Raw genomic sequence first — 274546 nt, forward strand, 5'->3', positions numbered from 1 at the left:
CCAGCTCTGGATTGGGACGTCACCCCTGACCCAGGCCCTCAAGCCCCACCATGCCCTGGCAAACCTCACATCAGCAGCCAGTGGCCGTGGCACGAGGGCTTAGTGGTCACAGACACCCCCAGTCCTGATACCCCCACCCCAACACCCCACGGCCCTGACACCCCCACCCCGACCCGCTCCACCTTAACCCGCAGCCCCTCCGGCCCCTCATTTTCCACGGATTCCAGCAGCTTGACTTCTTTCAGCATCATTTCATGGCCCCAGGGCTGCGAATCCTCCTCTCCCCCGCTGCCTGCTCCCCCCTCCCCAAGGCCCCCTCTCCTTTTCCCCTTCCCCTCTTTCTTTCCATCATCCAAATTTACAATCCCTCATTTCCATTCCGCTCCACCCTCTCTCCAGGGACTTTGTTCCCGGCCTGTATCATCCCATCCCAATTGTTCCCTGTTTATTTCAAACATTTTGGCGGGCTGTCACTGGATGGGACCTTAATTAATTGCGGGGTTTGTGCTCCTGGCACAATAGAGGCTGAACCGGGGCGGGGGGGACGGGGGATAAAACCCCCAGGGGCAGGTTTGAAGTGGGGGGAAGGTTGGGTTTGGCTGTGTGTGACCCCCCATGCCAGGCCAGCTGCCAGGAGCCTCCACTTCCCTGGTTAAGAAAGTGTCCCCATGGGGAGGGGGTGCTGCGGGGGGGGGGGTGGGTGTGTTGTAGTTTATATGGAGGTACTTTTGGGGTACATAGTTTGGAATGGGGGGGGTGTATGTGTGTAAACCAGGGGGGCTGTAGCTTGGGGTGTGCACAGACAGGGGTGTGCATAGAGCGGGGTGTTTATAGCCTGGGGTGCACATAGTTGGGGTGTGCATGGGTTGGGGTGTGCATGGTTAGGGTGTACATAGTTGGGGTGTTCATGGGTTGGGGTGTGCACAGTTGGGGTGTGAATGGGCTGGGGTGTGCATGGGTTGGGGGTGTGCATACTTGGGGTGTGCATACTTGGGGTGTGCATGGGTTGGGGGTGTGCATACTTGGGGTGTACATAGTTGGGGCGTGCATGGATTGGGGTGTGCATAGTTGGGGTGTGCATAGTTGGGGTGTACACAATTGGGGTGTGCATAGTTGGGGTGTGCATGGGTTGGGGTGTACATAGCTGGGGTGTGCACGGTTGGGCTGTGCCCAGCTCTGGGTGCCTTTTATCCTGTGCTGTACACAACTCGGGGTTCACACAGCCTGGGGGAGGGTCTGTAGCCCTCGGTGCACCCCCAGCCTCCTCCATCCCCCCCTCAGCCACTGACAGCGACCCGGCCCGTGTGTCCCCCACCTGCAGACCCCAGGGTTGAGGGGGGTGTGGGTGTGGGGGGACACACGACCAGCCGCCGGGAGCACCGGCGGGGAGGGGAGGGAGGAAAAGGGTTGGGGGGGGGTGTGTGGGGTGTGAGTGGGACCGGCCCCGCCCCGCCGTCGCCATTGGCGGAAAGTTTGGGGCGCGGTGCGGGGTGGCGGCCCCGTTTCCCCCCTCCGCCCCCCCCTCCCTCCCCTCCCCTCCCCACCGGTGCGGGCAGCGGTGCGGGCAGGGCCGGGCAGGGCCGGGCCGGGGCCGCCCCGGGGCCGCCTCGGGCGCGGCCATGTGGGCGCTGCGGGCGCTTTGCCTGGCCGGGCTGGGCGCGGCGCTCGGCGGGGTCTCGGCGGATCAGTGCAGCTGGAGGGGCAGGTAGGTACCGGCACCGGCACCGGCACCGGCACCGGCACCGGCGGGCATCGCAGGGTGGGGTGGGAGAAGCACACGCGGGGCCCCGGTTCAGCATCCTCCCCCGTTGCCCGGTTCTCAGCTCCCCGCCCCCCCCTTCCCTCCTTACCCCACCCCGTCCCACGCCGGGAAGTTCCAAACTAGGGGTGTTCCAGGCAGACTTAGACGAGGGGTCCGGCCCCCCCACTTGGGGCAAGCAGCGGAACTGGGCTTTGCCACCATCTCCGTGGGGCAGGGTCACAGGTGGGATGCTGGGACTTGCGCCTGCCTCAGTTTCCCCACTTCTCAATGCGCTTCCCCCCCCGCTCCCCAGGGATGCTGATCCCCATGTGTCGGCACCGCAGGGCTCCCAGTTTCTCCGGGAGCCCGTTCCCCGAGTCCCCTCCACGCCCCCACCCCGCCCCGCGAAACGCAGCGCTGGCGGCCGGAGGGGCCCCCTCGACCCTCTCCAGGGCCCGAAGCGCCGCTGGCCGTGGCGGGGAAGGCGCCGAGCTCCGGAACAAAGAGCCGGGCCCGCCAGGAGGGGCTTGCCGCGAGCCCCACGCGGGGTCTGTGTGTGGGGGGGGGGCGGGGGGCGTGGGGGACCACGGAGGTCACGGAGCCAGGAGCAGCGTGGCCGGGACAAAGCGGCCCCGCAGCCGCCCCCGCGCCCCCAGCCCTGCTTTCCCGCGTCTCCCCTCCCTGCTGAGGATGCGGCGGGGAAGATGCGGCTCCGGGCACCCGGAGCCCGAATCCCCTGAGACCGGCTGCGTGTGGGGGGGTGGGGGTGGGGGGGGGTGGGGGGTGCGTGTAACCCCCGCAGCCCCCACCTAAACATCCCCGGGAGGGTGCCGGGAGACACGAGCACCCCCTAAACGTTGCACTTGCACCCCCAGTCCGGGGCACTGAAGGTTTGGTGCTGCCTCCTCCCCGCGTTCATCCTGCAAACCTCCGTGTGCTGCTGGGAGGGCCCGGGGTGCTGCCATCCTTGGGGGGACATGGGCTGGGGCGGGGGGGGGGGGGGGTGTTGATGTGGGGGCTGGTCCCCCCATCAGCCGGGTGGTCCCAGCTGATGGGGGCTGTTGTGTCTCGCAGCGGGCTGTCGCAGGAGGCGGGCAGCGTGGAGCAGCTCTCCCTGCACTGCGCCGAGGGCTCCCTGGAATGGCTGTACCCCACGGGGGCCCTTCGCCTCCGCCTGGCCCCCCGCCTGCCCCCTGCCGCTGCCGCCAAGGGCAGGAGCTCCCGGCACGTCACCGCCTGCGTCAAACCCGCTGGCACCTTTCGGGGGGCTCAGCTCTACCTGGAGAGGGAAGGGGTGCTGGAGCTGCTGCTGCCGGAGGCCCCGCGGCCCCGCGTCCGCTGCTTCAGCTGGCTGCCCCGGGAGAAGGTGGCTCTCTTCCTGCAGGCCACCCCGCACCGCGACATCAGCCGCCGCATCGCCGCCTTCCGCTACGAGCTGCGGGGGGACTGGCTGGCCCGCCCGGCGCTACCCGCCGCCAGCCTCACTGGAGAAGGTGGGTGCTGACCGTCCCGGGACACAACCTGCCTCAGTTTCCCCGGGGCATCTACCACCTCCCTCACCTGGGTGTCCCCAGTGGAGGCAAGGGGATGGACCGGTGATGGAGCGTGACCCAGTGTTGGCGACCCCAGCGCTGGTCACCGTGAGCTGCTGTGGAGATGGGGGGTAACGGGCTGTGCTTGGCTGTTGCAGGGGCATGCCGGCCGTGCAATGACACCGAGATCCTCATGGCCATTTGCACTAGTGACTTTGGTGAGTGCAGCCCCCACACCCGAGTGCTGCGGGGAGGGGGGCCTGGGACTCCAGAGGAGGGAAGGAAACTCAAACTGGAGTGGGGGGAGGCGAATGGTGCCCAGGCAGCCCTGGCCTCCCCTTACTGGGCTGGCGTGGCATGTGCTGTGTCACAGAGGCTGCTGTGGGGTGGGGACAGGGCTGAGGATGGCGATAGGGATGGGGACATACTGACACCTTCCTTGCCTTACCCCTACAGTGATCCGCGGCAGCATCCGGAGCGTCTCCAATGACGCAGAGCTGCAGGAATCCATCATCGGGGTGAGCACCACCCGCATCCACCGCCAAAAGTTCCCCCTCTTCCAGGCGGGGGGCCGGCCGGGGCGGGCGGCGGGCAGCATCCGCACCCCACTGCGCTGCGGCGTCAAGCCGGGTCCCGGCACCTTCCTCTTCACGGGGTGGCTGCATTTCGGCGAGGCCTGGCTGAGCTGCGCGCCGCGCTACAGGGACTTCCAGCGCATCTACGAGGGGGCGCGGCGCATGCGCCAGAACCCCTGCGAGTTCCCCATGGACTGAGCGGCTCGGGGAGGGCAGCCCGGCCCCGCGGGGGCTGGGGGGGCTGGGGTCCCGTGGGCAGTGAGTGTATCCCCGGGGGGGGGAGGGTGCGGGGGTGGCGTGCCAGCAGGGATGGTGCTCGGGGCGCACGTGGCGATTGGGTCCTTGCTGTGAAGCTGGGCTCTGGCAGCACCTGCCGCCGGGCTGGGGGGTCCTGGGAAAATCCCTTCTGCTCCAGTAGGATTTTCCCAGGGCACGCTGGCCTGTTGCCCCCCAGGGACCTGCCCGGGCTCGGGGTGCAGTGGCATGGGGCAAGGGGCTGGGGTCATCCTGGGGACCAGGGTGCTGCGGGCTTGGGGTGCTGCATGCTCAGGGGATGCTATGGGACATGGTGGGTCCGGCACGATGGGGGCAACTGTGTGTGTCCCCCCCATCCCCAGGGAGGGCTCAGTGGTGGGTGGCCACGGTATTGGGGGCCGTGGTGGGCATGGTGGGTGCAGTGGGGTGTGGAAGGGCCAGGAAGTGGATTTGCAATGTTGGGGGTGGAAGGAGGAGCAGGGCGGTGGCGAGCCTTACCCTGCAACGCGGGGCAGGGGCAGGACGCGTGCTGAGGAAGAGGAGCGAGGCCGAAGGGAGCGAGGGGGATGGCGAGGCAGGAGGAAGGCTGGCACAGGGACCAAAGTGCTTGATGCAGGAAGGTGCCGTGGGAGTGGGGAGAGGTCGGGCCGTGCCGTCCGTCACCGCCAGCCCAGGGCAGCAGCTGCCAGGCCCCGGGCGGCGGGACACGCCATGCCAGCCCGGGGGAATTTCTGACCGTGGGGGTGGGGGGGGCATCGTATGTGCACTAAAGTTATAACGATACCAAATTTGTGACTTTTTTGGATAAACTGAGCTGTGTTTGTAGCAGGCGCGTGTGCGGCTCCTCTTTTTAAAGCCTGAGTGGGATGCTCACCAGCCGGCGCTGCGGATGAGGGCTGGTGCTGGGGTGTACACAGAGCCCGCTCCCCCCCTCCCCTTTGCCAGCTCCAACCACCGAACCTGCCTCCTGGGGGGCTGGGAACGGCCCTCCTGCTTCTGTATCTGTCTGTACAGAGATGTAGTGCTCTTTGTAAGCGCTGCATCCCCGGTGTCCCTTGGGATGGGATGGGTGGCTTTGGGGTCCCTCTCCCTGGGCAGCGCCGAGCGAGCGGGGCTGGGGGTGAGAGGCGCCGCGCCGGGTGGGTGACCCTGCCCATGGACCTGCTGTCAGGGCCGATTCTCATCAGAGCTGCTGCCCACAAGGCCTCATTGTGCTGGGCTGTGTGGCGCCGGCTTCCCAGCCCTGCTCACTCCCCCCTTCATGGGGGCTCCAGCCCCCAGCCTCTGGCTCCCGCTCACAGGGGCTGTGCAGGCATCTCCAGACAGTTGCAAGGGGGACAGGACCCCCAGACAGGGGTCCGACATGGGACTCCTGGCTGGGGATGAGACATGGGACCCCCAGACAGGACTGGGGCAGAGGATACCCAGCTGGGCTTGGGGAATGGGACCCCCAGCCAGGAACCTTTCCTCCCCACCAGTGATGCCAACAGGGGCTCAGCACTGGAAAAACTCAGGCCCTGAGCATCCCCCACCCTCTGAGTTCCCCAAACCACCTGAGCCAGGGCCATGGCACATGTCAGCTTGTGCTTTCACACATGTCTCAATCCTATTTCAATAACACCTTTCAAATACCACAGGCCAGGCTGAAACACCAGGGTCTGGTGCCCCTGCTGACCATAATGGGCTTTACCTTTCCAAGAAACCATGTCCAGAGAGTGCTGCAGGCTTTAGAGTTTAATTATATATATACACATACACACACACACACACACACACACACACATGTGTAGATGTAGATCAAAGGAAGTGATCCTCCCCCTCTGCTCTGCCCTGCTCAGGCCCCACCTGGAGTGTTGTGCCCAGTTCTGGGCTCCCTGGGATAAAAAAGACAGGGATCTCCTGGAGAGAGTCCAGAGGAGGCTACAGAGATGCTGAAGGGCCTGGAGCATCTCCCCTGTGAGGAAAGGCTGAGGGAGCTGGGGCTGTTCAGCCTGGAGGAAAGAAGACTAAGGGGGGGACCTTATTAATGTTTATCAATATCTGAAGGATGGGATGCAGGGGGAAATGGGCAGCCCCTTTTCAGTGTCTGTGGGGACAGGACAAGGGGCAATGGCTGCAAGTTGGAGCACAGGAAGTTCCACACCAACATGGGGAAGAACTTTTCCCCAGTGAGGGTGAGGGAGCCCTGGGACAGGCTGCCCATGGGGTGTGGAGTCTCCATCTCTGGAGAGATTCCAGCCCCGTCTGGACGCCGTCCTGTGCAATATGAGCTGGGGAGCTGCTTTGGCAGGGGGTTGGACCCCATGGGCTCTCCAGGTCCCTTCCAACCCCTGGGATTCTGTGATATATATGTGTGTGTGTGTATAGAATGATTTGGCTGTGATAAAACCCTGCCTGGAGCTCATGGCTGTGAGCCTGTCCGCTGTGTTTGACACATGATGTGTGTTTTCCCCCAAGAAGAGCTCGCTGCCGGTTTGCTGCTTTACTGCCCAAGGGCTGGTATTCATTTTGGGGCAGGATCTGGCCCTGGGGGAGCGCGATGCTGCACACTGGTCTCTGGAGGCTACCAGCATACCCCTCCCCTCTTCCCGGGTTTTCGTGGTGGGCAGGAGCCAAGCAAGGCAGCGGGAACGGGGAAGGAGTGGGAAACCCAGCGGAGGAAGAAAAATGAGGCTGGAAAAGCAATAAATGAGGTGCAAAGGGAATTGCTCTGCCCACGGCATCCTCCATACACCCCAGGGATAGAGCAGGGCTGCTCTGACCCCTCTGCAATCCAGGACATTCCTCTCAGCTAAATGATGGCATTTAATGCGCTCAGCATCCGGTGTCTTTCTGTCCAGCATCAGAATCTCTTGTTTTTCTTCAAAATCTGTTTATTTGGCCAAACCAGCTCGTTCTGCCGCAGCGGAAAGGGCTGTTATCCTGCTCGTTCTCTGCTGCCAGAGGTTTGCAAGGTATTTTCGGTGCCCTCTGCCCTGGGTTAGGTAGGGTCGCCCACCCTCGTTTCCCGTGGCTGCCGGCTCCTGCGGCGGCTGGGCCCGGGCCAGGGCGCAAACATTTCCTATGGGAGCGTTCTGCAGGGGCATAGGCAGCTGTGCCTCAGTTTCCCTGCCTTCAGATGGGGATAATTGGCTTTTCCCACTGCTCAGGGCTGCCATGGCACTGGGCAGCATCCCCCAGCTCCAGCATCCCCGTCTTCCAGAGCTGGCCATCGGAGCATCTCCCCGAAAACAGAGTCCAGCCCTGGCCAAGTTAAATTCCTGCCTGGCCCCTCCTGCCTCTTGGCACGGAGGGTAAAAACACAATGCGACCAGCTCAGTGTTTCCTCCGCAGGATGGAAACCGTGGCAGGAGGCAGAGTGCGGTGGGGAGCAGGGGTGGGGGGAGTGGGCTGGGGCCAGCAGCAGGCTAGGGGCTGCTTTGGGCAGACCAAATGGGAGCTGGGATGTCTGGAGGGGTAGCCAGACCCCATCTGGGCTCAGAGAGGGGGCTGCAGCAGCATCCTGTGAGCCCAGGGAAGGGACCCCCGTGGGCATCATGATGCCCACCTGGCCTGTCTGTCTGCAGCATCCCTGGGGATGGTCCAGCCAGAGTAGCTCCAAAAGCTCCCCACTCACTCCACCCAAGGGTGGGTTTGGGGACACCAGGGTGTGCAGCTCCCTCCCTCCCCCAAACCCTCGGTGGAAACGTGCCCAGGGAGGTGCTCAGGGCTGCTGGTCCCATGGGATCAGCCCCACTGTGGAGCTCAGCATCCAGGCGGGGGGAGCACACACATCCCAGCCCGGAGAACCCTCTGGGGGCTGTGGAGCTCTTTGGTCACGCTGCTGACGGGTGTCCCCACTGGGAGGGCAAACTCCGGAGCAGGGGCAGTGCCGGGGTGTCCCCTGCTCCCCGTCCCCATCCCTGTCGCACAAAGGGAGCTGCTGTTTCCCGCCATTCCCCTCTCCCCGGCCCTTCTCCCCCTTCTCCTGCCCCCTTCAACCCTCCTCCTTCCCGTCTGCCGGATAAAAGCCCGAACGTGTGAATCGCGGGGCACAAAGGGGAGGCACAAAGGGGGCCGGGCCCCCTCAGCCCTCCCCGCGGCCCCGGCCCCGAGCAGGGACCTCAGGCCCCGCGGCCCGGCCCCGAGCAGGGCCCTCGGGCCTCGTGTCTGCCCCAGGGGTGTCCTGGCTTGGGAATGCCCCGCGGGGTCAGACCCGTGTCCCTGGGGCTCGGGGATACCCCATAGGATGAGGATGATGCCTCTGGGGTTAGAGGGTGCCCCATAAGGTCAGGATGAGGCCCCTGGGGGTTCACAGCTGCCCCACAGTGTTGGCTTTTGGGACTGGGGGATGCCTGGTAAGGCCAGGATGAGCCCCCCCTGCCCCCGGGTTCAGAGATGCCCCAAAGGGCAGGATGATGGGGGATGCCCAGCAGCAGGTAGGATGAGGCAGCGGAGGGGCTGGGGACAGGGTGGGGGGCACAGCTGACGCCTCACACAGGACAAAGAGAGCTCTGCCCCACTGCCCTTGGTGAGAAGAAAGGTGAGAGCCTGGTGACCCCAAGAACACCAACACCCCCAGCCCTGCCACCCCTTGGGAACCCACACCCCAAAGCCTTGGGGTAAGGGGGCTGCTCTGAGCCTCCCTCTTTGGCAAGGCCAGCACCATCGCTGTGCGGTGCAGGGATGCTGGGGGGCTAGGGCTGGTCCCGGGCCCGCAGTAGGACCCCCGTGGCTCTCCCCAGACCAGCGTGGCTGCCCAGCAGCCCGGGTTGTCGACAGCTGGTGGGAAGGAGCTTTCCCAGCACATAGTGACAAATTCCTGGCGATCAGGGCTGCTTTGCAGACGCCACGGCCCGGGGTGGGGGGGGGGGGGGCAGGGTGGGAGGAAGGGGGGGAGCTGCCTTTGCAAGAGGCAGATTAAAAGCTTTTTGGTTCTGGTGGCGCATCCCAACTGGTCCCCTCGCACAGCCACCTGCTTGGCCCAGCACCCCAGGATGCTGCTGGACACCCCGGGGCTGGGGCAGAAGGGGATGCTGCCATCCCCACCCCCTTCCCGCGCCAGCCCCAGCCAAGTCCCGGAGGCCCAGCAAAGAGGGCTCAGCCCTGCCTGGGAATTGCTTCATTAATTAATTTGCTCTGCAGCATCACAGGGGGCCTTGGGCTGACTTCAGGGACCAGCCGGTCCCCACAGACCATCCTCCTCCTCCACAGCCCCCTGGCCCCCCTCTTCCTCCAGCTCCTATTTCCCCCGATTTTCCACTCACTCTCAGCCTTAACCAGCTCCACCTGCCAGAGAGCACCAGAAAATCAGAGAAATCCCCATGGCCCCCAGCTTGGGCTGGGGAGGGGCAGCAGTCCTGGGTGGTATTTATTTCTGGGGTCTATGCAGGGATAGCTTTTCCTACCCCATGGAGCCCCATTGCTGCTGTGCCGGGGGATGTGTTAAATGGGGTCTGCACACCTTGGTTGGAGGGTAGAGCACACTTGTACATGCGTGTGCATATGTGCACATACATGTGCAGGAGTGTCAGGGGTGCATGTGCCCTCGTTCCAAGGGCAGAATATTTGGTTCCCACAAGTGAGGGTGAGATTGGCACAGAAATGAGCTGGCCTTGGGCTGCTGCCTGGTTGGGGGTCTCCAGGTGGGTCAATGCCAGGAGTCACTGGCTGTGCCACCCCCAGGACCAGTGAGGTGCGAATTCTGCTCCCCAGTCCTGCTCCCCTGCACCCCAAATCCATTCCCAAACCGGAGCTGCCCTCAGGTTTTCCCCCTCCACTCACAATCACGCATGGGTGACGTCCCTGAGGAAGCCAGTTGCCCCATGGCGAGGCCACTGGGTGCTGCTGGCCATTGCATGGACCCCTAGGACCGTCCCCAAGCTCTCAGGGGACAATCTGATACGGTGCTGGAGGGGGAGCCCCGGGGAGCCCTGGCAATATTGACCCAAAGGCTGTGAAGGGAGGGGAGCTGGGGAGGAAGGCGAGGGCTGTGAGATCCCAGGCAAGATGATGATGTGGCAGCAAACGCCGGCGCGGGTAGGGAAGCTGCCTGCCCTTTGTGCACCCGCTCCCCTAATTGAGCCGTTATTGTTCCCAGGTTGGGTTTGTGGTGGGTTTTCTTAATTGGGGGTGGGCAGGGGCTGCGGGCCATGGCTGGGACCCCCCGCCCCCCTCCACTCACCCCCCATCCCCATCCCCCCGCCCCCGCTTCTCACAGGCTGGAATTTTCCCACAGTCGCTGCTGGCTCGCAGCAGGACGCCCCCCGCCCGCGCCCCTGCGACACCAACAGCCGCGCGCAACTGCGCGCAGCCGCGCACGGGTGTGAACCAACAACTGCGCGCAGCCCCGCACGGCCACCTGCACGGCACCGGCGGCACGCACCCGCGCAGCGCCCCGCACGCCGACGCACAGCCGCGCACGGCTGCGCACAGCCACGCACCCACCCGCGCACCCGCACGCGGCGCTGAGACCCCGCGCAGCCCCGCACCGCGGTGCGCAGCAGCCCCGCACCGAGCCGTGCACGACCGCACCGGCCCCCGCACCGCCTGCCCGTCCCGCGGGCGGTGCCGCTCCCCACCCCGGCCCCGCATACGAAGCCCCGGCGCGGGGGAAAAGGGGAGCGGGGGAAGAAGCGGGGGGAACGCGGCCCCCCACCCCTGTGTCCGCCAGCGCCGCGGCCCAGCGGGGCGGGGAGCGGGGAGCGGCGGAAGGCGGGCGGCGGGGCCACCCCTTCCGGCAGCCATGGAGCCGGAGGAGCCGGAGGAGGCGGCGTGGGGAAGGCCGGGGGGGGATGCGCTGGGCGGGCGGGGGCTGGTGGAGCTGGCGGTGGCCAGCGGGGTGGCTGCCTGGGCTACCTGGGCCGTGCTGTTGATGCCCGGCTTCCGACGGGTCCCCCTGCGGCTCCAGGTACCGCCCTGCCCCGGGACACCCCCTCTCCCCCCGCCCCGCCGAGCCCGGCGCTGACCGCCCCCCTCTCCCCAGGTGCCCTACCAGCCCTCCGGCCCCCAGCAAGTGGCGAACGCCCTGGCGCTGCTGCGGGGGCGCTCGGGGAAGACGGTGGACCTGGGATCGGGAGACGGACGGCTTGTAAGGGGGGTCAGGGGAGAGCCTCGGGGCTGCCCCGGGCTGGGCGAGGGGCGGGGAGGGAGAGGATGCTGCCCTGCGCCGGGCTGTGGCCCTGGACCATCCTAGGTGGTCCTGGGTGTCCATAGATGTCTCTCTTGGGAACGACCACTCAGGGAGGAAGAATCTGAGGACCAAGGTCACCCTGATCATGAGCCATCAGGAGCAAGCAAATGGAGACCCCTCAACCCCCAAATTGTCCCCCAAACTCAACAATGAGGTTCATTTAATTGACCCCCCCCCTCCTTTCTCTCTCTCCAGGTGGTAGAGGCGTATAAGCAAGGCCTGAGACCAGCTGTTGGCTATGAGCTCAACCCCTGGTTGCTGTGTCTCTCCAGCTACCGGGCCTGGAAGGCTGGGTGCCACGGGGAGGTTTCCTTCCTGAAGAAAGATCTCTGGAAGGTAACGGCATCCCCAGGGTCTGGCAGTGCCAGGGCAGGGCCAGGGCTTGGTTTGCATCTCAGACTGTTCAGTGATCTCCAGGAAGGCTTTGCTGATAGTTGCTTGCTCCTTTCCCAACCTGTTTTGCTCCTGGGATGTGGAAAACCCACCCTCCTTTCCAGGGGAATGCCAGCTTGGGCTGCTGGCTGTGCAGGCGGCAGCGTGCGTGCTGAGAAGAGGTCCTAGGTACCACTGACACGCAGTGGCCTTCAGAGATGTGATGCTAAGGCTGGCATCACGTACCCGCAGCCTGACTGGAGAAAACTCAGCAGGGAACATGGTTCTGGGACAAAGCCGGGGCAGGTGTTTTGCAAGAGGCTGCTGCTTCCACCCCCAGCTCCTGATCACACCAGCGCATCCCTGTCCCACACGTTGTGGGGCATCTTTGCTTCCTCCATGGTCCAGAGGCCCACCTGCAGAGCATCTGGCCACTTGAACAGCTTCCTCCTGCTCCCTGCTCTGCCTGTTGGGCCTTTCATTCCCCTTTTCCTTCTCTTTCAAGGTGAATCTTTCTGATTGCTACAATGTGATCGTGTTCCTGGCCCCCAGCGTGGTAAGTCGGTCCTTTGCACCCCGACTTGTTCCGAGCGAGCCCCAGGGAGGGTTTGCTTGGAAGAGAGAGAATTGGGGACAGGGGCAAAGCCTTTAGGCTGAGCAGGCATCGCTGTGGGCGAGCGGTTTGGTGGGCAGCACCACTCAAATGTACAGAGTTGTTCAGGTTGGAAAAGACCCTTCAAGACCCATGAAGCCCATCACTAGACCATGTCTCCGAGCACCACGTCTTTTAAATACCCTCAGGGGTGGTGACTTCACCACCTCCCTGGGCAGCCTGTTCCAGTGCTTGATAACCCTTTCGGTGCAGAATTCCACCCCCCCTGGTCCCCATCTAGACCTCCCCAGGCATAACTTAAAGCTGTTTCCTCTCATCCTGTCACTTGCTACTTGGTCCTAGTCCCAACCATACACAAGGCTAGCCCCAGCCCTGCATTTTGGGAGGGTTTTCAGGTGTCCCATTGACGCTGCCTGTTTGGGACCCACCATCCCAGGGAGAAGATGCCCCATGGTCTGTGGTGGCACTGCCACTACTTGAGTGTCTCCTAAGGCCGCCTGGCCCTGGCTGTCTCTCTCTCTCTCCCCAGAAACCTCCCCTAGCTGCCAAACTCCTTGAAGAACTCCCAGATGAAGCCCGGGTAGTGGCTGGACGCTTCCCCTTCCCCTCCTGGACCCCTACCAGCACCCTTGGGCAGGGGCTGGAGCAAGTCTGGGCCTATGATATGAAGGAGGTGCGACGAGCGGTGCAGAGCAGCGCAGAGGGAAGCCCAGTCTAACAGCAGCCTCATTAAGCCTGGCTTTAAAAGCCAGCAGCAGTAGGGCTCAGAGCTCCTCCAGCCCTCAGGCCCAGCTCAGGACAGCCACGAAAGGGATGCTTGGCCAGGCCTTTCCCCATTCCAGGTCTTTCCTGGGCAGTCTAGGGGAAGCAAGGGAGGGGAAAAATCTGACCTAGAGATTCTGGAATTCTCCCAGGATTTAAGGGCTAAATCTCCAGTGCCTCTTTCTGTACATTTGCTACTTTGTTTCTAGGTAATTTTTAAAAATAAACATTTGGATGGTTCTGCCTTTGAGACTCTGGCTTTGCCTTCGAGCCACAGGGTGCTCCTAGAGCCAGAGCAGCGGCTGCTCCCGGCCTCGGGCTCTGCTCCACTGCCCCTTTGGAGCCAGGTCAGGAGGGAGTTTGTCCAGCTCACCTCCTGCTGAAGGAACAGTTTGGCCCTGCTCATCTTATATAATAGTCCCTTTTCCTCTCAAAAACAGGAAAAAAAGGTTTCCTCACCATAAAAGAGCAGCTTGTTCCCTTTGCCTAACCTCTTAGACCGAAGCTGAGCTTGAACCAGCCCTGGCCTTATCTCTTAGAAGCAGAGATGGGAGCAAAGGCAGGAGCAGAGTTAGTCCTTGGACTCTGGGTCCGACCCAGGAGAAATGTTACGTCCTAGGAGGCAGGAACAGGAACCTGTCCCTGCAGCCCCACTGTAAAAAGCTGCCTGGGAACCTGACCCCGTGCACCGAGGTGCGACGTGCTGGGGGAACAGCTCCCTGCAGCTGAGGGGTCAGAGGATAGACAGACACAGTTGTCTCATCCCATTTTAGTACCGTTAATTTGAGCCTGAGAACACCCACGTGGTCTCCCTCGCTGTGCCTCCCAGCTCTCCGCCGGGGAAGGACACTTGCTGTGGCCAGCCCACACAAGAGAAAGCTCCTTCCTGTTAAATCCCGCTCTTCCTGCGATCCTGCTGCGTCCCGGAGCCGTGGGGAAGAGCTATGGTTGGTGGCTGATGGTCTGTCGGGCTCTGGGCAGCGAGTGAGTGTCGGCAGCCCCAGCACTGAGCACACGTGGCACCTCGCTGCTGGTGAGCTTCCTCAGCTGCAGGATCTCCTGCTTGTACCTGCAACAGGGAAGCAACACCCTCACTGCCCATGCAGGCACAGCTGATCTTGCAGCTCGGAAGGGCGATGGGATCCTGGGCTCCATCAGCAGAGGGGTGGCAGCAGGGACAGGGAGGGGATTGTCCCTCTCTGCTCTGCCCTCGGGAGGCCCCAGCTGGAGTCCTGTGTCCAGAGCTGGGGCCCCAGCACAAGAAAGATGTGGGGCTGTTGGAGAGGGGTCAGAGGAGCCACAAAGATGCTCAGAGGGCTGGAGCAGCTCCCCTACGGAGAGAGGCTGAGGGAGCTGGGCTGGGTCAGCCTGGAGAAGAGAAGGCTGTGGGGGGACCTCATTGCAGCCTTCCAGTCCCTGAAGGGAATCAGCTTTTTCAAAGGGTAGACGATGACAGGACAAGGGAGATAGAGTGAAGCTGGAGGGAAGGGTTAGATTAGATATTAAGGGGAGGTTTTTACAGAGAGAGTGGTGAGGGGCTGGAACAGGCTGCCCAGAGAGGGGGTGGGTGCCCCGTCCCTGGGGGTGTTCAGGGCCGGGTTGGATGGGGCCCTGGGAAACCTTGTGTAGCTCCAGGCCTGGAGGTTGGTGTCCCTGCCTGTGTCAGGGGGGTTGGAGCTCTGTGATCCTTGGGGTCCCTTCCAACCCAGACCAGTCTGGGATTCTATGATTCTGGGCGATCTGTTTACATGTCTGCTGTGTTCTTGGGTTTGCTGTGTGCTGAGGGCGTGCAGCGCCAGTTAATTCAGCCCAGGCACTGAGCCACACTGGGAGCTGATGCAGATATAAAACCACAGCCTTCTTCCCTGAGGAAGAGGCGGTTTTTGGCTCTGCCAGGTGATGGTACTAGCAACAGTCCTGCAAGTCTGACCCGAGTTCAGAGCCAAGCTGTCTGGGGAGTTACGGTGGGTGCGGAGTTGGAATCATCACCCTGACAGATGCACCCTGCCTGTTATTGCCCTTCCTTGCTGGAGCAGCTGTTCCCCCTCCTGCGGGATGTGATGAGCCAGGAAGAGAGGACCACAGGTGAGGGAGGCTGCTGGATGGCTTTAGATTTTTAGGCAACCCCTCTCTTTGCTCCCTCCAAAGGACAGGTAAGCACACAGGGAAGGAGACTTGCAGCAGGGCAAGCCAGGCGCTGCCCCTCCCTCCTGGCCCTATGGAACGAGGGATGGTGGCAGCTGCCCGCACTGCTGGACATGCCATGGGACATCAGCCATGTCAGCAGCACTGTGGGAAGGCAGCAGTGAGGTCAGGTGGGCACAGTGATGTCCCTGACAATTAGTCCAAGAGATAAACTTGGAGCATGACGCAGAGAACACACGAAGGGGGATGTGACCATCTCACATGAAGGGGGATGTGCCCATCTCACCTTGTGAGGTGCTTCTCTATGTATTCCTGCAGCTCCGAAACCTGCTCCTCTGCCATGACTGCCCGAGTCAGCAGCTGGCTCCTCTCCTGCTCCAAATCCTCCTGGAAGGGCAAGAAAACACAGAAAAACAGGGAGCACTGAGATGGGAGTGAAGTTCATCATCCCCGCTCTGCCAGGCGAGACCAACCTCTTCCCCATCACTCAGCTCTGGCACCTTTTGGCCACAAAAATGCACACAGCTGAGATGTTTCACTTGATGTGGCCAGAGCAGGGTGGGCAGAGGAAGGCACGACATGGAAGCCAGCTGGGAGCACATCTTTAGCTTTGCCTACAGCAGAAAGCCCAGCCTCTACTCTGTCTGCACACCCCTTTCCCCACACGCTGCAGTCAGTGTGGAGGGGATCCCCATGCCAACCCCAGCTGTCACTGCCAGCATCACCACTGTTTCCTGGGTGCCATAGGGCAGCGCTGTGGATGGAGAGCACTCTCCTCCTCTCCTCCCAGCTCTGGGCCACCCCATTCCTGCGTGCAGTGCAAATATCCTTGCACTTGGGGGAGCCAGACTGGGAAGCTGATCCGGATTCAAGCTAGGCTTGAACCAGGTCAAACTCCATCTTGGTTTGCTATAAATGGTTGTGCTGAACCGCAGGAGGGATCAGTGGAGTCCAGCAGCTCCGCCTTCGAGTATGAGCAACAGTACAGCCTTGACACGTTGCTGGCCAGGGACATGCTCATGTCCCTTGGTGTGCTGAGGCCAAAGCAGGAGCACAGCTCCATGGAAAGCTTCCCTGCTCCAGCCCAAGGTGCCTATCTTTGACATGTGGGTCAGGGATAAGCTTTTTGGGGGGGGTGGGCTGTTTCAGAGCTTTACCTGGGTGGTACGTGCAAACTCCCGGAGCTGCTTGCGGACCTCTGCCCAGCTCTCCTCACCCTGCTGCCTGGGAGAGAGAAGCAGATTTTGTGACCGTGCCCAGACATTCACCTGCAGCCCATCACGCAGCTCTCTTCAGGGGGTGGACATCACTTGCATCCATCAGACCACAACCCCCAGCTTCCCTGAACCTTTTCTCTCCCAATACCCCAAACCTCTCGAGGGCACGCGGTGCCACCCCTGCGCTCCGGCACAAGAGTCAGAGCCCTTCTGCCAACCTGGGGTTCCCTGCCGTGATGCCTGGCTCGGTTCCAAGCTCACATCAACACTCATACATCAGAGGCCTCTGTGCAGAAAGCATCCTGAACCTGACACCGCGGGACTGAACTGGATGGGAACAGCGAGCGAGCGATGCCAAACGCTGGCGCTTTTCATGTTTCTGAGCAGAAACCCCCCTGTTCTGGTCACCGAGCACGATAGGTGAGCTGACTGTGCAGCCCAGGCGTGGGAAAGTCCTTCCCATTCTGTCCCAGCCTGAATAAGCAAAATACAGGTCACATCTGATGCTGGGGGAGCTTGGGCTGTATGGAGGGAGGAATGCTTTGTGCTCCGGAGCGGCTCTGCTGCCACTGCCAGAGTTCCCTGCCCAGGCTCGTGGGACATCATGGCTGAGATTTCATGAGGAGAACAATAAACTGTGAAGACAACAAGGCTGATAAAGACAAGAAGCGGCAGGAGGTACAGCCGAAGTGCTGCGATGACCCCAGGCTTCGTGTCTCCAGAGGAACAAGGTAACGGCCCAGATAAACCCATCAGTGGGCAGAGAATAGCGTCTCCTGGCAGCAAAACACCCCTGAAACCTCACCACACCTTAACAACAAGATGCATCCCTAAAACTCAGGTTCTGCTCTTTCATGACTGGCTCCTGCAGTGGGTCTGTCCCAATTAATGCTTCTGTTCAAGGTCTGCAGCTGCTTTCCAGTGTGGAAATTGTGGCAGAGCCGGGCTAAGGCTTCTCTGAGACACTCCTCCCAAGCCCAGTGGCTCAGGCACTGGCCAGCTCCTCAGTGCTGGCATCCAATTAATGAAATACCAAGCATGTTTTCTAGGCTACTGCATTTTAAAAGGCTGAAAACCCCCAGCTCAGATTTCTCCTGTGCTTTATTCCACCCCTGCACAGCTACAGCTGAGTTTCAAGAGAATAATGGAATGGAGGAACAAGACCCATCAAAAACAAGCGGGTCAAGGGCACGTCAGGGAGGGCTCCTACAGAGTGACCTTAGGCTTCCAGCCCTGCTGCTGCACTGAGAAGAGGAGAAACAAGGGCCATCTCAAACTGGTGGTGTTTCACTTGCTTTTCTCAGGTTGTGATCCACCAGAGCACTCGAGCGTACGCTGAACTACAGCTTCTAAAGAGATCAGCAAGCCTAAAAACATGATTAAATCAAACGTGCTTAAGAGCTTTCTTGGATCAAGGCCCAAATGACCAACTCCTTTCACTGCGGGAAGCGCTGCGCTGAGACGACAGCTGGCTTTTCTTCTCAGAGCAGTCCCTATCAGCTCGCTTTCTCCCTATTTATCCCCGTCTCCGAGTAGGCAGAGAGAGACTCCTCAATCCACACAGCAAGGAGAATTCATCATTACCAACATCCTGAGAAACAAACAGCACTTACTGCTCAGGGGACAGCAGGGAGACAGAGGCTTCTTTCAGTCTTTTCTGCAGGCAAAAGAAGAACGGTGTTCCCGTAAATATTAAACCATTGCAAGCTCACCACAGCAGCACAATGTGCCCCAGCACTCCAACAGCCCCCAGCCCCCTGGCAAGGAAATAATGTGCAGGGCAATCTTAAGGTTTAGGCTTCCCACCCTCTGAATTCTTAAATACATGTATCTCGTGCAAATCAAGAGACAGATCCAGTGGGAGGACGGGAGCGGACTGGTGTGTTTCTGAGTGTGGTCTCCTGCTCAGTTAGCTATTCAGGCTGAGGCAAAGGCATTCAGGAAGAGAAAGCCCCATCCTATCCTCCCTTGCTTGCCTCTTCTTTTAGCAGTGAGCGAGTCTGGTGGCCTGGCAGCGCTCCCACAACATCTGCTAGGCCTCAGCCCTCCCAGAGCTCAGCGACCCCAGTTCCAGGGGCTGCTGATCCTCCTGGATCCAACCGTAACTCGCCCCTGTGCAGCAGGGTGGGAGTGATGAAGGGTCTGCTTGGACATCTCAGAACAAGACAGCAGAGATACAGCGGGGCCTCAGGGAATGCCTAAGGAAGGGGCTGGAACTAGAGCTTGTGAGACTCTCCCCACTGCCCCCCAGGTTTCCCTGCTCCCCCCAGAATGGCAGCAGCCCAGTCACCATGTTCTGCAGCTCGTGTAACTGCATCTCCAGCTTTGCTTTGTCCTCCCGCAGGCGGTTTAGCTCCCGGGTTGTGTTTGTCAGCAGCTCTGGGTCTGTGATGGAGAAGTGGAGCTCGGCAGGGCCACAATCTGTACTGGTGCTGCCCAAGGACCGGATCTGCTCTCGCTGGAGCCTGTAACATGCCAGAGGGGTTAGTCCCTGGTACCTTTGCTTAGGTACCAACACCGAGCATTTCTGTGGCTGATGGAGGTGCCATTCGCTCAGGACCCGCTGGCTCCTGGCCACTGGGAGCCAGTCCACCTGCAAAGGATAAGTGGGAGAGCCCGGCAGCGTGCATGATATTCCTGGCAGTGTTTCTGAGGGGAGCTTGTCCTAGAGCTATTTGTGGCTTTTATGCCACAAGAATTTCTGCTGCTTCCCACAGCCCAAGCTGCCGAGAGAGCTGCAGAGCAGAGCTGAGAGCACTGCAGGGACAGGCTGGGAGAAAGGAGTTATTTGTGGTACCTCTGTGTTTCCACACCATCCAGTGTGGAATCAATCACTCACCCTCAATTTTACACAGGAGAAATGCACGTGCAAAGCAGGGCATCCAGAGCATGCTGATGGGCAGCTGGAGAGCCCTTGCTCCTGTCTTGGCAAGAGCAGGGAGATAAACATGCACTCCAGATCCCCTGCTCTCCCTGGGAGCCTAATTTGCCTCCCTCTCAGCCAGGGCACTTGGGTGCTGTGGGACACTTCCACTCGGTCCTTAGCAATAAGCTGAAAAGACAGAGGTAGCCCAGTAGCCCAGACCCCAGCTAAGACCCACCCGTAAGCAATCAGCAGGTTCTCATGCTTCTTGACCAAGGTCTTCATGCGTTTCTTGTAGCCACGTGCCGCTCCAGCCAGCTGCTCTTCCCGAGACTTGTAGGAAGCCCTTATATCCTTCAGCATGCTCTCCACAAAGCGTTTCATCTGAGCCTGGTCAGCTGGGGCTTTGCTAGGCCCTGTCACGGTGCTGGATTTGCTGTCCATGTAGTCCTTTAAACATACAAGAAGTGGAGGTAACCAGTCATTCCCTGAGGCACGTAACCCATTTCCCACAGCAAAGGGCCAGGCATATTTGTGCTGACAGCACAGAGAATAGGAAATATCTTCCATTTTCTAAGAGCACAGAAGACTAACTAACTTGTGTCATGCCCCTTCAAGACAGAGAAGGTGTCTGTACTCTATCAGTGCCCCACAGGTTGAGGTTGGGAGTTACCAGCTCAAGTGCTGTGTTCTTCCCACCATGCCCCACTCTCTTTGCTAGTTAGGAGATGCTTCAACATTGCTCTGTCAGAAATTAAACTACTCCTAATAGTAAAAAATGCTTTGCTTAGTCTCCTGATCCATCCCCACAACGTGTCCTTTGGTACCAGCCTTTTCCCAGCACAGCAGCTCTTGCCAAAACCTGCTTAGTGCTCCCTAAGGGGGTAGAAAGATTCCTTCCCAGCCTCACCACTTCAGAGAAATTGGGTATTCATGCCTGAACCTGCCTGAAACACCTGCCTTGTGCCGGGTCCTCGCCATGCTCTGAGAGCCCTGCAGATCCCAGGCATGACATGGCTCTGAAGCCAACCAGGGAGGCTGGCAGAGCTCCCTGTGGGGACAGCAGCAGAGTCACCGTGGAAGCGGCGGCAAAGCCACAAGTGGCATCGCCTGGCCTGCCGAGGGAAGTTGTCAGGGCAATGGGGATTAGAAGCCAACTGGAAGGCAGCCACTGTAAATAAGAGGACCTTTCAAACCCCGTAATCTGACCAAGAAAAAAAGTCCCAGCAGAAACTGACAGAGCCTTTAGTGTGGCCACACAGGAAATTTGGGCGAGGAGGAGGGGGACTGGCATCTCCTCTGCACAGAGCACCCTTGCAGCTGCAAGCAATGCTCCCCAAGCCCCACTGCCTTCTCTGCAGCCCAGCAAAGAGGGGGAACAGTGGCAGTCTGCAAGATGTAGACAGCCAGCATGGAGAGCCCATCTCCCAGGCCAGGAGAGCCCCTGGGGCTGCGGGTACCCACCGCCACATCCTTGACATACTGCGCAAGCCGGGAGCGATACTCCTGGTTCAGCTCCTTCAGTCGGAGCTGCAGCTGGGAGTTCTCTGCCTCCACCTCTTGGAGCTGGCTCTGGGAGGTGAGCAACATCTAGGCACAGCAAAAACACTCGCTGTCACCCCCATCCTCCAGCCAAGCAAGGGACACTAAGAAGCTCTGTAGGAGATGAGGAGCTTCATTTCCAGGTATTGAGCTCCACTGGAGCTGGGAAGGACCTGGGTTTTCACAGGAGCCCACTGAAATTGCCTGTAGTCTCTATTCCCATGCTACCTTCAGTCATTTGCAATCCCTCCCCCCCTGGTGACTTCACCAACCCTTTCCAAACATCAGGGAACAAAATTCCTCCCACCACCTGTGGCAAGCAGCACCTTCCGCCACGTGCATCGCAGCCCTGGGGAATGAAACTGTGCAGGGACAATTACCTTGGTATGACACACTCCCTGGAGAGGACAAACGTGTCAGGGTACCTTAGCATAAGGTCTCCAGGAGAAGCATGTGGCACCCAGCAGAAGCGGATGAGCGGGGGCAGTGCTGGGTGCTGGGTGCTGGCAGGGAGCCTGCCCTTACCGCTGAGTGCTGTGCCAGCTTGTGCTGGGTGTCCCCAGTCGCTCCCTTCGCCTCCTGCAGCTCCTTCCCCATGGCCATCCTGGGCAAGAAGGAGGAAGGGGTGTTTATTTGAACCCCCTAAACTCTGTAGGTCCAACACAGCCAGCTGGGAGAAGGGAATCACGGTGGGATGACAGAAATCTCTTGGCAGCAGCTGCCAGCCCCTGCCTGTGTGCCAACAGAGCCCTCACATACAAAGGTGAACGTCCTCCCCAGTCAGAGGGTCTGGAGCTCTGTCCCCCCAGCTCTGGCAGCCCTTGGTGGGACACCAAGCCCAGCCCAGGTGGCTGACAGAAAAACCTTCACCATGTGTGTCATCTGAGGTGCATAGGCCAGGTGGGTGCCTAGGCACCATGGCTGACCCTCTTAAGAGCCTTGAAAACATCAGGTTTGGCTTCCAGGCCTCACTTGTTCCAAGAATGAACCGTCATTTCCCACCCTGTATCCCTCCAAAGGCAAGCTGCCTCCTCTCCTGTTCCCAATGACCAACTCAAGCTGCAAGGAGCTCCATAAATGCCTGGCCAAGCAGAAGGACACGCTTGTGAACACTCACACTCTCTCTTCCAGCTTCTGCTGCTGCGAATCATAGGTTTGCTTCAGTTTTTCAAGCTCCACTTTTATGTGATCCTGGTTTCCAGGCAACTGAGGGACAAACGAAGAGGAAGATGAGACAGAGGGATGAGATAAGAAGGATCTGTGAACAGGGAAGAAGTGAAGAGAGCCTCCAGCTGAGCACAAGTCCAACTGACCAGTGACATACTGGGGAAAGGACAGATTTAACTGGGAGTGACCTGGAGACAGGGCACACGGAGGTGCACACATGTTGATCCTCCAAGGGAGAGTCTTGCTCTGAGAGTCAGATTCCCAGCAGGAGCTGTGGCAGAGCCCTGGCTGGTATCACAAGGGCTGCAGATGGGAAAGAGGCAGGGGGCATCTCTCTGCTCACAGTTTCAGGTGCTTTATCACCCCCATCTTTCTCAGCTAACAGCAAGAAGAAAACAAGCAAGTGTCCTCTGCACTTGTTGACTTCTAAACTCTTGCCTCTCTTTGCCCAGGGGCACTGACAGAAGGAACCACAGCTGTCCTCTCTCAGCTTCTGCCTGCATGAGATCTGGAGTTATTGTGTTCATGTTTTTCAACTGCACATCTTTCAAAAAAGTTGTTCACTAAACCAAGGGATCAGCTCATCCCCAAAAGTCAAGGTAGCACAAGAAGTGTCAGCCACCCTTGGCATAAATTCCCCCTCTGCTTCCCCAAGGACCCAGCAGCAGAGCCCCACACACTCACGTTTCTCTCCAGCTTTTGTTGCTCGTGTCCAGAGGCATCTTCTGGCTGGTTTTAGTGAGAGACAAAAGAAGGTGCCTGTTAGATCTCTGCTCTCCAATGAGCTAGTGGGAGGGTGGAGAGGTCCTTACCTTCACCTTGCCAGCTGAGAGACGGCGCACTGTTGCTCGCACTCTTTCCAGCTCGGTGGAGGATTCATTGGCTACGGTGGGGACATGGTTGCTCTCTGTGTGGGGAAGGGTGCTCCTGGCATTGGCCAGGTTGAGCAGCTCTAGGCTGAGCTCTTCATTCTTCATGACCTGCCAGGTCAAACAAGAAGGCAAGAGCTTCTGAAATCCTGCCTCTCTGTCTCCACACGCCGTCTGTTCAGCACATACTTGCTGCTCTCAGTGTGTACACCAGGCAGGCACTCACATCCCCTCCTGAAAGCAAGTTTTCTTTGGACATGTGAGAACTAAGAAGACATCAGTGATTTTCTAATCCCCACAGAAATGCAGGGTAAATAGCATCACCAGGCATCAGGGGTATTCACATGTAACCTCACTCCCTCTGCCCACCCTGCTCTCCCATTCAGATACACACCCCAGTGCCAGCCCAGCCCTGGGCACAGCTCTGCCACCACCTCTCCATCCTGACCTCCAACCTCTCTCCTCACTCCAACCCTGTACCCTCCACACAGCTTCCCAAGACTTCAGGCATTTATTTCCCCATCTGGTGGCTCTGAACAGGGCTGGACTCCATCACTAAGAGAAGGGCCAAACCTCCATCCATCCATCCATCCATCCATCCATCCATGCTGATGCCACCCAGCTAATTCTAGCTTTGTTTGAATGCATCCCTCCAGCAGCAGCCAGCCCACAGCACCGTGTAGGCAGCAGGATTCAAAGCAGTGCTGAAGTGACACATTTCTAAAAGATAAAGAGGATCTGAATGAGAAAGGCTCTGTTACAGGTGATCTGGAAGGAACACTGGGGGAATTCATGTCTCACGGGAGGGTTTCTATGTAGATAACAAAGCTTTGATGGGGTTTATGACTGGGGACAAGCTTGAGTAATTGTTACCATGGCAGTGAATTGGGAGGATGGGAGGCAGAGGTCATCTGAGTCATCCGTGGAGAGAATAGCTTATCAAAAGATAGCACAGGGTAGGCTGAGGGAGAGAGGAGAGGAGAAAAGAGGCTGACAAAGAGGTGAGATATACAGCTGTGAAAACTGACAGCTACGCAGAGACAGGCTGCTTGTTCTCCAACTGCAAACGATCCATCTGCAGCTGTCATCCCTGACAATTTGATCAGAGGGGTTCGCAGGAGTACCAGCTTAGGGGACGAAAGAGCTGGGCCCAGGTTTGCAATGGGCCTTGCTGCCTCTCCTCAGCTCCCAAGCCTGGCCCTGCTCCAGGGAAAAGCCCAGGCACGGAACCGATTCACAGGCGTTTGGGTTCCCTCCGGCTGCCGCGCTTTGTAGGGCCGCTGCAGCCCATGTAAGGCTGCTGAACAAAGGAGGAGGAGGAAACAGAGAGTCGAGGCAAGGTCACAGCCTTGAAAAGGAAGAATTTACAGCGAGTTAGAAAACAGGCACTAAGTGACTGGCATCTTCTGGAAGGCACTTCCCAGGGACAGGCAAGGCCAGCTCCGCGGCGCTCCTTCGCCTGGGACAGACACCGGAGGATGTGTGAATCGAGCTGTACAATGGGGGCTGTGACAATTCAGGGGCTCTAACTGTTCCCTACAAGGGACCCTGAATGAGCTGGCGGAGCTGCTTCTGCGCCAAGCAGCCATGACAACATATTGGCAAGGTCACAAGTAGCACTTGTAATTGGGAATGTGTAAAAGGTTCATTGTCTCCCCAGAAGGGCGCCGGGGAAGGGGAGGGGGCAGAACCACAGGCTGCTTTTCCCATTTCCTTTGGGAAAGTCCACACTGGGAAAATAATGAGCAGGAGGCCCATGCCGTGACAAGTCCCAACCTGCCAAGTTGGAGCCTCTTTTGCTTCAGGCAAGGATATTTGGTAGTGGGAGCCAAGAAACAGGGGTAAAATCCTCAGCTTGTGAATTACAATCAAGGAGCTCGCCTTTGGCTTCTGGACCCTGCTCCACTCCTTCGGGATGCTATCCAAGGCTCATAACCTAGTCCATGTGCTTTCACTCCCTGAAAGACTCCAGATCCATGTGCAAACAGGGTGCTATTTACCACCAGCCTGTTAAGCCCATAATTTAAGAGATGTCAACCACCTTAAAAATCCCGGTTTTGATAAACATATTGCACCCCCTTGGGGAGAAGAAGCATGGAAGGATGCTGAACACAGAGCTGCTCCCCTGCAGCCTGGAGATAGGGTGTCTCTGCCTGGCTGACAGTCAGCTGCACGCGCCCTGCCTCATGCTCTGGCTGAGCCATGGGGTGGGCTCACACCCCTGCAAGCAGCTCAGCTTGTCTCCTTGTAAGAAATTTCTGGTTTACAGCTTAGAGGAGGCAAAGGATAGCTTCACAAGAGCCAGCAACTCGCTTATTCACAACAGGATGATCACCACCTTGTCTCCTCCTCTAGCAGAGCTCTGCAGATGGATGCTCAGGGTAAACAGAGGCTGGACACTGCCTGGACCAGCGTGCCTGGTCCAGCCCTGTGTTTTCCCAGGGCAGCTCTGCGCAGGGCCAGCATGGTAAACCAGTTCTTTGGCTGAACCAGCTAAGCTATCTGCTGGGGGAGGGTGGCTAGAGGGTGTCAGTCATCCGAACTGATTCAAAAAGGAGAAGCGGGGGGTGGGGGGGAGAGGCAGAGAAGAGAGGAATGTCTATTGAAGTAGCTATTCTTGCCAAAGAAATACCCAAATCTGGGTCCAAAAGACTTGAGTTAATAATCACTGGGCTAAGAGTCACTGGGAAATTCGGGGCATTTCAAGGCCCCATCAGGAACACGCCGATGTTCAGTGTTTCTGGGAGCTTGTCAACCTCAAAACCTTCCAGGCCCCTTCCCGCCACCACACAGAATGAGAGCGACTCTGCTCCGTCCCCGTGCAGCCCGCGCAAGCCATGCAGAAGAAAGGGAAACAAAGCCTAATGGCAGTCAAGAGGGACCTGCAGCAGTGACCTCCTCCTTACTGCCAGCCACAGGGATCTGGGGTGGCTGGAAAGAGAGAGAGACTGACAGCAGGGTGCCCACAAGAGTACAACACAGGGGTCAGCGTGGGCTCAGCACTGTCCCTGCTGAGCAGAGCAGGTTCTGCAAGCCCTGATAGAAGGTGACCACGTTTTGGGAAATCCCTGGGCCCCAAAAGTGAAATAACTTTGCCTAAGGGATGATCTCTCATAGCTGCGTTGAGCTGTGACATGGATACGTATCCCGAGCTGCCTGCAGGTCAGGTACTTGGGAGCTGGAGCAGAGAACACCAGATTCTATAGATATTAGGGGGAAGTTCTTTACAGAGAGAATAGAGAGGGGCTGGAACAGGCTGCCCAGAGAGGGGGTGGGTGTCCCATCCCTGGAGGTGTTCAAGGCCAGGTTGGATGGGGCCCTGGGCAACCTTGTGTAGCTCCAGGCCTGGAGGTTGGTGGCCCTGCCTGTGGCAGGGGGGTTGGAGCTCTGTGATCCTTGGGGTCCCTTCCAACCCAGACCAGTCTGGGATTCTGTGATACTATAGAGTGAACGCTGCAGTCTGGCTCACCTCCTGCTCCAGTTCCTTGCCTAAGGCCAGGTAATTGCTTTTCAGAATGATGTACTCATCCGCCAGCTCCTTCCGACTGGTCTCCAGAGCATCCAGGCGTTCCCGCAAGGTGTCTCGCTCCCCAGTGACTTTCTCGCTGCGGAGCTCCAGCTCCAGCACACGGTTCTCCAGGGCCAGGATCTGCAGTGAGGAGGCAGCAGAATTAGACTGTGGCAAGAGACCAGCAGCAATCAAAGAGCATTTATTTGGCCAGACAGGTTCTAGCATGCTATGGTTTGGAGAGATGATTCTTCACATGAGTTTTAGGGCATCTGGGGCATCAGGGGGTTTCACTGCTCAGCCAAAACCAGGGAATACAGCAAGCAAAGAGAGGGTGGATGCATAACGAGGGGTGGTTCTGGATAAAGGTATTGGCAGGACTGAATTAACTCCATTTCAAACTCCTGGGTACCATATTTTTCAGCTCAAAGTTCTCGGTCTCATACTGCTCCTTCATTTGGTTTGTCTCGATCTGCAGATCAACGAGGTCTTTGGAAATCTAGGAGAGAGAGTGAACGTTACAAAGGCCATGGGCTGATTCTGAGGCCAACATACTGTTTCAGTAGATCACACCAGGGGATGTGAGCATCACACATGAGCCCCTAGAAAGAGGCCCCAACATTTCCTACCAAATCTTCCACTCCAGACCTACTGGCCTCACATGGCTTCATGGCTTGGTTTTCTCCAAGCCCCAAAAGTATTTGTTTTACCTTCAGTTTTTCCTCTTCACTGAAGATCATTTTGGCTGACAAATCTGTTTTGGAGCCAGCTTGCTTCTCCATCCTCTCCTGCTGGTCCCCAAGCCGGTCCAGCCTCTCGTTCCTATCCTGCAGCTGCACCTAGAGACACACAACAGCCCTGACAGCTGGTGCCAGCCAGCAGAGCCCTCCTCTCCTCCATGCTACGCTCCCACCGCAGCGCTGGTGGGAGAGCACAGCATACCCAGCTTTGCAGAGCTTGAACAGATTGTAGATGGGATTTTCAACTGCTGTTTTCCTCCTGCAGTGAGGATTTCATTTGCAGAGCGCTGGTTCCACCACCCGGGAGGGGGCTACAGACCTTCATACTTTACATACTCATTAGCAAGATGCTCACAGGCTCAGAATACTTACATTCTCTTTCTCTGCAAAATCCATGCACCCAGAGTACAGGATCTCTGCACAATGTCAGACAGGCAGCAACTGAAGAACAAAGGAGGGATCGAAAGGTCTCTATGGCAGCAATTTTTCCCCTGAGGAAGGGCACGAGCAATGTTGCTAACAACTTTGGTTACTAGTGGGTGCAATATCCACCTTGGTTTTAAGGTGGAACCAGTTATTGCAGCTGCCCCAGGAAAAGAAATGGCATTTGTCAGGAAGTTTCTCTGTTACTGAAGCAAGAAGCTTGGCAGACACCCTCAGTGAAGTGATAGTGCCAGCTAGGAGGTACCACTCCATCTGTATCATGGACCGTTCCCAAAACCCAGCTGCAAGAATGGCCTCCATCTCTATTGCAGGGAGCTTTAGAGAGCTGATTAACCCATTAATTAATCCAACATCTGCTCCAAGACCATCCAGTAGCATCTAACATCAACGTACTTCCAGGCAGTTTTCTCCTGATGGCTGCAGTCCCTGTATCTCCCGTGTCAGTGAACCATTCAACAGGTGCCAGGGTCTCTGAGCTCTGACCAAGCCACAGCTGGTGACAGGAGAGACCTTCCCCAATTTACCCCTTTGCTTCAGAGATGCTATGTGGAAAACACAAGTTTTAAAGCAAACCATGTCCTGAAACAAACTCAGATTAGCCCAGGGGCTACATCTGGATTGTGCTGGTCTACATGCTGCTGCTCTCTCCACACAGTGACTGCCCAGGTTTGAGCAGGACAACTCCCAAGGGCAAAGCTAGAAGCACTCAAACAGAGTCCCTGCTGTCAGGGTGAGGGTAGCAGGGAGTGTGAGGCACAGTGGGTAACGCTGGAAGGCCTTGGTGAACAGCAGCAGCAGGATAAAATGAATCCCAGCTTTTAATCTCCTCACTTTGGGTTTATCATCACTGCTATTCCTGTCGAGTGGGTGAGTTTAGGTAAGAACTTGTGTCTTACAGAAGAAGCTTTGACAATATAATGTTAAAAAAATACCCCACATAGTGCTGAATAACTTCATAGTATCTGTCAAAGATGAGGGGATGGGAGAGGGGCCATCCTGACAGCAGCTCTGTGCTGGGCAGAGTTTACCAACTCCTCGCCTGGCCCAGGCTCTTGGAGAAGATCCTGTAGCCCCTCCATATGAATTTCAGGAGCAGCCATGGAAGCAAGACTCGGGGCTGAGCTCTTCTGGGGCTCGGGGGAAGAAACTAACGCAACATGCAATTATGGCTTATTTTTCCACAGGAGAACTTAACAGACCTGAAGTAATTTTATTAAGGTAATGAAGCGCCCGATGAGAATTCACAGTCTCTTCACACCCACTGCTGAGCAGAGAGCCAAATTCACACACCGCCCACAGCACTGGGGTGGGAGGGGGGGGCTTGGAAGTCTCTTGCCAGTGCTCTGGCACATGGAAAAGCTGAGCAGCAGCTCTGCAGCCCTGCACAGGCTGCCAAGGACAGGCACTCCCAGCCCGGGGCTGCCTCACACTGCTGTCCTGGACAGCCCCAGCATTCCCAGGCCCCAAGGCACCCGATTCAGGTGGGCAAATATCCCATCCCAGCATGCTGGCAAACCTGGATGCTCCCTGAGCCGCAGGGGTGCTGTTTCACCTGTCAGACAGCAATATAAGACTAGTTAATATATACATATATGGTTTTATTTATGGTCCTGAGAGGCCTGGACAAAAAACCCCAACCTTTTGTGGCAGGTGCTGTTGTAGCACCACAGAAACAGCAGCACCCACTTTTCCCCATGGTTTTGCCCTGGCTGACACCACAACAGGGAGTGAGGTTTTAGGGTGTCATTGCCACCCAAAATCTCCATCACCGCTCCACAGCAACACCAGACAAGCAGCATGTATTTCCTCAAACCTGCTACAAGCTGGAAAGCCAATTCCATGCCGAGTTCTTCCTCACACTCCTCTTGCCCAGGGGGCTTTAAGCAGAGCTGACATGTGGCTGGATCATGGGTGAGCTCCAGGGCGTGAAGCCCTCACCGAGGGAGCAGCTGTAGGGTGTGAAAACAGCGGCTAAGGTGTGTTCCACAGCGGCTCAGGGGGGAACCGGCTGAACACCTGAAGCCTGCAGCCCGCTGTTGGTCACTTCCAGCTCTCCCCCAGCGGCAGCCGGACCTGCGGGCCCGTGGCAGGGACACACGCGTGTGTCCCCGCAGCGCCGAGCAGGAGCAACGCCCGCAGGAGCCACCGGCTCCGTCTGGCTGCCAGCACCGGCAAAGGGAACTCGCATCCGCTCCTGGGCCGGGCCGACCACCGCCGCGGGCAGCCGAGGGAGCGCACCGCTGCCGGGCCGGCCTGCCGGGCCTGCCCGCCCGCCGCCGCCGCGGCAGCATCCCCCGGTGGGCCCAGGCCGCAGCGGGTGCGAGCGACGGCCGCGGGCCGAGGCGGCAGCGTGAGAAGGCCCCCGGGGAGAAGGCCAGCCGCGAAGGGAGCGGCAGCGAAGCCTCTCCCCGCGCTCCGCCCGGCCCCGCCGCGAAAGGTACGACCGGTGCCCCGGGCCGGGCCCAGTCACGCACCGCCGCGTTTCGTTTCCAGGGCAACGCGCGGGGCCACTTCCGGGGAAGACCCGCGATGCGGCGGCGCCCCCTGGCGGCTGGAGGCCGTGACATCGGTGTCGGGGCCCGGCGGCTCCAGCCCTGCCGGGGCAGCCCCAGCGACCGCGGGTCCCTCCCCACGCGGGTCGCCCCGCACCCCGCAGCGCTGCTCCCGGCCAGCCTCGCCTCCCGTCCCGCTCCCAGTCCCGCTCCGGAGCCGCCCCTGCTTCTCCTCTGGCTTCAGGCCCCGGGGAAAAGCCACTCATGAGAGTGGGGGGCGGCCACGACCACCTCCCTGCGCCCGCTGAGCCCCCGCCTGTGTCGCAGCCCGGGAGAGGCCGGGCGTACCTGGGCTGCAAGTGCCCGGTGTTGGCCCCAGCATCCCCCGGAGTGCTGAGGAGGGCTGGGGTGGAGCAGGCAGGGAGAGCCCGGCAGCTGGAAGTGGAGGGGGCTGCCCTGAGGATTGGGCTGCTTCCTCCATGGGACAGGGTCTCCTGCTTGCTGTGCACCCCCAAACCCCTGCTCCCCATCCCCCCCAAAAAAAAACTTGGGGTTTGGGAAATATCCCATCTGGGCCTCTGGCGATGGATGGCCCCTGGCATCCCTGAGTCATGGCTTAGGGATGTCCTCACCTCCCCCTGTCCAACCAGCCCGGCCAGGCTGGTGGAAGTGACACAGTTTCACGTGGAATGCAGCAGTGGCAATTAGCATCCCCAGGAGCTGACAGGGATGATGATGATGATGATGATGGCAGGGACATTTGCCAATGATGATGATGATGGTAGGGACCTTTGCCAGCAGCTACTGAAACCTTTTGCCACCACTGCCAGGTCCTCATCTAGACAACACATATGTTTTTGGACTGAAAAATTATGTAATGCAATAGTTGGGGGCCAGGATGGCCAGAAACATGGGTAGCCAGTGAGCACCCAGAAAAGCCCATCTCTGCCAGGAGGGTCCCTTGAGGAAGGAGCTTGGTGTCCCCAGGAGAGTGGCACAAGCTCTGGGATGCTGGTGTCACCCATCCCAGCTCTCTTGAGGAGCAGCAACAGGGCTCAGATATTCTTGGTTGAGGATGAGGAGGAGCAGCAGCGCTGGTTGCCCTGGCAATGAGAGATGTTCTCCTTCAAACAGGGACAATATTTATCAAGACTTGCTAAAAATACTTCCCAACTCAGCTGTGGCAACATCACCCATGGCACATCCCAGAGCTGGCGTTGGTGGTATCTCTGCTGGTACCCAGAGCTGGCCCTGAGCTGCTCGCCCTTGGAAGGGGGGGGTGGACTGAGGTCTCACCAGCCTCCATAGCTCTGCTAGACTGGTCAGGGCCACCAGCACTGGTCCCTCCCCGGTGTGGCCAGCCCCAGCAGCTGGGGACAGAACAAGGAACCAGGGACAGCCAGTGGCATTTACCCAGAGGAAGAGATGGGGGGAGGTTCCTGGGGAGGGATGTGGGGGCACGGGAGGGCTGCTGGGGAGGGTAAGGAGTCCTAAAATAGGTTTAAAAGCTTTTTTAAAATTTATTTTTATGACTTCACTGCTTTTCCTAATACCAGTACAGCCTTCTCCATGGCAACCAGGTGGGACGGCTCAGACTTTGGTCCCTGCCAGGGAGATTAGCTGCTGGGGATGAAACGATGGGGGGGATCGGCTGGGGAGGTCTGCTCTGGCCAGGGCTGCAGTGGGAGGGGGACAGCTGTGGTGGGGGGACAGCTGTGGTGGGCACCCACAATAAATTCCCCGGGGTGGTTGTGGTGCAGCATGGGGCCCAGTCCCCCAGAACAGGACAGGCTGATGGGGATGCTGGAGGCACCAACTGTGCCTGCCACGGGTGGCAGCGGGACATGTCTGGAGCAGAGGACCTCAAGGAGGTTTAAAGGGGCTGTACTGGGCCCAGCCCTCCCCTGCACCACAGCCACACTGGGAAGAGATTTGCTTATTTATCCTCTTTATTTTCCCTTCACAGCTTGTTTGCTATTCCCTTGGCAGAGGGCAGCTGGGGGCCGGCATAAACCCGCTCCAGGCTGTGGGTAGGGCTCGTTTAAACTTCCCAGAGAGGTTTTGTGGGTTTTGGCTGGCTGGCCCATGCTGGTTCAGCTCTTTTTAGCTTCCAGATTGATTACACCTTGTGTCAATATGTGCTTAGCGCCTATTAGTGTGTGTGTGTGTGTCTCCATCTCTGGCTTCTCCCTTCTGATCTATAATTTCCCAGAAGAGAGGATTAAAATAGAGGGGGATGAGGCAGGGGGAGGGGGAGAGCACACCCAGGGAGAAAACAATGCTAGTGGGAAAAGTGGGGTTGCAAGGCTGGAGCAGAGCCTGGCCACCTCTGATGCCTCTGCCCCATGGGCATGCTGAGAAAGTTGCTTAAAACCACAGGAGTTCAGTGGTGAAGAGCCGAGCTGTGCCCCAGGGAGGCGATGCCAGGCTCCCCTGAGGATACCCACAGCACCATGCTAGTGGTAGAGAGCATCCCCACTCCATCCCCACCCCTTCTCCACCTTGGGGGTGGGTGGGAGGGGGAACAGCAAGATGGGCTTCAGCTCTGGTGTGAGATGCCTATTCCTGGAGTCATGGATGTGAGGGGATGGCCAGCCCTGGCTTGGTGCACCTCCTAGGTGACCAGGGCTGCCAGGACCCCAGGAAGGGTTACCCGGGGCTTTCACATCCAGCAGTGGGTGGGTGATGGGGCTCCTCACTCTTGGGCAAAAGTGGCTGTTTGTTTATTTATTTGTTATTTCCTGGAAACTGGTCAAAGATTCTGCAGAAGCAGCATTGGCCACTGGTGGGGAAACAGCCTGGGACACAGACCGAGGTCATGAGCCTGCCTGGGGTGGTTGTGATGAGATGCCAGGTAGAGAGTACAAACCACCAGCCCTGGAGCATCACCCACCATCATCCCACTGTACACAGGGTTGGCAGAGGGGCCAAGGGACCCTCACAGCTGTCAGCTCCCCCAACCCAGCTCTGCTCTCTGCTCGCCCTGGAGCCAAGCAGCAAGCACTACCCCCAGCACCATCTCCCCCTGCGAGGCTGATACACCCACAGGAGGGGGCTGCAGGTTCAGCCCTGAAGCTTCCATCACCGCATGGAGAACTTTTCGCCTTTTCCAGCTCCCCTCCCACTTACACCACCATAAAACCCCAGGCATTTCAGCCCAGCTCCCAGCACGGGTAACCCCCTGTGAAACAGGGATGCTGCAACCCCCAGCACGTGTTTGCCAGGTCCCGATGCCAGGGCTCACCTCAGGGCATTCCCAGGAGAGCAGGGCAGGCTCCCAGGAAAGGGGGGGTGTTGCTCAGGACCCTGGCTGCAGGACAGGCTGCTCCATCCATCCATCCCTCTCTGCAGGCTACTCACCCAAACCCCATCCCAGGCAGGACCACCCTCCCCTAGACCCACCCTCCCCACCACAGCCCATCCTTCTGGGCATCTCCTTCTATCCCCTTCCCCAAACCGCAACAAAGACAGTTACAAACCTGCGGAGGGTGGGGGAGAAGCAGCAAAGACCCCATCCCAGGTGGTGCTGGCCCCAGTCCCACCGTCCCAGGAGCTGAGCCTGCGTCCCAGCCCAGCAGCAGTGGGGTTAAGCCTGGCCGGGCGGGCGGCTGGACAGGCGTCAAGGTGGTTGCTCCATCCATCCCTGCGCAGTCGGTCCCTGGGGATCGAGCGCTGTCCTGCCCGGCACCATGAGCGCAGGCAGAGGTAAGGCAGGGGGGGCCTGCTCACTCCCCCAGCCCAGGGAACGGCCAGGCAGGGCAGGGGGACGGGGAGGGGGAGAAAAGAAAACTCTTTTGGGAGCTTCACACTCGAGTGACCCTCAGGTTTTCTCCCTTCCCACCTCCACTGCTAATAAGACATTTTGGGGAGCCCCCCATGGCCCCATGGTGTACTCGCAGGCACCCACAAACCTGTCCTGGGGTGCAGGGATGGGCAGGGGCTGTGGCACTGAGAGTCCTGGGCTCTGAGGAAGAGCAAGTTAATGGGGGGGGGGCAGGCAGGGAGGGAGGAGAAGGGGGGGACTGGGCTATTGCTGCTGGCCTTGCCCAAAGGGAAGGGGAGAGAGAGGAATGAGTTTCAGGGGTCCCTGCACCCAAGGGGTCTGAGCTGCGGCAGGAGCAGGGTGCGATCTGATCCTGCAGCCTCTCCCCAGGGCAGGTCCAGCCTCTGAAACCTCCTGCAGCTGCTCAGTGCATTTGGGGGGCCGGGACTGACCCCTCCACCCACCCTTTGGCAGCACAGGGGTCCGGCAGTGGGTCCCATGGGACAGCCATCACCCCACATTAACAGCCTCCCCTTTCCTCCGCATCCCACAGCGGGTGTCACCCTCCTGCTCCCCCTGGCCCTGCTGCTGGCCACCGCCTCCCAACCCCCTGGGGGGGACAGCCCAAAGGAGCAGGGGGACAGCCCAAAGGAGCAGGGGGACAGCGAGCCCCCGCGCTGCCCCAGCCCTTGCGCCTGCAGCTTGGACGACGACAGCGAGGAGCTGAACGTCTTCTGCAGCGCCCGGAACCTGTCGCGCCTGCCCGAGGACGTGCCCCCCAACGCCAAGGCCCTGTGGCTGGATGGCAACAACTTCACGCTGCTGCCAGCCGCTGCTTTCCGGAACCTCTCAGCCCTGGACTTTCTGGACCTGCAGAGCAGCCAGCTGGCTGCCGTGGAGCAGCACGCCTTCCATGGGCTGCGGGGCCTCTACCACCTCCACCTCGAACGCAACCGCCTCAAGCACTTGGCACCCCACACCTTCCTGCACACCCAGAACCTCGCCTCCCTCAGCCTCAACAACAACCACTTCAGCAAGGTGGAGGAAGGGCTGTTTGCTGGGCTCTCCAACCTCTGGTACCTGAACCTGGGTTGGAATTCGCTTGTGGTCCTGCCTGACAAGGTCTTCCATGACTTGCCCAATTTGAGGGAGCTGATCCTGGCTGGGAACAAGCTCCCCTACCTCCAGCACCAGCTCTTCTGCAGCCTTACCGAGCTGAAGGAGCTGGACCTGAGCGGCAACGCGCTCAAGGGCATCAAGATCAACATCTTTGTGAAGCTGCAGAAGCTGCAGAAGCTGTACCTGAACCACAACCAGATCAACGCCATCGCGCCGCGTGCCTTCATGGGCATGAAGTCCCTGCGGTGGCTGGACCTCTCCCACAACCGCCTTGTCTCTCTGTTTGAGGACACGTTCCTGGGCCTCCTGAGCCTGCACGTCCTACGTTTGTCCACCAACTCCATCACCAGCCTGAGGCCCAGGACTTTCAAAGACCTCCAGTTCCTGGAGGAGCTGCAGCTGGGGCACAACAGGATCCGGAGCCTGGCAGAAAGGACTTTCGATGGGCTGGGCCAGCTGGAGGTCCTCAGCCTCAACAACAACCAGCTACAAGACATCAGGGTCGGGGCATTCCTGGGGCTGTACAACGTGGCGGTGATGCACTTATCTGCCAACTGCATCAAGGTCCTGCCCGACTACGTCTTCAAGGGGGTCACCAAGCTGCACAGCCTCCACCTGGAGCACAGTTGCCTGGGAAGGATCCGGGCAAACACCTTCTCCAGCCTCTCCAGCCTGCGGCGGCTCTTCCTGCAGCACAACGCCATCTCCTTCATCGAAGACCAAAGCTTCAGCGAAATGCACGAGCTCCTGGAGCTCGACCTGAAGCACAACAGGCTGAGCCACCTCTCACCCCAGCTCTTCACGGGTCTGAGCAACCTGGAGTACCTCTTCCTTTCCTCCAACCAGCTCCTGGAGATCTCCCAGGACACCTTCAGCCCGCTTCAGAGACTCTTCTGGCTTGACCTCTCCCATAACCAGCTGGAAGCACTAGACAACACCGTCATCTCCCCTCTGGCCAACCTGCGGTACCTCAGCCTGAGGAACAACTCTCTGGAGACCTTCTCGGTGGGCTTCCTCTGCGCCTCCTTTGCCCTGGAGCAGCTGTGGCTGGGGGGCAACAACTGGCACTGCAACTGCTCCCTGAAGGGCCTGCGGGATTTCTCCCTGCAGCACCCCGTGGTGGTCCCACGCTTCGTGCAGTCTGTGGCCGAGGGGGATGACACCCACGTCCCCGTCTACACCTACAACAACCTCACCTGCCTCCACCCCCCAGCCATGGCAGGCCTGGACCTCCGTGACACCAGCGAGGACAGCTTTGCTCACTGCTGAGGTGCGCTGGCTCTTCCCAGAGGACAGGCAGCTTCCTGGCTGTGGACCCTCACCCACCACCTCTCCGGCCCCGTTGTGGGCTCCCTGGGGCAGCAGCAGGAGCTCCGGCTCTGAGGCCACCCCAGGTCAGCCCAGCTTTGATGCCACCTCCAGCTGCTCACCTTGGTGCTGCAGCAGCAGGGAGAGCTGTGCCTGGGGGATGCTGGATGGGCAGTGGCCACCCAGGCTCCAAACTGAATGATTTCAGCCCCCAGGACAGCGCGGTCGCTCCCGCTGGGAGCACGAGCACCTCTGAGCCCCCAGGATGGGGCTGGGGGGGTGGGGGAAAGCTGCACCCCCAGCCCAGAGCTCTTCCCACAGCAAGTGGGCTCCCTGCCAGGGCCAGGACTCATCAGCAGGACAAACAAAGCATCTTCCTGCCATGGAGCAGCTAAGAAATCCCAAAATCCCCCCCGAGCTCCCTGGTAGGTCTAAGGAAAGGGGGGGGGGGTGACTTGCTTTAATCATCCCTTGCACTAGCAGGTGTAGGCGGGGTGCAGAGAGCAGCACACGTCACTTACCTGATAAACTGGAGCAGACAAATAAACCTTTGGAGCTATTGCAACCCACCTTGGGAGTCTGTGTTTTCCAAAGCACATGCTGCACGCAGCTGGGGGTTCTTATCAGAGCCCCTCAGGGTGAGCGGGTGCAGGGCGAGGAGCACAGGTTCCCCAGGGGGCTGGAGGAGCTTGCAGGGAGTTTTTGGTAAAGCCCTGGGTGGGTGGCGTGTGCCCCAGGGTAGGAGCACGAGGTGACTGGCCACCCCCCAGAAGGCACCAGTCTGGTCAGGCTCCAGCCCTGCTGCCCAGCTCTCCAACCCCACATCAGTGACCAAAGGTCAGATAAAATTTTCCAGGAAAAGCTGGATGTGGGGAAACCTGATCTGGTGTGAGTTCTGTCCTCACTGTGGGCACACCGTGAGCAGGGACAGATGCTCCTCCTGCTCTCCTCCAAAGGATGGCCGCCAGCTGGAGTCCAGGTTGGTTAATAGAAACTAGAGATTCCCCTCTGCCTCCCCAAACCGGCACTGCAAGAGCAAGTCCTCAGTGAGGAGAGGGCACGGGGGCAGGAGGGGTTCAGAGTCCAGGAGGGAGGGAGGGAGATAAGATGCAAGGACACCACCTCCGTTGGCTTCCCCAGCTTAACTCAAGCCTGCAAGAGGGCAGGGCACGGGGTAGCAGCAGCCAAGGGGCCGCAGGAGGAGGCTGCAGGGAACAGGACGCTCTGAGAAATCCAACAGGAACCACCTGGGGACACAGAGGAGCCCCACGTGTCACAGGGGTGCAGAGAACAGCCACACAAAGCATTGTGCAAAGGAAAGCCAGGGCCAGCTTCCAGTGAGACTGTCTGGGTCTTGAGCCTGGTGTGGAAGGAGGGAAGATTGAGGTGAAGCCAGGGAAAAGCAGGAATCCCTGGGTGTACCACGAGGTGCTCGTGGCACCAAGGCTCACAGCTGCGGTCCCTGGAGCCACAGGGAAACACAAGTCACAGATGTGGATGTTAAGACAAGTGTTTACTGCCTGGAAGCCGACAGCTCCGGAGTCACAGGGACCCCAGCAGAGCACAGCAGCCCTGCCCCAGCACGGTGGGCTGCACACCTCAGCCCAGCCCCTCACCAGCCCACCGAGGGGTCTGAAAGCAGCAGCCTGGCTCAGGGCCACATCAGCACATCCAGCATGGACCCACCAGCTGCTGCTCCAAGGACCACATCATCCATCCTGGGAGGAGGGTGGCAGCAGCAGCACGTGGATCACCATCCAGGTGATCAGTGCTGCCTGGGTTTAAGAGAACAACAGTCGATGGTGTTTCCCACTGTAGCTGCATCAAGTGTTGGCCAGAAGCAGCATCTGAGACGCAGGGACACAATCAGAGGTCCCCAAGCACCTGCACAACAGGGCCAGGGCCAGACAGACCCCCTGGACAGAGCACTGTGGCACTGAGAAGGCAAGAAGCAGTCTGCAGCCGTGCAGGGGCTCCTCAGATCCCAGGGGATGGAGCAGCACTTCCCCTTCTGCACTGCTGTGCTCCCCCCTCCCTCCATCACCCCCCACTGGGACAGTTTTAAACATCTTCTGCATCCCCCTTCCCTGCAGAGCAGGGGCTCAGCCAGCAGGAGTCCAGCTCCAAACCCTCATCAGGAGCTCCGTTGTGAGGCACTATCCAAGATCTGCTGGGCAATGTGAGCCAAGGCAGAGAAGGCAGAACTCTTGGGAAACTCTTGGATGAAGTCTCTGCCCTCCTCCAAGCTCTGGCTGAGTTGGGGGTCCAGGGGAACACAGCCTGTGGGATAGGAGGAACAGGGAGAGTGACCACTTGCTCACTGTGAGGCAAAGGCCTGGAGTCAGGATTAAAAAAGCCCAGAAACCCACTCCAAGAGTCATCTCCAAGAGAAGACAGGAAAAAGAACAACTGCTACCCTCACCAAGCTCTCCAGGAGCTACTTCTCACCTGCAGCTGCTGCCTCTGGGTCCAAGACCCCATCACAACACTTCAGGAGAGGCTCTCCCACCCTGATCCCACCCTCTCCAGAGGGCAGGGCACAGCCCTCAGCCCCTGGGGCTTTTCAGGTTGGTTCTGCACAGCCTCAGGCTCATTTACTCTGTCACCACAGTGCCAGCAGCCAAAGCAGGCTGCTGATTGTCTCTGCCTCTCCCCCAGCAGGGTGAGATGCCCACTCTGAGCAGTCTGGATGGCAGAGAAGCAAAGAAAGAACCATACCTCTCCTCTGACCAAGTATGTGGGCTCACAGCGCCCCACAGCCCAGCTTGCCTGCCCCCATGGTGCCACATCCCTGTGTTCAAACACTCCCACAGCACCAGAGATCTCACCCCTAACCACAGGGACCACTCACCTAGGAAGGGCACCCCGGCGTGCCTGGCCAGCTCCTCACCTCCCCCTTTGGAAAAGATGTTTGTGCACTCCTAAGGGATGAAGAGCAAAAGCAGGGAGTGATAAACCCCAGTGCCACAGGGCAGGCATGGCCTGCACCAAGCAGAGCCAGCTCCCCTCCTCTGCCCACCCCCAGGGCACTGCCTCTGCCCTCGCCCACCCCCAGGGCACTGCTTTGGCCCTTGCCCACCCCCAGGTCTCTTTAGGAAAGCAGAGGAAGTGGCTTCTTCCAGAACTGCCTCCCTGGCTCACTGTATAACCCTCCCTTTTGGACACCCAAGGCGCTGCACCCTGTAACACCCCAGCACAAAGGAACAGCCCAGCAAACTCACAGAGCAGTGTGGGCAGACAAAGCCACTCATGTTCTCCACAATGCCCAGCACTGGCAAGCCTGTCTTCTTACAGAAGGTCAGCTCCCTCCTCACATCTCCCACAGACACGGCCTGTGGGGCAAAGAGCAGAGGTTAGGGGTGTCTGTGTGTCTGTCCAGGTGAACCACAGGTCTGGAGCGGATGCCCATCAAATGAGAGGCAGAAGCATAGAACAAGCAGCTGCAGAAAGGTCTGTGCAAACACCCACACCCAGGGGGGCATATGTGCACCCCCCAACCATACCTGGAGACAGATGCATGCCCAGGAGCCCCAGTCCAGCCAGCCTACCTGTGGTGTGGTGACCAGGATTGCTCCCAGGGGCTTGTAGGGCCGCAAGGCTTCCACTGTGGAGATGTGCTCGTCGGACGTGCCCGGCGGCGTGTCCACGATGAGGAAGTCCAGGTCACCCCAGGCCACGTCAGCAACAAATTGTTTGATCAATGCTATGGAAATAAATGGGTCAGAAACCCCCCTCCAACCCTACCAGGTTCTAGCAGGTGCCCTGGGAGCTGCGGGCCAGTGGTCAGGAGGTACCTGGGGTGACAAGGGGCCAGGGAGGGATGGCAGGGCTACCTGCCAGCATGACACATGCTGCTCAAGTGCCAGCTGAGTGATCCAAAGCCACTTTGGCAGGACAGGAGCCTTGCCATACTCTGAGGAACCACCTGAGAAAAGAAGGCTAAGAGGGGGACCTTATTAATGTTTATCAATATCTGAAGGATGGGATGCAGGGGGAAATGGGCAGCCCCTTCTCAGTGTCTGTGGGGACAGGACAAGGGGCAATGGCTGCAAGTTGGAGCATAGGAAGTTCCACAGCAACATGGGGAAGAACTTTTCCCCAGGGAGGGTGAGGGAGCCCTGGGACAGGCTGCCCAGGGGGTGTGGAGTCTCCATCTCTGGAGAGATTCCAGCCCCGTCTGGACGCCGCCCTGTGCAATATGAGCTGGGGAGCTGCTTTGGCAGGGGGTTGGACCCCATGGGCTCTCCAGGTCCCTTCCAACCCCTGGGATTCTGTGAGTCTGCTCAAAAAACCTAACCCTCAGCATGGTCTGCAGAAGGTTTCCCCGCGTTAGAAGGTGGCTACAAGCAGCTGAACCCAACTGTACCGTTCTTCTTGGGCCCTCTCCACACCACGGCATCGTCCGGCCTCTCCAGCAGGAAGCCGATGGACATGAGCGAGATGCTCTGGTCCTGGCCCACGAAGACGGGGACCCAGCCGCTCTCACACTGGTGCACGTCGCTGTCCTGCACCCTGAACACACGGGGTATGGTGGGGCCACACAGGTCCACGTCCAGGATCCCCACCTGTGGGCAGGGAGGCAGAGCCCTTCAGACAGCGCCGAGCGCAGCGGCAGCCCCCAGCCCCGCTCCTTCCCTGGGTCGGGGGAGGCAGCATCCAAGTTTCAGCTGCTCCCAGCACTTCACAGAAAGGCTTCTCCAGCTCCACAGCCAGATTTGGAACCCAGCTTCAAAGAGCTGCTCTCAAACTGGCCTGCCCTCCCAGATCGCTCCTCTCTGAGGAGTGTCTGGGTATTTCCAGGCACTCTGGGGGAGATCTTAGTGCCAGACACCAATCCAAGTGGGGTTTGGGTTTTTTTAAATAAGAAATCCTTGGGGAATTCAGTCCATCTCGTGCCCACATGGTTCCCCTTTGCCCCCCCTCATAGCCCTGTCCTTCAGCTCACCCACATCACTCCACAAAGCGAGCGTGTGTTACACCACAAACCAGCAGTGTCATTTCTGAGTGCCTTGGCTCCACAAACAACAACAAACCTCCAGTAATTATAGTGTCTCAGATGAAGGGGAACTGCAGCTGCCTGTGCTGGAACAGGCAAGCATGGGAAGAGAGAAACGCTCGAGCTGCTATCACAAACAGCATTCCTGCACTAAGGACCCATATGTTGTCTGCACAGGACATGTATATGTAAAGGATGAGCAAAACCCAGCCCAGCTGGAGGTCAGGAAGAGGATGGAGCTCAGCACACCACAGACCCTCTCTTACCTTCTTCCCAGAGTGCCGCAGCGCCAGAGCCAGCTCAGTGGAGATGGTGCTCTTCCCCACGCCGCCCTTCCCAGAGAGCACCAGCACAATGTGCCGCACCCCAGCCAGGTTGCTTCTCTCTGGGAGGAATGAGAACAGCAACGAGACATCACATTCTGTCCTGCTGGAAGACAGCAGCACCTGCCCACCAGCGCAGAGACACGGGGCTCTGCTGAGGGTGACGGCGGCTTTCACTGCTCTGAGTCTGGTCTGAGGGGAAGAGGGAGGGAAAGAATTGGCTTTGCCATCAGAAAAGGGACAACAATGAGCAGCCTGAGGGGAGCGAAGGCTTTGTCCCGATGACCTAAGCAGCAATTGGGCACCGAAGCCATAAACAAGCACAGGGCTTTGTCACGCTGCCTACGCCAGGCGCAGCCCGAGCCCTCTCAGGGCACGTCTCAGAGGCTGCCGGTGAGGTCAGGCCCTTGGCGTTTCCTTCCTCCACACCACACCGGTCACCTCCCCACAGTCCCACGCTCCTCTCCAGCCTCTGGGCCTGGCAGCGCCGCTCGGGACTCTACTCGGCCGCCACATCCCACCAACGCGGAGCTGAGAGCGGGGAACGCTTGGGGCCAGCTCCGCGGCCCGGGGCGGTCGGTGGAGGGACGGACCGGGCGCTCCAGTTAGTGCCGAGCACACACCCGGCCGCCCCATCGCCACCAGCCACTGACTCGCGGCGCCAGGCCCGGCCCACCCGCGCCAGCGCCCCGGCACGGGCCGCATGGAGCCCGCACGCACCATGGCGGAGCTCATCCGCACATCCACCGACGGTAACGGCGCCCGGCCGCGGTAACGGGGAGCGGGGAAAGAAGGGGAGGGGGGGGAGGGGGGGAGGTGAGGTGTGGGGGGGCCGGGGAGATGGGGCGGGGGGACGCCGGCCCGCTGACACCGGCAGCCCCGCGCCAAGCCCGGCTACTCAGTGCTCGGCCCGCCGGGCGCCAGGCCCCAGCCTGCAGCGAGGGCCAGCGCCGCCCCTCGGTACCCGGGCCGCGGCAGCCACAGGGCGCCCCGCACCGGGAGCCAGGCCTCACCGCCGCGGCACCCGGCCCAGCCTCCCCGGGCGAGACGTCCCGGCCAGCGAGGCCACCGCGGCTCCCCGCCCCGAGAGGGCCGGTCGCAGCCCCAGGGCCCGGCCCGCGGCCGCTCACCGCCTGCCGCTGCCTCCTCCATGCTGCCGCCCAGCGCCACCCGCTTCCGCCTTCCGCCGGGTCAAAGCCCCGCCCCCAGGACTGTCAGGCGCATTCCCCAATCGCGAACCGCGGCCTCACGGAGGACCCGCCCCCTCGCGCTCCTCAGCCAATTCAACCACCCGCTTTCCTTTCTGACAGCCAATAGTCCTAGCGCTTTCCCCTCGTGACGTGCCCCGGCCCTCCGCAGTGGCTGCCCAATGGCGCGGGCTTCGCAAAGATTGACGCGCCGCATAGCCAATAGAGCCGGAGTCTCCCCAGGCACCGCCTTTTCCCTCCTCAGCTGTGAGCGACGGCTTCCGTAGCCAATGGCGAGGAGGCGGGGCGCGGGCACAGCCAATGGGCGGCTGAGGGGCGGTGCTGAGAGGGGATTGTTTATGTCCCAGGAGGGGAAAGTAGGTCAGAGCGCGGCGGCGGGACCGGGTTGTGGGGCCGCTCGGGGGCGGATCGGGCAGGTGGGCCGGGGCCGGGGCCGGGGCCGGGAGCGGGCTGAGTCCGAGGGCCGAGCCGGGCCGGGCCGAGCGGAGCGGAGCCGGCCTGCGAGGCGCGGCCCAGCCCAGCCGGGCCCGAGCGCGGCAGCCTGGCCTGGTCCGGCCTGGCCGCGCCTCACCAGCGCCTCAGCTGCGCGGGCCGGGCCTCCGGTGCCCGCTGTCCGGCGGAGCCGCCTGCGCCGGGCCGGGGGCCGCCGGGGCGAGCGGGACAGGCCGCGGGGACACCCTCGGGCCGCCGGTGTCCGGCCGTCCCGCCCTGTCCTCTCTCCCCTGCCTGGGGAAGCGCCGCTGGGGCGGGGGGCTCGGCCGGGGCCCGGAGCGCTGTCACGGCGGAGGGAAGCTGTGCGGCCGCTCCCCGGGCTGCCAGTCGGGATCGGCCCTCGGGCCGCGGCGTAGAGGAGCGGCCGGAGCGAGGAGCTGCCGCCGGGGCGGTGGGCGCCCTGCAGCAGTGGGGGCTCCGGAGCGGGTTTAGGCGCTTTCCCGGCGCGGCCGCGGTCGGCAGAGGTGGGAACCCCGGCGCTCGGTGAGCGGGACGCCCGGAGCTCTTCTGAGCATCCCTGAGCTGCTGCGCCGCCGCCCCGCCCCGGCCCGACCTGATTTTCCAGGAGCTGCCGGCCCATCCGGGACGGAGGTTCAGGAGGGATGGGGACGGGGACGGGGTGGCGGCCGGCCGGCGCCGGGACGGGGCAGGGTTCTGTTCCCGGGCGCGCTGGGGAAGCAGCGGTGTGGGTGTGCAGGCCGGGTGTCTGCAGCAGGGAGGTAGCGGGAGAGGCTGAGCAGAGGAGCCGGTTCAAGGGATGGGGATTACCACCCTGTGGCGCCTCTTGGCAGGGAGGTTTTTCCCTGCAAAGAAAAACTTCAGGGGAAGGTGAATTGGGCATCAGGGTTCCTGTGTCCCAGCCAGTACAGCCCTCCTGTGCAGTGGCTGGGAGCTGGCGTGGCCTGTTGGGGAGGGAACTTGTGGAAATGTGTCTCATTCATCCCCCCTTGAGCTGGGACATCCCCCCCACCTCGAGCTGGGACAGAGGCAACTGCTTTCCTTCTGCCTGCTGCCCTTGAGGCAAGGCAGGACCGGTCTGTGAAGAGGCTGGTTTCCCTTCAGCGAGCAAGAAAGTGGTCTCTCCCCCACCCTGAACGCTGAGAGCAAAGTCTTCTCTCAGTGGCAGTTGCTCAGAGGTGGACAAACAGCCAGCCCTGCACACAGACACACAGCTCAGCTGCAGCAGTGGCTGAGCAGCATGGCCAGAGCCCAGGCAGCTGCTGGGGAGTGACCAGGTGCTGGGGAAGCCGTGCCCCAGTGGCTGACAATCCTGATGCTCCCCATGGCCGGCGGTGACAGACCGATGTGGATCTGTGTGCTGTGGGGGGCAGCAGCCACTGGCGGGGTTTGGGAGTGGGTTTTTTAGAGCCAGTTCAGCACTTGGGCTTGGGGAGGAGTTGACCCTGCTTGGAGAAGAGGCTGACGATGCGGGAGGGATGTGTTTTGCATCACTCTGTCCACTGATGGTGCCTGTGGAGGGGTGCCCACCACCGGTCTGCTCCCAAAGAGGGGGCTGTGGTGACATGGGGGGGGGGGGTTGTTTCAGAGGGCAGAGCCTGGTGAGCGTGGGTGGCAGCGGGACGTCCCTGCCGTGCCTAACTCCTCTCCTTTGCCCCCTGCCCCTCGCAGCGTACCTGTCCCGGCACAGCATGGCGCGGCGCACGCGGAGCAGCAGAGCCTGGCACTTCGTCCTGAGCGGGGTGCGGCGCGACGCTGACACCCGGGCGGTCGCCTTGGCCACCGGCACGCGTGGCTGGGGCTACGACTCCGACGGGCAGGTAGGCTGGCGCCTGGCTGGCTTTGAAGTGGCACGAAGGAATGCTTTCCACCCCCCCAACCCCCCCCCCCCGACCCCTCCCCTACCGCCTCACTGTCCCCCCCAACCCGCCTCACTGTCCCCCCCAACCTGTCTCACTCCTCCCCAACCCGCCTCAACACCCCCCCCCTCCCAAGTCCACGTAACTGAGCAGCTCGTACTTCAGCAAGCCAAAATCAGGATAAGGCTTAATGAACTACATGGGCTAACGAGCCTCCTCCAGGCTCTGACAGGGTGTGTGGGGCTCCCAGCATGTCTTCGGAGGCAGGGAAGGCTGAGCTGCCCACAGGCTGCTCCCTGGTTACACTCTGGGGTTAGCTGAGTTGGGGAGCCCATCGATGCTAAGCTAAAGGCTTTTTAAGCATTTAATGTGTGTTGCATGTCAAGGTCATACAGTGGTTTAGTAGTGATCTAACTCAGTGTTTAAACTGGATCAGTTCTCCAGTCCAGGTGTGGACTGAGCAAGCCCCACTGTCTTACACAGCTACAAGAACATGAGTTTAAAGAATTTCTGTCTTTAAATGTTGCTTGCAAGGTCTGCCATGGGGTTGAGTAATGAGCAGGTACACCTGAGCAGTGTGTAAACCCAGAGTAACATACTACAGCCTGTGGTGAGAAATGCCATTAGGCAACACTGAGCCTCTGGTATCGCAGGGAGCGAGGTGGGGCTTTTTCCAGTGCAGGGAAGCTGTGGTCTCTTGGCACTGGGGAACAGTTTCTGTGTGCATGAAAGTGAACAGAAGCCTTTTAACCCTTCTGTAGGTTCCCTGGGGGGCTGTCTGCAGTGCTGGCGTGAGGAGCTACAGCCCTACAGCTTAATTGGTTCCCCTTTGTCCTGCCCTCTCCCCTGCCTGGCCCTCCTGGCCCTTTTCCTCCTCCTCTTAATTGCCTCCCTCCCTTCTGGAGGGCTGCAGCAGTGTGCTCTGGGTTTGTAGGGCCTTGGCCAGGTTCTCCAGCCAGCTGCAGCCTGCCCCTTGCAGCTGTGGCTGTAGCAGGGAGTTTAAATACAGGTGTTAAGGTGCAGGCAGGTGTTAGGCAGGCCTCAGAGCAGGGCGAGCTGACCGGCACGGCCCCTCACCTCCCCACACAGCTCTGGGTAGCACCTGGCCTGGCACAGCTCCCAGCACTGACTGGGAGCCCAGCAGTGACCGTTCCCCTGCTCTCCCTGGCAGCACAGCGACTCAGACTCGGAGCCGGAGTTCCCTTCCCTCTCTCCATCCATCCCAAGCGCCATCCCTGTCACTGGAGAGTCCTACTGCAACTGTGAGAACCAGAGCGAAGCGCCCTACTGCTCCAGCCTGCACGCCCTGCACCGCGTCAAGGACTGCCAGTGCGGCGAGGAGGACGAGTGTAAGGAGGGGGCTCCCCACCAGCCCCCCTCACAGTCAGCTGGGGTTTGAGGAGGGCGCAGTCCCAGCCTGGAGGCACAGACTGCACCCCTGTCTGGATCCTTTGCTTTCCATGGGCACCCTTGTCTCCATCCCTTTGTTTACATCTTAAGGCCAGGCAGGCTGTAGGAGGATTATCAGCACGTGCCTCCTGTCGTGTTTTGAGGGCTGAGTGCTGAACTTGTGAAGGCAGCAGAGCTCACCTCTGGGACCTGCTTTCAAGTCCTGCTGAGGCCACCACTGAAACTGGCCCTTGGTGTCACAGAGCTCTTGCTGCTGGTCCTGGGCACGGCTGGCAGAGCGCCCAGCTGTGAGGACAGGGAGGCAGGGAGTGGGCTCTGGCTGGCTGGGGGCCTGTGGCACAGCAGAACTACCCCTCGAGCATATAAGAAGCATAGGAAAGAGGAAGGCTCTGCCTGGCCATGCTCATGCTGGCCAGGGTGGGAATGGGCTAATGTTCACAGCATCAGGGCAGAGCACTGGACTGTCCCTGGTGGGACACTGCAGAGTAGCTCCAGCCTCAAACAACCCCTCGGTGTGCACAGCTTAGGATTTACCCTCTTAACCAGTGAAAAGCCTACAAACAACCCCCTGACAGGCCCTCAGAACAAACATGTGCCTGGGGGTGGCTCCCTTTCCCCATCCTTACCCACTCTGTGCTTCCCCAACAGATTTTGACTGGGTGTGGGACGACCTAAATAAGTCGACAGCCACCCTGCTGACCTGTGACAACCGTAAGGTGAACTTCCACATGGAGTACAGCTGCGGCACCGCCGCCATCCGCGGCAACAAGGAGCTGGCAGACGGGCAGCACTTCTGGGAGATCAAGATGACCTCCCCGGTCTACGGCACAGACATGGTACGTAGGGTAGAGTCATGGGCACACAGGAATGTCTGGGCTGCTTTGAACAGGGACTGGAGGAAGGAAGAGCTGTCCACCGTAGAAGATCAGGCTCAAGACCATCTGAGGAGCCTGAAGGTCCATGGGACCTGATGAGATGCATCTGTGGGTCCTGAGGGAACTGGTGGGTGAAGTGGCTCAGCCACGCTCCGTGGTAGCTGAGAAGTTGTGGCAGTCTGGTCTCCACTGACTGGAGAAGGGGAAAGGTAACCCCCACTTTTTAAAAGAGGGGAAAGAAGAAGAGCTGAAGAACTACAGGCCTGTCAGTCTCACTTCTGTGGCTGGCAAGATCACAGAGCAGATCCTCCTGGAAACTCAGGCACATGGGAAGTATGGAGGTGATGATTGACAGCCAGCACGGCTTCACTGAGGGCAACTCGTGCCTGACAGATTGGGTGACCTGTGACAGGGTTACAGCGTTGGTGGGTAAGGGAAGAGCAACTGATGTCATTGACCTGGACCTGTGCAAAGCATCTAATACTGTCCTGCACAACATCCTTGTTTCTAAATTTGAGATAGGTGGATTTAATGGATGGAGCACTGGTGGGTAAGGAATTGACTGGATGGTGGCACTCAAAGAGCTGTGGTCAGCAGCTCAGTGCCAGTGATGAGTGGCATTCCTCAGGGTCAGTGCTGGGACTGGTGCTGTTCAGCATCTTTGTTGGAGACATGGATGGTGGGATCAAGCACACCCTCAGCATGTTTGCTGCCAACACTGAGCTGTGTGGTGTGGTCGACACGCTGGAAGGACGGGATGGCATCCAGAGGGACCTGGACAGGCTGGAGGTGGGACCAGGTGAACCCTGTGAGGTTCAAAAGGCCAACAAGGGCAAGGTCTTGCACATGGGTCAGGGCAACCCCCAGCACAATGACAGGCTGGGAGGAGAATGGATGGAGGCAAGAAGCTCCACATGAGCCATCACTGCACACTGGCAGCCCAGAAAGTCACCCGTGTCCTGGGCTGCATCCCCAGCAGTGGGACCAGCAGCCCAAGGGAGGGGATTCTGCCCCTCTGCTCTGCTCTGGGGAGATTCCCCTGCAGTGCTGTGTCCAGCTTGGGGGTCTCCAGGGCAAGAAGGACATGGAGTTGTTGGAATGAGTCCAGAGGATCCCACAGAGATGATCTGACGGCTGGAGCACCTCTGCTCTGGAGCCAGGCTGGGAGAGCTGGGATAGTTCAGCCTGGAGAAGAGAAGGCTCTGGGGAGACCTCTGAGCCCCTTCCAGTCCCTTAAGGAGCTCCAGGAGAGCTGGAGAGGGGCTGATGCCAGGGCCAGGGAGGGCCAGGCCCAGGGGAACGGCCTTCAGCTGCAGGAGGGTAGCTGGAGAGGGGCTGGAGGGCAGAAATCTTTCCTGGGGAGGGGGAGGCCCTGGCACAGGGTGCCCAGAGAAGCTGGGGCTGCCCCTGGATCCCTGGCAGGGTTCAAGGCCAGGTTGGATGGGGCTTGGGGCAGCCTGGGCTAGTGGAGGGTGTGGAACTAGGGGGGGTGGAACTAGATGGTTCTCCAGCAACTCAGCTGGGCCTCATCACTTAGGAAAGGAAATTTGAGCTGGGAGCCTTCAGCTCTGTCATGAAACCTCTGACTTGGCTTCACCAGAACCTCTTGAGTGTTTTGGAGTGTGCTGAGAGGAGAGAGGAGAGAGCCAGAGGCGGAGTCTCAGTTGTGTTTTGTTGCTTGGAACATCACCAGGCTTGTGTTGTTCTTGCCTCTCCAGATGGTGGGAATCGGGACATCGGATGTGAATCTGGACAAGTACCGGCACACCTTCTGCAGCCTGCTGGGCAAGGATGAGGACAGCTGGGGCCTCTCCTACACAGGTACTGCAGGCAGAGGGCAGGGTGGCTGGAAGGGCAGCAGTGGGCACAAGTGTTGTCATGAGGGCTTGAGAATTAAATGGCCTGAATGGGCTTGTGGCCAAAAAGGGCACCGCCCCCCCGTGTCCCATCGTTACCAACAACCCCTGAGTCCCAACAACTGCAGCAGCTGCCTGGAGCATCTCACCCCCCCAGGGTGCCTGGACCCTGGCTGCACATCACCCTTCAGGAGGCTGGGTGTTGCTGGCAGGCAAAACTTCACCTTTCCCCTTCCTGTGGCCCACTCTGGGGTTGGAGGGTGTGGATCTGACAGCGTCGGTGGGGGGGGGGGGGGGGATATTTTAGGCTCCAAGTGAAGCTGTACCAGCAGGAACTTGGGGGCAGGAGCTGGGACAGACTTGGGGGCAGGAGCTGGGACAGACTTGGGGGCAGGAGCTGGGACAGACTTGGGGGCAGGCTGTCTTTCAACTGCCCTTTTCATTGTTGTTGTTTCAGGGCTGCTGCATCACAAAGGAGACAAAACAAACTTCTCCTCGAGGTTTGGCCAAGGCTCCATCATCGGGGTGCACCTGGACACGTGGCACGGGACACTCACCTTCTTCAAGAACCGCAAGTGCATAGGTGAGAGCCCGGGCAGCTGGGGCAGCCTGGGGCAGGGTGACCCTGGGGAGGGGGTGGTGCAGCTCTGGCTGAGCTCGGGCTCTGCCTGCAGCAGGGGAAAAGGCTGAGCAAGGTGTGAAGTGAGCAGGAGGGAGGTTGGTCGGTCGGTCCCATTTGTTCAGTAGACTGGGATTCACACCAGGCTGTTTCCTGGCAGCTCTGCAGTTAATAGGTTCAGGGTAGCTGTGAGGAGGAGCAAGATCCCCTCACCAGAGCTAACTGAGACCTCCCTGCTGCTGTTCCTGGGCAGGAATTGCAGCTACAAAGCTGCAGAACAAGAAGTTCTACCCCATGGTGTGCTCCACGGCGGCCAAGAGCAGCATGAAGGTGATCCGCTCCTGCGCCAGCTGCACGTCCCTCCAGTACCTCTGCTGCTACCGCCTGCGCCAGCTCCTGCCCGACTACGTGAACACGCTGGAGGTGCTGCCCTTGCCCCCAGGACTCAAGCAGGTGCTACACAACAAACTGGGGTGGGTCTTGAGCATGAACTATAGCACATCGAAGCCTTCCTCCTCCTCCTCCTCCTTGTCGGGAAGTGACTCGGACAGCTCCTGTGGCTCAGATGCAGAGGCCTGCCAAAGGAAGAGGTGCAGGAGGACGTAATGTCTCTGCAGATGAACTTCTCTGAGGGAGTCTGGTGGGGTTTTGATTTACGGTCTGCAAGGGCTGGCCGGGCCTGACGCACCTGTCTCTTCATGGGGACTTCCATGTCTACTTGTCTGCAGAGATTTCTCCTGTGCTCTTGGAGATCTTGAGCCTAAACATCCATCACAGGCAGTGCAAAGACCTGTTGCCTCCACAGGTCTCTGTGAAACAGGTAAACTGCAGCCAAATACCGGAGCTCCAGCTCCTCACTTGCCATCAGAGCCACCACCTCTCCCTGAATTCCTCTTCTCTGCAGACTGTCGGCAGAGACAAGACTTGAGGTGGCCTCCTGGTTTCCAAGCATGCTAGGCTCCACCCAGTTGTCAGCCTGGACTCATCAGAAGACACAAATCCCAGCCCAGTCCCCTCCTCCCAGCTGCTCTGTGTTGGTTTGGTATCTGGGACGAACTTGTCCCAACCAAGCAGCAGCACGTAGGGAAACGGGCTCCTAGAGCTGCTGGTGAAGGAGCAGCACTTCCTTGAGCCCCCGATGACTTTAGTTGCTTTGCATGTTGGCTCCTGCTGCTTCTCCTGTATCGAAGACTGTATTAAACTGTCATAATAAAGTAGAAACTCTCTTTTGTTCCTTTTAGGGCCCTTTAAGGCAGGAAGCTGAGGGTGCCTGTCAAAAACAGCCATGCAAGCACAGCCTGGAGGGATGTTTTAAGGGCAGCCCCACTTTGCCAGACCTAGAGGAAGTAAAGGCAGTGGAGATGAAGCTTGTCTGTCCCAGAGAGGATTCCTGTGCTTCCTGGTCTGGCTGGGGTGGATTTTCATCTGTGCTGGAGCGAGGTCTGTGGCCACAGGGTTTTATACTGCTGGTCCCTGGCAGGTTACAGTAGGACAAACAAGCCCAAAGCCCCAGAACTGGTGCAGCCTCTGTGCACAGAACAGCCCCTCAGTGAGGCTTCTTGGCCGTGCAGGAGAGATGCTGGATGAAGGCTGAGGCCAGTGATGGAGCTGGTGATGGCCCCTCTGCCAGCAAAGGGGCAGGCTCTCCTGCCTGTGCTTCTGTAGCCCAGATACCTCAGATTGGAGACAGGAAAGAGGGAAGGCACGTTAGCTTTAGGATAGGAGCACTAGCTGGGACCACACTGTGCAGGAGGAGCAGGGCTTGGGGGCAGCTCTCACTGTTCCTGTTGTGCTGCCAGGACAGGCTGGCTCAGGGGACCCAGCCCAGAGCTGACCGAGCCAGAAGCTGCATTTGGCAACACCCATCCCTCCTGCTTACACCCCTTGGTGCCAAAGTGGTGCTGCTGTAAGAGCTGACAGGCAGGGAGCACGTGTACCCCAGGGGCTGTAGCAGCCTGGCAGGAGAGCCACGTAGGGTCCCACTCCCCCCCAGGCTGGGGGCCAAGGCCCTTCCAGTTCCTGCGGGTTCTGCCCACTTTCCATGCTGGTGCTGCAGCCAGAAAAAAGCCCTGCTGGGTTGCTGCTCCTGGGGAGCTGGTTCAGGTATTAGCAGCTGGAGGAAGAACTGTCCCTGGGAAGCTGATGTTGCTTTGAGCTGTGGGGCTGCAGTTCAGGGGAGGAGGTTTGGGCATTTCCCTGTCACTGTGGAAAGCCCCAGTTAGCCATTCCAAAGCCTCAAGGGCAGGATCTCTGACCCCTGCTATCCTGGCTGTGGCTGTTCCTTAAGTGAAAACCAGAGCCTTTCCTTTAGGAAAAGAGAATCCCATCCTATTCCACTGCTGCAGGTGGAGGTTTCTGGGGCTGATCTGGCATTTCCTCTTGTTGGCAGTTCAGCCAAGGAGCTCCCCTGCCTGGAGCTCCCCGTTACCTCCAGCTGTGGTTCCTCCAGGGCCAAAGTAACTCCAGCAGGACCAGCAGTAACAGGTCTGGTCTCACAGAGCCAGTTGGCATTGCATGTCAGGACAGCAGGTGGAACATATTCAGCTCGTTCAACACCTCACCTGAAGGGCAGAGCAGGACAGACTCAACCCATGGCCATTGTGGTGGAGAAGCCAATCCTGTGCTGCTCAGGACCAGCTCAGTGACACTTCCACATCCAGCCCCTGATCCAGCCATCCATTTGCTCTCTTTGGAGACAGCCAGGATAGAAAGCTGGGGCAGCTAAAAGAGGAGAGGAGAGCTGAGAGGCTGAGGAAAGCATCTAACAAGACACGTATTTATTGATGGGCAAGTATCTGTTCTGAAATAGCATCAGCTGCTTCCCCTGGCCGGGCTCCCAGCAGCTCTGCCGCTGCCGAGCCTTGGCAGGCGGAACAAGGCGGCTGGTGGGCAGGGCCCACGGTCCCTCTACGCGCTCAGGTCCAGGACGAGGTCGGGGTCGGTGGACACCATGAAGAGGTAGATGCGGCGGGACAGGTCTGGCCCCACGCGCCGGTCTGGGCCGCCGACCTCCGACTTCACCGGGATGTCGCTCAGCAGGAGCCGCTTCTCGTCCTCGGTGCTGCACTGCTGGTAGGCCTGTGAGCACGCAGGAGAAAGGGCAGCTGTGCTAACTGCTGCCAAGGCAAGACTCCAGTTTCCCCTGCAAGGCCCCAGTCCCATCGTTATAGTGAGGGTCTATGACTGTGCCTTCATCCAGGAAGGATGAAGGATCAGGGGATAAAACTCAGAAGGAATGAGATTATCACTTGCAAACAGACCTCAGGCACTCAGAGTGTGCGTTGCCCCTCCAGTGTATGAGAGAGCTGGAAAGCCACTTCTGAAGCAGTTATGCTAGCGACACAGATCAAAGCTCCAGGGGAAGGAAAAGGAGAGTGAGAGTATTTGACTGCATGAGACTTTAAAAAAAAGGTTCTGTCACAGTTCCCAGTGAAGGGAAAGCTTCTGTGAGCATTACACACATAAACAAGTGCTTGCTGATAAAACTGTGCCTTCAGAAATAGGCTGAGCTGCTGTCAGAAGGGTCAGACCGCATCCCAGTCTAATCCTGCTCCCTCAACACCTCACTGAGTCGGTCCGGCTCAGGATCCAGCAGAAAGCTAATGGGAGAGGGAGTGTTTGGTGGGCTAAATTAGCTGAAGGGTCAGGAGGGGTCTGAGGGCTTACCTTTAACAGAAGGGTTGGGGAGGGATACGCTTCTGCAATAGCTGCTGCCATGGCAGGGCTGACCCTGTTGAACTGCTGGATTTGGCGCTTCCACACCTGCCAGAGGCCTGTGCCATCCTTCTCCACACGCACCCCGCTGGCCCAGGGCCCCACAGCGCAGAAAGGCAACTCCTGCGACTCCATCTGCTGCCTACAGACAGACAGACAGATGTGCACTGAGCATAGGCCTGCAGACACTGCAGCCTTCCCCTAGGCACAAAGCAGTGGGCTTCCTTCTAAAACCTTTCTGCCCAGGACTAACATTTCCACCCCCCCTCAGAATTGTATTTCCTTCCCTGGAAAGCTCCGGAACACCTTGGTGAAAAGGTTTTCCTAAGGCCATCATCCCCCCTCCTTTCCTTGTGCCAAATCACCATGAGAACAGGTTTTTATTGGTCAAGAGACTGAGAATCGTCTTGAGATGACCTTACACTGATGGTATCAGGGGCAGGTTGGCAGCTGCACATCAGTGTTGCTGCAGGTCCCCCTGAGGTTTCCCAAAGCTCCCTGCTCGGGGTGCAACAGGCACCAGCGAGGCGACTCACTTGTACGGGCGTTTCGCTATCGCCTTTGTCAGCGCAGAGACGTGCTGGCCAAAATCCTGCCACGTGTCCAGGAACAGCACTTCCATGTTACCCCACAGCTGCAGCACCACCAGCGTCTGCAGGGGAAGCCACAGAGGTGAACTGCATAATGTGCCCATCAGTGGGACAAAGACGGGCTTGGGGGGTAGGGGGGGAGGGCAGCTACCAGCCAGAGGCCCTCACAGCACCTCCCTGAGCCTTGGTCAGTAGCGCTGGTGTCAGCCCTGGCCACCAAAGGCACTCAGCAAGAGCAGCAAGGAAAGCACAGGGCAGGACATGTCCCTGGGCAGGGGCTGGAAGGGGAGGAGGGCTGGGCTGCCTGCATTAGCTCTGTTTACAGAGCACTGCAGTAAAGCCTGCTCATCCTTCTTAGCTCCCAGTAAGCCAGCGAGTCATAACCCTCTTTGGGGCATACTCAGGCAGGGCAGGAATTTAGTTCAAGGGATATCAAGTCAGGGTTTAGATGGTATTTGACCTAGTTTGAGACCGCTGCAGCATCACAAGCATTCCTGCTCTGCTGCAGGACACAGGCTCTGCAAGGCAGAGACCTGAGCGAGATCCAGTAGCTCCTTCCACAGCTAACGGGGCAGTTTTTGGTGGGGCTGGGGAGGGGAGCCTGGGCCAGCTCTGAGCTAGGGTCTTCAGAACAAGAAGCTCCAAACCATGCCTTGAAGCCTGCAGCCTGCCTTCAATCCCATCGCCAGCCAGGGTGAAGAGGGATGCGTGTGGCCACAACCCCATCTAAGGCAGCCACCTTGTGCTGCAAAGGGTTCCTGAGGCAGAAGAGCTCAGAGCTCACCCTCACCAGTGGAGCTTTCCCCACACAGCTCAACCCCCAGTAACAGGAAATGCTTTACCTCCAGTATCTCCTCCTGAGTCATAGCCAGCTCTGGGCCAGGCTGTGAGCGGGACCTCCGCTTCCCAGCGCCCAGTGCCCGCTGCCTGTGCCTGTAAGGGAGAGACGCTGCTCACACACCAACCTGAGCGTGTCCACTGTCTGACCCAGAGGAAGAGGCCAGGCTGAACCCACCCACACCTGCCACCCGTCTTTAAACCCATCTGGTTTAAAGCTGGAGACAAAGGTGTCAAACTTGCTCCAAGCTGCCTGTCCCCAGGCTCATGGGGGCTCCCTAGCAAGGGAGAGGAGACCTGACACCAGGGTGAGAGCCGCTCAGTTCCTCTGGTGGCAGAACTCAACAGGCCACGGCTGATTTTTTTCTTCTCAGTAAAATTTATCCTCACAGGCTTAAGTAAGAAGGAACCCAGGAGGTGGTGAGACAAGAGCTCTCCCTGGGTAACAGTCCAGACCAAGCTACTGCAGCTGTGTATGCACAGGGAACTCCAGCAGCGATCGCATCGGCACCAGAGGAGATGCAGGTATGTGAACAGGAAGGACCCAGGCACTGGGAGCAGCACACAAATAGACATTCAGGGCACAGGAAAAGGGCTCCAGCACTGAACATCTCTGCCTACTTTAAGCTGCACACAGTGCTCAGAGGGCAGAGAAGGGCAATTCAGCAAGATCAGTTCTCTCAGCTCCTCCACATCACTGCAACCTGATGTACCGAGCCTCGCCTGTGAGCCCCTGGCTGCACATCCTCAGAGGGGCTGCAAACACACACACACACACACACACACACACACACACACACACAAACACACACACACAAACACACACACACAAACACACACACACAAACACACACACACACACACACACACACACAAACACACACACACACACAAACACACACACACAAACACACACACACACACACACACAAACACACACACACACACACACACACACACAAACACACACACACAAACACACACACACAAACACACACACACACACACACACACACACAAACACACACACACAAACACACACACACACACACACACAAACACACACACACACACACACACACAAACACACACACACACAAACACACACACACACACACACACACACACACAAACACACACACACACACACAAACACACACACACACACACACAAACACACACACACTACACCCTCCAGACCAAAACCTGAGCCCCAACCCCCATGAGCACAGACTTAGCAGTTCACAGCCACCACACTGGCACCTGGTGTCAGCAGCTCAAGCCCCAAAGGTGTCCCCCCTGAGACACACTGGTGCCCACCCACCGCCAGCCTCCCCGGACCTACCGCCTGTAGGCATCCAGCCCCACGACAGCCAGGCTGTAGGTTCTGCTGGAGGAGCCTTCCAGACCCGCCAGAGGCAACACCTGATCCAGGTCGGGCTGAGTCGCCGATGGGTTTTTGACAAAACTCTGAAGGGAGACACATCACACCTCAGTCTGTAGCAGCCCCCCCCAACTCCAAAACACCCCTCCCCATCTCCAGCAGCACAGGGGGGCCTCCCAAGGTACAGCTCAGCAGTGGGAATGGGCAGGAGCCAGCCACAGACTGCAGCCAAGAGCACTGCTTCTGGGCAGTGCCACATCTGCCAACGTCCCCATGCTCCTCCTTCTGGCTCACCTTTTTGCCCAGAGCACTCATCTCCTCCTGGACACTGCCTATCTATAGCCTGTCCTTCTCTAGGCTTGGATGGGGCTGGAAGGACGGGGAACTTCTCAGGGCAGAAGCACACGCTGCCGAGACAGGGATAAACAGGTTGTAGGGTTGCACACAGGTGAGAACTACTGCAAACCTCTCACATGCTTCCCAAGGCACGTGCTTCCAAGGGCTGTGTACTCCACATGTTTCTTTCAGGCTAATCTTTGCAGAACAGCCAAGCTACGTGCAAGGAAAAGCAAGTCTGGCCTGCCCAGCCCCCCCAAGGAAAGCAGCCTCCTCTCCCAGCCCTCCTGCTGTGCTCAGACAGGGTTTCTCCCACCAGTTCCCTCCTTTCAAACAGCTCTGTTTTAGGGTGGAGCAAGGGCTGTTTTCAGGGAACCCTCCCACCTTCACCTAGCAAAGGGACTCTGGTGTAGAGCACTTTGTGTGGGTCTGGCCCAGATCTGTATCACCTGGCTGAGGGAAAAGAGGCGCTTCAGCAGATCTTCTGGTTCTACCAACACCAACACTTCTTTCTCCTCTTCGGTCTTCACCGTGGGGGCATCCTGAAGATGAAGAAATCATTTCCAACACACACTGGGGAATAGCATGAAAGCTGCCAGAGTCTCCACCTATGCAGAGTCCAGGCTGCAGGAGGCAGTGACACTCACAGGGCTATGTCAGTACTGCACTGGTCAATGACCAGGGCTGAACTGGAAGGTAAAAACCCTCCTGGAACAAGCAGATGGCTGAAGGTGCAAAACCAGCCTGGTGAGGAAGGCAGTGACAACTGCAGAGGATGATAATAAGGAGGAAAGGACACAAAATGGCTTTGTCTGTACTGCACGCTGTTAGATGACCACGTTATCTGCACCTACATCATCAGTGGCCTATTACATAGAAGCACAGGCTGGTTTGGGTGGGAAGGGATGCAGAGGGTACCTGGATCCCTACTTAACACCAACCTTTTTGCTGCCAAGGGTGGTCAGTCCCTGAAGGGGTTTGCCCAGAGAGGCCATGGAGTGCCCATCCCTGGAGATGTTCAAACCCCAACAGGACACAGAGTCACAGAATGGTTGGAAGGGACCTCAAAGCCCATCCAGTCCCCTCACCCCCATGGGCAGGGACACCCCCTCAGCCCAGGGTGCACAAAGCCCCATCCAACCCGGCCCTGAACCCTGCCAGGGACAGGGCAGATGACTGTATCTGCAGTATTTTATCTAACAACTGGATGAACACAGATCTGCCTCCACCTGAAACCCCTGTAGTGGGGATGAGCACAAGAACAGCCGACCTGAGCCCCCACTGCCTGCGGGTGCCGCTTGACACCGCACCTTCCGAAACAGAACTGGACCAGGGTTGGGATTTGGTACCAGAAGGCACCTGCCCTTTCAGGTTCCCAGTGCTTGGGGTTCAAGAAGCTTTGTTGGCTTTCCAAACAAGGAAATCTGCCCAGCCTCTCCCTGCTGTGCAGCTGTTGCTCGCAGCAGCGTGCCACACACAGCATCTGGGCTGGAGATGCTGCACAGTGCCCAAGTGACATCTCTGTATGAGTGACTTGTGGTGGTCTCAGCCTTGCTTACTACAGGTGCCCAGGGCTCACCCCAGATGCATGCCTACCTAAAGCCATGAGCTGTAGATGTTTAGAAGATGCTGGCTTTGGAATAATGTGTGACAATTTGACCCAGTTCCACACCTGCCTAAAGCCACGAGCTGTAGATGTTTAGAAGATGTTGGCTTTAGAATGATCTGTGTGGGAATCAGACCCAGTTCCATTCCCCAAGCTAACTGGTCACCAGTCATCAGCATTTCAGAGTCTGATGACTCCCATGTCCAGCCTAGAAAGCCAGTCAAAGCTTTCTCCCCACAGCACATCGCTTCCCAGTTCACAAGCAGGGAGAAGATAAGGACTCACCGGTGTGGACTGAGTGCTTGGCATGTTTCTCCTCCAGGTTATGCTGCAGGGAATTGCCTGAGGCTCAAAAGAACATTTACAATCCAAGGAATTTAAAACCTCCACCCAAGCATCTGAGCCAGGATCTTTGAGGAGACCTGTAGAGAGACAGCAGAGCGATCCTGACCTCAGAAGAAAGAGGTGTTATTTCATCAGTGGTGATAAAGAACAAAACCACAAGTGCCAAGTGATGAAGCCTGCAAGCACAGGGAAGCTGGCTTCCTACAGCACGGGCACTTGCTGCCTGGATCGCTGAGTTACCCACTTCTCTGACCATCTCTGCAGGCACCCATGAAGTTGTTGCTCTTCGCTCCAGCCAGGTACCTGGGCAGAGACAATTTGCCACAACGACTCCACAAACCAGCTCCTGCATTTCTTTAACGAAACGTATTTTTAAGGCTTTGTGTCTTTAAAGGCTCCACTTAGAGGTGCTGGCATGCTCATTCTCCTCCATGCAGACCTTGGGCAGCTTCTGTTTGTCTTCATCAGAGGCAGACTTTCAGTGCTGGCTCTTCCATTCCCTCAAGACCAAATTTTACTAATTTTGGAGAAATGTCATTGTTTTTCATGTTTCTCTCTCCCTGTGAAGGAGGCTGATGTTGGCCAAGAGGCTGTGAGGAACCTGGGTTCCACCACCCGTGCTCTCAACTACCGGTTCAGCAAGTCCTGTCAGCTGTAGCTATCGGCACCGCCCCTACAGCCGTCTGTCACCTCCTCACGCCAAACATCCCGACTGTTTTCTTTCTGCCCGGGGCAGGATGGAGCTTAGGGCGCAGGGCTGGGTGCTGCAGGCAGAGCGCTCCGCGGTGCTGCCTGTGCTCCCTCTGCAGGCATCCCGAAGGAAGGAAGCCTCTGGCTGGTGTGGGAAGGGTTGGGAAGGCAGGAACGGGGCAGAAGAGATGAGCAAGAAGTAAACTGATTAGCACAGGGGAATGAGAAACCCAGGGACAGGGAGAAGCTCTGAGGGCAGCAGAGTTTTAGAAGTGAAAGAGACATCACAGAGTGTTTTGTGGGCTGTGCATTGCACCAGCCAGCCTGCCTCGTCAGGCTGACCTTGCTCTAAGGGGATCACTCACCTCAAAAAAGGGCATAAAAATGTAGTTCAGGAGCCTCCACTGCCTGCCAAGGCTGTACCCACAGCTTCACAGCATGTTCCTCAACGTTAAACACAACAGTATTTATCCCACAAAGCCTTTTCCACTGGCAGAGTAACAAACACAACAACAGGCTTGTGTTGGAGCAAACAGGGACAATCTTCCCCAGGCAAAGCCATGCTAGAAGCCCCCAAAACACAGCCTCTTATTATTTTAATGGTGCAAGCATGGTAATAAGCTACTCAAAACCATTCTGGATAACACAGCTGGGTCCCCGCCATGCACAGAACCAATGGAAGCTGCCCAGGATCTGCATGGAGGAGAATGAACACACCAACATGTCTTTAAAGACACAAAGCCTTAAAAATACGTTTAGAGAAGTCTTGCCATTAGCAGTTACCAGATGTGTCAGGGGATCAGTAGCAGCACTGGGAAAGAACCAGGATCCCAGGGACATGCTGGCAGACAGCACTGCAGAATAAGGCCCCTCATTTTCTGCCAGCAAAGCACCGTGCCATGACTGATGGTGTCCTGACACCCTGAACCTCCTCCCTGCTCAGGCAGGGCAGCTCTGGAAGCAGACCCAGCCCTCTGGGAAGCACCTGGAGAACATATTTTGGGTGTTGGTGTTTCTAGAAGCTTATGGTGGATCTGCCCCAAGAAGCGAGTCCCAGGGAGGGGGTTGAACTCAAGCCCACAGGCCTCCTGACCTCTTCATCACCACAAGCAAACTGATAGCGGGCGGCTCGCGGCCCCAGAACTGGACCAGAACCACGCTACTGAGACAAGCTCCCGGGCCCTCTGAGGCCGTTGGGCTGCCTCCTGCTTCGGCAGCAAGGCCCAGAGGAGCCAAGAGCTCTGTTTCCAGAAGTGCCAGCCTGGGCCTGCCCGCCGTGCTGGGGAAGAAGCTGGCACCGCAGGAGCTGCCCGCTGCCCTCCAGAACCACAGCTGGGCTGCAGCCACCGCGGCAGCGCTGGCGAAGCCAAAAGGGCCGGGGGCCGCGCAGCCCCCAGGCACGGCTCAGGCTCCGGGATGCCGCCGGGCAGCCGCTGCGGGCTGGGCCTCGGCCTCCCCGGGCCCCCGCCGCCCACCTGGGTCGGCGCACACCTCCATCAGCTGCAGGCACCGCTCCGGCCGCAGCAGCCGCCACGCCGCCGCCTCCTCCCGCCGCCGCTTCTTCTCCAGAGCCTCCTGTTCCTTCCGCCGCTCCCGCTCCAGCCTCCTGGCCGCGGCCTCGCCGGGAGCCTTCCGCTGCCTCGGCCGAGAGGCCGGGCCCTTCGCGGGAGGAGAACCGGGGCCGCGGGGCTCGGGGTCGCCCTCAGGCTCCGAATCGGACACCACCCAGACGGCGGCTGACCGGGCCGCGCAGCCCGGGCCCGGCCGCTCGTCCCCCGCCATGGCCGGACGGCGGCAACCGCCAGGCTGCGGCAGGCCCCGCCCGCTGCCATGGGGACGGCGCCTCCTTCCGCCGGCACCGCCGGCTCCTCAGCCCCGGCACGATCGTTCCGCCCGGCGCGGCGGGGCGGTTCCCTTCAGAGCGGCGCCGCCATGATCTGCCTGGTGCTGGGTCTCTTCGCCGGCCTCTTCCAGAGCGGTGCGGGCCGGGACCCCGCTGCCCCTGCGCCTCCGCGGCTGAGGGGCCCGGCCCGGGCTCCTCTCGCACCCTCCGTCCCTCACGCCCCCGTCCTGTCTTTCCAGCCGCCGGCGGGGCCAAGGAGCGCACCTTTGTGGCCATCAAGCCGGACGGGGTCCAGCGGCACCTGGTCGGGGAGATCATCCGGCGGTTCGAGAGGAAGGGCCTGCAGCTGGTGGGGATGAAGCTGGTGCAGGTGAGCGGCCCGGCCTGGCGGGTCCCTGGTGCCAGGGGTCTGTGCGGGGGGTGCTGCCGCCCCTCGGGCACCGAGGCCTCGCAGGGGAGAGGGGTGTTGGCACCCGGGTGCCGGGACTGCTGCTGGAGGGGCGATTCCCGTCGTGGGGAGCCCCTCCGAGCTGCGGGGCTGGTTCAGGCTGGTGGGTGTTGCTCCCCTGAGCTGGACCCTTCTGTGCTCCCTGTGTCGGGGCCTCAGCGAAGTCAAACCGCTTCTCTCTGGGAGGAGACAGTTGTACCGTGCGCTGCCCAGCCTGAACTGCAGCCCTCCCCTGCACACCTTGCCCGGATCCCCGCCCCTGCTCGGGGCAGACTAAGCTTTGTGCTCTTTGTGCTCAGGCCTCGGAGGAGCTGCTGAAAGAGCACTACATCGCCCTGCGTGACCGTGCCTTCTACACCCACCTGGTGAAATACATGAGCTCGGGGCCTGTGGTGGCCATGGTGAGTGCTGGCCGGGTTCTCCACAACCAAGGAGCAGTGGTGAATGCAGTAGTTAAGCAGTGTTGGCGTGTGGCACAATGGAAACAAGGTGGCTTCTCTCTTCAGAGGGCCTTTTGAAGCTGTATTGAACTGCAGGAGCATCTTCTGCAGCAAATTAAATCCACAGACAATGCTGATTATTTTCCAGAATCAACCTTTGAAGACGGTTTAGAGAGAGACCCTTTCCTGTCTCTCACTCAGGTGGATCAGATAGGGAATTCAGAGGACAGAAGGTAAGATCTGCCAGGGGACTCATGGAAACTGATTCTTCTTCTGCTGTCATGTAGGTTTGGCAGGGCCTGGATGTGGTCAAGACAGTTCGCACAATGATTGGGGAGACGAACCCAGCTGAGTCCAGGCCTGGCACCATCCGAGGAGACTTCTGTGTTGAAGTCAGCAAGTGAGAACTTTGGCTTTTTGTTCCCTCGGTATTTCAGGGCATCCCATCCAGGAGCCCCAGCACAGGGCCTGCCTGAGCCACACCAGCCTGCACCCGCAGAGCAGGGCTGCTGCCTCTGCGCACAGATCACAGCTGCCTCCCTCTGGCAGCTCCTGGAGCAGCCCTGGCAGGAGGAGCTGACCTCTGCCTCCTGGAGCTGGCTTTGCCAGGAGGAGGAACCTGGCCTTGTGTCTTTTCCTGCCTCCTGAGGCTTTCTCTGTGGAAAGCAGATGGGGTTTACTTGTCTCCAGGGAATTGGGACTGTGAAGAGGGAGGGAGGAGGCTTCTCAGCCCTTTCCTGGGGGAGGAGGGCACCTGGGGAGCTGCTCTGGCTTCAAGGGGCACCTGAATCTGTACTGACAGCCAGGCAGGAGCTCTGTGCATCCTAGGGCTCTTCCCTGGTGAAGATCCACTGGCTGTGACCTCGGGGGCCTGCAGCCTGCTGTGGTAGGACCCTGCTTTTATCAAACCCTCCTGTGTTAGGCTTCTGTTCCATGGTGTCTGATACCCAACCTGCTTCATAGGCTTTACTTTGACAGAAGGAAGGGGGAAATCTGAAAGTGAAACTTGAATTACAGTCATAAACCCAGACCAATAACCACTCATAGCTCCTCCTGAGCAAACAGCTGGGTTCCTCATCCTAGGAGAGAGGAGTGCAGGCAGCTGGCAGCTCCTCCACACTCATGACCTAAGCCAGGTTCAGTGTAACCACCGACAGCCCATGAGCTGGAAGGAGCAGGGCAGCTGTGGGGTGGGAATGAGCATCACAGGATGTGACTGGCTCAACAGCTTTATTGGCCAAGGTGAAATCTTTCCAAACTGCAGCTTTCCTGCCCAGCCTTTCCCTGCTTAGTGCCCAGCCCATCCCTTTCCCCCCCCACAGGAACGTGATCCACGGCAGCGACTCAGTGGAGAGTGCCCGGCAGGAGATCTCCCTCTGGTTCCGCCCGGACGAGCTGACCTGCTGGGAGGACACAGCTGAGCACTGGATCTACACGTGAGAAGATCAGCCTGAGGGACATGCATCTTCCTGACCTGGTGTCAGGTGTTTCCATCCCATTTCACAGCCCACGCTTGAGCTGGCTCCTGACCCTGCCACGTGCTGTGGGGGGGGTTGTTCTGCGTGTGGGTGGAGGGGTCCCGGGAGGCGGCCGGTCTGTGCCTGTGTAACCCTGTGGTCACCTCCCTCAAGTAGCAGCTATTTATTTTTCTCTCTTTGCTATAATAAGTAGTTGGTATCGTCGCTCTGTTTGCTGCAGTGTCTTAAAATCCAGCTGGCTTGTGGTGGTTTCCTGAAGGAAAGCAAAAACTGGGCTCTGTTCTGGCACAGGGGGACGTGCCAGCGGCTCCTCACTGCTGGGAGAAGTGCTCTGGCTCCTCAGTGGTGATGTGACTGGCAGCATCTACCTGTGGTTCTGGAGGGGTCTTCAGCAAAGGTGCTTAAAAGAATTTGGGACTATAGGGAAAGAGCTTTCCTTGGGGTAAGAGCTTGTTCCAAGACAAAGAGTGAAGGATGGGACAAGGTCTCTCCCTCGGTGGGAGCTGGGACACGCTGCACCTCTGCAGTACTCAGAGAGCTGCAGCACCGTGCACACCACAGGCACAGAGGGAGGACAGTGAGTTGGGAAGGGTGACTGCTTAGTGCAGCCCTGGCACTGAGCTCTGGGAGATCCTGAGATCTTCCTTGTCTGACAGTGGAGCTTCCCTGAGGAGAGGGTTCCAGGAACAGTCAGACACCACCCATGTCCCAAAGCACAGTCGTTCCCATGGTGTGCAGAACACCCACGTACACAGAGCAGAGGTATTTGCTTTACTGCACATCTGGGCAGAGATGGGGGTCGGTGGTGACCCCACAAAGCTGGCACACTACACACCAACTACACTTCTCTTGGGACAGGAAAAAACCAGGACCTAATTTATGCTAATTGGTTAGTAATTATCACACCTCCTGCTACTGTTAAACATACTGAAATTAGCACCATGCTCCTTGAGGACATGTGGGGTAACTTGCACAGCCCTTTCATTGGGTGGGTGGCCACCATCTCCCCAGTTGCTGTCTTCACCTTGCCCCAGTTATTGCAGATTTTTGGCTGCTCTGGCAGTCACCCAGGTCTCTGCCACCCCGTGCAGGATGTCTCCTTTCTGTCAGTCACTCAGACACTCCTTTTCAGGGTGTCGTGGTGTTACCCCGGCTGAGAGCCGAGATCCACGCAGCTGCCTGCTCTTTAAAGGAAAAGAGCAGAGGGAGAAGTGGGGAGGGGTGAGGTGTGAGGCAAGGGAAGGGAAAAGGAAGGGGCAAATAACAACCCTGAAACCAAAAGCCCATAGGTTGGGATAAGGATAGTTTACTACGATAACAGAAAGGTAAAATTTAACAATGCTGACAGGACTTTAGAGCAAAAAACCTATGAAACTGTTGGTACAGGATGCAGTTTCTCACCGAACCCACAGCTCAGGCCGTGCCACCCAGAGCCGTCCCGGAACCCGACCGTCCCCCAAAAACCGTGTGTCCTGGAGCTGCCCCCCCCCCCCCTCCTCCCATCAGCCCCCGTTATACTGAGCAGGACAGAACTGGCATGGAATACTCCCTTTGGCCAGTTTGGGTCACCTGTCCTGGCTTCACCCCTCCTTTCTCATGAACAGAGAAATATGAAGAGCTGAGAAAGTCCTTGACTGTCCAACAGCAATTAAACCCATCAGGGTGTTATCAGCACTGCTTTCTAACCCCAAGCTGAATGGTGTCTGGGCATTAGCCCAACCACACTGCTGTCCCTGGGAAGTGGGAAATTCTGCTTCACAGGCATCACCCTGAACCTGCTGAGCTGCCCTGGAACATCACACTCTGAGCTGTGTTGTGACCAAGCTCTGTGCACAGCCTTACTGGAGCCTAAGGGCAGGGCCAGGGATGTGGCAACCAGCCCTGGGACAGGGTTAAACTCGGAGAGCAAGAGTAAACCCCTCTCTGGGCTGGCACGCAGGGTGGTGGGGCTGAGCTGGGAAGCACCAGCAGCAATGCAGGAACCAGCACTGAAGGTCTCCCTTGGTGACTGGGGCTTTGCCCTTCTGCCCTTTGCAGATTCTTCTTCCCACAACCCCACCATTTGCTTTGGTAATAAACTGGAGTCCCATCATCTCTCCCACTGGTTATTTTTTTCCTTCAGGGAGCACAGAAGGGGTGGTGGCAAAGCTGCTTCAGCTGCCATCTCGTCTCTCCTGCTGCTGAAGGTGCAAAGGTGGCACCCACGGGGCTGGTCTGGCCAGTGCCAGCTCAGCAACAGTGTTCACCTTCGGCATGAAGGCAGCACCCCACTCCTGGTGCCTGTGTGCACTGAGGTGGGTACCTCGGCCTCTCCTCAGCACCAGGACCCCTGGGAGAGCCGAGTGCCACCACTCCCAGTCTTGCCCTTAGGGCCTTTCACCATCTTGGTCACCCTTTCCCTGGACATACTGAGTTTGATGTTCTGTTGTATACACAGGGCTCAAGGGGGGGCTGCACCAGTGTGGAGTGGGACAGTCACATCCCTCCCTGGATTGTGACACTGTGCTTGATGCCCCTCAGGACAGGGTTGGCCCTTTGGCTGCCAGGACATGCTGTTTGTTGACTCTTACTCCAGTTGCCATCACCCCACCCACCCAGAGCTCTTTCTGCAGCGCTGCTCTCCAGCTCCTGCCCCCCATTTCTATGTGCAGCCAGAACTACCTGGTCCTAGGTGAAGAATCTTGCTCTTGAATTCCACGTGGTTGTGATTGTCCAGATGTCTCTGTAAGGCTGCCCTACCCTGGAGTCCACAGCTCCTCCCCACTGAGCATCACCAACAAACTTTCCATTTCTGCATTTGATTCCTGAACTCAGACCATCTATACAAACACTAAGGAGTGCTGGCCATGAAGCCAAGCCCTGGGGAACGTCCCCCATGACTGGCTGCCAGCCTGGTGTCACCCCATCTACTGTGACTGAGCCAGACCTGCCGGCCACTCGCTCACCCAGCATATGATGGCTGGGCCTGGTTGTGTGCTGGTGCCTTCTCCAGGACACAGACAGCATCGAAAGTTTGGCTAAAAACCAAACCCACTGCATCTACTGCCTTTCCATGGCCAGCTAGATGGCTGGCCTTGTCACGCATGGAAAGTAAGCAGGACTTTCCCTTGCCAACCTGTGCTGGCTGTGGCTGGTGACCACACTCTCTCCAGCTCAACCTCCTCTGTGATTTTTCCAGGCACTGAAGTCAGACTGACAGGCCTGTGACTACCAGGGCCTGCCTTCCCACCCTGCTGGAAAGCAGGGACATACCAGTGGAGCGGGACCTCAAGATCCCCAACTCCACTGGGAGCAGCGATGGAGAGAGGTGCTGCAGCCAGCAGCCAGCTCCCCCGGTGCCCCGGGCTGGATCCCGTTGGCCCCCACAGCCTTACAGGCAGCCAGTCCCGGGCGAGTTGAGGGGCGCTGGGAGCCCGTCACCCCCTGCCCCCGCCACGGCCTCGCAGCCCGGGCTCCGGGGCTCCCGCCCGGCTCCCCGCTCCCCTCCTGCCCCGTGCCCACCGTTACGTGCGCTCCCGACGGCCAACCGCGCTCTACCAAGTACAGCCGGGCTGGTTTCCAGGCTGGCGGCCGCGGGAGCGGCGGGAGGAAGGCGCGTTCCCGCGGGCCGAGCCGCTCCCGCCATCGGCTGCCGCCGGGCCGCACCGGGCGCGGCTCCGAGAGCGGGGGGGGGGCGCGGGGAGACGCCGCCCCCGCCGCCCCGCGGCCTCCGAGCCGCTCCTCACAAAGCTCCGAGGGGCGACAGAGCCCCAGCGCGCCCGCGGCGCCGGGACGGGACCCCCCTGCAGCGCCGGCCGGGCCGCAGCCGCTCCTCCCAAGGCTCAGCCGCAACCGGCCCCCTCCCCTCAGCCGCCATCTTGCTCCTCCCTCCCGCCGCCGCGCGGGGGCTGCCGGGACGGAGCGGTACCGGCAGCGGGGGACAGGCCCTCCCTCGTCACGTGAGCCGGGCCGGTCGTCGGGACGCTGTTCCTCCGAGGCGTGACCGCGGCGGGCGCGCTGATTGGGCGCGGGGCGCGCGGCTTCGGCGCGAGGGCAGCGCCCCCCGCTCGTGACGTAGCGGCGGCGCTCGGAGGCGGCCCGGGAGTCAGTTAGCGGCGGCCGCGTCCCGCAGCGACGGCGGCGGCGGCGGTGAGTGCGGGGCGGCCCTTCCCCTTCCCGCGCCCGGCCCCGCCGCTCTGCCGCCGCCCCGCCCGGCCAGCGGCTCCCCCCGCTCCCCTCCCCCCCGACCCTTCCCCCGCACCAGGGCCCCGGTTCCCCTCAGCCCCGCGGCCGCCTCGGTCTCTCGTCGGCACCGGCCCCCCCCCCCCTCCCCGGCCTCAGCTCCTCCCGCCGCGGGTGCCGGGCCCGGGGTCGCTCTCCCAGGGGCAGGAGGTGTCCGGGCCTTCGAGCGGCGGGAGAGCCGCCGGCCGGAGCGGAGCCCTGGCCCGGGGCGGTGCAGCGCAGGCCGACCGCTCTTCCCGGGGCTGCGGGGCCGTGTCCCGGCGGGTCCCGTGGGGCCGCTTGTTTTCCTTCAGCCGGGGTGTGAAGACAGAGACCGGGGGGTGGAGAGAAGTGGGGCCGCGGGGGGCTGCCCACGCTGAGGGGGGGGAATCCTGGTTCCGGGGCTGACTTCTCCCTTTCTTTCCTCCTCCAAGGGCTGCAGCGAGCGCTGGCACCGCAGGCGCCCGGCGTGTCCCGAGGAGACTTCCCAGTTAATCGGATTCTTCCACTTCCCCCCCCCCCCATCCTCAGCTGGCGTTAACCAGCCTCTGGCATAGAGCTCCGTGCAGCCGGGTCGGGCCTGCGACGATGCAGTGGGAACTATGCCCTGACGACTGGTGAGACTTGCCCATAGCCATGACGGAGCCCCACAGGGTTTCGTTCACCACTCTCCAAGGTCCTCTGAGCAGCAGCTTCTTGAAGAGGTCTCGCAAAGACGATGCAGAACAGCCCCAGGACTCCGACCCGCCTGCCACAGCGGTTCGAATCACAGTCACTCTCTTTGAGCCCGATCACAAACGCTGTCCGGAGTTTTTCTACCCAGACCTTCTGAAGAGCTGTCGAGGGAAAGTGAAAGGTGGTGCTTCAGGAGACAAGGTGAGCCTCCTGCTCTGTGGGGAATGATATTGGTTTAGTGCTTCAGGAGACAAGGTGAGCCTCCTGCTCTGTGGGGAATGATACTTGTTTAGCTCGAGCTCGCTTGGTTCAAAGGGGTGTTTGGTACCTGGCTGGCTGGCTGCTCTGAGGAGCCCTTTTCCAAAGAGCACCAAAAGAAGAGATGCTCCTGCAGTGTGTGGCTGCATCTTCTGGGGGAACCTGCTCTACCTGATGAGATGCTTGGCATCTCTTTCTTCATGGTGGTGCTGAAACACTCCTTCCAGGTGTTGTCTGACCATTCTGTTTGCTTGTCAAAAGCCATTTCTCAGGATACAATGACATGCAAGCTCCTGTAGCATCTACACTTTGTCTTAGAGGTGTTCTACTGTGAAAAGAAAGTTGACTGGGGTCTACTGATTGCTCTTCAGAACTCTTTAGCAGTTGGTGGTAAATGCTGGTTGCTTTTCTTAGGGCTTTTTTGAGAGCTGGGGGAAGCAGTGGCAGGCATGGAAATAGCTGAGAGAGCACCCAAAGCCTGGAGATGATCTCAGAACCATAGATTGCTTTGTGTTGGAAGGCACCCTTAAAACTTATCTTTCCAGGGGTGGGGCATCTACTGTTTCTCTGGGTAATCTGGTCTAGGGCCTTCCCACCCTCATAGGGAAGGATTTCTTCCTAGTATCTCCTCCTAGCTGCCCTCCTGCAGCTGAAGGCCATCCCCCTGGGCCTGGCCCTCCCTGGCCCTGGCATCAGCCCCTCTTCAACTTTCCTGGAGCCCCTTGAGGGACTGGAAGGGGCTCAGAGGTGTCCCCAGAGTATTCTCCAGGCTGAACCATCCTAGCTCTCCCAGCCTGGGTCCACAGCAGAGGTGCTCCAGCCCTCAGATCATCTCTGTGGGATCCTCTGGACTCACTCCAACAGCTCCATGGCCTTCTTGCCCTGGGGACCCCTGAGCTGGACATAGCACTGCAGGGGGGGGTCTCCCCGGAGTGGAGTAGGGGGGCAGAATCCCCTCCCTTGGGCTGCTGGTCCCACTGCTGGGGATGCAGCCCAGGACACGGGTGGCTTTCTGGGCTGCCAGTGTGCAGTGATGGCTCATGTGGAGCTTCTCGCCGCCAACACCCCCAAGTCCTTCTCCCCAGGGCTGCTCTGCATCCATTCTCCTCCCAGCCTGTCATTGTGCTGGGGGGTTGCCCTGACCCATGTGCAGGACCTTGCCCTTGTTGCCCTTTTGAACCTCACAGGGTTCACCTGGTCCCACCTCCAGCCTGTCCAGGTCCCTCTGGATGCCATCCCGTCCTTCAAGCCTGTCGACCACACCACACAGCTCAGTGTTGGCAGCAAACATGCTGAGGGTGTGCTTGATCCTGTCATCTATCACTGATGGGGGCACTGAACAGTCCTGTACTAAACACTGCAGTGAGGGTTGGTTGATCTGAGCTTCTGCCTGGATGTGCCAGTCTCTGGGGGTCTCATGTGTGGGGCTTTGGTGGCAGTGGGAAAGGATTGGTTCTGATGTTCTTGTGTCTCTTCTTTCTCCAGAAGAAAGACTCTGCTGATCCCTTTAACGATGAAGAAAAGGAAAGACATAAAGTGGAGGCTCTTGCTCGGAAGTTTGAAGAAAAATATGTATGTTTTCCTTGTTGGTGCTCTGTTATCCCCTCGAGTGAGCGATGCCTTCAGCTCTGCCAGGACTTACACTCCTGTCCTCCTCCAGTCCTTTGTCTTGGCTGGAATGTGCTGCTCTCCAGGTTCCTTTCCGGTCTCAGGGCTGTGGGTCCCCAAAAATAGTTCAGAGAGGTTCTTAAATCAGATGACAGTCTGATTAGAGTGAGTGATGTTTCTAGTTGCAGTGGCAAATGTCATTATCTCAGGGTACCCTGTAAAATCTAATTTTCCTAAGCGATAATTAATCCCTGGGCTGCGTGGCTGTGGCAGGGTGTCATCTGTTCAGTCTCTAAGTGCAGTGCTCTGTGAGTTTGCTGTCCATAGCGTGAGGGATGGTGATCCCTCTTACCCCTTCCTGTGCTGTGTTCCTCACACTTTACTCCTGGTGCTGGCAATAAGGCTGCTTCAGGTTTTGCAGCTGCTGTTTGCAGGTAGCAAGCTGCTTTGTTGCCCTGCAGCCTGGGTGTGAGCTGTGGGGTATCATAACCCATCGCGGGTGGTACCGGCTCTGTCCCAGCAGTGGAGGAACAGTCCCTCCAGGGCTGCACACCCAATTTGGTGTGGAGTCTGCTGGCACCAAGTCAGCCTGCTCAGCAGGTCAGCAGGCCTTTCCCTTTGGGTTTGATTCCCTGTGACAAGGCCTAAAAGTGGCTTTACCACCCCCTGAGGTTACAGTCTGACATGAGTTAACGCTGGTTCGGTTCTGCCGGGAGCCACAGAAAAACCCACTCTCACTGCCTGTTCTGTACTGCAGCTGGTGGAAGTGTGCTGGGGCTGTCCCAGCAGTAACTGGGCTGTCCTGGCAGTAACTGATGCTCTTCTTTCTCTTCTTGTTGTTTAGGGTGGCAAGAGGCGCAGGAAGGATCGTATTCAGGACCTGATTGACATGGGGTACGGATATGACGAATCCGACTCCTTCATCGACAACTCTGAAGCAGTGAGTACTGGGGCAGGGGGGAGGGAGGTTAAGGGCAGCTGCTGGCAGGGTTGAGCTGCTGTCTGGGGGGAACCTGAACTGGCTGCAAAGCAGGAGAGTGCCAGGGCTGGGGAACGACAGTTCATGCAGCAGGGAATGCTGGTTAGCAGGCGTGCCCACAGCCCCCTCTGTTCTTCGGGAAGCAGGAGTCCCTCTGTGTTCAGAGCAACTCAGCTACAGAATAAAGCAACAGAGAAGCTTTATTTACAAAGTAACAGAGTTGGAGTGTACCAATAGATTGTTTTCTGTCATTTCCAGTATGATGAACTTGTTCCAGCTTCTCTTACTACAAAGTATGGAGGGTTTTACATCAACTCAGGAACACTGCAGTTTCGGCAGGCATCTGATTCTGAAGATGACTATGGTAAAGAGAAGAAGAAGAAGTGCCCCAAGGTCAGGAAGCCAGCTTTCTTGATTATTTCCTCTGTTAAAGCTTGGTGGGTTCAGTGAATGAACGTGGGACTGCTGGGAGCTAGTGTTCCTCTTTGGTGGCAATGTCTGCTGGTGGAAGCCCTGTTTTCACAATGTCACAGTGAGGTGGCTAAAAAGGGAAACAGCAGGAGCACTTGGCATCCCTTCAGCTTGAGTGATAGGATGGTCTCTGGTTTAACAGCCAGGTGCACTGGGAGATGCTGAAGGTGATGTGTGCCAGAACTGAGGTGATAGATGGCTGGGGTTTGGGTTAGCATGCCCAGGCTGGGGAAGGGCTGGAGGGCAAATCCCATGAGGAGCAGCTGAGGGAGCTGGGGGTGTTCAGCCTGGAGAAGAGGAGGCTGAGGGGAGACCTTCTCCCCACCTCCCCTGCCCTGCCAGGAGGGTGCAGAGAGGTGGGTGATGGTCTCTTCAGGCAGGGGACAGGAGATGGGACAAGGGGCAATGGGTTCAAGCTGCCCCAGGGCAGGGTCAGAGCAGATGGGAGGGGAAAGTTCTGCCCTGGCAGAGCTGTCAGGGCCTGGCCCAGGCTGCCCAGGGAGGGGCTGAGTCCCCTTCCCTGGGTGTGTTTAACAGATGGGGAGATGAGGTGCTCAGGGATCTGGTTTAGCTCAGGATGGGAATGGTTGGACTGGATGATCTTAAAGGTCTTTTCTGTGAGCTAATATTAAATTCCTAGAAAAGGGCCCAAAGTGGCTCATGGAGTGCAGGTCTGATTCCCTGAGCAGGGGATGTTTTGATTGTGACGATGTTTTTAATCCTCTCTAGAAGCGGAAGTTGAAAGATGGAGGTGAAAAACTGAAGAAGAAGAAGAAAGATGAATCCTATGATAAGGAAAAGAAATCCAAAAAGTCCAAGTTTCCCAAAGCTGGGTAAGCAGGAGGAGGGGGGAGCACTTGCTATGTAACCCCTTGCTTCAGGGTTATGAGTGCCATTACATACATTACATCTACTCTGCCCTGGTCTTGTGTCCAGTTCTGGGCTCCCTGGGATAAAAAAGACAGGGATCTCCTGGAGAGAGTCCAGAGGAGGCTATGGAGATGCTGAAGGGCCTGGAGCATCTCCCCTGGGAGGAAAGGCTGAGTGAGCTGGGGCTGTTCAGCCTGGAGAAAAGAAGACTAAGGGGGGACCTTATTCATGTTTATCAATATCTGAAGGATGGGATGCAGGGGGAAATTTTCAGTGTCTGTGGGGACAGGACAAGGGGCAATGGCTGCAAGTTGGAGCACAGGACGTTCCACAGCAACATGGGGAAGAACTTTTCCCCAGTGAGGGTGAGGGAGCCCTGGGACAGGCTGCCCAGGGGGTGTGGAGTCTCCATCTCTGGAGAGATTCCAGCCCCGTCTGGATGCCGCCCTGTGCAATATGAGCTGGGGAGCTGCTTTGGCAGGGGGTTGGACCTGATGGGCTCTCCAGGTCCCTTCCAACCCCTGGGATTCTGTGATTTGTTCTGCTGCAGCAGTGCCTCTTGTGGCAGGGGGTGGCTTGAGTGCTGCGTAAACACCAAGGGGTAAAGCAACCCCAGCTGCTGCCAGAGTGGGAAGAAAAAAGGCAGCTGATGGTGAGGGAAGTAGCACCGCTCCACAGTGAGAGTGTCCAAGCAAAGAGGGGCACAGCTAACTGAAATGTTGGTTTCTTGCAGCTGTGTTTCTTGAAGCACTTATGGTGGGAACAGGTACTGCAGAGCCTGAAAAGAAGGAAAAGGAATTGGCTGTCCTGGTTTTAATATGTAAACAGTATCAAGCTGCTGTCACACTGACTCTCTCATACTTTGTTTGCAGCTTTACTGCGTTGAATGCAAGTAAGGAGAAGAAGAAGAAGAAATACTCTGGTGCTCTTAGTGTCAAGGAGATGCTGAAGAAATTTCAGAAGGAGAAGGATGCTCAGAAGAAAAAAGATGAAGAGCAGAAAGTGGTGACTCCTTCACCAACAGAGTCTCCAGCCCCGAGGGAGGTGGAGGGGATGGCTGACCCTTTGCTCTCGCTCTTTGGCCATGCCAGTGAAAACGACTTGCTCCAGGCAGCCACAGCTATGGACTCTTTAACTGACCTAGACCTGGAGCGGCTCCTCAGCGAGTCCCCAGAAGGGAGTCCCTTTCCAGAGGTGGAGGATGGGAGTGATCCAATCGGGACGGGCTTGGAACAGGATTTCAAGCAGCCACCATCCCTCCCAGAAGGCCTGCCAGCCCCTTTGGAGAAACGCATCAAAGAACTGGCTCAGGTATGGCAGCTTGTTGTGGGGCAGTGGGACTGTGTGGGGTTCTGGAGGGGGCACAGCTCTGCTGGGTTTGTGGAGCATCATCCAGAGCAGAGGACGTTCTGGTGGGGGATGGACCTTCCTGTGTTCCAGTTTGTGCCCATTGCCCCTTGTCCTGTCACTGGGCACCACTGGGAAGAGCCTGGCCCCATCCTCTGGACACCCCCCTTTAGATCCTGATCAGTGCTGACGGGATCCCCTCTCAGCCTTCTCTTCTCCAGGCCAAACAGCCCCAGCTCCTTCAGCCTTCCCTCACACCAGAGGTGCTCCAGGCCCCCATCATCCTCATAGCCTCCCCTGGACTCTCTCCAGTAGCTCCCTGTCTGTCTTGAACTGGGGAGACCAACATTGGACCCCCAACTCCAGCTGTTGCCTCAGCAGGGCTGACCCAGAGGGAGGAGAACCTCCCTTTCTCTTCTCAATGTCCCCTTGGCCCTGAGAACACGCTGCTGGGCTTGGAGAGCTGCTGGTCCTCCAGCACTGCCAGGTCCTTCTCCACAGCACCACTTCCCAGCGGGACACCCCTCCCTGTACTGGTGCTGGGGGCTGCTCCTCCCTGGGGGCAGGACCCTGCACTTGTTCTGGAATTTCATTTGGTTCCTCCCCACCCAGCTCTCCAGCCTGTCTGGATCAAATCTAACACTCAGTCTCTCACCTGTCCTTATGTTTTTCTCTACCTCTCTTGGCAAAACGCTGACCTGATGCAAGAGGTGATTTCCAAAGGCAATTTAAGATCAAACATGAGCTAACGAGGCCGAGGGACAGATTCCACAGTAATGGCTTTAATGAGCTGTGGTGGTCAGGCCAGTGGTTGTGAAGTGGCCCACAGTGTTCTGTATGTAAAACCTGTGGGTGCTGCTGGAAAGCATCACCTGTTTGTTCTCCAGTGTGAGAAGGCCTGAGAGGCCCTGTAGATGGGGCTTGAGGATTTGTTAGAAGGGTTTCCCATGGCCCGTGCAGGCAGGATGCCCTCAGTGCAGCGTGGGTGCTGCTTGGCATCTCCCACCTTGGAGCTGCAGCAGTGGCAGTTTGGGTTCTTTGTTCATCTTTTACGTCTCTATGTTGAGGTCCTGTTTTGGGAGTGAAGTGTATTGATTTCTGGAGGGGTAATCCCACATCTGGAGGGGTAATCCCACATCTTTTCACTGCTAGCTCCTCCTGCAGCTGAACTCCCAGGGGGCTCACCAGTCCACTCCAAAAGGTTGTGACCCACTTTGGGAAACGCTGTGCTGGAGAAGTGGGAGAGCACTGGGTGCTGGTCAGGGGTCCTTCTCCTGCTGTGTCCAAGAAGTGTGCTTTCAGGCTCGCTGTGGGCCGTGGGTGGGAGGGCTGTCACCATCACCCTGCCAGCAAAAGCTGAGATGTTTTGGTCCTGCTACTACTGAGCTTTTCAACTATTGTGTTCTTAAACAGTGCTCTCAGACCTCTGTGGTGGGGTGTGTTCTGCCTTCTGGGGCACAGTGATTGAGAGTACCTGTGACTTAAGCAGCTCTTACTTACTAACTCCTGTTCCTAAAGCTGAGCTTCCCTTCAAGAGAGCTGTTCTGCTGAGAAACTTGAAGTGTGTCTGGTGTTGGTGAGCAGATGGAGAAGGATAAATTGAGCAAAATATTGCCATAGCTGATCAAAAAGAACGGGCTCTGGGTGGATGTTTTGATTTGCTATTCAGGCTGGTAGCAGAGAACACTGAAACAGCTGCCTCTGAGCTGTGTCAGAGCTAGAGGAGGGCCTTGGGGAGCTAGAGGAGGGCGTTAGGGAGGCTCCTGTGATGCCCAGTTGTTTGTTACATCTCTGCACAATAGCACAGCAGCAGACTGCCCACAGATCTTCTTCCTGCTGCCCTCTCCCTTGCTGCTGGGCTGTGTATGTTAAGAAGAGAAACCAAGGAGGAGAAACACAAGGTTTAACAAACCGAAGCCTTGAGGATCTTGGGACGTGAACTCTGTTGCCAGTGGGAAGGAGGAGGTGCTGTACCTCTGGGTCTCTTCCATCCCAGCATCTCCTGGGTTAAATGGAGCCTCCAGGCATTTCCTCTTCTACTTGATTTGACTTTAACTGTCTCCTTCCTAAAAGACTTGTCCTGTTGAGGATTCGCTTTAGCATTCAGCCTTCTCCTTTGATATCACCAGCTGTCTATGACCTGCTGCTGGCAGAGCAGTGTACACCTTCTGGGCATAAATTAATTGCTTACCAGCCTCAATCTTGGAGTGTAAAATCAGGGGACATCAAAATCACTCCCTCCTCTCCCAGTCTCCTTTTCCTTGCAAGGAGTCATTGATGTGGTGCCTTGTGGTGAATCCCAGTTCTGTTTACATCTCCACTCAGAAGAGACTGAAAAGCTCTTGGCAATTTTCTGCTATCTCATTCATCTCTTGGAATTGTTTTCCTGCAGGACATATTTTTCATGGGTGTGATTTTTTTTGGGCAGTGCTGTGTGTGCTGCAGTCATAGCTCAGGAAGCTTCTTGAACTGGATCTTATTTAGTTTCCATGGTGTTGACTGGAATAACGTATCCCTGGTGGCTGTGACTCTCTCTCTGTTGATTTCTTGGCTAAGTGTCCACATTGGTCTAGAAAGCCTGGTGATGTGGATCCCAACCCTTGTTTAACATGACTAGAATGATCTTTCCTGTTCCAGGGACAAGCTCTATGCTCATACTAATCTAACACCTCTAATGTGAAGTTAAAAATGTGCCCTAAAACTATCCCTTCTCCCTGTTGGATGTATGCCAGAGAAGCATGTTGCCACCAAGCCATCTCCTTTGCCCCGTTACATGCAGGAATCTTGACTCCAGTGTAGTAATTCCAGTGCCTTGACTCTAGTGTGTCTGGACAGGAGAATCTGGAATGGGAAGGACTGTGGGCAGAATGTGGTCTTACCAGTTCAGGTGGCAGGATTGGACTTGACCTGAAGATTGAATTTAAATTGAGGAGGTATAAGCAGAGGACACTCTGTTCTGGTGAGACCTCACGTGGAGTACTGTGTCCAGCTGTGGAGCCCTCAGCACAAGAAGGACATGGGCCTGTTGGAGTGATCAGAGGGCTGGAGCACCTCTGCTATGAAGCCAGGCTGAGAGAGTTGGGCTGGGGCAGCTGAGAGAAGAGGAGGCTCCAGGGAGACCTTACAGTGGCCTTCCAGTCCCTGAAAGGTGCCTGTAAGAAGCCTGGGGAAGAACTGTTCATGAGGGTGTGGAGTGATAGGATGAGGGGTGATGGTTTTAAACTAGAACAGGGGAGATTTGGCTTGGACATTAGGAAAAAAATCTTCAATATGAGGGTGGGGGATCACTGGAACTGGTTGCCTGGAGAGGTAGTGGAGGCCCCATCCCTGGAGATATTCAAGGTCAGGCTTGATGGGGCTCTGAGAGACCTGATCTAGTGAAGATGTCCCTGCTCACTGGGCAGGGGTGGGACTAGATGACCTCTAAAGGTCGCTTCCAACCAAACGCATCCTGTGATTCTATGACATCTCTTTTCTGCCTGTTGATTGTGGCAGCTTTTAGCCTACCTACAGCAGGTGGTTTGTGCAGAGTTTGGTGGAATAAATCTTTGCCATGTTTTACAGTATGTCTGAAGTGGTTTAATACCCATTGGATTGCTGTATCTAGTCTCTGTCTCCAAACTGATGATGACTTGTGGTGTTTGCTCATTTCCAGGCTGCCAGAGCTGCAGAAGGAGAAAGCAAACAGAGATTCTTCACTCAGGACATCAACAACATCATATTGGAGTAAGTGCCACTGGGAGAGAAGCATCTGAAGGGAGAATATTAGGCAGAGTGGCTTTGGTACATTCAGGAGGAGGCTTAGCAGGAGTTGTGGGGGTGTCTTTGTAGAGGTCCTCCAGGCAGAATATGCCTGGGATAACATGGAAGTCTCCTAGAAATGGCTGTGAGTTGAAACATGATGTATAACTGAATGTTGAAGGCAGTGTATCCAGACCTCCAGATGTCAAGATGATGCTTGATAGCTGTGGACTTAAATTCAGTCACTTGACCTGGGATTGTAGCTCGATACAAGAGCAGTAAATCTCTCCCTATCAGCAGCATCGGGGTATCCTTTGCTATGTAGGTTATATGGGATGTTTTATAACTGGGTGAGGGCTGCTGTGTTCAACTGGCCTTCTGTGTGAACCAGAGGACTCCCATTACTGCTCCCTGTTTGCTCCCTGAGTCCCCCAATTACAGTGTACCAGTGCTGCTTCACGCAGCTGGTGATAATGGCTTCATTCTTCTTCAAGTGCCTGGAGAAGGCTGATGAATGCACCCAGCTTTGTGATCATCCCAGTGTGATACTTACACAGAGGCTTTAATTTCATTAAGGTTTATCAAGGCACTTGAAGGGAATTGCCAGAGGGAAGTTGGTGAGTCTGTTTCCCTCTCATTTCAAGTGGTGATTACCACCTTTCTGTGTTCCAGGCTGCACAAACACTCCTCATCTGTTGTCAAACTGATAACTTTAACCACAGTCAGAAGGGATTGAGACAGATTTGTACAGCTTTGCTGTAGAATCAGGGGATTTTACACTTCATATTGATGCTGAGAACGTGGCTTAAAACACCAGTGTCCTGAGCTATATATAGCTGTGCACGTGGGTTTGGCACACACTGACCTCTCCAACCTACTCACTGGGAAGTCAGTTCAAGCCCAAGAAATACAGTTTGATTCTACATTATCCTTAGTTAGACTCCCATCATATCTGACATAAACAGCATGCACCCCTCATTTCATTGCCTGATGCTTCTGCACTTCAGGTGCCAGGAAGAACCACAGAATAAGACTGCTGACAAGAATAAGACACAGAATGAGAGTGCTGACACCCCCCTGTGCCTTTTCTGCAGACATACAGGGCTCGAGTCTCTTCATTCTAAAATCTAAAGAACCATCGTGTACTTTGGCTTGTGCTTTGCCCCTCTCTGCCTGCCTCTGGCTCCCCAGGTCACAGCAGAGTTGTGTTGAGGTTCGTAGAGAACCCCCTACCAGGTCCCTGGTCAACGCTGTGTCTGTCTCTGTTCCTCAGCATCGAGCTGCAGACCCGGGAGCTGAACAGCCAGATCCGCTCAGGGGTGTACGCCCACCTGGCCGCCTTCTTCCCCTGCAGCAAGGACACGCTGGTCAAGCGTGCCCGCAAGCTCTATCTCTATGAACAGGTAAGGGAGGGTGGTAGCACAGCCCTGCTGCCTGTGTGCCTCCCCTCTAGAGCGTGGCTCTTGTCTGCCTAAGGCGGTGCTGTCCTCTGCTGGGTGTGATTCGAGCACCACGTCTCGGGGGTGGGTTCAGGACTGGCCAGGTCTGGGTGTCTGGGCTGGAATGTGCTGTGTGGACCTGGAGTCGTGTCTGTGCTGTGCTCTAGGGCGGCCGACTGAAGGAACCTCTGCAGAAGCTAAAGGAAGCCATTGGAAGGGCCATGCCAGAGCAGATGGCCAAGTACCAGGAGGAATGCCAAGCCCACACTCAGGCCAAGTTTGCCAAGTAAGCTCCTTGTTTGCTCTGTAGGCATCTGTAGCCCTTCTCCACAGGTTCCCCGTGACCTGTAGGCTGCTCTCAGGAAGTTCACCACCTATTTTTGTTCTGTAGTCAAAAATCGCTGTCAGGCATTAATTGGCCTAATTATTCTTTGCTCTATCCATGGTGGTGCCAACTGCAGTGGCACCCATGGGACCAGAACTTGCCTGAAGTGGTTTTGCCACATCTTTAGGAACAGGGCAGTCTGAGGACACTAAGGCTGGCTTAGCCCTGTGGTGTCTCTTACATGACACTGGGAGACTTCTTAACCTTGAGCACAGCAGCATTGGTCAGAGATACCTGATCCTGTTCTTGAGACTCCAGGACAATGACTTTTACACTATCTCTGTCTTTGGTTTAGGATGCTGGAAGAGGAAAAGGACAAAGAGCAGAGAGATCGAGTTTGTTCTGATGAGGAGGAGGATGAGGAAAAGGCAGGGAAGCGCCTCACAGGACCACGAAAGAAATTTCAATGGAATGATGAAATCAGGTTTGCATAGTTTGGATATGAAATGAACCTGTGACTTGTCTTACTCTGTGCAGTTGGAAGTGAAGTATCCCAGCATTTATTTATTTCTTTAGCTCACTTTTGGAGCAGTGCTGATCATCTGTAGGGATGGTCAGCTGGGAGGTTTGTGGCAGACCATGCTCTTCATGGGAGCCACATTTATTAAATCTCACCCTACATACATTGCAAAACTGAGCTGATCTCAGGCACAGGTCAACTCTGAGGCAAGTGCTGAGAAGCCTCTGTGCTGAGGTCAAAGAGAGGAGCAGAATTTTGGGAGAAGAAGGAACTCAGCTGAATTGCTGAATCCTACAGACTGGACTCCTAGCAAGAGCAGGCTTTTGCAGCTGTGGAAGCAGTGAAAGCTGATGGGGATTGCTGCCCTGGCACCCTGGGCTCTGATAAAGAGCACAATGCTGGGGGAAGGGGAGACTGAGGAAGGATAAAATGAGCATCAGTCCTACTGTCTTTTTCCTCTTACTCTTTCCCAAGTCGGGGCTCTGCTCCATAGGTGGCTGATGGATGTACAGCAAAGCAAGCTTTGCTTCTGCCTTCACTGGGAACATCGGCAGAGGGGTTCAGTTCTGAGGATGTTGGTGACATCTGTAATCCTGGCACTGGTTTTACTACCTCTGCTATTTCAGATTAAAAAGAGAAGGGGGAACAAAGCTTTTCTCCCCTGGCACACCGATGTGCGTGCAGAGTGAGCAGCGTGCCTTTCCTTTCCTTTCCTTTCCTCTTCCTTGTGGAGGCAGTGTGAGGTTGGTTGTATTAGCAAGTTGTTACACAGAGCCAGGCATGTCTTGGTGTATTTATCCAGCCCCAGAAAGCCAGAGTGACCTCCAACTGGGGAAAGTTAATCCACGTAACTGTATTTGAAATCTTCCTGTTCTTCAGGGAGCTGCTTTGCCACTTGGTGAAGATTAAGTTGGATGGTTATGACCTTGACAAGAATAAGGCTCAGTCTCTAGAGGATTATGTGAAGACCTTCCTACATGGAGAGGTGAAGCCCCTTTGGCCAAAAGGCTGGATGCAGGCCAGGTGAGCAAGAATCAAGCTGTCCCACGAGGGACCTCTGGAATAGGTCACTAGTCCTACCCCTGTTCAAAGAACAGCTAGCTTCAAAGTTCGGTCAGAGTGCTCAGGGCCTTGTCCTGCAGAGTTCTGGAAGTCTCCAAGGATGGAGATCTCTGCCCCCCTGTTCTGGTACTTAATCACTCTTCACGAAATCTTTTCTCCTGATTTCCAGTCAGAATTCCCCTTACTGCACTGAACTGAATGTTCCCTCCTTTCGCTTGTTACTGTGCACCTTTGAGAAAGGCCTGGCTCTGTCTTCCTACCTCCTCTCCCCCCAAGCTGTTTAGGTAGTAGAAGGCTGCCATTAGATCCCTCCTGGGTCTCCCACCTCTCCTTGTATGATGTGTGTCCCTGTTCCTCAGCCATCTGGGTGGCTCTGGACTATTTCCAGTTTGTCAACATCTCTCTCCTATTGTGGGGACCCTGCAGCTGGATGCTGTGTCCAGTTGTGACCTTGCGAGTGCTAAACTGAGGGGAAGAAGCACTTGAACTGCAGGCTGTGCTCATGCCAATACCTGCCAGGATGTGATTAGCTCTCAGGAGTACACCCTGGCAGCAGTGGCTCATGTTCAGCTTGTCCACCAGGACCCTCAAGTCCTTTTCTGCAAGGCTGCTATGTAGCTGTGTGGCCCCTGGCCTGCGTTACTCCATCCCAGCTGCAGGGCTTGGTGTTTGTCGTTGTTGAACTTCACAAGGTTTGTGTTGGCCCCTTTCTACAGCCCATCCTAGTCCCATTGAATGGCAGCCCTGCCTTCCCAACATTTTCTCTCCCCTCCTGTTTCCATACCTACTGAGAGTGCAGTCTGTGCTGTCAGCTGGGTTGTCAGTGACAATGTTGAGTAGTCTTGGCCATCGGATTGACCCCAGATGGATACCACTGGCAGTGACAAGTTACAAGTTACTGGGACTGTGGTGAGGCTGACTGGTCTGTGGGTTCTTGAATCTGAATTACAAAGGATCACTTTGTAATCTGTCTTATGGAGGATACATTTTTCAGACCCTTTTGGAAGTCTTCCCTAGAGTATTCCCAAAAGAAAGTGAAGCAGAAAGCTTTAGGTGCTCCAGACTTGTGCTAGACCCATCAGAGAGCAGCAAGGAGGAATTTGGTCTGGTTTTCTCTACCCTACCTGGTGTCTTCACTGCTGTTTCCTGCTCTCTTATGCCCTTTGTCATCCATGCCATTGAGATGGCAATTGCAGAGAGCTTACAGACTGCTGAGAGCAGTTCTGCTGGGGCTGATGTCAGTTTCTGGAATGCTTTGTTTGGCTCAATAGCTTTAAAGCAAGAAAACTGCAGTCTTACTGCTGGAATCTCTGTCTCTTTACATTCAAAGAGCTGGGCAGCGCTGTCATCTTCTCTCTGCTGAATTTGCTTTTTGGGTTTCATGGGGGATAAGGCAGAAGTAGATACCAGCTCTTAGGAGCAGTAAGTATCAGTAGCTTGTTACACATCTATTTGGAAAAGCCCATGGCCATGTATTGTGGCTGCACGTGAAGTACGGGAATGTGCATGGTTGTAGTTTGTTGTTCTAGTGTCTGGGAGGTGAATGATGGCACCAAGAGGTGGGTCCAGAGCCCCACTTAATTAATGAAGATATTACATGCTTGGGGGTCTTAGCTTGCCAAGTTTTAAAAGCTTTTTTTCTTTGAATGAAAGGAAATGAAAATATTTTCCTCCTAGTTTGTAGGTGAAACTGTTCTTAGGCACACAGATGTTCACCAGAGAATGGATGTAGGAGGTCCTTCTGTTGAAGTTAACTACAGAACCACTCACTGAAAGTGGTTTTTTCTGGTCACTTTCAAATGGCTCAAGGACAATGGTTTCTCCTAATGGTTCTTGATGGAGTTGGGCTTGATCCTTATGGGTCCCTTCCAACTTGACATATTCTGTAACTTGGTGGTTTAAAGACAGAAGGTAGGCTGACAGCCACACAGGAGGGGATGGGTTGGCAGCACTAGGAGAATCATAAACAATGTCGTGGACAGGTCAGCCTGATACACTGTCACTGCAACCTGAGAGGTTTGCTGCTAAGAGGAACTTGAAGATGCCCAGAGTAGCAGTTGAGAGAGGCCTTGCTGTGAGTCTGGCCTTTGCAGTTAGTGCTAAGAGGTGATTAACAGAATATCAGGTTAAAACAAGTTTCCTTTGTAAAAGGAAGGGGATAACCAAAGTCTTTGCTGTTAGTAGCAGGTGAGAAGCCTATTCCCCTTGCCAGTATTCAAGGTGTATTTATAAGCTTCTCACCCTGACATCTAAGGTGGCAGCTGAATGGCAGCTGGTTTAGGTGAAACGGTGTTTGTGTGAGCCTGGTTTCCTTGGCCTCTGGAGTGAAGGTATTTGGATGAAGCTGTGTTTATTTGGATGAAGCTTTATTTATTGGTTGTGGTTAGGCAGTTGTTGTAGAACGGGTTGTGCTGATTTAAGGAGTCCCTTCAGCTGTTTGCTGAGGATGCACAGGCAAGAGATATGCAGTGTGTGAAGGCTTCTCATCCATCTTGCTGTATCGAGGCAGGGGAAGGTAACCTTTCTCTCTTGAAGTTAGTGAAGAGCTCTTTTATGATCTGCCAGCTCTTGGATGATTTGTGGCAGCAGTAACGCCCAGTTGGAATGATCTTGCTGCCTTTCCAGTTGGCTGTCAGCTTTTTAAAGCTGGCAGAGCTTTTTCCTTAGTTATTGCCTAACAACTGCCTTAATGGCCTTTCCAGCGCCTACAAGCATAGCTCCCTAGAGAGGGAATTGTGTGGGGGAGTTCAGCAGGAAGGATTTTCCTGGAAAAGGGATGAGTATTTGTGCGCTCTCTGTGGTTTTAATTTCACTAAGTTCCCTGCTGTACTGGGCAGCTCTGTCTCCAGTGATCCCAGCTGCTCTACTGGGTCTTGCTGGATATCACTTCTCATTGCTCTCTTCCCTTCTTAGGACACTGTTTAAGGAGAGCAGGCGTGTACACGGACACCTCACATCAGTCCTGTGAGTATCGTGCAGCATTCCTTTGGAATGATAAGTGGTGAACTCCGTTCCCTGGGGCCTGGGTGGATCGTGCAGGAGCACCTGAGCCTGCTTGGCTCCCATCATATAGTTTGGCGCTGCTTCATTTGGAAGAAAACCATAGGGAGAGTAGTTATTTGTGTGTGACATCTCCCAGCGACGGCCTTCCAGGGGTGCTTTAACCCTACAGGCAACTCAAAGATAAGAACTTTGAAACCAGGTTGGCTCCTGGCCTCGTTCAGCAGGCTGGAGTCAGGAGACTGCCAGCCCCTGGGTGGCAGACACGGGTAAAATGGAGTGCGATGCCAGCACTGAGGTTATTGCTGCCTCTTCAGTTGGTTCTTACTGGATTCCCTCTTTCCTGTTTCCTGGTTAAAGGAGGGATACAGCTGAGCTCAAGCTAGTTGAAGGTAGGTACAACAGGCTTGCAGGTGGCAAAGCAAGAGAGCCATCGGAATCCAGCTGGGCAGGTGCTTTAATGCCAGAGGGTCTCGTGGATCTTGCTGGCAAACTATAATAGATGATGACATGGACTTAGGCTGGTGTCTGACAGACAATCCTGCTCTTGGCACTGGATGAGCAAGGGGAAGAGTGAAGAGGAGTATGAAATAGCACAGAGTCATCCTTCCCTCAGCTGTACTGCTCCAGCAGTTCAGGGGTGTCTTGTACCACAGATTGCATCTGACCAGATCAAATGATCTGTTTTGTGTGAATTTGGCAGATGCTTTTGCATCCTTCTTCTGGGAGCCTAAAAGGAGTGTATAACCTTTCTCCAAAACAGTCTCTGTCAGCTCCTCTCTGGATGTTGCTATAGTTGGGTCAGTGGTGGGGGCCTGCAGTAGCTCCTGGCCCTGCAGCTGGTGCAGGATGTGTCTGTTGAGTGCTTTCACTGCTCTGCTACCATTTCAAGGTTCTGCTCCACTCCCTAATTCGTTCCCCTGTGTGGGAGTTGGGGCTTCCTAGAGCAGCAACAAATGTCGTATGGTTTTGGATCCTAGCAACCTGAGATGCTGCCTGTTCCCTCGGTTCTTTGCAAAAGACTCAGTGGATCATCATTAACAGGGCCCAAGTGCATTCCCTAATTGGATGCTTCCCTGCAGGCATTCAGTGAGCCATATTTCTTTTGTCTCCCTCAAAACAGGGCGAAGAAGAAAGTTATAGCCCCTACTAAGGTGAAAGTGAAGGTGAGTCCTTTGTTTTCTGGTTCTCATTATTGACATGCAGCAAGCTGAGCAGCTGCCATCTTAAATCCTGTGCCTGAGCCTCATATCTGTACATTAGGTACAAGGAAGTTGTGCTGTGGAACAGCTCTGGTCAGTATTGGGCTTGAAACCCACCCCCCACCTAGACCAGCAGCTGAAATTGATGGCGGAAGCAGTTGGGAGGTTGGTGGGGTGGGGGGTGGCAGACACTGAATGTGCTTATTCTACCTTTTATCCCCAAACTGGGAACTCTCCCTTCCCAGTGGTTAGCCCTGCCTCTGTTCCAACTCTCTTCTCTTGTGAATTTGCTCCAGGAGTCTTCCTGCAAGCCAGATAAAAAGATGCCGGTTTCTGTCCCTTCGATGCACTCGAGCAGCACCTTAAGTATGTCTTCAGAGCCCCAGGGAGGAGCTCTGGGCATCAGTGCCCAAACCAGAGAACTCCTGTCCCTTGGGACAGCCCAAGCAGCCAGCAGCACTGGTGCTCCTGCTACCTTCATGGATGACTCCTTGGATGAGGACTTAATTCATAATCCCACTTCTTCCCTCGAAGCAGTCTCTAAGGAACTGGCTGTGCTGAACAGCAGAGCAGGAGGGAGCCCTGACTTTACTCTTCCTGGAGCTCCAAAAGCTCCACCAGAAAAGATCCCAGCTCTTGCATCCTCAGAGGAGAAGAGGACATTTCCAAAATCCAACCCTTCCCCTACATCATCCTCTGGTTCCCTCCAGTCTCCTCTAAATTTCCTTGCTGAGCAGGCCCTTGCATTGGGCCAGTCTTCTCAAGACAAAAAGACGGAGAACTCTAATTACAAAGAGCTCTCCTGCCAAGCCTCCCCCAGCAAAATCCTTCCTGATGCTCACCAGGCTAAACAGAAACACCACAGCTTGGTCCGGCCGAGCCACGGGCCTCAGGCCTCCGCCACGGTGCCGGCTCCTCAGGTGAAGGTCTTTCACTCAGGCAGCCAGCTACAGAAAAACTTCACCTCCCCGGCTCCCTTTGTCAAACTGCAGAATCCCAAGTCCTCCTCCTCTCCACTGCCCCAGCGCCTTCTCCAGCAGGTCAAGTCATCAACCAAAACTCAGAGCTTCCATTCCTCTGCACCACCAGGCACCACCCAAAACTCTGGCAGTGCCCACAAGAGCTCAGGCTCATCCTCATCATCTCTCAGCTACACGGGAAAGCATTCAAGCTCCAGCTCTTCAGGACAATCTTACAAATCACCCTTTGTTTCTGGTTCCCTCTCCAAGCACGGGGCTTCTTCCAGCAGCTCCTCATCCAGTGCTTCTGCCAACCAGGGCTGCTCCTCTGGGAGTTTGCTGCCCGGTGTGCAGGCCCCTTCCTCGGGCCCGGCGTCCAGCCGCCCATCCTCCAGCTCCTCGGTGAAGAAGACACCTGTCTCACAGAAGCTGACTCTGGTGGCACCTCCGGGAGGTTCAAACGGAGATTCTAGTGGGGGCACTCAAGGGGTGGCCAAGTTGCTGACCTCCTCCCTAAAGCCAGCTGTTGTTAGCAGCACTGCCTCTTCTACCTCTGTGCCGGTAAGTGTGCCGGGCCGGGCCTCCAGCCAGGAGAACGCGTGGCATTGTGTTGGGCAGGCTCCAAACCTGTTCAGACCTGCAATAAAGTGATGACTTCAAGAGAATTTCCTGAAATTCTTGAATGACTGTCTGGATCTTGGCTGCTGAGGCTAGGAAGCCTTTGCCATGGGCTTGCACTGCAAGCGTTCATTTTCAGCTTCAAGTAACAGCTAAGCAGAGTGCCGGGGTACCTTCCAGATGGCAATTTTTGTGTAGGCTGTGGAAGGTTCTTGCCCTGACTCTGCAAGGTAGGGGGGACAGTAGAGCTCCTGTTTGGGGCAGGAGGAAGGGCAGTGTGAGGCAGGCTATACCAAGAGCTAAAAATCATTGCATAAACTAAAATTATCATAATTGATTTGTTGTTAGTTAGGTCTACAAGCTTGGACTTTCTCCAGTTATCGCAGCTAAGATTAGTGTTATTGCTGCTTTTTTCATGCCTGGCCTATAGGATTAATAACCTGTGACCTATAGGATAAATGACCTGTGATCCTGGGCCATAAACTCAAAATGTGTACCCAGCTTGCTTTGGTGGTTTCTCTGTCCACTTCCTGTGGCTTTCTGGTTACTCCATAAGCTACTGAAGTGATGTTTGGGATCAAACTCAGCAGCATGTTATGGAATTCTGGGTCTGACAGTTCATTGGGGTATAATGTGGTAGTGAGGGGGGTGAGACACTGGAGCACGGTGCCCAGGGACATAGTGGAGGCCCCATCCCTGGAGATATTCTAGGTCAGGCTTGATGGGTCTTTGAGTGACCTGATGTAGTGAAGATGTCCCTGTTCACTGCAGGGGGTTGGACTGGATGACCTCTAAAGGTCCCTTCCAACCGTACCCATCCTGTGATTCTGTCCTTCTGTAACATCTCGTGAAGGTCTCCTGAGTTACCTACACAGACCTGGGCAGTTCATTTTCAGCTGTAGCAAAAAAAGGAATCATTCCTGGTGCTGTTGGGTTACTCTGTTGCTGGCTGCCTGCACCTGCCTTTTGTGGTACGTGGAAGGAGCCGGGCAATTAATTGAGTGTACTATTTAAATGGGTCCAAAGGACACAAGTACTGCTCAGCCTGTCTGCCTTGTCTGTTACTGAGACAGACCTGAAAAGCATTTCCAGGGGTGTGTCTCAGATAAGGTTCTTGAGTGCAGGGGTACACTGAACCTTGGTGCCTGGAGTTGTCAGCAGCGCTGTGCTGCCAAAAGCCAGTAGGAAGCACCCTCCTTGGAACTCCCAGGCAATGCATTAGCTTTTCCTCAGCCTGATGGAGGTACAGTCCCAGAGTAAGGGAACAACAGAGTGAAATGAAGCAAGCTCACGTATAGAAGAGCATAACAGCATCCAGCAGCAGGATCCCCAGTGTCCTGGGTGTCTCCAGATGGCTTCAGGAGTTGGCAGCTCTCAGGTCCTGGCTGCAAGGGTGCTTCTTGCAAGCAGGAATTGTTGAGGGCTCCATGTTTTGCAGTTGTTCTCTAAGTATGCCTTGGCTTTCCCACTGCTCACTGACTTTTTCCTGTTGCTTTTCAGAAAGGAACTAGTGGAGCTGTGCTGCTAACGAGTTCTTCCTCCTTAAGTGTACTGGCTCCGTCCTACAAGTCCAGCAATCCAAAGCTGCCAGCTGCCCTGAGCTCCACCCCGTTAGGTATTATCTCTCCTATTCATTCCTTCCCTCTTCATGTCATCTCCTTCAGCTCAGAGTCCTCCCCAAAAGCAGGAGTATCAAAGGATGCAATAGTTACGGGACCTGCTCCAGGAACCTTCCACCACGGCCTTGGCCACAGTCAGTATCCTCCCGATCACGCGCGCGTGTGTGTGTGTGTGTGTGTTACTTGTGCCTGTGCTGTCAGATAACAAGCACGCCAGTGCCTGGCTGTGTTAACCCACTGCAGAACAGCCCATCTCTCTTGCTGTTGCTTCATGCATTTCCATCTCTGGCAGTTGCATTTGGACAACCTTGGGCGCATCCCTGAATTCCCAGCAGCTGGAAGCTGAGCTATAGGCTAACGGCTGCAGCTCCTCCGCTCGTTTCTGTCTTTGATGTGTATTTGTTCTTTTTGTTTTCCCCCTCCCCTCGTCCCCTTCCCTCTCCTTTCTTTGTTTTTCTCTCTAGGTCTTCTGGCTGGCTTGCACTCCAGCCCCCACCATGCCGCGCCACTCCCACATTCTGCCCTGTCCACTCATTTACCGCAGAGTTTGCCAGGTAACTTGTCAGAGGGTCATGTTTGTTTTCTGCCTCCTGAGCCGCCTGTATCTCGACAGACACTTCCCCCCTCAGGAGTCAGAGCAAAGCTGTTGTCTGACTGGTGTGGTTGTCGCTAAAACCTGTGGCCTCCCCGAGGTACAAAGCGAGGTGTAGCCCTCATCCCCTCTCCTCTTCAGTCAGGTGGGGCAAGCTGGTGTGTTTCTGGACTAATGCTTGTAGCAAGTCTTGATTCCTGGAGTTTCTCAGCTCTGCTGCTTGTGTCGTGGTGAAGAATTCTCTTGCTGGGATTAAAGCTGGCTGCTAGGACTGCCCAGGAAGGAATATTCCAGCCCTTTGGAGTTTGGTTACTGGTGACCTATATAAAATGGGTCAGACCAGAGCGCCTTGTGTCTGTGCATCCAGCTAATTTGCCTACATCTCCGTCGCGACGGGTTTGTAGTGTAAATTGAGGCTGCTTGGCTGGTGCTGACAGTGTGGTGACTCTGCAGTTCAGCCTGTTCCTGCCCCGGTTTGGTGCCTGTAGAAGCAATGCATACACCACAAGACAGCTGCAGAACACCGCCTCTGCTCCTGAACGGGGTCCTGCCTGGTGGGCTGGGAGGGTGTGTGCATACAGCTGCACTCTGGAGGAAGGGAAGAAGCGAGGGGGATCTGTGAGGCATCCAGAAGGTTGAAGTGCAGGGCCAGCACTTCAGGCTTGTCTGCTCTGGGGAGTCTGTTACCCACTGGTAATCGCCTGGGTGCAGTTCAGTGCTGCTTCCTCAGTGCCTGCTCCTGGTGTGACTGTCTTATGGGGCAATACGTGCCTGGCGTAGGAGTGGATGTGCCAGCCTAATGTAGTGGCATCGAGGCCGTTAGATGTGTGGATGAGCTGCTGGAGTTGATGGGGCCTCCCCTCCCATAGCAGCCACGGGGTAAGATGCCCCTGACTGCTGAGCACGGGGCTTGCTTGGTGAAGAAATAAGAGTGCTGTGCACTGGTGAACATGCAAAGACTGTGTCATCTTGGCTTCTTTTGCTGATGTTTGTCTGAGGTGGGTTACTCTGCTGCTCCAATGTGGTGTAGAGCAGAAGCAGCAGCCACTACCAGCAACCGCTGGTGTGACAGACCCTTCCTTCCTCTTTGTAAGTTCACAGTTAACTGGGCAGCAAGGTGCTTGATTTCAGTTTGAACGTGGGTTGTGAGATGTATTGTGTGGCGCTGAGAGGGAGTTCTCTGTCCTGTTATTCAAGGGAACGTCAGAGTAGTTACTGGAGTGCCAGAAGCTGTGAGTAGACAAGAGGTAACTAGGAGTAAGTGAGGAAAACCTGACTGCTGAGACAGCTTCAGCAGGGACCCGTGTTCTCACTTGGTATTTTCACATAGAGGAGTTTGGAGGCTGAGCTTAGTGCTGTCATCTCCGGGAGCATTGTCAGTTGTGGTGCTCTGCAGAAGAGCTCAGATGGTACCTAAGCAGCCATTGTAGATTTAAAATGTATTCCTTTGGTGTGTGGCATGAGCTGGTTGGCTGTAGGAGCAGCCAGCCATGCTGCACTGCTGTGTCTGACAGCTGCAAGGCCTCTGCTGTGTCAAATGCAGGAAACATTCATGCCTTAAACGAAGCAGCTTGTGCCAGCGTTCACCCAGCAGCGTTCCAGCAAGAAGCATCCGGTGCTCGCTTGTGTGTTGCCACTGCTGTGTGTGCTGGGGGTGCCTTTGTGCTGGTGCTGGGGGTGCCTTTGTGCTGGTGCTGGGGGGCTGTTTCTGACCGCTCGCTTTGCAAATGGGACATGCTGGGGCTGAGCTGTCCTTGTTCTGGTGAAGAGCTGGTGCTGTGCTGCTCGGTGCCGCTGCTGCTTAACTGCACATCTTGGTACACCCATTTGTTCATCATAGTCTAGTGGGAGTTCTGATTGCTCCTGGAAAACTTCTGCTTCCTTAAACTTCTTCCTTTTTCTCTCTTGAGTGCATTTTCCCTTTCCCTCTGTGTCTGTTCCTTTCTGTCACTTCAGTGGTTAGATCCCTGTGATTCCCCTCGCTCTCAGCGGGCACCTAAAGCCTCCCTACAATGGCAAAGGTGTAACAGTGTTAGTTCAAACCACCTTGAGATGTGAGGCAGCAAGTACCGTGTATTTCTAGTTGAGGAGACATGGCAGGGTGGCCTTTAGAGCAGAGTCGAGGCTGCCTGGTTCACCAGCAATCCAAATCTATGCCATGGTGCTCTTGCTGTGAACCCCCAGGAACTTCTCATGTCCCTTCCTCAGAGGCAGGGCTGCTCCCAGTTGTAAGATGTCTCCAAGGGTGTCCTCTTACCCCCCAGTTCCTTGATGCTGGGAGAGAAAAGTAGGTGTCTCTGTGCAGAGCGATCTGGGTGCCCCAGCTGCACACAGCTCCCTGGAGCTGATGCTGAGCCCCCTTCCCACTTGGTTTTGTTTTCTTTCAGATGCTTCTCAGCTGCACGGCAAAGGGTCCAATGCACAGCAGCGCAAGTTGTGACGTCTGCAAGGAGGGGAGCTAGAGCACACATAGGATAAACCCAAGAGGAAGAGGTCCTGAACTCTGGATACCAGGGGTGTTGTCTCTTATTTTATCTTCAGTAAATTTTCTTTTGGTTTCCACAAAAACTGGAGAGACGGAACCGCGCTGAGGAACTCATTGGGGTGTTTGCTCAGGGGCTTTTGGAGCAAAGCCCCACACAGAGGGCTGCTTTGAGCCATGCTCTAATGAGAGAAGGATCTTGTAGCACTGTTTTATTGCTGCTGCCCATCACGCATTCCCTGGCACTGGTAGGAGCTAGGACCTGCAGGGAGACTTGGGTGCCTTGCAGTGGATCCCACCCACCTGGGTCTGTATCTGCCAAGTACCTCCAAGTCCAGTTACCTCCTTGGTCTCCCAGGAGAGGGTATGAAAGGTGCTTCTTTCTTCTGCTTTGGATATACTTGGATAATTCTAGCACTGCCAGTGCTGTCTGAAGACATTTGACTGATTTCAACTGTACTAATGAAACTGTGCTACAGATAATTGGAGGACTTATCATTTCCTGTGTGGTGAATCTAACGAACCACCCATGTTCCCCTCTGGAGGAGAAGGAAGACTCTTTAGAGAGACGTTTTTAGCTGCAGTCACTGACTTTAAATATTTGACTTTTTTTGGGTTTGGGTTTATTTTTCCCCCCCTCCTGCTCAGTTTTCTCCTCATTGCCATCGAACGCACGCATTGGATTGAATGGGACACTTCTCGGCATGTCATGTGTGTAGGAAGACATAATTCCAGTGCCTTTTATGGTGGAGCAAGAATGGACTAGTGACACACATTTCATCACTATTTTGTGTGCTCCTCAACCCTTTTTTAATCATTCTGTATTTAAAATGTATTCTGGTTTATTTAATAGAGCTTTTTATGGTTGCACATCAAAAAAACAAAAGAAAAAACAAAAGAAAGCTGCACTGTCTGGACTTGAGTGGTGTCTCGGGGACTGCAAACAGTACCAAATCCAGCAGGAGCACCAGTTCTTACCCAGTTTGTGCAAGTGGGTTCCAGACCCTCCCCTAAAGCCATTCTTTTCTAGGGTCGTCAGTCATGATCTCTTTGGTGGGCAGAGGGAATGATCTAGATTAACCCAGGTCACTATTAGTCAAATGAATTCTGGAGAGTAATATTGCTGTCCTTGATGATTTCTGCACTAGGATCATGTCACAGCTGCAGGAACAGGGACCATCTAGAATTGGAGTGTGTCTTTTAAAGTTTTTTAACTCTTGGACCTAAATACTTCCGAGCAGGCCCTTCCAGTCTGTGCCTAACGAAGGGCAGGCTCTGGTTCCACCTGAGCTTCGCGGGGTTTGATTTTACTTTTTCCCCTGCTCTTCCCCCAGTCTGCTGCTTCTCAGGCCCCCACAGCCACATCTGAATCACGAAGTTTAGAGTTTACTGGTATTTTGAGCAAAAGTTCTCAGCCTTCCTCCTTGAGCCCTGGGGAAGGACGCTGACTCTGGATTTACCAGCAAACACCTGCTTTCATTTGCCCCGTTTTCAGCAAGGCCCAAGACGGGCTGTTTCCAGGCTGAGCTGATCCCTGATTGCCTGAGATCAGTGTGGTGGTTGTAGTTTAGAGAAGCAGCTCGGATCTAAAGTCTGTTTACAGAAAATCCCTAGGGTGTAGCAAAAGAGCCAAAGACAGAACTTGTGTCACTAAAACTAAGCACAGCAGTTACTGGCGGACTCTGAGCAGCGGATGTCGCGTGGTTCCTGTCGAAGGCCTAATCCTGAGAGGTACTTTGCACCTTCAACTTCCTGTGGTAGCTGGAAGCGCGTCGGGATGCCTGGCAGGATAGGGACTCTCAGCGAGTGACTCGAGGTACTGGTTCTATTCCCTCTCTTTGCTTTCACTTGAATGCTCCTGCTGGGAAGCAGGCCGGAGCAGAATGCCCTCCTTTTAGGAATTTAGCGAAGCCTCTTGCCTCAGGGAAACGTTTATTTGGTGGAAATTCCGTTGGGTATTTTTTTCTTTACACACTATGATGGATGAGTGAATGGTGTGGAGCAGAGTCACAGCAAGGCAGGACGACGGGGAGCCTGGAGCCCGGCCTACCTGCCTTGAGGGGGCAGCTTGCAGCGCTTTGGTGACAGTGTGGGGAGGCCTTCGTGTGGCAGTTCCTTTTGGGTGTAAGAGCTGCAGTTTACTCTTCTATATAATTTTTTAAAACTCTTTTTTTTTTTTTTTTTTTTTTGGTGTGTGTTGGGACTGTCTTGCTGAAGATGGTGGGGGTATGAAAACTGTTAATCTTGTACAGAACAACTGAATAAATTGTTTCAAAGTTTCCAAAATGGTTTTTTCCCATCTCCTTACCTCTGGTTTCATGACTTTGTGGACAAGAATTTGTGTTTCAGCTTTACAGATTGTCATCACTCATCATCTGTTCCTTGAGTAATTTATTTTTACTGTTTTACCTAAGAAACTTCAGTTAAATTACTGCTGTTTCCAGCCATTGTGGTGGTAGAATGACATGTTCAGGGTGCTCCTGCTGATGCTTGAAGTTGGCATCTGCTGGAAAGAACATCTGGGGTTCATCACACCTGGAGCAACAGTGTGATCCTTTAATTCCCTGGGGTAAAGCACTGGAGGGGTGTGCAGTGAATGCTCACAGCTGCTTTTGTTGATGGCTGGGTTTACTGGGGTTCAGGTATTAGCTGAAATTTGGGAAAAAAGGACATGATTGTGCTCTAGCTGTGGAAGCCCCTGGTACCATCCCTGTGTAATTCCCAGTTTTCCTGCAGCTGCAGTCCCATTCATTAGTGTGGTTCTCTCCCATCTAATGCTTTTCCAGCAACTTCCCTCTGGGAAAAGAATCACCAGCTAAAACGAACAGGCTTATTTTTAACTGACTCCAAAATGGCATCTTTCTGTAAAGCCAAAGACAGGCTGCCTTAAAGAACACTCAGCTTCTGATTGGAACCACTGCATTTTTATTTTGTACTATAAATAGAATTCCCCTCTATTTCCCATTCCCTTACACAAGTAAATGCACCACGTAGCTGCATGTCGCTCCATCCAATACAACACCAGCACAAACGGCGTTTAACCGTGAGGTAAGCTAACTGCTCTCTTTGGTTTTGGTTGCATGCTTTGCACTACCCTCTTGTGTTTGGCAGTACTGCCATCCCTCTGCCTTTTTGGTAACCTCTGTGGTGTACGACTGATCCTCCTGGATCTACGGCTGATGCCATCAAGTTACATCTCCTTCGCTCTTCCCCAGCGGCATAGGCACATCGGTGAACAACATAATGGTGTTGAGGTGTTAAGGCTCGGTGCTACTGAACTCTGTAGCACACCTTTGGCTGTTCCAGAGCTGGTTTTCTCAGAGGATGATCCCATTATTTAGCCAGTTGTCTGCAATGAAACTGTCCAGCTTACCAACATACAGCTGGCGTAACCAGCTCCTGCTGGTCACCTCCAAGTCACCTTTACCTTCAGTCTCTCTCCTAACTGCTGTGTGCAGCTTTTTATGCAGCTGTGTGTGAGTACATGTTGAGGAAACTGCAGGTTCTGCTGACTCTTCAGGTCCTTCACCGTCGTAAGGCTTTTCGGCTTGGTCTTCGTTGGGTTGTGTGGTCAGGTAGGGATGGAGAGGGGGAGAAGGTTCTGCTGTAGTCCTGACAACTGTGCGTTCCACTACTGTTGGTGCTTTTCTGCGGCGTATGACAGCAAGCAGTGTGGCTTCGTAGCGTGGCTGGGGCAGAGACTCTAGCGTTGTGGGAGATGCAAAGGAGGGCAAGGGTTTGCAGTGATCTGGTAGTCTAAACGGGCGGTGCAGCTCTGCCTTGCTGCTCTTAGTTAGGTTTCTACAGTGGAGGGAGCGCTGTGTAATTACTTCCGGACACCAAGACTGCCAACTCCTGGATTGACATCTCCTTGTTGAGGTAACTGTTGTACTGAGCCATGGTTAGCCTTCCGCTCTTCAGGGCATCCTCGATTGAGAATTCTCGACCAGATTTCCTGTCGAGGATCACAGATGATTCCCCGTTGGGACCCTTTATTGATATCTCCTCCCAATCACATTCCTGACTCTTCAGTTTGACGAACAGGCTCCACTCAATGAGGCCAAACACATGAGCTTCCTCTGGAGACATTTCCTTTCCTGTATCGGGGTCGATGACCACAATGGAGCGCCTCAGGTGGTTCTCTCTCTGTTCCCTTTTGATAGCCACTGTCTTGAGGCGATTCTGGAGTTGCTCGATCTCTGCATCTTTTTCTCTGGATAACTGCTTCAGGTCATCCAACTCTCTTTCCAAAGCTTGGAATCTGGAGTCCAGGTTTATTCCGCTGTCCACATGGGTCATGTTTCTCAGATCCCGAGCTTCTGTTGTGGTGAGTTCAATCTCTGACTGCAGTCGTCTTGTTTCCATCAGCAGGTTCTGTTTCTCAAGGTGTAGTTTGTGGTTTTCCTCCCTTAGTAAGTCTAGCTCCTTCGATGACTTGGAGTTGTTGAATTCCACCTCGGACAGTCTAGTTTCAAGGCGGTTGATATCTGCATCTAGCTCCCTCTTACGCCTACTTTCTTCTTCCAGATTGCTCTTCAGCTTTTGAATCTCATACTCCGTGTCTCCTTTGTCCACTTGGACACTCTCTGAAAAGACCACTTTCTCTTTGACTTCCATCTTCTCCAAAGAAAGGAGCTTCTTTCTCAGTGCTTCTAGCTCAGTTTGCAAAACTTGTCTCCGATGCTTCTCTTCTTCTAGCTCCAGCTTGAGGAGGGAGTGCTCCTTCTCTTGCTGGGGATCTTGCTGAAGGATCACTTTTTGTTTCACAGTCACTCGTTCTGTTGTCTCCCTCTCCTGCTCTTCTAGCTCATTCAGCCTAATCTTCAGCCTCTGCACCTCTAGTTCAGCCTCTCTGCGGGCCTGTCTCTCTTTCTCAAGTTCTTCCAGCTGATGCTCCAGCTCCGACCGCCTCCTCTGCAGCTTGCGGAGCTCCTCACGGAGGCAATCAATTTGCTTCAGCTCACTCTCGATGCTCTGGGAGAAGGAGTTGACTTCAGCTTTCAAGGCAGGATCTTGCTCATACTTCACTACTTCCTGTTGGACCACTTTCTCCTTCAGCTGGGAAAGTTCTTCCTCCTTCTGTCTTACTTTCTCTTCCTGGAGTAGCCGCTCCCTCTCCAGGTCAATGTGTTTCATTTGTTCATCTGACAGCTGCACCCTCAGAGACTCGACCTCCTCTCTAGTCTTGGGGTCTTCCCGAAATTGCAGAATTTCTTGAACAACTTCCTTCATATGCACTTGAGGTTTGGTATCTTTCAAAGCTTGTATCTCTTGTTTCAGCTGGTAGATCTCAAGGTCAGCTCTTTCAATTGCTCCCGTCCTCTCAATGATTTCCTCCCGGAGTCGCTGTAGCTCCTTTTCAGTTTCTGGGTCATTCTTGTACTTAATGACCTCCTTAATGACTTCTTTGACCTCTACCAGTGGCCCTCTGTTCCTCAGAGCAGCCAACTCATTCTGGCAGCTCTTCAGCTGTTCGTCGCCGCCTCGGTATCTCCTCTCCTGCTCTACCAGCTCCAAACGAAGGTTGGCCACTTCATTTTCAGCCTTGGGATCCGGGCGCACAATCTCACGCACTTTCTCCTGGACAACCACCTTGGAGTTTTCTTCCTCCAGCAGCTGGATCTTCCTGAGCAGCTCAGCCTTTTCCCGCTCGTTGGAACGACCCTTGGACTTCTCATCTTCGTACTGGCGCCGGAGCTCATTCACCTCTCTCTCAATGGCTATGTCTTTCTCTACCTTCAGCACCTCCTTGACGGTAATTTTGCCCTCGGCGATGGCCCGTTCCTTCTCAAGACGTTTGAGCTTGTCCTGGAGGAAGCTGAGCTCTTCCTCGTGCCTCTGCCGAAGGGCGCTCTCCCTCTGCTTGTTCTCTTGCAACATCCTGAATTCCATCTCCAGCTGGGGATCGTTCTGCAGCTTCAGCACCTCCTTCTCCGTTACCTTCTCCTGCTCTTTGTTCTTCTCGCTGGACAGCACAGCGATTTGCTGGCGTAAAAGGATGACTTCCTTCTCTCTGGTTCCTTCCTGCCTCCTGAGCTCTTCCAATTCTTCTTTGAGCTTCAGGATTTCATCAGCTTGAGCCTTGTCCTGTTCAATACGCAGTACCTCTTTCACAATGTACTCCTGCCCACCTTCCTTCTTCTCGTGCTCCAAAACGCGCAGCCTGATTTTAAGAGCCTCCAGCTCATCCTGGAGCACCTGGTTCTTGCGCTGCTCTTCTGCTAGGTTTTGCTGCAGCTTGTGGAAGCTCTCCTCCAGCTGAGGATCAGGCACTTTCTTCAGCAGTTCTTTCTTAACGACAGTTTCTTGGGGCTTCTGGTTCTGCAGGTGGACAATGTTGCTCTGAATGGCTTTGATCTCCGCTTCTAGCTGTTGCCGACGCTGAGTCTCATCCTCAAGCTCTTTCTTCAACTTCCAGACTTCTTCCACAGGCCTTACAGACATTTTGGTGTGGACAGAGTCTCCTGTTGATTGAACCTCTGGTTGCTGTTGTTGAGAAAAAGAACAAGTAGTCAGAATCTCCCCAAAATATCATACTCCTGGTGTTTCTTTTCACAGGAGGCACTGAAAAGAACGTTCATCTCCTTAATGATGGTTGCCTATCACAAATGCTGAACAGAGAGTATCTGCAAACAGGCTTCTCCTGAATGGCTCTGCAGATTCCCAGCCTGAGAAATGCTTTCAAACCCTTTAGCAGCGAGGGATGTGGATTCTGGCATGGGTTGGGCAAAAGAAGTGTTAAAAGAACATGGAGCATCCTAGGGCAAGAGGGAGAAGGGCCTGGGGAACACAGAGGGCTGGTCTATCTGCTTTACCTGCTGATTAGTGATTTTGGAGGCAGGAGACACTAGCTGCATTTTTTTCTAGCCTGACTTGCACTAGCAGAGGCCCATGTGTGTGTCACCTCCACGCCTGTCCTCCCGGCGTCGTGCCGCTCCCGCGATCACTTACCTGCCGCAGGAGGCTCTGAGCGAACTCCAGGTTCTGCAGCCTCTGCCTGTTCACAGCGTTGACTTCGGTGAACTTGGCTGCCAGAACAGCTTCCTACAGAACAGAACAGGGTGGGAAGAGGTGGTAGGACCAGGGTCCAGACTTACTGAACAGAAGCAACAGGCCCTAAAGAAAGTAACCCTGGGTGCTCTCCTAGAAACCTACAGCAGTGATTTGCCAAGGCTGGGGGAGGAAGGGTTCTCAGGCACACACATGCTCCTGGTCCTACCCTGTGCTTCCCACTCAAGATACACAAAGTGAGATGTGGGTGAGGAAGAACTGGGCGGCCGATCCTGTCTGCCCTCAGCTGCAGGAGGAGCTTGGGGCCTTTAGCAAACATCCTCCATACATAAGGAGCTCATGGCCTGCTCTTGCTGTAAGGATTTCTGTCTAGTATATGGGCTTTGGTGGTGAAATCTCACTCTCTGAAAAGCCCAGAGAGGAGAAGAGTCTTCAGGTTTTGGACTTTTCTCCCCCCTTTCCAAAAGGAAGTGCTAAATCCAGTATTTCCCCCCTATCATTCTGGCCAGCCTCACCCCAAAATACTGATGGGTCAAGAACGATGAAACATCCCTCCCTGAGTCCCCTCCGGGGCTGAGGCTGTTGACAGTAAAATGATTTGCCCTTGCTTACTGCAGGCCACCCCTTCCTTACCTCCTCTTTCACTTTTGCAGCTGGAGACTGGAGCCTGGGCTTCTTGTTCGTGTACCCGTTCCGGCCATTTTCTAGGTCAAGGATGGACCGTAGCTTCTCCGCTTCCAACTCGTAGTCCTGTGGGAGTGAGTTCCCAGGAGGAAAGTGAGGTTTCCAGGCCCCTTTAATGAGCAGGTCCCTCCTCAATCCTGCCTTTAATGACGCCTTCCCTTCACCTGACCTGTGCCTTAGGTGAGCTTCTGAGGGCAGTGGGATGTGGAGGCTGTTGGCAGGACCTCCTGGTGGGTTGACTGCCTCAGGACCCACCAGCTGCAGGTGTCTGCTGACCTTCCAGTTACCTTACCAATGCCAGGCTTTTAGTGGAAGCCCTCCTTTCACAGGCAATAAATCTGAGCCCCTTGCCATGCTAATGGCCACATGATGTCAATGTTGGAGCAGATATAACCTGGTTTTAGCTCATGAGTTCACTGAGAAGGGGGCTAGGCTTTCTTTAAGTGAGTCCTTGTAGGATGCAGGTGATTCTGCCCCTCTGCTCCACTCTGGGGAGACCTCCCTTGCAGTGCTATGTCCAGCTCGGGTGTCCCCAGGGACATGGAGCTGTTGAAGAGAGTCCAGAGGATGCCAAAAAGAGGATCTGAGGGCTGGAGCACCTCTGCTCTGGAGCCAGGATGGGAGAGTTTGGTTTCAGTCTGAAGAAGAAAAGTCTCCAGGGCGTCCTTAGAGCCCCTTCCAGTCTCTCCAGGGGCTCCAGAAAAGCTGAAGAGGGGTTGATTGCAAGGGCAAGGAGTGACAGGACAAGGGGAATGGCCTTCAGCTGCAGAAGGACAGCTGGAGAGGAGTTACTGGGAATAAATCCTTCCCTGTGAGGGTGGGGAGGCCCTGGCACAGGTTGCCCGGAGAGGTGGTAGGCGTTCCATCCCTGAAAACATTGAAGGCCAAGTGGCATTGGGCTCTGAGCAACCTGGTCTAGTTGCAGATGTCCCTGCTCACTGCAGAGGAGTTGGACTAGGTGAGCTTTAAAGGTCCCTCCCACCCCAAACCATTCTCTGATCCTACATTGAGGAGCAGCAGCAGAGCTGCAGTCCTTACCTTCACTGCCTGCTGGTACTGCTGAGCTGTGGTGGACACCTTCTGCACCTCCTGCTCCTTGCTTGCAATGTCACTGAGGAGCGCCTGGCAGGCAGAGAGACACGTGTCAGAAGGGACACACAATCCACGTGCATCGCTCAGCCCTTCCCAGGGTCCCCTCAGCAGGTCCAGGCGACCTTCTCGAGCTGCCCCACTACGTGTGAACAAGGCATGGGCAGGACACTGGGACCTCCTAGCACAAAACCAACCAGAGCTAATCCTTTCTATTCATCTAAGTCCTGGCCCTTATCTCTCAGGGCTGCTCCTCTCCCCATGGCCTGTGCTCAGGGAGCGTTACCGCTTGGTTCTTCAGCTTCGTCTCCACTTGCTGGATGTTGTCGGTCTCCTGCGGCTCGTAGTTGGGGATGTTGCACAGGAACTGGTTGACTCTGTCGTAGTTGGCACGGTAGTTGGAGTAGGCGCTTTTGGCTCTCTGCAGGGTCTGTGTTCTGTAGGGAAACAACACAGCTTCAGGAGTCACATCTCTTGTGTCACCTGTCACCTCTCCCCCTGCTCCCTAAAGAGGCAGGTTGGAGCTGGAGTTGTTCTCTGGCTGATTCTCTTCTCTCCAGGAGAGTCTTCTTCAGGAATTGGTGCCACCTGGTCACTACTAAAGTAAGCAGGAATCAGAGGGGGAAAGGGGCCACGGGGCAGCTGGAGGGTGGTGAAGAGAGGAGCTCACCCTTCAGTGAGATAAGAAGGTGCAAGATGTGACACGACTCAGGCAGAGGCAGATGACCCATGGCAGCTGGTGCAGTCACTCTTGCCAAAGTCCCCATCTTTGGTGCAAGAGCACTTAAACCTAAAGGATGCCCAGATCTACCCAGCCAGTGTGTGCCAGGAACCTCTCCTCACACCTCCCTGGGTGGCCTTTTGCAACTGCCTGTTCCCACCACAGCGTTATGCCTCTCCCAGATTCTGTGTGCTTCCAACTGCACCATAAATATCCCAGCTCTCCAGGCTGGTCCAACCCTAGCTAGACCTGTCCTAGAGTCCCACCTGTGGTCGATTTGCTTGCTGAGGTTGTTGAAGCGCTGGTTGAGTTTGTAGAGCTCAGCTTCCTGCCGTTCAATGTCAGGACAGTGCTCCTGGAACTTGCTGGCCAGGGTGTTGGAGCATGTCTTTGTCCTTAGCAAGTTCTGCTCTGCTTCATTGAGCAGAAACCTCTTGGACTGGAGCTCAGTGCCCATGGCCTGTAGAAAAACCACAAGAAGGATTTTCTTCTGGGGTTGCTCATATCCCAGACTTTGGTGACTGTTCCCCATCGAGTCCAGTGGCAGCACTAGAGCTGCCCAGGATGCTAAGGAATGGCTGAGCTGCAGTAGGTGCTGCAGGTTGCAGAGAAAAGCAAGTTGGAGCCTTGCATCATGAGCAGAGCCATCTGATAAACCCAACAGGGACAAAAGCTAGCTTGTGTTCCCTTCTCCACCTGTTAGTCTCTGAAAGCAGGTGTGCTACTGTGCTCTTTGTCCAAGCCTTAAACCTTGCTCCTGCTACCACAGCGACTCCAGAAGGAGCTGTGAAAGCTTTGGCATGCTTTTCAGAACTCGGGGACTTGAAGGAAAAGCTGAAGGACAGAAAATTCAGCTGTAGGCCAGTTCTTGGCCTTTCCATAGCAGAAAGGCTGCCAGTTTTGGTTGGTAACTTTTCCTAGCACTAGCTAAAAGCCTTGCTAGGGCCACCTCTTTCATTTTCCAGACCACTTTACCCTTCACTTCCTCGTTAGTCCTTTCATCAAATCACAAAGTCTCAACTGGCATTTGCTTTCTGGTTTGGGGATGGGAACAGTTTGTGTTTAGAACAGGTGGAGATCCCTGCAGTTAACACAAGATCTCCTCTGCAGCTGGGGAAGGCCAGCCCTTTTCCTACTGATTGAAGCTTGTGAGTTGAGCAACAATTACCCCAGCTTTTGGAAAGCAGTTTTGTATGTGGAGCACATCAGTAAGGTCTAAGACTGGCTGGAGACAATGCTTACCAGCAGCTCTTCTTTCTTACGGTCCACCACCCGCAAATCCTCCGGTACCGTGTCATCTACAACCAGTTTGTTCTCATAGGTAGACAGCAGGTCTCGACCTTGTTGGAGGCTCCTCTCAAGGTGCGTGGCCACCTCAACTCTGTATGGACAGAAGCAGAAAGGTGTTTTAAGCACACCTGCACCCATCTCCCACGTTATGTGGGGCTCAGGCCATGACTTAAGCCGTGACGTACTTCTCCTGGGCAGCGCTGAGCAGCTGGACCACGCGGTCGTACTTCCTGTTGGTGTTCTCCACCTTGCTCTTCACCAAGGAGGCGCTACCAGTGTTGGGCACGGACTCGATGAAGACCTCACACTCCTGGATCTTCCTCGTTTTCTCCGGCTCGATGCAACGGACCTCGTTGGTGATGTTCTGCAGGAGGAGCAAAACCTGTCAGGGACTGAACTAAGACCTTGTGTCTACACGACAGAGAAGCTGGCCCCTGGCTGTCCGGTGTGAGAGGGGAGGTGAGGGCTGAGGGTTGTGATGGCAGGTTGTTTTTAAGGGACAAAAGGATATTTTCTGGGGCAGGCTACTAGTCCTTAGTGAGGGAATTCTGACTGGGGAGGGAGTGGTTCCCACCAGCTCTAGCTCTGTCAGAGATGTGCTGGGACTCATCGAGACCGTTGGGCTCTGCAGCCTGACAGATGAATCCCTGCCTGGGAGGCAGCTGGAATGACTTGCTTTCACTTGTGGTGGCCCTTAGGTTTTGACACAGCCCTCAGCTGGTGATGTAACTGGAACTTCCTCTGAAACCAAGGGAGGTTTGTGGCATGGAGCCTGGCTTAATTAGGGGTCTGAAGGAGAGGAAAGGAGCCAGATGCTGCTAGCACCGGAGCCTAGTGGAGCAGCAACCTAAAGAGAAACAGCGCCCTGGACTGTCAGTCTTCCTGCTCCTTTCTGACCTGGAGCAGGTGGTAGCAAAGGTAATGTCCCCACTGTGCTCCCAAAGGGCTGCCCTCCCCTCCTCACAGCCCATGCTCTGCGGCCATCACCTTTTCCCATTCAGCCTTTCCATGACTGAACTGGACCAGGAGTAGGATGAAGGTTTTGCCTTCTGAGGCTGCTCAAAGGGCTGCTCCCCATATCCACTGGAACCAGCAGCCAACATTGATCCATACCCATATGCTCCTGGCTTCAGGAAATGCTTACAGCACCCAGCTTACTGAAGACCACCCTGGACACCTCCTGGGAGCACGATCCCTCTATGGCACCATCTTATCTGGTTCCACAGCCCCTACCTTCAGGTCCTTGGAGCGCTCGGTGCTGTCCTGCACAGCCCGGCTCTGCTCCAGCGGCGGCCGGAGGTTTGCTGTTATTGCTTTCTCCTGCTTGTCCAGGTCGCTGTTCACCTTCTCCAGCCCCGCCAGAAGCTGGCGCCCCCGGACCGATGCAGCGTCTGGAGAACGAGGTGAGACCAGGTTAGAGCCTGCTGGGAGTTGGGTCCAGGCCCCATCCCAGGGGTGAGTACAAAAGCTGCACCCCCTGCACTCCCCAAGCCCTGCCTGCTGCAGCCTGGCTGCTCTGCCCCCCACATCCCAACACCATTGGCCCTGGGACCCTTGGGAGATGGGAAGATGTCACCAAGAGCTTCCTTGAGATGGGCCACCAAAGTTCAAGGCTAGAGCAATCTTTTTGTCCCTGGCAAGCCCCAAGCTGCCCTTCCAGAACCGCACCTCCAATGCTGTCTGCCTTCAGCCCCTCATAGCGCTGCCCGAGGATGTTCTTGCAGTTGGCTGTCTTCTCCTTCACGCTCACGTAGTGATCAGCAATTCTGCAGAGGAGAATAGCATGGGCATGAGGTCAGCCAGGCCCTCGGCTCCTCTGTTACCCTGTTGTCCATCCCAGCACTGCTCCAGGAATGACATGCAGCACCAGAGGGGCCCATGGGACCTGGCCCCTTGTGGCAGCCACCATGTGAGTGGGGGAGGAGGACCTGGCCCCGTGTTGGCACGGTGTAGAGCAATGTCCTCACTGGAGGGGTGTGGGTAGGGGCAGAGGCAGCAAAGGCAGATACCTGCCTGCTGGGGTAGTGGCGGGCAGCTGCCTCTGCTGCAATGGCTCCCCAGAGGAGGGGGCACCTGGATGGCTCTGAGCTGGCCCCACTCTCCCAGGTGGGATCTTGTCTGCAGGAATCCCACCTGGAGGAAGCCTGAGGCTTGGGGCCAGCATGGCTTTGCTGTGGGGCCTGGGGCAGGAGCCTCACATCAGTACTGCCAGGCAAGAGCATGCGGCGTTGGTGGCACGGCCTGGGGCTGGCGAAGGCAAGGGCAAGGGCAAAGGCTGTGGGGGCTGGGGGTGCTCTGGCACGGCAGGCTGGGGGGCACATACTGGTCTGCCAGTGCTATTGCTTCTACGTCAGGTGGGGGGATCATGAAGCAGACTCCTGGGGCGCTGATCTTGTCTCCAGCGCTGTCTGCCACTTCCCAAACGTCTCCGCTGTTCTTCTGCAGGGTGTAGTGGGCTCCTCGGCTTATCTGGCCCTTGGGGGACAGGAATGGGTCTCAGCAGCAGGTCAGGGCTCACCACCCCCCCTGCTCCACACTGGCAGCCCCGGGGGGAGCCACGTTTGCGAGGAGGCAGGACAGGCCTAAAGCAAGGCCTAAAACCCCAATCCTTCCCCTCGCTTCGCCAAGCTTGCCAAAACCTCGTGGGCCTGCTCCTCCCTCCCAGCGCCTCCAGGTAGGAGGCAACAGCCATGGCGAGCAGCTTCCCAGTAGGGCAGAGAGGAGAAGGCGTTCCCACTGCCCCGCTCCAGCTTCCCTCTTCGGAGAGGCAGGCAGCTGAGTCAGCCGGAGCTGCTCGCGCCTTCCCAGGCCCTGTGCGCTCCCGCAGCGCCTGCTGGCTCTGCTGTGCCATCCCTCCGCTCGCCTCCTCCTCAACAGGCCGGTGCTGTGCCACTGGGGATGCTGCTGTGGCTGCTGCGACTGCAGCGATGAGTCTGCTTGGTCAGAAACATGCCCGGACACCTCCGCTGTCCCGGCGTGGGGAGTGTGGGAGCGTGAGGGAGCTGGGCTGTCGCAACCTCCCCCAGGGCGTGCGATCAGCACTCTGTCTGCAGGGCTGGCAGAGCCAGTGTCTCCCCCAGACCCTTCCTGTGCTGCTCCTCCCGAGCCCACAGCCTGCCTCCATCAGAGCAAGCGCCACCATTGCCTTGTCTCCAGGGCAGGAGACGTCAAAACTGCTCCATCTCCTGGTGCCTTTTCCATCCCCAGCTCCCCCTGCCCAAGGAGACGGATCCCAGCAGCACCCCGGGGTGCCCGCAGGACAGGGGTGCTGTTACCTGCTCGCCCTCGTACTCGCAGAGGGCCTCCACGGGGACGGGCTGGAGGGGCATCTCGCGGCGGTACCGCAGCGGCAGGATGTGCTGGCTGCGCTCCTGCAGGGACTTCACCACCACATCGTACTTGTCCAAGGCCTTCTCCTGGTCCTGGCATGGGGCAACAACCAAAACCCGTAAGGGAAACACGGGGTGAACGAGCTCCTGGCTGTGTGTCTATGGATAGTCCTGGTCCCAGTGAGTAACTGGAACCCTGCATGAAGAGTCTCTCTGGGGGGTGCTCTGCTTTGAGCTGTGCAGGCAGGTATCCCACAACGTTGGGTGGGATGGAGCACGCAGGAGGAGAGGGAGAGCTCTCAGGAACAGCCATCGGCTGCCCCACAACGCGTGCATCATCTGGGCCTGCTGCAGCACGCTTGGGCTTGGCCTGAGCCAGTGGCTCAGCACAGCCCTTCCCAAGTGGGAGATCTCACAGCCCAGCTCTCAGCAGCACAGCAAGTTCCACAACCTCCTCTGGCAGCACGTCTAATTATGCTCCCGCCCTTAACGAGCGCTAACTCAATGAGAGAACAAATAAAAACCAGCCCAGTGAGCAATTATCTTACTATGGGAGAGGCGATCTCTAGCTAGAGGGGAAGGAAGAGTGGGGTGAAGGCCAGGCAAGGGGAGACAGAAGCATGGTCCTGCTGCCCTCCATGGAGAAAGCTGGGCTAGATGCCTGCACCAGCAAGGACATCCTTCCATCAGCACCACAGGGACGCTGTCTCCTGCTGCTGCCTCCCCTGTGGTCCTGCCTGCACCAGTACTCACATCCAGCTCCCGGAGGAGAGACTCCAGCTGGTATCTGTCTTTGAACTCCGGGCTGAATTTTTGGTCCAAGTCTCTATCCACCTTCTTCAAGAGCTCCTGAGCATCCTTAGTGTCCTTCTGAAACTGCAGAAAGGTAAAATCCCTTGTGAGAGAGAATCCAGCTGAAACACGGAGCAGACCCAACCCGGCACCCTGGTCCTTGTACTGACTAGAGCAGGGACAGCCACCAGGAGGTAATAGTCACCTGGACACCCAGAACCACATGGAAAAGCAGAAGAATTGCTGTTTCCCATGCTCAGGACAGCAGGGCTGGGGGAATGACAGCCAAGGCTGGCTTATTCCACTGTCTTCCCTGCAGAGTTGTTAAATGGCACCTTTTCCGCCCTCAGTTTTGTGTCATTTGGATGGCATCACAGCAGTGCATGGTGTCTCCATGGCCAGCACCAAGGAGCAGGCAGACCCAAGCCCTTCCACACACAAACCACCCCCTGGGGCAGTCACTCCAGCAGATACCCACAAAAGGCACTGCCTGGGCTGGGCACCACGGATCAGCTTTGGCAACAGACTCCTCAGGTCCTCAACACACCCAGGCTGTGGAAGAGGAATCCAGCCCGACCTGCTCCCCAGCTCAGCCTCCCTGCCTGTCAGATGCAATTTATCCAGCAGACATCTGTCTGCTGAGCTCAGCTGGGAGCTCAGCACAGGGCTCCCTGGGGCAGGAGGGGGGGAACTCTGCTTGCTGCAGGTGTAATCTCCCCACTCAGACCTGTCCTGCTTCTGAGAGGAGTATGCAAGGTGTCCCCATGCCTTGTTTTGGGAGTGAGGTCCCTCTGCAGACAAGGATACCAGTGCTGGACTGTGACTCCGTAATGTCGGTGTTGGAGTGGAGGCTGGCTGCAATTTGGCCAAGAAATGACTGTGTTTGGTGCTTGAGCAATTCTAACTTGTGTTATCAGCTCAGAGTGGTCCTCCTAGCCTTAAGAGCCCTGCAGACTAAGACTGAATCTCTCCTACCCTGTTTTCAGAGCAGCAGGAGCTGGTATGTTTGCTAGGGTCTCCTGCAGCCCAGCACCCACTCCTTGGGCTGTGCTGAACAAACTGTGCCTTGCTGCTCCTGGGGCTCTGGTACCTTGTGGAAGTCCTCCATGAATTTCAGGTGGCTCTCCTCGCAGATCAGCAGGTTGAGGTACTCCTTCCAGTCGGCATGCACCGCCTCAATGTGAGCCTGCAACACAGGGGTGGGAGGTGGATGTTGGCAGGACACCCCGTGCTGGGGCTGAGCCTGGGCTGCCCACCAGCAAGTGCTTGTTTTTGTTTTGAGAAAACTCCCTGGATGCCTCTGAAGCCACCCCAGATGCTCTCAGGTCAAAGCTGGGATGAGAATACTGGAGAGCTAGTGCAAAGCTGGGATGCTCCAATGGGAGCATGGGGATGGGTGGAAGGAGGTGGCAAATCCTGTGGCCTTATGTCCATCTTCCATCAAAGGCAGGACTTGCCACCGTAATTTATCCTTTGTAGGAAGGCACAGGGTAATCGCCACAGGAATGAGGAAGATGGGAAGAGCTACTTAGGTTTATCTCAGCTCCTCTGATACTGTTTACACACTTGTAGGTGAAGGAGACCTTTTCTCCCCCTTGGCATCCCAGGAAGCAAAGTCAGGAGTCATGTTGGCACCACGGCCCATGCTGAAGAAGAGCTGGGAGAGTTCCCCTAAGCTCCAGGGCAGGGGGGGAACCTGGAACCCATCCCTGATGCTCACCTCAATGGCATTCTTCCCAGGGTGATTCTGGGCGAGCAGCTGGTCTCCATCTGCGTGCAGTTTGTTGATGGCCTCCTCCTTCTCCTCCAGCTTCCGATGGATGAAGTTCTAGGTGGAAAGAGGTGAGGTACTGAGCCCCAACCAAAGAGAGGGGACCCTGGCTGCATCCTGTGACTGAGCTACTCAGAAGTGGCCTGAACAGCTCCACAGGACAGTGATGGTTCCCCACTGCAGCATTCTCTTTCCCTTCCCTTGCAGATGTTGCTAAAGATGTGACTCTTGCCAAGTAAACGCTGAGATAAGGGAGAGGAGAAGCTCAAGAGCTTCCTCATTCTGCTTTATTTCTGGCAGGAGGGAAGGATTAACCTTACTATTCATTTGCTATCATACGTAGGGCTTCGTGATGGAATGGGGGAAACTGAGGCACGAGCGAAGGGTCCCCATCCAGCCCCCAGCTTGCTCCCCAGCTCCGTGCCCACCTCCCTTGCTGCAAAGCAGCCAGCTGGCACGAGGCCAGGCTGCACACAGACCTCATACTGGCGGCGCCGGCTGGGGTAGTCGAGGTTGTGGTCGCTCCAGTCGTAATGGGTCCTGTCCTTCGCCTGCTGATCCAGCCAGTAGAGCTTGTTGGTGCAGCGCTGCATGTAGTCCTGCAGGGAATGCAGATCCTGCTGCCGCTGCTGGGAGCCGGCCTGGGAAGGGTCAGAGGGAAAGCTCAGCCCAAAACTCCTCTTCACGGGTCCCCCGAGGGTGCCTGGACACCCTGGCAAAGGACCCCTGAGGAAGGGCTCTGTTTCTGGCACCACAAAGGGCTCTTACCAGCAGCTTCTGGTATTTGGCTTGGAAGTCCTGGAATTCCTGGTACAGAGAAGGAGCAAGGTGAGAGTTAGGAGTGAGTCTCTGGAGAGTGGTGGTCTGGTGAGGGCTTGGTGGTGGAGGGGGATGTGGGGTTTATGGGATCTGCCTCGTTGTAAAGCTAGAGTTGGAGTACCATGCTGAGGTCTGAGGTTAGGTGTGGATCTAGGCACCCACCCAACCTGGTCTGACTGTAGCAGCTTGAATGGTGGGATGCTCTCACCTTCATCAATGGCTTGGGACACAGTTGACCCTGTGGGGCAGCAGGGAGGGGGCAGGGGAGCTGACCTTGTTGCCTTCCTTGGTGATGTGTGGGCCGATGGCCATGACCTCATTGTGGAAGATGTTGTGTTCTTCTACTTGGCTGTTGACCAGTGGCAAGTCAGTCCCGAAGCCCTTGCTGCTCAGTGCGTCCTGCAGTGGACAGGAGTTGGAGTTAGCAACAGGGGGACAAGATGCAGGGGCTAGGAGCTGAAAACTCCTCTCAGAGATGGGCATGGAGCTGGGCTTGGACGGGCTCTGGTGTTGGAGGCATGCACCTGGATGAAATCAGCCATAGGAAGGGCAGTTTGGGGGTTTTAACCCTTTTCTGGCTGGAAAAGGGTAAGGAGTGGGATAAAATAAAGAGTACGGGTCAGGGAGCAGAGCCCAGTGACTGGAGATGCCAGTGCAGGGACCCAAGAGGAGAGGCTGAGGCTCCTTCAGCTTGGGGAGTAGCTTTCTAACCTAACATCATCCTTCCCATAGGCTGTGGAGGAAACCGAGCCAGGCTCTGCACCGTGGTGCATGGCAGGGGGCAAGGGGCAGCAGGGGTTAAATTGGAATGGGGGGATCACAGACCACATATCAGGAGAAGCTTTTGCAGTCTGAGGAGGGTGTTGGAACATGTGGCCTGGAGAGGGCTTGTGGTCTCTGTCCTCGGATGGAGAAGGGCAGAGGTTTGCCCAAGCTCACCCAGCAGGGCGATGGGCTGGCAGAGCCTTAGGAGCCCATCCCCAAAGGCCAGGCTGGCCCACTCCCCACAGCCCCCCAGTCCTCCAGAGCGTTTCCTCGCTTAGCCCGGCTGCAGCTGGCGGTGCTGCTTGGGGCACTGATTCCTGGTGCCTCAGCAGCTGGCCTTGTCCCACCATCTCTGCACCCTCTCCTGCTGCCCAACACCCCACCTCCTGCTGCTGTTCCCAGTATAAAGAAGCCCAGAAGGTTCCCAGGAGCCTGTTTCTCCTGGGAGATGCACAAGGTCCTGCCCAGCTGGTGCTGCCAGCCAGGTGGTGGCACCAATGACCCCACTGGTACCTGTTTCTCCTCAATCACTGTTGACCAGTTGACCTGGGGCTCAATATGCTGCAGGGGGAAGCTGTAGATCTGGTCGTGTTTCGCGCGTAAGTTGGCCACTCGTTCCTTCAGCTGCCGGATGCTGTGGGAAGGAAAAGATGAGGGTGGGATGCAGGATGTGGGCCCGGGCCAGCATTAGCAGTGGTAGCTGTAGATGAGCCTCTTTCAGCTCCCCCATGGAGACGGGGACTGTCCTTAGGGGACCTCAGCCAGCCCAGCGCAGCCTGGCGGGCTGGCAGCGGCTGCGTTGTGCAATCGGTTAGGGAAGGAGAGCAAAGGTTCCCCGTGCCCCTGCCCTCTGCCAGGAGCTGCTCAGCACACCCACCAGCTCCATGCAGGCCAGTGCTCAGGGGGAGCCGGGCAGGTGTCCCCCTGCCACGCTTGGGGCAGAGCTGGCATCAGCTGGTGTGTGGCTTCTTTCACTCTACCCCGGCCTGAGAGCAGCTGCCTACGCGCCTCAGCATTCAAGTTGGGCTGTGGGTGAACCCATGGTGCTTCCCTGAGCTGCAGGCAGGAGCTGAACAGAGTCCCCAGTGCATCCCCCTTCCCCCCAGCAAGGCTCTGGGGACGGGTTTCCCCCCCAATACTCACTCTTCTGTGATCATGTCACCCTGGGGGTGCTTCATGTGCCGGGCGACCGCCGCATCCCCATCCAGCACGTAGAGGAGCTTGTCCGACTCGGTGAGTTTCTGAGCTGTCAGATCCTTGTACTGCGCTAGCTGGCATGCCTTGATCTTGTGCAAGTCCTGGATGGGCAGAGAGCAGGCAGGAGGGGTCACCAGGGGACAAGAAATGGTAGCCAAGAGGGCTGAGGTCCTCCTGGGCACCAGCTCTGCTGCCTCATGTCCTCCTAGGGATGTATTCTGCTTTCCCCTGGCCTGTGTTAACCCCCAGAAAGGGCTGCATCACCTTGAGGTGCACCTTACCCTTTGGGAAGAGGAGGATGGTGCAGGCCCCTTCTCCTCCTCCCCAGCCACCTGCTGGGATGGATGCCCAGGGATGCACATCCCTGTGCTACTCTACCTTGCCCTGGGTAGAGAAGAAGTTTTGGGTCCCATTGCCTATTCGTAGAGCCGAGGTGGGTGGCAAAGCTGGGGCTGGTGTCCCAGCCACACTGCTTTGCCATGCAGGATTGAGCCAATTCTAATGCCAAACACCTATACGGTGGGGATAATGAGCCTTAATGACCTCGTTATGTGGTGGTAGAATTAATCTTTATACGGTACTTGAAGTGTTAATTGCTGTTACAGCTGCTGGTGGATGAGTTGTGTCTCCTGCAACACATTCCACCCCCCCACACACCTCCCTCCCCCCTTCATCCCATGACCCAGGGGAGCCTGTGCCTGCTGCAGGGCAGGGTGACCGCACACACGTGCCCTGAGAGAAGAGGCCACAGCGAGTGGAGGAGGGGGCTGGGGGGGGATGATGGGGGACAGGGCTCCTCCTTGGAGCCGATGTACGTGAGGCCATGGCTTGCTTACGTTCTGCATTCGGGAGTCGGTCTCCACGATGTTTTTCTCCACCTGGTCGGCATTTTTCTGCAGGCGCTCGATCAGCTCGGTCAGGTCTTTGCTGGAGATGCTGGGGGGAGAGAGAGGAGAGAAAGAGAGACCCGTCAGCCCACAAACGCAGCCCCAGCCCCACTGCCAGGGCTGCCCTTGGAGTGCCGTGCCCCGGGGCGGGGAGGTGGCAGGGGCCAGCTGTGACTCACTGCTGCCTTTCTAACACTTTCCAAAAGTGCTCCGGCTGCTCTGCCAGGATGGGGTGGTGCGTGGGGACGCTGCGTCCCCCGGACGGGGGGAGACGGGCGCAGTGCTATGCACAGGCGAGCCTGAGCCTCCCCCGGTCTCGGGGCGAGGAAGAGAAGAGCTTTCTGCAGGGGATGGGGAGAGCGGGGGGGGTCCTGCACGGTGCTGGGGGGGCAGAGGACCTGGACCTCACCGAGCATCTCCGTTCGCAGCCGGGCTGGCAGGGTGCGTGGCCAGCCCAAATATTCACAGCCCCGTCTGCAGCGAGGGCTGAGCTAGAGCAGAGGCCGAGCAGCCCGTGACGCAGCTTTCGCGTTGCTGGGGTTATTTTAAACATTTCATCTCCTCGCTGTCCCTCTGGCTGCAAGGAGAGGTGGCAGTGTGCCGGGGCTGGCTCCAGGGGACCGAGTGCCAGGCCATGCCTGCAGCTCTGCGGGACGGAGGCAGAAAGCAGGGGGTGCACCCCACCGGTCGCTGGAGGTGGGTGGCAGAGCTGGGGCTGGTGTCCCAGCCACGCTGCTCTGCCAGGCGGCATTGAGCCAGCTCTAATGCCAAACATCTATACGGTGGGGATAATGAGCCTTAATGACCTCGTTATGTGGTGGTAGAATTAATCTTTATACGGTGCTTGAGGTGTTAATTGCTGTTACAGCTGCTGGTAGATGAGTTGTGTCTCCTGCGAAGGTGGTAGCGGGGGCAGAGCGGAGCTGTCTGGCAGAGCACCAGCATCCCAGCCGTGCTTGCTGGTGATGCAGAGGGCTCCTGTGTCCCCCAGCCTCATCCACCAGCTACCTCAGCCCAGCTCTGAGGGGCCCTGCAGCACCCAGGTCCATCACGAGGCAGGGGATGACCATGTGAGCTTCTCCAGGCCAGCACAAAGTATGTCCTCCCCATCTTCTACTGTGAGCTGGGCCAAAAGCTGGGAGTGGAAATGGCCTGTGGACCAAGGCAGTCCTCTTCCAGGGCTTTGCGTGGCTTCCCCAGGCACGTGGGGCTGCACACAGTCCCCACAGGGATGTTTGCAGCTCCCTGCCTTTTCCAAGCAGGTGTCAGGGGACTGGAATAAAGCCTGGCCAGCTCAGGCCTGGCAAGCCTCCTTCCTGGCACCGGCGCTGAGCTCCAGGACACGTTCCTGCCTGCCACATGGGCTATTGCTTTCAGTGCAGCAGAGCAAAACAAAGCCCAGCTCTGGGTTCATCCTTTCCTACCCTGAACCCTACCCTGAACCCTACCCCGGGCTGCAGGAGCCTCGGAGCATCTGGCAGGACAAGGGGATGGATTAAAGCTGAAGGAGGGAAGGTTTAAACTAGATATTAGGGGGAAATTCTTTACAGAGAGAGAGTGGTGAAGGGCTGGAACAGGCTGCCCAGAGAGGGGGTGGGTGCCCCATCCCTGGGGGTGTTCAAGGCCAGGTTGGATGGGGCCCTGGGCAACCTTGTGTAGCTCCAGGCCTGGAGGTTGGTGTCCCTGCCTGTGGCAGGGGGGTTGGAGCTCTGTGATCCTTGGGGTCCCTTCCAACCCAGACCAGTCTGGGATTCTGTGACAGCTCTGCAAAAGTTCCCACTTCCCTGGGAAGCTCTGGCATGGGCAGGATTTACACAGATTTCTTTTTTTCCTTTCTTTTTATAGCAGCTGCATCATCAGGATGGCACTCAGCATGGCTGGTGGGCTGTGCCTGCCACCGCTGCTGCCGCTGGCCTGGCACCTCCTGACTGATGGGCAGAGGCATCGCTGTGACTACCGGCCTCCTCGCAGCAGCACAAACGAACCCAGGGGGTTCTTCTAAGCAGAGCAGTAACCGAAGGGGTCATCGTGAGGCCTGCAGCTGGTTGCAATAATCACAAGGATGAGCCTTGGTTTATGGCCAGTAATGAAAACTGGAGGTGGTCTATATACTGACTATGGTCAGTAATCAAAACAGGGTGACTGGGAGACGGATACGGGTGGCTGGATCCTGCAGCGGTGGTAGATGCAGCTCTTTAAAACTCACTTGGGGGATTCTGGTCATCCACATCTACCTAATCCATGGAAAACATCAGCTGGAAACAGTGGAGGGAAAGTGTTTTGAGGCTGGGCAACTAAAACATGCTGCACGCCTTTCTGTGTCTTCAGATGATGGTTACTCAGAGCTGGCATCTCCTGCATCCTGAGAGACCCTACGACCATGGAGGAGCCTTCCCCATCTCTCACTGGTGAAGTGGAGGCCTCCTGAGCTTTGAAGGCAGGGGAGGCCAATTATCCAGGTGGGAGCTTGGGATGCTTTGCTGCAATAGCTGGGAGCTGAACCAGCACGCAGCAGGGCACAGGAAAAGCTGGCAGGGCTTGTTGCTGTGTTCCCTACTCTGGTCTTGGTGGCTTTTAGCAAGTCCATGGATGAATCTTCAGGGTTTCAGTTGATCTATAGAATGGATGGAGAAACCATCCCAAAAAGCAGAAGAGGCTTTTCCAGTTCTGGTTTTGATTGAAGCTTCTAAATTTTATGGGGGAAATAAAATCAAGCCAGGGACTGTTTGGGCTCTGCAGCAGCGCTGCATTTCACCAACGGCTCCTTAAGCTGTTGCTGCTGATCTGGTCTAGCAGAGCTGAGCCTGGAGCCTGTCCCCAGCCTTTGTGCTCACTCTGCATCAGCGAAACGGATCCTGGGTGCTGGGAACTGGAGAGTGCAGCACCTCAGCCCTCACCCTCTTATTTGGGTACCGCCTTTGCCAGAGCATCCTCTGGGGATGCGCTGCTGCCGTGGGAGCAACCAGGCTGGTTCAGACATGTCTGGGCAAGGATGTGCCCCTCATCCCCCTTGGTCTGAGCTACAAGCTCTGATCAATCACCCCACTACCGAGCTAGAGCTCCCTGTGTTGGAGAAGATGGTTTGCTCTGTAATCCAGAAACCACTGCTGTGTGGTATTGGGGTGACCAGGGGCAGGAAAACGCCCCTGGCATGTGCTGGGGTACAATGCAGGCACGGCTCTGCCCCTCGGCTCCCCTGACATGCAGGGAGAGCTGTTTGCTCTCTCCAGCTCTGTGGCTGGTGTGAGAGTTGCTGGCAGAGTGGGTGGCTGTCACCAGCTGAGCTTCTGGTACAGGGAGGTCTAACAACAGACTCCCATGGGAGCTGGATCTCAAAACACCCTCCACACCCCATCCATGATGAACTGTCAACGGGGAGGTTGGGGTGGGTTCCAGCTCCCTCCCCCCCTACACTGCTGAAATGCAGAAATAAGCAGTGTGTAGAAATAAATACATCAAGATGAGAGATCTCCCTGGCTCTTCTAAGCTCCCTCATTCCTATCTGTGTATCTGCACACTTACCACTCCCACACCACTCAACCAGCAACCTGGACACTACCGACCAGAGAGCAGCCCCAAGGACAAGCTGCCTGACCCCTCTGTAGCTGGCTCCCTGTTCACAGAACATGAGGCTGAGCGTGACCCCTGCATCCACCTGGGTGACCCCTGCATCCACCTGGGTGTCAGGCAGGACACCGGAGGGATTGACTGGAGAGCTGAAGCCCAGCTGAGATCTCCACGCTGAGAGCTGGAGCAGGCTGGCTTCCCCCTGCTCTTTGCTTGCAGAGAGAGGATGAAGATGCACAGGGAGCACGAGGAGATGGGTGAAGTGGTGAGGAAACCTCAGCTGGCCCAGGGAAAGGTGTGCAGATGGGATTTCCAGGAGGCTGCTCTTTCGGGAAGCTGTTGGGAAGAGCCGTGGTTGCATCCAGGCTTTGGAGCAGGGCTGTGGCAGGGTAAGGCAAAGGGCTGCCAGGGCCAAAAAAACAGGCAAGGGAAGGGGAGGGGGGGGGGGAAAGGCCAGAGCAGAGGAAAGGAGGAGGGCAGGGTTTGGCTGCAGCCCCAGCACATGCAAGACTGAGTGGAGGCAGGAGCAGAGGTGCCCAGGGCACAGCCCTTGTGAGGCTCAGCAGAGGGAAAGGAAGCACAGAGCTTTCCAGCTGAAATAGATAAGTCTTTGTTTGGAAAATAAAGGGGGGGGGGGGGAGAAGAAAAAAGCCTGGAAAAAACTGGCTTTGGCATTTCTGGAGAACTCTGTAGTGTTTTCTAATCATGAAGGAAAAAGTGATATCACCCGTGAAAGCTGTGCTCTGCAGAAGCCCTGCTTCCTTCAGGGCTGCCTCCAGCAGCTGGAGCATCACCTGCCTGGCCAGAAGGATCCAGCACCGTTCCCCTGAGGAACAGGAGGGGTTTTTCAGGTTTCTCCCAGCTGGGGAGCTGGGAGGAGGCGGCTGCTCTGTGGCAGACTTCGCTTCACCCACGTACCACAACTGGGAGCTGAGGTGATGCTTTGGTTCCAAGGGGCTGGGGAATTCCTTACGGTTTTGTTGTTTCTCTGAGGGTTTTGGTTACCTGCCTCTCCTTGAGACAGGGACCCCCCAACATGAGGATGTTCACACAGCAATCCCGGAGACTGCTCTAGCTGACCACAGTCCCTAGGAAGGCTCCTGCTGGGAGCTCGTCCCCTGAATCAGATACTGGCTGGGAGGGTTAATGGCTCTGCTCTTCTCCTTCCCCCAGCTCAGAGATGCTGGCCATGTCCCTGCTCTCCTGCTGGGAAACCTCCCCACGCCAGGAGCTTCTCCATGGGTGGGACTGCTCAGCCAGGGACAAGTGAGTCAGTTGAGGATGGATTCTGAGCACGAATCCCAGTCCAGCTTACTGCACCCCACCACGGGGATGCACAGATGTGCAACAGGCAGGACCACCTACTGCTACGCTCAATTCCACCTCCATTTCATTTCCATTTACACAGGTTTCCTAACAAACATACCCCTGTGAGCACTGCTGCTGGAGACCAGGCTTGAGGAGGGACTTGAACTGCTCAAACCCTCCAGGAAGCCCCAACACAGAACTGTAAAACGCCCTTAAAACTCCCCAGCTTCATCAACCAGCCTGTATTCCCTTGTGCTGCTTACAGTGAGACTGGGGCAGAACTGTGGCAGAGCAGAAGGAAAAAAGGGCTGGGTTAGGGCCAGTGCAATTCAGGGTTGGGAGAGCTTGAGATCTGGCTCCAACCTTCGGAGCAGCGTGTCCCGCTGCCCACGTCAGGGCGGAGCTGGACAGCAGCGCTGCGGTGCCCAGGCCAGCTCATGTCAGGGGTATTTATCAGCTTCCCTCGCGCTCCTGGTGATCCATTATTGTAATGGGCATGGAAATGAGAGCGGAGCCAGGCCGGGCGATGGCGAGGCGCGCTCTGCTCTAAATACAGAGCGGCTCCCTGACTCACCTGCCGTCTGCGCCTTCGTGCTGACTCCAGCCCTGCCAGGCAGCCTCTAGAGATGGGTGCCAGCCCTGCAGGCAGAGCCCCCCACACAGCTCCTGTTCCAGCTCCCCATTCTGAGATGGGCACTGGCTGTCCTGGCACCGCTAAGGGTCTCCAGGGCTGGGAGTGCTCCTGGATGGATGCTTTCACCAAGGGACCCGAGGATGAATGTCGTGGCTGCTGGCAGAAGGGTGAGTTTCAGCAGGACCTGCTCAAGGCTGAGCTGCATTTTCTACCTCTCAAGCCTGGACTTTTTAAGACAGAAACAAACCTCCTGTTTCCTAAGCATGGCAAGCGTTTGGTGACAGTAATGGGGAAGGAGGGTGATGGTTTTCCCCCACACCACCTCCCTATTCAATGCTTCCACCTTCCCTTCTAGGATGTGCCAGCACCACAGTGGTCCTGGCTAGTCCCAGCTAAATCCCTGGGCTACTGGGATGGGGGAAGCAAGCAGAGCACAAAGTAACCAAGTCCACAAGACAAAAGGAACATCATCATTATCATCATCATCATCATCTCATCATCCACGTTCCCCAGGCAAGGCAGGGCGTTGCCCACACACCTACTGACGTGCCCAGGGTTGGACAGGGCTGGCTGCTGAGCTGGGAGACCAGAAGCCCCAGTCAGAGCTGCAGCAGATATTCCCAAGGAGAGTCCTGGACCCTGGTCCTGCTAATCTGTGCATGAGAAAAATAAAACCTGCCAAGGAACATCACCTGCACGCTGGGGGTGAAGTAACCACCAGTACTGTGCGTGGTGTCACAAGCTGGATGGAGGAGGATGGTCCAGGGTGCCCAGCATGGAGTATTGCCACAGTTTCCCTCCAGCCAGTCTGTGGCACAGCTCCAGCTCTCAGTGATGGTGCCCAGGATGGATGAGCTGGAGCAGGCCAGAGGACCCAGCACCAAGTCATCTTCAAACCCTCACTGTTTCTTTTCCCACTGTGTCCCTGTTAGAGCTTCAAAGCAGGACAGCTTCCCCCCCACTAGTGTGGGTCCAGCTGGCCCTGGGACATGGTGGTGGTTGCCACAATGGGCTCCTTCTTTGTTTGGAGAGAGGTTTGGCTCCTGCAAGGAGCTACATCCCCAGCACAGCCATGGGGATGGAGTGAGGAAACCTGTCATCCACTCCAAGCTCTGAGCCCTGGGTCCTGGGCAGGCTGCGGGCAGCTCAGGGATAGGCAGGGGAGCTCCTCACAGCCCATAGGAGCTCCTCACATGCTGCTTTGAGGCATTTCAGATAGGAAGCTGAAGAGCCAGTTTGGGGTTGGGGAAGGGTGGCTGCCTGCCTTCATCTGGGGAGCAGAGGGGTGCTGTCTGCAGACAGGTTACAGCGCCTGGCTTAAGCTGCACCGACTTGCAGGGAGCTTGAGTGCCCATGGCAATGCCTCCATCACAGGACTGCTCATCCCAAGGCTCAAGAAGCCACCAAGACTCCCAGCAGCTCCCTGTCAGGGTACCACCCGCTCTAGGACAGCGCTTCCTGGGCAGTCCCTACCTACAGCAGCCCAGCTCCTAGCCCTGGCTCCTCACTGCTTGCAGGAAGCAGCCCAGCACGCTCACCACGCCGGGGCTCGGTTGTGACCCCACCATGCTGTGACAGCTCAGTCACCGGTGGCACCACGAGCCCTCCTCTCCCCGGCAGCCCCCGCGTCCCGGGTGTGCGGCCTAGCTGGGGCGCAGGCCGGGGCTGGGCCCTACCCGGTGTTGAAACCTCCGGTGTCCTTGTTTGCAGCGGGGGTGGGGGGGTTTGGTTTTTTAGCAGCTTCTCTCTGGTGGTTGTTGGGGTTTTATTTTTTTTCTCCTAGCAGCAGAACTGGGTGGGAGGCGGCTGGGAGGCGGCTGGGAGCCTGGCAGCGCCTGGAGCAGGGGCTGGGGTGGCAGGAGCTCCTCCATGCTTTGCAATCCTCCAGCAAGTGGTTGAACCGGTCCAGCACCGGCTTCCCCATCTTGATGGTGGGGCTGTTTCCACACGGGTGGGAGTGTTCCCCGGATTCACAGATGTTTGTAAACTCCAACGCAGGAATTAACAAATTGAGGCTAATGAGCACAGCCCTCCCCGAGGTGAGGTGCGTGCGGACAGCTGGGACGCAGGGAGGGAGGGAGGGTGGCCCGAGGCGACAGCCCTGCGCTGCTGCTTCCTCAGCCATCACCAGCCAGCCAGAAAAGTCAAAGATTTCAGGCTGGCCCGTAGCCTTGGAGGTGCTCTGGCACCTGCCCAGAGCCAGCTGGGCTTGCGGGCAGGGCGGTGGAAGGAAGACTGTCTTCCTGAGCCCCATCCACCATCGGATGTAGCCAGGGCTGGTAGGGCTCTGATCGCAGCAGTGGGGCTGCAGCCCCTGGATGGGGATTGTGGTGGGGAGGGGGCTTCCCAGTCTGTCACCTCCTGCCTCCCCCACGCTCTGAGTCCTGTGCTGCCAACCCAGGTATGGCGTTTCTCATTTCAAGCCTTCCCATAACACCCCCCCCAAGAGCAGAAACACAGTCAGGTATTTGCACCACACTTGGGCTGTGGGAATGCTGGGGCCATTGGGGATGTGCACGCTGAGTCTCAGGGACTCTGTGCCACCCTGTCTCCTTCTGCCAGCCCTTCCCAGGGCTGGAGCTGGCAGTGAAGCATGCCCCAGGCTTTGGGAGCAGGAGCCTGGGCAGCCCTGCTGAGCCAGCCAGGCTGTTGGAGGGGGGACTGTCTCCAGGAGCTCAGCAAATACCAAAGCTCAAGCACCCTCCCCATTCCGGGGAACACCCCTCCTACACGCCACAGCACCGCACGCTGCTTTCTGGGCTGGCCGGTCTCAGCCCCCGTGCCAGCTCCCCAGTTTCCATCCCAAAGGAGGAGCCACCCAGCTGGCTGCTCCGAGCCCACCAGCCAGGGCACAGGTGCCTCTGGAGAGGGACAAACAAACCATGGCCTCAAATCTACGCCAGCCTTCCCTCTCCCCATGCTCCAGAGCCCCCGCAGCTCTGCTGGGAAACACAGGATGCTCTTCTGAATGGATTCCACATCCACCTCTGGAAAAGTCTGCCCGGTGCAGGCAGGGGCTGGGGGCTGCCTGCTCTCCAGCCCCCCTCCTGCGGCAATGGGTTGCACAGCCTGAGAGGGGCCAAGCCGTCTGGGGAGGGGGGGGGGGGGCGGCGGATTTTTACATCTTTTCCTTTTCACTTTCCCTTCACCAGGCGCATTCAACACGCTGCTTTTCGTTTCCTTTCCTTTCCATTTTATGATCACTACAACTGAAACGTGTCCCACCCTCCCCGCATCAGAAAGAGCCGAGGAGGAGACAGTCAGCTGAATACTCGGTCCTGACGCAACAAGTGGCGAAGTCTGAGGACGGGAGGGCTTTTTGTGCCCCAGCAGCTAATCCAGCCCGGGGAGTGAGGTACCTGCTCCCGGGAGCTGCCCCTGGGCACGGGGGGAAAACCATCTCCGTGCCCCCAGCCCGGCGCAAGAGATGCGGACCCTGCTCGTAGAGGAGCTGACACACACCTCGGGGGCTGCCCCACCCTTCGGGGGCTGCCCGCACCTCGGGGGCTGCCCCACACCTCGGGGGGGGTGCCCGCACGTCGGGGGGTGCCCTGGCTCGGCCAAGCCCCGTCGCCGGGAGGGGATGCTGCGGGATGGGAGCCCCGGGATGGCGGGGGTAGGACACTCACCTCTTCTTCTGCACGGAGGGGCTGTATTTCCCTTTGTTGCGTTTCCTGAAGAGCGAGTGCATCGCGTCCCCGGCACGGCGCCCGCCGCGCTCCTCCTGCTCTTCCCCCGCCGCCGCCCGCAGCCTCTGCGCTGCCACCGGGCCGGGCCGGGCCCCGCCGGGAGGCGGGGACGGGGCTGCACCGCCCCCTGCCCGCCCCCGCCCCGGCCCGGCCCCCGCACACCCCACCCCGGCGCTCCCCGGAGGGATTTCGCGCAGCCCAGCGCTCCCAGTTCCAGCCCTGCCCGAAAGGGGCTCCGGTGGGGTTGGACCCCTCCCAAAATGTGCAGGGTCAGCCGTGACATCCCCCCCGGGGTCAGGGGGGAGCGGTAGAGCGGGGAGCAGCTGGGGGGGTTTCCCCCAGCCCCGATGAGGCCAGGGGTGATGGGCACAGGGTGCGGGCACGGCGGGGCAGCCAAGGGGGCTGCTGCCTCCTCTCCAGTCCCCCTGCACCGGCTGCTTTGTCCCCGCACCTCCCGGGCCTGTCTGGCTTCAGCCGGGACTGCTGTGCCCAGCATCCCGGCCCCACGCAGGTGCATCCTGCCCCAGCCCCGCAGCCGCAGTGCCAGCCATTCCCCTGACACAGAGGGATCCCCCCCTTCCCGGGGGGGCTCAGGCACACAGGCAGCAAGAAGGCAACGAAATGCCTCCCCCCCAGGCCCACGACAGCCTAAGAGGTTTTGCTCACACATCCACAAGCACATGGCAGTCAGCAATTAGGACCAGCTCTGTCCTTTTTTATCCCAGGATTTTGTGCCCATGCAGGATTAAAGGCCTGATTGTAGCTTCCCCACCAGCCCCAAATCCTCTGCTGATTTTCATTCTGGGGGCAAGTCAGTGCACACTGTGACCTATTGATCCCGATCCCCTGCGTAAGTCAGATCGTCTCTGCTCTGGGCCGGCTCGTCCCGGGTGCCCGTAGAGAGCACAGAGCCCTCCTGCTGCTGAGACGTTCCTGTGAGGGTCCAACTTTGCCTGCCCAGAGTGCTGGGAGGCTCCGGGGGTCCCAACAGCGACAGTGCAAGGCAAGTGTGTGTGTCTGTGTTTGTAGGAGGGTTTTCTCCATCCTGGTTTGGTGTGGATTGTCCTCCCGGCTGCTACTGGGGGGCAAGAGGCAATTTCCTCATGGGGAGCACATTGGCCTGCAGCCGGGTGGCTCTGTGGCACTGGGGTGGTCTGGGTGTGCTGCCCAGCTTTGCCCACTGCTTCTTGGTGGTGGATTGGTCATGGGAGCCTGGGAGCTGTGGCTGATGCCCTGCTTAGAGCTGAGTTCTTGGCAGCTTTTTACGTTTCATAGCCTCAGCAAGCAGAGGTGTATTGGACACGGCCATGGGTGCCCCAGGCTGTGCTGAAGTCTCGTCTGGTGGTGCCATGTCCTGGGAGGGTCCTGCCGGGACCCAGCTTCCCACAAGGTGAAACCCTGTGAGGAGTCTGATACCCCGTCTGCTGGGGGGGTGGTGATGGGATGAGGCTGGAGCAGCCTGACAGCAGCAGCCTTCCCGTGCTGACCCCAAACCAGCCTGAACTGGGCCTGCTGGCCCGACCCTGCGGCGGCTGGTGCCAAGTTTCTGGGCTTTAACAGTTATCAGGTGTGGTGGCTCTGTCTTGGCTATAACTGAGGTTGCAGCTCGGTCTTCAGTGTGCACAGCTTCAGCTTTTGCTTCCAAGTAATTTGTGAGACCCTCCTTGGTAAGAACCCTTCATCCGATGCCCCTCGTACCCACTCATCCCCGCGGGCTGGCCAGGCTGGCAGTACTGGGTGGCTGCCACACTCCCACCATGGCCACAAGTCCCTGCTGAGCCTCTCCCCAAACTGAGGAGCAGATCAGCCTTTTCCTAATTTTTTTTTGAGGGGGGGAGGGAGAAGGATTTACCCAGTGCAAAGGTTTATTTGGAGCCACAGAGGCAGCCTTGCCTGGCCAGGCAGCACCCAAATCCCCATCCTCCCTGCCCTGGGCAGCACGCAGGGGCTCTGATCCCAAAATAAGGAGTTTGATTGCAGTTCTGTGTGTCCACCTCTAGAAACACTTTCTTTTTCTGTGCTTTTGCACCCCCTTCCCAACATCCATGGCAACACGTTCCCTGGGGTGCAGGGGACGGGGTCACTCCTCTTCCAGCTTCCCGCTGCCGTGAGCTGTGTGGATCCCAGAGCCCCCCTTGTCTCCGAAACTCTTTGGGAAGGTGAGTGGAGGCTGGGTTTAGGGGTGAAATGCCTTTGCCTACTGAAGGGTTTTTGTATTACATCTTCTCCTGTGCCAGCTCTGCAGCCTTAATCCTCCTAATCTCCTGCATCTCTGGCGTGGCTCATTTTTGTGTGCGAATGCCCTTGAGAGCCGCAAAATTGCCGCTGCTGTGTGAAGCGCCGGGCGGTGAGAAACTCCGGTGTAGTGGAAAACTTTGTCTTGTGTAAACCATCCAGGTAGTTTGCCTTGATGCTGGTTTGGGTATCAGAGGCACTGCACAAAGCTGCATTGCACAGAGGGCTTTTGGGGACCTGGGGGCTGCGGTTTGGGGGTACTGGCAACTCTCATACGAGCTCTGGTGCTTGCCCAATGTACCAGGCAACCTGCACCGAGGTTTCCTCCCCAGCCAGGGTCTGTTGGAGCTGCAGCTCAGACCTGAGATGTGAGAGTTTGGTGGGTTTTCTCTGCAGCATTTATTTGACAAATGAGCTTTTTTGGGGCTTCACTGATGCAACTGGTCTCTGCTGAGCTCTGTGTTCCCCAGCTCCTGCTGCTGCTGGGCCCAGCGCCCACACAGGTGCTGTGGCTCCTCTGAGGTCTCCTGAGCATCAAGAAGTAGGGGTGCTGCAGTGCTTTGACCCCATTGTGCCCACAGACCTGTTGAGCAGGTCCAGTCCCCTCTGAGGGGCGGCCAGAGCTTGGGGGATGGTGATGGTGGGGGGATGCTGAGCCCCAGGGGTGCAGCAGATGCCACTCACAGGGACCCTGAAAAGCTGCACTCAGAGCCGGAGCCACAGGGACCCCTTGCCCAGCCGCGCTACCGCGACTGCTCTCCAGCCCTGACAACACCCACAGAGATGGGGGTGAGCCCCTCGACAGAGGCAGCGATGTGGCAATGTTGACTTAACCTGGGTAGGAAGCTCTCGAGCCGCTGCCGCGGGAGGGGAGCCGGTGAGAGGCACGTTTCGTGCCACGAGATTGAGTTTCCCTGGCAAGCCCTTCTCTGGCGCGTGGCCCGCGCCCTGCACCACCCCATCGCCTCCAGGAGCCCACCCTGCAGCTGAGACATGCTGGGGGGGCTTCAGCCACTGAGGTCTTGCTCCCTGCTGACACCTTGGTGATGGGCTTGGCCATCCCACCGTCCCATCCTGTCCAAGCCCATCCTAATTTGGGGAGGCACCGGGGCTCAGTGGGTGAAGCCAGGGTGGTGGCAGGAACATCCCTCTACCCGTGCACCCTGAAAGGTGCTGCAGCCCTGCCATGTCCTATGGTGCCAAGGGGTTCTGGGGACCCATTTTGGCAGAGGAGCCGGGTGCAGGGATGCTCAGCCCTGGGGGCTTAGCAGTGTTCTCCCATGAAGGATTTTAGGATTTAGCTTTGGGGATAGGGGCAAGAAAAGATTGGACATGTCTTCCAAAAGCAGAGACTCTCAGTGGGACACAAACCAGCAGTGTCCTGTACTGGTGGTTTTCTGTCTGCTGGGGTGGGAAGGGAGCTCCTGCTCACTCACAGGAAAGCAGGACACCGAAACACCTCCGCCAGCTGCTTCCTTCTGCCAGCTCCCACGTGCGCAGGAATGCGGCCGTGCTCGTTCCTAACTGGTCCTGTGCTGGGGAAACGTCCCTCAGCTCCGTTTAAGGCTGGCTTTGCTCTGGGAGCAGCAGCAGCCCGGCTGCTCGGGTCCCATCCTGCAGCCCCTGCAAACCCTGAGAGCCTGAGATGGGTCTTAGGGGACACGGTGGCTCGAAGGGCTGAGCTTAGGGCTTCATCAGGCTACGGGAAAGAAATAAGCCAAAACAAGTGCATCCCTCCCAAGCAAAGCCAAAGGCTGGGAAAGCTCCTGCCCCAGCAGCACTGGCAGGGAAGCGGCTTTTTCTGCTGCACTTGCTGGTTTGAGCCCAAGTGCCATCAAGGGAGTTAAACATTGAACAAACACTGAGCAAAAGCCGGCGCTGGCAGCCAAGCAAAACAAAGGCCGAGCACGGCCCGTGCTCTGACTCATTTGGCATGAAAATGCAGCATGGAATAAATTAAATTCGGCTCTTCCTCATTCTCCCAGCTCGGTCCGGAGCAGAGGAGCCGCGTTCTCACCGGCGCTGCAGCTGAGGGTGCTGGTGTGGTGGCTCTGGGAGCTGAGGCGTGCTGGTGTCACCCATGCCAGGCTGGTGGCATGCCCGGAGGGCATCAAGGAGGCACCTGGGACATTGGCATGGGACTGGGGGAGGATGCACAGACAGAGGGGATAGCCCCACCTTGGCAGGTCCTTACCATGTGTTCTCAGCCGTGCCTCCCAGACAGGCACCGAGCCCATATGATAGGGCTGGTGGCATCAGGATTTTAAGATTGTGATGTTTTTGCTGCATCCAAGGCAGTCGCAGCTGCTCTTGGTCCTTATTGTCCTGGGATGGGGTGGGGGACCTGACTTCCTCCAGAGGAGCCCCAGACACTGGCACAGAAGCCTCAGCCTCGTGAGAGCTCAGAGGTGAGCTGTGTTCCTCTGCAGCCCAGCACCACCACCATGGTCCTGATGCCAAAGGGAGCTTCGCCCACGGCTGAGATCCTGGCTGGGTTCTCCCAGGGCAGGGTCTGTCCTGTTGCAGGCTCCCCCCAGGTCCATGGAGAGGGAGAAAAAGCCAAGGCTCTCCTTGGTGCCTTGGCCTCTGATGTGAAAGCTGGGAATTTCCGGGGTGTAACGTTTGCATCTCTGAATATGCAGATGGAGAGCACCCAGGGGCAGCTGCCTCCGATGGGCGAGGGAGATAATGCTCTGCTTCCGCTTGCACGGGAACTCTCGGAGGAGAGGACAAGGCAGCGCCTCGCTGCCCGGCACGTCCCTGTGATTCACCCCACGAGCCCAGCTTAGGGGATGCTGTGACAAAGGGGACACAGCCGTGGGGTGTCCCTGCGGGCTGCCAGCAGGTGCAGGGAGGGAGGTGGAGATGCTGCTCCAGGGCATCGGGTGTCTCGGCGGAGCTGGACCACTGTCACCAGGGCGGGATTAGAGTGGCTTTGCCGTTCCCATGGACGTGATGTCCTGCCCTGGAGTGGAGTGACACCACCTCTGACAATCCCGATGGGTGAGATGGGAGGAGGCTGGCCCAGCCCTGAGCAGCCCGGGGCACCCCGGCAGCCCTGCGCCCGCCCGCTCTCAGCGGTTTCGGCAAACCCTGCTGCCTCTCCTCTCCCCACAGCAGAAACCGGTCCCGGGGCTCACACCCAGCACCGCCCCGGTTGCAACAGCTCTGGGAACAGGCGGCTCTCCCTGTACCGGCACCCCTCAGCAGGAGGGTTCACCGAGCTGGGGAACATCGTGCACCCCAAATGCACCATGGGGTGCCCCCAGGGAGAGGGGGCTGGCTGGCTGGGGCAGGTGTAAAGCAGAGCTGCACCCCGAAAGTTGCGTTTGGATGGAGTCTTGGCAGTGCCAGCTGTCCCAGGTGCAGGACTGTCCAGGACTGTCCCAGGTACAGGACTCCTCAGGGGACCTGTCACTGGGTTGGGAGGCGGCAGGGGGAAAGGATTTTGGCACCACACATCCTGCACAGTCACTCGGAAAGGATGCTGAGTGGCATCAGCCTTAATTCAACCCCTTCTCCCGGGCAGCTTCGTTAACGCCCAGAGAGCAGTGCCTGCGGGCTGTCACTGCCGGCGCATCCTCCCTGGGAGGCTGCTGGGTGCGGTGGGACCCTGTGTCCTCCTGTCCAAGGTCCCAGCTCTGGGCTCCTCCCTCCTCTTCATCATGCTGTGGATGGTGTGGGCTGGGGTGGCTGCACTGACCCCAAGGGCTGGGGTCTCCTGCAGGCACTCATGCCCTGGCTGGAGATGTCACCAGCCACCACCAAGTCCCCAGAGACCCACTGTGCCCAACACCTGTGGGACACCTCCCCTAAGGCCACGCAGCGGCGGCTGGACAGACGGACTGACGCCATTCAGTTAGTCCCCAAGTGTCCCAGTGTTACATGGAGCGGGGAGGGGAAGTGGGGGGGCACAGGACCTTGTCCTTGGATGGGGGGGCTGGTGGCTTTCCCAGGCTGTGCAGGACAGACGGATGCATTTCATAATCCCCTGGACTCACCTAATCCCCAAGTCCCATCCGCCCCAGGCTGGTCTCGTGGGACCATGCCTGATGGGGAGGGGGAGCAATAAAAATCCGCATTGTGCAGCAGGCTGATACTCATTTGTGTCTTTTCCATCACCTTGACCCAGGGTCCGCTCATCCTGCTGTCTGCCCATCCTGCGATCCATCTGTCCCACCCACAGCCGGATACAGGGAAGCACGACAGGGCCAGCTCCGACCTCACCACTCCAGGACAGTTGGCACAGACGAGCCCCCTGCTTCAATCATTTCCCAGCTGCCCACCAGCACTCGCTCCCAGAGCTTTCCTGACAGCCCAAAGGATCCTACAGATGCTTGGGTATGGCCTTAAACAAGGGGGGGAAAAAATCCCTGTGCAAGAATTGTGCCCCAGATTCTATAAACGATTGGAAACACCGAATCCCACTGGCAGCACTGGGGAGGAGGGGAGCAGCGCGCGTCACCTGGGCTTAGTGCCGGTCTGTGACGCCTGCAACTGCCTTTAAATAGTTGGTTGTGGCAGGTTAACCATCAATTATAACCGTCATTAATTAATATAACCATCATTAACGGCCACCACAGGGGAAAGGCGAGGGGGTGACCTCACTGGTAGGGGAGGAAAGGGTTGTTCTGCTGAAATAAACGCTCAGTCTATGGAAGGGGAGGGCACACCAGGCAGGGAAAGCGGGATGTGTGCCCAGGCTGACGGCAGCACACTGGTGACAGGACGCTGTAGCGGTCCCACAGTGGAGGTATTTGCTGTGCCACGTCCTGGGTGGCTCCGACCCCGGGAGGTTGGGGTCTGGGACCGGCCGGCTGGAATTAGCCGTACGTCCCGCAGCATCCCTGGGCAGCGACACAGCCGCTCCGTGCCCAGCCAGCGCCGCGGAACCGGACACATCGGCGGGGTTTAGCCGGGGGGAGCTGGGAGAGGGGCGATCACATGCTTGCCTGCCAGGATTAGATGTGGCTGGCTGTGCCGGGGAGCTTTGCTGGGGAGCTGTGTCGGCCACCGGTGCTCTGAGCCCATGGCCCCGGGCAGCCGGCGCCGGCCAGGGGAGCCCTAAGGGCTCGGTGGGGACGGTGGCCCCGGATGATGTCCTACCTGCAGCCTCCTGGCCGCGACCTGGAGCGCTTTGATGGGCTGTCACTCATCTACTGGTAAGCAGGGCAGAATGCTGCTGCGCCGGGAGCGGGGCATCACTCAGCGTCTCCAACCCCATCTTGGCGAGGGAGGAGGGTGCACTCAGTGCCCCCGTTGCTTTCTGCAGGGTTAAATTCAATTCATTTTGGTGACCCCCTCTCTGGAGGGCAGGGGCTCGGGGGGCATCCCATGGCACGCACTCACAAGCTCCCACTGGGAGAGGGAGCACACAGGTGAGGCTCATGTCAGCCAGGGGTGGGGAAGGGGATTTATTTCACAGGCAGCAGCTGGGGCAGCACCCCAGCCTCTGCAAGCAGCATTGGGTGCTCCTCCTCCTCCTGCAGCCCCAGTGCTGGGCTCTCCTGTTCAGCACAACCAGCTTCCTCAAAGGGACCGTGTCCATGTGGTGCTGGTGTCCAAGGGGCAGGTGGGTGCAGAGTGGGGACCCCTGTGTGGGCGTGGGGAAGGCGGCAGCATGGCGGAGGGGATGGGAGGTGAAGGTGGGTGCTGGGCGGCTGCAGATGTCTATGTAGGGCAGAGTGAGCTGGCGGGAGTGCGGCTGCGGCTGGGGCCAGGGTTCAGAGCGTGTGGCTTTAGCTGATTAAGTGGGGGTCAGTGGGACGGGTCTGGAGCTGATGGGGGCCCTGATGGGCTCTTGAGGACACCCTGAGGTTTGGCAGAGGCTTTCTTGGGCTGGCTGAGCCTGGGCACCCCCCCTGCCTGGGGACTGAGAGCCTGGGGGACCCTGTGGTCACCAAGGACTGCGGATGCTGCCGGGGTGCAATCCATCTCCTGCTGAAGTAGGTCATTGGGGCGAGGGCTGGGGGGGTGGTTGTGGGGTGGTAGCACCCTGTGGGGGTGCAGGTGGGCTTGTGAGGGCAGAACCCTGGAGGGAACCTCTAACTTCCCCTGGGAGGTTGGTTTGGGGTGCTCTGCTGATGCCTCCCTGCTGCTTTTGGGTGCAGAAAAGGCAGAATCCGTTGCTGGTCAGAAGGAGGTGGTGCAGGACAGGCTTGGCCTCGTGGGGAGTGTTTTTGTGAGGTGGGTGCCACCGATGGGTATCAGTGTCATAGGCCCACGGTGGGCATACCTTTGGGGCTGGGGAGGTCAAGGCAGTGCTGCACCCCTGCCTGGCAGCATCTGTGGCCTCACCATGGTTCCCTGGGCATCCCTGGCTCCTTGGAGCTGCTGAGCCCCCCTGCCCTGTGCTTGCAAGGCAAAAATGCTTAAAAGACATTTGCTGTTGGAAAGCCACTCGTATTTGGGTCAAAACCTCCCCAGCTGTGCTCGCTGGGATGTATTTTGTGGGGATGAGGAGCCCCTGCTGAGGGGCAGCCAGCTTTGTGCCAGGGTGCCAGCTCCCACGTGCAGTGGGTGCCAGCGATGCTGGCCGGCATTTGGCTGTCTGGTGGCTCCTCCAGGACGCGGTGGAGGGCGGTGAGCAGATGGTGGGGAGATAACACCTCCCCAGCGCTCTGATAAGCATGGCCCTGCTCTGCTGCTGATTAAAAGATTAATTTTAGAGTTTGAAATAGGAGTTTAATAAATAAACATGAGCTGCCAGCGGGGCCTTGTCTGGCACCATTGGGGCAGGGGCTGATGGGGTGTGTGGCTGGACCGGTAGCTCATCTCTGAGCACCAGCTTCTCTCAGGGGTGATGCAGGGTTGTCCTGTGTGGCTTTGTCCATCTGCTGAGTGACTGCTGGGGGCTCTACACAGGTTTTCAGGGGTGGCTTTTGTACAGGAGCTTCAGGGAATAAAATAGCCCCAAAAGTGCCCGTCGTGGTGCAGACCCACTGCTGGCTGCTCGCTGGACAGTGTCAGGGTGCAGGAGCAGCTCAGTGCTTCCCTCAATCCTCTCAGCATTATTATTACAGCTTGTGCCAGGGTTTGGGTTTGAGCACAGGAATATTTGTGGCTTGAGGATGGGTCAAAGCTCTTCCCAAGCCTCTGTGCCAGCCTCTTCTGTGCCGGCTCTGAAATCTTTCCCCAAAATATATTGTTTTCCCACCCTTCTGTATCCAGTTGTTTCCCTTCCCTCCTCCTTTCCCTTTTCCTTCTTATGGTATCACCCTGGTGAGCTCCCTGACAGCATTCTTATATTTTTCCCTAATTGGGGAAGCTAATCTATTTGCTGCTCCCTGGGGGATTTGGAGGGCCTGATGCCGAGCACAGGCCTGTGGCCCTGAAGGCAGAGTGGGGCCTGCAGCTCCCATGGCCGCTGTCCCTCGTTCATAACCAGCCCAATCCCACAGCCAGGGATTTAGCAAGGCAGGCAGGTTTCTAATCCTGTTAACCCTTCACGGGAGCAGATGCCCAAACAGGGGCTGCAAATCCTCAAGCAGAGCAGCAGATTCCTCACCTCACGGGAGGAAGAGGAGGGAGGAAGGAAGGCTGCTCACATCTGGTATGGCACTGCGCCTCAGTGCTGCTGGGACAAAGATGAAGCAAGATCGCTTGAGTTTTCCCCTGTAGTTGTGTTTGAACTCTGTTACTCCCCATCTCAAGTGGGTACGGGGGAGGTCTGGGTTGGAACTGATGTTGGGGGACCCTTATTTCAGCTGGGTGCAGGGCTCTGGCATAAGCACCTTTTCCAACAACCTCTGACAGACCAATCCTGACCTTGCTGCCACCTGAAACGGCCTGTCTTCCTAATTACTGCAGGACAGGCTAATTAGAGGCCATTCTGCCTTAAGCAAAAGCTTTTGGACCAGCATAGGAAGAGCTGTGTGGTGATGGAGGGGTCTGTCCATAGGAAAACACTTGCAACCCCTCTCCAAGCCTCATCAGTCTCTGAGGCCAGCTCTGCCAGGCAGGTGCCCACGGGCAAGAAGCACCCCCAGAAAATGTTCCACCTTGGTTGAGGTGTATCTTTCAGGTGGGATTGGCTCCCTTTTGGAGGCCCTCATGATGTAAGTGATGGGCATTGGGGGCTTCAAACAGCAAAGATTCAAAGATTGCCTCATGCTGAAGAAATCCACTGGCTGAGAAGGCTTGGAAATGGGAATACATCTATAGGAAGGGGATAGAAGAGGTCAGAGAACAGGACAGCCCAGCCAGCAGTGGGAGATGGCATCTCTGCCTGCCCATGGTCTTGCTGTCTGGGTGGTGCTGGCTCATGGGGCAGATGCAGTGGGAGAAGGGGGTCCTACTCTCCACCCAGCCCAGGGTGGAGACATTTTCCTTCAGCAGATGGAGGGAGTAAGCACCAGCAAACCACCTTGGCTTCAAAACCTTGTCTCTCCATTTTTAGATGGAGTGGCTTTTGTTCAGGCAGGAGTGAATGGTGGCCCCCCACAAGGAGTGGCAGGCCTCAACCAAGGAGATGAAATGCTCCCCAGGAGCCCCCTCCTGACCTCTGTGGACACAGGAGACCTGTCCTTGGCTCAGAGTCTAATTGGGTCAGCAAGGAGTGTTGTCAGGATGGCGTAGGGGTGCTGTGGCCCTCTGCAAGGACTGGACGCTGCAGGGATGAGGTGTGTGACAGTGATTAGTGCTTTTCATCTGCTTCAGGGAGGAGGGAGTGGGTGTGCAACCATGTAGGTGGTGGTGGGAAGTAGTAGCTACCCTCTGATACCCTGGGCTCCCCCCTTTGCCCCAGAGGAAGTGGATGAAGGTCTGCACAACCATCAGGAGGACGAAGGCACCCATGGGGTGTGGAGATGTGTGACCGGTGCCAGCTGGCCTCGCGGGGATGAGCTTTTCCTATGAGTGATGTCCCAAGGGGTTTGGGTGGTGTTACCACCAATGAGGAGCTGCTGATGCCCAGGGCTGGGCTGGAGGGCACTGCTAGAGCTGCACAGAGCTGCCAGTCCCTGGGTGCTCCCTGCAGTCCCTGCCTGCTTTCTCTGCTGGTGGTTTTGGCAGTGTGGTTTCACTTGTTTGCCCTTCTGTTGAGACTTGCCTGTGAATGTCCCTGATCTGATGAGCTCCCTTGAAGCAGCTCCATGGGTAATGCTTGTGAAAGCAGCGTGGGCTGGGCTGTGACCACACAGCACAGTGGCTGTGGACAGCTCCACAGCAGCCAAGTCCTGTTCCTTGATTTATTATCAGCGCTTTGCCCCGATGCTGGAAGCCATGTGGCTGCCTTGGCTGTTTCCTAACCAGACATGTGGGCCCCTCCAGCCTACGCTGGTTCTGTTTGTCACCAAACAAATGCTGGGGGGTTATTAAGCAAGAGCTGGGTGCTGCCTGGGCAGCTCTTCGCTCCCACCACGTCTCTCAGTGTTGGTGGGATATAACTTGGTGTCCTGCTGAGGGCTGTACCTCCTGTTCCTCTAAACCACCTGGAGTCTACCTGTGGGCTCAGGGATGCTGCTGTTGGCACAACTGGCCCATCCTCAGGTCTGGCATTCCTGTGCTGCTGCTTCACCAAGCTCAGGGTCCTGCCTGGAGCCTTGACTTCCAGCCTGGATGCTGTGGGAAGAGGAGAGGTGTGCCTCTCCCAGGGTGGTCCCAGTTTGGAGGGCAGGGATTTGGGCCAAGTTACCCAGCAAGGGCTGCTGTGTGCCAGGCACAGCTGGAGACAGACCTCAAAGGAGGCAGAAGACAAGGAGAGCCTTTTAGCCACAGACAGGTGAAAGGCTGCTTTCCTAGAAGGTCCTCTGACCAGCTCAGGGAGGAGCGATGAGTAACAGCAACGCAGCAGTGAATTGCATCTCCTCCTGGTTTTCTGTTGGATGGGAAAGAAACTCTCCTTGATTTTTGTTGCATCCCTACCTAAACCATCTCTGATCTTAACAGTACTTTCTAAAGCAAGAAGTCTGAAGGAGGGAACCCTGAGGCGGTGCTCCCTGGGCAGCGCACAGCCTGGCTGGAGGCAGGGAGGATCACACAACTGGTTTGTATTTAGGGAAAAATCCAACTTTAAAATGTGCTTCTCTTCTCCCTGAGTGAGCTTTCTTGGCATCAGGAGAGAGCATCCTTCCCATGAAGCCTGTGTGGCTTCATGAAGGGGTTGGAGACTTCCCACCAGGAGCTGATCGCTTGGAAGCCTGGAAGTCCAGGGGTGCTGGTGTGTCATGGGGCATCACATGCCCCATCAGTGCTGTCTGTGAGCTCTCTTCAGTTGGGGATGATGTGCTGGGAGCGTTTCTTTAGTTTGAGTTTCAGATAAGGCAGCTTTTCCACCTGCCCAAGGAGCTCTGTGGGCTGTGAGTCAGGCTGCACAACCCTTCCAGATCTCCTTGCCATCAGGCAGCACTGAAAGCCAAGTTGTATGTAAGACCCAGCTTCTGGGTTTTAGCCTCAGTGTTGGCCCTGGCATCCTTGAGGAGACTGAAGATTCTACTTCTTTACTTGCATGGCCTTCCCATGACCTGGAGATGATCCTGCCTGAGCAGCCAGGCTGCAAAGAACTGTTTGGCTGGGGAGAGCAGCTGTTGAACCCAACAGTTTCATGAGAGTTGAGCTGTGAATGATGCCTTCTCATGCCATCTGGCACTTTTTGCTGGACATCTCTCCACCCACATGCTGGCTGTGAGGTGCCAATGCTCCTAATGATGTAAACCCATGCCTGCTGTGGGGCAGCACAGCCTGGCACTGTGTGCTTGCAGGCTGGGTGGGTAGGGCAAGGAGAGACCAGAATAATGAGAAAAAGTAACTTTGCTGTTGGCTGTGCTTGTTGCAGCCACCCTTCCCCCTCTTTTCTTTCTGAAACCCAGGAAATGATACTGTCACCACCTTTTCTACCTGCTCCTTGGCTGGTACATAACCTGCTCCTTCTCCTGGTACATATCCTGCTCTTCCTGCTCCTGCCCAGCACTCCAGGTTTCACTCTCCCTCACTTTCCCCTCCCTATCTCCTAGTAAAATGGATTAGGGATGCACAGGGCTTGTGCCATGCTTTGCTATCAGCATTTTATTGTTAATAATGGTCCTGCTCTAAGGACCAGAAATAATAATATTGTGCTACTTCGGTGGCACTTACATTGGTGCCACTTGTAGCTTCATCCAGTCCTGCTTTTCATGCTAGGGCTAAGAGAAACTGACTCTTTTCACTCATCTTTTTTAATATTAAAAATATTTTTTCAAGCAAACAGAGCTTCTCTTTTACACAGAAAAAGCAGCTTCACAAAAGGTCCCATTTCTAGCAGTCAGCTGAAAGGTGCCCATACAGGCTAAGCACATTTCTATGCTGTCCAGGGCTGATGTTGTGGTTTGTACTTAATTTGTGCTCTTTTTGTTCTCCCACTTACTCTAAAAACACAAAGTCTCATTGGTGGTTCCCTGGGGTAACAAGCCTGGGCTTTCCAGCTGGATGTACCCCCAGTTGCTCAGCCAAGTGCCCAGCTCAGTGAAGAGCTTGAGCATCTGGTGTATTTTGCCAAGGTCTCTGTTTTGGAGGATGGGGTTGAGGACCTGAAGGGTTAGAAGGTGGAAGCTGAGCCCTGCTCCTCTTCTCCAAGGGCCTCTTTGGTTCAATTTTTATTTACTTTACTGTCTGAAATGGATGGGTGGATGTATTACTGGGTTGCCAGGGAATTCTTCCCACCTTTCTGTATATTTTTGGGTTAGGCTGGTCTGGCTTTAGCAAGCTCTCCTGCAGCCCCTCTGAAGCTCATCAAGAGAGACCACCTTGTCCTGTCCATGTTGTCCCTAGCACTTGTGCTACCCTTTCCCTTCAGCAAACATTGATTCCTTCCAGGTGAGGCTCTGGCCTGTGACCCAAAGGGGTAATTTTATGAGTTGATTAATTAGTAGTGTCTCAAAGGAGCTCAAAAGGCTGTATGTTGAATGTTGGTGGTGGGATGGAAGTTGTGTCTTGCTGTGACTGTGATGGTTACAGTGCCTTAGAGGACTGGGGAGTATTTAGGAGAGTTTTGGCCACCAAATGGTCTGGTCTGCTTGAGTTTCTAATATTTCATGGGAATACTCCTGCATGGAATTCACTTAAAATAAAGTAATTAAAATGCAGGAACCCTTAATGTTTTTCCCTGCTTTCAAGCTCCTTGCACTGGCCTGGTGAAGCTTCATGCAGCCATGGGGAAAGTCTTGCTAACAAAACAAGTCTTGCTAACAAAACAGCAACATTTGATCAGCTGAAAACATCCACTGGGTCCAAGGAAAGATTTGGCAAGGCATTTGCAGTCCCAGGCAGGCATGTCCATGTCTGATCCCTGGCTGATGCTTAGCTAACGAGGTCTGTTGCAGCCACACAGGCCGTGCAGGCAGCGTGAGGAGGACACGGATAATGGGGCTGAGAGCTTACCTGTGCCCCTAGCTGTTCCCCTGAGCTTGTAGGGATGCAGGATTTGTGTCCTCCTGCAGCTCCAGGACAGCATGTTTCCTTGGAATGTCTCTTCACTTCACATTGTGCCCACCAAGAACACAGTCCTGCTCCTGCTGAGCCCTGCAGTGGCTTGTTCCAGGTCCATCCATGCTTGCTGGCCAGCCTTGGATCATCTCACGTCATCCCTCTGTCCCCACATCCCACAAAACAGGGGGTGTCACGCGTCTCTGCCTTGGTGATGTGCACCCCAGGCAGGGGTGGAAGAGACTGTTTAAAGGCAAACTATGTCTCTGGCTTCCCAGCAGACAGTGGAACAGCTGAACTTGCTTCATATTAAGAAGGAAATAATGTGGGCTGGGAAAGATGCTAAAAGAACAAACCCACCCCCCTAAACCCCTAAGTGCCCCAGGCTCTTGTAACTGCCAAAGCTTTCCTAGGGATTTTAAGCCTTTAGGGGTGGTGAGCACACATGTCCTGCACCAAATGCTGCCCCTTTGTCCCTGGAGGGGCCATTCCCAAAGGTGTGCAATAGGATGCACCCAAATACTTCTCCTGTTCCGCTAATGAGCGGCAGCCCTGCTGGGGGGGCCGGCAGCGCTCCCGCCCCCTTCTTTGGGAAGGCGCTTGCGATGGGCCGTGTTGGCTTTGGCTTGCATAAGCTTTAATCTAAAGTTGGAGATGTTTTTAGCTGATCTGTGTTAATGTTGGGTGGAATTAACATGCATAAGGGGAGACCACGTGATCCCCTCCGACCTCCCCCTTTTTTTTTTTTCCCTTTTTTTTTTTTTTTTTCCCATTTTCCCTCCTTGCTTTAACGGATTCCTGCCAAATTGGAGTGGCTGGTGCAGGGCTGGGCTGCTGCTGCAAGCAAGATGCCCGCTGTCTCTGTCCTTTACAAAGGAGCCATCATCATCAGCAGGTAATCCCGCCGCAGCCAGGGCAGGAAGCAGGGAGGGGGCGTGGGGCAGCCCTTGGGGGGTCCCAGCGGCCACCTCTAGCCAAAGGCTGTCTACTGTGGCTTCTGCAGGACCAGGGTGTGGGGGCAGGGATGGCTTGTGTGCTGCAGAAGGAGCTGAGGACATCATCACTTGTGCCTGTTGTTGGGTTTCTTGCGTGGCTGGTTTCTGCTCCGCCATTCAGGCATCAAATCGGGGATCAAAGTTGATCGTGTCAAGTAGGCAGCTGCTTTACCAAAACCTCTGTCCTTATGTTGCATTTCAGCCCAGTTTGAGCTGTTTCTGTTTATTCCTGGTGGAGTTTCCTCGGTGACTTATTTATTCTAAATGCTCAGAAAACCCTGGGTGGTAAACTGAGCCAGGCTGGGCCTGGGGTTGATTTGGCTTCCTGGGATACCATCAGGTTCTCTTTTCTGACAGCCAGATGCAGCCAGTTGTTTGTCTGGTCTTTTGAATATGTGAAATGTTGCAAGAATATCAAGGGGGATTATTTTTAATGAGGAGAAAAAGCTTTCAGTCTGGATCTTGGAGGTGGGGTTCACTGGCGCTGCGGATAGCTGGATATTTGGAGTGGTATTTTGGATGCCTGCAAAGAGAAGTCCCTGAGGTTTATTCCTCTCCTGTATACCATTGGACTCTGAGGAGTCTGTTGTGACCTGTGGTGTTGTTCCTTGTCAGCTGTATCCAGATTTGGGATCTGATCTGGATTCAGAAACTCCTTTTCTTTTGTGACTTAAATCCTGGGAAGCAGAGTGTTTTGGGAGCCCACCACCCCACCCCTGGTTTCCCACCTGGTGTGTTTGGCTCTGGGTTTGTCAGATCACAGTCCACCCATCCTCATGTCCACCCATCCTCACCGGGGTGACCATCCAAGGAGGAGAAGCACTGGTGGTCCACATTTGAAGTCTGTGGTCCCCAGCTTGAGCAGAGTGGAGCTTTTGGTGTCATTTATTTGGGACACCTGTCCTGCTAGTGGGTATTGGGGGGGAGTCACTTGTCAGAGTAGAAGCTTGGGTGTACAATGCTCTTGCACCCACTTTGCCTTGTGATGAGATGCTCCCACCATCAGCCTGATGAGACAGGTACCCGAAGGGGGTCACCAAACCTTGCAACCCTCCTTTCCCAGACTCCCCTCCAAAGGGATGGAGACTGCCTGCATTACAAAACCCCGGGAGCAGATCGTGCCTGGCTGTCTTCATTACAGGCTGGCTGTGTTTGTGAAACTGGTTTATTCCTGGAACACTGGTCTGAGCTCTGATCTCATTTCCCGGGAGCTGGACAGCTGTTCAGCCCTGTTAATCTGTGGTAATGAATCGCAGACAGGTCCATCAGATTTGCTGGGTGGGGAGGATGATGTCCAGCCCTGCACATATTCTCTCATTTATTTGTCTAAACTCCAGGCATTGGGGGTGGGAGGGGGTGGCTTTTGGTCAGCACAGGCTTAATGTGAGGGCTGTGACCCTCAGCCTGCGCGTCAGCATCGTTCTGTGGGCAACATCTGGGGTGGTGGGAAGGGTGTCCTCGTGCAGGTGTTGGTTGGGTGAGTTTGTTTTAGCCTGTGGAAGAAAGATGCCTTTCTTCTCTCTCTCTCAGGACACTCATGGGACCGTATGGGATGGATCGGACCGTGCATTGCTTCGACTTCTATGACTGTGCAAATGGGCTGGGTGAGTACCAACCCCCTTCAGGGGACACTGGGGTGGGCTGGGGCAGCTTGAGCATCTCCTCCTTGTCCTCAGCAACTCTGCCATGATGTGCCTCCCTGGGTGAAGTTGGGCATCTCGCAGAAATGCCAGTTCTTGTGCCTGTGTCAAGAGTCTGGCAGCACCTTTCAGCTGGGAGGTAAAATAAAGTCAAAATCCTGATTAATTCCCTGTCAATGGTGAGCAGGCACAGCACTGAGAGCTGTGTGGGAGTATTTATGTATCATAGAGTCCCAGACTGGTCTGGGTTGGAAGGGACCCCAAGCATCACAGAGCTCCAACACCCCTGCCACAGGCAGGGACACCAACCTCCAGGCCTGGAGCTACACAAGGTTGCCCAGGGCCCCATCCAACCTGGCCTTGAACACCCCCAGGGATGGGGCACCCACTCCCTCTCTGGGCAGCCTGTTCCAGCCCCTCACCACTCTCTCTGGAAAGAACTTCCCAATATCTCATCTAACCCTTCCCTCCTTCAGCTTCACTCCATCCCCCTTGTCCTGCCAGTCTCTGCCCTTTGAACAAGCTGATTCCCTCCTGTTCCTCTGCTCCCTTCAGGGACTGGAAGGCTGCAATGAGGTCCCCCCACAGCCTTCTCTTCTCCAAGCTGAATAAGCCCAGCTTTATATATACATATATGTAAATATATATATATTATTTCATATAATATATTATATTTAAAAATTAAAATATACTAAATAAACCCCCAAGGGCTAACCAGCTGCCTGCCACTGCAGCAGGGCACTAGAAGCCACCCTGACAGGTGGCACAGGGCGTTGCAGCTCTCCTGGGGACCAGGTCATATGAGTTGTTTTTGGAAAGTTTGTCCCACGGGTAAGGGTATGAGCACTGAGTGAGTCAGACATCCTTCCATGGCACTCTGAACATCAAAGCATGGAAGAGAAGTGAAAAGAGGTGGTCACATCCATCAGAACGTGAGAAATAGCCACAGGTTCATAAAACTCATCTCAAAAGGATCCAGGGTAGCATCTTGTCTGACCTCTGTGTATCCAGCAGCATAAATACTGGTGCTCTTCCATGGACTTCATAAAAACTTGCTGTCCTGCATCAGGATTTCTCAGGGTTCACCACACAGGCTCCTCCATAACTCTTAACTGCAAGCACAGGTCCATCACCCTGCAGAGCAACTGTGGGGCTCTTTGGTAAGGTCCTTGGGTGATCATCTGGGGACCCCTCCTGAGAAGTCAAACTCACCAGAGAAACAAGCTCAGGTTTCCTGAGACTAGTTATGGATTAGTTGCTGGCTGCTTCCAGCTCTTGGATAATGGGGCTTTCTGCTGAGGAGGAACAGCTTTGCTGAATCTCCCCCTGGTTCAGGGGAGCTCAGAGGAGTGTCTTTGTTTGGTGAATGCAATGTTTTAATCTCCAGAGGTGGATTTGGTTGAGTTGATGGGATTTTAGCTGTTGGGTTAGATTAGCTCGTTAAAGGAGCTCGGAAAGCCTGGCTGTGCTGCTGCTGACCTCTGGGAGAGGTGCACAGATGTCACAGCCCACTGTGAGCCACTTTGCTGAGCCCCAACACTCCTCCTTCCCCCAGCCTGTGGCCAGACTCTCCAGGGTCTTGTGATGTCCCAGGGGAAGGGATAACACTGTGGATTTTCTAATGCCATCATAAGCTGTTCTCATCCCCTCTTGTGAAGCTTGAAATGCCCAAGACAAGCAGTCATCCTTCAGGACTCATCCCTGTCTGCTGAAGACCCTGTGTCTGATGTAGCTGTAGCTGCTCAGAATGGGTTTTTTTGAGGGGGATAAAAAGGTTCCTCTAGGAGCTTCTGCTGCTCAGATGTAGGTGTTATTCCAGCAGAGCTTCTTTAGGGCAGCATTAGCCCGCTCAGTGCCGGCACAGTAGGTCAGCGTTTGGCCCTGGGTCTGTTGCTCTGTGGCTTTAGGTGGAAACCAACATGTGAACCTCAGCAGAAGTTCAAAGGGGTTACCTGGCAGCTCCTAAAACCCGAAATTTGAATTAAAGAATAGCCATCAAAGGGAAGTGCTGATTAAGAAGCACTTCTCAGAAACAACGAGATCCCATTATCTTGACCTTCATCTTCTTAGGACAGGGCAGCGAGTGATTCACCTCCAATCCATCCCTTCCTCCAGACGGAAAAAGCTGGCCAGGGCTGCAAGATCAACAGAGGGATTAAGGGAAATGTAATTGAACATTGCTAGCTTAGGAGCAGAGCGGGCGGCCTCGCTCCGTGCGGGCTGCCGGGAGGCCGGCACGGCAGCCGGTGGGGTCGGGATGCGCCGGAGATGATTACAGTTGGGCTAAACAAGCAGATTAGCCAGGACACCCCTTGACCCTTGGTATAGGGAGCTGGGAGCAGGTGAGATTATAGCCTGAGAAGTTGATAACCGCAACACTGGCATTAGTGGGAGTGGGATTAGATGCACCAGAGGAGCTCGAAGGGCTTGAAGGCATCTGTAGAGTTGAAGAATCTAAAGGAAACACCGTCATGGTCAAAGTGGGATGCCCAAGTGTAGCTTCCCTGTAAATGTTTATTCTGCAAAAGAGAAAATACTGGGGGCATGGGCATCAGCTCCAGGACCTTTGCCAGAAAGGAAAGATTAAATAGAGGGATCCAAAATAGGCTAGATTATCTGGCCCTAAGTATGACTTAATAAGCATTATACCGGGACCCTGATGCTGTGATAATTAAAGAGCCATTATTTACCTACACTGGGTCCCAAAAATAAATGTGATTGAAATGAGAATTTATACAACACAAAGACTCCTGGGAATGTTACTGCCACAATCTCTGGTAATTTCAGGTTGTTTGGATCAATCCCAGGCTGTCCCACAGCTCAGTGGTCAGCCCTTCCTCCTCCTTCTCCTCCTCCCTGCCTCAGTGGGGACTTCCCAGTGCCTGTCTCTTGGGAAGGCAGGACTGGCATCTGGTGAAGCAATGGGAGCATGAGCAGAGCCTGGCAGCACTCAGCTGGTTTGCAGACAAGGGAGTTCAGTCAGGGTTTCTTCCTCTCCCCTGTCAAAGTTTTAGTGTGTCTGGGAGCAATACTGTGAGTAAGCGCCGATTTTAATAACAAGATCGGCTTTTCTCCTGCCATCGTTGGGGATAAAGGGGGATTTGTAGATACTTCAGCTATATTAAGCCATTATTACAATTGATTTGCAGACACAAAAGGGAAATGAGTCATTATTGATTTGATACCTCAGCAGCAGAGCCTGACACAGGCAGGTCCTGCTGGGTCGCTGGGTGATGCTGCGGCTCTTCCGAGATGCAGATTTTGACATTAATTGTCTCACACCTTTTATCATCCTTAATTGCTTCATGTTCCAGTGTGAAGAAAGACATATGACAGCTTCTTGAGTCATCACCTTGGCCTTAGCCGGACTTAGTGTCCTCTCCATTCAGGGGAACCAATGGGGCTTTCTGTCCCACAGGACCCCTCAAACCCTTCCCAGAGATAACCTGCAAAGCCCACCAGCAGCCACCCCAGCCTGGTTGGAAGCCAAGAAGCTGTCCAGTTGAGCATCCTTGGTGACGATGAGCAGCATTTACCTTCTGCTAGTGGGTTTTGGGGCTGTAGCATCTCTTCCCCACTCTGGTCCACAGGTGCCTGACCTGCTTCCATGCCTCAGTGAGGCTCATGCTGCTTGGAGATGCCTCTTATGGATGGTATTTCAAATCCTAGTGAATTTCTTTTGAAAAACCAATATAATGGAGAACAGCATTGGTCCCTTTCCCTGAGGTGTTTTGCTGTGGATGCCAGTGCCATTGGTAAAACAGTTCCTCATGCCCAGGAGGGCATCAAGCCCAGGGAATAAACTCCAGCACTTGGATGGGATTGGGGTTCTGTACTTGGGAGAAGCAGCAATTAGTGCATATACCGGTTTTAATCACAATTTTAATGAAGAGGTAACTCAAGAGACAAGGTCTTTTCCTAGAAGCAGCTGAAAACTTGGCAGGGTCTTGGGTTACAAGAGGAACTAGGGATGGAAATAGCAGCATTGCCCCAAGGAGTCCCCCATCCAGCATCCGCTCCCTTTCTGAAACCATCAGGAGGGAAGAGGGTCTTGTGTTTTGGGAAGAAGCTGTGCTTCAGAGGTGTTTCTTGCATGGTGCCACTTCTTGCATCCCAGCACCCCACCAAGGCTCGCAGCAGCCAGAGATGCAGCTGGGTTCACTGTGGTACTGCCTGTCCTCAGCATGCCCTCTTGTCCAGAGCAGAAAAATGCCTGACTGGCAGCTCTCAGGGGAGATTTGTTAATTAAAGCCAGGGTTTTTAATCCTTCTGTCCACAGCCTGGATCTTTGAAGCAGGGCATAATGAGCCCTGGACAAATAAGTCTCTTGGGCCTTTTCCTGCCGCTGAGCTTATACGTGCCAGCAGGGACAGGTCCTGTGGCTGGAGTGGTGGCCATGCAGCATGGAAGCCCTTTGCCAGCCCCATGAGGGATTTCAGAGCTGCACCAAAGGTCATCTCTGCACCCTGGTTCCTGCCTCTGGGCTGCTCCTCCTGGGTCCAAACACTGATGAGAAGTGGCTTCTCTCGAGCACGCTCCTGATGTCCAGCTCTGCCATCGGTGGGAGCTTCAAAGGCTGTGGTGGAGATGCTGCTGGAGCCTGGCAGGCTGGTGAGCTCACAGCAGGGATGTTCTCACTGCAGTATTGAACCTGGGGCTTGTCCAGGTGTTGCATCTTGAAGGGGGTCTCCTGGGAGAAACATCTGGCCTCAGTATTTCTATGCCAAGTCTTTATCAGTCACCCACCAGTGGCTGATTTCACTGTGAGGACTGACAGACTTGGGGCTGGGGAAGGTGGTCACTCCCTGCCTGTGCCTTCTTCAGCAGCTTTGTCTCTGTAGCTGCTGCTCCTGATGGGTGCTCTCAGATGCCTTTAGATTTTGTGTTGTGCCAGCATCCTGTTGCTGCTCCTGGTGTAGTGCAGGAGGTACACAGAGCTTTCCAGGAGTGGGTTGTAAAAGGAGGGTCGGGTGTGCAGGGAGCTGTGCCCAAGGCCACATCCCTCCAGGACAGCCTGTGGAAATGGTGATTCTTCTGCCTCTGTGTTATGGGCACTTCTTTTCCTCCAGGTATTAAGGTAATTGGTGGCATCAAGGAACTCACTGGAGAGGAATATGGAGTTTATGTCAAGAGGATCCTTCCAGGGGGTGTCGCATATGCAGACGGTGAGTTAAATGTGGTGTGAGGTGCTGCAAACTCTGAGGAAAGCCAAAATCCAGAGAATGTAGTTTATGTGCCCCCTTAGTAGGCGTTTCAAGAGCTTCCTCCCAGATTTTCCAGCAGTGGGGTTATTTTTCTTGCTGTCACATCCAGCAGCAGCCTTGCCTTGTCCAATTGCTTCCCGTCTCTAAAGCGGGATCCATCCCTGCCACACAAAGAACTCCCCTTCGCTGCCCATCCTTTCCCACATGCCACTCGTCTCCTGTAGCCCCAGAATGACCTGAGATCCTTCTGCAAATTCGGCTCTGTGTCCCTTATTTGCAGCTGAGTAGGTATGAGGCAGGGTTCTGCTGAGCTCACGGTTCATAACGTAAGCCAGAAAGGTTTTATTTTTCTTTCCAAATGTTACACCACCACTTTTCCACCTCATAAAGAGAAATCCAGGGCAGGTGGAAAATGTTGCTTTCTACATGACCTCTAATTGAATTAGATAAAGGCTTTATTGGGGTTTTTTTTTGGTATTTACTTTTGTAACTTCCTACAGCAGAGGAAGTGCTGCAATGCCAGCACAGGCTGTTCTGGGAGGCTGCAGAAACTTCATCTGTGGACATCCCGAAAAACAAGTTGGATGAGCATCTCAGGAACGAGCTATGCATATTTCATCCTGTCTCTGGGCAAAGGGAGGAACTTCCCAACCTCTCCCAGTCCCTTCAAGCTGTATTTTCTGCAGTTTCTATCCATTAGTTTTCTTTTCTAGGGCGCCTGCAGCCAGGAGACCAGATCCTGGAGGTCAACGGAGATTCCTTAATTGGGGTTACAAGTGAGAGGTACCAGATCCCAAAGGAAATTTTGCATTCCTGCTGCTTTTGTATCATTCTGTGAAGTGGTTTGAGCTGCAGGTGGCAGGGAGGACGCCAGGACATCGCTCTGTCTGTGTGCTGTGACTCAGCCAGTGCTGATCCTGAGAGCCAACTTGGAATTATCAAACGGAAAGTTTCTGTATGAAAACAGCCTGGTGAACCCAAACTGCATTTGTGAGAGATTCAGATTTTTCCCCAAAATGCTGGGTTTTAAGCAGCTCCTGGCACTTCCACCAGCAGTTTCCAGCACCAGAGATGTGCTGGTGCCTGAGTTGCACAGTGCTGCCCTGTGCAGGGTATTCCCTCCAGAGCCACACTCCAGCTCCTCAGCTCCATGCCAAGAAAATAATTGCCAGATCCAGAATACTGCCACACAGAATCACCAGGTTGGAAAGGACCTTTAAGATCATCCAGTCCAACCATTCCCATCCTAAGCTAAACCAGATCCCTGAGCACCTCATCTCCCTGTCTGTTAAACACACCCAGGGAAGGGGACTCAGCCCCTCCCTGGGCAGCCTGGGCCAGGCTCTGACAACTCTTTCAGTAAAAAACTTTTTTCTAATATCTAATCTAAACCTGCCCTGGCACAGCTTCTTGGGGCACTGTTTTTCTGTTAAACATCATGCTGGCCTGCTGCTGCCTTGCTTTTCTGCACGGTGTGCTTAGGCTGGATGGGTGCTTGGGAAGCAGTGTAAGGAGCTTCTCCTGCTCCCAAACCCCCAGAGTGGCTGGCTGATGGAGGAGACCCCTGAGTATGTCTCCACAGCCCCCTGCATGCTTCCCTGACTCCCACAGGGATACATGTATTTTGAACCAGAAAGTGGCTATCCCTTAAGTGGAAACTTCCTGCAGGAAGAAACATGCTGGGAGGTATTTGCTTATAGCCATGAGCATTTTCTGGGTCTCCTTTGTTATTGGGGACTTCTAATTTATTGCAGAAGTGGGAAAAATCAGGCTGTGACTTGGCTGTCCTTTGGCTCTGCTGCCAGGGCAGGGAACACGGCTGCTCGCAGGCAACCAGCCAAAAGCCACTTGGCAGCTGGTGGGGTTTGCCCAGGCTACTGGTCTTTGCCCAGTTTGCTGTGAGCTTCTGTGTGGCTGGGTGAGCTCTGCTGCTGCCAGCTGGTGCTGATGCATTGCTGTCCTTGTCTCACAGGGCTGTGGACATCTTGAGGACAGCATCGGCCACCAGCCACATGCGCCTTCTTATAGCCCGTGATGACGATGCCAGGTAAGGGGTGTCACCCTGCACCGGGAGGGGGGATCGTGGCACTCCTTGGCACCACAACTGGGCTGCCTGGGAGCTAACAGGACTCAAAGCTTGTGGGGAGAATAAAGGTGCCCACGGGTCACTGTACATGGGTGGGGACATGCTGGGGCTGTAATGGGAAGGGAAGCAAAGCTGGTGGCTCCCAGCTGCAGGCCTGGCTTCAGAGCAGCCTGTGCCACCTCCACAGGGCACCCCAGCATCAAGCAGGTTTCCCATCGAAGACCAGGGCAGCTCCAGCCTCAGCTGTAGGATGGCATGGGCTTCTGCTGAGCTGCCTACAGCTTTATGTCCTGCACAGAGCTTTGAATGAAAGCGTATAGGGACAGCAGCATGTTCCTGTTCCTATCCAGCTGCAGACCTTGAGCTAAGGTCATCCTTCCCCAGAGAATTCCTCCTTCCCAGGGAGGATGGACAGTTTCTCCCTGAAAGCTCTCCCCTCCCCACTCCCTGGAAAACCTTGTTCTGCCTGGAGAGGCTTGGAGGGTTCAGAAATGGGAGAGTTAGGTTTTGTGTTGACTGGATTTAAGCTGCATGGGACAATTATAAGAGCAGGCAGGGCTGTGGAGACTGAGGAACAGAATTAGAGGGGTCTTTGCTTGCATCCCTTGGGACATCTGAGGCAGTGTGCTTGGAGAATCCTCCCCCTTGAGTAGCAACACTGCTCTGGAAACTTGAAGCACACCTGGAACTGCTGCAATGAGAGTGGGTTCAGCAGTGTGTGGCTGTGGGCAGCTGGCCGGTGGCACTGAGACGTTGTGCTGTGTGTGGGTGGCTGGAGATGGCACTGTCATCTGCTCAATGTGCCCGTGTCCCGTTAGCACCGGGGATGACGGTTTCATTCCTCACCCATCAGCAGCTGTGGAGCAGTGCTGCTCTCAGCACGTTACTCATTGCAGCCCTCTTGGCCTTAGCAGAACAGTGAGAGTGTTGTAATGACAGGGATGAGGCTCATCTGGACACAGTAATGTTCTGGTGGAAGAATTATTTGCTATTAATGAGGGACCGCTCTTTACCTACACTCTTCCGGTGCAAATAGCATCTCAAATTATTATACTAAATGCAAATCCTTCAGCAGCTGCTGAGGATTCTGGGTGAACTGAGCAGGTCACCAAAGCTGCATTCAGGAGTTTGACCCTCTTTTGTTCTGAGTAAGGATGCTCCTCTGTGCTGCAGCGGTCCCCTTGTGCCCCCTTAGGGCTGGGGGTGGCAGCAGGGGTTTGCTCAGGGAAGCGCTTTGCTCCTCAGAGCCCCCAAAGCAGGCTTTCTGCTGTCACCCGTGCTGATCTGCTCCAAGCTGCTCAGGCATCTCCATGTGCCTCCTGATAACTTAAATTGCAGCAGATGTTTCTTAAAACGTGCACACATGTGGCTCTGTCAGCAGCTCCAGGTCCTTTGTGCATCTGGCTGCAGTTCCCAGTTGCCCCGTGGAGGAGCTGCTGGAAAAACCAACCCAGGGAGACTGGGAGGGCAATGGAACTTTAAGCAATTTTATTTGGCCTCTGTTTGCTGTTGGCTGCCTGTTAAATCTGGGAGAGGTTAGCTGGAGGCAGAGTGGGGGAGTAATCACTTTATTTATTTCATTTTTTAAAAAAGATTTGCAGAGATTTCCCTTACATAATCATCTCACAAACTGTTTAATACACGAATACATATCTCCAGGATTAAGGGCTGGGGAAACAGGGGAAGGATTTTTCTGCTTTCTACCTTTTTTTCCCCCTCTCTCCTTAGTTTTATCTTTATTTTATTGATGCCCTATTATCTTTTAAGTCTGTCCCTGAGTGTGGGTGAGCAGACAGCCCTCTGTCTGGGTTGAAACGGGCTCTCTGACTCCCCAGGGATGGCCAGCTCAGGGGAGGGGATACCCACAAACTCCTGGGAGTTGAGGGTAACTTTATGCCTCCCTGCTGCCCAGCAAATTGGCTCAGGAGATGTGACAGCCAGGAGAATGATGCAGGGAGGAGTGTAATTCGGAGCAGATACTCGTAGGCAGGCTGGCTTCAGGAACACAAGGCACGCTGGAGGAGGAAACGTAAGGACTCCGGGTTTGGAAGGCGATCCAACCCGCCTGCCAATGTTCCCAGTGACTCATCCCAGCAGCATTTTGTTGTGGTCGCCCTGGGGTGAATTTGACTCATAAAAGTTATTATTTGTCCCTGGAGCTAATTATAGGACCGAATTACCTGCGCTCTTCTTGGAACTCAGTCCTGGCATGCATGAGATGCATGTTTTCAGCCTGTCGCATCAGACATGCTGCAGAGAGCGGCAGGAATCACAGAATCCCAGGGGTTGGAAGGGACCTGGAGAGCCCATGGGGTCCAACCCCCTGCCAAAGCAGCTCCCCAGCTCATATTGCACAGGTTGGCATCCCGATGGGTCTTGAACATCGCCAGAGATGGAGACTCCACACCCCCTGGGCAGCCTGTCCCAGGGCTGAGAGCAGAAAGCTCAGATTTAGAGCTGGACATGCTGGGTTTGGGTGACAGTTGGATCTGACTGGGTTTTTTTTTTCTCTGTGCTCATCTCTAGCTAATGAGGATAATTTTATTGCATACATCTAATTATTGTTTATTCATTCTCAGCCTGAAAGTTACAATAGTTCCTTGTTTCTGTGCGTTGCACAGATACCATCCTGGTCTTTCAGGTTTATCGCTGTGAGAACGCCCGCTCGCGCCGTGCTTCCTACAGCTGACATGATCAGATGCTAAACACGTCCCATCTCCACATGATGTGCAGAGTCATCTCTGTGGAAATGGGTTGCTGTGTGACACAGGCTGGCACTGGACTTGGTGCCCAGGCTGGTGTGAATGCAACTTTAACCCCCTTTTTTCCCTGCCAGCCCCCATGAGCAGTGGCTCAGCCCAGGGGTTTGTTCCTGGAAGGTGGTGTCAGGGCTGAGTCCTGCCAGCCTGGGACATCCCTGGGACACTGGCTGCTCCTTGGGGAGCAACACACATCCCTTTACACAGAAGCTGAGGTGTGTTTGTGTGTGTCGCTGTTCCCTAGGCATGTATGGAACAGCAATGCTGAGCAACTCATCATACTGCTGCTCGGCTCAGCCGGTGGAAATACTGCAGCCACTGCAAACTGTGAGCAAGAAAATCAGCTTTTGGGATGCTTTTGCAGTGCTTGGGGTTCAGGGTTCCCACTCACCTGCAGGCTTTGTTTTTTGAGGCACAGTATGAATTTCTCTGGTGTCATGGGCTCCTCTTCCCTCCCAGCTGGTGCAGAGCTGAGGTTTCCAGACGCTGTGCTCTCACGTAACCTTTGATGTAGGACTCCCTCTTTGTTCTCCCAAGAACAAAAGGGCAGGACAAAAAGGTATTATGAGATAAAACAGCAATATTCTGCAGGAAGATTGACCCCCTGCTGCTTAATCTGCAGCAAAGTCAGCCTACAGCTGGCTGCTGCTGGCCAGACCCATTATCCCACTCCATGTCGTGGGGTGGGCTGGAGCCTGTGTGGGTCTGAGATGTGTTGCAGGCATCCTCCAGTCCTCAAACATCTGTATGGTAATGGAAACGAGCTGGAGAAGGGATTGTTGGAATGAACTTTCCAGCTAGTACAACCCCACAATGTTTTTTTTAAATTTTAATTTCCTTTTAAAGAAAGGTGGTCATATTATTCCTGCAGACACTTGCAACCCAAAAGCTTTTAGTAAGGGTCAAAATTTAAATATTAAAGTCTCTTAGTGCTTGAAAACACAGAGCAAGACTTGCTGACATTCCTTCAACCTACCTGTTCATTAATCAGCCATGTTTGGGCATCGTCTCCCTGCTTGCAAACTCTTTCAAACACAGCACTGAGCACAAAATTAATTCTCAGGAGATTGACAGCAGAAGGTGCTCTGCTTGCTGCTGGAATAAGCATGTGCTTCAAGTTAGTCAGGTGTTTATGTCCTTGGGTTTGACAGTTCATCCCCAGTATGAACTGGGGCTTGTCATCCTGACCAACAAAGCAGGAGCCGTGGGACGGTGGTGCCTGACATAGCATTGAGTCACATCGTCCCTACAGCAAACAGCTGGGCTGGACCTGGGCTTGCAAAGCAATCCTGGGCTCAGAGCTTGTTGTTCAGGCTCCTGAGCAAATAATGATAAATACTCCTTTGTGCATGAACTTAGAGACATGAAAAAAACAACAACAAAAGATGCTCGGGTCAGATGTGCCTTGTGAGGGAGTTGGACAGCATGGGTTGGTGATGGGGTTTGCATTGTTTAGCAGGATTTAAAGAGTGTAAGAGCTGCTGGACTAGTTGCCTTTGCGTTGACTAAGAGTTGTTTTAGCTATTGTTTTAGGTCCATAACCTGGTCTGGGCTCTGATGGATTATTATCTAAGGGAAACGTAACAATGGCTGACCACAGAAACACCCAGCCCAAAACAAAAACCCAGCTGCTGATGGCTTGGTAACCACTGGAAATAATATGTTAGCTTCCAGCACGTTAGACCTGCTATTGCAATGGGTCATGGAGGGATAAGGCCATTGGTGTGGCGTTCCCAGTGAAATGGGAGGGTGAATCACCTACAGAAACATGGAGGGTTTACTGGGAAGTTGGAAAAATTCTGCTAAGGAAAGGTCCATCCAATGCTTAACCCAGGGGACCACAGAGCAGCAAGCTACTGCTATAGGATCCAAGTTCTCCTTCAACTTCTTCAGTGCTTTTACATCTATTTTGGGGCCTAATGCTAGGAAACTGCCTGTTAAAGTGGCTTTGTGGAAGGTGGGGGTCTGAACTAAGTAGTTGTCTTCTTTTTAAGGTCATGGGCTTAGTTGATAAAGAGCAGTGTTGGTGTGAGGTATTGGGCTTCACCAAGGTATTCCACTCAGTATTGTATGACACTTGGAGTTAAAATTAGCATTAAATGGAATGAATAAGGCATACATTTGATGACAATATTAGATAAGGCAGGCACTGCTCTTTGAAGCTTGTTAATGAGCTGGTTAATGGGAAGATGTAAATTACTGAGCATTTCCACCAGGAACCTAAGGAGAGCCGATGATTCATTCATCATTTAATATTGTTGACTCTAATCTAGCCAATAATATGTAACATCTGTCCCAGCAGATGACACAATGTCTGCTGGTGTGTAGAAGGAGTCTCCTCACTGAGGGAACTGCTGTGGCTGGCTTTCTGTAGATTTATGTCTTCAGCTTGTTTGACTGTCAAGTGTGAATGCTACTCACTTAAGGACAGGCTTTTCCTGTGGCTGTAGCAAGAAGGCACCTTTCCATGGGGATTCCTCCATGTCCTCAAAGTGGACATCTAATGCTGTTACCATGGCCCCAAAAGCAGCACTTCCAGGGTCTTTCCTCATTGCCTGGATACTTATTTAATGACACCTGTAAGAAATGAGTCATCCTTGAGACTTTTCTGCCAGAAAGGTTGGATTGATGCAAAAGTGTTGGGTTATGAAGTTAGAAGACTGCACAGCTGCAGAGGGACAGCATGCTCCTGGGAGACCCCCTGCCCAACCAGCCATCGTGGATGGGATGGGGACAGGAGGCTGATGCTTGAACAGGGCAGCCCCTTGCCCTGCCTCCTCATTGAAAAGGGTGTGAGAGGCTCATGGCAGCTCAAAGAAGGGTTAGAGAAACGATGAAGGAACCAAGTAAACACGGTTAATGGTGGTTCTTGATGGGATGTAAAAGCTCAAGGTGTTACGCTTGGGGAAGGAAGGTCATGAAGCAATTCACCTGTTGAGTACAGGTAGTTACAGCTCATCAAGGACTCAACACACTTGGGTAGTTATGTGGTGGTCAAACTCAACCTAGAAGGAAAGCATTAATGAAGACACTTGGGCACCAAGACAGCTTTCCAGGGGATGTTGTGGATGAGATTGCTTTGCAGAGAGGTGACATAGGAAGCAGGGGAGTTACCTTAAGACAGGAGGATGATGCTAAATGTTTGTGGGTTGTCATTTCTCCCTGTGTGTGAATATATCATCAAGCCCTTCTGACCCTTGTATCCATAAATTTAGCCCAAGCTGCTGGGGAGAGTGCAGGAGCCTGCACTACCCTAGCACACTTTGTCTGTGCAGATCTTCACTGAGGTGTTATGGTCCAAGAGTTTATTCTGTGATATTCATGGAGGATATTGCCATGGGCAGATTCAGAGAGTGGGATGCTGCTTTTTCATGTGCTCCAGAAGCCATCCCGTCTTTATCTCAGCAAGAGCTGGCAGCGAGCTGCCTTCTGTCTAGGAAAGGTGGAGAAAAACACCCAGAATTATCTACATCTAATTATTCTGGAAGATAATTGGGCCAAGCATTTTAGTTTTATGTTTGCATAGTTCCAGCTACTCCTGACAGTGTTTAATTTGTGTGGTGTGTTGGCTAAAATTCTGAGCTTTATAGCTGGGAGTGAAATGACTCCTGCTGATTGCTGGGAAGGGGAGTCTGTGCAGCTGGGAGTAAGGTGGGGAGGGCAAGGCAGGGCTACCACACTCATGTGCCCTCTCATAAAGGACAGTGCCCAGCACCAATGCCTTTCCCAGCATACATCCCTTCCCAGCCCCTCTTGGCTGCGTTCCCCTTGAACGCTTCATAGAATCACACAATGATCGGGCTTGGAAGGGATCTTGAAAGGTCATCCAGTCCAACCCCCCTGCCAGAGCAGCATCACGCAGATTAGTTCACACAGGAATGTGTCCAGGTGGGTTTTGAATGTCTCCAGACCTCTACAACCTCTCTGGGCAGCCTGTCCCAGGGCTCTGTCACCCACACAGGGACAGTTTTTTCTTATATTCACATGGAACCTCCTCTGCTCCAGCTTGGACCTGTGGCCCCTTGTCCTATCACTGCCATCCCTGAGAAGAGCCTGGCTCCATCCTCCTGACTCTCTTTACATATTTATAAACATTAATGAGGTCACCCCTCACTCTTCTCCAGGCTAAAGAGCCCCAGCTCCCTCAACCTCTCCTCATAAGGACGGGGTTCCACTCCATCACTTTGGTGGCCCTATATTTTCAAGTAGCTCCCTGTCCCTCTTGAACTGAGTGGCCCAGAACTGGCCCCAATATTCCAGAAGCAGTCTCACCAGGGCAGAGTACAGGGGGAGGAGAACCTCCCTACTAACCACCCCCCTTCTACCACACCCCAAGATGCTATTGGCCTTCTTGGCCAGGAGGGCACATTGTTGGTTATGGGCATCCTGCTGTCCCTAGGATCCCCAGGTCCCTTTCCCCTGTGCTGCTCTCCAATCTGGACTGGTACCTGGGGCTGTTCTTCCCCAGATGCCAGACCCAACACTTGCCCTTGTATTTCATTAAATTTCTCATGCTCAACTCTGCAGCCTGTTGAGCTCTGGTTGGATGGCAGCGCAGCCTTCTGGGGTGTCAGCCACTCCTCTCAGTTTTGTGTCATCAGCAAACTTGCTGACAGTGCACTCTATTCCTTCATCCAGCTTATTGACTAGTACTAGTCCCAGTACTGACCCTTGAGGGACCCCACTAGATATAGGCTTCCAGCCAGACTCTGTCCAATTGACCACAACTCTGACTTCTTTCCTTCAACCAGTTCACAACCCACCTTCACTACCTGGGCCTCCAGACCACACTTCCTCAGTGTAGCCACGAGGATGCTGTGGGAGATGGTGTCAAATGTTTGACTGAAATCAAGGTAAACCACATCCACTGTCCTACCATCATCTATCCACCTGGTTGTGTCTTCATAGAAGGCTATCAGGTTGGTCAAACATGATTTCCCCTTGGTGAAGCCATGCTGACTGCTCCTAATGGCCCTCTCTCTTATCCTTGATGTGCCTAGAGACTGCATCGAGGACAAGTTGCTCCATCACCTTTCCAGGGATGGAGGTGAGGCTGACCAGTCTGAAGTTACCTGGGACCTCCCTCTTGCTGTTTTTGAAGACTGGGGTGACCTCTGCTTTCCTCCAATCTTCAGGCCCCTCTCCTTTTCCCCATGACTTACCAAAGATGATGGAGAGTGGCCTAGCAATGACTTCCACCAGCTCCCTCAACACCTGCAGGTGCATCCCGTCTGGACCCATGGATTTCTGGATGTCCAGATTGCTTAACTGTTCCCTAACCCAGTCCTCATAGCCAAGGCAAGATCCTCTTTTATCCTGATGTCCTCTGGTCCCTCAGGGGTCTGGGGCTCCTGAGGACAGTCTCAGCAGTATAGACAAAGAGGGCATTCAGTAACTCCACCTTCTTAGTATCCTCTGTCACCAGGGCTCTTCCTCTAGCATTAGTTTTGTCTGCAATATATTGGATGAAGCCCCTTCTGTTGTCCTTGACCTTCCTTGCAAGGTTTAACCCCAAGGAGGCCTGAGCTTTCCTAGTTGCCTCCCTGCTTGCTTTGACAAGGGGCAGGGCAGGACCACACCAAAGTTCCCAGTCCATCACAGGAAGACTGTGCTGCCATGAGAGTGATAAATCAACCTTAGGCCTTGCATAACCTCTTGATAAGCAGGGGGGTTACACCCTTCTGCACAAGACAGCTCAGTCTGCTCCCCGTTGCTGGCAGGCGTTGGCCCTGCAGCCCTGGCACTAAGTCACTGCCATCACAAGCACCGTGGTGAGGAAGAGTTTGGAGCAGCAGATGACTATACTGTGTGTTTATTTCCAGGAGAGAGTTCTCTGAGCTGCTGGAGAAGTTTGGCTCCCAGAGCAATACGGGCTCAGCGCGGAGCTCACCGATCCTCCATGGTGGCAGTGAGTAGCTCAGCATACTTCTGGGGGGGAGGGGTAAACCAAAAACCCCTCTCTCTGCTGAGAAAGTTTTCTTGATCCCAACGTTATTTTGAAGGAGTTTTGATTTGAGTAGATGTTTGGGTGGAGGTTTGAAGGAAGAGAAGTCCTGCTCATCCTCATTGCAAGTACTTAGCACGCCCCTGGGTGCAGAGCAGCCAGTCTTGCTGACACAGAGCAAAGCAGTGGGAGAACTGAGTTGGGGTCTTGATTCCCAGGTGCCCAGACTGGGCTCAGCTGACATGCTGGGCAGGTAACCCCAGCAATGCCCATTTCTGTAGGTGCAGCTTTTTTCCTATGGATTTCAAAACACTTCAGCAATTGATAATTATTTTTCATTTGCAAATGGCAGAAGTGTAGTGCCCTGCAAGGAGGTTAACCTAGGCCAGGTGCCAGCACACCAAAGCAGGTATTCATGGGTAAAGAAGCCCTTTGCCTCTGCCTTGGCATCCCACCAGAAGGCTGCCAACCATTCCCACTGCAGCAGAGGGATGTAGGGCTGGCAGAGGGGTGACAGTCCCACGCTGCAGTTGTAACAGAAGACATTTCCTCTCCTTGACTTTCACCACCACGTGGCTTTTCCCCAAAAACTGGGCAAATAGTGTCAGCTGTCAGTAGTAGAGCAGAGGAGGGGGTGATGCTGGAGTATTTCTGTTCCCTGGACTGACTCTGACTCTGCTGTTCAGGCCGATACCTGGAGAGCACGTCCTCGGGCTCCTCCTCGCGCTCGCAGAGCCCGCTGCTGCTGAGCCCCGCCAGCTCCCACAGCCCCTTCCTCGGGAACCCGGCACAGCCCCCTCACGCACAGTACGTATGGGTCACCCAGGGCTGGCCCCACAGAGCCTGTCCCTGCTCGGTCAGGGGGACACCACTGAACACCTGGCTCTGTCGTAAGGGCAGCTGCAGTAAATACTCCCAGTGTCTGAGGAACTGCTTTGCTCATCCCTGCATCTCCTTTGCTGTTGTACCACCACAGTGGCCTTCTAGAAGTCCTTGTCATGCTGACAGCTTGACTCTTGCTGGGAAGCCTGTGTCCAAGAGCTGAGAAGCTTTCCCCTTGAGCACCCTGTTTGCAGCAGTTAGCCATACAGCTGCACCTCTTCCTCCTCTCTGACACGGGGTAGGGCTTACAGCCAGCTGTGAGGACCCTGCACATCACCTGTACAAACCATGTCAAATGTGAACAGGATGAAATTTAATAAGGCCAAGTGCAGAGTGCTGCACATGGGACATAGAACCCCCTGTAGCGCTACAGGCTGGGGGAGACTGGCTGGAGAGGTGTCAGGCAGAGAAGGACCTGGGGGTGTTGGGTGGCTGCAGGCTGAATATGAGCCAGCAGTGTGCCCAGGCAGCCAGGAAAGCCGATGGCATCCTGGCTTGTGTCAGAAATAGTGTGGCCAGTAGGTCTGGGGAGGGGATTGTGCCCCTGGACTGGGCACTGGTGAGGCTGCACCTCGAGTGCTGGGTCCAGTTCTGGGCTCCTCACCATCAGAAGGACATTGAGGTCCTGGAGCGAGTCCAGAGAAGGGCAACCAGGCTGGGGAAGGGGCTGGAGGGCAAATCCTCTGAGGAGCAGCTGAGGGAGCTGGGGGTGTTCAGCCTGGAGAAGAGGAGGCTGAGGGGAGACCTTCTCCCCACCTCCCCTGCCCTGCCAGGAGGGTGCAGAGAGGTGGGCGATGGTCTCTTCAGCCAGGGGACAGGAGCTGGGACAAGGGGCAATGGGCTCAAGCTGTGTCAGGGCAGGGTCAGAGCAGATGGGAGGGAAAAGTTCTTCCCTGGCAGAGTTGTCAGGGCCTGGCCCAGGCTGCCCAGGGAGGGGCTGAGTCCCCTTCCCTGGGTGTGTTTAACAGACGGGGAGATGAGGTGCTCAGGGATCTGGTTTAGCTTGGGATGGGAACGGTTGGACTGGATGATCTTAAAGGTCTTTTCCAACCTTGTTGATTCTGTGAGTATTTCTGTGAAGCCTGTGGTGCTTTCAGGAGGTGTTTGAGGAGCATGTTTTCTATTGCCCTGCTTCTGGCACGCTGACATCGTGCAACAAGAGCACAAACACTGCCCTCTTGATGCAAACACTCCTGACGCCCTTTCCTTTGGTGTCAACAGCAGGTGCCTGCAGACACCACATCCTTTTGTCTCCAGAGCATCTCCAGGAGCGTGTGTTTTCATGTGGTCATCTGTCCCTTTCATATTCAGCAGGGTCAGAGGTTTGCACAGGCAGAGCTTGTTTTTCTGTGGAGTCTCATGTCGGGGTGTTCAGGATTGCCCTTCTCAAGAGGGACAGCTCAAAGGGTGTTAACAGTCATGGAATTGGGACCATTCATCCCCAGGGCTTGCAGCTTCCCTTTCTTTGCCAGCATAAACAAGCCAAGTCGCTGGTAAAAAGAATCAGACCTCACTGCAGAGCCAGTAAATCCTCTTGCTAAATACCAGCTCTTCATTAGGGATTTCAGAGGACAAATATCTGGCACCAGAGGTTTAAGCTGCTTGCATGGCATGAGAGACCCTTACAGAGGAGAGGCCAGTTCATCTGTGTGGCAGCTGGTTTGGACAAGCTGGACATCCTTGATCTGCTGTTAACCCAGTCCAGGCTGAGGGAGGACCTGGCATGGTAGTCTCCTTACGTGGTGTTGCCCTGCTGTGCCATGTTCTGCCTGTCTCTGTGCCAGGCTGTGGTGCTCTCCTCCTGGGAGCAGCGTGAAATCACGGACCAGGCAGAGCCTTGGAGGTCTGCTGCAGAGGTGTATCTCCAGCCCTGTGCCACAGAGCCTTTTCCTAGATGTGGCTGCCACCCCTTACCCACCCTTTCCTCTCTGCAGGTTGTCCCCATACTGTCATCTCTCACTGCAATGTTACCTGAGGTCCTGACCCCCCACTGAGCAATGGGACCCAGACACCGCCCGGTCTCACCACAGACAGTGTCTGATACTCTGGTTTGAACAGAGGTTGATGCTCCATTTCATGACATCATTTTCTGAAACTGTTTCTTAGAGCAGTGATTTTATTCATCAGACCAAGACACACACTGCGTGGACACAGTCCCTTTCACCTGCAGAGCCAGCTGGCTCTCCTGGGAGGCTGCTGCCAGTTTTGGGGGGTGCTGTCCCCTCCTGCTCTGTAACTGGGGTGTCTGACCACTGAGGATGGCATTGCTGGGGAGCACGGGGCAGTTACATGCTGGTGTCCCTGGGAGGGATGGGACACACAGCTGTCATTGCATCTTAGGTTCTCACATCACACAAGGAGGACCAGGAGCTGCAGACCATTTGGTGAGTGGCTGCTGTGGAAATAGACTGAGAAGGCAACAAGCCAGCTGCACCCAGCCTTAGATTCCACCAAATCCTCCCACAAAACCACGCCCTTGCCACGCTGCCTGCTGGCCAGTGAGTGGTCAGGGAAACCTCTGCTCCCACAAACACTGCAGCTGCTGAACCTGCCTCTGGCACAGAGCCACCAGCTGTGGTCTGGTCTTGCTGGTCACAGGTTGGGTCCTGTCTAGCAGGCAGGTCCTTTGAGGGTAGGGACCATTGGAGTACACCCTTGTCTGGGCAAGTCATCTGTACCACTCCCACAGAAGTACCTCACAGTGTGGTGGGTATTGCTATAAAGCTGCTTAAGGGCTCATTTCTTTGGGCATCATGTAAGATTTTGGGTCCAAATCTCAGTTAACATGTAGTCAGCTGTGTATCCTGAGCTTCACTTTGACATTTGATAAGGGATGCTTAATAGTTGACCAACCTAAATTGCTCTCTGGTGACTCAGCTGGATTCAAACCATAACCACCCAACCCCTTGTGTGCTTTTTGGCTGTAAAAAACAAGAGTGCCAAATATATCCTGGTGGGATTATGCAAGCCAGTCATCTTCAAAATGCTGAACAGTACATCTGCTGAGAAACAGGAGTCCTCACTTCCTCTTTCCAAGGTTGGGTGGAAGAAAAGATGCAGGGGCAGGAAAGGCTGGGAGAAGTTAGAAGGATCATGAGCAGAAAGAAAACTGGTCGATTTGTTCAGTGACATGGGAAAAATAGACCAGATCACCTTGAATCACCTGCTAACATCTCTCCCTTGCAGCTACTCCATTGAATCAGGAATCCAGAGCATTTCCATAGCAAAATCCTCTGGCTTGGGGCTGACAATCAGTGGTGGATCCAACAGGCCTGATGGCCCCATGATTTATGTGCAAGAGCTTATGCCAGACGGTGACTGTTACAAGGTAAGTCAGTGGGGAGACCCTCAGTGACCCTTCTTAGCAGCTGTAGCTGTTCTGAAGCAGCTGTTCTAAGAATCATGGAATCATAGAATGGCATGGGTTGGAAGGGACCCCAAGGATCACAGAGCTCCAACCCCCCTGCCACAGGCAGGGACACCAACCTCCAGGCCTGGAGCTACACAAGGTTGCCCAGGGCCCCAGCCAACCTGGCCTTGAACACCCCCAGGGATGGGGCACCCACTCCCTCTCTGGGCAGCCTGTTCCAGCCCCTCGCCACTCTCTCTGTAATAAACTTCCCCCTAATATCTCATCTAAACCTCCCTCCTTCAGCTTCATTCCATCCCCCTTGTCCTGCCATTATCTACCCTTTGAACAAGCTGATTCCCTCCTGTTTCTCTGCTCCCTTCAGGGACTGGAAGGCTGCAATGAGGTCCCCCCACAGCCTTCTCTTCTCCAGGCTGAACAAGCCCAGCTCCCTCAGAACAAGTGAATAATGCATTTCACAGCCTGATGAGGATCAGTGCTGCAGGAGAAGGCTTTGGGCAGAGACACATTCCTTTCAGTGCTCTGACTTTATTCTTTTCTTTTGTCTAGGATGGTCGGCTCCGTCCTGGTGACCAACTGATTGCTATCAATAAAGATTCCTTGGTGGGTAGCACACATGAAGAGGCCAGAAAAATAATTGCAAAAGCCAAATTCAGGTAGGTTTATAATGTATTTCTTGTCATCATCATAGTGCTGTTGAGTCTTGGGAGAAAACCCTTTGCTCCTTCACACCATATCAATGTTTAGCTTCAAGAAGCATAAGGATGCTTTAAGATGGGCCTGATGGGTGATCATATAAGGAAATCTTGAGTGCGTGGATCATCTGCCTGGAGAGCTGTCAGGCAGAGAAGGACCTGGGGGTGTTGGATGACTGCAGGCTGAATATGAGCCAGCAGTGTGCCCAGGAAAGCCAATGGCATCCTGGCTTGTGTCAGAAATAGTGTGGCCAGTAGGTCTGGGGAGGGGATTGTGCCCCTGGACTGGGCACTGGTGAGGCTGCACCTCGAGGGCTGGGTCCAGTTCTGGGCTCCTCACCATAAGAAGGACACTGAGGTCCTGGAGTGAGTCCAGAGAAGGGCAACCAGGCTGGGGAAGGGGCTGGAGGGCAAATCTTCTGAGGAGCAGCTGAGGGAGCTGGGGGTGTTCAGCCTGGAGAAGAGGAGGCTGAGGGGAGACCTTCTCCCCACCTCCCCTGCCCTGCCAGGAGGGTGCAGAGAGGTGGGCGATGGTCTCTTCAGCCAGGGGACAAGAGATGGGACAAGGGGCAATGGGCTCAAGCTGTGCCAGGACAGGGTCAGAGCAGATGGGAGGGAAAAGTTCTTCCCTGGCAGAGTTGTCAGGGCCTGGCCCAGGCTGCCCAGGGAGGGGCTGAGTCCCCTTCCCTGGGTGTGTTTAACAGATGGGGAGATGAGGTGCTCAGGGATCTGGTTTAGCTCAGGATGGGAATGGTTGGACTTGGTGATCTTAAAGGTCTTTTCCAACCTTGTTGATTCTGTGATCCTGAAGTGTAATCCAGACCTTCCCAACCTTCTGGTTCTTGAGAATATCCCTGTTGCTGCCCAGCAGAGTTCTTCTGCAGGACTGAATTTCAAACCAGCAACTTGGCTGGTGGAGACCCAGACACACTGGTGCAGGCTGAGTGGCTTCAGTGAGATTGTCCCAGTGGAAGAACCATGGGCATGGAAGGTCTGCAAATTTAAGCTGCGCTTGTTAAATTGTGTTAATAAAATGTTCTGTCTTTGTTGTTTAAGACGTGAGGGAAGCACAGAAGTGGCCTTTATTCCTGGAAGGGGACGGTTACATCCTGGACTGTCAGTTCATAACAACAGCCCATCACCACCTCCAAAGGCTGTGGGAAACGGTGTGAGTTCCTGCAGGCTGAAGGTTCATGTGAGGTCCCCAGAGGTAGGTCCAAGTTCTTATCTAAGACCACAGACATCGGTCCTGCGATCTTTCTTTGATCAGAGAAGTCTTCTCAGGGACTCCATGGTAGTCCTTTGGACAGTGGAAAGTCTGTCAGGCTGATATGTGTAGCCCTGTTTTACAGCCTGGTATTTTAAATCTGAAATATTGTTTCTCCTGGCTTGGATTTGAGACAGCAAAGGATCTGTGGAGGTAATGAGAGGAGTTTCATCTCCAGGGCCTGCATTCAGACCTCTTTCAGAAGTCTCAGGTTTTAAAAAAACAAAACCCTTCTGTGCATAGCAACCTGCATCTCATCCAGCACCAGTCATAGGGCTGGAAGGGATCTCAGGAGTCAGTTTGATCTGGTCTCCTACCCAAAGGCAGGAAAAACTCTTTGTTCTTAAAGACCTCTGATGAGGATGAATCCACAGCGTTCCTAAGCAGCCCGTTTCTGTTCTTCACCAGCTTAATGATAAGCCAGGCTCATTCTTCCTGTGAAGCCTGGTTCCATGTTGTGCTCACAGAGACCAGTGCTCAAGCTGCACGTGGTGAGACGGGGTTTAACCACGCCACCCTCACGATAATTTAGGCCTGTGGCTGGATTACAGGCCTTTGTTGTTCCTCTCCTGGGCCAGTACAACGTCAGGTGTATGTTCTGCCCCCTTCCAAGTAAAGTTCCTTTAGAAGAGGCTGGCTGGCTGGGCCTTTCCAACAAGCATCATTCACCAAACATCTTTTTTCCAGACCCTGTGGAGAATGTAGACTTGCAAGAATGTCACAGACACGTTGCCTGTGGGTGTAGCAGGTGGAGACATGCTCATGAAAGTCAGCCTTAGCCCACAGACCTGTAGCTGAGTGGTATAGTTAGATGCTTCATCATCCAGCAGAAGGTGTGCTTGTGTAACCTATATAAAATCACATTGCTGGCTGAAATGAAATTTCTCCTTTCCTCACTTTGCTGCTAAAAGATGGAACTTGAAATGAGGTCTGGGCTTCCAAGTTAGGGAAGTGTGCTCAGGTGCCCCTGCTGCCTGTCTGTATGTCCTCAGCACCAGCCCTGTGCCCCTCTCCACATGGAAGTTCCCAGCCCTCTGACTCCCCTACACTTGTGCTTTCTGCCCTGGCTTTGAGGCAGGCTGGGTGCTGCTCTTGGGTTCCTGTCGTGTTCACTGTCATACATGTTTTAGGTAACTCACAGGACTGGCTGTGGCCAGATGTGGGGCCTCACTGGTAGGTTGGGTGCAGAGCTTTAGGGAGAACCTCTGGAGAAACAGCACAAGGTCAAATTCACCCTCAGCTCTCAATTGGTTGCATTAATGGCAAACTCCTTTTCCTGTGTGTGACCAGAGATCTCACAATGGCTCAGGACTGTGCCTGTGCCAGGGGCTCCCAGAGACACTCCTGGAGTCTCTTCTAGTCCATCTGCACAGAGGTGTATGTGGTGCCTTTGCTCTTCATGGGCCTCATGGGTTGCTCTCTCTTGAACACCTCTATCTCCTGCTCTTTATTTACACCAGCAGGTTCTGCTGAGCGACTGTCTGTGCCATTTTGTCTTGTTTTTCTAGAACAGACGTGAAAATCATTTCCCTGTGCCTTCTTTGTCACCAGACCTTTGCCCACCAGAGCTGACCATCTCAGGTAAGGGTCCTGCTGAACTGTTGGCTTTGCAGGGGTGGCAGACACAGCCTTGGCTCCTCCTGCTGAGGATGATGAAATCAGTTCTGCCTGGTGTTTATACTGCTGCAGTGGCATCTGACGGGGTGCTAGGAGAGAGGGAGCACAGCAGCTTGGCTTACTCACTGAGTATTAACTATGTTTGTCCAGAGTAGTAAAATTCAGAGGACCTGGGTGTCGTGGTGCATGAGAAACTTCCCATGAGCAGCAGTGGCTCTGGCAGCTCGGAAGGGTGATGGGATCCTGGGCTCCATCAGCAGAGGGGTGGCAGCAGGGACAGGGAGGGGATTGTCCCTCTCTGCTCTGCCCTCCCCAGCTGGAGTCCTGTGTCCAGAGCTGGGGCCCCAGTACAAGAAAGATGTGGGACTGTTGGAGAGGGGTCAGAGGAGCCATGGAGATGCTCAGAGGGCTGGAGCAGCTCCCCTACGGAGAGAGGCTGAGGGAGCTGGGCTGGTTCAGCCTGGAGAAGAGAAGGCTGTGGGGGGACCTCATTGCAGCCTTCCAGTCCCTGAAGGGAGCAGAGGGACAGGAGGGAATCAGCTTGTTCAAAGGGCAGAGACTGGCAGGACAAGGGGGATGGAGTGAAGCTGAAGGAGGGAAGGGTTAGATGAGATATTAGGGGGAAGTTTTTTACGGAGAGAGTGGTGAGGGGCTGGAAGGGGCTGCCCAGAGAGGGGGTGGGTGCCCCATCCCTGGGGGTGTTCAAGGCCAGGTTGGATGGGGCCCTGGGCAACCTTGTGTAGCTCCAGGCCTGGAGGTTGGTGTCCCTGCCTGTGGCAGGGGGTTGGAGCTCTGTGATCCTTGGGGTCCCTTCCAACCCAGATCAGTCTATGATTCTATGACTAAGGTACTCACAGGAGACAGCTTCTTCCACTCTCAGCCTGAGGTTCATTTGAGGCAAAGGTCATGCCAAACTTGCACACGTGCCAAACCTGGTCTTATTGCAGGCAACACTCCCTTCTGATGGAAACAGGTGGTCCTTGGAGACACGGTATAAAAAAGCCAATTAATGATAGTTGTGATGTACACAGCAGCTCTGGGCGTTATCCAGGCAGTAAGGATGCCCTCAGTTGGTCAAACTGGGAAACGGCGTGTGGATGTGACCAAGGCAGGTTTCTCTCTACACCCAAGCTTTGCTTTTTGTTCACTTTTCCATGCTGTGTTTTCTCTCCATGCTCTGAGTCCTCTCCCTCTTGCCCTTTGGGGCGGGACCTGCTCCATTCCCTGACAGGATGGCAGCACCAGGGGCAGAACTCAAATCACCCTGCAGCTTCACTGGTCCCTTAGGGATGGCAGGAAACCTCAATACCCCAAGATCCAGTGGCCAGGGAGGTGACCTCTAGCAAGATAACCCATATCCCTATGATATAAAGGTCACTCCTGCCCTGAGGAAAAGATGGGCTTTCCCTAGCGATACCCCAGCAAGTGCTGCTGTTGTTCTCACAGCAGCAAGCTTGACAAGCCCTTCCTTCCCCTGTGCTGCTGAGGCACTGGCACTGCTCACAAATCCCTGTGCCATGTTGTAATTTCCCTCTGGAAGGCTGTGAGCTAGCACTGCAAGGTAAACTGTGTTTAGTCTGTTCTTGGGATTAGTGGGAGCGACAGGGAGCAGACGGTGCTGGGCTGGGTGTGCGTCAGCGCTCTGCTCCCAGGGATGCCTGGCTCACCTTGGGCAAGCTCAGCAGCCACCAGCCATCCCCTTCCACATGCTGCTCTGCAGAGACCCCTTGGTCTGTTCTCCCTGTCCCGAGCATCCTGCTGCCTTGATCTCATGTAGGCTCTTAGGTGGCCACCACTGCCACCCAGAGCTGCCGGTGACAGGGAGCAAAGCCCTGGGTCATGTAGGCAACCAGGCAAATAGCAATGAGCTAATCGCTTCCTGACTGAGCGAGGGGATTTCATTCCATGTGGGGTTGGAAATGCTGAGGAGGTCCTGTGTCAGTGTGGTCATCCATGAAAACACACAGCTGGCTTTGAAAGAGCAGCGGCCAGGCTTGGAGCCTGGGCCAGTGACTGCCTCTCCATGGGTGCCTGATGGATGCCCTGGATATCTCTCTGTCCAGAGCTGACAGCAAAGCCATGTGGTGCTAATCCCGATTAGCCATGCACCAAAGGGGAACAGCTCTGCCCTTAAACGTGGAGAGCCGAGTGTTGGTGGCCGATCCAGCAAACCCATTTATCACCTTGTGCTGCTTCCCAGCCACTGGCATTAGCAGAGGGATGAATACCCAGGTCAGGATTATGCTTGTGCAGCACCTCTGCTGCTCCTTGCTGTCTTCTCCTCACACCCAGTCTCTGCCCCAACGGGTGAGGAGGATGCAGTGAGAAGTGCTCAAGAGGTTCAGGAGAATCACAGAATCCCAGGGGTTGGAAGGGACCTGGAGAGCCCATGGGGTCCAACCCCCTGCCAAAGCAGCTCCCCAGCTCATATTGCACAGGGCGGCGTCCAGACGGGGCTGGAATCTCTCCAGAGATGGAGACTCCACACCCCCTGGGCAGCCTGTCCCAGGGCTCCCTCACCCTCACTGGGGAAAAGTTCTTTTGCAGCAATTTGAAAAATTGCTTTTAAAAGCAATTCCACATTGCTTTTAATCCACCAGTTCCTTTCTCTGTGAGTGCTGTGAAAGCCAAGGCTGCATTTTATAAAATGCCAGGTTTCAGGTTTGCTTAATCAAGTAGAGGAGAGCCAGGCAGGTGGATTATTTCCTTTCCCCCAAAGTTTGCTGTACCTGCAGACCCCAACACCCCTTGTGACTGGAAATCTCCCAAGTGCTATTTCTGCTGTCCCGGGGTTCCTGGGTGAAACATCCCACTCTAAACCATGCATAAGCCCAGTTTCACTAAGGGTTTGCCTAGGATCCAAACTTCCCAACAAGGGCCTAGTTCAGCCTTCCAAGACCAGCTTTAGTGAATCCTGGCCTCTGATTCTGGCCTCCTGCACGCGTTGCATTTCACACCACAAGAGTTCCAAACCCTGCTCTGCAGGCACCTCTCTCCCCTGTACCCATCATGTGCTCTTCCATTAACGTTTATTTTTGGCTTTCCAGCACCCACTGCAGCTTCTAATCACAAAGCAGCTTCAGGCACCAAAGCAAAAGTCGCTCTGGATCCCCATATCCGGCTCAAGGATGGGAAACTGGAGCTGGTAAGTGGAATGGGTCCCTCTTCCAAAAGAGCGGTCTCATCTCAATCCTCTCCCATGGGGCACTGTGCAGAAACCAGTCCACTGGTATGGTATGGCTTTGCTTCCAGCCCTCACAATATCAGCACACACAATAAGCTTACACAAAGGGGCTCCCTGTATTGCTTCTCTGTGAAAGAGCTGATTTAGGTGTTTCTGCTTTGATCCCTGCTCCACTGTCACACTCAGGCATGTGAGGACCAGGCCAGGTACTAGCATGGGGAGGGGGGGGTGTCACTATGCCCTTTGGGTTTTTTGGAAGGATTAAAAACCACATACCTGATTAGGTACAGTCACAGAGAACCAGCCTGCCTGTTTGCACAAAGCAAAGCTACAGCCCTTGTTGTGTGCTCTAATCTACACCTACCCCATCCTCTGCTGACCTGCCTGCTCCAGCCTCATCCCCCTTCACCTCTCTAGCACACTGACCGAGCTGTGTTGGAACAGTGATAGTGCAGGTAGGTGATGTGAGCTGCAGAGCCAGCCACAGCACTCAGAACGTTGCTTTCCTTGTTAGCATCATGCTGCTCAAGGGCTACAGTCAATTAATCTGATTTTTTAAGATAAAGGCACAAGGGTCAGCCATTAAACTGAATGTATTACCAGGAGTCTGGAATAAGAAATGGATCTCAGCTCTTTGGTTGAGTTTGATGGAGGTTGGGTGCAGCCTCCAGAAATAAAAAGGGAGAAGAGGGTGTAGTGAAACACCCCGTTTCTATCCAGAGGGGCATTTAAACACACCTGGACTCACCCTGGGGAGCTCCAGAAGTCTCCTCCTGGCATTTGCATCTCCTTGCATCTCCCTTGGACATAATGCACTTGCCTCAGATGCTGTAGGTGCAGGCAGCTGCCCTCCAAACTGCTGCTATTGCTGCTGGGGCGACCCTGGGCAGCCTGCTGTGAGCTGAAGGATGAGATCTCACGCTGAGGATCCAGCCCAAACCACTGCTCCTTTCATCATCATATGGAAAATATCCATCACAGGCACCAACAAAGGGCTGGGGGCAGGGCTGCCCCTTCCCTCACCCAGACCCCCGTGAAGGGCAGAGCCCCCTTGGGGGGCCCGTGCTCCCAGCCTGGTTTTGGGGTGCATGTCCCTTGTTTGGAGGCGTGGGGGGGGGCAGCGTGGGAACGCAGCCCCTTCTCCAGGGCCGGGGGTGTGTGTGATGTGTGTGACCCCAAGAAGCGCCCGATGTCGCGATCATCTGCTGCCCCCCGACGGCAGATGCAGCGGTCGCCCTTGGGACGCTCTCGCCTCCCGGGCGGGCAGCGCGCAAGCGGGACCTTGTCTTCCAAGCCTGCGTGACTCTCCTGAAGCGGGGTTCAGGGCTGTGCCCTCTGCTCTCAGGGCTATAAAAGCAGCTCTTTGCTGGGAGGAGTGGGGACGTTCGGCTGTCCCTTCGAAAAGCCGGTGTTGTGAGCAGGCAGCGCCAGGGTCAGGAGATGCACACCGACCAGCACGCAGCTGAGGTGGGTTTTGGGGTGCCCTGCACCAGATGCCAACACCTGCAGACTGAGGGTCGGGGCATCCCCAAGCCTGGGAGCTGGCAGCACTGCATCGTGTGGGGGTGGTGGGCAGGGGAGTGGAAGGTGGGACTCAAATGGGCACGTGAGAGCAGATGGGACCCATGGGCTTGATGGTGATGGAAGTGTGAGCAAGGACTTGTCTCCAGCCAGGGGACCATGTGGGAGCTGCTGTGAGCAGGAGCAGAGGGTGCAGCCTGGGATGGGGGAGTGTTTAACTTGGGCTTTTTGGCAGCATCTGCTGAGCTTGACTTTGCCTTTTAAAAGCTCACTCTTGCTGCTGCCAGCAGCAGAGTGGGGTTTGCACAGGTTTATCTGCTTGTGTGTGGTGCCTTGGGTTTGAATTGATAAACATCAAGTAGACACAGGGATTGGGTGTAATGACAGAGCAAAACGTGCAATGAAGAAGCAAAATGCTTGAATGTCTCCTGTTGCCATGGGAAATGCTCTGTGAAGAGCTTTTATCTTCTCAGTCCCAAACACAATTCCTGGGAAGTAAAGGAAAGAGGAGCAGCTGAGGTCTTGGCAGCTGAGCCTTGCTACCAGCTCCACTGAGTTTGGACAAAGCTCCTGACACTTTGTCATAGCTGCAAATCTGCTTGCAGGCTGTGTAAAATGTTCTTGGAGGGATGGGAACGTGTCTCTGTCTCTAGGAACAGATCTAGGAACAGACATTTCTGTTCATGTGTAGGAAAGGAGAGACTGGAAATCCAGCCCCAGTCCACTCCTTGGGGAGATGCTGCCTGGAGAAACACTTCCAGGAGAAAACCCAGCACCAACTGTCTTCCCAGCCCCTACTTCAAAGAGTTGCTTTTCCAGTATTTTTCTTTTTAAAGGTTGATTGTTTCTGCTCAAGGTTCTGCAGTATCTTGGTCTGGAGGTGACCGAGGAGAAGAAGAGGCAGTTACGGCAAAGCCTGACCACGGACTCGCAGGGAACGGTGGCCTATGGAGGTGAGCAGGCAGCTCTGTGCCTGAGGGCTCCTGAGGGTTGTGTATCATAGAATCATGGAATGGCCTGGGTTGGAAGGGACCCCAAGGATCACAGAGCTCCAACCCCCCTGCCACAGGCAGGGCCACCAACCTCCAGGCCTGGAGCTATAACCTCCAGGTCTGGAACTACAACCTCCAGGCCTGGATCTACAGTGTGGCTCTTCTGGAGGCTGAGAAAGGAGAGAGGCACCTGCTGAGGTAAGATACTTGCCTGGGAACTGAAGGAGCCTCAAAGCAGCCAAGAAAAATCACTGATACAAAAGAAGGTGTTGGGTAGAAGAACACCTAAAATGACAATTGAAGGCAGTCGGTGGGAGGGCTCGTGTTCCTTAACCCTCAGCACACCAAGCAAGAGCTGGCCAGAGGACACACACACAAATAAAAGCCCACTCAGCTTTCTGTGCCCTGCCAGAGCATCTCTGGCCCGTAGGCTCTGCTCCCCACAAGTGCCATCAGCGATGTCCTCACCAGCAGGGACATCCCCACCAGACAGAACAGGCTGACACGGCCCCTCGGGTGGTGCCGAGCGAGCAGTGGGATCCAGGGCTGAAAGCGACTGGCTTTGGGGGGTTTGGCAATAGAAATAAAGCTGATTAGGGGTATTTGGCTAAAATGCTGGCAGCAAAGATGCTGTTCTTGCAGTAAAGGCTCCAGTTCCTGCTGCAGCTCCAGGCTGAGGACTGGAGGGGCTGGGACCCCGGTGCCAGCTCCCATCTGTCCCACACAGCCCCTGACAGTGTGCTTTTCTCTGGACCCAAAAGCAAAATGAACCTGGCTTTTTCAGACTTGTCAATGTGACACTTTTTCTAAGTGCTGAAATCATTGAACTTTGTGTTTAAGTCAGCAAGATGAGAAACACCAGCAGGCAGGCGGTGCCTTTTGTCAGAGAACTGGGGGTTTCCCTTAAAATTTTAAAACTCTGAGAACCACGATTGTGAAATCTCCTCTGTGAAAATATCTGGGTTGTTTTTTTTTTTAGTTTTTAAAAGTTTTGGGGTTTGTTTGGGTTGGGTTTTTTTTTTCAGCAGGGTAAGAAACAAGAGTCTGGTAAAGACTATCAACAAATTGTTTAAGCTTGAGTTTATCTAAGTTTAAGATTGCTTGAAGAACCAAGGAGTGTTCAGAAGACTGGCATCTCCAAACCCTCTCTGCTTGGGAATTGGTGGATGTCCCCAAAACCAGTGGCATTTTCCCCTAATGCACAGTGGTATCTTCTTTTAACCTGTCAAAACCCGATTCTTTCTTGCAGATCTTCTCCAAGCACTCAGGGATCTGATGCAGGAGGAGCTGGAGGAGGCAGGTCTGGATTCCAGCTCCATGCTCTTCACTCAGCACGAAGTGGCCAGTTTGCTGGATACGTCGGCTTTTCACTCCCCGGTCAGTCAGTCCAATGCTCTTCCACATTCAGTCCATGAATCTTCTATGTGAATTCCATGAAAATCTGAGGCAGGAAAAGCTAAATTACCATTTCCTGGATGTTCTAGAGTTAGGAAGAGAAGGGAGAACTATCCATTAATCACTTTGATTCTAGGATATTCTAGAAACCCCCCAAACTTCTCATTTTTAACAAGGAAATTGCAATGTCTATGGGATGATTTGAAGGAAGTAGCCAGCAGTGATGCAGAAGGAAAATTGGCTATAATTCATAGAATCCCAGACTGGTCTGGGTTGGAAGGGACCCCAAGGGTCACAGAGCTCCAACTCCCCTGCCACAGGCAGGGCCACCAACCTCCAGGCCTGGAGCTACACAAGGTTGCCCAGGGCCCCATCCAACCTGGCCTTGAACACCCCCAGGAATGGGGCACCCACCCCCTCTCTGGGCAGCCTGTTCCAGCCCCTCACCATTCTCTGGAAAGAACTTCCCCCTAATATCCAGTTTAAACCTTCCCTCCTTTAGCTTTAATCCATCCCCCTTGTCCTGCCATTGTCTACCCTTTAAAAAAGTTGATAATTAGCCAATTCCAACTAATTTCACTTGGCTCACAAAATGAACATTCCCTGTAGCACAGCTATTCCAGCTCATCAGGGATCAGAGTGTGAAACCCTGTGGGGTGAGAAAAGAAACCCCAACAAACCCCCACAGGTGAATGATTTAAGGTGCCTTTTGATCTGTTGCATAAGAAACGCTGGCTGCTTGGCCAAGGGACTCTAATGCAGCGTTACTCTGGGTAGGGCAAACAATGTGCCCACCATACAGCCCCATGGTTTCAGTAAAGGGTGGGTGGTGCATGATGCTGTCTGTCCCTCTGCCTCACAGACCTTCGACTCTCTCAGCTGTAACGGCAACGAGGAGCTGGAGCAGCTGCAGCTGGAAATGATGGATCTGCGGCAAGAAGTCCGAAGGCTGAAGGTGGAGCCTTCTCCTCTGGGCAGATTTCTGGGCTGGTGCCTCCTTCTGTAGCTTGCTGTAGCCATACAGGAGGGTAACAGTGTAGCCTGTCCCTCTTAGGAAGTCACCCATTTGCATTTGGCATGTTCCCCCTTACAAAGTAGACTTTCCCCTTGTCTCTCCTTAATTGCCCTTCATGAACAGCAGTTTGTGTTGGGCAGACCTCACATGAACAGTGATTTGTGTTGGGCAGACCTCACATGAACAGTGATTTGTGTTGGACAGAGCGCAGCCACTTTTTTAGCAGGGAGTAAATACATTTAAAACCACAAAAAACATGTCTCCTAAAGAATTCCAGTGGGTGAATAAAAGGCACAGCACCTGTCCTCCCATCCTGACCTAGTTGGGGATTGGTGGTGTGGCTGTGGCACTGTCCCATGGGATTCCTGCAGCCCAAAAAATGATGCTGAGGGGCAGTACATATGACTGCTTCTGTAATATATTCTTCTGGTGGGTAGGGGTCACAGGACCAGGGTGTTTTCTGGAGAATGTCCTATTGCTTGTTGCTTCTCATCCAGTAAATATTTTCCACAGTCGCTGCTGAAAGAGGTGGAGAACAGCAAGAAGTCAATGGAAGATGAGCTTCAGAGACTGAACCAGGTTAGTGACGAGATTGCTGAGGCCCCTGGGGTGTTTTTGGTGGTTGGTGACTGAGGGGGATGTGGTGCATTGACCAGAACTTCTCACTGTCTCCAGAAAGCACTGGGGTTCCTCTCTGAGAACCGGACGCTGCAAAGCAAGCTGCAAATGGCAGAGGTGGTGCAGAGACAGGCTCACAGTGCAGAACAGGACTATGAGGAAGTGATCCACTTGCTGGAAGCTGAAATTGCAGAACTGAAGATGCAGTTAGCAGGGAAGAAGGCAAAACATGTGTCTGAAATAGAGGTAATGCAACCCTTCAGTCTGGGAAAAACCCCACCACTCTCCTGACTCTTCTTTTCTGAGTTCCCCTTCTATTTCTAAAGGAGAAACCTAATGTAGCACATACATCATTTGCTGTGTATGAGCACAAGGCCAGCATGGCCTCTGGGTCAGCATTATAATCTGCATCGCTTCCACTCTCCATTCCAAAAGGATGGTGCTTTTCTCTTTGTAGCAATGTCCTAAACTGATATTTCCAAAAGCCAAGGCTAGATCATCATCATCATCATCATCTCCTCTCTGTTCTTTCTCTGCCCCATCTCAGGAGGACATCCTGGAATTGAAAAGACAGTTGTCCTTGGCTGATGGCCAGCTGAGGAAATCAGAAGTCTCACGGAAGCGCCTGGAGATCTGCAATAGGAAGCTGCTTCTGTTCGTGCAGGTGAAGTGCTGATCCGCCCCGGTGCCGGTGGCATCGCTGCGGCCTCTTACCTGAAGGGTGACTTTGCAAGTCCAAATCACTTCCTGCTCCACAGGCAAGGGAGGGTGTGGGTTTTAACTCTGCTTTTGAAAGGCGCTGTCTGTTGGTTAGGGGAACCCAGGGAATGAACTCACATATACTCATGTACCTGTGAGCTGCACCAACACCGGGGTGCAGGTTTTGAAGGTGGTTCTGCTGTCCCTGGCTCAGCAGTCCCCCTGTGATGGGAGGCTGAGGCTGCTCCAGGAATTCTGGTGGGCACAGTGGTCAAAATCAAGTCTTTTAATCTCCCTTTTGTATCACTGGATGGTTGGGTTCTCTACACAACAAATGGGAACTCAAAGAGCAGTTTTTCTCTCCCAGTGCTTTTCCCCCCCATGTTTCCTGCAGAAGCACATGTATGATTGCTTTAGTCTCTTCATTGATTATTCTTCCACTTTACTATCTGTATTGGGAACATGAGCTTGAGTAATTAGTAAACTGGGCAGCACGGGATTGCTACTAGTAGATTATCCCAAGAGCTCTTGAAATCGATAGGAAACAGTGGGGTGAAGGGAGTGTAGATGCTGAGAAAAGACTTAAAATGCCTCTAGACCAGCAGCACAACGTGCTGGTGCCTGTGTGGTTTGGGGCTGGACTTTGGAAATGGATTTGACTTGGCTCCAGGGTCAAACATCACAGGATTTTGACCACTGGGGCAAAATATCTTCCTTTTTTGATACATCCCTCAGCAGTGATCAGGAATTCACTGACTGTGTGTGGTAAGGAGAGCTTACACATGCAGGTACAGTCCAGAAAGCAGGGACTGCTAGTAGCTGTGATCAAGGCTCATGGAAACATAGCCTGTAAAATTGTTCTTTTGGAAGAGGATTTTTATGTTGGTTTTCTTGCATTTTTAGAGTTGGTATTAAAATGCCCAGTGTAGATGTCTCTCTGTATTTGCATAGCCTGTGAACGTTGCTTGAGTTGCAAAAGGCCTTGAGATACTCGCTTCAAGGGCAATGAATAAGCAGGAGCTGATTACTGTCATATTAAATCTGATCACCAGGAAAGCCCCATGGGGTTTGTTCTCAGTAATTATTCATTCCTGTAAGTTTAAAATCTTTTTTTTTTCCTTCTTTTTTTTTTTTTTGTGGTGGTGGTGTTGTTGCCTGGCAGAATGTTCACAAGGTCCTGAGCACACACAGTCATTTACCAGATGAGAAAAGGTAGGAGATGGCTTCTGGGAATCACAAACAGCACCATGAAATGTCGTTTTCTGACCTTTCTCAGGGGAAGGTGATTCCCACATAACCTTCCCAGTGTTCCTAAACACACTGTCGCTTTGGAAGTAAAACCATGGGAGAAGGATGATCTGGAGGTTGCTGGTGGATTGGTACCTAGTGGGGAGGGGGGTTGGCCTCTGCTCAGGCTTTTTTTCAGAGTGAGTAGCAGAAATGCTCTTCTGGTTAAGTTGCTTTTGTCAGCAGAAACCCTGAGCAGGCTGTTTCAAAGAAACAGAGTTTTGACCCACCTCCTTGTCACAACATAGGTTGGGTTTTGGCTTCAGGACCATGTCCTTTGTTATTAGCAGTTACAGTAATTGATAGAGCCTGAGCAAAGAGCTAGCGTGGCTCTCAACTGCATGAGTGGTTGCAGAAATAGAATTCAGGCTTCTGGACTCCCCTTCAACCTGAACTTCTCTCCTATTGCTTGGAAAAAATTGTATCCACACGTCTGTGTGGTTTTTAACTGATTAAATCCTTGAGAGGTCACTGCCCCATTGATAATCATCATATTCTTAAACAAAAAAGTTTCTGAGAATGATGGAAAACAACTTGTAAGTCACCAAGGTGATTACTTCTAACATAATGAAGGAAAAACGTTTTTTGAGAGGTTCTAAAAACTGTGTTGGTATCTGTCTGTAACACTATGATGTCTAAAAGAGTCTCCTGTGCTGGTGAGCGATCGAGACGCGATCTGAATACACAGGACTTGTAGAATATCCTTCATGAGAAGCTGGCCAGGATTTGCAATGACCATTTTATGATAGAAGTATTGATGGCACTTTCCATATTTATAAGAGCCAACAGTGAAAGAGAAGAGGATAAAACAGACGCAGTCTCAGATACATCTCTTCCATCTTCAGATCTTGTTGACCTTTTGCTATCAGAAGCTAAAGAACTGTTAGCGCCAATCCTCTCCAACAAGGATGGTAAGCACTAGAGTGTCTGGAGAAACCTGAACCCAAGCAAGTCTCAAGGATATCTGTTATGTACAGTTTCCACCACCTTATGTCTCTTTTGCCATACCAGTTAAGCCTCCCATACGTGTACCTGATTCCCTGGTGGTACCTGAGGTGTAATTGCTCTCTGTATATCCATATGACTCATCTTTGAATCCGAAATGCAGACTCACAGCATAAGGAGTCAAAGGGTGTGACTTGTGCCCAGGGCCAGAGGAAAGGCATTTATCCAGAGGGAAAAACCCTAACAGGCAGGAGGATGGTTTTATAGACTCCTAAAAATGCTTGTGCAAAGGGACTGCTGGAGATCAGGAGTCAAATCTTCTGCTCCAGATTAGGGCCAGCACACTAGGTCAGACCTGCCATGGGTTTAGCCAGCTGTGCTTTCAGGCTCCAAAGATGGAGATCCACAGCCTCTCTGGAAAATGTGTTCCTGAGCTGCATTATGCTCTGTGGTAATCTCCCTCTTTCCTTGGTGTACAAACCAGCCTAGACTCCCTCCCCCTTGCATGTCTGTGGGTGGCAGAAAATCAGAGAAAGGGCATCTAGCTCCACAGAGATCCAAATTAACTTTCCCAGTCTGGGACCAGTCTGTGAGCCATAAACATGTCTTGGCAGCTGTTACTTGACCCTGCTCATGTCCTTCCACACCAAAGGAGAGTCTATGATCTCCTCCTCACCATCAGGTGAGCGCTCAGCCCCAAACAGGTGCCCAGTCTTTACTCTTTGATGCTATTCACCACCTAAACGTGGCCATGGTCCAGCATTGCCTTTGTCTCAAAGCACAAGACACAAAGAAAGTAATTGTAGGCTTTAAGGAGCACCTCTGAGATGTGAGTGTGTCAGCAGTTCCACAGTTCCTGCCTCATTTCAACGTGCATTATCATTATGCAGCGTGCTGTCTAACCCTTCACTTATGCTTGGCTGTGTGCTTACATTTGCAGCTCTGCCATGTGACAGGGACCAGTGCCTGCCTGCTGAAGGAACCCCAAATTACAAGGAGTAGGTGTCAAAACTGACGGGGTCTGTAATTTTGACAAGACCTACACTAAAAATTCCTGTTTGTTTTGTTGCTTTTTTTAAAATAAGAACCTTTGCTTGATGACTTTTAACCAGATAATCTAGTAGGATGTCTCCAGATGGCCTTGTCAGAGAGATATGTCCCTTCCTAGGCAGCAAGAGACTTCCTGCCCTGCGTGGTGAAATTCCTGGATGTCTCTTATGGTTTCTAAAATGTTCTTCCTTCAGGCCAGACAAGAGTTTACAGTTCTATGACCTATCCAGCCAGTGTTTTCATAGACCACCATGAGTTCTGAGTAAGGGAAAAAGCATCACTGAATGTTAGTTTTTTATGTTGTGGTATCAAGATGCTGTGAAGTCCCAGCCAAGGAGAGCAGGACAATATGGCTTGCTTTGGACCTTCAGTAGCAAGGATTTCCCTAAAACCTGTTAAGTAGCTTATATTTAACAGACTCAGGTCCTAAAGATATCTGTTGGAAGGGCACTTTGAGACCATCTACTACCACTGTCTTGGCTGATCACCTTACCCTGAAGATCTGCCAGCACAGTTTTGCAGTTAGGTACAATGTAGACACCTGCAAACCATGATTTCAAGCTTATTGAGAGCATTTTCAGACAAGAGATGGGTAGTACAATCCAGTAGCCACGCAAGATCCACGACCACCTCTTTTCTTTTCTAAATAACCTGTGTTGTCTTTGTCTTGTACTTTTACATAGTTCAGGAGAAGGATGCAAACTTATTTCTCATTTTCAGCCACCTTCATCAGAAGACCACGTGGCCCCCTCCTGCAAGCCAGCCCAAGAGCGACCAACCACAGCCACCAAGCCCAACCAAGGAACTGCCTAAGAAGCCAACATAAACCTCCCAGGGCTCTCTCGTGCTCCAAAGGGCGACTCTCCATAACTCACCTGTGCTGGGAGATGGGAAGGACACACCATGGGTGCTTCAGCTTCCAGGCAAACCAGACTGAGAAACAAACTTTCTAACGTGAGACTAATTCTTCCTGACTCCCCAAGACTTTTTTCAGCGCCCTCCCCTGCGCGTCTACCTCTGAGCTATCACACAAGGCTATTTGCTCACGGTTTTGCAGCTTTATAGGAAAATATATTCTCAAGAAGCTACAAGGGCCTGGATTTCACTGGCAGCCTTTTAGAGCTTGTATTCTGGGTAGTAAGAGGAGCATGAACGTATCCAAGGGACTCGGGGGGTCTCCAACAGATTCCTTTCAGTATTTCATATGAAAAACCAAAGTATATTTAGTGACTGTAATCAAAGCAGCTTAATCTGTAGCATCCTAGCTGTCTTGGGATAGGTACTTCTCTTTTTATTCTTTTTGTATAGCTTATCCCAGCTGCAATGCTTGAACTGGAAAGCACCATCTCAGCCAGCTGGAGAAAGACTGCAGGGATAGCCAGCAGCATGCTATCAGTGATGATGTGTTGCTGAACACCACACAAGAGAGGATGTAGTGATCATACCTCAATCAAGACCCACAGCGTCACTTGGAAGTTAGATAGGCATGATGCAAGATTGTCTGTGGTTAGCAATGGTCAGGAAGAGAGATCCATGATGGACACAAGGTCTGGAGAATAAAATGGAAACATTGCTCACAAGGCATGTGCTTTCTGGGTGTGATTGCAGTTGCTGCATTCATAGAATCATAGAATCATTGAATGGGCTGGGTTAGAAGAGACACCAAGGATCACAGAGCTCCAACCCCCCTGCCACAGGCAGGGACACCAACCTCCAGGCCTGGAGCTACACAAGGTTGCCCAGGGCACCATCCAACCTGGTCTTGAACACCCCCAGGGACGGGGCACCCACCCCCTCTCTGGGCAGCCTGTTCCAGCCCCTCACCACTCTCTCTGCAAAGAACTTCCTTCTAATATCTAATCTTAACCTTCCCTCCTTCTACTTTAATCCATCCCCCTTGTCCTGCCAGTCTCTGCCCTTTGAACAAGCTGATTCCCTCCTGTTTCTCTGCTCCCTTCAGGGACTGGAAGGCTGCAATGAGGTCCCCCCACAGCCTTCTCTTCTCCAGGCTGACCCAGCCCAGCTCCCTCAGCCTCTCTCCGTAGGGGAGCTGCTCCAGCCCTCTGAGCATCTCCGTGGCTCCTCTGACTCCTCTCCAACAGTCCCACATCTTTCTTGTACTGGAGCCCCAGCTCTGGACACATTTTTTTCCTCCTCCTTATTTTGGCAGCTGGTAGCAGGATGCATTGAGAAGTTGCAGGGAAACAGGCTGCCTCCTGGCTTTACATGGAATCATTACAATAACTTCAAATCTCCTTTGGGGAGGGTGGGGGGTGTGCGAGTGGATATTTTACAGCATAAAAGAAAAGCTTAGGATGTTCTCCAGAATCTCCTGAACTGAAAGCTATCACTGCACTGCTAAAACAGTAACTGTGCAGTGGAACTGCAGAGTCACATAAGCAACCAGCCTGAAACGGTGGTTAAACCTAATTTCATAGCTCAGGGTAAATTAAATCTGTGGAATACATGCCTCAGAATACAAATCACAGGACCTCTTCTGACCACTCAAAAGAAATATTCCCAGGAAGGAGATACAAACAAATTACTCCTGGAGTACCCTATGGTTAGTATCCTGTTCCCAGCGCTCTTTGTTTCGACTGAGTGACAGTAGATACCAGAGTTCCTCGCGGGCTTAGCCCTACGGATTTGTTCTCATCGTGTGTGTCACACAGACAGGGCAAAGCAGCAGTGAGATGGGTAAGAGGTATTCAGAGCAAAATCCAGTCTCACCAGTTTGGTCTACCTTGTCTCTGGAGAAACATCTCCAGTTCCCCTGGGGTCAGTATGGCAGATACAAATCTGCTCCTGGCAGTCTGGCTTCAAAATCATTTGGCTGGAGGTGGCCCCCTGGGGAGATGTCTCCAGCCACTGCTCACCACACTTGCCAGAGCACAGTACAAACAAGAGTTTTGGGAAGCAGCAGGTCTTCAGCTGTGCTGTCATTACCCATACCCAATGGCACTTGAGAAATCCAGTAGAGAATGGACAAGTTATGGGAAAAACTGAGCTATTTAGGCCAAACTTTAATCTTATGGAAGTCAACAGGAGCTTTGCTACCAACTCAGAGCATCAAGGAGTATTGAACTCCACCCCACGGGGTGCTGGAAAGGCCCAGCCTAGTCCTGTCCCACCATGGTCAGTTGTGTGGGCTGAAAGAAAATATATTGGATGCTGCTTCTGTAGTCAAGTGATTTGTGGTTTAGTGTCCCAAAGAAGGTACGTACAGGAGTATCGCTGGCGGTGAGGGCTTGGATGAGACAAACCTGAAAAAAGCACAGACACTGGGCAGTTGATGCTAATCATGGAATCCCAGACTGGTCTGGGTTGGAAGGGACCCCAAGGATCACAGAGCTCCAACCTCCCTGCCACAGGCAGGGCCACCAACCTCCAGGCCTGGAGCTACACAAGGTTGCCCAGGGCCCCATCCAACCCGGCCTTGAACACCCCCAGGGATGGGGCACCCACTCCCTCTCTGGGCAGCCTGTTCCCTCACCACTCTCTCTGGTAAGAACTTCCCCCTAATATCCAATTTAAACCTTCCCTCCTTTAGCTTCACTCCATCCCCCTTGTCCATGCCAATGCATGGCAAAGGGTTGAAAAGGCATGATGCTGACCCAGGGCTGCTGTGTTTTGTGCATTCTGAGCTGCCTGATAGCAAAAGAGCTGTGCCAATATTAACCTTCTGAAAAGCCTGGATGGTTCTGTGCTCTCACTTTACTGGCAACCACTTTGGAAAAGAAAGAAATCCTCCTGGTTCCTATCAGCCACTGAGAACCGAGCAAGGCTCAAGGGTTCTGTGCTTTCCAAGTCAGTTGTGTTTCTCTGCTGATTTCCACTATTTTCTTTGGGTTTATCACGTTCCTTTTGCCTTTGCTTCCAGGACAGAAACCTTTCCATTCCCTAGGAACAGCGCTGTTACTAACCACTGCCTTTTCAGAGCAGCATTGAAAGCTAAGATATGACCAGACTTGTGCTCCTGGAGGTGAAGTTGATTTCAGTGACCTGAAATAACAAACCTGTGTCATGTTTTACTCCCAGGCAAGTGGAATTTGGAAGAACTCAGCAAGCTGACATCTCCTACCAACAGGCAAAAAAGGGAAACACAGGAAGGAGCAAACAGCACAGAAAGAGAAGCGGCAGGATGTGGCATTGAAGCAGGATGCAGTTTATTTACATGGGGCCTGTTGTGCACTCTTGCAAAAAAAAGCTGAATTCTATCCTTGTTTGCAATCCTATAGCTGGCTGGGGAGGTTGGGGAGGTGTGCTGCTGTCCTAATGTGCTGCATCTAAGAGGGCCCAGTAAGATGGAACAGAAAGGAAGAGAGAAGGTGGAGTATTGAATCAGTACAGGCTGGGGGTGACCTGCTGGAGAGGAGCTCTGTGGAGAAGGACCTGGGGGTCCTGGTGGGGGACAGGGTGGCCATGAGCCAGCAGTGTGCCCTGGGGGCTGAGAGAGACAATGGGATCCTGGGGACATCAAGAGGAGTGTGGCCAGCAGGTCACAGGAGGGGATCCTCCCCCTCTGCTCTGCCCTGGTCAGGCCCCACCTGGAGTGTTGTGTCCAGTTCTGGGCTCCCTGGGATAAAAAAGACAGGGATCTCCTGGAGAGAGTCCAGAGGAGGCTGCGGAGATGCTGAAGGGCCTGGAGCATCTCCCCTGTGAGGAAAGGCTGAGTGAGCTGGGGCTGTTCAGCCTGGAGAAAAGAAGACTAAGGGGGGACCTTATCAATGTTTATCAATATCTGAAGGATGGGATGCAGGGCGAAATGGGCAGCCCCTTTTCAGGGTCTGTGGGGACAGGACAAGGGGCAATGGCTGCAAGTTGGAGCATAGGAAGTTCCACACCAACATGGGGAAGAACTTTTCCCCAGTGAGGGTGCCAGAGCCCTGGGACAGGCTGCCCAGGGGGTGTGGAGTCTCCATCTCTGGAGAGATTCCAGCCCCGTCTGGACGCCGCCCTGTGCAATATGAGCTGGGGAGCTGCTTTGGCAGGGGGTTGGACCCCATGGGCTCTCCAGGTCCCTTCCAACCCCTGGGATTCTGTGATTTCAGAGAAAAAAGAGCAAGTATAATATGAGTCACCAGGGAAAATGCAAACAGTCCCTGTAAATGGACATGACAGACCACATTCAACACATTGCAGATGGACAAACTCATCGAGATGCATTTAAAGACCATCAGCCTGGGCAGCTGTTGAGCTGGGAGCTTTGGGGGGTTAAATAGCACTGATGTGATGGCTTTATTTTGTACTTTTCTTATGCTAAGCAGAAATTCAGTCCTTGACTGTTGGTGGGTCAAAGGCTGGGAGACCTCTTTCCCTAATGAAACAAACCAAGCCAAGATAGGACTATCTGTTCCACCAGCTGCAGCAAAAGGGAAGGTTGGGCTGGTAGCCACCAAGGCATTATCTGGAAAGGTGAATGTAGCAGAGAGCCATTAGCAGGGTGTTTATCTGCAGCCTGATGGGGAAGGTAACTGAATCTGCTGTAAATATGCTGGACTAGAGCTCATTAGATCTCCAGTTTCTTCTCTGCCAGTGATCTCTGCCATCTCACTGTGTGACCTTGGGCACAGCCTTTCATCTCCAGAAAAAAATGGGACCAGCAGTATCGGCTTCTCTGCGTGGCAGGGGGAAGAGAAAGCTCCAGGCACCCTCAGGGTACGGGGTGTAACCCCTGGCACAAACAGATCTGGAGAGCAGTGTGGCATGATGTACTGCTGATCTGCCTTTGCCATTAAAATCCTTCTGTATTTTAACTTCTGCTGGCTCTCAAATCCACAGACCCAACTTTTGCTTAGCTTTTGTGAAACAGAGCTCGGTTAAGCACTAAGAAGTGTCTCTGCAGAGGAATAGAGGTAGCAGAAGTGAAAGCAATCCCTGAACACCACTGTGGAGAAGACTGGCACGCCAGATCCCAGTGAAGGGGGCTGCAAAGCCTCTTCTGTCTCTCAGCTCCACTCAGTGACACGGGGCTGGACTGAAGCCCAATTCTAGAGAGTGGAAATACACTTCCAGGACGTTTTAAATATGGCTCTTAAAAAGCAGGTGAACTTTGCTGCTGAATTTTTAAAGAGCCTCTTTAATGTTTAAACAATGCTGATTTTCTAAGGGTTGTTGAACACGTGTGAAAGGGCTGGAAAGCACCTTAGTGTGATGATGCAGAAAGGGCTCAGCTGGCTCTCCAAGACAGACTGCAGAAGTTGCTGGTCTTGGTGACTACAGCATTGCCACAAACCTCCTCTGCAGCTTCTTCAGAGGTCAGCTGCTTTCACAAGAAGGTAAACAGCACTAACAATACCTCCCATGTTATTCTTTTGTCTGCACGTGCTGCACCAGCTTGCTTGAACTTCTGCTGAGTTGTCTGAATTGTGTTTGAAATTGTGTGAGGTTCAATGAGGCCAAGGGCCAGGTCCTGCCCGTGGGTCACAACAGCTCCTTGCAGCACTACAGCCTTGGGGCAGCGTGTCAGGAAAGCTGCCCGGCAGAAAACCACCTGGGAGTGTTGGCTGACAGCAGATGAACATGAGCAAACAGTGTGCCTGGGTGGCCAAGAAGGCCAACGGCATCCTGGCTGGTGTCAGCAATGGTGTGGCCAGCAGGACCAGGGCAGGGATTGTCACCCTGTACTGGGCACTGGGGAGGCCACACCATGAGTGCTGGGTTCAGGTTTGGGCCCCTCGCTACAAGAAGGGCATTGAGGTGCTGGAGTGAGTCCAGAGAAGGGCAGTGGAGTGGGGAATGGGCTGGAGCACAAGTCTGATGGGGAGCTGCTGAGGGACCTGGGGTTGGTTAGCCTGGAGGAAGGTGAGGGGAGACCTCATCGCTCCCTGCAACTACTTGAAAGGTGGGTGTAGCTGGGGGGGTTCCATCTCTTCTCCCGAGTAACAAGCAATAGGACAAGAGGAAACAACCTCAAATTGTGCCAGGGGAGTTTAGTTTGGGTGTTAGGGGAAAATTCTTCACTGAAAGAGTGGCCAGGGGTTGGCCCAGGCTGCCCAGGGAAGTGGTGGAGTCACCGTCCCTGGAGGTGTCTATAATAACGAGTAGAGGTGGCACTTGAGGCCATGTTTTAAAGGGCATAATGGCCTTGGGTTGACAGTTGGACTTGATCTTAGAGGTCCTTCCCAACTTTAATGATTCTCTGATTCTATGAAATTTACGCCCACAGATGGGGTGTGAAAGTTGAGGGGGAAGAGGGAGTCTGCAGTGACAGGCCCCTGGCCCCGGGAGAAGCGGAGGCGGAATGGTATCTCTGCACCAGACATCCTTCCCAGCAGACGTTCTGCCTTCCAACTGCAGACACACAGGAGTTCTGGGGCTGGGCTGCTGCGGGGTGAGAACTTCTTCCTGAGCAGCTCCCATGAGAAATAGCGAGGGCTGAACGCCAGCCCTTGAGGTAAGCACCCAGTCCTGGTCGGAGGAAGGAGAGCAAACTTTCACAGCCCTTGGGAATGCCAGGGGACAGCTGGCTCCACGTCAGGGGCACAGGTCACCTACCGACACTGGGGAATGCTGAGGTGACTTTTGGAGAAGATGTATGTTGGAAACCAAGAATTATAAGCAGGGCTGCCCAGCAGAGAAAAGGGTGGGATGTTACTCACCAAAAACTCAGCCAGCTTTCATGAGGAGAAGGAAAGGAAACTACTGTGATGGGGTGACACAGTGTCAGGCTGGGGTAAAGCTTTGTAGCAAGAGGGTAGGAAAAAGACATTTTTATTTATTTTTTCATTTTCCCTGAGGAAATTTAAGAGCAATTGAGGAATGGGAGAGAAATACCATTCCCCTGAAAAAAAAAACCCAAGCTGCATTCAGAACAGGAAAAGACAGTGTTTGTTCATTTATAAAGTGAATGTGGATGTTGCAGACCTGGGGTAACTTTGTGGGTTTTGATGCCTGGCTCTTTGGCAGAGGCCTCTAGGAAAACCTGCCTGCTCGGGCTCTGCAGGCTGCAGCCCTGAGCACTTTGATATCTGAAGGCTCTGTGGGTTCCTTGTTTATAGAGCAGTGGCAGGCTGGTCTCCTTGGTCTAAGATAGCAGAACAGTTCAGGAAATATTGCTGATCAGAAATAGGGCCGCAGCTTCCTGAAATGCCCACCCAGATAAGGAGACACTCTACAGCTAGAAGTGATAAGGGGGCAGGAAAAGAAAAAGCAGCAGCAAATGTGAGATGTGTTTTCCAATAGCAGCACACAAAGTGGCAGCTGGTCCCTAGGGAGGCTTTGAAGATGCAAGACATTCCCAGACTGGTCTCCACATCCTTTTCCTCCAGCACTTCTTGGTGCCACACGTTCCTCCTGCCCCAGGACCTTGGCAGCTCGCTCTGCCACCCTGAAGCAACCACAGCACAGACGTCTTCTCCTTCAGCAGAGCCATGTCCTCAAGGATGCTCACCAGACAATGACAGCTACCTGCTGCGGCCTCTTTTCCCAGCTCACGGCTTGCTGAACAGGGTCTGCTGTCACCATGTGCTCTGAAGGGTTCATGAAACTCCAAGGTTCGTGAAGCAACATGCTCATATTCAAAGGTGACTGGGGGAACCTGGTGTCCTCCTCAACCCCTCTGAGCTGGCCCACCTGCCTCATCGGGAGAACCCAGTGATGGGAGTGTTCGTTCCAAGCCCGGGTTTGTAGCTGTGCAGTGACTCTGCTAATAAAGGCAGCAGCCCCATGACACAGTGGCAGAGCTCAGGGGCTGAGGGAAGCAGGCATCTCTGCTGGCAGGGCCTGGCCCAGCTCTGCTGAGCAGGACCTGGGTGTCATGGTAGATGAGAAACTTCCCATGAGCCAGCAGGGGCTCTGGCAGCTGGGAAGGGCGATGGGATCCTGGGCTCCATCGGCAGAGAGGTGGCAGCAGGGACAGGGAGGGGATTGTCCCTCTCTGCTCTGCCCTCCCCAGCTGGAGTCCTGTGTCCAGAGCTGGGGCCCCAGGACAAGAAAGATGTGGGACTGGTGGAGAGGGGTCAGAGGAGCCACGGAGATGATCAGAGGGCTGGAGCAGCTCCCCTACAGAGAGAGGCTGAGGGAGCTGGGCTGGTTCAGCCTGGAGAAGAGAAGGCTGTGGGGGGACCTCATTGCAGCCTTCCAGTCCCTGAAGGGAGCAGAGAAACAGGAGGGAATCAGCTTGTTCAAAGGGCAGAGACTGGCAGGACAAGGGGGATGGATTAAAGTGGAAGGAGGGAAGGTTAAGATTAGATATTAGAAGGAAGTTCTTTCCAGAGAGAGTGGTGAGGGGCTGGAACAGGCTGCCCAGAGAGGGGGTGGGTGCCCCGTCCCTGGGGGTGTTCAAGGCCAGGTTGGATGGGGCCCTGGGCAACCTTGTGTAGCTCCAGGCCTGGAGGTTGGTGGCCCTGCCTGTGGCAGGGGGGTTGGAGCTCTGTGATCCTTGGGGTCCCTTCCAACCCAGACCAGTCTGTGATCCTATGACAGCGGGGCCGGGTCTGTGCGGGACCCGCGGCTCTGCCCCCTCCAGCCCAGCCCCGCCGCGTACGCGCGTTCCTGCTGCTCCCGGGCAGGCGCCGTGCTCGGGCAGCGGGAAGGGCCGCGTGCCGACCCCCGCGGTACAAGAACCCCGCCGGGGGGGGTTCCGCTCCGCCGTGCCCGGGGCAGCCCCGGCCGCGCCTCAAGCCGGCGGGCGGCGCACGTGCGCGGGGGCGGTGCCGCTGCCGTTCCCCCGTCCCCTGCCCGCCCCCCGCCGCAGCACAATGGACAGCGCTCTGCGGCGCCGCGCGGGGCGGGGCGGGGCCGGCCGGGGGGCGGGGCCGCTGCGCGGGGCGGTTGAAGCGGCGTGTGGAGCCGGCGGCGCAGGGCGGGCGGGGCCGCCGTGTTCGGTATGGGCCCGGCCGGGCTCCGCCGTGCTCGCGGTGAGGAGATGTGGGGCGGGGACGGCGGGCGGGAGGGCTCCTCCCTTCCTTGGGCTCTTCTTCCCCCGCCCCTCACTCTGGGGGTCTCTCGGGGCGGCCGTGGGAGGAGGGAGGGGGTCGCGCGGCTTTTCCCGCCGCGGGGGGCTGAGGGGTGGCCGCCTCGCCTGGCCTGGCCTGGCCTGGCCTGGGCCCTTCGTGTGGCGGGGCCGGCGGCGGGAGGGCGTTCGCGGGGAAGCCGGTGCGTGCGAGTGCTGGGAGCCGTTATCCGCGCGGCCGAGGGAATGGTAGTCCTGTGGGGGCTGGGGAGGGGGCCGGGTGGGGGCCCGAGCGGCAGGCTGGGGGCTGCCCCGGCGGGAGGCTGCCCCCGCTTGAGGCTGCCCCCGCTTGAGGCTGCCCCCGCTTGAGGCTGCCCCGGCGGGAGGCTGCCCCGGCGGGAGGCTGCCCCCGCTTGAGGCTGCCCCGGCGGGAGGCTGCCCCCGCTTGAGGCTGCCCCGGCGGGAGGCTGCCCCCGCTTGAGGCTGCCCCGGCGGGGGGCTGCCCCCGCTTGAGGCTGCCCCGGCGGGGGGCTGCCCCCGCTTGAGGCTGCCCCGGCGGGGGGCTGCCCCCGCTTGAGGCTGCCCCGGCGGGGGGCTGCCCCCGCTTGAGGCTGCCCCGGCGGGGGGCTGCCCCCGCTTGAGGCTGCCCCGGCGGGGGGCTGCCCCCGCTTGAGGCTGCCCCGCTGGCTCAGCATCGCTTCAGGTTTGCTTAGAGACAAATATGTGTATATATCGATATAAATTTTGAAGTTTGCTGGCTGATGTTCCGCTCGGAGGCAGCTGGGTGCTCGCCGGGCCTCTGCTGGAGGCTGGCGCTGTCTTGCCCCCCAGCAGCCTCGCCCCCTGCGTGGAGGGAGCGGCGAGGGGAACCCGGCTCCTTTTGTGTGGCAGCGTCAGCCAGCAGTGCCGCTGCGAGCGGCGAGGTGTCTGCCTGCTGAGGGCTCGGGGAGTCTCAGCGTTTTTAGAATTTGAAAGAAAAGAAAGCCATAGAACCCTGGCCCTGAAGTGTTTGTAAACTCAAAGTTCATAGAACTCCTCGAAGGAGCACCTTGGAAGCACAGGGCAACCAGGATGATGGAGTGGAACCCCTTCCTGGTGAGGAGAGGCTGAGGGAGCTGGGGCTCTTTAGCCTGGAGGAGACTGAGGGGTGACCTCATTAATGTTTATAAATATGTGAAGGGTGAGAGTCAGGAGGACAGAGCCAGGCTCTGCTCAGGGATGGCAGTGACAGGACAAGGGGCAACGGGTGCAGCTGGAGCAGAAGAGGTTCCATGTGAATAGAAGGAGAAACTTTTCCCCTGTGAGGGTGGCAGAGCCCTGGGACAGGCTGCCCAGAGAGGCTGGGGAGTCTCCTTCTCTGGAGACATTCAAAACCCACCTGGATGTGTTCCTGTGTGATTTAGTCTGGGTGATGCTGCTCTGGCAGGGGGGTTGGACTGGATGATCTTTCGAGGTCCCTTCCAACTCCTGATGTTCTGTGTTTTCTGTGAAAGGCTGTCCCTGGTAAATTGCTACTAAATGTATTGATGTATTTGGGTCAGCTTCTATATAAAACCCCACTGGCTTTAGGGCAGGGTTAAACCAAGCATGTGCTCTTCTCTGGGTCACTTGTCTTAACTCCTCCAAGTAATAAAATCAGCTGGTGGGCAGTGGGAAGGGGGTTGTGTGGATGGCACAGCTTGTCTGGACTAATGAGCATTCCTGTGTGTAGCATACCTGTGTGCAGAGAAAATACGACTGTGAACTTTACTCAGGGCAAGCTGAAACAGTTTTGTGCTGGTGCTTTGTTGCGCTGTCAAGGGCCCTGGTGACTGGTTGTGCTCTTGTGTGTTAAGCTGAAGTATGTCTCTGTTCTTAAATTGAACTTGAGTGCTGAGCTGTTGACTATTGTGTTGATGGGTGAAATGGCACAGTATGACTTCTGTGGTGTAGCAAGGTGAGGAATTGAGGGCCATTCCTTCAGGAAGGCTTATCTACTGCTCCTAGCTGGCACACACCAAGGGTTTAGTGTGTGACTGGGTGTGAAACACCAGTTGTGGTTCTTTGGTGGGAAAATCAACATTTGAAGGTGTGGAAATACTAGGCAGGAAGCTTATTTTGATACATATGTGGAAGAAGCTGCTAGCTTTACAGGGCTTGGTGAGCAGAACACTGTACACTGTTCCTTTTTCTTCTTCCCCTCTCAGTCAAAGGGACTGTTCCTTATTGTCTTTGTAAAGAATGTCTGAATGTTGTTTGTTTGAGCATTTGCTTGTCTTTGGTTATAATCTGCAACAGGACTCCAGGCATCTCTGCAAAGTGTGTGTGGTGCTGGCCAGACTCCACAGCAGTGTGCAGCCTTGCAGCCCTCTGTGCTGCTTCACCCCCCGCTGTAGGTGTTTCTCAGGGGGTAAGATGAAGCCCTGCCTGAGAAAGTGTCTGGTCCTGTAAGATATTAAAGGCTTATGCTGGCACTGCTCTGCTTTGAGGCTTCCTTTTGCCAAGCTACAGAAAGCTCATTCTCAAGCTCTCGTGTGACAGAGCTCTAATAAGCATCTTACAGCTCAGTACCACCTTATGTGCAAAGCATCAGCTACCGTGTCAACGCCTCCCTGAGATGCTTGAAAGGCAGAATGTCACACACCTTTCTCTCCAGCTTACTTTAGAAGTGGGGAGGAAGGACTATACAGCTCCACAGACTGCCACTCTTTCTAACTGGAGATATGAACCTAGCTGGGTGCTGCGGCTGCCATTCTCCTGCTGTAACAGTGTTTGAGGAAGTTTGGAATTCTGCTGTTTTCAGCACTTCTTTGTCAAAAACAAAGAAAGAAAAAAAGCAAAAAAAAAAAAAGCAGCTTTGTTGTTCCTTTCCAGATGAAAAGAAGCCACCACAGGTGGGAGAAGTTAATAAAGTCACTTGTTGCTGAGTTTCTCCATCCAACAGGCAGCTCTAATGTGGGAAGGGCTGCATGAGTTCCTATGAGACTGGATGAGATGCAGGGGTTGGGGGCTTTGATTGAGGGCTGTATGCTTGTTAAATATACAGACACAACTTCTGATTTCCAACCATCTGGCTGTATTCTGTCAAGTAACCCTCTCCTATAAATAACAGGATAAAAGCTAAGCATATGGAAAATCCCTCAGGTATGTGGTGGATGATTCTAAATAAAATGGAAACATGTAGTTAATATCACTGCCTCTCTTCCCTCTGCTGTGTGTAGTGATGTGTATTCCTCATGGGAGCCCTTACAGCCTTCAAGCTTGGCTGCTATGGAGCAGCAGCTTTGCATGCTGTGTGTACACCACTTCTTGTTAAGAACTCGCCTATTTTCTGAAATGCTACCAAAGTGACAGCAGGGGAATGTGAGCTCATCCAGAGGGTCATATATATCCTTTCTTTCCATACCCCCTTCCATGCCCTCCTTCCCTGGTGCAGTGCCAGCTGGTGTGTCTTCTAGGCTTCGGTTCATCTGTGCCTCACTGTGTGGGTGGCAGCAAAAGGGGGTGCACAAGCCAGCTGGACTCTTCAGGGCGCTGCGGGCCCTTGAGTCTCTCTGCTGTTGGCGCTGCTGTCGGTGTGTCACAGAACGCTCTGTGACGTGGGGTGGCTGCCACTGTTTGCTGCGTTCAGGTCTGCAATAACTGAAACACTTCTAATATCTAACTGGGATGGTTAAAGAGATTATTAGCTAGATCACAGAATGACAGAATCCCAGGGGTTGGAAGGGACCTGGAGAGCCCATGGGGTCCAACCCCCTGCCAAAGCAGCTCCCCAGCTCATATTGCACAGGGCGGCGTCCAGACGGGGCTGGAATCTCTCCAGAGATGGAGACTCCACACCCCCTGGGCAGCCTGTCCCAGGGCTCCCTCACCCTCACTGGGGAAAAGTTCTTCCCCATGTTGGTGTGGAACTTCCTCTGCTCTAACTTGCAGCCATTGCCCCTTGTCCTGTCCCCACAGACACTGAAAAGGGGCTGCCCATTTCCCCCTGCATCCCATCCTTCAGATATTGATAAACATTAACAAGGTCCCCCCAGTAATACAATAATTAATTCAGTAAGTACATTGGCAGCTCCAGCGCTTGGCTGCCTGACATCATGCCTTTCCTTGGTGTTACCCAACGAATGGCAACGGGTCTGTAGCTGTGGGCTGGGGTTTCTAAGTGATCAAGCTGCAGTTTAGTGAGTCACAGCTGAGCTGTTTCCTGACTCTTTAGCCAGATGCAAACACAAAGCAGAACAGGTAGCCTGTGCCACTGAAGAGGTTGAGCATGTCCCAGCTGTCCAGTGGTAACACCTGAAAACCTGATGTTGTTATCTCTGCAAAGTATCCATCTGTGTCTGTGTGCACCAAGTAACTATCTTTCACTGCCTGTTCTGATTTTTTTCCCCAGGAGTTATAGCTGGAGTCCCTCTTGCTTTGAGAAGCAGAATGACTGTCTCACAGCTCTGTTCTGAAGAGAGGGTGTAGAAGGTCTGCCGCTGCAGTTTTCCCAAGGTATGGAAGGTTTCTACGGCATCTGTGAGTTACAGGCTTTCTTCCACAGTTTCCTGGGAGTGTGGTAGTCACAAGCTCTCTTTCTCAAACTTTCCTCAGCTAGACAAGCACAGGGCAGTAAATTCATGGCAGTCGGATATTGCAGCTCCTCAGGAGCTACAGATATGCCCAAGCAGCATGGCTTAAGGCTGTTGAACTACAGCATGTGCCCTCTCATTGTTCTGGTACTGGGGAGTGTGTTTCTGGGCTGTGGGTGATTCTAGGCTGACTGGTCTGTCCTGAGACTTCCTCCCGTGGAGATCCCCAGCCCCCTCCCACAGAGGTGTGGGAATTCCCGCTTTAGCAGGCAAGGTCAGAATGGGGAGCAAGATCAAAGCTAAATACATTTGACAAGGCTTCTCTTGCTATATTTGCACCTTCTCAGAAGGTTCCTGCCCAGCCTAGGTATTGCACTTGCATAATCATATTACAGCGTTGCGTTACAAGGTGCCCCGTGCCTCTTGGCTCGGGTATCTGATACGTGATAGCAGCCTGGGCTTCCTGGGTGTTTGCTTGCCCCTGCTGCGCTCGCTTCAGTTGGAGTTGGATGCTCTGCTGATGCATTCTTTCTGCATGTACTCGTTCTGTGTGGACTGGCTTTTTAGTACTAGTAAGACTCCTAGAGATCCAGCAAGTCCTGAACGTGTCTCCTTGGGTAACGTGATCCTTTGCAAGACCCTTCTAGAAACATTCACTCTTCTCAGGTACTCAGAACTTTTAGAAGTCTTCTTCCCGTCTTACTTGCTTAGATATTGCTGTGTAACAACATTTTACAGTAGTCTTTGAGGAAGAATCTATTGCTGTTTGCCTTTTAATTCACATTTTGCCTCCATTTTAGGGCTTAAAATGTCAGGGATAAGTTGTCTTAATGCTCTGTGGAGTTCAGCGCGATGCTGCGTCACACTGCCGAAGGCTGTCGGCTCAGCAGTGGAATTTGAGTGGGGTGGAATCAGCACAGTGGCTCAAACCAGTCATCCAGTCTTTTCTGTTTCTGATGTTCATAGTTGGTATTAATAGGAGGGATATAAAAGAACCTGAAGGCATTGCAGAAAGCAGCCTAATGACCTTTTACTTTTTGGTTTTTTTAATGGTTGATGTACTTCCTTGGGATGCTGGTTACTGATGTGTGTTTGAGGGTTAAAACCCTTGCAAGAGAATCTGAGGGAGGAATCCTGATGCCAACAGTGAGAGGTGGCTAGGAGAAACGAAATGCTGAGAACTGAATTGTTTCTATCACATGCAGTTATTTCCTTAGTTCAGCTGGAAGCAGTGGGCATCCAGTCAGTGGGATGTGATTGCTAGCTTAGCGTCAGGCATGTTCTTCAAGCCTGCTGTTTCCTTTTCCTTTCTTTTAGTGGGTTAAAACAGCTGAATGCTACTTTGTGCACAAAAGCATTCAAAACACCAAGATATGGGAAGCCATGGAAACTTTCAACAGGGGGGGTTTTGCATAATGAGTACAAATGTATTGTAGAAAAGGGGGGCGGGGGGGAGAGTCGCTGCTTAAGCTTTGCAAAGCTCCAGAGTATGATTGATTCTGGCTTTGCATCTTTGTCCTTTATGAGCTTTGTTGGAGATCTAAATTGAATTCACTGCAGTAGTGTTGGGAAGCAGCAAAGGACATGACCATGTGCTGGACACATCACTGCACTGGGACTGCAGAGACCTGCCTTTTGTTCTGTCTCTGCCCCTGACTTGCTGGGCAAGATATTCACCTCTCTCTGTGTGAGATAGAGTTAAGGCTTCTAGTAAGGTCTGTTTGTGAAAATCACTAGAATTTAAAGTGGTATTTGGTGTAAGGGATCTAAAATGTCCCAATTTTTTTGTTACAGGTGTGTAGTAAAAATGGTGCAGAAATACCAGTCCCCAGTTCGAGTCTACAAATACCCTTTCGAGCTTGTCATGGCGGTGAGTAATACTCAGCACTTTTACTTCCCAGCTGCTAAGGGCTGCCACCTCAGGCCAGCAGGAGGTAGGGAACTGCAGCTTTGCCAACCTTATGGGTAGGTTGTGGGAACAGACATTTAGCACTTAGTATCTTTTTGTCCTTTCTTCCATTTTCCATGAAGAATAAGAATCAACATCTCACTATTTTATGAGAGGATGTTTAGACATGAGAGAGAAAAATCTCAACAAAACCCAACTTCTATAGTTATTCTTTTACAAGGAAGGAAAAAAATCGTGATGGTTGGGTAGTCAGGGTCAGTTTGTGGCCAGACACTGTTTGCCTTTTGACTATGTGCTGTTCAGTTCAGAATCTGCCTAGGTCCAGGCCTAGTCAGTACCATAGGATGTATGTATCTGGGACTTGATTCTAAGTCATACTGAGTCTCTTGATTTGGTTAAAAGCTGGAAAACTAGGAAAAGTTCTTATGTAGTATATGTACTTCCTGTTGACTCTGTGATTGAAGTGTTGGAAGGTCCTTCTCCAAGGTGCTTGAGGGGTGTAACTGAAGCTTCTTTTGCTGGTGATGCAGAAGGCTAATGTGACCATGCCAGCTTCCTTAGATAGAGTTTAAAGACATTTATGATATTCTGGACTTTGTCACTGCTCTTCAGGGCATGAGTGAAATGCTCTTCTGAAGGGTTTGCTGTTTGCATTTCAAGGGCAACCCTGAGCATTTCAGTATTTATCTGGGGTGCTTGCTAGTAGACACTTGCAAGGCTTTGTTTTTTAGTCTCTTGGGCATTTGTCTACCATAGAGATCACCAAAATTTGGTGTTTTCCACTCTGTCTGCTGCTTTCTACATTGTCTCTTCCCTGCTGAACAAGGGTGCCAGTTTTCTTTAGTCTATTTGAGGCCAAGAACATAGATGGGAAGCTGTAGCCATTTCAGGTGGCTGATGACGTAGTACATGGCATTCCTTTTGCATTCCTCTTCTGAACTCCTGGGAAGTAAGTGCTGTAAGATTTGTTTTAGCCAAAACGGTCTTCAGTCTTCTATTTTTTTTCATTGCAACTTGGGGAGAAAGTCTTTGGTCCTAACTGGGAATCACAGAGTCACCAGACTGGAAAAGACCTTTAAGATCATCCAGTCCAACCATTCCCATCCTAAGCTAAACCAGATCCCTGAGCACCTCATCTCTCCCTCTGTTAAACACACCCAGGGAATGGGACTCAGCCCCTCCCTGGGCAGCCTGGGCCAGGCCCTGACAACTCTGCCAGGGAAGAACTTTTCCCTCCCATCTGCTCTGACCCTGCCCTGGCACAGCTTGAGCCCATTGCCCCTTGTCCCAGCTCCTGTCCCCTGGCTGAAGAGACCATCGCCCACCTCTCTGCACCCTCCTGGCAGGGCAGGGGAGGTGGGGAGAAGGTCTCCCCTCAGCCTCCTCTTCTGCAGGCTGAACACCCCCAGCTCCCTCAGCTGCTTCTCAGAGGATTTGCCCTCCAGCCCCTTCCCCAGCCTGGTTGCCCTTCTCTGGACTCACTCCAGGACCTCGATGTCCTTCTGATGGTGAGGAGCCCAGAACTGGACCCAGCACTCGATGTGCAGCCTCACCAGTGCCCAGTCCAGGGGCACAATCCCCTCCCCAGACCTACTGGCCACACTATTTCTGATAGTTCCTTAGCTGAGAGAAGGTGCCATTCACTTTGCCCTACGGTTATCAAAAGAAACACTTTATTTTTGACAGTTGGGCTCCCCCCTGCAAATCCCCATCTTCACCCCCTTTCTCTTTCAAGTCTTATCCCAGTTTGCCCTTTTCCTTAACAGCTAAGCCAGTAACAAGCTGTAGAAGTGCCCCAGCCAGTCTGAGGCTGTTGTTTGTGGCAGTGAAACTTTTCTGGCCATGTTCTTTGCTTTCTGTGTGCATCCTGTGTTAGAGTAAGACACCAGTCTTTGTTATGAAGATGCTGGTAGTCTTGGCTTTGTGCATACCTCTCTGCATTCCTGTTGTCCGTATTAGCAGGATAAACCTAACACCAGATGCCTGTCAATAGATTGGCTGCTAATATAGGAGGGCTGCCTCTAGACAAATCCTTTGTAAGCTTGTTAGCAGAATGCCTGTAGGCCAGGGTTTGATGGCTTTATTCTTCAAGTGGTTTAGTTTTATTTGCTTTCAGTTGTTCAGCATAATGAAACTTAAAATTTCTTGGGATTTCAGGGCTGGAGTTGTAAATGTCATGCTGTGGGTGCTCAGTTCCTGTGGCCTTAGCAAAGTTAGTAGCCCTCTTTATGAAGACCAAGTTACTTGTCCAGGGTCACCATAAGGGCTGTGTAGTAGAGTAGGAAGGTGAATATAGAGCCCTCAGTCCCACTCTAATGCCCTGTGAAAACATGTTCACAGCAGGATCTGCTTTATTATAGCATTACCAAGTAGTGTGTCACTCTAGTGGTAGTCCAGGCAGGCTGAGTTGGATGCAGACTTTGTTACTGCATTTGATGTGCTCAGATGGAGCCTTCCACTTGTGTGGAGGCAGAGTGGTTTCACAGAGCTGTCAGGTGCTAGCTGTCAGTTGCTGGAAGTTTTGCAGGGAGAGTGGGCGTACAGTGAAGCTGTTTTGCTCCTCAGCACGTGGCACTGCTGTTAATCTGCTTCAACATAAACCTGACAGCAGCTTCCTCAGTACTGGGAACCTGATATTCAGCTGCTTTCAGCTTTTCCCCTCAAATGCTTTGTGTGAACCTTTGGGGTGCTGAGGTCTCGTGCTGTGGTTAATGGTAGGGAAGCAGAATTCACGTGGGTAACCTCAAGCCACCTCTTGATTTTATGGGTGTTTCTGCACTGTTCTGCTTGATCCTTCATCTGTATAATGGGGAGGCTCATACTTCCTGGGGTCTCTTCAGGCTATATCATGGGGCAAGCAGTATTCATCAGCAAAAGTATTTCCCCCTCAGAACCTTGGATGCTTGCACCCCATTACGAATAACAGTGCATGCTGCCTTCAGATTGGAGGGCCTGAGAAATAGGGTTGTCATTGCCCAATGAGGCAAATGGTTCAGTGCTTCCTGGCCTTGCTCAAGCACACTGTGGTTCCTGTGCCTTTGGTTGGGCCCTACCATCAGAAGCACAGGACCTTCCTTGGGCTTGTGCCAGGTGTGTGTGGGTGCAGCTCATCCTCTAGACAGCACGGGGCTGGTGCTTTTACTGTTACTACCTCTGTCGTTCTGTATGTCTGGATTGACACTCTGCTGCCTGCTAACACTTCTGCAGGTTGTGTTCTGGCATTTGCAGGTAGAAGATCTGATGTATCTTCTGCATCCTCAGAAGGAGCACCATGTTCTCCTTGTTCTCTTCACCAGTCCTGTGCATCTGAGGAATTAAAAAGGAACTGGCTAACAGAGTCTCTTCTGGTCATTCAGGAGTTCTGATTTTTTTCCTTGTTAGAGTCCTCCCTTCTGAAATGATTTAAACACAAGATGATCTTTCCTCTCCAGATTCACAGTAGTTGCTTTCACCTGCTCTGTTCCTAATCTGCACTTGCATTAAAGGATCAAAACAGCTATAGTCTTCAAATGATAACCACAGCCTGACATCTTTATCCCTTGAAAAGAACCTTGGCACTTGTTATGTTTTGTTACCTTGTCATGTTTTTCCTTTCCATTTTATCATTTTTTGTGTGTGTGTGTGTGTTGTCTTTTAAATGGAGCTGTTCCCTCAGATGGGTTGTCCATGCCTCTCTCTGCCTGATCTTGGTTTCGATTACATCAGCAGGTTTGAAGTTGTCTCCTGATTTGATTTTACAGCCAAGAAAATCACCAAGTATATGCATACTTTCTGTCTTCTTTGTGTAGCAGTTGTGGTCTTAAAGGTAAAAGTTGGTTGGTTTGGGTTTTTTACCAAAATGCTACAATAGGGGAAAATGCAGAAAGAAAGGACATTCTGCCACACAGCAGAATGGGTGAGCAAGTCCCAAATGCATAGTAGTAGTACAGGAACAGAGCTGAAAGCGATGGTGTATTTAATATTCTCTGTTGCCAGTGAGTTCTTAGGTTAGCTGGGATAGTTTTAGCTTGGCAAGTAGCAGGGACTCTTGTTCCCCTTGATTTTTAGTAGCACGCTCAGCCCTTCACACTCGCAGTGGACATCTGCCATCTCCACATACTTCATAGTTACACTGAGTATACTTAGGATGGTTCCTAAAGTGACAGATTCAAAATACCCCCCAGGGACTCTTATGTAGTGTTCTATACTGGATGTGCAGTTTGAGTTGCTGCAGCAGTGGTGTAAATGAGGACTTCATGATGTCACTTCTGTCAGTTGCCTGCTCTCCTCGCCACGCTTCCAGTGCACTCCATGTTCAGTTCTTACTGCTACTAATAACATCTGATGGTTTCTGCTGCAAGCAAGGGGCTTTTCTGCATGGCCTGGTGCCAAGGGAATGCCAAAGGATCCAGATCTTGAAAAAGAAAATATGGTACTTGGGGGTTTTGCTCCTTGAACCAAATCCATTCTTTATCATTTTACTAGCTGAGATTCTGTCTTTTCTGTTAAACAAAAGCTCTGCAGAACTAGCAGGTTCTTTAACCAACAACCTTAATCAACTGTTTTCATCCTTTAATGCAAAAGCAGATTAGGAACAAAGCAGGTGAAAGCAACTACTGTGAATCTGGAGAGGAAAGATCATCCTCTGTTTTAAATCATTTTAGAAAGGAGGACTCTTCTAACTAACAACCTTTGTTGGATTTGCTAAAAAGCTATATGCATATGTGGAAAAAATATATATGTAACTTGATATTTAATTTTACTGCATACAGGATATCAGCTTTATGTTTGCAGCCTCTGAGAGGTTCACTACTGTTATCTAAAAATATTTCCCAGTTTTTGAAAAGACAGAGCAAAGGTCAGGCACCTGAAAGTCTGCAGCAGCATCAGCTCTCACTGCATGTGCCAGCTCACTTCATGCTTAAGATGAAGCTGCTCTTGAGTCCCACATGTGCACAAAGTGAGTCAGTGCTGCTTTCTGCTTGACCTCATTTCGTGGTGCTCCCCACGGCGTGTGTTGACACACATCTGAGAGCTGAGAGCCAGTCCTGTGAACGTGCATGCCTGGACAGCAGCAGCCTGTGTTTCTCACTGCACTGGCCCAGTGGCACTCTTCAGTCTAGGGTACTTCTATGTGCAGTGTCAGTTTGGGGTGGGGAGCTGTTGTTCTGTGGGTACATGGCATGTCTTACCTTAAGCATCACTCAGACTCTCTAGCAGACTTGTCAAGTGGCAGCTTGTGATTCCCCTGCTTGTGTCTGTGAGAGAAAGCTTGGTTACCTGAGGTCCTGGCCTGCCTCCTGTACTTCCAAGGGGCTCTGAAACTCTCTTGCTCCAGTTTTAGCAGTGATTTGGTGTTCTCTGTATTTATTTGATCTGGAATTGTTCAGGTAAGATAAAGTAGGAAGGCAGTGGTCTGTGCTTTTATTTTTTCTCAGTACAGTTTGGGTGTTGGAGGTGCTAACATGCCAGGTGGAAAATTTACTCCAGGCTACAAATGTAGGTTTATTTAGAGTCAGAAATTACTTCACATGGAGTAAGCAGCAATAAGTATTCCATCTGTCATTGTTACACTCTCATCCTGGAACACAGGCTCGTAGCCCATCAAAAGCCATCATCCATGGGCCATGAGGTGCCTTTGTCATGTGCCTCGTGCTACTGATGCAGTCTTGATCATAGTCACTGGGATTTGACAGGGGTCCTTGTTCTCACCCCTGAATAATCCACCAGCAGCTCAGCCTCGACTACACTGGCTATTTGCACGCTGGCAGAGCTGCTTTGCAGTCAAAGTTTTGCTCATTTACAGCACCTGAGGATCTGGCCTCCAGTTACATGCAAGAGCCAAACATCCAGTATGACTAAAATCAAAATGCATCACTTCTTTAAGTGTCCCAACACCCTTTTGTGCCAAAAGCATTGGGAGGCTTGTACACAGAGTCTAATTCAAGGAGCTCTGTGCTATTGCAGCTGTCAGGTTTAGCTGCAGGAGGCAAGAACTGAACGCTGAGGTTCAGGTTCTGACAGCTAGAATTGCTTTCCATACACCTTTTCCAAATTTATTTTTGTTTGTGCCTTTTCAGCATCAACATGCCTTGTGGTTAAGGTGTTGGATCTTTAAGTAGCTTAATTTAATGACTTCTTTCTGTTGCATTTAGTATATTGAGTGTATAGAGAGACTGCTTAAATCCTGCTCTACCATCCATGCTCTCCTCTCTAATGCTGTGGTGTCTCAAAGGATGCAGTATTTCCCTGACTGATGTGGTGATGCTTTGGCAACAGAACTTTTGAGCCTTCTTTTGTTGGGTGTGCACCACAGCATGGCCCAAACAGGTTGCAAGACACACTGGTAACAGAGAAAGTGGCGTGTGAAAGCAGTATGACATAGAAGCAGACTGATGTCTAGCAAGGATCTGTGGGTTTGTGTAGAGTGGTAAGTTCAGTGTGTGTGTTCACAGCTCACCCAGGTCTCAGGCTGCTGCTGTCTCACTACATCAGATGTGCAGATTGGCTGTCGAGGTCGAGCACAGTGCGATACCTCTCAGTGCCTGCAGCACACAATACACTTCTGGGGGCTCCTGTATGCTTCCCTGTAACTACAGACTGGAATATCTGCATCTGGAGCTGCCAAATAAAGGAAAGTAGGATCCTAACTAAAATATTTGATGTCAATTCATAGCCTCTGCTTTCAAGCATGAACTCTGGAATGGGAGCAGCGCTTGCTGCATGGAGACTGAAGTGATTTCTGGCAGCTGGATTCTCTCTGAAGCAGCAGTGATGGTACAGCTGATCAGAGGGCTCTGCAGAGTAGCCAAAGAGGTTGGAGCTGAGCTGTAGCAGGAGTGCCAAAGAGATTCCTGCAGTGGCCTGCTGCCCATTGTGTCCTTGGATAGCTGCAGATGACATGGGGTAGAGCTTTGCAGCGTGCCCAGTGCTTGAAAGCTCTTTGGAGCTGCTGTGACATAGATAGCAACACAGTTTTCAGATGCTGTCTGAAATGATATTTCTGGTTGATGGTACCCTAGAGATCAAGAGAGAATCAGTGTGCAAGGGGGGAGGCACTTTAAAATAGTTATTCTTTAGTATTCAATCCATGTCATACATGTCATGAAATGTCCTGATAATAATCTGAACAGTAGTTGAGATGGATGCTCCCCTGAAAAACAGAATCTATTCTCTCTGGTAGGTTTGTTTGTATGTAGAACTTGCCTCTTGAGTGCAGACAAATTGTCTTTGAATGTGGATGGTGGTATCTCCAGCAGTGGTCTGTGCTGGCTATTTCAAAGAAGGCAGTGTCCCTTGGCTCTATTTTGTATCATGTTTTGAAGGTAAATTTGTTGCTAATGTCAGAGGCTACTGGGTTAATATTTTATGCACTTACAGAGGATTCAGTGTTGAGTCAAGACAAGATGCTTCAGTATGACTTGATGGTTTGAAACCAAGCTGTCACTGTACACTATAAATATCCCATCATCTTGCTGTTGAGAAGCATTTGGCAACAGAAGTCTGAAAGGAACGATCTCTGTGTCAGCTGGGATGATTCCTCACAGCTGTATTCACGTGCCCAGTCCCCGTGCCCTGCCACCACACCACCTCCTCCTGCTATTAGGCAGGTTGAGTGTGAGCAATAGTCAGGCTGAGCAAAGAGCTGACGTTTCCTGTGAGATTTTGGTGTGGGAGGTTTCCCCTTCCAATGAGTAAAGAACTGTTTGAATGCTGTGTACCACAGCTGCTGGAAGCAGATGGAGGAACTGCTTATTTAGTCAGAGTTCTGGAGAATTCCTGGTGACATCTGCACATCTGGCCTGCTTAGTGTCTTGGGGGGATCCTATGAGTCTCTGATAACTTTGTGTTGCCACTGTTAAGATACTATTTGTTGGGCAAGGCTGGTTTAGGAGTGGATGGAGTTGGCACTGTGTATGGGATGGGGAGAAAATTTGCAGTAATTCAAAGAGACTTTACAGGGTAGTCCCTGTTCTCTTTAGTCTCCTTCTCCAGCTGCAGCATGGAGGCTTATTTCCATGAAGAATGAGTTGTGTCTCAAGCTTAATCTGATCACTGTGGTCTAGAGCTGGAATGGATGAGCTTTAAGCAGTAGTTCAGTTGCCCTGTAGCAGAGACAAGACATAAGCTGGAGGTATTGCCACCTTCCAGTAGTAACTCAAAGGCCCTTCTCTCCTACTGAATGTCTAAGTACAGCAGGTAAATGAGCAGGGACTGAGAGAGTGAGAAAATTTAGAACCATCATCAACTGTTACATCTCAACCAGCATGTTTTGGTGGGTTTTTTAACCTGCTAAGCAGAGTGACCCACCCAAGTTTGACCCTGAATTATGGCCCATTTGTATAAATTCTCAAAGCAGCTTCTGGCATCACTTTGTAAGCCAGCCTTTTTGATTTTGGGGTGATTCCCTGAGTAGTGAGTGTGTGATACAACACTTTATTATCTCATTTCCCTCTTTAAGATGTTAGTTGCCCCAGATGTCTGCTTCCTTGCCTTCCTGTTTCAGTGTGTCTGTGTCTTTCCACAGTGGACAGATGTGTCTGACCAGCTAGCAATGGTTCCTGGACAAGGCATCACTTCCAGAGCTATTTCTGAAGGCTGATGTGTTGTGGTGCTTGTGACTCAAACTGTTCTACCACCAGGTTTCTTCTCACCTGTGAGCAGAAAGGAAGGCTACAGCAGCATAGCTTGAATGGGATTCTGTTCCTCAGAGAGGAGGTCAGGCATGTTGGTAGTTTCCTGAGTTAGCTTGGTGCAGCTGCAGTGCACAGCCTGGGTTTAGTAGGTTTGCAGTGTCACTCAGTTGTGCCTGTGCTGTAACAGACAGCTGCTGCTCCCTGAATTGTTTCTTTCAGCAAAATCTGAAGAAATGAGGCAAACTACTGGCTGTGGTCCAGGGAGCAGTAACACTGGGTCAATGTTTGTAGCTGGGTACTGGGCTCCAGTGGACTTCTCACTGACAAACCTTTTTTCTTTCCACCAAAGGTGCAGTGATGATTTTTATTCCTCAGGCCTTAAAGACTTTCTACTACTCTGCAGATGCTCTGCACCTCCTTAAAACAAAGTACCCTTTCCCTGACTTCAGAGCATTTCTGAACCCCAAATACCCATCTGATCCCCCCCCTTTCCTAACTGTTCCATGTACATTTTATTTTGCACTGCTGTGGCTAGCAAGAAGCTGTTATCTGTTCTGGCAGTTACAAAGCAAATGGATTATTGTGTCTGGTGAGTACCCATGCAGACTGTTCCCTTCAACACTGAGACTGAGTAGGAGGAGGGACTGCAGGATGAAATAACTACTGTTTTCCTAGAAGGCCATCATTTGAAAACACCCAAATCTGCACAGAGATATTTGTGTCTTTAGAGCTGCTCAAAAGCTACCCCACTTCTACTTGGACATGATGAGGGGTCTTACCTTGCTTGTCATCTCTTTTTCAAAGGGATGATGATCTGGACATCTTTAGCTCAAAGCCTGGTGTCTCCTCCTCATTTCCCACTCATCTGAATGTAGCTGTACATTTTCTTCCTTTATCCTGGCAAACTGCACGTGGCTGTAAAATGACCTTGAAGAGTCTTGTTAATACAGATTTATACTCTGATGGTGAAAGCTGGTTGTGTTTTAGGTCTTAGTGCAAGGATGAAGTGTTATCCTTGTAACCTTTGCATAATACCAAGTGTAACAGTTTCTATGTACACAAGCTCATAGCTTTAGTGTCTTTGTGTTTCTGTGCAATTTAACTTGCCCCAACAACCAAGCTTTTACACTCATGAAGGTGTCTCTAGAGTTCATCTTGGTATCATACAGGTGTCAGTCCATAGTTGTCCCTTCCTGTGCTCTTCCTCAAATCTGAAAACCAGCACATCTCCATGGTGCCATCACAAAGGAAGCCCTGCCAGTATTTAAAAAACCCTCAAAGCACCAACCAACCAAACCTAAAGGCAGGATGTCCATGCAGCCACTTCAGAGCATCACATATTCAGTAGAAGATGAATGTGCTTCTGCCAGCTGCTGTTCCAAAATAACTTGGTGAGCTTCTGTGTGTTTTCATGGACAGCACCATTGAGCACACAAACTCTCTTTACACTTATTCCACTAAAGGATCTGCCTGCTGATAGGGAGAGTCCAAACCAGTCTGGCTGTTTGCTTTGTGATAAGCTTGAAGAATCACCTCCCTTAGGTGGCTGGTGTGGGGAAAAAGCCAGAAGTGCTGCCCTGGCAACTCCAAGACAGAAGATAACATTCCCTCCAGAATATTATGGTTTGAAACTTAGATCATCAAAGAAAAACTACCTCTTGTTGGAACACCATAGAACCACTCAGGACCCAGCTGATACTGGGCTGGAAGAAGCTGCCAGGAGCCTCAACTTGTGCAGGGAAGTTTGGTGTTTGAGGTGTTTTGTTTCATGCAATGATTCATCAACAACAAAGTCCCTCTTGTTTTGGATTCATAAGGCTTCTGTTGTGTAACTGATTTCAAGGTCACTTGCTGGAAAAGGATGTTGAAACCTGCAGAGGAGAAACAGGAGTAGCTGTTAGAGGAGCGTAGCTTCTGGCTGTGTTCTCTGTGTCACATCTGAAACAGCACTGGTGCAGCTATTGTTGGTCTGCAGGAGACAACAGGGAGCCCTGAGGGGGAACACACTTGTACAGCCAGTGACTGGCAAGAGACAGGTGTGGGGCTTGGGGAGGACCCCTGTGCTCTGGAGAGGAAAGGGTTAAGCAGGTGAAGTAGGGGGATCGTGGAGGAGAGTAAGTTCCCCTCTTCTCTGTGGCTGTGAGGCTTTAGAATGTAACTTGGGTTTTATTGTTTTGCTGCTTGTGTTCTTGTTTGGCATCTGGCTGACCTTCAGGGCAATCACTTCACCGGTCATTGTGTGTTTGACCAACAATTTAGGACACATAAGTGTGGCTTCCTTGCATTGTCCTCAGAGACTCTCTTCTCACAAGGTCTTGGGCCTGTAATGTTTGGCCACTCAGGTTCACTACCCAGGAGATTGCTGGTCAGACCTTGTTATTGCAGGGCAAAGCCTTGGTCACAGTGGTCCTTGCTGATTTCATAATCAACAGGGAGACAGCTGACTAATTGTTACTGGGTGTGACTAATCAATCATTTGTCAGCTCCTATAGCCCCCTCCCTGGCACACTGCACACACTCTCTGCAGCCTCAGCACAGTCTTCCCTTTGGTGGGAACAATCCAGTGCTCCTGAAACCTCCAGTATCTGTTGGGACTTTATTTATTTATAGCTAGAAGTTCTTTTACTTGTAAATTTTTTTCATTCATTTTCTACTTATTTGAATTTTCTTATTGCAACAGGCTGACATCTGTATCTAACTGTCTTCTGGGTGAATGGTTTTGGTTTATTACATTTTAGGTGCCCTCAAATAGAACTATTTCTAAGCAAAATATTTTTGAGAGTTCAGAGCTGATTGGATGTGACCTGAGCTGTTGGTTTGGCTGTGAAGAGAGCATGGTGATCTGACACATTAAGAAAACAGTTATTGGAAATTGGGGTGTTGGGGTAGTTTGCTTAGTGAATGAGGAGTATGCAGTGCTCTCTCTTGCCCAGACAGCTCCTGCAGCTGTGCAGCTCCTTGGGGATTGCCTTTGGTCCCATCTGGTGTGAAGCTGATGCAGGATGCTGATCATGGTAGAAAAGGAGCCCAAGCTGGGATTTGGCATGACGTGCTGGCTGCCTTGGGCTGCAGGATTTGCAGGAGGTGTGAGCTGGTTCTGCCTGACAGTGTTAATCCCAGTGGGGCTTAAAAGAAGGGAGGGAGTGGCTTCATAGAGCTGTTAATTTTATGTATATATTCGATCCTGTCCAAGAGGTGGTTGTCTTAAAGCAATGTGGTGGGCATGCATTTAATAGAAAGTAGTGGCACTATAAGTGCTGTTACGCCTTCAGGGGAAGAAGGGGCAGAGAAGGGAGAGACAAAGTGTAGTTACTTTGTGTTAGTCAGTGCAGAATTACTGCAGCAAGGAGATGTAAGGGCACTTACAGGCAGATTAGCAGCCAGAGTATTAAAACAAGATAACCTGAAGTACTCTGTGCCTTTCATTTGACTGTGACATTCTGTTGTTCACCTTGTACTCTGCAGAATCACAGAAGAGGGGAAAATCACTAGTTCTGGCAATGGCTTGGGGAAGAAAAAATTGAACTATCTTTGCTTTGCCTCAGCTTCTCTGCTGAAGCAAGAGGGTTCTGTTGTGTTTGGATGCTGATTTTGATAAGAGGAGGTGGGGTGGAAAAGGTGGATTGGTCTCCTGATAGCTCAGCTGCTTCAGTGATGGGAGATCAGGCATGTTCACAGCACAGGTTCATTGTGACTGCAGCGTGGTGCTTCAGCTGTCCATCATGTGATCCCAGGCATCTCCAGCTGCTGTATTTTTAGAGTTGCTGTGCAGAGAAGATTAGCAAAGGGCTTAAAATCCTTTTTGCACATCGATATTTCCTCAGATATGGAAATGTGCCACCTATTTAGGTGAAGAGCCCAAACCCATCTAGCTATATCCCCAGGGCTCTGCACAGACATGTGTGTCTCTGCCCTGATGCATCCTTATTCTCCAGGTGTTCAGCTGACCAAAAGAGTGACTGTGCTCTTAGTAGTGCTCCTGGTCTTGGTTTTTCTTGCATTTAATGACAGATTATTAGGAAGCCTGTGCACTGAAACCCAGTGGCTTTATCTTCAGCTGGGGGTTCTTGTATGCAGCAGTGAGATGTGGGGCTTTGGACTGGCCATTGTGGTCCTTCAGTGGTGTGAGGAGGCACTGCCAGCTCAGTGCTCCTGGTGAAGCTGTTGAAGTGAAGCCTTCAGGGAGTATCTGTGCTTTGATCCTTGCTGTCCTAGTCAAACAGCTCTTGTTTCTCTGCAAACTCCCTCTCAAATGCTGCTGGTAAAGCTGCAGCCCTGAAAGAGTGGTGGAAGAGAAGCTGAGGCCACCATGCTTGCAATTTCTTCTAGTCTGGCTGCTTTGCACTCCTTAAGAAAAAGTATTTTGCATTCAGAGGAAGAAAACCTCGTCTGACACTAATCCTGACCCAGAAGAATGGATGGTGCTGGTTTAGCCTTTGCTTGCCAGTTAGTTCTTGTCCACAGAACGTGGAGCCCTGGAGTGTACAGTGTTACCTGCTTGTCCAGAGCTGCTGCAGAGCCTGAGCTCCAAGGGGTATGGTGTGGGGAGGGCCTGGCACTCCTTCCAGAAAAAAGCTGGGGGGTGCTTTAGGCAAACACTTGATTTGCTCCCAAGTGTTTAGTCCTAATATCATTCTCATGTGATCTTCTGGCGCTCAAGCTGGTGTCTAGCCTCTGTGCTAGCTGCTGTCCAAAGTGGGATTAACTGGGGACAACCTCCTCTTAGGGCAGGGTTTTCAGTTACACATTTAAAGTGTGCTGAAGGCACGTGTAAGGAGTGGCACGGGGCAAGCGATTTAGCAACTGGTTTTCAGTGTACTGGGATTCCAGTGACCTGCAAGGATGCTCACAGGTTTCTCTCTCTGAACACTTGTTTCCTGTAAGAATGGGTGGCCTGGAGAGGGTCTTGCTTCTCTGTGCTAGAATAGAGGAGATAAGCAAGGGGGAAGGGGGTAGAGACTGTGATCTCGAGGTGGCACTACGTGGGGTTTGGCACCTGCAGGATTGGGAGGGGGCAGGTGGAGGCACCTTTGCCTGAGAAGATTAATGCACTAGCAGCTGCAGATACCAAACTTCAGATAAAAAGAGATCTGACCATTGGGTAAAGCATAGTATAGCAGGAGGGGATAGCAGGAAACATCCTGCAGCACCCCCTGACACCTGCCTGTGAGCTTCTGTGGTAACAATAAGCTTCTTAAAGCAGTGAGGGTGCTTTTCTTGTGTGGGGCCAGGTGGGTCAGTATCAGAAACAGTCACTTGCCATGGGAAGCTTTGTCTTTATCTGTAATGTTTCAGTTTTTCTTGTGACTGGGAGAGAAAAGCACAGGTAGAGACCTCACAGATGGGAAAAGTTCTCCAAGAAGCGTGGCAGAAGAAGCAGAAGGTCACTTGGTGGCTTGCAGAGGGTGATTTAGAGTGCTGTGCAGTTTGTTTCTGGCCAGAACTCCAGCCTGGAGTCTGCTTGTACTTTCCTCACGATACCAAAGCAACATGATAATCTGAAATAACTCCTGTTCCGCTCAGAGGTCTAGGAGCAGGAGATATGGAATGTGTCCTCAAGTGCCTGAGCTATTTTAAGACCGGGTGTTATTCACAGCATCAGGGATGTGAATACAGACAGGGGCAAGCAGCCCTCAACCTGCTGTGGTAGTGGGGAACGCAGCCACCCTGAGCGTGCCCGCGGTGCTGTGCCTGTGCTGACACCTCAGCTCCATTGCTACTGCAGTCACATTTCCCTTTGTGGTTGATAAAAATACCAGTACTGGATAAAATGCTTGTCTTGTGGGAGCTGGGAAGATGGCAGCAGCTCGGAGAGGTTCGCCTGGGCTGTGGAATGCTAGCAAAACAAGTTCAAGCCTTGTGACCAAACTGGTGCAGCTCTGAGCCTGCAATGGAAAGAGAGCATGGGTTCTCCTCCTGTCTCAGCTGTCACTGGATCCTGGGCTTCTTGCACAGCTTGTGCTAGCGTGCCTTCACTTACATATTTACAACAGCATCCCAAGATGCAAGAGATTTATTGGAAATCCAAGGAAAATGTTCCACTCAGCAAAGGCTGCAGTATAAAGAAAGCTGGAGAAGCTAGGGGAAGAGGAGCAACAGTAGGTAGCGCTTATGCAAGTTAACTTTGCTGCAGGTGTCATGGAAACCTGGGGTTTTGCTAACAGTGATAAAGAAGCTTTGGAGAAAGGGCTTTTCAGAGGTATGTGGGTTATTTAAACTAGAAAGATTTTAGAATCGGGGCAAAACTGGTTTAGAAATGGATAAATCCAGAAAAAGTGGTGGTCTTACCCTTGATAGTCTGTGACAGCCAGAACTGTTTGACACATCACACCTTGAAGGCATGGGAGTATTGAGTATTTTTAAATAGCTTCTTCATACAGGTGATATCTCTGACTTGAATTTTATTACCTCTGGGTCAAGTCTTTAGCTAGGAGAAACCAGCAGAGCTGTGCTTGCTTTTGCTAACTAAAGATCAGGTGCCTGGTGTTCAGTTTGAGGCATTTCCCAGTATGCTTTAACAACGAGCTTTTGTTCCCAGTTGATGTGTGAAGGAGAAGTTCTGTGCAGCCCTGCTCAGCAAAATGAGTGACATGAAGGGATGCCAGCTCTGTTTGCAACTGTTTTGCTTTAACTTTGACCCCTGTGCTGGCTCCCCTTTTCTCAGAGGTGAAGGGCAGCTGTTTGCTATGAGGGAACTCGTTCAGGAAGAGTTAAAGTTGATCCTAGCTGAAACATGCTGTTGTTTTCACTCCCAGGCATACGAGAAGCGCTTCCCTACGTGCCCGGAGATCCCAGTCTTCCTGGGGAGTGAGATCCTGCATGAATCCAGGAGTGATGATGGAGCTATACACATCATTGAACGGAGCTGCAAACTCAACGTGGATGCCCCTAGACTGCTAAAGAAGGCAAGTGGAAGGTGGAAACATGGGGTCTGTTGGCTGGCTGAGATTAATAAAGTCTCCTAAAGTTACTTTCTTCCCCCTGGTTGTTTGGTTTTGATTTTTTTTCTTCATCCTTCTCAGATTGCTGGGGTAGAGTATGTTTTCTTCATCCAGAAGAACACAGTGAACTGGAAAGAGAGAACTCTCCGTATTGAAGCCCACAATGAGACTTTTGCCAACCGTGTTGTTGTCCTGGAGACTTGTAGCTACTCAGTAAGTGCTTTGCTTCTATCTGCTCATGAAGGAGGTGTTGAAAGTCATGTGCTATTACACAGGATGGAGTTGGATGAATTTGAACATTGGACCATAGTGCACTAAGATTAGATACTCTTGGACTGGAAGGCTGTTGTATCTTGCTGTAGGCTTTTTCCAGGGCTTTTGTGGGGCTTAAGCTTTTTTAGGTTGACTGATTCTCTGATTGGAGTGTTAGGGTGAGAGTGGATAACATGGGTGGTGCTCCAGAGTTGCCAGTGTCCCCTGAGTTTTCTTTTTGGTTGAAATAAAAGTTAATAAAATTATCTGGAGGTTGGGTATGTATTTATGTCTAAAGATTTACAAGTAAATCTAAATAACTTCATAGTTATTAGGATGAGGGCCAGAGGGAAGCTTTGCAATTAGTTTTCCCCAGAAATAAGTGAAAGCTTTAACACCTAGTCATGATCTTCGTGCTTTAACTATTTGGAGAAAGGTCTTGAGCTTTATCTGTGGCCTGGGGTGTCTCACTTTGTGGCTGTATCTTCAGGAACAGTGAGCTATTAGGGCTCAGTCACCATTAAACAGCTTCATCTGTTTCTGGAAGCAATCAGATACTGCTTTTTGTTCCCTAAACAAAAGTCCAGATCCTGTTACTTACCTGCCCTTTTGGCAACCAGACAGCAACTCAGCTTCTTGGGGAACAAGCAAACTGTAAGTGGCTTCTCCTTCAAGCAAGACAAAGCATTGAAAAGCTGTTAGCATTTTGGATGGTGAGGGGACTTCCTGAGCCAGAGATCACTCGGTGGCTACATGGGGCTTCCTAAAAATGTCAGTAGATCAAACTTCCATCACTGGGAAAGGTGCTGACAACTCTGAAACGCTCCCAGGTCAGCTCTGGAATCACTGGGATGCTGTTGCACTTGCTGGTTTTTTGGCTGTGGGGCTTCCAGCTCACGTCCTTCAGAAGGAAGCGGCAGCAGCTGGGCTTTGGGGGGAGCGATCTTCCTGGAACAGGGTGGGAGCGAGCTGTCTGCATCCTCAAGATGGTTCCCTGCTCTATTTTTACCAGTTCCCTTTTCCCTGCCAGAGTGTACCGGAAAGAAGTTTTATTCTCACCTTTCCTCTTGTGCAATGTTCTCTGGAAGCAACTTGGAGAAATATGATCCTGCTCTTGCAGTTACTTAATATCTCCTCCCCGGGGGAATTTGTGTCCTTTATAGAGCTCCTATCTTGGTGTGGGGGCTGGAGTTTTGTTCTTTCATGTCAGTTTGGGAACAGCAGCACCTACAAAGAAAAGGCAGAGCCCTCTCAGAAAATGGTGAAGTTTAAAAGAAGGAAGATTTATGTGGGTTTTTCTCATGTGTAGAGTAACCGAGGGGAAACGGCTACAAAGGAAAGGTGGGTGAAAACTGACAGTGGGAAGAACTCTCCACTCTGTCTCCTGTGTTGTGGGGGATTCCTGATAGTCAGTGGATGTTTCCTATCCAAAACTAGGAAAAAAACCTATTTTGTGTTTGAAGTCTGCAGCAAAGGAAAAAGGGGGTTTTAATTGCAGGTTCTGGGAGGCCATCCCTGCCTTTCTGCGAGGAGGTTTTGACATGATGGTTTCAAGTGGGCAATCTCACTACTATTCTAGTGCAAATTCTGCTTCAAATAGTATGGTGCAGTTGTGCTGGAGCAGAGATGGGTTTTAATCTTGACTTCTTCCCAGTTCTGGGCTCCTCACCATAAGAAGGACATTGAGGTCCTGGAGCGAGTCCAGAGAAGGGCAGCCAGGCTGGGGAAGGGGCTGGAGGGCAAATCCTCTGAGGAGCAGCTGAGGGTGCTGGGGGTGTTCAGCCTGGAGAAGAGGAGGCTGAGGGGAGACCTTCTCCCCACCTCCCCTGCCCTGCCAGAAGGGTGCAGAGAGGTGGGCGGTGGTCTCTTCAGCCAGGGGACAGGAGCTGGGACAAGGGGCAATGGGCTCAAGCTGTGCCAGGGCAGGGTCAGAGCAGATGGGAGGGAAAAGTTCTTCCCTGGCAGAGTTGTCAGGGCCTGGCCCAGGCTGCCCAGGGAGGGGCTGAGTCCCCTTCCCTGGGTGTGTTTAACAGACGGGGAGATGAGGTGCTCAGGGATCTGGTTTAGCTTAGGATGGGAATGGTTGGACTTGGTGATCTTAAAGGTCTTTTCCAGCCTGGTGGTTCTGTGATTCCTTGGGCGTGTGAAGGATGCTGCCTTAACCACAAACGTCCGTGTGTCTGGTGTGTGATGTGCTCTGATTACGTTGGGAGGTTCCATCCTGACTGTTAAATGTGGGTCTGTTGGTTCCTCACAGGGAGCCTGCTCTGCTCTGTAGCTCTAGAGATTAAACAGCCAGTGTGGTCCTGGGGGCTGAGCACCCTGCCACAGTGTGGGCTACATGCTGCCACCCAACCTGGTGTGTATCTTTGTGCTTAGGTTCATCCAGAGAACGAAGAGTGGACTTGCTTTGAACAGTCTGCGTCTCTCGACATCAAGTCTTTTTTTGGCTTTGAAAGCACAGTGGAAAAAATTGCCATGAAGCAGTACACCTCCAACATCAAGCGGGTGAGTTTGAGCCCTAAAACCAAAACTCAGGTACTTGCTTTGTGTGCTGCTTGCTTCTTTGCTCAATTTTGTTTTGTAAAATAGACCCACTATAGGTTTATACCCTCACATGTGTCTCTGGAATCCCTTAGAAGGACAAATGAAGAGAAAGCCTGTGTGTAGTAAGCAAAACCAATCTGCTCACTGGTATGTGTCTCTGCAGAAGAGGGAGCAGGCTGTGCCAGAGGAGGTTTGCAGTGGATGCTATGGGTACCAGGCTCCTCAGACACTGAGGACACTGTTCTCATGCTGGAAGGGAAAATCAGCTCTGTCTCCCTGGTAGCTTGGGCAGAGGCACTTCCTTTTGGTGGCCTTTTTTCTTCTGGGCTGCAGAGGAACTGTAGCACAGCTAACAGTGGTTTGGGAGTAGGAGAATAGGAATAAGTGTTATAAAGGTACTTGCATCCATATCCTCAGAATTTGCCTGGACAGTGTTAGAATTCACCCCTTGTGTGATGCTTTCATACTGAAATCTTTCCATCAGGGCCATGCAGATGGAAGGAGATGGCTATTCCCCTTCTTCTTATCTCTTAACAGCATTACTCATCTGTCCTGAGGAAAACTCTTCCACCTTGCTGGTTCTGGGGAGATGGGATTGGTGTTTTCTTAATGAGAGCTTTTCCCCCCTTCAGGGCAAGGAAGTGATTGAACATTATCTGAAGGAGCTGATCTCCCAAGGGATCACATTCATTCCCCGCTGGACACCCCCTGCAGTGTGCGGACAGAAGGATGAGCAAACCCCGGCTGTTGGACATGACACTGATGATGAACCACCTGAGCCTGGGGCTCGTGGAGCTACCAAAGAGCAGACTGGCAGCTCCTGCCCTCCAGCAGAAGCTGCCAGTCCTGATGGTACGTACTGTCCAGGCAGGAGCAGCTGCTGGCAATCCAAATGCCTCCAGTAGCACCCACTAATGAGTTTGGGGTTATTTTTTTTGCATGAGTGTTTTTCTTCTGGACTGTGGGTGGAGTAGAGAGAGTTATTTTCTTTCTTCAAGAGAAACACAAACAATGGAACTGAGTTTTGTTTTGTTTGGTTTTGTGGGTTCCTCCCCCCCCCCAAACTGAAAAGCCAACAACAACTCTGCAGGCAGTATGTTTTTGTTTGAACTTGGAAAAAAAAACCTTGAATTTGACTTGTTCTGTAAGGTATTTTATTCTTTAAAGTGGATAAACTTAAAGGTATGCCATAAGTGAATTGGTATGCCATAAGTGAATTATAATTGAATAGTTTGGTTGCTTAAAAATCAATGTTCTGGGGATAGGTTTGGATGGGTTTTTGCCCCTGTATCAAGCAGAGACAAACCTGCAGAGCTGCCTAATGCATTTCTCACACAAAGTGCCTGAATCTGACTTTATCTCTCTGTGTTCTGATCTAATGATATCTCCTAGACTAAACAAAATTCTTCTAGAACAGAAACAGGAGGGGCTTTTTTAATTTAGAGCTGGAGTATTAGAAACAGGAGTTGCCATTCCTCAGAAGGAAAGACAGAACTTGCTCTGCTGTGTGTGACTAGGGGGAACAGCTTGTAACTCAGAACTGTCAGCAGTTCTGGTCTCACCAGATCTTTTCTGTGTTGGAATCCATCTCAAAAAAGGATTGAAATCCACAGAGAAGCTGGTTTTGTGCTTTGAGAATAGAGTTAATCTAAGAGTGGTAGATCCAATCTAGAGGAAGTGGACAATTGCTCTTATTTTTGTGTTTATATTGATGTTTGGGAAGTGATCCACTTCCCTGGGACGGCCCCCCAGCTTGCTAGCTCTCTGGATTCAGTGAGGGCACAGTACTTCCCAAATCTAACTTCTGTATTATCAGTCAGCACCAGCATATCCTGTGGGTGTCCAGGCTTATTCTGTAGTTAATGGTATCTGCTGAGAAAAACAAAATCCTGCCTGATGAAGAGCCAGCTGGGAGGTCCTTGTCCCAGCCCTCTTCCTCCTCCTGTGCCTGCCTGCCTCCAGCTCAGCTACTGGCCTGTGCTGCTCTCCTTTGGGTATCACATTGCCCTTGCTGCCATCTGCACATACAAGTCTCAGATAGTACCTCTGCTTCTACCCCTGAGTGCTGGCAGCCTCAAACCCCTGGCCCTTTAATCTATGGGCATCCTGAGCTGCTGGTATGCACAGGAAGTCTCCTTGGTGCCAAAAATCTCCCTTGCTGTCAGAAAAGGCAGTGCTATTCTCCTTTCCCTCTGGTGTTTGGAAGCAGAATTACCTTTTAGTTTTCAGCTTTCTGCTTTTTAGCCTCCTGTGGTGGCAATTGTGTGTGAGATCTTCAGGGCACCAGAGGATTTAGTGCCCAGGCCTTGGAGCAGTTAATGAGGTGAATGCCAGAGTTCCTGTTGTGCAGCTTTTTGGCTGCTTTTATTTTTTAAAACCCCTGCTGAGTTAGTTCAGGATTGAATGAGATATTCGTATCCTAAGAGACAGTGAGTGATCTACCTTCAGTACCTTACATGCTGTCTGCCCTAATCACTGTGAGAATGTCACTCACTTTAACCACTTGAATCAGTACAGGCTGGGGGTGACCTGCTGGAGAGGAGCTCTGCAGAGAAGGATCTGGGGGTCCTGGTGGGTGACAGGGTGGCCATGAGCCAGCAGTGTGCCCTGGGGGCTGAGAGAGACAATAGGATCCTGGGGGGCATCAAGAGGAGTGTGGCCAGCAGGTCACAGGAGGGGATCCTCCCCCTCTGCTCTGCCCTGCTCAGGCCCCACCTGGAGTGTTGTGTCCAGGGATCTCCTGGAGAGAGTCCAGAGGAGGCTATGGAGATGATGAAGGGCCTGGAGCATCTCCCCTGTGAGGAAAGGCTGAGTGAGCTGGGGCTGTTCAGCCTGGAGAGAAGAAGACTAAGGGGGGACCTGATTAATGTTTATCAATATCTGAAGGATGGGATGCAGGGGGAAATGGGCAGCCCCTTTTCAGGGTCTGTGGGGACAGGACAAGGGGCAATGGCTGCAAGTTGGAGCATAGGAAGTTCCACAGCAACCTGGGGAAGAACTTTTCCCCAGTGAGGGTGAGGGAGCCCTGGGCCAGGCTGCCCAGGGGGTGTGGAGTCTCCATCTCTGGAGGGATTCCAGCCCCGTCTGGACGCCGCCCTGTGCAATATGAGCTGGGGAGCTGCTTTGGCAGGGGGTTGGACCCCATGGGCTCTCCAGGTCCCTTCCAACCCCTGGGATTCTGTGATTCCCTCAGGCAGCTGAGATGGGGTCTTCAGCCTCCTCCCAGTGTAAGTCACCCAACTCACTGTATAGAAATAACTGCATGTCTCCTCTCTGGCTGTGCCAAGTCTCACCTGGACTGTTCTTACCCCCTTCCCTCTAGCTGACAAGCTGGATGCTGATTACATTGAGCGGTACCTGGGCCAGCTGACTCCGATGCAGGAGAGCTGCCTGATCCGCCTTCGCCAGTGGCTTCAAGAAACGCACAAAGGCAAGGTGGGTAGTTGAGGCAGAGAGCACCCTTTGGCCAGCCTGGACACGGTTGTTCTCACAGCTTGTGTGCCTTCAGCCCCACAATAAAACTCAGGTTCATGGACAATTTGTGTGCGTGGAGACTCAACTGTTTTGGTAAGGATGGGGAAGAAGGTTCTGGCTGTATCACACACTGCTCCTCCCTTGCCCTGTTCAGTCCTGTGTGTGCTGAAAGGGCCCCTCTGTGGTGTCCAAGCATGATGTGTTTGCCCTCTGCCCAGAGCAGACACTGACCAGGACTGGCTGGCCCAGACTGGCCTGTTTCAGGGTTGTGTTTTCCAAGACCTGTAGGGTGCAGTGGGAGGAATGGTCAGCTGCACTGGTGCTGTGTCCCTGGTCTCTGGGCAGGTGCTGCTCAGCAGAGAGGCAGTTGGTAGCACCCAGCTCTCCTGCAGGTTGTGCAAACTTGTACAGCCAACAGCTGAATTCTTTTGAGGAAAAGTTGTTCTGGCTTTAATCTCCATTATCAAAACCACACAGGATTTGGGAGGAACACACAGTTGCACCTCTAGGGTGTGAGGTACATTGTGTAAACCTCCAAAGTAGAGGAGTGGAGGGCACTAGATGGGGGTAAGTACAGCTGGAGTTGGCCACCTAGTATAGATGAAAAGATGTTATTTTTTCCCCTGAAAAGCAGATTGGTTGCTGTGGGCTAGATGTTGTCTCTGCTTGGTTGTAATGTTCAGCAGCTGCTTGGGCTTCCCCAGGTTGGAGGGGTTTTCTACATCAGGCCAAGAGGGTAAGTGGTATGTGGCTGAGAGAACATCTAGGGCTGCTTGAGTATATCCAGAGGGATCTAACTCCAGATTTCCTGATATGGAGAGTGACTGGGTGGGAAGAACAGACCAAGGATAGCTACAGGCAGAGTAACTGGGTGGGCTGAGTGGATAGTGTGCTTAGGAAGAAGGGAAAACTGGAGAAAGATGGTTGGATCAAGTGATTCACCCCTTGAACATAGAGTACAGCTATGTATGGCTTCAATAGTGGTTCCTGGCCTGGAAGCTACCTGCTCAGTCAGCCATAGCCAGTGGGTGAGGAGATACCCTGCATTCATGGGCTCTGCAACACTTTTCCTTTGAACTGGCCTTTCCAAACACTGTTTGCAAGGATCTCTGCCAGCACTGGCTTTCTGCATGCAATGCTGTACCTTTCTCAGAGATGGGAGCACGTGGCTTTTCTGAGTATAAAGAGTTTAAACATTATTTTAAAGCCCTTTTCTTTTTCTTGAGGAAAAGTAATGTGTATCACCCACATAGAAATAAAACCTACCAAAGATTTAGTGTTCTCTTACCAAACATATGAAGAAGTCCACCTGTGTCAGTGTGCAGGTGAGTTTCATTGGTCACAGTGAATGGTGGAGAATGGAAAACCAGTTACCAGAAAACAATGGGCTGAAGAGCAGTGTGTGTTGAGGTGGTGTATGAAAGTTCCACAGTGGCTGATTAAGCTCTGGAGACTTAACAACTCCATTAAATTAAAAACACCCCACCAAACCCAAACACACACCCCCAAACATGGACCAAATCTGCCCAAAGCCACTGGCATACAGTGGCATCAATAACAGGTTGTATAGCTTGGACCATGTCTAAGAGCATGTTCACTGCTAGATAGGGATAGAGACTACAGAGGAATATGAATATATATATATATATATAGAGAGAGAGAGAGAGAGAATGGACCAAAGGACACCTTGAAGGACTGTCTGAACACCTACCTGCAAGCTGCTGTTGTGTCACTATGATGCTCTGTCTCTGGGTAAAAAGCTGGGGCTGGTCTCTAACCAACCAGGTAACCCTGAATATGTGTGAGCAGAGTCTGTGAATGGTCACCTGCTAATAACAACACATTACCTACTAAAGCTTGCTCTGGTAAATACTGCCTGGGGCCCAGGTCTCCCTGATTCAGCCTCTTGTCAAGCACATTCTATCTGACAAGAGGTAGACACAGAACAAAGGGGGCAGGGATGAGGTCCTGGGTATAGTTATGTTCTGAAACACAGGCCATGAAGCTTTCCAGGTCTACAGTGATCTGGGCAGTAAAGCTGTGTGGTAGGAGCTATCTCATCTATTGGGTACCCAGCTGAAAATGAGCCCTAAAACAGTGAGGCTCTATCTGTGAGGGTCTTGGTTTCAGGTGGCAGAAATACACTCCAAGCATTTGCCTGTTTGTGTTCCAGTCAGAGGCTGGGGAAGGTAAAAGCAGCAGCATGTGAGAAGTGAAATGACTGCCTCTTGGGTCCTGGAAACTGTCCTTTCTTATTTTTGTGTTCTTCATCATATTTCACTCTCCATTCCCTGTTCCTTTCAAATCAGATGGTATTCTTTCTAATCAGATTTATCACTGCTTTTAGAAAATTGGACTAGTTGAAGAAACAAACTTCAACTGGTGTTAAAACTGCAGAGACTTAGAGCTCTTAATCAATAGCTCTGCACCATGTAGAACAGTACACGTAATTACACCAGTGAATAGGGCACTGGGCTGAAATTAAACTTCATGTTCCTGCTGCTGGGAGTCACTGCTTTGGTTGGACAAAGATAATTGAGAGACTGTTTCACTCCCCTCAGAGCCTTTTGGTCCAAAGTGGAGTGCTGAATTTGCCTCTTGGCTATGTGCAGTATAAACCTTCTAACAGCCATCCCCTCTCCTGCTCTTCCAGGAGATCCAGGGGCTGTTGTATCTGATGAAAATCCTGCTGTCTTTAATCTTGCAACAGTTCTTCTAAATACACCTGAGATGCTGTTTGGAAAGGCTGCCCTCTTCCTTTCTGTGGCATACCAGTGCAACTTTAGCAAGGATTTAGAATATGCTGAACAGAATTAACCTCCCATCTCCTCTTCAGGTGCTGCTAGGCCTGGCTTTAGGCTGCCTGAACTCTTCCTTTATGTGGAATCAATTCTTAGTATCTCTTTCAGCTTCATAGCAGCTTGTGAAACTGAGATTGCTCCTAGCCTGACACCGCTGGAGGCTTTGCTTTCTTCCCTGCTCTCTCTTTTCATGAGCACAGCAGTGAGCAAACAAAAGAGCTTTGACTCCTGAGCGTGTGCTTTCTCTGCACTGCAGCAGGGCTCGGGTTGCTTGCATTGTGCTGAGCACGGTGCCCATACTCTGGGGAAGAATATCCTGCTCCACAGAACCTGAATTTTTAATGCAAACTTGATGTCACAAATGAGGCTGAAATGCTTTTGGGGGAGTTGGTGTGAAGGGAATGAGAAATCCGGTTGGTTTGGCAGCTGACAGACTTCTAGTCAAATTTGGCCCTTCTGTGGGATCTCTTGGGGTTCTTGTTGGCTTGTGCTGGCTGGTGCTGCTGGGAAATACTCTGACTTTCACTGGAAGGGAGCACGAGACATCTGGAAGGAAGGTGGACTGACCCATTCCACCAACTTGGTTTGGGAAGGCTTTGTGCCTGTGGTGCTAGAATTGCTGATAGGGAGTGTTGGGGTGAGGGATAGAGGGTATGTTGTAACACTAGCTGATCTGTTTGTATAGCCAAGAGCTAAGCATGGTTGATGGGGCAGGGAAGCCTGTGGGCCTGCAAGAGAGCTGGAGCTGGTGCTGGCAGGTCATGATTTGGGGGCTGTACAGTCGTGATCCCCTTCCACTTGTGCTCCCAGCACCGTCTGTGTTCAGCTGCCCCAGTTAAGGAAGGAGGGAGAAGGAATGTCGGCTTAGTATTTGTTGGTTTAGCTTTCAGACATTAAAAACTGGTGCATGCTCTGCAGGCTTTGTGGGACAGTGGCACAGGTAACACAGCAGTCCTGATCCTCAGGCTTCCTCTCCCCTCAGATCCCCAAAGATGAACATATCCTCCGTTTCCTGCGGGCTCGCGACTTCAACATCGACAAAGCTCGAGAGATGCTCTGCCAGTCGCTGTCCTGGAGGAAGCAGTACCAGGTGGATTACATCCTGCAGTCCTGGAGACCCCCAGCCCTCCTGGAGGAATACTACACTGGAGGCTGGCACTACCAGGACAAAGGTGAGAACTTGCCCCTTATGTTGATGCTACAAGTGCTTCATGAGTAACCTGGGATTTCTGGAGAAGGCTGTGTTACTGTTTTGCTGTGAGTTTGTTGTTCTCTCTGCATGGATCTTTGTCAGGATGTCCTTTCAATGTGATGTTTTTAAAATCCTTTTCAAATTAGATATTAGGGGGAAGCTTTTTCCAGAGAGAGTCGTGAAGGGCTGGAAAAGGCTGCCCAGAGAGGGGGTGGGTGCCCCATTAGGGTGGGGGTGTCCAAGGCCAGGTTGGATGGGGCCCTGGGCAACCTTGTGTAGCTCCAGGCCTGGAGGTTGGTGGCCCTGCCTGTGGCAGGGGGGTTGGAGCTCTGTGATCCTTGGGGTCCCTTCCAACACAGACTATTCTATGATTCAATGTGGCCTTTACAAAAGGCACTAGAGTGACAGCCTGGGAGGCTGGAGTACTTCCCTCTTCACACCTCTCTGTTTGTTCTGAAGATGGGCGACCGCTCTACATCCTCCGCCTTGGCCAAATGGACACAAAAGGTTTGGTGAAAGCTCTGGGAGAGGAATCGCTGCTGCGACATGTGAGTTGTACTTCCTTTCCTCACCTGAGGAGCTCTGTTTTCCCTTGGGGTGTTGAGAGGTCTTGGTTGTAGTGCAGCAGGAATCTGCCTGCCTGACACAAAGAATTCCTGTGTTTCATGGGTGGCTACTCAGAGGTGGCTCAGTGGCGTTGGCAGTGTTGCTTCTCTGTCTTCCCACAGAGACAGAAGTGAAGCTCTTGCAATGGCTTAAATGGGCCAGAAGGATGTTTTCTGATGATCTGCAGTTTGGCTGTAAGCTTTCCACAGCCCTTTCATGCAGTTCAGCTAATAACACTTGATCTTGAGACTCTCAAATTTCATCTTAGACTGTCGATATCTGGACCTCGTGTGGTCAGCACAGCTTCACAGTAGAGGAGCCTGTCTCTCTGTGCTTTGTGGTTTGGGTTGGTTTTAAATAGACTCCTCTTCTCTGTCTTGCACACTGAATTCTCAGACAGGTATAACTCTGGGCTCTGTATTTTTTCAGGTAAGATCTGTGGGCTGTCCTGGTTCCTCAGCTGTACTCAGTCTGCGCTGTCTTTGATTTCAGGTTCTGTCAATCAATGAGGAAGGACAGAAGAGATGTGAGGAAAATACCAACATCTTTGGCCGCCCCATCACGTTAGTACAGTTCTCTTGTGTTTGTTGTGTTTGCTGTCATGGTGAGGAGAATGCTCCTGAGAAGGTGTTAGGTGATGTCCTTAGGGTTAAACAGCAGGCAGCAGTGTGTGTCTGTTAGTGGCTCAAGGTACCATATTTAGTGGTTGTAAATGCAGATAAACTCTGCAGTTTCATGGGAAAGCAAGTATTGGTCCTTCCTTACACCTTTTTACATCCCATTTCAGATCAGTCTTGCTGCCTTGGTGATTTTAATCTGGATCCTTGAAATTCTTTTCAGTGCAGAAACCACCTGCCAAGTTCCACTCTGATTTAAAATGTATTTTTAATTATTTTTAGCAATAGGCTAAACTGCATTTTTGAATGCACCCTCTTTCACACTGACAGCATGTGTTCTTGCCTTCGGGGCTGGGTACCTCTCTTACTGAAAAGCTCAACTGTATTCAGGCTCAGTGGAGATTGTACTGGAACTGCTGGTCTCCCTCGCTGGCTGAGCTAGATCTGTACCAGCTGTGGTGTTACTGAAATGTTGTGTGGATCATAAACTGAGAAGCCACTCCAGTGAAGCCCTGACAGGTCTCCTTCTGTGTGTTGTAGGTCCTGGACGTGTCTGGTGGATTTGGAAGGGCTCAATATGCGGCACCTCTGGCGGCCTGGAGTGAAGGCCCTGCTTCGGATAATCGAGGTTGTAGAGGACAACTACCCAGAAACCCTGGGGAGACTCTTGATAGTGAGAGCACCCAGGGTTTTTCCAGTGCTCTGGACTCTGGTGGGTAAAATCTGGACTGCAGGATCATATAGCACTTGTGCATGTACAGACAGCAAAATCACACCCCACAGGGGTGGGAAGGGACCTCCAGAGCCCATCAAGTCCAGCCCCCTGCTAAAGCAGCTCCCTAGGACAGGTCACACAGGAAGGCATCCAGATGAGGCTGGAATATCTCCAGAGATGGAGACTCCACATCCCCCTGGGCAGCCTGTTCCCGGGCTCCCTCACCCTCACTGTGGGAAAAGAAATCACCCAGTTGGTGTGAGCTTTTTGCTGTTTTGAAGACTTGGGGAGAGAAAAGCTTCTAGGTCACTTGTAGCTGAACTCCTGAAGCAGTCACAGCATTGCTACAGAGCAAGCTGTAGCATGCCTGTAGCTCACCTGATTCTAGTGACTGTCATCCTGCAAGGGCAGGGGAGATGTTGGACCTCAACTGCAAATCCTTGTGCAGCAGTGGGACCCAGATTCGGTGGGTTTTCATGTTGATGGGGAAAAGACAATTGGCGTTGTTTTTGTCAATGCTGGAGGATGCAGAGGAGAAGAGCAATAAGTAATATGGCTCTGCCTGGTGCCTGCTGACTCTTCTGGCAGTGTAAGAATATGCTGCTTAACTTTCTTGGTGTTTTTATGTGAAGTAGAGATGAGGATTTGGTACACTTCTCACTTGTTTACCCTTTTCTTTGGGGAAGTGCTTCAGAGTGTGAAGCTCTGCCCTGCTGGTCTGCAATCCTGCTGGTGAGGCCTTTGCTCTAATTCCTAAATCATCTAGCACCTAAGATCATGGAACAGGTCATGCAATGACTGAGAGATCAGGCCCAGTCAGTGTGGGTTTACAAAAAGCAGGGTCCTGCCAAACTGACCTGATGGCTTCTATGGCAAGTCTCTTCCAACAGAGTGATTCTGTAGAGCTGCTGTGTCAGGTGGGACACACACTGGCTCTAACTTAGCACAGTGAAGGTTTTCTGTCCTCTTTTTCTTTCAGGTCAGTCCCTTTATCAATGAGAACACGAGGCAGAAGTTCCTCATTTACAGTGGGAATAACTACCAGGGTCCAGGAGGGCTGGTCGACTACGTGGACAAAGAGGTGATCCCAGACTTCCTGGGAGGAGACTGCATGGTGAGTGTTCCTTCCCCTTGCCCAGGGCAGTCTGCAGTGTGCAAGCTCCTTCAGTTCCCTTCTCAACACCTTGGCCTTCTGCAAGATGGATAAAGCTCTGTGGTGGCTGGGACACCACCGCTGTGTGCAGGGGGTATGTGTGTGGGAGACCTCACCCTGAGGTGGTGGTGCTGCTCTGGAGAAGGGGGTTAGAAGGCAGCTCTCCAAACAGAGTGACTCAATACTTTGCCACTGGGTGAGTGTGAACCCTCCTGTCTGTCTGTCTGGCTCTTGCAGTGTACTGTCCCAGAGGGGGGGCTGGTTCCCAAGTCGCTTTATCAGACAGATGAAGAGCCAGAGAACTCTGATCACATCCGGCTGTGGACAGAAACTATCTATCACTCTGCAAGTGTCCTCAGAGGAGCTCCACATGAGGTATACACCTTCATAAGGCTGAAGGAGGCGCTGAACTGGTACCAGTGATGTGTTGTGGCTGGCTAAAGGCTCTGAACTGTGAGCAGGAGGTGGTTCAGCAGCAGCATGCCTTTCTCAGGAAGGCTAAGGCTAGTGACCTGCCAGAAGTGTGGACATGAAGTACAGCAGTTTGAGAAGCAGTGACTCTTGTACCTGCTATAGCCTGATCTTCTGTAAGAGGCATTCTCTTCCTCCTCTTCCCCCCTGGGGAAATAAAGATCCCTTGGTTTCCCTTCTGATAGCCCAGTAGAGAGGCCAGGACAGTAATGGTGAGGACATAAGGAGGTGTGTGTTGGGAACACCCTGACAGGGGTCATCACAGGAGAGAATGTCCAAGAAAAGTGTTTGCAGGGTAGGGGGTGATGTGTTGGCTGCCACCCTGACTCTCCACAATGTGCCTGTTCCCCTCTGTTCTTAGATAGTGGTGGAGATTCTGGAAGGGGAATCAGTCATCACCTGGGACTTCGACATCCTGAAGGGAGACGTGGTGTTCAGCCTCTTCCACTCCAAACGAGCTCCTGAAACAAGTCAGAAGGAAGCCACCTTAGGCAGTGGCTCTGCTGCTGGGGACAACACGCAGCTGATCGAGAAGGCCTGGGTGCTGGGCGTGGATTACAGCCGCGTGGAGGCCCCGCTGGTCTGCCGGGAGGGAGAGAGCATCCAGGTCTGGTGGGGGTGGCACCTGCCCTGGGTCTTTCAGGTGGAGCAAACCCCAGAATGGGCTGCTGAGGGGGTGGGGGAAGGACTTGATGCAGTGGGAAATCAGGTGTTGTTTGGAAATAGCTGTTGTGGCCGTCGTGCTCTGGAGTCCCTGTGGAAAAGGCTGCTGCTGCAGTCCTCCTTTAGCCTGAGCCCTTGGGAAGAGACTTTCATAATCCAGGATAAAAAGCTAATGGAGAAGAGCCTTTGTTCCTGATGGCATCACAAGGCCCTGGCTCAGGCTGTAAACTAAGGGAACAATAAGTGCTCCCTGGAGTAGTCTGCTCACTGGTTCCTTCTGACTTTGCCAAGTCATTCAGCTGGTTCTTAAGATACCTGGTGGTCACTGGATGGCACTCCTTTCTCTCCAGGGCTCTCATGTGACTCGCTGGCCTGGCTTTTACATCCTTCAGTGGAAGATGCATGGCCCTCTGCCCTGCTCTGGCACCAGCCTCCCTCGGGTGGATGATGTCCTTGCCTCTCTGCAAGTTTCCAGCCACAAGTGCAAGCTTATCTACTACTATGAGGTGCTTGCATCCAAAGACTTCAGGTAGGACATTTCCTGGAGGGGATTTACTGTGAGATTTGATGTAGATTAAACATCCAGATACCAATGAGCTCCTCAGGGTGTGTGCTTCACCCTGAGGTGTGGAGTCTCCTTCTCTGGAGATATTACAGACCCATCTGGAAACTGACATGTGTGACCTGTCCTGGGGACCCTGCTTTGGCAGAGGGTTGGACTCGATCTCTTGAGGTCCCTTCCAACCCCTGTGAGTCTGTGATTCACTGATGAGGTTAGGTGGACAAACACTTGGTGGAATTCTGTGCCAATTATCTCCTGTGGTGCTGTAGGGAATAAAGGAGCCCGTGGCTGTGGAGTTTGTGCTTTAGTTCTTACAGCTGTCTGAAAAGGGGGGGGGGTTTGGTTGAGGAGCCTTCTTGATCTTAGTTGGGAATGCTTTGAGAAGTTACTCTTGGAGTAACTTAACAAATCTCAGCTGGGCTATTTCATAGATATTCCACTTGGTGCTTGGGAAGGAAGTCAGCTGCCACTTGAGTGCTGTCTGAACTGGTGAATACATCACCCTCAGCAGGATTTGCCTGGCCTCCTTTAATGCTAAAAGTACTTTTCAAATCACCCAGCAGTTTGAATACTTGGCAAATCCATTGACCTCTCCCTAGGAGCTGGAGGAGGTGGTAGGTAAGCCAGACTTGCAGATGGGCAGGTGGTGACCTGGAGAATGTGACCTGGCCAGATCCTGTGGAGCCAGAGCAGCAGCAGATCCTCACTCAGATCATTCAAACCTCTTCCTTGTTGCTTTACCTGCTCAGAAGGTGTCTGGAGCAGTGGGCAGGCACAGCTGCTGTGAGCCCAGCCTGCTTTTGACCCTGGGTGCACTGGGACTCGTGCTCAGCAGCTGGAGCTCTCTGGTTAGTGGTAGCAGCTGCATTCACTGCCCTGTGTGTGCAGTGCTCTCTAGTTCTGCTCTCTGCTCAGGGGCTGAGACTGCAGCCCCACAGAGGCTCTGGCTGTGCCCCACTCCCAGCATTACTGTGTGAGATGACAAGGAATCACAGGGGTTGGAAGGGACCTTCAGAGCTCATTGGGTCCAACCCAAAGCAGGGTCCCTAGGACAGGTCACACAGGTCAGTGTCCAGATGGGGCTGGAGTATCTCCAGAGGAGGAGACTCCACACCCCTGTGTGATGTGATATCTGTAGCCAAGGAAAAAGGTGTCTATGACAAATTGGTATTTTTATCAAGACCCAAAGGAACACTGACATTCTTAGAGGCAAATGAGAACAGAAAATAAAGCACTTGTGCAAGCAGCATGGGGTGTGAGCTGATCTGTTGGATGTATAGACTTGCTCATTAACAGCTGCCTCCCTAACGACCACATCTGTTCTGTCCATGCCAGGGGATCCATGTCAAGCCTGGAATCTTGCAACAGCGGCTTTTCCCAGCTGAGTGGAGCCACCACATCTTCCAGCCAGTCCCAGAGCAGCTCCCATCTCTCCAGATAGCGGGGCAGAGGCTGCAGCAGCACGAAGCATCGCTCAGGGCCCCTGGACACCCCAGACCAAAGAGCCTCCACGGGCTGAGCCTGGCAGCACAACCCTGGGGAGTGGCCCTTTGGACACAGCAGCTTCTAGGAGCTATTTTAAACAAACCCTCAGAATTCAAGTGGCAGGTTTAGAGATTTTTCTATCAGATGCCTACTTCTCAATAGTCTTTTTCACAGATTGTGAGGTTTTGGGATGAATGTCAGTTTGAATGACTCTGCTCACACCTTCAAAGGGCTCTTTCCAGTCAGTCCTTTCCCTACACCTGTGTGGTGGAGGAGACTGATGTTGCCTTATCTGTTTGATCTGTAGGACTCAATTATTCAGGTGTAGCAGAACTGATCTGGTTTTCTGGGTGCCCAGGGTTCCAGTTACGTGTTGGATGAAGTGAAGTGGGCATTTCAGGTGTGGGGACCTGAAGCAAGCTGCACACACAAACCTTTGTGCACTTTGGATGCTTCAGAAATCAGTTCTAGGTCCAACCTAAGATTCCTCCTGATCCCAGAGGATGCTATTAGCAAATCTGTTGGATTTTTTTTTAACCCACCAAGATACAAACATCAAAACAATTTTTCCAGGAAGTTGAGGCAGAGAACCTGCCTCCAGTGAGCAGCATCTTTCTTAGAGTATTTTCCCTTTTTCCTCAGGTTTACAAGCAATAACAAGTAGATCTGCCCCATCTCATCGAAGTGTGATGGGAACTGAATCAAATTAAAAGGGCTAAGACAAGCAATACCTTATTTCCTGAAGGCACAGAATTTTATGGCAGTGTTCTAGAATGTGTGTCTTTTAAAACATGGTCTAACTTGAAAGCTTAAAAAACAAGCATGTATGTATTTAAGCACTTACTGAAATGTATTTATTCAAATACTAGCTTATTTTAATTAATTTTTAACTTATTTATAATTTCAGAAATGACTATTTATTAAATCCAGTCACCTTTTTTTAATGGGACAAACTTTGTTTTAGCAAAGAATGACTGATTGTCTTCAATCCCCAAGAAGTGTTTCTCTTTAGGTTCTGATCTCTTGTGATGGCTGGATGTTGTTGTGTAAAGGGCTGTACTGTACATAGCATTTGGGGTAAGGGCTTAAGGGCTGTGTGTGGCTTTCCCCTGCAAGGTAAGGTTTGAGTCCTGTGCTCTTTGGACTCTAGAGGGATGTTTCTTTTGGCTTAAGAAGCAAGGATTGGGTTGAGGAGTTGTAAGAAGACAGCGCATCATCGAAACACACCAAAATGTGGTGCTTGTCCATCATCTCCACTGTTTGTTCCAGAGAGAAGATGTGTGGCAGAGCTGCCAGTGACCCATGGGTCAGGCTGGGTAGCAGAGTTACCCATGTGCTCATTGTCTTTGTGGCAACAACAGATCTGAGCTTGGGGTGGGGTCAGCCCAGGTGGAACTGAGGTTTCTGTGTGTGTGGTCAGCCCAGGTGGAACTGAGGTTTCTGTGTGTGTGGGTCCATCTTTCTCCATAAGGACTCGGGGGGTTTTCCCCTCTCACCACCTTTTCCTGAAGGTCACTGTTCTTAACTGCAGAGATCCCAACGCAGGTGTAAAGTGTTCCCTTCTAACCCTACTGTTTAGTTCGTTTTAGAAGCACTGACCAAGGAGAGGCCCAGTGTCTGGCACAGAGGGACATGAGCTTCATTTCTGCATGGAAGTTGCTTGGGTGTGCTTTTGGTTTTTAAAGGAGTGGAACCAAGGAAGAAACTCCTCTCCCACCTCACTGCTCTCACCAGGGAGCAGAGCAGGTACCTGCGTGATGCTGGCCTCAGGGAATGTTCCCATTTCAGGGAATTGCCCCGTTTTGTGGGCTTCACCTTTCCTCTCAGGTGAAACTTCTGTCTCTGGCATCTTGGTGTAACTGGAGTTTGAGAGGGAAAAGCGCTGCCTCTGCTCTCAACAGCAAGAGCTCTGGAATGAAAAGTGTGTGTGTGTGTGTCCCTCATGGAAAACCCTTTACCTGAAACTAATTCTGATGCTAGAAATAGTTTGGAACTGCCAAAGCATCAAGAGCAAACCCAGCTGAGACCTCCTGGTGCTGCTCCAGGGTTCCAGCTGCTTGTGGCTTCTGGCGTGGTTATGGCCATCCCCCTTTCCCCCCCCGGCCACCCCCGTTCCCTGTGACCCTGGATCCCACTGGATATTTATTATTTATTTTAAACTGTGATGTGTCCTGTTCTCTTCAGGCCAGTAGAAGTTTTGGGTGTTTAACTCTGGGGTAACTGGGCAGCCTCTGGCAGGGTCTGTGAGGCAGGAGGAGAGGCAGGGCTGGTGCCGCAGGCAGGTTCTCCTCTTGCCCTGCTCTGCTGCCCACACCGGTTTGGGAAGCAGCTTGTTGAGTTCTCAGCAACTTGAAGCAAAGTTGCTGGTTTACTCAGCTACCAATTTAGATAATCCAGCATAGATTTATTCATGTTGTGGTGGCAGAGAGAAGGCTACAGCCTGGGTGTTGCAGCTGGTGCTGGGCTCTGTAAACCTGCCTGAACTACAGGTACAAGGGCAGCAGAATTCTCCTAAAACACCTTCACACCCCCTACCCCTCCCCGACTGGCATCAGTGCTCTTTAGAAAATAACCTGCTGTTTTCCTCACAGCAACCTCTCTTGGGAGTTGAGACTTGGGAGTTCTGGATTCCAGCTCCCTGGGAGTCGCTCATCTCCCAAATCTTGTAAGCCAGCACCTTGCAAAACGGGCCCAGGTTTTGGGTGCTGCAGTGCCCAAAGCAGCAGCAAGTGCTGCTCCCCAGCACCCTCCCAGCAGCTGCTCCTCAGCTGTTCAGGTAACTGGCTGGGTAATTAGAAAACCCAGCTCGTCAGCTAATTGGGGCTTCCCCCTCTTTTAAATATTCCATATGCAACACACAATACCTACCTCAGAGCCGCTGCCACGTTCTGTGTGTGATAGGGGGTGTGAAGAGCTGGGCTGTTGTACCAGGGGCTGTACCGGTGCCCACAGTTAGATGGGGCTGTGGGGGAACCTTTCTTCTGGGGGATTCCTACAGGTTTGCCCGGTCCCAGTTCTTCCTGGTGGGTAGCAGGGAAGTAGGACTGGGAAAGGCAAGCACAGAGCACCAGTGGGTGTCAGCCCAGACTGGGCAAAGCTGGAGTGCAGCTCCAGAGGGGTTCTGGATAAATAATTTGTCATCTTTCAGCTTTGAAGAGGGGTTTGTGATTTACCTGATGTGGAGAAGAGCTTTGCCTTGGGCAGGGACTGGGGGACTCCAGCAGGAAGGTGGGGTGGCAGCACTGGCTGCTTCACCCAACTCCCCTGCGCCCAAGACTGAGCAGTGAACTTGTCACACTGTCAGGAGGGAGGATCTGAGTGTGTCCCCTTCCTGTACTTCCTGCACTTGCCGTTGGGGCAGGAGCAGTGCCTGTTGTCCCTGGGAGGGAACTCTTGAGTGCCTGCAGTTGCTCTGGCTGTGGGGGTCTGTGGGCAGAGGCTCCCACACAGCCCTGTTTGTGTCAGTGTGGTGGCTGGCTGGTTTGGCTGTCTCAGCTCCCTTTCAGGAACAGGGGGAAAACCCCAAGACTTGGATGAAAACTTTCTAATCCCCATTTGGTTTGTTCATCAAAAGGCTTTAAAAATGCCCAAAATCCACTCATAAACCCTTAGCCCTGGAAGGCTGTGGTGAGCCCAGCTGGGGCGTGAAGCTGCTGCCCATCGTGCTAGACAGGGGAATCCCTCCTTTCAAATGCCTTTACTGGCTCTCAACTCTTTAATATCCAGAACATTTCTACTGTGAGCCAAACCACAGCAGAATCAGAGCTATCAGGCTCCTCAGGACTAACACTGAGTGTTTGTCAAGGATTCCTGTGTGCTATTGGCTTTAATCCCTGGCCAACACGTTAGTGATGATTTTCAGACCCCATTATTTCTCTCTTGGAAGGCTGAAGTGGAATCATGCCCCACACATGGGCTTTTAATGACACCAACAGCCACTTCCCAGCTGTGGGTTATATATGAGAGTTAAATGGGCATTAATATTTAACAAGCACTTACTTTCTCTCCCTTTCACCTGTTTATACATTCAAGATCAGGGTTGTTTTTTTCTCAGCCAAAAGCCTCCCCAGCCCGTCTTTAAGAGCAACTCGATGGCAGAGGGCTCTGTAACGGGGTACTTGACAACAGCTGTCCTTGGCTGTGGGGTTTGTGGGCTCTGGTGGGAGCTGTATGTTTCTGTATGTGGGAAATAAAAAAGCAACTTTGGAGAACACGTCTGGTTGTTCAGTGTGACTGTTCAAACTGTGGTAAACAGTGGGGCCAGGAAAGCCAGTGGCATCCTGGCTTGTGTCAGAAATAGTGTGGTCAGTGGGTCTGGGGAGGGGATTGTGCCCCTGGACTGGGCACTGGTGAGGCTGCACCTCAAGGGGTAGGTCCAGTTCTGGGCTCCTCACCATCAGAAGGACATTGAGGTCCTGGAGCGAGTCCAGAGAAGGGCAACCAGGCTGGGGAAGGGGCTGGAGGGCAAATCCTGAGGAGCAGCTGAGGGAGCTGGGGGTGTTCAGCCTGGAGAAGAGGAGGCTGAGGGGAGACCTTCTCCCCACCTCCCCTGCCCTGCCAGGAGGGTGCAGAGAGGTGGGCGATGGTCTCTTCAGCCAGGGGACAGGAGCTGGGACAAGGGGCAATGGGCTCAAGCTGTGCCAGGGCAGGGTCAGAGCAGATGGGAGGGAAAAGTTCTTCCCTGGCAGAGTTGTCAGGGCCTGGCCCAGGCTGCCCAGGGAGGGGCTGAGTCCCCTTCCCTGGGTGTGTTTAACAGAGGGGAGATGAGGTGCTCAGGGATCTGGTTTAGATCAGGATGGGAACGGTTGGACTGGATGATCTTAAAGGTCTTTTCCAACCTGGTGACTCTGTGAAACTCTGCCAACTTACAGTACCCACAGCAAGGGAGGCAACACTTCCTTCTATTCAGTTATTCCTCCCTTTTAACCAAAATGGTCTTTTTATCTTCCTGTAGAACCAGCACTTGTTTCTTTTCATGCTGCACAGCGGCCTCAGCCCCAGTGGGTTCCAACAGGCAGCCGAGGCAGGGATCACCTGCCTGCTCCAACTCTCTGCTAAGAATCCAAGTCTCAGGCAGCTGTTATTAACAGACTTTATTCAAGTTTCAGTCTTCTGTAAGTAATAAAAAAATAGACTAGAATCTTCCATTTACAGGTTGATTTGATGCCAGCAGTAGCACAGAAATTAGATATCCTTTACTCTGGGGAGGGAAAACCAGAGGGTGTGAAAATGTTAATGGTGAGGCTCAGACAGGCTTGAACTCCCCTTGCAGCACTGAAGCAGCAGGTTACAGCTGCCTTTCCCTCCTGTGGAGCCAGCCTCCAGCACCCTGCTGTTGTGGTGGGGTTTGGGTTCGGATGCACCCGAGTAAAACGTCCACTCTCCAGCTGAGAAGCCTTGAGCTGCTTGGGGTACGTACTGAGGGGTCCCAGCTCGCTGCTGGCACTGGTTCCCATGGCCAGGGAAAGTGTGGTTCCAGCAGCAGCGAGCCAGGGCTGCAGCATGGGCTCCCTGGGGCTCACTGTGTTGCTGTGTTCCCTTCCCTGGGTGAGAAACTCCTTCACAGTCCTGTAGTAGCCACTGGCACAAGAGAATGTGGAGATGAAAATTCCTTACTTCTAGCTGAAAAGGCTTTTTATGCTCTGCACTCATCAAGGCTACTCCTAGGAGTAAGAAAATATTCTAGCCCTGCAGTTGCTGCAGGCCAGGTGGAGACTCCACCATCCTTAAGCCAGCTTCCTTAACTTGCCTCTAGCTTAAAGCTAGGCTTATCTTGCATCTTAAAGGAAAGGGACCTCCCTGCAGTGGCCTAGGGTTTACATTCCTCACCCCACCCATCTCCCTTGAGTAGTAAAGAACCAGTCCCCTTCCTTCCCAACTCCAGACCTCCCTTACCCACCCACAGCTTGTGCCCTGCAGCCCCTCACAGCAGCAGATTTTGCAGCCTCTTTGCTCTGTCCAGAGGAGCAGGGAAGGGGAGGGTGGCTGGCTGTGCTCCTGGCAGGGCTGGGACGGAAACCAGGCCCTTTCCTGACTGCTCCTGGGTTACTCAGCAGCTTCACATCCGAGAGTCTACAGTCTGTGTGGAGTAAAATACCTCGTCTCATCCGGGACTCTGGAGCAGGGCCTGGCTCTGGTCCTGGGCGTCTTCTGTCTCGCAGGCAACCGAGGTGGAGGGGTGAGCAGCGTCCCCGTTCATCTCCCTCAGGGGCTGGTAGAGGTAACAGCTGCTGTCACGCTGCCTCTCTGACCTCACCCTGAGGAACAGGCCTGCGTTTCCCACGGCGCTGAGCAGGAGCAGCACAGCCAGGGCTGAGGTCAGGGAGACCCAGGTTCTTCTGATGGACAGAAGAAAAATCCCCGTAAGCAACACACCTCGACCTGCTTTCACACTGCATCGGCCTGCAAACGGCTCCTCGGGGTTTGTTTCCCCTTCTCTGGCCCCAGAAGCTGGTGGTTCTGCTCTGGGAAAGGTGAGAACATGCCCTGGGAAAGCCAGGGAGGCTGCAGCTTCACCAGTGCTACACAAGCCGTGCTCCTGGGGTAGGACTGTCATAGAATCCCAGACTGGTCTGGGTTGGAAGGGACCCCAAGGGTCACAGAGCTCCAACCCCCCTGCCACAGGCAGGGCCACCAACCTCCAAGCCTGGAGCTACACAAGGTTGCCCAGGGCCCCATCCAACCTGGCCTTGTCCTTCTGAGCAGGAGCTGTCCCAGACAGGGCTGTGGCTGGGTTTTTATACCTTGCCTTCCCTTTCCTCTCTGCTTTCCTGGTCAAGAGCTGCAGCGATGCAGCAAAGCTGGAACACAGAGGCTGCAGCAGCAGGTCTGACCCACTGGCAGCCAGGAGCTGGAGCCACCAGCTCCACCGGGCAGCAATGCGCAGGGACTCGGGGGACGTGGACACGTATGTGGTGAGTATCCCACTTACTCTGACAGAGAGAACTTGTCTTTGCTCCTTCCCTCCTTCTGGGAAGCCCAACAGCGCCCAGCTGTGAAGGAAGAAAGAGGGCAGAAGGGCATTGTTAGGGGAAAGGGGTCAAATTCCCCTGAGCTGTAGGTGAGGGTAAGAGGACAGCCAGCCAGAGCTGGGAGCTGACCCAACCGTCACACACCAAAGCTGCTTGTCTAAGTTTTGGGTTCTTTGGTGTGTTTTTTTTAAACCCCCCCCCCCCACCGCCCACTGCAGCCAGAGGTACCTCTGTTTAACTGGTCCTGTATGGCCAATCCATAGGTGACGTTGCAGCTGCCCGTCTCCCGGTCGCAGGGACAGGCGTGCTCACAGGCACAGGGCTTCTGGCAGTTCGGCCCGTACCAGCCCAGGGGACACTCTGAGGAACCAGTCACAAAGAAACCTGTCACAGCCAAAACTCCACATGCTCTGAACTCATCCCATCTGTCACTGCAGCTCCACCATGCCTGGGTCCTCCCCAGCTGCTCGGGAAGGATGGGCACGCTCCAAGCTTTCGGAGAGGCTCAACCCTCACCCACACCTCCCCAAGGGATTTGTGTTGCCACTTTGCTTCCCTGGAGCTTTTCCCCCTGCCACATCTGAGCTACAGCCCTGCAGTCTGGTCAGTGGAGGTGGGGGGCAGCACTGGGAGAGGGCAACAACTCGTGTTTGAGTACTTGCAGCCAGTGGGCTCTTCAGCTGAACAGCCAGGACCCTGGGTTTGCTGCAGCCTGAGAGCTGTTCTGGCCACCCACCCTGCTCCCTCCAGCACCCAGCCAGCACCCAGCCCTGAGCTGGCTGCTCCTGGTTTGTTTGGTCAAGGAGAAGATTTTCTAAAGCAGGAAGCGGGGTGGCTGAGCGTTCCCAGGCTGGGAACAAAGCTCTGGCACTAAGGGAAGCAGGGCTCACACCCACACTGGAATGAAGCTCCGGTGTCACCAGAGCTCAGTTCAGTCAGCTGCTTTGGCACAGCTGCTGTGGTTACTCAGCCTGGAACCTGCCTGGCTGGGGGTGCTGCCACCTGCACAGCCAGAGCCCAAGGCTGCCGGCTGGAATGACCTCTGGACCTCCAATAGCGAGCCCAGGAGAGCCGGGAGCGGGCAGGGTCCGCTCCAGCCGCAGGGGTCAGCCCTCACCCTTGCTTTGCCCACACAGGCAGCTCAGATGTCACCCAAACCCTTCCCCCCAGCCCAGGCTGGGTGCAGAGCAGCCCTTACCGTGCTCGCAGCTGGTGCCATAGTACCCAGCAGGGCAGGAACAGGTCCCGTTCACGGGGTCACAGGAGCCCCCGTTGTGGCACTGGCACTTCTGGGTACAGGCGTCCCCGTAGAACCCGGGAGCACAGGCTGCGGAAGACAGGCAGAGGTGTCACCAGGGCGCTCTCACGAAGACAAGCACCCCCTGCTTACACCCACAGACAGAACCACTGAGGCTGGAAAAGGTCTCTAGGATCATCACATCCAACAACCATCAACCCAACACCCCCCTGCCCACTAAACCATGGCCCCAAGTGCCACATCTCCACATCCTTTTGAACACCTCCAGGGACGGTGACTCCACCACTGCCCTGGGCAGCCTGGTCCAACCCCTGGCCACTCTCTCAGTAAAGAAGTTTCTCCTAACAGCCAATCTAAACTCCCCTGGTGCAACTTGAAGCCGTTTCCTCTCATCCTACCACTTGTTACTTGGGAGAAGAAACCAAAACTCACTGGCACAGAGCACTGACAGCTGCCCAAAGAACAGAAGCTGAGTCTGTGCCTTGAACAAGGAGCAAGGGCTTCAAGTGCTTCACACCAAGCCACTCTTGAGAAGCTCAGGCTGCAGTTAAGCTCACAGCCACTGTGCAGCCTTTCCCTTTGCTGTTCCCTCTTGGGGAGCCACCAGCCAGCTGCTGGGGGGTGGTTGGTACCCGCCTTTCGCTGAGTGGGAGTCAGCATTACCTTCACTGCAGCTGCTGCCCGTCCAGCCGGCATCACACAGGCACCCAGCTGTGCAAACAAGGCAAACCAGCATTAGAGCAACAGAGGGAAACTCAGAAAGATCAGGAGCTTAAAATTAAGAGCCTTTGCTTCCTGGGGGGTGCCTCTTAAATTTTCCCCCCCTCTGCCAGGGAACCCACAGCCAAGGAGCCCCGAATGCTGGTGCAGGCCAGGGGCACAGGCAGCAGAACCTCCTGCCAACTGGACCTCTGGAGATGAACCCGGACCAGCTGGGAGCAACATCTGCCCCAGCTGAGCTCTGCCCAGCCCTTCACCGGTGGCCCCGTGGCTGTGAGTTGAGTCAGGGAGGGAGCACAGACCCGGCACGGGGCAGTGGCAGCTCCAGGGCTGGGGTGTGTTGCAGCAGTCCCTGGATTCAGGGCGAGTTTAGAGAGCAGGAGGAATCGCTCCCTTGCAATAATCAGGAAGCAGGAGAGTGGAGTAAAGACGCAGCAGCAAGGGGAGGAACGGAGCTGCGTTGTTGTGAGGTGTGATGCACTGCTCCTCCCTGCAGCAGCTTTACAAACCAACCAGGAGCACAACCCCAGGGGAAACTGAGGCACAGACTTAGAGGTCCAGCCCTATTACAGGTGTGAGTCCCGGCCTGGCCCTGCTGCCACCTCCTAAAGGCGACGTGTTCTGACCATCTCTGCTGCTGCTTCAGGTGCTGGAGGGAAGAGGCAGAGCAGCTCCACGTCCCGGCAGGTAAGGGGGGCTGAGGCACGGGGCACCAGCTGGCTCCCAGTCAGGGCACAGGTCGGCCAGGCCCCGGCACCCACAGCCCGACAAGGCTGCTCGGTGGTGGGGAAACCCCTCCAAGACTCCACAGGGAGGGAAGCCGGCTGCTGCTGGCACCAGCTCACACCCCTTCACACCCCGGTGGGAGCGGGCTCTGGGGACCACCAGGACCCCACAGCCCTTCACACCAGGGTGGGAGCGGGCTCTGAGGACCACCAGGACCCCGCACCCCTTCACACCAGGGTGGGAGCGGGCTCTGGGGACCACCAGGACCCCCCACCCCTTCACACCAGGGTGGCAGCGGGCTCTGCGGACCACCAGGACCCCACACCCCTTCACAGCAGGGTGGGAGCGGGCTCTGGGGACCACCAGGACCCCGCACCCCTTCACACCAGGGTGGGAGCGGGCTCTGGGGACCACCAGGACCACAGGCCCAGGCCCACCGCAGTGGCAGGTAAGCGACATCCCCATGCTGCCCAGGCTCCCCCCTCCCCCAGAGCCGCCGCCCCGGTCGCCCCAGCCACTCACCCTCGGTGCAGAGCCCGCGCAGGCTGCAGTTGGCGGGGCCGCAGTCCAGCAGGTCACAGGCCGGGCCGGTCCAGGCGCGCCCGGCGCAGCGGCACTCCCCGGCCACGCACAGCCCGTGCCCGCTGCAGTCGGGGGGCTGGCAGGGGGGCTCGTGCACACACACCACGGTGGAGACGCTGCGAGGGCAGCGCCACATGTTGTCGAAGGAACTGAGGGAGGAAGACAGGGCCTGTAAGGGGGTCACAGGTACTGCCCCACACAAAACCAGTTGATATGGGAGACTGGCTGGAGAGCTGTCAGGCAGGGAAGGACCTGGGGGTGTTGGGTGGCTGCAGGGTGAATATGAGCCAGCAGTGTGCCCAGGCGGCCAGGAAAGCCAATGGCATCCTGGCTTGTGTCAGAAATAGTGTGGCCAGTGGGTCTGGGGAGGGGATTGTGCCCCTGGACTGGGCACTGGTGAGGCTGCACCTCAAGTGCTGGGTCCAGTTCTGGGCTCCTCACCATCAGAAGGACATTGAGGTCCTGGAGCGAGTCCAGAGAAGGGCAACCAGGCTGGGGAAGGGGCTGGAGGGCAAATCCTCTGAGGAGCAGCTGAGGGAGCTGGGGGTGTTCAGCCTGGAGAAGAGGAGGCTGAGGGGAGACCTTCTCCCCACCTCCCCTGCCCTGCCAGGAGGGTGCAGAGAGGTGGGTGATGGTCTCTTCAGCCAGGGGACAGGAGCTGGGACAAGGGGCAATGGGCTCAAGCTGTGCCAGGGCAGGGTCAGAGCAGATGGGAGGGAAAAGTTCTTCCCTGGCAGAGTTGTCAGGGCCTGGCCCAGGCTGCCCAGAGAGGGGCTGAGTCCTCTACCCTGGGTGTGTTTAAGAGACGGGGAGATGAGGTGCTCAGGGATCTGGTTTAGCTCAGGATGGGAACGGTTGGACTGGATGATCTTAAAGGTCTTTTCCAACCCTGTGATTCTGTGCTAAACCTCCCTCAAAGCCTGTCGCTTGCCTCTGCGTGGCAAACTCCCAGCAGTGCAGCCAGAGGCCCTGGCAGCACAGGGGGTAGGACTGAGCAGGCTAACAGGAGCTGCATGGTCACCTCTGCAGCCCTGGGCACGTTTCCCCAGCACCTACCAGTGCTCCGAGGGGTAGCTCGCCAGGGTGCCGTTTAAGACCAGCGTTGCAGAGCCGCCTCCGTCCAGGTTGATGGCATTGATGACTCCCTGCTGCTTCAGGAACTCAGCCATTTCCCAGAGGTTCACCCTGCAAAAGCAAGCAGTTGTTCTCTGCTGGTTCCTGCTCTTCAATGAACCTGCTAGCCCAGAGCTTGGTGCCTCTCCTGGGCAGCCAGGGGAAGCTCCCAGACACCAGCAGCGGTGCCACCACCTGCCCTCTGAGCTCCACAGGTCTCTGCTGTGCCACACACCGCCGGTGCTGCAGAGTCCCTCCAGTACCAGTGAATTTAAAGGTGGGTGTTGCACTTGCCCCCAGGCCTCCCCAGAACCCTGGCCTCACCCTCTGGATTCTGTCTGTCCATCCATGTGCACCAAGATCAGCTGCCCCTGACTGTCGTGTCCAACCGCCGTCCGGGCTGATATCACGTTGATGAACTTGTCAAAGGTTCCTGTGTGGGAGAGGAAACAATCCAACACTTCACACACCAGCTGGGGCAGGGAGCTGGGTGTGAGACACATGTCTGCGAAACAGCTCCCAGCAAGGAGCTGCTCTAGGCTGGAGCAGGGTAAGACCAGAGCCTGAGTTCCTCTCGCTCACCCAAGCCCATCCAGGAATCAGATCCCAGAAGCACCCTTGTGAAGCTTTTGTGTGGCACAGGGACAGAGGAGGGGATTCACAAGCCCTCTGGTTTAAACCCCTGTGAGAGGCAGGTGCTTTGAGTTTCTCTGGAGGGGAATTAACAGCAGCCTATTTCCCACACCGTGCCTGCCACAGACCCAGGGTAAAGCAGCAGACAAGAACAAGGGACCTCTTGAGGCAGCAGCAAACTGCAGGAGAAGATGTAGCTGCCACCCACCCTTCCAAGAGCCCCCAGAAGGACAGCCTGTCCCCAGGCTTTGTGGTATTTCCCAGTCTGTCCCCAGGCTCTGCACGTTTACCTGTGGTTTGGACCTCGTCACACTCAGCCGCCCGGCTCTGGTTGATGTACACCTCCCCGTCCCTCAAGAGCCAAACCACCCCGCTCACAAGCTGCACAAAAGGGTTGGCTTGATCCAAGACATCTTCCTCAGACAGGTAACTAGGAAGGAGAGAGCAGGAGGGGTTGCCAGTCACAGCAGTGTCCTGTAAGAGCCTGTGCTGCTGCCAGCAGGCTCCAGGGGCAGGGAGAAGGGGAGTGGGTGCCTGAACAAAGGGGAGCTACATCCAGGGGCTGAGAGATGTGAAACAGCACTTCAGCAGCTGGGGTGGACCCTGTTCTCTGCTGTTCTGCACAAACCCATCATGAATGATGGTCCCAGACCACTGTGTGTGAAACAGTTCCTGACAGCCATGCAGCTGGTGACACAGGACTCCAGTGACAGGATGGAGATGGGACAGATCTCCCCTAATAGCCAGCAGAAACAAAACCCTGACCACACAGTGCCCAGAAGGGGCACCCAGCATCTGCTCACTGGGGTGGCAAATAGCATTGATGATGATGATGGCTGGATGTCTGTGAGCTCTGGCATCAGGAGGAAGCTCTTACTCCACCCAGGTTCAGTGCCCATGGCTGTGCCAGCCCAGCCTGACCCCCACAGCAGCACCAGAAGAGGTGGGTGAGTGATGGGGGTCTCTCTGCTGCAGGGAACAGAGCCCCCACTTCAGGGGGAGAGGCTTGCTGGGCACTCAGATCTGGCCCCCAGACTATTACCCCCCTGCTCTTCCCCACAGGCACCAGAGGAAAAGGGAAACCAGGGCCAGGGGAATCCAGGAGCGAGCCATGAGCAGCTGCGTGGCTCCGGGAGGGAAAGCTGAGGGTGGCCCAGCTGCTCCTCTCCTCAGTGCTGCTGGTGAGGAGGAGGAAGGGGCTGAGAAGCAGTGGGTCAGCATCCAGGGGCACAGCCCATGTTGTCACAGAATTTGGCTTTTCCAAGGGCAGAACCTGCCCTGAGGTCTGACTGGCAGATCCACATCACCAAGTGAGGCAAAAGTAACTTTGGAGAAGAGACAACCTGGGAAGGGCGATGGGATCCTGGGCTCCATCAGCAGAGGGGTGGCAGCAGGGACAGGGAGGGGATTGTCCCTCTCTGCTCTGCCCTCAGGAGGCCCCAGCTGGAGTCCTGTGTCCAGAACTGGGGCCCCAGCACAAGAAAGATGTGGGACTGTTGGAGAGGGGTCAGAGGAGCCACAAAGATGATCAGAGGGCTGGAGCAGCTCCCCTATGGAGAGAGGCTGAGGGAGCTGGGCTGGTTCAGCCTGGGGAAGAGAAGGCTGTGGGGGGACCTCATTGCAGCCTTCCCGTCCCTGAAGGGAGCAGAGGAACAGGAGGGAATCAGCTTGTTCAAAGGGCAGAGACTGGCAGGACAAGGGGGATGGAGTGAAGCTGAAGGAGGGAAGGGTGAGATGAGATACTGGGGGGAAGTTCTTTCCAGAGAGAGTGGTGAGGGGCTGGAACAGGCTGCCCAGAGAGGGGGTGGGTGCCCCATCCCTGGGGGTTCAAGGCCAGGTTGGATGGGGCCCTGGGCAACCTTGTGTAGCTCCAGGCCTGGAGGTTGGTGTCCCCTGGGAAGCTCTCAACCTCTTCCTGGAAAATCAGGGTGGGTGCCTGTGGGAAGAGGTACAGCCCCACGAGCAGCACAGGGGAGGACTCAGAGGGCTGTGCAGGCACAGGGCTGCAACATCACTGGGCCCAGGCAGAGGTGGCAGGACAGTGCAGGGCTGCCATGGCTGGGTACTGGGAAGAGCGGTGGGAGAAACTGTGGAGCTTGTCAGAGGGGAGCAGCAGGAGGGGCTCTGCCTATGCCCTGAGCACAGCCTGGCTGAGGGCTCAGGGGCTGGGGCTTTGGCAGAACAACGTGGTGATGCCATGGTGGGTGTCAGACACAGCCTGCCTGGTCAGGAAACAGTAGGCAAGAGCTTCTTTGGGAAACTGGAAAGCATTTGGTGTTCACAGGCCCTCTCACAGCCCCTCTGGCACTCAGGGGGTTCTGTAACCATCCTGCTATCTGCTGAAAGGGCAACTGAGCAGCGCAAGGGAAACCCAGGGGGTACCTGGATTCCTACTTAACACCAACCTTTTTGCTGCCAAGGGTGGTCAGTCCCTGAAGGGGTTTGCCCAGAGAGGCCATGGAGTGCCCATCCCTGGAGATGTTCAAACCCCAACAGGACAGAGTCACAAAATGGTTGGAAGGGACCTCACAGCCCACCCAGTCCCCAAACCCCCATGGGCAGGGACACCCCCTCAGCCCAGGGTGCACAAAGTCCCATCCAACCCAGCCTTGAACCCTGCCAGGGATCCAGGGGCAGCCCCAGCTTCTCTGGGCACCCTCTGCCAGGGCCTCCCACCTCCCTGGGAAGGATTTCTGCCCCCAGCCCCTCTCCAGCTGTCCTCCTGCAGCTGAAGGCCGTTTCCCTGGGCCTGGCCCTCCCTGCCCTGGGCACCAGCTCCTCTGCAGCTCTCCTGGAGCTCCTCAAGGGACTGGAAGGTGCTTGGAGGTCTCCCCACAGCCTTCTCTTCTCCAGGCTGAACCAGCCCAACTCCCTCAGCCTGTCTCCAGAGCAGAGACGCTCCAGCCGTCGGATCACCTTTGTGGCCCTGGGCAACCTGTTCCAGCCAGGCATGTGCTGAGCAGGGTGTTGGATGAAGCACCTCCAGAGGTCCCTTCCAAGCCCAGAGTGTCTGTACTGCAGCCAGAGCAGTTACATAGTCCACTCTGTTTCTGCTCTGTGGGGAGGACAGAGACCTCTCCCCCTTCTTCCATAATCCAGTGTACCTGTTGCAAGCTGGGAGAGGAACCTAAGCAGCTAGAGGCCATCAGAGGAACTTACCCAGCTTCACTTCATCCCTGGTAAAAAAGCCAAGGGTCAGAGCTAGCCCAGCGGGACCGGACAGCCCCAACTGCAGCATCCCAAGCGCCCCTCTAACTGGGAGAGGCCAAGGAGGCAGCACTAGGGGGGTGCTCCCCGCCTCAGCAGCGCCCGCAGGAGGAACCCCCAAGTTCTTACCCAAACACCATGGTGCCATCCTTCCGGATGCCAAACTGAGCGTTCTGCACACCTCCCGAGTTCCTCACCAGCTTTCCGTCGCTCACCACGTTGCCCAGGCACTCTCCAGTCCCCATGTTGAAGTACCCGCCGTTCTGGGCCACCAGGCACTTCCCTTGCTTGGCCGTTTCCTCCACCGTGGCTCTGCGCCGGGCCCGGCAGCCTCCCGCGCCGCCCGGCTCCAGCACGGAGAAGGTGCTGAGGGGGTTCCTGACGAAGGTGAAGTGCCCGTAGACCGCCCTGCTGGCCGGGCCCCCCGCGGGGATGTAGGACACGAACGTTCTGGTGGTTGCCACCGGGCCGCCCGCGCCGCGGTGGCTGGGCCAAGCTTCGTGCGTGACGTTGCCGTACTTGAGGGGCTGGCAGTCTCTGACGTGCCGGTGGTGGTGGCGAGGCCCGTGCCGGGAGGGCGGGTAGGGCTGCAGCAGCGGGGCGGCGGGGGGGCTCCTGCAAGGAGACCAGACGGTTGCCCCGCGGCTGCCCCGCTCGGCCCCGGGGGGGGGGGTGGGGGAGGGTGGGAAAGGCCTCGCCGGCACCTCGGTCCCGCCGTTCCCCCGCCCCCCGCGGAGACTGCGGGACCCACCCGGGCTTAAAGGCAGCTGTCCCGCTCGGTACCGGCGCCGCCGAGCCCACCCCGAGGCACCGCACCCCCGTAACGGGACGGCAGGGCTGGCACCGCCCCGGGCGCCCGCGCGGACACTCACCCGGCGCCCCGCGCTGCCTGCAGCCAGCCCAGCGCCGCCAGCGCCGCCGCCAGCACCGCCCGCCCCGCCGGCACCGGCCGCCGCCCGCGGCCCCCGCCCGCTGCCCCCGCAGCCCCGCAGGCCGCCATCTTGGCGGGCGCTGGGCGGGCGCTGAGCAGCGCGTCCTCTGCCGGCCGGCGGCGGCGCAGCCCCAGCGCCTGGGGCCGTTTCCCGCCGTCTCGTTCGCCGCCCGCGTCCCTCAGGCGGGGCCGGGCCGGGCCGGGCCGGGCCGGGCAGCTGTGCCGACGCCCGGCGCTCCGGACGGTGAGCTAAGGGCGGCTTTTACGATTAGCAAGGTGGAAAGAAATATTTGTAGAGGCTCCTGTTTCAGCAGTAAGCCGTGGCCTGTCTCTCGGTAGCTGCTGTAGGCATGTCTGAGGCAGCCGGGACCTCTGTTGTTCTGGAGGGCCGGGCGCCTTCTCTTCATCCTCTGACAGACGCGTCTCCCAGAAAATGAGGTAAATGCCGCCTTTACAGCCGCCACAGCTGTACCCCAGCCAAAGGGACGTGGTGGTCACCCGCCAGCCTGGCCCTGCCGCTGCCGTCCTCCTCTCAGTGAGTTCCTGAGGGATAGGAACTTAATCGGGGGCTTTAACCTGTAATCAAAGGTAGCTGAATTTGGTCACTGTGACACAAAAAGTGGGCAAGAAGCTCAGACAATACCTACTGTTACCCACAGTAATGTTTTGATGAACGTTTTGGTTTTCCTCCAGACAAAATAGTGATGACACAAGCAACGAGGAGGATTGGGATGTCTGTTTTCCAGATGGGGAAGAATAATGACAGGGGGAGGGGGGTGATGATATATTCAGTCAGCTCTAGCATTTCATAACCATAATGTTGGATTCTGTGGTACAACTTGGCTGACAGGAAGAAAAATCCTGTGGAACCTGCTTTGCAAAGCCAGGAATTTCCTCTTTCCAGAAACACCTGAGTCAAATGCATGGTTAAAACCAGCAACTCCTCCGTCCTGTATCTGCCTATAAGGTCATTCCTTCTGTCTGACCAGGAATCATGCACCATACCTAAAAATGTTTCTAATCTTGACAGTTCTATTTTTAATGAAAGAACTAATTTGTTAACAGAGGTAAGGGTGCCTACTTTATTATGACCTGGTGGTCTTTAGATGAACACTTAGCTTGGGGCCAGGGAGTCCTGCCTTTGAAACACCAGTCTTTTCACCTTCAGTGATGGAGATTCTCAGCAGCACACGCACACACACACAAAAGCCCATAGAGCTTAACCAAAATCATACCACATTAATCTTAGCAATCAGGTGTGGAAATGATGGCCCTTACAGTATAGCTAATGTATGTAACAGCACCTTAAACTTGACTTGATAAATCTTACTTCAGTTGGGATACAGATTCAGATTGTAAAATTTGAGTTAAATATCCACAGCTCAAGTTTGAAATGTGGTGTAATTCATTAACACAGCGAGTCTCTCATATCCCTTGTTAGATGATTAGTTGCCACTGAAGATAAAGCTCTGGTTTTATTGTTCCCTAGGAACATTTACCACATTGCTGGCTAAGTGAGAATAGGGGACATACTGTTTTCCATGGAGAGCTCTGGAGAAGAAAACTTGGATCTGTTGCATTCAATCTGCAAGTTTATTTTTGTCAAGCTAGTGCAGGAGACACTTTGTAATGCTGGCTCCTCAGGAGCAGGGGGTGGGAGCATCCTTTCCAGGTACAGAAATGAGTTACTGTGCCACACTTTTTCTTTTCCTCCAACCTGGAGTAGGGAAGAGGGGACCTGGGAACTGTGAATCACAACTGAAAATCTCACTCTGGATTAAAACATTCTGTGGCAAGTCAATCTAATAGACATTGTTTTTTGCAGGATGCATCTTCAAGGGGGCTTCCTGGGGGTGGAATGGAAAGGAACACTGCTGTCTGGTGTACCTACAGGGACCTCATCATCAGTGTTTCCAGACTAATGATGTATATACAAAGTAGTATTTTCAACCAGCCTGTTTGGCTCTCAACACATCCAGTTGTCCCAGTAAACATCTGTATGGCCTGGTGCCTAAGAACTGGTTAGGTATGAGTGTCGTTGGTTACTGGTAATGCATTACGTGGGTACCCTGCTTGTTACCCTGTGCAGCTGGAATGTCTGCTCCAGAGATTTTTGGGATGAAGTACACAGATAAAATACTGGTGTTAGTCAGGAGGGAAAGGAGGGGCCCTAAAAGTGAGAAGTTGGAGAAAACATGTCCAATCAAATTACAAATCCCTAGCCAACAGAATGACAAAATTACCTAGCTGTCTTACATAGATCACCACGGCCCAGGCACAACTGGGGGACCACAGGTCTGAGCCTAGCTGAGGAGTGGTGTGCAGAGAAACCGCCCTTAGGGCAGAGGCTGGCTCCCTTTCCTCTTCCTGGGGCACTTCTTCCCAGCCTCCTCTTCCTCAGCCTCTGCAGGCAGATGAAGGCAGCAGCCCAGCGAGTAGCGGTGCAGTGGCTGGAGCTCCCAGGGCCAGGCACTCTCGTTTGGAGAAACAGCCACTTCCCTGCTTGTCTTTTAGAGGCTGAGCGATCTTGCTGGCACAGCGCAGCACACTCTGCCTCTGAAATATTTGGGGCCAGTCCCAGAGTGATGAGGGGAAGCCAGAAAACGATGATTTTATGTCCTTTTTCCCGGTAGGAGCTCAGTGTTTGCCACTGGGTGGCAGGTCTGTGCCGCTTCTATCTGGTTTATCTGTTGAAGAGAACCCTCCAGGCGTACCCAGCCTGGCTGCTGCCTGGCGGGTGGATGCCCTCTCCGGAGAAGCAGGCTGAGAGCTGATGGGACAGTGCCGGCGCCAGAGAACGCCTCGCTGCTTCGACAGGCCGGGCGCGGGCACTCGCTGCCGGGAGGGCCGCCCCGCAGCGCTCCCCTCGGGTTCCCCGCAGGGAGGCAGCAGATTCGTGTCGCGCCCTACCGGGAGCTCGCTCGGTCACGCAGAGTTTCGGCGTCTCACTCCGGTGACCGCCGCTCCCACCGCAGCCGGGCGTTAAGAGGAGGTTTAACCCGCCCATCTCCGCTCCCTTCGGCCGTGTCGCCGCCTCAGCGCAGCCGAGGCTCGGTCCCGCCAGGTGGCGGCCTTCCCGCGGCTGGACACACAAGATGGCGGCCGGCGGCGGGCCGCTGGCGGCCGCGGCGCTCTTGGCGCTGGTGCTGCTGGCGCTGCTGTGGCGGCGGCGGCGGGCGGCAGCCGGCGGTGCGGGGCGGGTGTGCGTGGCGGTGCTGGGCGACCTGGGCCGCAGCCCGCGGATGCAGTACCACGCGCTCTCGCTGGCCCGGCACGGGCGTAGCGTCGAGCTGTTGGGCTACCTCCGTGAGTGATGGCGGGCGGCGCCTTCTCCTCCCTCACCCCGCCACCCCCCGCAGGGGACGGCGCCCCCGGGGCTCGGCTTGAGGCGAGGGCCGGGCAGGGGCCGGGTCGGGGCGCGGTGCGGGGGCCGCTTCTCTGAGAGGTCTCTCCCGTCTGGCAGAGAGCAGGCCGCACGGCGACGTGCTGCGGAGCGAGAACATACGGCTGGTGCCCGTGGCGGATCTGCAGGGGCTGCGAGGTGGGTGTGGGGCGGCCCCGGGCGTCAGCGGGCGGCCTCGGCTCGGCGCGGCGGGGGAGCGAGTCGCCCGGGCCGGGGGGTGGCTGTGGCGGGTGTTTGTGTTCGGGGGGAAACGGGGGAATCAGCTTCACGTGGGAAAATAAACAACCCCGAGGGGGTTTGGGCCGGGCTGCCCTGGGGGCGAAGGGGCTGCTCCTGGCGGGGGGGGAAGGGTGCCCCTCCTGGGAGGGGGAGGGAGGGAAAGGGGGCTGCCCCGAGCGGGGGTGTGGAAGGGGGGCTGCCCCTGGGGTGAGAGGGTGGAAGGGGGGGCTGCCCCGGGGTGGGGGGAGATGGTGGGATGGGGGGCTGCTCCTGGGGGGCAGGTAGGGGGAAGGGGGGCTGCTCCTGGGGTGGGAGGGTGGAAGGGGGGCTGCCCCTGGGAGGGGGGGGAGATGGTGGGATGGGGGGCTGCTCCTGGGGGGTGGGTAGGGGAAGGGGGGGCCCCTCCTTGGGGGGGTAGGGGGGGGCGGAAAGGAGGAAGGGGCTGCTCCAGAGGTGTGCGCTGGTTCAGCTCAGCAGCACATCCTCGGTCCTTCCCTACGTGTTCCAAGCACTTGCCTCTGTGGTACGAAGCACAGTAAGGCAGTCCTCCTGTGAGGTGAAACAGGGACGGGGTTGAATCACTTAATTACTTTTTAAATAGTCGTGTCTGTGTTTATCTGTGTTTATCCATACGCTGATTTCTTCCTATAAAAACCCAGGAGGGGGCTTTGCCAGGTCTGCAAGATGTTTGTCTAAAAACACCTGTGGGTTTCTACAGTGTACCCTTATTTTAACCCTTTCCCTGCAGAGCTGGCTGCTTCTGTATGAAGTGTGCTTTTCTGGAGAGCTGTGATATTCTTACCAGGTGTTCTGTGGTTTTGCAGTTGGCCCGAAGCTTTTCCAGTATGTCATAAAAGTCATTGTGCAGGCAATACAGTTACTTTACACAATGCTGAAGATAGCTCAGCCGTCCTATATTCTTCTTCAGGTGTGTTTTGGGTTGGGATTCATATTAGTAAAAATAAGTAGTACTACAGTACAGGGCGTTTTTAGCAGTCTCAGTCATTGTTCTAATGTTTGAGTACTTAATCTGGCCTAATAATGGCATAAACCTGTATCAAACTATTCATTTAGCTCTAAAATTTGATCTTTCTCTTAACAATTCATGTTTTTTCTTCCTGTTAACTGTTGAGCCTTTGAACTTCATTGGCATAGGTAGCAGGAAAGATCAAATCTTAAAAGAAATGTCTGTGTGTGTACTGGAGGCAATTTTCATCCCAGTCCAACAGTCAATTTGAATTATCTGCCAGTCTTCATAGGAGACACTGGCACTTCTATAGCTGGTAAATGCGAAATTGTTTGTTTGTTAAGATCCTTTAAAGCAAAATTATTTCAATTGTTTTTCTGGTAGTTGCTTGATGTTTGTCACTTGATCACAGTCTTGTGCTGTTTTTATTTGTTGTATTTATTAAACAGAATCCCCCAGGCTTACCCAGCATAGCAGTTGCCTGGGCTGCATGTCTCTTCTGGAGAAGCAAACTGATAATTGATTGGCACAACTATGGATACACTATAATGAGTCTGAGTCATGGCAGAAACCACCCGCTGGTACAGATTGCAAAATGGTTTGTGCATTCATTTCTTCTCCTCTTGATAGACTGTGTAGCTTTGCAGAATTCAGAAGAATGGAAACCAGTGGGGAGAATATAATTAACCAAAGGGCTCTTTCTGGGAAGGATTTCTGGGTTTTGCTGTGTTTACCTGCTTGCTGAAGCAGACAGGTTGCTTTTATGTGTATATGCAAACTCTGATCTTACTAGAATGACTTCATAGGTAGTGGGGTTTTCTTTATCTATCTCCAATGCTGTCTTACACTCCAGCTCATCTTTAAAGGTCTATGTCTTGCTGAATCTAATTGGTTGCATGGAGATAAAGGCTCTGAAGGCTTTCAAGTGTGGTGTTCTTAGGCCTTGGGTGCAAGGGAGTTGTGCTGTGTCCCTTCTCATCAGCTGATACTGCTTCAGTATCAGGAGCCAATCAGTGATTGGTAATTACATTGCAGTTGGTAGGGACATTGACTTTCCTCTGGTTTTTAAATAGCATGGGCACTGCTGGGAGGTTGCTGTTTGGCTGATGGGATTGCCTGCCTGTGGTTCCTCAGATTCAATTTCTGTCAGGTATGAGAAGCTGTTTGGGCGTTTGTCCCACTACAACCTGTGTGTCACTGATGCCATGAGAGAAGATCTGTGGGTGAATTGTAACATAAGGTAAGTTGGATACCTCCAGCCAGTTAGCATGCATCTATGCAAAATGCAATGAAGGAACATACCCCCGATGATTCTGGATTCAGAGGAATCCTACAGAAACAACTTTCCTGAACCATCCCCCCTGAAACACGTTAGGTGAGTTTTGTAAGGAGGGTGGGCATTCAAGAACCTTCCTACCCTCCAGATTTAATACCCCAACTAGAACGTGGCAGACCAGGTATTAGGGAAGTTTCCTACCAGGATGCCTATAGGATTGGAGAGAGGCAGGCATTGCTGTGTTCTTTCAACAGTTGGCATGCTCTGCAAATGTTCCTTTTCCAGTCAGAGGGCTTTAAGATTAAAATTCTCAGGAACCCTGATTTTCAGCTGAAAAAATCAGGACAGTTGTGTCTGTGGGTGCTACAGTTGCATCACACCCCTTGGGTAGGCATACAAGAAAGGTGTCCTTTGTGCCCTCTGGGGTTAGTGTGTCCACCCTGGGGTATACCTGCAGAATTCAGGCATGCAGAAAGTTGTAAGAATAATAAAAAAAGGGAATTCTTTTGCTGTACTGATTCACTGAATTCCTTTCTGCATTACATTGTTGCAACCTTTTTATTTCACTTGTGAACTGATTCCATTACAGGGCTGTAACACTGTATGACAAGCCAGCGTCTTACTTCAGGGAAACACCGTTAGAACTTCAGCACAGGTTGTTCATGAAGCTTGCCAAAGACTATGAGCCTTTTAAACCACAGGACGTGTAAGTACAGCCTACGGGTACAGCCTTAACCAGATGACATGAGGTTGTTGCACTTAGTGGCCAGGTTCTTCAGGGAACTGTTACTAAATATCAGACCAAGTTGTCTCTGTGTGCTTTTAGCCAGCTGCTGATGCTGTGTGTTAGCTTAACTGTCACTGGGAGAGGCCAGGATGAGTGAAATCACTGAACTGTGATAACACAGTTATGGGGTGCTGATCGATGACAAGCTCAGCATGAGCTGGCAGTGTGTGCCAGCAGCTCAGAAGGCCAACTGTGTCCTGGGCTGCATCAAGAACAGCGTGGCCAGCAGATCTTGGGGGGGGATTCTGCCCCTCTGCTCTGGTGAGACCCCATCTGCAGGGCTGTGTCCAGCTCTGGGGTCCCCAGTACAGGAAAGACGTGGAGCTGTTGGAGTGAGTCTAGAGGAGGTCATGAAGATGATCAAGGGGCTGGAGCACCCTCCTGTGAAGACAGGCTGTGAGGGTTCAGTCTGGAGAAGAGAAGGCTCCAGGGTGACCTGATTGTGGTGTACCAGCACTTAAAGGGGTCCTACAGGAACGGGGGAGAGGGGCTGCTCCCAGGGAGTGCAGGGACAGGACAAGGGGCGATGGCTTCAAGCTGGAGGAGGGCAGGGGTATGTTAGATGTTGGGAAGGAATTCTTTACTCAGAGGGGGGTGAGGCCCTGGCACAGGGTGCCCAGAGAGGCTGTGGGAGCCCCATCCCTGGCAGGGATCAAGGCCAGGTTGGATGGGGCTTTGGGCAATCTGGTCTGGTGAGGGTGTCCCTGCCCATTGCAGGGGGTTGGAATGAGATGACCTTTGAGGTCCCTTCCAACCCAAAGCATCTGTGATTCTATGAACACAATGCTGGGTGTGTGAAATAATAGAAGTTGTTTATTTTTGAAGAAGTTGGTAGAAGTCCTGAGGCAATCTGTAATGGTACATCTCTAGGGTGGAACTTGACAGTGGTCTTGTTCCCATTGCATTTGATGGTGGTGACTGGATGCTTCCTTAACAGCATCCCTTCCTTGCTCTCACTGAGGAGGACTTTCAGGGTCTTGGTCTGTGTTAAATCATAGAATCATAGAAGATGTTGCTATCTATGCATGGGATGTCTCCCTGTTAAGGACTTAACAGGTAGTTACTTTACCAAACTAATACTTGAAAAAGAAGTGAAAGCCATAATGTACAGGGGTTTCTTTTTGAAGTGTCCTCCACAGAATGTGTAGGTTCTGACTTCACTTTGAATAAAGGTACTGTTGGCATCCATGGTCTGTTTGAGACAGAGGTGGGAGGACAGGCTGAGTTCAATTTCCTCACCTTGTTAAGTAAAACACTTTGTTAGATGATGGAATTGCCCCTATAGCAGTTGTGTCACTAGGCTTCTGGTAGCAATGGGAAAGATGAAATCACAGAATCCCAGGGGTTGGAAGGGACCTGGAGAGCCCATGGGGTCCAACCCCCTGCCAAAGCAGCTCCCCAGCTCATATTGCACAGGGCGGCGTCCAGACGGGGCTGGAATCTCTCCAGAGATGGAGACTCCACACCCCCTGGGCAGCCTGTCCCAGGGCTCCCTCACCCTCACTGGGGAAAAGTTCTTCCCCATGTTGCTGTGGAACTTCCTGTGCTCCAACTTGCAGCCATTGCCCCTGGTCCTGCCCCCCAGACACTGAAAAGGGGCTGCCCATTTCCCCCTGCATCCCATCCTTCAGATATTGATAAACATTAACAAGGTCCCCCCTTAGTCTTCTTTTCTCCAGGCTGAACAGCCCCAGCTCACTCAGCCTTTCCTCACAGGGGAGATGCTCCAGGCCCTTCAGCATCTCCGTATGGTCTCTCACAATCCTGCAGCTCAGTACTGTACCAGCTGTGTTTCTAAAGAAGTTGAGCAGTAAATCTGAAACCAAGTGTTTGGGAATTGATGCCAGTTAAGCCTGGTATTCCCTCCTGTGGTTGTTGGCTGTGTCTGTGTAGTCTGTGCTCAGAAAACCCTGTTCCCGTAGTACAGAGCGTGTGGGTGGGAAGGCGGAGAGCTCAGCCTTCACGGAGCTGGACGGAACAACGGGGCGCGTGGTGAAGACTGGGGGACGGCCAGCTCTTCTCATCAGCAGCACCAGCTGGACAGGTTTGGACACACATAGTTTGATTTTTAATGTTCAACAAAAGATAAAATGAGGGCTCTCTGTACTTCCTCTCACTTGAGACTTGCTGTGCTACAGATGCATGTTCACACCAGCAGTGGGACAGGGACTTTTTCCCTTCATTTGGCTAGGAGAGTTTAAAGGCAGGTTGTGTATGAGGCTCAGTGGTTAGAGAGGAGTGAGGTTTTTGAAGTTGTGTTTTAATTGTAGAGCTACCTTCTAAAGGCTCAGCCTTAAGAATGATTAAAGAGATTTCCTACTCTTTTTTTTTTACACTTCTAGATAAACTGTCTTGCATGGTGGTGTGAAATGAATTAAAATATATACTCCTTCATTTCTGAATTTTCTCTTTTTTCCCCTCTCTGTGAAAAAGCAAGTAGAGAGTGGAAACAAATTAATTTCTAGTAAGCATGGGCAGAATTGTCTCTGTCTTTGAATTAACAAAGCAAGTTCTACACTTTAATTCTCTAGCCTTAGAAAGCAGGAATATTTAATTTGATAGTTTGAGGATGTGCAGTGGTTGTGGCTTGTTTGTCTGCAGTGTTGCCAGTAAGGGAAGCAAATAAAGACTGTATATGGCTACAGACTTTCATTTGTGAAGATAGTTAAGGCAGGTCCTTCATAGGAAAAGTGCATCCCATGCTTTAATCATTTAGGTGAAGGTGAGGAAAATGTTGATTATTGTTACTTGAGGACAGTAGTTCATTATAAATTGTGAAAATGTCAGTGCCACTAATAGAACCTTTTCTTTCAGAGGATGAAGACTTCTCAGTCCTTTTAAAAGCTTTAGAAGGTAGGTATGAAGGAATCCACCTCACCTCTTCAAAGGGGAGCAGTGGTTTTATGGACAGTTCCAAAGGGTTTTGCTAAATCAAGTGAAAATGCAGGGTGCTTGATTAATTAGTGGTGGTTTTAGGGTCATAGTGGAAATATAGAAGGAATGTCTTTCTACCTGACAACTGCTATTAGCAGCTTGGAAGTTGCAGTTTTATATTCTAAGTTATTGCAGGGTACATTCTATGAACCTGCTAATGGGAAGGAAGGGAATAGAAGGGAATCTCAGTTACAGCCACAGTTTCTAAATTAATCTACTGAAACAGTAAAGTGCAGTCAAACAAATGCTTGAGTAGTGACAGACCATAATTTCTATGGAAGTTAGTCAGTTTTTGTATTGTTAAGTTTGCTACCATTATATTAGGTGTATGTTTGTAAAGAAATGACTTGGAGCAGGAAGCTGAGAGATGAACACACAGTGAGAATTCTTCCATCAGGCACCAGGGTGTTTGCTGGCTCTGAACAGGGTGTTTTGTCTTCTCCAGGTTATGAGCGGTTTATCAACGAGGGGGTCAAGCTTCCTTCTTTAGTATGTGTGATAACAGGTAATGGCTTGTTCAGCACTGATACAGAAGACTTCATCTGCACTTTTGCTGTGTGTTGACTCTTCTACTGACAGTGAAGAGAGAGGAGGGACTATTGGCTTTATGTCTGGTTGTAAATGTCATGATTTATAGCTGGACTGTTAAGCAGTGTAGTCATGGCACCTGGTTCAATAGGAGAAGCTCTCAGCCTGCTTACCTAGTACAGCTGTGCTTTGCTCTGTGTTCAGAAGAATTTAAGCTCAGCATGGAGTTGAAACATCTGATGTTTCTAGAGAAGAGAAGGCTGTGGGGGGACCTCACTGCAGCCTTCCAGTCCCTGAAGGGAGCAGAGGAAGAGGAGGGGAATCAGCTTGTTCAAAGGGCAGAGACTGGCAGAACAAGGGGGATGGAGTGAAGCTGAAGGAAGGAAGGGTTGGATGAGATACTGGGGGAAGCTCTTTACAGAGAGAGAGGTAAGGGGCTGGAACAGGCTGCCCAGAGAGGGGGTGGGTGCCCCGTCCCTGGAGGTGTTCAGGGCCAGGTTGGATGGGGCCCTGGGCAACCTTGTGTAGCTCCAAGGTTGGTGGCCCTGCCTGTGGCAGGGGGTTGGAACTCTGTGACCCTTGGGGTCCCTTCCAACCCAGACCAGTCTGGGATTCTATGATGTTTAGAGTGTTAAGTAGAAGGGGTTTTAGTGCTGGAAAGGACCCACTCATCAAGTAAGGTTTGGCCAAAAAGTTGTGTAGGCAGAGTGATGGTTAAGGTTAATGAGAAAATTAAGAGCAAACTAAAACTCCCTGGGATTTTGTAGGGCCAATTGTGCTGATTGAATATGTCATTAGTTCCTTGGTTATTTTATGGCTGTAGTGAAATCTAGATGGGGGTTATTGATGGCAGGGGGATATTGATGGATATCAAGTAAACAAAAGTCTAGCTTCACATTGCTTTCAAAGGGACTTTTTCACCTGTCTCTCTTGCTGTACCTGCTACAACAGGAGTCAGCTGTACAGTTTTGTTTCCTCTTTTAAACAGGTAAAGGACCTCTAAAAGACTACTACAATGGGCTGATAAATAAGCTACACTTTAAACATATCCAGATCTGCACACCGTGGCTGGAAGCTGAGGATTACCCTCTTCTGCTTGGTAAGTAAGACTATGACATAGGCTTGAGAGTGGTTGGAAAACAGCTTTGTAGCTCTGCAGAGAGCTGGCAGAGGTTTTGCACTGAAGCTCTTAGAATATAGCAAGTGAATGAAGTTGCTGGTTAGTGACAGTGTGAGTATCCTATTGATCATTCTGACTCAGGCCAGAAAAATTCTGTTGCTGTTTTAGCCCATTCTGTTGGTTTGGTTTGTTTCTTCTGCACTAAAACACAGTGTGCCTGTGTGGACTCTGTTTGACTTTCAGGGTCACTCCAGTAAATGAAATGATGAAAAATTTTGGCTGAGCAACCAAAAGTAGCTGAAATTCTAAACTAAACATGTTCTTGGAGTAACACTGCCTCAGCATGTTTGTGGGATTGGCATGAAGTGTGAATAAGCTTCATGAAGTACTACACATACCCAACGTGATATGTGTTCTGTGGGATTACAGCCTGCTGATTTATACAGCTGTAAAACACTTTATTATTTTTAAATTAATGAATACAAAATGCCTGTAAAATCACATGGTAATGTGTCTGTTTTGAAATCACTTGAACTGGAAAGAGTTGCTGGTGAGCCCTGCAGCATGGCCTCTCTGGATTGGGATGGAGCTTTCCTGTGTGCTTACCCATTCTTAGCAGAAATGCTGTTTTAATGCAGTGAAACTTTAAAATTCCCTTCAATTTACTCTGCACTGGTGTGTTTCTGAAGCCTGAATAGTTCTAGTCACCAGACACAGTGCTGAGTCAGTCTGGATGGTGTTGAAACAATATCAGTATGGAAATAGAAAGGTTTGCAGTGAGACTGGAAGAGCTGCTGGCAGAGAATTCAGCCTCTTGTCTCCTTTGTTTGCTTTCCAGGCTCAGCAGACCTGGGGGTGTGTCTCCATAAATCATCTAGTGGTTTGGATTTACCCATGAAGGTGGTGGATATGTTTGGCTGTTGTTTACCTGTGTGTGCAATATATTTTGAATGGTAAGAGCTTATTCTAGTGCATAAGTGGATCATTTAGAGCAATGTTCTTGGAGAGCAAAGTTTAAGAGCTTCTGCAAGAATGAAAGGAAATTCTGGTGTTAAGCCATAGTAGCTTTGGGTTTAATTCAGTAAGAAGAATCAGAAATAGATATTGTTTTATTTAAGCTCAAATTAAAAAAATAACATTAGTTTCTGCAAAGTTGGGAGTGTTCAGTGAAACCGATTGTCTTACCCTACCCTGTGTTCCTTTGTTTCCACATACTTAATGTCCTCCTGCACAGACATGGCTGTTCCTGAAGGATACAGTCAGCATTTGGGGTAGCTTTTATAAATGAAAGTATGTTCTCTGTGGACATCTCATGACCTGGATCGTGAGCAGATTTTCCTTGTAGGTGAATGTTAAAGTAGATTATTGCCCTGATTTTTGATGTATAGCCAGGTGACACCAGGTGCACAAAGGCAGAGTGAGGGCCCTTTTGTACTGCAGTGGTAGATAGTCTGGCACAGAAGGGAGAAACAGTATTTAAGTGTTTGAAACTGCTGACTTCATCCCATTTAGTCAGGTATGAAGCTCACATCTAGATACCCAGGGTCATAGTGTTACAGGTCCTCTAGCACAGGCTCTTCAGATGTCACTCTGCAACTTCTTGAATGTCTGTGTCCCACTTGCTGCTTCTTGTCTCACATTTTCTCCCCTGACTTTGGTTCACAGTTTACATGAACTTGTGAAACACAATGAAAATGGTCTGATATTCAGGGACTCAGATGAACTTACAGAACAACTGAAGGTAAAGGCTTGACTGGTTTGTGTGGTGCTGTCTTTCTTTCCCACTAGCTATAGCTGCAGAGGTGCTACTGTGTGAGTCACCTTTTCACATTTGGCTATCATCTCTGTAGCTGGCATTCTCAGAAGATGCTGCTTTGCCTTCTGAATGTTACTTGCCTCACTTCTATTCCAGTATGAACATAAAACTGGCAGCAATATTTTAAGTATTGTCTGAATTCACAGTAGATAGGGCCAAAGAGTGCTCTCCTGCTGCAGCATCGTAGTTCAGGGGTAATGCTGGGGAGGCTGGATTGAGCCTAAAATCTAATATGATGGTATTTTTCTGTGGTTTAACTTACAGATGCTTTTCTCAGAGTTTTCCACCCTGGGAGGCAAACTTGAGAGCTTCAGAAAAACCCTCCGTGAATCCAAGGAGCTGCGCTGGGATGACTCCTGGGACCAGACTGTTCTTCCTCTGCTTGCCCAGAATGAATGAGACTCTGGGGAGGAGGAGGGTGTCAAAAAAGCTAATTCATTCCTGGATGTGCAGAGATTTGATAAATAGAGAATGAACACTTTGTCTACAGTTGCTGTTTTTAACTACATCATCTTGGGAAAATGACTGAGACACACCTTTCCCTTTCTAATTCCAGCTCCTTGTGGGAATAGTGCTGAAGGTGCTGCTGAGGGTGTTTGCTGTGTGCCAGCAGCGTGAGCTGTGAGGGAGGCAGGGTTCCTGCACTGAAGAGAATCACAGAATCCCAGACTGGTCTGGGTTGGAAGGGACCCCAAGGATCACAGAGCTCCAACCCCCTGCCACAGGCAGGGCCACCAACCTCCAGGCCTGGAGCTACACAAGGTTGCCCAGGGCCCCATCCAACCTGGCCTTGAACAACCCCAGGGATGGGGCATCCACCCCCTCTCTGGGCAGCCTGTTCCAGCCCCTCACCACTCTCTCTGGAAAGAACTTCTCCCTAATATCTCATCTCACCCTTCCCTCCTTCAGCTTCACTCCATCCCCCTTGTCCTGCCAGTCTCTGCCCTTTGAACAAGCTGATTCCCTCCTGTTCCTCTGCTCCCTTCAGGGACTGGAAGGCTGCAATGAGGTCCCCCTGCAGCCTTCTCTTCTCCAGGCTGAACCAGCCCAGCTCCCTCAGCCTCTCTCCGTAGGGGAGCTGCTCCAGCCCTCTGAGCATCTTTGTGGCTCCTCTGACCCCTCTCCAACAGTCCCACATCTTTCTTGTCCTGGGGCCCCAGCTCTGGACACAGGACTCCAGCTGGGGCCTCCTGAGGGCAGAGCAGAGAGGGACAATCCCCTCCCTGTCCCTGCTGCCACCCCTCTGCTGATGGAAGAGTATGAGCATTGCCATCTGCATTGATTTTCCCTTCCTTAGCACTCAGCCTGAATCTGTTGGAAGGAGGTTCAGTTACTCCTAGAAACTCCTCTGTGCCGAGTCTGCTACATGTGCTGCTTACAGGTCAGTTTCTGGTGACCGTGCTGAGATGGGTATGTAAACTCTCAGGCATTACACCTGTTGGACAGGAAGCACTTCAGGAAGTTGGGGTGTTTTTCTTTACAAACAAGAGATGCTCTTTATTCTAGTTGTTTGATTTGAACTGAGGATACAGTGGGTGTTTAGTTTTATAACCAGTCTCAGCTGGTCTTCCTCAGACAAGCACTGACTGTGCACTTGAGACCTTTTTCTGAGACAGAACCATTGAGTTTCCCTCTTACAGTGTGTGCAGGAACAGGAAAGTCCAGCAGTGGGTATGTGGCAGCTCTACTGAATGCTTTCAAAGAAAAAGGACCTTTCAGTGAGTGTTGTCCTTGTGCCCTGCAGTGAATGTGCCCATTTACCTTGAGAAAGAACATAAACACTCTCTCTTTTGAACAAGCAAAGAGGAAAGGAAAAAACAAACCCAACCTGGGTTACACAAGTATGTGTAACTCAAAGAAAGGGCACTCAGCTTTCCCAGTGCTCACTCAGGTGTGCCCTCTGCCTCCTTTATTTACCAGCAGCATTCAGGTGCAGGTCTGATGCTTAAATGATGCTTTTTTCATCACATTCCAGCTTTATAAAATGCATGTCAGTCAGTTGAGGACCAAGTGTGCTTGGTTTTCTGAGGTCCCTGCTTGAATCGAGCCTCTTCAGAGTTCCTAGTTCAGTGGTGGCTTCTCCACCAGCATTTTTTCAACCCACTTACTGAGGGATCTTTAACAGCAGTGTTTGCCAGGGTAGGCAGCACTTTGCTAATCTTGCCTTTCCCCTCTGCACCCTGGTTACAGTAGACACTGAAAAAAGATTGTGGGGAGATAAGAGTCCTGAGTTGCTTACTGCAGGGCTTTGGCACTTTCACTAGTTTACTGGCTGAGGAATGGGCCATAAAGATTGATTTATCTGCTGAACATTTGTATTTCTTTGACCTGGCTCTTCCCATTCAGCCGCTGATAATGCACATGGTCATCAATCAGGCATTTCTCTAATTAAACAGTAATGCCAAAAGCTTTAGGGAGGTTTCATGTCCCCAGAGTAAAGTGGTTTAGGTCCAAAATTGTAAAACAAAGTGCCATGAGGTTACTTGGTTATATCTGTCATAAAACTAGCAGTTGTGGCCTCCTTTAATTGGAACTAGATGATTCTTCAAGTTTATAATTAGTTATCTAATGCTGTAGAAGGAGGAGGCTGAAGTATCTGTTCTTTTTCTTTCAAGTAGCTTTTAATCCAAGGTGCAGAAAAGGGAGTCAAGAGGAAAGAGCAGCACCTTTGATTCTCTGCTTCAGGACCAGCGCTGCCCAGCAGCACAGCTGATCAGTGGATTCCAGAAAGCTGCAGAGAAGGTGGGCTGGATCCTTCCTCCTCACGTACCTGTGAGGTGTCACCACAGAGTGAGTCCCCTTGAGCTTCTGGGGGGGAGCTCCCTGATCCCCAGGGGCGAGTGACGGGGGGGGGGGGGGCTCCCTGATCCCCAGGGGCAAGTTACAGGGGGGAGCTCCCTGATCCCCATCTGCAAGTGATGGGGGTGCTCCCTGACCCCCAGTGACAGTCCATGTGTGAGACAGATGTCAATCAAGTTCTGAGTTTTGCCCTCCCTGCAGAACAGTAAAGGCAACACCTGGAGCCTGCAGAGTGGGTTTACCTCCTCCTACAGCATCACATGCAAGCCTGGGACATTAACTGCTGCACTCATTGTAGGCACTGCTACTGTGTAAGATGATCCATACTGCAGGTATATACAGACAAGCATAAGAACTGGAATAGATAACAATTACAGCTGGTTTTAAGGTAAAAAAATAGATTTATTACAGTGTTTTGCTCCCTTGTCGGTGTGAGCTGCTCATGCTGTGATCCTGCAGGTGTGACTCCATTATTTACACAGCAAATCAGTTGGGGGAAAAACCCCCAACAGCCAGCAGCGTTGGGTTCTGTTGTGCTCTGCCCAACCCGAGTGCAGGACAGTCGGGGCTCTCTGCTGCCACTCACGGGTCACAGATAGTTCGGGGCAGCCGCTTGTTGGGCTGTGTGCTGACAGTGACAGGAGCGCTCTGTGCTTACAGGTGTATTCTCAGCGCCTCTCGTGGACGTTTCTGGAATTCAAGACTATCTTGTTGCAAGGATGAGAGCGCTCTGAAAGTCCCAGTTCCATCCTGTTTGGCAGGTCTATACAAGCAGCTGTAGAATAGTGACATTGGGCTGCGCCTCGCTGGGGAAAAAACTGTTGCTGAGGGCTGGAATCACCTGCCATCCAATGCCAACCTCATCTGCAGAGAGAAGCACTGGGAGTCGAATTTCTGCTTAAAACAGAGCAGTATTTGCACATCAAAGACATTCAGCACGCTGTCAAATGCCCACCCCACCCCTCAAACTGCTCCTGTCCATCTTCTGTACAGATGCATAGAAGGGAGTGAGGCACCTACCAAGCCCAGCCAGGAACCTGCAGTAGGTGTCTGGGTTACGAATGGTGGAAGCAATGTAGACCTCAGGAGGTGTTCCAGTGGCTCTGAAAGCAGAGAGCTTTTGTAGCATCCCAGTCAGGGCTGACGTTACCTCCGGATCGTAGATCACATCTGCACAAAAAGAACGTTCACTGCTGACTGAATAGATAGCACAAAAGCAGAAGGCAGGCTCCAGAAGAGATGGAGGCAGTGCTCACCTCACAGGAGAGGCAGAGTGTCTTACTGAGGGGATAGTAAATGCCAAGGGGAGACCTTAGGAAGGGCCTCCACCACCCTGCATCCCTGCTCCTCTTTGGGAAGCAGATCTGAGCCCACGTGAAGGGAGGGAACACAGCCTTTGGGGATCAGCACTCCCTGGTAGGGCTGTCCTTGGCAGAGTGAAACCATGCTGTTAAAAGCTGTGCATTTCAGAGGCTGGTTGCAAAAGACTGATGGGAACTGCAGCAGTTTTCACCTCAAATAATTGCCTGGAGAGCAGAAACAGTGGGGACAGGTAAGGGGGGTAAAGCACCAGCCTTGCTCACGGCTGCAGTTCTGAAATGAGTCAGTCCTGTGTTCAAGGACTGAGGCTCCAGAGGTGGTGGAAACACCAAGGCAGAGCTGTGTCCTGGTGACAGGTTACTCTTGGTGAATGTCCTCAGGGTGTGTTCTGCACTAAGTAGTAACAGCACATCCTCAGTACACAGAAAGCAACTGTGGTTTGGAGTTGCCTTTCCTTTGTGAGCCCAGCATGGGCTGGTTTGGGTGCTCTCTGAACAGTGTGGTGGTGTCAGGTGTATGTGATGCATCCTGCAGTGCCTTGATGACAAAGGCAGTACATCTGGTCATGTTTTCACCTACATTCTTCAGTAACTTTTGCTCTGCAAAGCCTCAAATCTGAGTGTAAAATCCTGTAGATGCAGCTAAGAAGTTTTACTGTTGCCAGATGTTCTGTTACTAGGTATTTATGAACTCCCTCCAGTCTCACACATGGGCAAGTTCCAGAAGAGTTCTAATTTCAATGGTGTTACTCCTGGAGAGGATGCCAAGGCTCCCAGTTACCACCAAGGCTTTTAAGGGCAGCAAGTTTATCATTCTCTCTTTCTGGATTATTTTTTTTTTTTAAATACAGAAGGGAAAAATAACGTTGGTCTTATGTAAAGAACTGTAGAACATGGGAGAAACACAGAATGGTGCAGTGAGCTGGGAGGAGATCTGCTCTGCAATGCCCCAAAGGGCTTCCTGCTGCCCCATAGTGTGCCACGAGGGGTCAGGGGAAGTGTAAAGCACCTGCTGCAATGATGACATCGGGCTGCAGATCCAACAGCTGGTTTTCTGTAACTGAGCCCCAGTCGAGTTCTGCCACGATTACTCTGGGGTTCGGGGAACCCACTGCTCCTGCCCCTTGGCCTTGGGACTCTGTCTGGATACAGGTGCTCTCAGGTTCCCAGGGAAAGCCGTTGAAATGGATGTTTTCCTCCAGCTGTTTGAGAACAGCTGGGTGGCAGTCGCTGAAGATGTACGTCTTGGGCTTGCAGGCTTTGCATACGACGAGTCCAGTGAAGCCGATCCCGCTCCCCAGCTCCAGGACTGTCCTGAAGGGCAACAGTGGAACACAAGGCAGAGTGAGCTGGGGCTGTTCAGCCTGGAGAAAAGAAGACTAAGGGGGGACCTTGTTTATGTTTATCAGTATCTGAAGTATGGGATGCAGGGGGAAATGGGCAGCCCCTTTTCAGTGTCTGTGGGGACAGGACAAGGGGCAATGGCTGCAAGTTGGAGCAGAGGAAGTTCCACAGCAATCTGGGGAAGAACTTTTCCCCAGTGAGGGTGAGGGAGCCCTGGGACAGGCTGCCCAGGGGGTGTGGAGTCTCCGTCTCTGGAGAGATTCCAGCCCCGTCTGGACGCCGCCCTGTGCAATATGAGCTGGGGAGCTGCTTTGGCAGGGGGTTGGACCCCATGGGCTCTCCAGGTCCCTTCCCGCCCCTGGGATTCTGTGATTAACCAGGGCTCTGCAGCAAGTTAGGAAAACAAAACCTCCCAAGTCTGCCTGAAGGTCAAATGAGTTACAGGTTACTTCAGACTTTGAGTGAACTATCTCCCCTCTACCCTTTGTTTCTAACAACAGGGAGAGTTAGTGAACACCAGAGGTGTAACTGGAAGCATGGAAATGAAGTCCCTCAAGTACAGCTTTGGCATAGGGTTCAGAGCGTTTCCAGCGCTGGGGTGAGGTGTGTTCCACCTGCACTTGGGCTCCTGCAGCAGGGTTCTTCCCTGCATCTGAGCTGGGCAGTGGAGAGAAACGGGCGCCTCAGCCCAGCTCTGCTCCTTGGAGGTCAGTACTTATCTTAGCCTCAGAAGTGCCTGTTCCTCTCAGCTACCTGTGAAGAGTAGGCTGTGAGCAGAGATGTGCTGCCTACATGTTGGAAGTTGGGCTCCATGAATCCCAGCATGGAGCATGCCCAAGTTACCAGCCAGGCAGTTACTCTGGAGGTAAATACTGTGTGTTATTAAATTACACTTGCAGAGCTCAAGAAATGCCTGAAAATACCACGGCTTCTTTCCCACCTCTCATTCCAGGCCACAGCTGTTTACCTGCCAGTGAAAACACCCGGGTTCTCCACTGCCCATGCAGCCAGGTAAAGAGCAGCATCCCAAGTGACAAGCCCTGTGGTTCCTCCAGAGACGATTGCTGTGCTCTCAGAGAGGGTAATGGCTTCTCCTGTGGGCTGGGGGACACACAAGAGAGAGATGGATGGGCACAGACAGTGGACCACCCAGTTAACAAGGGTACTGCTGCCTGGGCAAGGTAGGAAGGACTCTGGGTTTCTGGGGAGTGACTTTTCAAGGCAATTAATGCTCAGTTCAGATGATTAAAAAGGATTTGTAACAAAACAGCATTTGTTTTTACCAGTAAGTAGCTTTTGTAACAGAGAGTAGATTCTTCTTCATTTAAAAGACTTGCCAGGGTATCGTACAGCTCATCCAGGGGTTCAGCTGCCGTGGATTCGTGCTGTGCCAGAGAGAAGGGGGCAGCTCTGGGCATCAAATTGTCATGAAACAGACACCACACACACGTTAAGCCCCATTTTAATACACAGTATTTTAGACTGAATGCTCTTTTGTGGTGATACAAATAATTCAGCCTGTAATAAATAATTCAGTGTAAGGCTGGTGTGTACCTTTTTGATGAGTTCAGTCAGAAAGCACCTCCTGTACTTGGTGGCAGGGGGATATTTTACACACAGAGGGTGGAGAACGGTCTGAAAGAGGAGGAATGGAGACCAGTTACTGAGGGAAGTTTGGAAAAGGCAGGAAGGGGCCAGAGAATCCCAGACTGGTCTGGGTTGGAAGGGACCCCAAGGATCACAGAGCTCCAACCCCCTGCCACAGGCAGGGACACCAACCTCCAGGCCTGGAGCTACACAAGGTTGCCCAGGGCCCCATCCAACTTGGCCTTGAACACCCCCAGGGATGGGGCACCCACCCCTCTCTGGGCAGCCTGTTCCAGCCCCTCACCACTCTCTCTGCAAAGAACTTCCCCCTAATATCTCATCTCCCCCTTCCCTCCTTCAGCTTCACTCCATCCCCCTTGTCCTGCCAGTCTCTGATTTAAGTTGAAGGACACGGGAACCATTCGCTGGCTCCGGGGCCGGGAGCTGCCCCGGGCTCCTGTCTGGCTCCGTGAGGTGCTGCTGAGCCGCAGAACGGACCGAAACCCTCTGCGGATCCGCAGCAGCGACACACCCGCCTCTTCTCGGAACGGACACCGCGAAACCGCGCGGGAAGAGCCCCGCGAGCGGTGCTGTGGTTGCTCTGCCCTCTCTTTTGGGGGGGCTGCTGCCTTACTCGCAGCTTCCGGCGGGCGGGCAGGGCCGGGGCACCCCGGGCTGAGCCGGGTCCGCGGGAGGCGGGCAGGGCCGGGCTGGGCCGGGTCCGCGGGCAGGGCCCGGCTGGGCCCCATGGCGGGGAGCGCGTCCCGCCCCGGTGAGCGCCCCTTCCCCACCCCCCCTCACCTTGTGCAGGATGTCCAGGAGCAGCGCCGGGCCCGCCGCCGTCCGCAGGTCGCGCTCAAGTTCCTAAACCGGAGGAGATACAGCTGAGGCTTCCCCCCGCCCTCCCGTCTCCCCGGCTGCCGCCGCCCCAGCCCAGCCGCCCGCTGCCCTCCCGCCGTACCGGCCAGGGGAAGGAGCGGAGCTGCCGGGCGGCCAGGAAGCGGCGCTGGAAGCGGAGGGACAGCAGCTCGGGCTCGGCCATGGCCCTCCCACCGCTCCCCCCCCTCCGCTCAGCAGGCCGCGCGTCCCCGGCTCTCGCCTGACTGGGACCGCGGGGGGAGCAGCCACCGCCTGGGCGGGGGCTCGAACCCGCGACCCCCAGACCAACAGCCTGATGCTCTCCCGGCGGAGCTGAGCCGGCGCGGAGGGGCGGGGCCCCGCCGGCCTTCCCCGCGCGCGCTCTGCTGACGCAGCGCCGCGCGCCTCGGGGACGTCACCGCGTCGCGGCGAAGGACACAGCGCCCGTCGGGGGCCCGGGGGGTCCCGTCGTGCCGGGGCCGGCGGCGCCATCATGAGCGGCTACAGCCCGGACGAGCGGCTGCGGCTGCAGCAGCTCCGCGCCCTGCGGCGCCGCTGGCTGCGCGACCAGGAGCTGAGCGAGCGGGAGCCCGTCCTGCCGCCGCAGCGCCTGGGGCCGGTGGCCGCCTTCTGGGAGCGCTTCCTGCGGCCCGGCGGGCTCTGGCGGCAGCAGGTGAGGCGCGGGGGGGGGGGGCGGCCTGGCCCGGCCCCGCCGGCCCGGGCCTGACGCGCGTCCCCGTGCCCGCAGGTGTTCAAGGCCTACCAGGCGGGCGGCTTCATCCTCCTCCGGTTCCTCATCCCCTCCTGGATCGCCTGCTACTACGTGAAGTACCACGTCACGGTGCGTGCGGGGCGAGGGGGCAGCTGGTCAGGCGGCGGGGGGGGGGGGGGGGGTGGCCCCGGCTGGTGTCAGCAGCGGCGTGGCCGGGGGGCGATCGCCCCTGTGCTCAGCGCTGGGGTCAGGTCTGGGCCCCTCGCTGCAAGGACACTGAGGTCCTGGAGCGAGTCCAGAGAAGGGCAACCAGGCTGGGGAAGGGGCTGGAGGGCAAATCCTCTGAGGAGCAGCTGAGGGAGCTGGGGGTGTTCAGCCTGGAGAAGAGGAGGCTGAGGGGAGACCTTCTCCCCACTTCCCCTGCCCTGCCAGGAGGTTGTGGTTAGCTGGGGTTATCAGCCTCTTCTGGCAGATGACCAGTGACAGGCTGAGAGGGAATGGCTGCAGGTTGCACCAGGGCAGGTTCAGGTTAGAAATGAGGAGGCATTTCTTCTCCAAAAGAGTGTTTGGGCATCAGAACGGGCTGCCCAGGGACATGGTGGAGTCACCATCTCCCTCAGGGTGTCCAAGGGAAGGTTGGATGAGGTACTGAGGGGTGTGGTTTGGTCAGTGATACAGGGGTAGGGGGGTGGTTGGACTGGGTGATCTCAGAGGTCTTTTCCAACCTGAACAATTCTGTGATTCTCTGACCAACCAGCTGGGTGCTGCTGTGGGCACAGGTGACATCCCACAGTCTGTTTGGCACCTGTTTCTCCTCACTTGGGGGGCACAAATACCTATTTACTTATTTGTGGTGATCCTATGGCAGTGACCAGCTCTGACTGTGCTGCTTCAGAGGAGCCAGAAACTTCTTGTCTTCATCACTTTGCAGGAGGAACGGTGCCCTGAGGGGTGGTGAGGCTGCAGCTGCTGGGGGGGGACAGGGAACAGCCACTGTGCTGACAACAGCACCGACCTTCCCCTTCCACGGGCTTGTCTTGCTTGGGAGGTGTAGTTTTATTAGCCTCAGGTATTAATTAGCAAAGAGCACCAGGCTTAATGAGCCTTGTGCTCTGTAGAACTTGTATTTTGGCTGGGCTGGTGTATTTCTGGCTGGGCAATGCTGTGTGCTTCATGTGGGTAACGCTGCTTCTGCCCTGCCCCCCCCTCCTCTCTCCCACCCACAGAAGAAGCCGCTTGCTGTCGTTATGTCCAATCCAAGCATATTCCCGGTGAGTCCACACTTGTTCTACCTCCCAGGCAGGAAAGAGGGGGCTTGGGGAGGGGTACAGGTCTGGGCAGTGGCCGTGTGGGGTGAGTTTCTGGGAGGGGGAGGTCGATGCTGTGGGCAGGCTGCGCTGGAGCAGCAGTTTTTGGGGGGTGTGTGTGTGTGTGTGTATGTGTGTGTGTAGCTTCCCTAAGAAGAGGCTGAACACAAACATTAATCCCTTTGTGGAGGGCTTTGGGTGCCCAGCACTGCTGTGAAGGCAGGGCTGCCAGTGTGTGGGGTGGTGGGGCAGTGACTGCTGACAGCAGTTGGCATGGAGTGTGTGGGTTCTGACTGCACAGGCTCACTCCCAGTTGTCCCCACACTCAGAGCTGGGCCACCCCAGCTCCAACTTTGGTTTGCAGAGGGGGTGGTTTGGGCTCTCTGGGCTCTGGGACAGCTCTGAGCTGTTACTTGTTGCTTTGTAGTGAGCCCATGTGTGCTCTGAGCCCTTGCTCCTGGCCTGGTGTAGCCAGGCAGTGGGCAGATACTCTCCCAGCAGTTCAGCTCTGCTGTTTCTGCAGGTTTTTCTCCTTCTGCAGAACACCTGCCTGACCATGCTATCTGAAAGAACATGCTGAGAAGTTCCATCCCTGACAACCACACAGCAGCAGCCTGAAGGCCAAGCTGTGGGCCCCTCACCTCAGCCTAATTACTCACTCTCATTAGGTCGGCTCAGCCAGGACTCTGCCTGAAGCTGCAGCCAGGCACCAGGCTGAGCTTTGGGGGATCACATAGCCCTTCGTGGGCTGTGGGCTTGGAGGCTCACTGAAACCTGTGGGGAGGGTCCTTGTGCAGGGCTAGAAGTCCAGTGGGTATATGTATATTTAAAACAAGAGTCTGAAAACATTAGGCTGCTGTGCTGTAGGTGAGAGGGAGGGGTGAAGGAAGGTCAGAGCCCAGGTGATTTGGCAGCGGTGGGATCCCGGCATCCTGGGCAGTGCTGGGCAAAGGAGAGCCTTCTGGGGAGGCTGGAGTAGGGTGCTGGGCAAAGGAGAGCCTAATGGGGAGGCTGGAGTAGGGTGCTGGGCAAAGGAGAGCCTAATGGGAGGCTGGAGTAAGGTGCTGGGCAAAGGAGAGCCTTCTGGGAGGCTGGAGTAGGGTGCTGGGCAAAGGAGAGCCTAATGGGGAGGCTGGAGTAGGGTGCTGGAAGCTCTGTCTCTGGAAGCAGGGGTGGTTAGAGCTGAACTGAGCCCGGCTCTCGCAGGGGTTGCTCACTGTGCTCTCTCCTTCCCTCAGGGGGACAGGATTTTAGAGACAGGAGAGATTATGCCGCCCCTGAATGATGAACCCCATGAGCACCACTGATGGCCAGAAGCTGATTTTCTCCTTTGGTGAACAGAGAACTGCAGCTGCTTTGTCTCTTCTATTAAAAGAGTCTTTATTCTGCGTTGCCTCAGCTCTTCTTCTTCTTTGCCATCCAGCGAGGCCTGGACAGGCCGCAGAGCTGGGCAGGGGGAAACCAGATGGGGTTTGATAAAAGCAAGTGGAGAGTCTGGCCCCTGGGAAGGAATAACTGCTGGAATCAGTACAGGCTGGGGGTGACCTGCTGGAGAGGAGCTCTGCGGAGAAGGACCTGGGGCTCCTGGTGGGGGACAGGGTGGCCATGAGCCAGCAGTGTGCCCTGGGGGCTGAGAGAGCCAGTGGGATCCTGGGGGCATCAAGAGGAGTGTGGCCAGCAGGTCACAGGAGGGGATCCTCCCCCTCTGCTCTGCCCTGCTCAGGCCCCACCTGGAGTGTTGTGTCCAGTTCTGGGCTCCCTGGGATAAAAAAGACAGGGATCTCCTGGAGAGAGTCCAGAGGAGGCTGGGGAGATGATGAAGGGCCTGGAGCATCTTCCCTGTGAGGAAAGGCTGAGTGAGCTGGGGCTGTTCAGCCTGGAGAAAAGAAGACTAAGGGGGGACCTTATTAATGTTTATCAGTATCTGAAGGATGGGATGCAGGGGGAAATGGGCAGCCCCTTTTCAGGGTCTGTGGGGACAGGACAAGGGGCAATGGCTGCAAGTTGGAGCAGAGGAAGTTCCACTCCAACATGGGGAAGAACTTTTCCCCAGGGAGGGTGAGGGAGCCCTGGGACAGGCTGCCCAGGGGGTGTGGAGTCTTCATCTCTGGAGAGATTCCAGCCCCGTCTGGACGCCGCCCTGTGCAATATGAGCTGGGGAGCTGCTTTGGCAGGGGGTTGGACCTGATGGGCTCTCCAGGTCCCTTCCAACCCCTGGGATTCTGTGAGTCTGTCCTTTACTTCCCCCTGAGTCCACATTATTCCTGTTGCTGCTCATGTGGGGTTGCTCAGGATTGCCAAGTCCTGATGATCTCTGATCCCCCTTCCTCAGCTCTTGGCCTGGTGAGCTCTGGCAGTGGCACGGTACAGGCTGTGGTGGCAGCAGGGGAGCTGCTACAGGTCCCAGGGGAGTAGTGGAAGGGTGTCCTGGGGAGCTCCTGTCCTCTCCTGCTCTAGTGAGCAGTTCCTGCTCCACCAACCAGTTCTGACAGAGACGTCCAGTGAAAATTAAGCTTCCCCCCACATCATCCCACTTCTCAGCCAAGAGAGGGTCACAGAAGTGGCACCACTGCCGAAATGTCTTTGTTCTTTACCCCTTCATGTTCCTTCTCTGGCTTCAGCCCTTTCTGAGTTGGGGTCTCCTGCTCTTGCTGGCCCCAGGTACCTGGGGTTTCTTTGCAGTGGGGAAGATGGATGAGCCGGTGCTCGTGGGTCCCTTCCAACCTGATACTCTGTGACCCAGAGTCTTTTGGTGGCTGCTTTGGCCATGGAAAAATGACTGAAGCAGCAGTGAGGAGGGTGACCTGAGGCACACAGGCAGGGGCGTGTGTCAGCAGTACAGCCTGTGAGGTCACAGGCGGCAGGGTGTCCCCGCCGCCCCCGGGGCAGCCAGGCCCCTCACAGCCCCTGCGGACTCACGCGGGCAGCACCATGGCCAAGGGGGCGAAAACTCTCCTGCAGCCACCGGAGGTCAGGGAGCCCGCGGACCCCAAATCGGGCCCCCACGCTCAGCCCGTGACCCCCGTGCCCCTGCTGGGGCTGGGTGCCCCCCAGGCCCTTGCCAAGCCCATGGACGTCTCTTTCCTCAGGTAAATGGGGGCTGAGGGTGGGATGGCAACTGGGGAACCCAGTAGCGGGGCAGCTTTGGCGTGTGAGAGGACAGCAAGACCACTGGGAGGCACGAGAGGGCCACTGGGGGAACTGGGAAGTCACTGGGGGCTGTTTGGGGGCATGGGAAGGGTAGAGAGTCAAGGGGGAGAGTGGGGAGTTAACAGGGGCTAGAGAGGGTTGGCAGTGGGGTTAGGAGAGGGGTTCTGGGGGCTGGGACGGGCACTTCCCACAGCCATGGGAGCTGCTGGCCCCCAGGTATGGGGTTCCCTGTTGCTACCTCTGCCCCATGGTGTGTGGGTCCCTCAGCACGGAGCTCCCTGGGGGGGCTCCTCCCCCGAACTGCTGCAGCCTGAAGCGAACCTTCGCCTGCACCAACCTGCTCCTGCTGAGCCAGGACGACCCCGACGGTGCCCCGGACGAGGCCTCCCCTGGCCCCTGCCTGCGCAGCCCGCGGCACAAGGACAGCGCTGAGCCCACCGTCCCGCCGGTGAGTGACCCTGGGGGCCCCTGACACCCCCACCCCACTAATGAGGGATGGGATGGAGATGGGGATGGGGATGGGGATGGGGATGGGGGGCCCCAAGTTGCCCCTGTGCAATGCTTTGGAGGAACTGAGGACTGTGACATCTCCTGAGGACAACCCCCTCCATACTCCCAGGGCGCCTGGGTTTCCTGAAGGAAGCCCTGACACCTCCTCTAGTAGAGACCCTCCCCTGGGTTATCAGGAACTCTAGTCCCCCCAGAGTCCCAGGGACATCCCCTCCAGCTTTCACCCCGCCCCTAGAGTCACTCCTGACCCCCCCAAGTCCCTAAGCTGCGGGTCCAGGTGGCTGTTTGGGGCGACCGACAGTCCCGAGGCTCCAGGACTGGTGTGGGGCAGCTCGTGAGGCCCTGGGCTTGTTCAAACACACAACCCTCCCTGGGCTGAGGGAACGGATCTCCCCCCCTCAGTCACAGAGGGGTTTGACCCCACCAAAAAGGGCACTACAGGACATGGAGTCTGTCCCAGCAGGAGCGCCCGTCGCTGCCGCCTCGCCTGGCCCACTGAAGAGGACAGCCCGCACGTGGCACCGGGCGCGCAGGACCACGCAGCCAGCCTGAGACACCCTCCTGCTGCCAGCCTGCCACAGCCCTACAAATACAGTGTGGCTCTTCCCTGGGGGCTCTGGGCCTTGTTACACCTCTTAAATCCTCTTGAGTCTCATTTTCCTCTGGTGTGAGGCGTGGGGTGACGTGTTGAGGATGAAATCAGCACTCTCCTGGGTTTGTACAGTGTCGTGCCCTTAAACGTTACAGCCCTCTGCACACATACACCCAGCAGTGAGGGGTGTACACACAGGGACATCTACAGGCTTTCCTTTGGAGATCCCCAACAGCTAAAAATACCCTAGAACCACTCTCATCAGTGGGAGATGCACACGTCCATACTCTCTGGGCAAGAGTTACATCTCTCTGCCCCTGTGTTGTTGCAAAAAGCCTTCTGTTACCCACAGAGGGTAACAGCACGTGGGTGATGGACCACTTGCTCTGGGCCATGAGTCTGTCCAGCCCTTTGGGGAGCCATTGGGACCTGGTTGTTCCTTGGGCTATGAACGAGATGCTCAAGGACATGTTCCAGAAAGAAGCCGCTTTCCAGTCCCAGCCTAGGACAGAGTGGAGGCTGGGCAGGAGGGAAACGCTCCTGAAAAGCTGGATGCCTTGGGAAGCAAGGGCTGGAAGACCCTTGGGCAGCTGAGTGCCATGGCCCTTTCGTTCCTGCAGGGTCTGGCATTGGCTGAGAGAGCTCAGCCAAGAAGCTTCTCCATCCGGCCCTGGCCAGTCCTGCTCCTGCATCCTTCCTGCTCAGCCTTCCAGATCAGCTCCCACTCTCCACCACCTGACAGGTTATCCCTTTGCCCATGGTCAGGGCCAAGCTTGTTCACAGGGGGAGGAAACTGAGGGTGCAGAGCCATCGGTGCCTGTGTCTACACTGACATCGAGCAGGACCTGCCAGGATGGGGTTGGGGTCTCAGCTGTGCAAGTCTGTGGGGCTGGCTGGGCTGCAGCCCGGGCACGGTGCTCTCACAGAGCTGCTCTCTGCCAGCTTTGAGAAGCTGTGGTGTCAGGGGACAGGCCCTCTGTGAGCAGAGGGAAGGGAGCTTCACACCATTGTCAAACCAGGCTCAGGATGGCCCAGGCAGCTTCGCTTCAGGCCCCAAGAAAACCCAGGGAATTCTTGCTGCCATTTAGAAGTTGTGGCAGGGGCAGGAGGTGGAAAATGGGCACTGTGATGTGCCTGAAAAATGGGACTATGTGTGTGTGGGATGAGGGCTGATGAGGGCAGAGCAGGGCTGAGTTACTTGGCCTTCAGCAGGCTCTCAGTGCTCCTCAGGCATTTGTTTCCAGGAAGGTCTCCTTCCAGTGTCTCCTTCTCTAGAATCACTGGCAGGAATGGGAGCTCTCTGGAGCTGCAGTCACCCTGTGTGTCTCTGTGGCTCACGGCTGGAGCCTCCAGCAGCCAGGGCCATTCCCAAGCCTCAGGGCAGACACCTAAAATCTGGTGAATCCCAGTTCACACAACTGCCTGACAACACACTGGCATCCCCCAGCTCCTGCCATGGCCTGGGAGCTGGGCAAAGCTCCTGTTACACGTCTGTTCTCCAGCTGGAGAGAGCAGCAGGCTGGTGATGTCCTTCCAGCCCAGCAGAGCTGGGTGGGTGGCAGCATCTGGGGTGTTCTGTGCTGTGTGGGAATGATGTGGGAACCCACACCGGGACCCTTCACCCTGTGCTGCTGTTGTGCTGCTCACATCTCAGTTAATGATGGTCTGTGTAGCCAAAGGGGTTTCCACTGCCCACACCTAAGGGTACAGAGTCATTTTAGGTGCTCTGAGGATCCTTCCTCAGCTCCAACTGCTGCTCGGTGAGGCTGAAGATACCGAGGATGAGGAAGATGAGGAAGACATCCAGAAGGTCTCGTGTGACGTGCGTTTGGTTTGTGTGGCCACCTCTGACAGCCCAGGGTACCTCCTGTGGCACCAGATGCTGAGGTGCAGGCATGGGATGGTGTCCAGATGTGTTGCTGTGGGTGGGGCACCCAAGCACCCGTTACCACAGAGGCTCAGCAGTCTGCATGGTGACAGTTCTTACACCCACTAGCCACCCTGCTGTAGCCAGAGGTTTCTTTCTGAGCCCAACTCACCCTTTCCTCGGGGGATCCTGACAGGTTTTGCCCCAGGGAAGCCCCACTGGGCATTTTTTGGGTGCTGACCTCACACACCCAGGCAGGGCCTTGTGCTGGGGCACCTGCCCTGCGCTTTCCTTGGGTGCAGGGGGAGGGCTGAGCCCTGTGGGTCCAGGACACGTGCCTGGGAGCGAGGGCAGCAGGGGCTGCTCTTCCCCTGGTCCGGCCCTGAAGAGCCAAGGGAGACCTGCTCACGCAGCCTCTGGAGAAGATCCATCTGCAAATAAACCCATCGCTGTGACTCGCAGTAACAGCTTGTGGAGGGAGGAGCAGAGGCCAAAGCTTTTCACCTGGCCTTTGACCCCTGTGTTGCCTTTGCAGAAGCCTGACAGCCCCCCACCTGTGTCACTATCACAAGTGCCCCCCCAGAAAGCCTCACGTCCCCTGCAGAGAGGGTCCAGAAGATGACATTCCCCTGGAGAACAGCTTGCTTTTCTCATTTGGCATCCACTAATCCACCCTCCACAGGCAGGGGCACAGTTGCTGCTGCTTTTCCTGGAGCAACGACGGTTTCTTCTGCATCTCGTGTGCTGCTGGCCTCAGCCAATGCACACTGGGGGTCCCTGTGCCCTGTTCCACTCATGACTCTGGGGGAGGAGCACCCCAACACCCCAAGCTCTGCAGATGCTGCACAAACCGCTCTCAATCTCAGTGGAGCAGGAGGCTCCGGAGGTGGTTTCTGAGCAGGTGCATGTGGCGGGGGGCTGGGGTGTCCAGGGGCTGAAGTGTCCCATGGCAGGGTCTGGGATGTCCCATGGCAGGGAGCTGGGGTGATGTCCCATGGTGGGGGCTGAGCTGTCTGGGGGCTGTGATGTCCCATGGCGGGAAGCTGGGGTGATGTCCCAGGGCAGGGGCTGAGATGTCTGGGGGCTGTTCTGTCCCATGATGGGGGTTGGGGTAATGTCCCAGGGCAGGGGGGGGATGCTGTCCCATGGCTGGGTCTGGGATGCTCCATGGCAGGGAGCTGGGGTGATGTCCCATGGTGGGGACTCAGATGTCTGGCGGCTGTGCTGTCCCATGGTGGGGGCTGGGGTGTCCGGGAGCTGGGGTGATGTCCCAGGGCAGGGGCTGAGCTGTCTGGGGGCTGTGATGTCCCATGATGGGGGCTGGGGTGATGCTGTCCCGCGGCGGGGGCTGAGGTTCGGCGCTGGACAGGGGAGCAGCCCCTGCCCGGCACCTCGAGCACCTGAGGGCCGCGGTTCACGGGGGTGGGGGCAGATCTGGGGATGGCTCCGCGCCCAGGCACCGGCCGAGGCGGCCGCGTGCGCCGCCGGCTCCGAGGGGCTGTAACGGGCGGGGGCAGCGGCTGGGCCGCGCGCGGGAGGCCGGGCCTCGCCCAACGCTCCCTTCCCCGGGGCAGCGCTCGGGGCTCGCCCGGCCTCGGCAGAGCCGTTCTCCGCCTGGGAGCTCGGGCCGTGCGCTCCGTCCCGGACAGCCCGGGCCCGGCCCCCGCGCCCCGCCGGTGCCTCTGGGGGAAGCGTCGCGTCCGGTGCCGCCCCCGCGGCCGCACGGCACCCTGGGAGCTGTAGTCCGCATCCCTCGGCAGGGCCCCTGCTGCCGGCTGCGCTTCGCCGCCTCCCTCCTCGACTCCCGCCGGCCCCTCGCCCACCGGGGAGCCCTCGCCGGCCGCCGCCCGGCCCCGAACCGCCGCTCCCGGTGCGTCCCGCTCGGCCCCCGCCTTCCGCTTCCTCCCGCGAGGCGCCCCTCGGGGCTTGTAGTCTGGCTGCGCTATTCACGACGGCCTCTGCGCTGTTTCCGCGCCGTAGGGCCCGGAGGCCGGGATGGGGCGCTACGCCACGGCGGCGGCGTAAGGGCGGGCTCGGGGACTCCGGGGCAGGCCGGGCCGGCGGCGGAGCGGGAGGAAGGCGGCGGCGGAGCGGCCGGGCGCCGCGGCGGGCGGGAGGGGGTGGAAGTTGCTCTGCCAGGGGGAAAGTGCGGGACCGGGGGGGACACACGGGAGCAGCAGCGCGGCCGCCGACATCCCCAGGTAAGCGGCGGCGGGGGGCGGCGGGGGCCTCCGGGAGCGCGGGGGAGGCGGGGACGGGCCGCCCGGGGCCTCCCGCCGCAGCCCTGCGGACCGCGGCTCCCACCAGCGCCGCCGGGTCGGCGCTTTCCCGGCCGGAGCCGGAGCCTCCGGCTGGGCCCCGGCCTCCCCCGGGCCGCCCCGCACCACCTGTTGCCGGTGGGCCCGAACCCGGCCAGGCGGGAGGGGCGGAGGGAGCCGGGCCTGGAGGCCGGGCCGGGGGTGGTGGTGGTGAGGGGGGGAGGGCAGCGGTGTCGGGGTCCTGCGGCTGGGACGAGCCGGGAATCGCGCCCCGGGGAGTGCGCGGCCGTTGGGGCGCCTTCCCCGGCGGCGGCGGCTGCGAGGTGGCCCGAGGGCTGCGGCTGCCCCCCCGGTACCTCCCGCCGCACGCCCGGGCGGGCTCGTAACCAACTTGCGAGGCGGGGGTAGCGGGTGCTTCGTGCGTGCCCGCCGTGCGATGCCTCCCCCGGCTGCCCCGAGCCCCGGCAGGGCGCTCGGGGACACCCAACCCGCCGGTGCTCCTGGCGGCCGGGCAGCCTGGCTGGCGCCGGGTAACGGCGGGTAACGGTGCCGCGGGGCTGGAGCCCCGGACGGAGCCGCGGACATCTGCCCTTCAGGGCTGCGCTCTAACCTCGGTTGGGGGGCCGAGCGGGGCTTGCGCAAAGTTTCTGAGCCTTTATGACTTTGCCCTTTAGAAGCGGCTGCCCGGCTCTTCCGTTCGGGTCTGTGGAGCATCCTGAGGCTGCTCCGGTCCCGGTGCCTCATCCAGACCCCGGGGTTTTACTTTGCATCAGCTCTGCTGCAGTTTGTGAGCGTGTCAGCCTCCGGATCCTGGATGCAGAGGGCTGTTCCAGTGGCTGGAAAAGGCTCTGTACGCTGGCTAGCCACTCCATTTTCCCAGCAGCTCTCCTCTCCCTGCCTGCTGGGCTCCCTCTCTTCACCTTCTTCTTGGGGTGTTTGTCTAGGGCAGTGTTGGGTGAGGCTGAATAATGTGTGTGTTGTGTTTGAAATGTCACATTCTCCCCTCCAAGCGTTTTTTTCAGATGGGAGCCTCAGCTGGTGCTCAGCTCTCCGCAGGCCTTTGAGCCTGGGATGTGGATGGCTGGGTTTTCATGGTCGGACAGAAGGTTATCTGAGAAGTGCTTACTGTACGTGGCCAGGGGCGTTCATGCACGGCCAGTGGTGTGCTGCTGCGGGTCGGCCAGGGGGTACTGGGCACCATGAGGTTGGTTTAGAGGGAGCTGAGGTGGAGACAAGCGGGTCACAGCCACTGGCTGATGGAGGTAGGCTGCAGATCCCAGACCTGGTCAATCTGAACATGGAGATCTCGCTGTGCTTTGTGCAGCATCACCTGGGACTCGTGCTTCAGGGGCTCTGTGTGAGCTGCCACCTTCCCCAAACTGGAGCAGAGCTGATGGGAAGGTGTCCGAGTGACAGACTGGCTTCCTGTGGCACTGCCAGCCCACTGGTGGCTTTTTGTGTGGCTGTTCCTTGAGACCCACTGCCAGACAGGCTGGCTTGTGCCTGAGTAACCCAGGACTGAGCTCTGCCTGAGGAGCGAGCTGTGGTAGTGTAATGTGTCAGAGGGGCGTGAGTCAACTACCACCACTTCACCAATGTGGGGATATTAACAACTTGAAGGTTGCATCAGCTTCTGTTTGTGTCCAGGGCTTTAGAAGTTGAAGGCAGAAGGCAAGACCCAATGTTTCTCCCTTCCCCAGGTGGGGTTGGAGGGCTGGAGAGGCCTTTGAAGGGCTGATGTGACTCGCTGTGGTGGCTGAGCTTTGACAGGAGAGAAGAGCAACTTTCTTGAGCCTGATGACTTGGTGTGTGAGGGAAGGGGAACCCAAGGTGTGGGCTGGGTGTGCTGCCTTCTGAGCTGGAATAAATGCTGAAAACCCAACTGAACCTGCTAAAGGTGGGGTGTCCTGCCCAGGCTCGGAGCTGTGGTGCAGAAGGGCTGGGTGCCCTCGTGAGATGTGCTCTCCTGGGCTGTCTGTGGGGAACCCTTTATCTTTGCTCTGAATGCAGCTGGCTTAGTAGAGGGAGGTGGCCCAAGTCTTGACGTTGCCCCAGCCAGCTCAGAGCACTTGGCTTTCTCCTGCAGAAAGTGCACAGCTTTCATCCAGCCTGCAGGTTCTGTGGGATTTGCTGGGCTCACAGCAGTTTCACCCTGAGACCCAGAGAGACACCCAGCGTGTGCAGACATGGCTGTGCAGATCTCTGCATCTCCGTGAGGTGCAAGCCACAGAAGTGCTTTTTATCCTCCTGCTTCCTCTGAAGCTTTGTCTCTGGGTCCCTACCCACCCTTCCTGTGAGCAGAGGGGCCCGGGGAGGAATGGATCCCGTGGCTTTCTCCGGGTGAGGGTCTGTAGGAAGCAGGGGGAGGCTGGAGTGAAGGGTGCCTGCAGTCAGACCCTGCCTCAGGGAGAGGGGAGGCCATTTCAGAAAGCAAAAGTGCTGGGAGGAAACTTAGGAACAGCTGGAACCTGGGGCTCTGAGAGGTCATTCACAGTGCAGCCTTGGAAAGCTGCTTATGCGGGTGGGACAGGTGAGTCAGTGCCTTCCTCCTCCTCTGTCATAATCCCGCTCTTCACAGCGAGACGTGCTGTCTGCCTGCTCCCCAGAAGCCTCCTGGATCTGCCTGCCTTTACCTCAACCCTGCTCCTCACTGTCAGATGCAGCCTGAGCATGCAGCCTGTGCCAGGCTACCCGAGCCAGGCAGGGAGGAGCAGGCTGCCACCGGGGTGCTGTCCCTTCCCTTTCCTTCAGCAATGGCAGCTGAAGAGGCCAAGGGAGGTGGCAGGGCTGTTGCCTGTGCACAAGAAATGTTTAACTCTCACCTTCACAGCTCCCTTTGCTGTGTGACTCTCAGGTTGGCTGGTTAGGAAATGCCAGTGGCACCCCCTAAATTTGCTCCTGTTCCATCACTTCAAAGATGAGGAGGGTTTTTGTGTGGCATTTCCTCCTCCTTTGGGGGGAAAAAATGCTGCTGCCCCATTGCCTGGGCAGAAAGGAGAAGGCTGGGGGGTGGTGGTGTGTGTGTGAGTCCTGGAAAGGAAATAAGATCCAAAGAAATGTGTCACCAGCAGAAAGAGCGATTGTTTCCCTGCGTTTACATGGCAGAGCGTCATCCTGTTCAGGCAGCCCATGTTTGACAGCCAAGATAATACATTTATATTGATGTAATTAGTGGGAAGTGGAGTTTGCTGAATGGCTTGGGGGCAGCACGCTTCCCAGCCTAACTCCAGCAAATAGATCAGGGAGGATTGGAAAGCTGCCGTGGGTTGCTGGAATTGGCCCGTTGGGTTTCTGGAGGTTGAGTACATAACTGCTGGTGTTTCCTATTGTGCTGTACCCTGCCTAGTTGAAAGGAAAATAACTTGAGGGAACGTGGGGCTATTTTTGCCAGCTTGAGATGATCAAGTTTGATTGCTAAAAACGGGAGCTGAGTCTCTTCTGTTCCTGTGCTGCAGCCCCTCTTGTCGCAAGCCCAGGGTGCTGTGGGCATCAGCAGGGGTAGAGGAGGGTGGTGATTGCACCGTGTCGGGGAGGCTGAGCCCCAGCCCTGGGATCAGCATCCCTTGCTGCAGCCACAGGGTTATCAATACACATCCACTGAGGCTGGGGCCTTACAAAAAGCTGTCATTCCCCTTCCCCTTGGTGGTATTGCCTGGTTGCATTTCTAACCTGGGGCATTTCCTGTGGCAGCCAAATTTCCCATTTGCCGTCTTGTTTCCAGCCACCAGTCCAGATCATTTTGGTTTACTGAGAATATCATGTGCAGCTCCCCAGCTT

General features: G+C 54.5%; 16 protein-coding genes across 16 annotated transcripts; 10 read left to right on the forward strand and 6 right to left on the reverse strand.

The window, feature by feature from the left end:
• Positions 1-1619: 1619 nt before the first annotated feature.
• METRN (meteorin, glial cell differentiation regulator) lies at positions 1620-4046 on the forward strand (the record flags this gene model as incomplete). Its single annotated transcript, XM_084271283.1, has 4 exons — positions 1620-1705; positions 2816-3234; positions 3432-3491; positions 3730-4046. The coding sequence occupies 4 exons, from the start codon at positions 1620-1622 to the stop codon at positions 4044-4046; spliced, it is 882 nt and encodes a 293-aa protein (XP_084127409.1).
• A 6781-nt stretch (positions 4047-10827) lies between these two features.
• On the forward strand, positions 10828-13266 carry ANTKMT (adenine nucleotide translocase lysine methyltransferase; the record flags this gene model as incomplete). The annotated part of the gene is made up of 5 exons (XM_084270985.1): positions 10828-10992; positions 11068-11172; positions 11470-11610; positions 12152-12202; positions 12789-13266. The coding sequence occupies 5 exons, from the start codon at positions 10828-10830 to the stop codon at positions 12975-12977; spliced, it is 651 nt and encodes a 216-aa protein (XP_084127111.1). The 3' UTR covers positions 12978-13266.
• A 1971-nt stretch (positions 13267-15237) lies between these two features.
• CCDC78 (coiled-coil domain containing 78) lies at positions 15238-27468 on the reverse strand (the record flags this gene model as incomplete). The annotated part of the gene is made up of 15 exons (XM_084271163.1): positions 15238-15310; positions 15453-15553; positions 16324-16390; positions 17997-18040; positions 18677-18848; positions 19485-19696; positions 20711-20836; positions 21314-21392; positions 21906-21994; positions 22640-22684; positions 22768-22935; positions 26294-26473; positions 26745-26831; positions 27043-27165; positions 27445-27468. 15 exons carry the CDS (start codon positions 27466-27468, stop codon positions 15238-15240), a joined length of 1590 nt encoding a protein of 529 aa, XP_084127289.1.
• Positions 27469-34132: 6664 nt separating this feature from the next.
• IGFALS (insulin like growth factor binding protein acid labile subunit) lies at positions 34133-36768 on the forward strand. The gene has a single exon (XM_084270854.1). The coding sequence runs from the start codon at positions 34270-34272 to the stop codon at positions 36157-36159; it is 1890 nt and encodes a 629-aa protein (XP_084126980.1). The 5' UTR covers positions 34133-34269; the 3' UTR covers positions 36160-36768.
• Positions 36769-37699: 931 nt separating this feature from the next.
• On the reverse strand, positions 37700-42669 carry NUBP2 (NUBP iron-sulfur cluster assembly factor 2, cytosolic; the record flags this gene model as incomplete). Its single annotated transcript, XM_084271053.1, has 7 exons — positions 37700-38478; positions 39050-39119; positions 39420-39530; positions 39747-39901; positions 40565-40763; positions 41461-41579; positions 42648-42669. The coding sequence occupies 7 exons, from the start codon at positions 42667-42669 to the stop codon at positions 38333-38335; spliced, it is 822 nt and encodes a 273-aa protein (XP_084127179.1). The 3' UTR covers positions 37700-38332.
• A 449-nt stretch (positions 42670-43118) lies between these two features.
• SPSB3 (splA/ryanodine receptor domain and SOCS box containing 3) lies at positions 43119-51003 on the forward strand. The gene is made up of 7 exons (XM_084271052.1): positions 43119-43141; positions 44847-44995; positions 46206-46383; positions 47093-47280; positions 49038-49140; positions 49633-49758; positions 50048-51003. The coding sequence occupies exons 2-7, from the start codon at positions 44867-44869 to the stop codon at positions 50398-50400; spliced, it is 1077 nt and encodes a 358-aa protein (XP_084127178.1). The 5' UTR covers positions 43119-43141; positions 44847-44866; the 3' UTR covers positions 50401-51003.
• A 1538-nt stretch (positions 51004-52541) lies between these two features.
• On the reverse strand, positions 52542-61103 carry EME2 (essential meiotic structure-specific endonuclease subunit 2). Its single transcript, XM_084270882.1, has 8 exons — positions 60772-61103; positions 58547-58683; positions 57105-57197; positions 56281-56405; positions 54941-55031; positions 54045-54160; positions 53461-53650; positions 52542-52872 (listed from the first exon to the last, which is right to left on the reverse strand). The coding sequence occupies exons 1-8, from the start codon at positions 61076-61078 to the stop codon at positions 52702-52704; spliced, it is 1230 nt and encodes a 409-aa protein (XP_084127008.1). The 5' UTR covers positions 61079-61103; the 3' UTR covers positions 52542-52701.
• Positions 61104-61194: 91 nt separating this feature from the next.
• Positions 61195-63709, forward strand: NME3 (NME/NM23 nucleoside diphosphate kinase 3). Its single transcript, XM_084271054.1, has 5 exons — positions 61195-61274; positions 61379-61509; positions 61887-61988; positions 62315-62427; positions 63350-63709. The coding sequence occupies exons 1-5, from the start codon at positions 61229-61231 to the stop codon at positions 63465-63467; spliced, it is 510 nt and encodes a 169-aa protein (XP_084127180.1). The 5' UTR covers positions 61195-61228; the 3' UTR covers positions 63468-63709.
• A 4632-nt stretch (positions 63710-68341) lies between these two features.
• Positions 68342-92688, forward strand: UBN1 (ubinuclein 1; the record flags this gene model as incomplete). The annotated part of the gene is made up of 17 exons (XM_084271117.1): positions 68342-68581; positions 70124-70210; positions 71091-71186; positions 71484-71618; positions 72426-72529; positions 73439-73877; positions 77569-77639; positions 78928-79057; positions 79261-79379; positions 79774-79902; positions 80818-80961; positions 83914-83964; positions 85124-85166; positions 85499-86722; positions 88280-88532; positions 88863-88952; positions 91378-92688. 17 exons carry the CDS (start codon positions 68342-68344, stop codon positions 91428-91430), a joined length of 3408 nt encoding a protein of 1135 aa, XP_084127243.1. The 3' UTR covers positions 91431-92688.
• A 153-nt stretch (positions 92689-92841) lies between these two features.
• On the reverse strand, positions 92842-121030 carry PPL (periplakin). The gene is made up of 22 exons (XM_084270794.1): positions 120966-121030; positions 111777-111876; positions 110887-111041; positions 110257-110377; positions 109252-109377; positions 108928-108966; positions 108639-108800; positions 108109-108216; positions 107479-107574; positions 106350-106472; positions 105543-105689; positions 104591-104742; positions 103936-104033; positions 103501-103658; positions 102453-102631; positions 102220-102358; positions 101244-101437; positions 100543-100693; positions 100206-100289; positions 99117-99233; positions 98424-98516; positions 92842-97958 (listed from the first exon to the last, which is right to left on the reverse strand). Exons 1-22 carry the CDS (start codon positions 121025-121027, stop codon positions 95274-95276), a joined length of 5289 nt encoding a protein of 1762 aa, XP_084126920.1. The 5' UTR covers positions 121028-121030; the 3' UTR covers positions 92842-95273.
• Positions 121031-128354: 7324 nt separating this feature from the next.
• Positions 128355-175834, forward strand: LOC311197384 (syntaxin-binding protein 4-like; the record flags this gene model as incomplete). Its single annotated transcript, XM_084271138.1, has 22 exons — positions 128355-128422; positions 138185-138258; positions 143364-143459; positions 144212-144281; positions 145471-145545; positions 154166-154251; positions 154974-155094; positions 158356-158497; positions 159089-159195; positions 160291-160444; positions 162010-162082; positions 165166-165263; positions 167680-167776; positions 169065-169192; positions 170073-170165; positions 170739-170804; positions 170901-171089; positions 171391-171507; positions 172705-172754; positions 173610-173740; positions 174715-174772; positions 175545-175834. 22 exons carry the CDS (start codon positions 128355-128357, stop codon positions 175648-175650), a joined length of 2199 nt encoding a protein of 732 aa, XP_084127264.1. The 3' UTR covers positions 175651-175834.
• Positions 175835-191079: 15245 nt separating this feature from the next.
• On the forward strand, positions 191080-224175 carry SEC14L5 (SEC14 like lipid binding 5; the record flags this gene model as incomplete). Its single annotated transcript, XM_084271015.1, has 15 exons — positions 191080-191142; positions 206552-206701; positions 206819-206950; positions 209369-209497; positions 210169-210388; positions 212859-212971; positions 216794-216983; positions 217463-217551; positions 218102-218172; positions 218767-218938; positions 219921-220055; positions 220332-220469; positions 220927-221172; positions 221579-221757; positions 223126-224175. The coding sequence occupies 15 exons, from the start codon at positions 191080-191082 to the stop codon at positions 223229-223231; spliced, it is 2133 nt and encodes a 710-aa protein (XP_084127141.1). The 3' UTR covers positions 223232-224175.
• A 4178-nt stretch (positions 224176-228353) lies between these two features.
• Positions 228354-242423, reverse strand: NAGPA (N-acetylglucosamine-1-phosphodiester alpha-N-acetylglucosaminidase; the record flags this gene model as incomplete). The annotated part of the gene is made up of 12 exons (XM_084270954.1): positions 228354-228855; positions 229373-229613; positions 230207-230267; positions 230475-230606; positions 231445-231573; positions 232168-232215; positions 233473-233681; positions 234589-234717; positions 234970-235078; positions 235569-235708; positions 238615-239100; positions 242131-242423. 11 exons carry the CDS (start codon positions 242421-242423, stop codon positions 229379-229381), a joined length of 1971 nt encoding a protein of 656 aa, XP_084127080.1. The 3' UTR covers positions 228354-228855; positions 229373-229378.
• An 88-nt stretch (positions 242424-242511) lies between these two features.
• On the forward strand, positions 242512-252946 carry ALG1 (ALG1 chitobiosyldiphosphodolichol beta-mannosyltransferase; the record flags this gene model as incomplete). The annotated part of the gene is made up of 13 exons (XM_084271021.1): positions 242512-242722; positions 242880-242957; positions 243863-243966; positions 244455-244603; positions 245156-245245; positions 245871-245987; positions 247991-248112; positions 248883-248921; positions 249448-249507; positions 250519-250629; positions 251489-251603; positions 252316-252391; positions 252731-252946. The coding sequence occupies 13 exons, from the start codon at positions 242512-242514 to the stop codon at positions 252863-252865; spliced, it is 1407 nt and encodes a 468-aa protein (XP_084127147.1). The 3' UTR covers positions 252866-252946.
• A 2706-nt stretch (positions 252947-255652) lies between these two features.
• On the reverse strand, positions 255653-260633 carry EEF2KMT (eukaryotic elongation factor 2 lysine methyltransferase). The gene is made up of 8 exons (XM_084270858.1): positions 260477-260633; positions 260317-260379; positions 259483-259563; positions 259212-259313; positions 258896-259029; positions 257594-257898; positions 256286-256435; positions 255653-256129 (listed from the first exon to the last, which is right to left on the reverse strand). Exons 1-8 carry the CDS (start codon positions 260555-260557, stop codon positions 256029-256031), a joined length of 1017 nt encoding a protein of 338 aa, XP_084126984.1. The 5' UTR covers positions 260558-260633; the 3' UTR covers positions 255653-256028.
• A 135-nt stretch (positions 260634-260768) lies between these two features.
• On the forward strand, positions 260769-263780 carry NDUFB6 (NADH:ubiquinone oxidoreductase subunit B6). The gene is made up of 4 exons (XM_084271132.1): positions 260769-261046; positions 261122-261214; positions 262312-262356; positions 263631-263780. The coding sequence occupies exons 1-4, from the start codon at positions 260867-260869 to the stop codon at positions 263697-263699; spliced, it is 387 nt and encodes a 128-aa protein (XP_084127258.1). The 5' UTR covers positions 260769-260866; the 3' UTR covers positions 263700-263780.
• Positions 263781-274546: the final 10766 nt, after the last annotated feature.

Source organism: Gallinula chloropus, assembly GCF_964237585.1.
Source record: "Gallinula chloropus genome assembly, chromosome: 15".
In the NCBI taxonomy this organism is placed as follows: domain Eukaryota; kingdom Metazoa; phylum Chordata; class Aves; order Gruiformes; family Rallidae; genus Gallinula; species Gallinula chloropus.

Coding starts and splice junctions, on each gene's coding strand:
- EME2 (XM_084270882.1), bottom strand. CDS start 61,078: ATGGCGGGGGACGAGCGGCCGGGCCCGGGCTGCGCGGCCCGGTCAGCC. Junction 57,198..58,546: donor CAAGCACTCAGTCCACACCG/GTGAGTCCTTAT, acceptor CTTCATCTTCAG/GATGCCCCCACGGTGAAGAC. Junction 52,873..53,460: donor CCCCAACCCTTCTGTTAAAG/GTAAGCCCTCAG, acceptor GCGTGCTCACAG/GCCTACCAGCAGTGCAGCAC.
- NDUFB6 (XM_084271132.1), top strand. CDS start 260,867: ATGAGCGGCTACAGCCCGGACGAGCGGCTGCGGCTGCAGCAGCTCCGC. Junction 261,047..261,121: donor GCGGGCTCTGGCGGCAGCAG/GTGAGGCGCGGG, acceptor CCGTGCCCGCAG/GTGTTCAAGGCCTACCAGGC. Junction 262,357..263,630: donor CCAATCCAAGCATATTCCCG/GTGAGTCCACAC, acceptor TCCTTCCCTCAG/GGGGACAGGATTTTAGAGAC.
- IGFALS (XM_084270854.1), top strand. CDS start 34,270: ATGGGACAGCCATCACCCCACATTAACAGCCTCCCCTTTCCTCCGCAT.
- NME3 (XM_084271054.1), top strand. CDS start 61,229: ATGATCTGCCTGGTGCTGGGTCTCTTCGCCGGCCTCTTCCAGAGCG. Junction 61,275..61,378: donor CGCCGGCCTCTTCCAGAGCG/GTGCGGGCCGGG, acceptor CTGTCTTTCCAG/CCGCCGGCGGGGCCAAGGAG. Junction 62,428..63,349: donor TTCTGTGTTGAAGTCAGCAA/GTGAGAACTTTG, acceptor CCCCCCCCACAG/GAACGTGATCCACGGCAGCG.
- PPL (XM_084270794.1), bottom strand. CDS start 121,027: ATGCACTCGCTCTTCAGGAAACGCAACAAAGGGAAATACAGCCCCTCC. Junction 104,034..104,590: donor GCAATAGCACTGGCAGACCA/GTATGTGCCCCC, acceptor TCTCCTCTGCAG/AATTGCTGATCACTACGTGA. Junction 97,959..98,423: donor CTCAGAGCCTCCTGCGGCAG/GTAAGTGATCGC, acceptor TCTCAACAACAG/CAACCAGAGGTTCAATCAAC.
- SPSB3 (XM_084271052.1), top strand. CDS start 44,867: ATGGCGCGGCGCACGCGGAGCAGCAGAGCCTGGCACTTCGTCCTGAGC. Junction 47,281..49,037: donor CGGTCTACGGCACAGACATG/GTACGTAGGGTA, acceptor TTGCCTCTCCAG/ATGGTGGGAATCGGGACATC. Junction 49,759..50,047: donor CAAGAACCGCAAGTGCATAG/GTGAGAGCCCGG, acceptor GTTCCTGGGCAG/GAATTGCAGCTACAAAGCTG.
- EEF2KMT (XM_084270858.1), bottom strand. CDS start 260,557: ATGGCCGAGCCCGAGCTGCTGTCCCTCCGCTTCCAGCGCCGCTTCCTG. Junction 260,380..260,476: donor TCCGCTCCTTCCCCTGGCCG/GTACGGCGGGAG, acceptor CCTCCGGTTTAG/GAACTTGAGCGCGACCTGCG. Junction 259,564..260,316: donor TCCTGGACATCCTGCACAAG/GTGAGGGGGGGT, acceptor CTCCTCTTTCAG/ACCGTTCTCCACCCTCTGTG.